We start from the raw sequence: 283333 nt of genomic DNA on the forward strand, positions 1-283333 counted from the left end.
TAGAAAAACTGCAACTAGAAATACTGTTACTGCTAGCATCAGTAATATTAATATGATCAGCGGTACTTATATTAATACGAATACTGCTGCCACTATCACTAATTCTATTACCACTTCCTCTACTTGTGATAATATGGATATAAATAGTGCTTATACTATAACTAGCATTGCTGACATTACTTTGAGTACTATTACAACTACTATTTGAACTATTATGAATACAAATAATGTTGCTACTAATACTTCTATCACCACTATTACTTATATTAATAATAATACAAATACTGCTACTTATAATAGTGAGAATATTTGTACTAGAAATACTTTGACTTCTATTACAAATACGATACTCACTCACTTATTCTTTTGCATGTAGTGAGTAGAGCCGAGAATATATAAATATGATACTGCTTACCTGTAATAATACGACCGATGATAATAGTAATAAAATGTATATTTGCACAACAACCTCACAACTGTACTCAGAACCAGTCGAACCATGAAAATAGATATAAGAATAAATATGCCTTTATAGAGTCATTATAAAAAATAATAATAAAAAAATCAAGTAATTATGAATTTATATATATATATACAGTATATATATATATATATATAGAGAGAGAGAGAGAGAGAGAGAGAGAGAGAGAGAGAGAGAGAGAGAGAGAGAGAGAGAGAGAGAGAGAGAGAGACAGAGACATAGACAGAGAGAGAGAGAGATATGGGTTTGAGGAGTTAACTTTTACTAAAAGTACGATAGACGACAAATCATAACATGTTGTAAAAAGAATAATGTTTGTAAATGTATTATCCTTTCGTGAGCAAACATGCAGGTGTAACTTCAGACCATGTGGGACTTGAAGCTTCGACCCAGAGAACTTCAATAAAAACACAATATACATTGACAAAGAACACAAAGGCCAGAAAGGATTTACTTCAGGAGAATCACATACGAGTGACTTCATCTCACCCAGATAACAAGATCCGAATGTTCCGATCGTCTATTTTTTACCTCCTGGTTAGTCATGCTGGATGTGTGTGGGGTGCAGGTCGAGGCCTGGTTCTGATGAAGCTGTGGAGCAAGAGTGTCTGAATAATGGAGGAGAGTGCTGGTCTGCTGCTCGAAATAGACGAGATGTGGCGTTGCTCCACTTTCAACAGAATTCGGAGACATCATTAAGCAATGACTTGCACTTCACTGTGCGATTCATTTATTTATTGAAATGCAGATGAATTCATCCTTGAAGCACCTGAACTTGGTGACATTGAAAAGGGTTATTTTTGATTTGAAACTCTTACGAATGTAGGTCAGGATAGAGTTTTACGTAACGGTGGGTTGATGAAAAAAATGTACCTCTGCGACTAAACCTGTTTCCGGCCGATCTCAGGATCTGCAGGAGCTCAAGGAAGGTTTAAGTAGACATCGGTAAACAACATAAGCGCTCTTCCGGCTGATTTAGCTTGAGGCTACACCTTATGGCATCATCAAGGTGATTCTAACTAATCGTATTAGAGGAGCAATAGTGGAATTACCGTTTAACACCATTTGCAGAAGCTCTAATCCAGGACAGCTGGGAATACTGTCAGCATTAGCAGAGTGGAGACGAGAGCTCGACTTGAATTCTCGGCTGAAAACTAATGACGGGACAAGGGTGACGCTGAGTCGTTCATTCATATATAAGCGTCACTAATGTTTACGGCAGGGCCAAAAGAATCATTTAATTTTAATAATCTCACACTTTCAGACGGGAGAAAAATAAATAAAGGGGTATCTGTTAAAATAATAATAAATATCATCTGGCGATAAATTAAATGTTTTCTTGTTGTTGTTGTTTTTACGATTAGCCTCATTCCAGCACATGCATGTTATATTACTGAACAAAATAAATATTGATGTGTCTCTTTATTATAAACTGGTACAGAATATCAATATATATTGTGTACATTTAATTAAATTAAATTAATGTTGTTCTCTTGATAAGGCATTTAATAATTTTTTGTAAATTGTAATATTTATAAATTAAATTAAATTAAATGTTGTTCTCTTAATAACGCTTTTTATATATATAAATATATATATTTATATTTATATATTTATTGTAATAAATCTAGATTAAATCAAATACAATTTTATTTTAAAATCAAATGATGTTCTCTTAATAACGCATTTTATTTTATATAGTAAATTCTAATAAATCTAAATTAAATCAAGTACAATTTAATTTTCAAATCAAATTAAATAAATGTAATTAAATTAGTAAATAAATATTAAGTAAATTAAATAAGTAAAATGTTGTTCTCTTAATAACAAATTTTGTTATATTGTGTAAATTGTAATTTATCTAAATATAATTCAATTTTAAAACAAAATGTAGTTCTCCAAATAACGCATTTTATTATGTTGTGTAAAGTGTAATATATCTAAACTATATTAAACTAAATTTAAAATATAATGTTGTTCTCTTGATAAGACATTTTATACAAAATGCAAAACAATAATAGTGACAAAGATTATTATTTTGTTTATAAGAATGAGAAGAAAACATTTTAATTGGTTCATTGGTTCATAATAATAATAATTATTGTATAATTATTGTTATATTAAAATACTACATTATTAAGATAACATATAGGATTGTCTCAGTTCACAAAAAAGATTTAATATAGGTACACGTTAAATTAAACCTACAGTACACCTAAAAAATCAAGAAGAATAGCAAAACAAAAAACAATGTAACTTTTATTTTAATTATACTATATTGTTAAAATATCATATTATACACATTATATTATTAATATTATTAATTATAATAAAGTTTTGCAGTCATGCATATTTGCTTTTCTCTTAATCCAAACATATCTTAAAATACTTTGTTTTTTTAAACATTCTCCACGTTTGTCTAATCCATGACCCGTAAATTCCTCTGGATTACTACAGTAATTAGCTTTCAGATGATTTCGTGCATTTAGGGCAGCTGTGATCGACTTAATCCTGTTATCTCTCACTGGCCTGACCTCATACAGAGGGAAAATAAAAAAAATTAAATAACACCCCATCTGGCCCACGACGGAACAGAAGTTCATCTGGGAGCCTCAGGCACTGAGACTCGACCTCATGCTCTCTGTGACACGAGCGTGACTTCAGCAACATTACATATACATGATACAGCAATTAAACCCTTGTGCATTCTCGACTGTCATCCAAAGTGTTGCTAGCATAAACATTGAGTTCGTTCATTTATAATTCACTCACGCGTCGCTGTTCATTCCTAAACATTTGACACTTCAGTGTTTATGACAGAGACTTTCTGACAATAGTGCGTAGAGAATTAAAGTTGTGTTTATAGGAGGCTAATAATTTGTCTGGTCGGAGATGCTACTGTGTAAAATGCGCTCGTGAACAAAACACCAAACCACCAACGACTCACTGCGGTTCCCCGACATTGCTCCACTACTGCATGCTTTTAGGATAATGGCTGCATGTTGTGTTACAGCCTTCAGCATGTTTTTTCCTCTACTACAAGTCATTGTATTATCGGTAACGGCTAAATCTTGAAATACAGACACACACTCTCAGAAGCTGACTGGTCTCATAAGAACCATGTTCACGAGGAAATACTGTGACAGAAGTACGTCAGACTGCACTTTAGACGACACAAGCTTTTCTTTAAAGCAAAGCAAAGCTTTAAAAAGAGTCAAAAGTCGCCGTTGTCGCTACATGACAGTCACGCGTGGCCGTCATTGTGAGTGCTTTTTGCTTTGATTTAAAAAAATGAAAGTCTGCATGGGACATGCACTTATTTTAAAAAAAATGTGATTTAAAATCACAGATGAATCCCTGAAAAATAAAATCCAATCACTTGATTAAAAAATATAATAATAAGAAAATGCTAGAAAATATGAAAAAATAAATAAATAAGGATGTACAAAAAATTAATTCAGAGTTTATTGATATTTCATATCTATTTGGAAAAATGCTAGGAGCAAAAGTATTATTACTATTATTAGTAGCAGTTTGTATTATTGTTACTATAACTAGTATTATTATAAGAGGTATTTATAATAGTACTAGTAGTAGTTGTAATAGTACTCAAAGTAATAGCATCAATACTAGTAATAATAGAAGCAGTATTTATCACAAGTAGAAGTAGTGCTAATAGAATCAGTGATAGTGGTGGGAGCAGAAGTACACCTGCTAGCAGTATTTGTATAAATATTACTACAGGCTTTTCCTTTATTTTCTGGAACTCCTGTTGTGTTCTCAGTTTTATCTCGACCTTTAAAGTACATACTTTATTGAATATTGTTTTGATTGTTTAAGCGCTTTGTTACCCTGGTCTGGAAAAGCGCTATATAAATAAAAATTACTTAGTTACAACTGATCGTATTCATATCACTGATGCTAGCAATAATAGTAGTAATACTGTTTGTTGTTGTATGATTATAAGTACAACTAGTACTAGTGTTACTAGAAGTTGTGATAGTGGTGGCAGCACTAATATAACAACTGCTAGCTGTATCTTATACATATTAATACCACTGATCATTTTAATATTACTGATGCTAGCAGTAACAGTACTAATAGTGTCCGTTTTTGTATAATTATTAGTACAACAAGTAGTAGTGATACTAGAAGTCGTGATAGTGGTGGCAACGGTACTAAAAGTAGCAGTAGTTGTATTATAAGTAGTAGTTGTAGTGACAGTATTAGTGGTAGCAGCAGGAATGCAAATACTACTAAGAATATTTGTAATAATATTATTTCAAAATAACTCTAGTAGTTGTCATTTGCCGTTTTAAAACACACTCAGAGTCGACACATAAACTAAAGCCAACACGGTTAATATTCCCATTAAATGTTTTAAACAAAAATACGAAGAAATTGTCAAAATATTGAAGATGAAAACATGATCATTTTATTGTTTTTATTAAACTAAAATAAAGTAAATGTCTGTTACAATCTTTAAAAAATGTTCCTTTTTTTCGGAAAACTGAACTCATTAAAAGAAACATTTTCGGTCGACAAAAATAAAAATGTATAAAATAGAAACAAAGTCTCATTTAAATGTCTTTAGAGGAACTACCTAAACTTAATGTCTCATTTTAACTTGAAGTAAAATATTAATATACATTAAATTGGTACAACTTCCCACAAAAAGTCTTTAGGGGTTGCAGCCAAAGAGACGGATAAACACATTATTTTTCATAAAGATACATTTTTATGGGTTGTGGTGACGTCGGTGTTACACAATAGCAGATGGTTCTACACATCATCTCTCCATAATTCAATAAAAGAAGCAGAGTAATCCACATGAAGGGTTGGATTCACTGCTGTGCTGCAGAATCGAGGGGTTTTAGCTCATGAATGAGAGGAACCAGCGACAATATCGTGGGCTTCAGCTTAACACTTTGAGGGACACGAGAAGTGAAAGAAAGAGGGAGAGAAAACGAAAGAAATAAGCTCCTCAAAGGTGTCAGCCATTTTCTACCAGCCTGCAATGCCATGTAAGCACAGAAGGGGGCGTTATCAAATACAAGCCAAATACATAAACGCGTGCGTGAAAGAAGAGAATCATCGGAAATAAATGTAACAATATCAGGATGGAACGGAAACGACAGTGGAGATTACATCAATCTAATCATGGCATGTAGGAAACGATGTCGAGTGTAAGTAAAGAGGAGCGATTGAGAGGAAAAGAGATGGAGTGTGCAGCGCACACACACACACACACACACACACACACACACACACACACACACCTCCTCCACACCCATGTCTTTGTTTTATTCATACACTCGCTCGATATGATGCTGTGAACAGGGAGGATATCACTGCATATCGATGGCTAGAAGACTTCATGCTTGATAACATGTAATGGTAGCAACGGAAAAATCAGAAAATTATAAATTAGGAAAATAAATTGTTTTTTGTTTGATACCTTTTTATTATTTTCCACATTGGGTTGGTTTGAGTAGTTAAATAAACATACTGTCTAGACAGACATTACGAAATAAATATCAATAAAAACAATAACAATAAAATAAATCATTAATGAAAACATAAAATAATAACGATTAGAACATTTGAATAAAATAAAAAACACAAAATTAAATAAACACGTCAAAATAAAAAAATACATTTCAAAATGTCTTCTATTCTCAGGTATATAAATGCAAGAATGACAACAGAACACTAACAAAAAGTAGCAAAGTAATTAAGTAAGTATAGGTAATATTTGTAGAGCGCTTTTCTAGACCAGGGTCACAAAGCGCTTAAACAATCAAAACAATACTCAATAAAATATATGCTTAAAAGGTCAAGACAACACCGAAACAAACACAGGAGTCTCAGAGAATCAAGGAAAAGCCTGAACAATAAAAGTGTCTTAAGATGTTTCTTGTAGGAGTCAGTAGATCCATCAAACACAGAGGGAGAGAAAGATCGTTCCAAAGCTTAGGAGCAAATAACACCCTCAAACATTGACTCTTAAGACATACAAAACAGATTTTCATCGCTTCTCACCATCATTGACATTATTAGATTGTACTGTATTTTGTATATTATTATGTTTTTGCTTTATTTGTATGTAATGTATTATGTAAACTGTCTGCTTTTGTTGACTACAGATGGAAAGTAGTATTGTGCTAAATCTGGTGCAGCCATCTTTTTAATATAACTGCACATTGCCCTTTTAAAATAAATAAACCAAACTAAAACTAAACTAAATGATGTCAGGTAAAAGTTTAAGACAAACTTCCGCATCTCTGAATGACTGGACAATGATGCTGCAGAAACCAGACGACCTGAAAAAAAAGGATAATCCGTCTCAGCAAGGACGACAAGTGGAACTTCTCTGCCAGCTTTTCACTTCCCTCTTTTTTTGGCTAAGATTGTCCCGAGTGACACTTACACTGACCCTTGAGTCATTTCAATCCACCAGACGTGCAATAATGACCTAGGCTACAGCACCAGATGTTGTGGCTGCATCAGCACTGATGCCAAAGATGAGCAGCACAGAGCCACATCTGTTCTCTTATGAGAAAAAAAAAGAGTTATTGTCCAACAGTTTCATTCATGACGACCATCCAGCCATACCGTTGTCTGTCAAAGACACATTACTATATTTTTGATTTTTTTTTTTTTTTTTTACTGTATTCAAGTGGGTTTAATAGATATCAATCATCATCTGATAGAACCAAGTCATGAGCTCACATTGCAGGAGATAAGAGATAATCTGAAGGAATAGTAAGACCCAGGCATCCACATGCACGGCTGGAAATCCAGTGAACTGAGACATAATCAAACTGAGAGCTTATATAACCAGGCCGCGAAGAGGCTGTCGGGTCACACACCCACTCACACACAGTATTGGTCATGAAGGCAAGTAAAAACACAACATAAATCATTCATCACGCTACACAAAAAGAGCGTCTGAAGATGTCATATACGTTTGTCATCGCGACGATGACAAGAGAAGCAGGTTTGACCCATATAACGATGAAACACACACATTCATATCAGAGCCACACATGGCCAAGAACCAGTCTAATCGTGTTCTAGGTCACATGATGAGAGCAAAAAAAAAAAAATCCATGCCAAGTAGACTTGGCCTGAACGTAGCACCCGAATTATATAAAAACTAATTTAAAGTGCGTCATAGAACAAGCGTATAATATGTTATTTATTTATTGTTTCATTTCAATTTTTATTGTTTCGTTTTTCTTTTTTTTGCACAATAGGATGTTTATCATTAAAATAAAGCAGCACATTTTAGCAATAGGCTATATCTTTTTGAAAACAGTCTTATGATGACCTAATAAAATATAGTTGTAATATATTATTATTGTATAATTATTATTATTGTCATAATAATTATTATCATTATTATTATAATAAACAAGTTCATATATTTATTTTCTTTCCACTCGTATTAGCTACTTGGATTTCAAAGCAGCCTCATTTAAAACTGTGACAACTCCTACTATTTAACATATTGTTAAATTATATTAAAGTTATTTCTCATCAAACAGCAAACAATATATAAGTAATAAATAATAAAAAACAATGTTTATTTGCAGTGAAGGAAAGCATGCATCCTCAGACTGACGTCCTTTTTAAAAAGAAAACCCCTGGAGAATTTAATTAATTATCTTTTTTATTAAATTAATGATAATATACAAAGCATATGTATGTGTTTTTGTGTGTGTTCGGCATGCCATTTTTGACCTCTGATCTTGAGCATAGTTGTTTTGTTCATACCCTCTGTGCTTATAAATTAGATTACCATCACTGCCGCTGACCTGATTTTGAGCTGTGCCATCATCCAACAAAGCTGTAAACGAAAAGAGGGAACATGCCCTACTGACACACAACAGCATATGCAGCACCGGCCACTGCAGCCCTGCAGGCACACAGCCACACACATGTTTCGAATTTAGATTTCGAAACAGCAGAGGGAAATCGACAAAGAAACAACAAAAAGGAATGTTTCGAGGTTCATTTCGAAAGAATATGAGGAAAGGAGAGAGGAGGATTGGGGGATGGGGAATGAATCCAATATGGAGGACGAAGGAGGAGCAGGGAGAGAGAAGAGAGACTCAGAAGATGCTACGTTGTTATGTTATTGTTGATTCGAAGACTCTTACTTTATAATATGGACAACATTCTTGTGAGCCTGCACTTCAGCTGACATGAACTGTGTGTCAGTAAAAGATCTAGAGAGTCCACACCATCTGGTCTGCACATGTGTGGGACACAAACCAAAATAAATCAATTGCTTTAACGCTGTAAGCTTTCTCATTAAAAAGATGATGCTTTTTCCGACACTGCAGGTCTAATTCTTATTTAATTAAGAATATATATATATATATATATTGAAAAAGTGTACAGCGTCAGCATCTTTATTTAAGACATTATTACGTGACATAATTAGTAAAAACATATTTTGTATTATCCATATTATTAAAGAATCATTAAAAAAAATGGTCTGGGCAAAAAGAAAATACATAAACAAGTCATTTGTTCTAAATAAATTATTTCATCCATGTGTTTTATTTGTATTTGGCTATAACTAAAGTAAGACATTGATGATGTACAAAACATTTAGGTTCATCAACGTTTATATATATTTTTTTTTTTATTGTTTGAAAAGTTATGCAACTATAACACAAACACTGTGACAGCATACGTGTACTATGGAAGTATATCAGTGTCATATGGAAGTATATCAGTGTCCTATGGAAGTATATCAGTGTACTAAGGAAGTATATCAGTTTACTATGGAAGTATATCAGTGTACTATAGAAATATATCAGTGTCCTATGGAAGTATATCAGTGTACTATGGAAGTATGTCAGTGTACTATGGAAGTATATCAGTGTCCTATGGAAGTATATCAGTGTACTATGGAAGTATATCAGTGAATGATGGAAGTATATCAGTGAATGATGGAAGTATATCAGTGTACTATGGAAGTATATCAGTGAATGATGGAAGTATATATATAATATCTGAAGTCAAATGTATAAATAATATAAACATTTGAATAAAATATGTATGAAATACCAGTATGCGTATACTACAACTGTATTTTATTGGAAGTTGATGTTGCAATTTTGTGAATAAAACAAATCATTTAATTTCACTGACACTCACACATAAAGCAAATGGTTAAAATATATATATATATATATATATATATATATATATATATATATATATATATATAAACATAATTAATTCTACACCTCGTAAAAGTCATCATTTGTAGTGGATGAAAAAAGAGATGGATGAGAGGCGACAGTAGGTTGCTTTGACATTACCTTTAAAGTTTCAATAGTTGATTTTGTTTTGATTTTTGTTTCCCAGGTAAGTAAGTCATGATTATTTCACAAATCACAAAACGCCTTAACAATCAAGAACAATACACAGTTAAAACTATATACTATAAAAGACACATAAAGCTGCTGACATGAGCTGGCTTGTTGAAAGAATAAGAAGTCATAATGAGAAAATGCCTGATAAATAGCAGCCATGTGATACAGACAAATGCACTGGAAGGTCATGATCTGTAAATGATTTCTGGACACTCACCCTTGCACACACATCTGCAGAGACTTCCTGAACCAGCCAAGCGCACAAACAAAGCCACTGGAGCAAGTATCAGTGAACCGTGTATTTTTAACTTCAGTCTGAGTTGCGGCTAAATTGCAACCCATCCACTTCTTTTGTCTCTTCTATTCAGACCCAGTGTGTCATGCATCTGCGGTCCTGAAGTCACAGCCAACCAAAGTGTGTTGCTAGAGAGCGCAGACATGATCTGACATCACACTGAACTTGTTAAAAGCGCTGATTTTTAATCACAGCAATAAATCTTCTCTAAGCATCTGCTCTTTAGGAACCACTCACCACTGTAAAGCTGCTAATGCTCTCCAACACAAGCTCAAAAACTGACATTGAAATACCATGATTCTCCCCACACACGTTCACTCCTCTACACTCCGTCTAACTGGAGAGGATTTGACAGCAGATATATGTTCGACCCATTTGTTTGTCTCTCACAGGATCTCACCTACTTCCTGCTCTTCTTATTTCCTCTCAACATTCCTGTTTAATTTTGATACATCCAAACATCTCTGTGTGATTTCACATCAGGGCATGCAGAGCTGCTCCCCCTCCCCCCTTTCTCCTCTCTCCATCCCTCCCTTCCTCGCTCGTGCACTTCCTCTGCTGTTGCTAAGACTTAGGGAGGTGGATCTCCATGCATGTTGCTATGGGCAACGCAGCATGTTCAGCTAAGAATCTCAGCGTGGAGACGTTCACACATGTGAGTAAGTCTGACCTAGTTACAGTGGAAAAAAAAGACGTGATTGAGAAAATAGATGGTGGTAAAAAACATTAATAAACATATCGATTTAAAATGAGGTTAGATGAATAAAACAAAGAGCTGCCACACCTTTTTTTTGTCTCTTTGACACGTTGTACTCTCACAGTGACTAACCTTTCATTTATTTAAAGCTCAACACCCTCGTATAAACGATAAAACGACACTCTGATTTATATCACACACAGCTGATCACGTCCTACTTAAGGTATATATTATAAAGGTGTTGTAAAAATGGTACATTCATTTCAATACAATGGCTCCCAAAAACTGTGTTACATTGATAATTAAAATCATGAAGCGGATGAGTCCCTGCCCCGCCTAAAATAGAGTCTCGGCGGAGCAGCTGACGGCATCCACTGCTGCTCTCTTTCAGATTCAGACATGCTTCATTCATTTAATCTGCAGCATCACAGCTGCCCCTCTGATTCAGATGGTGTCAAAAAGTGTGATGTTTGCAATCATAAAACAGACACAAAACTACCATGCAAGATCCTTTATCAAATGAAGCATTTAAAAATATATATTATTGTTATTTCTGTAACCTAAAGTGTCAAACACAAAAGGGCTCGGGGCAGCTTTCTTTATTTTGTAGCTACCATGGATCACTTTCATTTTACACCCTCCCTCTTCATATCAAGCGCAGCATCTCTCACACAAGTGTCCTTCATATCTACATTTGCTTCATGTTATGATATAAATAATCAAACTCTGACCTCTCAAAACCTTTTACAACCTGCTATGATACATTTACTTTAAATTCAACCTACTTTACCCACACTCACCTGTGGTTGTGTCACAACAGTTCACCCATTTCAGTAAAAATCCCAATGCTAGCAAAGACTTTGACCGCAGCAACCAAATAAAACAGTTTAAACATTTAATCAGAATTTTCACAAATATAACCATTTATATTTGTAGGATGAAGAAATGGATAAAAGAAAAGGAAACACAGATTTTAAATGCTTGAAAATGTATACGTTTTATACAAGGTTGCAAAAGAAGCCATTATTTGATTAATCATAACTTATTATATTAATTACTTACTTACTTATTATTATTAAATATATTTTTAATTTAAAGATCATGTGTATCAATCATGAAATTGATATGGAGGAAACATGTTAAAATGATAGAAAAGATAGAAAATGATGTAATGATATGAGATGAAAATTAATAAACCTATGGATAATTCAATTCAATTTTGTTTTATTAAGAGTGTAAAATAATAGGACATTTTATTTAAGCATTAAATTAATTTAAGGAACCTGTAAGAATATATTAAACATGATAACAGACATTCTGAGGGCTACAAAAATACAGTCAGAGAGAATTGTGTCACTCCTATATACTTATATAGGGAAATTCTATTTATTTATTTACTTTTTATTCCATTAATATTATACCTAATAGGTCCTTCTAATTTCAAATACACACCAGAAATAAAAATGCAGTTCAACAAGTTCATATTTTAAGTAACCAAAGTACAATATATTTTGGAAGTATTTATATGTTTATATCTCTCAATGAAATTGAGCTTTTTTTTACTTGATTAAGTGATTAGTAGATCTTTATGATACTGAGATCAACATCATCCTACCTCCTCTGAAATTCTCCTCCTGTCAGGCAGCACCAGAGTGTTAGCATGGCTGCCAGGAACTATAGTAGATCCAATACTCATTCTGGGTCCAACTGTACTGGATGCTGTGACACAGAGTTCCATCATAGTTGGTCTCTTGGAGATATTTAGAAGTGTAGTCTGTGGATTTGGAGCACTGCATTACCGTCAACCAACACGTCCTCACACCCAAGGCGTCATACCGTCCTACGCCGTGCAATGTCCCCCTGGCGTCCCTAAGGTAACGTTACAGGGGGGACAAAAACGTCGGTATTCGCCTACCCGGGTCACCCAGTAATATACAGAGCACCCCCCTAACTCGTCGTTGCCATGGTAACGTGACGTGACGTGTCGCTGTTGTCATTTGGCTACCTTAATTCTAAAACTATGAAGCGCACTTGAAATGTTTAATGTCAACAGTGCGATTCTACCCCCGATTGTGCTTAACGACCTCGATCCACTTTAAGGAGATGAACATAAATCGGTAAAAAATGCTTAATTTGTATTTTTTGAAGCTTGGATTGTTCACGCATCGCGGAAGTCAAGAGGCTCTCGCGGATTAATACATGCTTAAAAGGTCCTGTAAAAGTGACTATATTGTATATTTTTAGGTGTTTCAACTCCATAATCTTGACATCGTTTATGAATGAGTAAAATAAAGTCTGTGTTATTTTGCTTGATCCTCTTTATAATCCAGGGCGCTTTTCTATGAAAATAGAATCTTTCATTGAGATTGCGTTTATGGACATGTAGCAGGACGAGGTTGTTTGCATTCCAGCCAATCCCGTCTTAGCCTGCTGGTTAAAAGGGGGGCGGTGCGTACACTTCTCTCTTGCTCTGAATGACTGTTGCTCTTTTGCTCTTATTTGACCTCTGTGACCCTCAGACATATGAAACTTGGTCTGCGTGACCTCTTACACCTCTAAAATCATATGCTGGTAGAACCATAATGATAGGCCCTCCCAAACCGGAAGTAGCTTCAGGAAGCACCTAGAAAAACGCCCTTGAAAACATATGTGTACAAATGGAACATGAAGAACCTCTAAAAGTTTCAGATCATTTGAATTAACAATGGTCGATTTATAGAGCTTCAAAGTCCAGATTTCTCCAAGTTTCCCATGATACCATGGGGCACAGGAAGTTCATAGCAACATCAAACCACCACAGCTCAACTCAGAATGGAGTCTAGAATAACATATCCAAATATCAGCTCTGAGGTCCAAGTAGAAAAAAAGTTCCCAAATCCATTCCTGAAGGATCAGGTTTGCTTATTCTGTTACACTCAGAGACGATCTTGACAGAAGAATGACAACCCCTCCCTCATTTTTGGACTCATTGACACCAAACTTCTCACAGGATAGTAGGAGACCATCTGAATGTGTCATATAAATATCAGCTTTACAAGGGCCTTCATGCCTCTTGAAGATAGAGAATTAACCCTTTGATGTAGCACAGGCCACTACAAACAAATGAATCATGTTGGTGTGTATAGTTTTCTGATAGTATAACAGCAGTCCTGAGTCACCTATCAATAACATAAATATGTATATTTTAAAGTTCAAACATGTACTGTGGCTCTCACAAAGCTTTTAGACGTGCTCGTCTTCTATTTCATAGTTTGAGTGTAATTTACAAATAGCTCTTCAGTTGCTATTTTAAACGATGATTATTACTGATGAATTAAATCAATTTTTACTGCTTATCCATATCACATGGAATGACACAATTATGAAAGTTATTGCAAGTGTGATGATTTCAAGAAAGCAGTGGTTTATCTCTATTTATATCTTAAATATCTCCACTGTGTTTTGCTGCATGTTTGTTTGTTTATGTTTGTATTTTGTTTAATACTTTGGGTGTTGATGGTTAATAATTGAGTAGTGAAGGGTTAGGTATAGAAAAGCTTATGCTTCATCCTTCTTACTTTTTCGACATGTTGGGTAAATATTATTGTTTGACTATAATTATTGTTGGACTAATGTCATTGGTTTTGTTTGTTTTTCTTAAGTTTACTTTCTTATGTAACATGTTCGAAATAAAGCATTCATTCATTCATGATTCATTAACATATGATGTCTGCTTTGCCTGAATATTGTTCATGTTGAACTCTATGTCGATCTTAAACCAGGGTAAATAGAGACCTTTTTACAACTTTTAAATCACCAATAGTCATTTTCACAACACATTAGTGCACTGATGATGAATACTATGGGACGTTATTCAAAATGATATCAAATTGTGCTTTATTACAGGTTTCATATCAAACAAATGTTCACAGATCGACACAAATGTCACGAGTAACCATCAGAGTCAATCTGTACGACGTTGATGGTCTCGTCCTCAGCGAAGACTTGTGTGTAGTAGTTTCTGGTCCGAGTCATGGTTCGAGTGACGTCATGCTGACTTGCTGCTGCTCCTCAAATGCTCTGAAGATCCTTCAAAGCCTCATCAGTATTATTATTAATAAAATAAATCGCCTACCATGACCTACCAATATAGCAAACTTTTTATTGGAATATAAATATATTTTCGTACTTCAAAATAACAAACATGTGTGAGTTACATTATAATTGAAAAGGCTAAGTTTTAGCTCTCTAGCTCTCGTGTTAACGCACCACAGAAAGTTACATTACACGCAATGAAACCTTATTTCTGAGTCTTAAAGCAATAATGATATCTTACCTCAATAGACGAGTGACGCGCACCTGGTTCCGTCAAGATACTGCACAAACGTGAGGACAAAATGCTATCGATCTTTGTCAACAATTGTGACGTCAACATCAGGAAGTTTGGCGGAAGTGGCGTGTGCGGCAGTTGGAAAACTTTTCTTGTCTTTATACAAACACACATCTACAATTGTATTCATGGCGCTTTTAAACAAACAAGCACAATATCTCATTTTATTCCTGTGGTGTGACGTCACCGCTGGAGGATCAGTTCATTAGCGTGTGTGACGTCACCTCTGCAGGATCGCGATTAATGTTGACAAACGTCACGTAGACGCTCATAATCGCAGCTAAATAAAAATAAAACATATGTCCATAAACGCAATTTCAATGAAAGATTCTATTTTCATAGGAAAGCGCACTGGATTATAAAGTGGATCAAGCGAAATAACACATACTTTATTTTACTCATTCATAAAACAATGTCAACATTATGGAGTTGAAACACCTAAAAATATACAATATAGTCACTTTTAAGCATGTATTAATTCGCGAGAGCCTCTTGACTTCCGCGATGCGTGAACAATCCAAGCTTCAAAAAATACAAATTAAGCATTTTTTACCGATTTATGTTCATCTCCTTAAAGTGGATCGAGGTCGTTAAGCACAATCGGGGGTAGAATCGCACTGTTGAGATTAAACATTTCAAGTGCGCTTCATAGTTTTAGAATTCTTCGTCCACTTTGGCTGAACTTTTCACATCACAAGCAGCAAAAGCCTCTTTGGGCTCCACAACTTTGACAAGCACAGTAGCTGTTGCTGAGAGAGACACGTCCCCATTGTCTTTGACCAGTATGAGCAGTTTATGTTCAGCCTCGTCCGTCTCTGTGAAGGAGCGAAGAGTTCTGATCTGTCCTGTATAGCGGTCCAAACCAAAGAGACTGTGGTCAGAAACTTGCTGCAGTGAAAACAGTAACCAGCCGTTATAACCTACATCAGCGTCATAAGCTCGGACTTTAGTCACCAAGTGTCCTGCGTTCACATTGCGGGGAATCTCCTCCACACCTTCAGCAGAACCGTCGGAGTTGACTGGATACAGGATGACTGGAGGGTTGTCGTTCTGATCCAGAATGAACACGTTCACCGTCACGTTGCTGCTCAGTGACGGACTTCCAGAATCTGTGGCCACAACTTGGAACTGAAAACTCTTCACTGTCTCAAAGTCAAAACTCTTCAGAGCAGAAATGTGTCCATTTTCAGAGTTCATGTTGAGGAAAGTTGACATTCCTTTATACCCTTCTATAGATCTCATGATCCTATATTTGACTAAAGCATTGTCGCCCTCATCACTGTCTGTGGCACTGACTGAGAACAATAACATTCCAGGAACATTGTTTTCCAATATATGAAAAACAACTGGATTCACTGAAAATACCGGTCTGTTGTCATTCACGTCTGAAATAGTCACTGTGATAGTTTTATACATGGTCAAAGATGGCTCACCTGAATCTCTGGCGGTTATTGTCAGCTCATAACTGGCCTGATGTTCTCTGTCCAGATGAGCTTTGGTTACAATAGAGTACATGTTGTCTTTTAAAGATGGTGTCAGAGCGAAAGGAGTCTCATTACTGATAGAACAAATCACTTTTCCATTAATCCCTGAATCCTTATCGTTCACACTCAGTAACGCCACTGTAGTGCCGAGCTTTGAATTCTCTGGAATGGCGTTTGAAAATGACGTCACCTCAATTTCAGGTGCATTATCATTCAAATCTAAAATCTTAATTATGACACTTTTCTCAGTGGATAGAGTAACAGGTCCTTTATCTGAAGCTTTGATATCAAGCTGGTACCTGTCTTTTACCTCAAAATCGATCGCTCCTTTAACAAATATCTCCCCACTAACTGCATCAACTTCAAATAATTCGCGCAATTTACTGTCCACATTATTGCCGAAAGAATAAACCACCTCTCCATTTAAACCGTCATCCAAATCTGTTGCATTCACCTGCAGGATTGTGGTCCCTACATGCGGGTTCTCGTTAAGCACAGCACTGTATGACTCTTTGGTAAAAATCGGCATATTGTCGTTAACATCCAAAACATCAATAATAATATTCATGTTTCCGGACCGAGGAGGTTTTCCTGCATCAGCCGCCGTCAGCAGCAACCCATGACTCCGCACTGTCTCTTTGTCCAGCGCTCTGTGCAGGTGTAACACGGGGATCTTCTCGTCGTCCCCTCTATCCATAACCTCCAGCCGGAAATGCTCATTCTGACTGAGTTTGTAGGTTTGGATGGAATTGCTCCCGCTATCCGGGTCCAAAGCCCGCTGTAACTGGAAGCGCGCACCAGGTAGAGCCGACTCTGAGATTTCCAAACGCGTCTCGTTGTCCGTGAAGGTGGGCTTGTGATCGTTCACGTCCAAAATCTCAATGTTGACATAATGCACCTCTAAAGGATTCTCCACAACAGTTTCGATCTTAATCACACACGTTGCGATTCGCTCGCAAACCTCCTCTCTGTCGATCTTCCCGTGGACGCTAAGGATGCCGGTGTGTTGGAGCTGGAACAAAGGTTCGCCAGGTCCAGAGACGATTCGGAAACCACGTGCGTTCAACACGCTAAGATCCAGCCCCAAATCCTTCGCAATGTTTCCAACAACGGTGCCGTCTTCCAGCTCTTCTGGAATCATGTACCTCAGTTGCGCAAGAGCGGGATTGTAAAAAATAGCCAAAAAAAGCAGACAAAAAACAACGCGCTCCAAATACAACCCGGGAGTCGCCATGATGAATTAGGAAAAGACCGTGATCACCAGAGTCCTTAAAGCATGTTACTTTTAAGCAAAAGATGGACAGAAGTGAGGGAAAGACGAAGGCAGCCTCAGAAAAACCTCCTTCAGATCGAACTTTGTCAACCTTCAAAATAAAAGTCCCCAGACAAAACTACATCAGATAGCGTCTGGAAAATAAAAACACTCCTTTTTATTTCAAATAAAACAGGAAATGCATGTGATAAAGACGTGATGTTAGACAAAACGACATCGGATAGCATCTGGCAAAAAAAAATAACGTACCGTTTTATTGCGAATGAAACCGGAAATGCACACGATAACGATGTGATATCAGCCAAAAGGACATCGGATAGCATATAGAAAAAAATAACAATATCATTTTATTTCGAATTAAAACAAAAATTCATGTGATAACGATACTAAAAAATCCGATTGCATTTTGGAAACAACTATTTATTTCGATTGAAACCGGAAATGAACCTGACGTCACTGATTGCAACTACCGTGGCGCGATTTGAGGTGAAAAAAATTAATATTCGCTTTGGATACAAGTAAGTTAAGTCGATTGCATTGTGTGTTTTTTTGTATTATATGATTTTATTATGAAGCGACAAGTTGATCCCGGTGACGTCACATGTATTTCTGGTTTTATTCGAAATAAAATGGTCCGGTGATTTTTTTCCCAGATGCTATCTGATGTCGATTTGTCTAATATCACGTCGTTATCACATGCACTTCCGGTTCAATTTGCAATAAAATGGTTCGCTTATTTTTTCCAGGCGCTATCTGATGTAGTTTTGTCTGGGGACTTTTATTTTGAAGGTTGACAAAGTTCGATCTGACGGAGGTTCGTCTGAGGCCGTTTTGTCTGACGGAGGTTTTTCTGAGGACGTTTGGTCTGATACCTGACTATGTACATTCCCAAAGTTAGCAAAACTTTGTATTCTTGCTTTTTATTTTTTTAAAATGTGTTCATCTGTAAATCTTCTGCTTGAATTGTGAATTTCCGAACTCAGATAAATAAAATTATATATTTAATTATCTATCTAATGTTGTTTTGTATGAAGCCTAAGGCTGCTTCGTCTGAAGGATGAAGTCGTTTGGTCTGATACCTGACGATGTCCTAAAATGTACACCGTACGTGTGAGCGGCATAGTTTGTGAAAAGGCAGTGACACCATGCGAGGATATCTTGCAACACAGTTGTACCCAAATTCTAAGTTAAATGTACAGAATTTAGCGCTAAACATGAATGTGTTCGTCAGTAGCTTAATTTCGAATTATAATAAAAAACAGTTTTAATAAAATTGGGATTGGTAAAAAGTACAAAAATAATGATAATAAAAATACGATATGTTGAAAATAAAATGCTCTAAATTATGCATAAACAATCGGTGGAACATACGTTTTTACTTTTTAATTTAATAGTTCAAGTTTACTTGCTGAGGGAATAATGTGTAAATAGTATCCAACTAAAACAACTAATGGTTGTCAATGCTAATTTAACACCATTTGTCAAATAATGAAGATAAATATGAAATGCAGTGGCAGACCGCGCATTTCAGCCGTAGGCCAGCAGTGACGTCATACTTAGTCAAATCTAAATGATTCCACCTCATAATAGAGACAATATTCCACAATGTCACGACAATAACATACACATCACATGAACCTTAATATAGGATGTTCAAGCAATAATTAATTTTCTGAACAAATAAATCAATATGACCATATTCACCATTAAGAACAGGGAACTAAAATTGCGGAGGAATCTGACAAATACAAAATAATAATAGGTGATTTTAAGAGATTGACCAGCGGGGTTCACCGAAAGTGTATCTGAACTTTAACCAGTATGTACAATAATAAGCGCATTATCGCCATTTTATAGAAGAGACAAAACATCAATGTATTAAACGTTTAAAAAATTAAATCAAAGTAATTATTTTCATCCGTTTTGGTGAAAATTAAACAGTAAAACAATCAAACATTTAGACGCTGCTTGGCGCAAAACGCTTTTATATTTTTACATTATTTTTTTCATTTATAGAATTTTTTAATTTTAATTTCGTTTCCATATATTAATCACTAACGAAATACAATGTCAAAACTAGTTAAAAATATTTTTTTTAACTTACACTCACCAACATCGATCTTCTCCCCTTAATTGAACAAAAAAAATCCATTCATCTATCTTTTCTAAAGACAATCTCTGTTGTACAGATTATGTATGTTCTTCAGGTCCAAGAGTATTTTTTTTTCTATATTCACAACCAAATCTATATCACCCCCTTCAGCCATGGCGTATATTTAGAAATACGTAAATCTGCTACCAGTGTTTACCCAATCACAGGACACGTAAGCTACATTTACACGAGGCCAGCTAGATACGCTATTACGGAGTCGAGAGCTGATTGGCTAGCACATTTGCCTGAAAAAAGGCATGTTAGTAAGATCACTTGTTGGCTGAAACATGGTTGGATGAAAATGCAAAAGTTATATTTAAACTGATAAAAAAGCAACAATGCTTTAATATAATAATATCAAATGTTAAACAACATATATTTACTTTTTTGAGTATGTTGTTGAGATAAGCAGGGAATACCTTGCTGGCCATGACCGTCCGACCCTGATTAAATGTTTGGTTTAATATGGAAAAAACTGTAGCAGAGTTGAACAATTGCTGTGACCAAAATACTAAACATTGAAGCATGCTTAAAAAATAATCTGTGTGGCAAAGTTAAAGACCAAAGAGAGGATTTTTTCAGGAAAACGAAAAGTGGAATTCATCAAAATCAAGACTCTTCAACTTTATGCAGGTTTTAAATGAATACAGTATAAACCAAATCCCTAATTATTATTCTACCTCCTCTGAAGTTCTCCTCCTGTCAGGCAGCACCAGAGTGTTAGCATGGCTGCCAGGAACTATAGTAGATCCAATACTCATTCTGGGTCCAACTAGCATGTAGCGTTTGTCTCCAGATCTGTACTGGATGCTGTGACACAGAGTTCCATCATAGTTGGTCTCTTGGAGATATTTAGAAGTGTAGTCTGTGGATTTGGAGCACTGCATTGCCATCAACACGATGATACTGATGATGAAAAGTACCGACACTGAGCCCAAAGTGATCATCAGATAAAAAATCACATCGGTGTCTTCATCCACTTTGGCTGAACTTTTCACATCAGAAGCAGCAAAAGCCTCTTTGGGCTCCACAACTTTGACAAGCACAGTAGCTGTTGCTGAGAGAGACACGTCCCCATTGTCATTGAAATTGTAATTGATGAAAAAGAGGCTCAGCTGTGCTCGAGACAATCCGATACTTCCGCTGTTTCAACGTGCTCTTATCTATTCCCAAATCCTTGGCGATATTTCCGACCACGGTTCCTTCCGTCACTTCCTCGGACACGGAATATCTCAGTTGCGCCGCAGTCGCGCTCCACAAAAGCGCAGCCAGCAGGCAGAGGACCCAGCGTCTCGTCAGCATCGTGGTCTCTTTGTTCCGCGACAACGATCCAAATATCACACAATCCAGAGAAAAAACGACCATCGGACAGATACAACGAGCACGTCTGCGTGAGGAATCGGGGTTTGCGTCAGCTTCACAACATCGTCGGCGCGGAGCGTGAACACAATGACAAAAAAGAAAAGAGATTCTCACGATGTCCGACTGAAGGGATGGATCCTAAATCACGTGATCTTATATGGAAAACTATTTCCTATAAGACACTGACACCCAGTGATGCTTTCTTTAACCACAGTTACTTCCAGATGTTTAAATAAGAATTAAAATAAGAACTCGTATAGACAACATAATAACCATATGTGATACTGTTGATGATGTAAAAATCTTAAAATACTTTGATATCTTCAAAGTTTGTTCAAAAGGTTTTAATCTGTGATTTGAAAAACGTGTTTGTGCATTGAAATAAACGAGAAAGGGGATTCACATGTGAAAAACAACGTGAGGAAGTTTCAGTACCATGGACAGAGAAGACCACATCTGTCCAAGACCTCAACATTATCAGTGTCCAAAAAGAGCCAAATAATATTACCCTTGAAGATTATCCTTACAACAAAAATGATTCAAAAAATACAAATTTCAGTTCGTTTCTACATTTGAAAAAAAGCAAGGTAAAACATAAGCATAGGGGACTATAATAAAGATTTACATATGTAACATCTTCCAACCAAGAAATGACCGTATTGTTCAACTTTAAACCTACTTTACTGAAAACATTTATATATAGTTTTTAATGTTTTTAATTTAACTCTGTTTGAAATACACTGGATTCATTTAAAATCCCACAATTTACATTATAAAGGACAATTGAAGACTAGGCCATCCATGAATGAACTACCAAAAAACAATGTTAGCAAAAAAGTAAACTTAATTCAGCAAATCAATGGAAATGACAACTGCTGAAACATTATGAAAACAACAAGTGTAATGTTTTTCATTTATACGTCCATGGAACCTCTCTCCAATTCACTGAGTAAGAAGAACAACTGTAGAATGATATACTTGTTGTTCACATCACACATGTAAGTACATTTTGGGTCAAAGATTGTTAGATTTCAACCATTTTTGCCGCAGGATTTGTCATTGTCAAGATCTTTTATACCTGCAAATTTATAGCCACTTCAATTATAAATTCTGCAAGTGTACAAAAGAAAATGTATCACCATACCTCCTCTGAAGTTCTCCTCCTGTCAGGCAGCACAAGAGTGTTAGCATGGCTGCCAGGAACTATAGTAGATCCAATACTCATTCTGGGTCCAACTAGCATGTAGCGTTTGTCTCCAGATCTGTACTGGATGCTGTGACACAGAGTTCCATCATAGTTGGTCTCTTGGAGATATTTAGAAGTGTAGTCTGTGGATTTGGAGCACTGCATTGCCATCAACACGATGATACTGATGATGAAAAGTACCGACACTGAGCCCAAAGTGATCATCAGATAAAAAGTCACATCAGTGTCTTCGTCCACTTTGGCTGAACTTTTCACATCAGAAGCAGCAAAAGCCTCTTTGGGCTCCACAACTTTGACAAGCACAGTAGCTGTTGCTGAGAGAGACACGTTCCCATTGTCTTTGACCAGTATGAGCAGTTTATGTTCAGCCTCGTCCGTCTCTGTGAAGGAGCGAAGAGTTCTGATCTGTCCCGTATAGCGGTCCAAACCAAAGAGACTGTGGTCAGAAACTTGCTGCAGTGAAAACAGTAACCAGCCGTTATAACCTACATCAGCGTCATAAGCTCGGACTTTAGTCACCAAGTGTCCTGCGTTCACATTGCGGGGAATCTCCTCCACACCTTCAGCAGAACCGTTGGAGTTGACTGGATACAGGATGACTGGAGGGTTGTCGTTCTGATCCAGAATGAACACGTTCACCGTCACGTTGCTGCTCAGTGATGGACTTCCAGAATCTGTGGCCACAACTTGGAAGTGAAAACTCTTCACTGTCTCAAAGTCAAAACTCTTCTGAGCAGAAATATGTCCATTATCAGAGTGGATGGTGAGGAAGGAGGATATTTTGTTGTCTTTGCTTCCATCTCTCAATATATGATAGGAAACTAAAGCATTATCTTGTTCATCCTGATCAGATGCTTTGACACTGAACAAACTAGCTCCTGGATTGTTTCCTTCACTCACGTAAAAGGTATATGGACTCTGTAAAAACTCTGGTTTGTTGTCGTTGACGTCGGACACTAACACACTGATAATCTTCTCTGATGATAATGAAGGTTTCCCAGAGTCTGTGGCAACAAGTTTTATAGTATAACTTGTTTGATTCTCTCTGTCCAAGTGAGATTTAGTGACTAATGAATATGTTTTATCTTGTACTGAAGGTGCTAAAGTAAAAGGAACATCATCACTGATGGAACAAACTACTTTTCCATTCAGACCAGAGTCTAAATCATTCACACTTATCAGAGCGACTGTAGTTCCTGGTCTGGAATCTTCAGAAACTGAGTTTGAAAGTGAAGTGACTTCAATCTCAGGTGCGTTATCATTTAAGTCGATTATTTTTATCATTACATTTTTCTGTGTGGCTAGTGGTGGTAGTCCTTTATCTGATGCTTGGATTTCTATTTCATGTTTATCCTTATCTTCAAAGTCTATTTTACCTTTAACGGTTATCTCACCAGATAATTTATTGATGTCAAATAATCTTAAAATTTTGTGGCTCACACTGTTGCTAAAAGAATAAACAACTTCTCCATTTGCACCTTCGTCAGAATCAGAGGCATTAACTTGAATCACTAATGTCCCAACTGGAGAATTTTCCTCGAGCATTACTGTATTCATATCTTTCATAAAAACAGGCGCATTGTCATTCACATCTAAAACCTTCACGTTTATATTCATGTTGCCAGACCTTGGAGGTTTCCCCCCATCAATTGCTGTCAACAACAATGCATGTGTGGCCGTTACTTCCCTGTCTAATTGTTTTTGAACTATTAACGTTGGAATTTTTCCATCATCTTCTTTGTCTTTAACTTCTAAACGGAAATGATCATTACCAGTAAGTCTATAGTGTTGGACAGACAAAGAACCACCGTCTGGATCTCTTGCGGGTTTTAGCGGAACACGCATACCTGGCAACACAGTCTCATAGATCTCAAGCGTTATTTCTTCCTCTGGAAAAACAGGCGAGTGATCGTTTATATCAGTCACTTCCACAACAACATAGTGCACCTCCAGTGGGTTTTCCAAAACCGTCTTTAGGTTCACTAAACAAGAAGCGCTGCGCTCACAAACCTCCTCTCTGTCAATCTTTCTGCTCACGTACAGAATCCCGTCATTCGGGTTGAGATGAAAAAGAGGCTCAGCTGCGCTCGAGACAATCCGATACTTCCGCTGTTTCAACGTGCTCTTATCTATTCCCAAATCCTTGGCGATATTTCCGACCACGGTTCCTTCCGTCACTTCCTCGGACACGGAATATCTCAGTTGCGCCGCAGTCGCGCTCCACAAAAGCGCAGCCAGCAGGCAGAGGACCCAGCGTCTCGTCAGCATCGTGGTCTCTTTGTTCCGCGACAACGATCCAAATATCACACAATCCAGAGAAAAAACGACCATCAGACAGATACAACGAGCACGTCTGCGTGAGGAATCGGGGTTTGCGTCAGCTTCACAACATCGTCGGCGCGGAGCGTGAACACAATGACAAAAAAGAAAAGAGATTCTCACGATGTCCGACTGAAGGGGTGGATCCTAAATCACGTGATCTTATATGGAAAACTATTTCCTATAAGACACTGACACCCAGTGATGCTTTCTTTAACCACAGTTACTTCCAGATGTTTAAATAAGAATTAAAATAAGAACTCGTATAGACAACATAATAACCATATGTGATACTGTTGATGATGTAAAAATCTTAAAATACTTTGATATCTTCAAAGTTTGTTCAAAAGGTTTTAATCTGTGATTTGAAAAACGTGTTTGTGCATTGAAGTAAACGAGAAAGGGGATTCACATGTGAAAAAACAACGTGAGGAAGTTTCAGTACCATGGACAGAGAAGACCACATCTGTCCAAGACCTCAACATTATCAGTGTCCAAAAAGAGCCAAATAATATTACCCTTGAAGATTATCCTTTCAACAAAAATGATTTAAAAAATACAAATTTCGGTTCGTTTCTACATTTAAAAGCAAGGTAAAACATAAGCATAGGAGACTATAATAAAGATTTACATATGTAACATCTTCCAACCAAGAAATGACCGTATTGTTCAACTTTAAACCTACTTTACTGAAAACATTTATATATAGTTTTTAATGTTTTTAATTTAACTCTGTTTGAAATACACTGGATTCATTTAAAATCCCACAATTTACATTATAAAGGACAATTGAAGACTAGGCCATCCATGAATGAACTACCAAAAAACAATGTTAGCAAACAAGTAAACTTAATTCAGCAAATCAATGGAAATGACAACTGCTGAAACATTATGAAAACAACAAGTGTAATGTTTTTCATTTATACGTCCATGGAACCTCTCTCCAATTCACTGAGTAAGAAGAACAACTGTAGAATGATATACTTGTTGTTCACATCACACATGTAAGTACATTTTGGGTCAAAGATTGTTAGATTTCAACCATTTTTGCAGCAGGATTTGTTATTGTCAAGATCTTTTAAACCTGCAAATTTATAGCCACTTCAATTATAAATTCTGCAAGTGTACAAAAGAAAATGTATCACCATACCTCCTCTGAAGTTCTCCTCCTGTCAGGCAGCACCAGAGTGTTAGCATGGCTGCCAGGAACTATAGTAGATCCAATACTCATTCTGGGTCCAACTAGCATGTAGCGTTTGTCTCCAGATCTGTACTGGATGCTGTGACACAGAGTTCCATCATAGTTGGTCTCTTGGAGATATTTAGAAGTGTAGTCTGTGGATTTGGAGCACTGCATTGCCATCAACACGATGATACTGATGATGAAAAGTACCGACACTGAGCCCAAAGTGATCATCAGATAAAAAGTCACATCAGTGTCTTCGTCCACTTTGGCTGAACTTTTCACATCAGAAGCAGCAAAAGCCTCTTTGGGCTCCACAACTTTGACAAGCACAGTAGCTGTTGCTGAGAGAGACACGTTCCCATTGTCTTTGACCAGTATGAGCAGTTTATGTTCAGCCTCGTCCGTCTCTGTGAAGGAGCGAAGAGTTCTGATCTGTCCCGTATAGCGGTCCAAACCAAAGAGACTGTGGTCAGAAACTTGCTGCAGTGAAAACAGTAACCAGCCGTTATAACCTACATCAGCGTCATAAGCTCGGACTTTAGTCACCAAGTGTCCTGCGTTCACATTGCGGGGAATCTCCTCCACACCTTCAGCAGAACCGTTGGAGTTGACTGGATACAGGATGACTGGAGGGTTGTCGTTCTGATCCAGAATGAACACGTTCACCGTCACGTTGCTGCTCAGTGATGGACTTCCAGAATCTGTGGCCACAACTTGGAAGTGAAAACTCTTCAATGTCTCAAAGTCAAAACTCTTCTGAGCAGAAATGTGTCCGTTATCAGAGTGGATGGTGAGGAAGGAGGATATTTTGTTGTCTTTGCTTCCATCTCTCAATATATGATAGGAAACTAAAGCATTATCTTGTTCATCCTGATCAGATGCTTTGACACTGAACAAACTAGCTCCTGGATTGTTTCCTTCACTCACGTAAAAGGTATATGGACTCTGTAAAAACTCTGGTTTGTTGTCGTTGACGTCGGACACTAACACACTGATAATCTTCTCTGATGATAATGAAGGTTTCCCAGAGTCTGTGGCAACAAGTTTTATAGTATAACTTGTTTGATTCTCTCTGTCCAAGTGAGATTTAGTGACTAATGAATATGTTTTATCTTGTACTGAAGGTGCTAAAGTAAAAGGAACATCATCACTGATGGAACAAACTACTTTTCCATTCAGACCAGAGTCTAAATCATTCACACTTATCAGAGCGACTGTAGTTCCTGGTCTGGAATCTTCAGAGATTGAGTTTGAAAGTGAAGTGACTTCAATCTCAGGTGCGTTATCATTTAAGTCGATTATTTTTATCATTACATTTTTCTGTGTGGCTAGTGGTGGTAGTCCTTTATCTGATGCTTGGATTTCTATTTCATGTTTATCCTTATCTTCAAAGTCTATTTTACCTTTAACGGTTATCTCACCAGATAATTTATTGATGTCAAATAATCTTAAAATTTTGTGGCTCACACTGTTGCTAAAAGAATAAACAACTTCCCCATTTGCACCTTCGTCAGAATCAGAGGCATTAACTTGAATCACTAATGTCCCAACTGGAGAATTTTCCTCGAGCATTACTGTATTCATATCTTTCATAAAAACAGGCGCATTGTCATTCACATCTAAAACCTTCACTTTTATATTCATGTTGCCAGACCTTGGAGGTTTCCCCCCATCAATTGCTGTCAACAACAATGCATGTGTGGCCGTTACTTCCCTGTCTAATTGTTTTTGAACTATTAACGTTGGAATTTTCCCATCATCTTCTTTGTCTTTAACTTCTAAACGAAAGTGATCATTAGCTGTAAGTCTATAGTGTTGGACAGACAAAGAACCACCGTCTGGATCTCTTGCGGGTTTTAGCGGAACACGCATACCTGGCAACACAGACTCTGAAATCTCAAGCGTTATTTCTTCCTCTGGAAAAACAGGCGAGTGATCGTTTATATCAGTCACTTCCACAACAACATAGTGCACCTCCAGTGGGTTTTCCAGAACCGTCTTTAGGTTCACTAAACAAGAAGCGCTGCGCTCACAAACCTCCTCTCTGTCAATCTTTCTGCTCACGTACAGAATCCCGTCATTCGGGTTGAGATGAAAAAGAGGCTCAGCTGCGCTCGAGACAATCCGATACTTCCGCTGTTTCAACGTGCTCTTATCTATTCCCAAATCCTTGGCGATATTTCCGACCACGGTTCCTTCCGTCACTTCCTCGGACACGGAATATCTCAGTTGCGCCGCAGTCGCGCTCCACAAAAGCGCAGCCAGCAGGCAGAGGACCCAGCGTCTCGTCAGCATCGTGGTCTCTTTGTTCCGCGACAACGATCCAAATATCACACAATCCAGAGAAAAAACGACCATCAGACAGATACAACGAGCACGTCTGCGTGAGGAATCGGGGTTTGCGTCAGCTTCACAACATCGTCGGCGCGGAGCGTGACCACAAAGACAGAAAAGAAAGGAGATTCTCACGATGTCCAACTGAAGGGGTGGATCCTAAATCACGTGATCTTATATGGAAAATGATTTCCTATAAGACACTGACACCCAGTGATGCTTTCTTTAACCACAGTTACTTCCAGATGTTTAAATAAGAATTAAAATAAGAACTCGTATAGACAACATAATAACCATATTTGCTACTGTTGATGATGTAAAAATCTTAAAATACTTTGCTATCTTCCAAGTTTGTTCAAACGGTTTTAATGTGTGATATAAAAAACGTGTTTGTGCATTGAAGTAAACGAGAAAGGGGATTCACATGTGAAAAAACAACGTGAGGAAGTTTCAGTACCATGGACAGAGAAGACCACATCTGTCAAAGACCTCAACATTATCAGAGTCCAAATAAAGCCAAGTAATATTACCCTTGAAGATTATCCTTTCCACAAAAATGATTAAAAAAATACAAATTTCGGTTCGTTTCTACATTTAAAAGCAAGGTAAAACATAAGCATAGGGGACTATAATACAGATTTACATATGTAAAATCTTCCAATCAAGAAATGACCGTATTGTTCAACTTTAAACCTAATTTACTAAAAACATTTATATATAGTTTTGAATGTTTTAATTTATCTCTGTTTTGAAATACACTGGATTCATTTAAAATCCCACAATTTACATTATAAAGGACAGTTGAAGACTTGGCAATCCATGAATGAACTACCAAAAAACACTGTTAGCAAACAAGTAAACTTAATTCAGCAAATCAATGGAAATGACAACTGCTGAAACATTATGAAAACAACAAGTGTAATCTTTTTGATACATACTTCCATGGAACCTCTCTCCAATTCACTGAGTAAGAATAACAACTGTAGAATGATATACTTGTTGTTCACATCACACATGCAAGTACATTTTGTGTGAAAGATTGTTAGATTTCAACCATTTTTGCCGCAGGATTTGTCATTGTCAAGATCTTTTAAACCTGCAAATTTGTAGCCACTTCAATTATAAATTCTGCAAGCGTACAAAAGAAAATGTATCACCATACCTCCTCTGAAGTTCTCCTCCTGTCAGGCAGCACCAGAGTGTTAGCATGGCTGCCAGGAACTATAGTAGATCCAATACTCATTCTGGGTCCAACTAGCATGTAGCGTTTGTCTCCAGATCTGTACTGGATGCTGTGACACAGAGTTCCATCATAGTTGGTCTCTTGGAGATATTTAGAAGTGTAGTCTGTGGATTTGGAGCACTGCATTGCCATCAACACGATGATACTGATGATGAAAAGTACCGACACTGAGCCCAAAGTGATCATCAGATAAAAAGTCACATCAGTGTCTTCGTCCACTTTGGCTGAACTTTTCACATCAGAAGCAGCAAAAGCCTCTTTGGGCTCCACAACTTTGACAAGCACAGTAGCTGTTGCTGAGAGAGACACGTTCCCATTGTCTTTGACCAGTATGAGCAGTTTATGTTCAGCCTCGTCCGTCTCTGTGAAGGAGCGAAGAGTTCTGATCTGTCCCGTATAGCGGTCCAAACCAAACAGACTGTGGTCAGAAACTTGCTGCAGTGAAAACAGTAACCAGCCGTTATAACCTACATCAGCGTCATAAGCTCGGACTTTAGTCACCAAGTGTCCTGCGTTCACATTGCGGGGAATCTCCTCCACACCTTCAGCAGAACCGTTGGAGTTGACTGGATACAGGATGACTGGAGGGTTGTCGTTCTGATCCAGAATGAACACGTTCACCGTCACGTTGCTGCTCAGTGACGGACTTCCAGAATCTGTGGCCACAACTTGGAACTGAAAACTCTTCACTGTCTCAAAGTCAAAACTCTTCTGAGCAGAAATGTGTCCATTATCAGAGTGGATGGTGAGGAAGGAGGATATTTTGTTGTCTTTGCTTCCATCTCTCAGTATATGATAGGAAACTACAGCATTATCTTGTTCATCCTGATCAGATGCTTTGACACTGAACAAACTAGCTCCTGGATTGTTTCCTTCACTCACGTAAAAGGTATATGGACTCTGTAAAAACTCTGGTTTGTTGTCGTTGACGTCGGACACTAACACACTGATAATCTTCTCTGATGATAATGAAGGTTTCCCAGAGTCTGTGGCAACAAGTTTTATAGTATAACTTGTTTGATTCTCTCTGTCCAAGTGAGATTTAGTGACTAATGAATATGTTTTATCTTGTACTGAAGGTGCTAAAGTAAAAGGAACATCATCACTGATGGAACAAACTACTTTTCCATTCAGACCAGAGTCTAAATCATTCACACTTATCAGAGCAACTGTAGTTCCTGGTCTGGAATCTTCAGAGATTGAGTTTGAAAGTGAAGTGACTTCAATCTCAGGTGCGTTATCATTTAAGTCGATTATTTTTATCATTACATTTTTCTGTGTGGCCAGTGGTGGTAGTCCTTTATCTGATGCTTGGATTTCTATTTTATATTTATCCTTATCTTCATAGTTTATTTTACCTTTAACAGTTATTTCACCAGATAACTCGTTTATATCAAATAATCCTATAATTTTGTGGCTCACACTGTTGCTAAAAGAATAAACAACTTCTCCATTTGCACCTTCGTCAGAATCAGAGGCATTAACTTGAATCACTAATGTCCCAACTGGAGAATTTTCCTCGAGCATTACTGTATTCATATCTTTCATAAACACAGGTGCATTGTCATTCACATCTAAAACCTTTACCGTTATCTTTATGTTGCCAGATTTTGGAGGTTTCCCCCCATCGATTGCTGTCAACAACAAAGAATGTGTGGCTGTAACTTCTCTATCTAATTGTTTTTGAACTATTAATGTTGGAATTTTTCCATCATCTTCATTGTCTTTTACTTCTAAACGGAAATGATCATTAGCTGTAAGTCTGTAGTGTTGGACAGACAGAGAACCACCGTCTGGATCTCTTGCGGGTTTTAGCGGAACACGCATACCTGGCAACACAGTCTCATAGATCTCAAGCGTTATTTCTTCCTCTGGAAAAACAGGCGAGTGATCGTTTATATCAGTCACTTCCACAACAACATAGTGCACCTCCAGTGGGTTTTCCAGAACCGTCTTTAGGTTCACTAAACAAGAAGCGCTGCGCTCACAAACCTCCTCTCTGTCAATCTTTCTGCTCACGTACAGAATCCCGTCATTCGGGTTGAGATGAAAAAGAGGCTCAGCTGCGCTCGAGACAATCCGATACTTCCGCTGTTTCAACGTGCTCTTGTCTATTCCCAAATCCTTGGCGATATTTCCGACCACGGTTCCTTCCGTCACTTCCTCGGACACGGAATATCTCAGTTGCGCCGCAGTCGCGCTCCACAAAAGCGCAGCCAGCAGGCAGAGGACCCAGCGTCTCGTCAGCATCGTGGTCTCTTTGTTCCGCGACAACGATCCAAATATCACACAATCCAGAGAAAAAACGACCATCAGACAGATACAACGAGCACGTCTGCGTGAGGAATCGGGGTTTGCGTCAGCTTCACAACATCGTCGGCGCGGAGCGTGAACACAAAGACAGAAAAGAAAGGAGATTCTCACGATGTCCGACTGAAGGGGTGGATCCTAAATCACGTGATCTTATATGGAAAATTATTTCCTATAAGACACTGACACCCAGTGATGCTTTCTTTAACCACAGTTACTTCCAGATGTTTAAATAATAATTAAAATAAGAACTCTTATAGACAACATAATAACCATATGTGATACTGTTGATGATGTAAAAATCTTAAAATACTTTGCTATCTTAAAAGTTTGTTCAAACGGTTTTAATCTGTGATATAAAAAACGTGTGTGTACATTGAAATAAACGAGAAAGGGGATTCACATGTGAAAAAACAACGTGAGGAAGTTTCAGTACCATGGACAGAGAAGACCACATCTGTCAAAGACCACAACATTATTAGAGTCCAAATAAAGCCAAGTAATATTACCCTTGAAGATTATCCTTTCCACAAAAATGATTAAAAAAATAAAAATTTCGGTTCGTTTCTACATTTAAAAGCAAGGTAAACATAAGCATAGGGGACTATAATACAGATTTACATATGTAAAATCTTCCAACCAAGAAATGACCGTATTGTTCAACTTTAAACCTACTTTACTGAAAACATTTATATATAGTTTTGAATGTTTTTAATTTATCTGTGTTTTGAAATACACTGGATTCATTTAAAATCCCACAATTTACATTATAAAGGACAATTGAAGACTTGGCCATCCATGAATAAACTACCAAAAAACAATGTTAGCAAACAAGTAAACTTAATTCAGCAAATCAATGGAAATGACAACTGCTGAAACATTATCAAAACAACAAGTGTAATCTTTTTGATACATACTTCCATGGAACCTCTCTCCAATTCACTGAGTAAGAAGAACAACTGTAGAATGATATAATTGTTGTTCACATCACACATTTTGTGTCAAAGATTGTTCGATTTCAACCATTTTTGCCACAGGATTTGTCATTGTTAAGAACTTTTAAACCTGCAAATTTGTAGCACTTCAATTATAAATTCTGCGAGCGTACAAAAGAAAACGTATCACCATACCTCCTCTGAAGTTCTCCTCCTGTCAGGCAGCACCAGAGTGTTAGCATGGCTGCCAGGAACTATAGTAGATCCAATACTCATTCTGGGTCCAACTAGCATGTAGCGTTTGTCTCCAGATCTGTACTGGATGCTGTGACACAGAGTTCCATCATAGTTGGTCTCTTGGAGATATTTAGAAGTGTAGTCTGTGGATTTGGAGCACTGCATTGCCATCAACACGATGATACTGATGATGAAAAGTACAGACACTGAGCCCAAAGTGATCATCAGATAAAAAGTCACATCAGTGTCTTCGTCCACTTTGGCTGAACTTTTCACATCAGAAGCAGCAAAAGCCTCTTTGGGCTCCACAACTTTGACAAGCACAGTAGCTGTTGCTGAGAGAGACACGTTCCCATTGTCTTTGACCAGTATGAGCAGTTTATGTTCAGCCTCGTCCGTCTCTGTGAAGGAGCGAAGAGTTCTGATCTGTCCCGTATAGCGGTCCAAACCAAAGAGACTGTGATCAGAAACTTGCTGCAGTGAAAACAGTAACCAGCCGTTATAACCTACATCAGCGTCATAAGCTCGGACTTTAGTCACCAAGTGTCCTGCGTTCACATTGCGGGGAATCTCCTCCACACCTTCAGCAGAACCGTTGGAGTTGACTGGATACAGGATGACTGGAGGGTTGTCGTTCTGATCCAGAATGAACACGTTCACCGTCACGTTGCTGCTCAGTGACGGACTTCCAGAATCTGTGGCCACGACTTGGAACTGAAAACTTTTCACTGTCTCAAAGTCAAAACTCTTCAGAGCAGAAATGTGTCCGTTATCAGAGTGGATGTTGAGGAAAGACGTCACTTTACTTTCATTGTTCCTGTCTCTTGATATTTGATAATAAATGACTGAATTATCATTTTCATCAAGATCAAAAGCTTGAACTGAAAACACAAACTCTCCTGGTTTGTTTCCTTCACTCACATAGAAGGTATACGGACTCTCTAAAAACTGAGGCCTGTTGTCGTTGACATCTGACACTAAAACACTGATCAACTTCTCTGAAGACAACGATGGCTTCCCAGAGTCTACTGCTACAAGTTTAATGTCATATTTAGACTCTTCTTCTCTGTTTAAAGGAGATTTAGTCACCAGTGAATACATCCTATCTTGCAGTGATGGTGTTAAAGTGAAAGGAACATCATTAGTGATGGAGCAGATGACTTTTCCATTCAGACCAGAGTCCAGGTCATTCACACTGACTAGAGCAACAGTGGTGCCAGGTTTGGAATCTTCACTGATGGAACTGAAAAAGGAAGTCACTTCAATCTCAGGTTTATTATCGTTAATATCTACTATTTTAATAATGACACTTTTTTCAGACGTCAGTGGAGCTGGCCCTTTATCAGACGCCTGGATTTCGATCTCATATTCTTCATTCTGCTCATAATCTATGCTGCCAACTACAGTTATCTCCCCCGTAGTTTCTCTAATATCAAATCTAGACAATATTTTATTGCTTATAGTTTCACCAAAAGAATAAACAATTTGTCCATTCTGACCATCATCAAGGTCAGTCGCATTAACCTGAACAACTGTAGTGCCCAGAGGAGCATTTTCATTCAGAGAAACTAAATAAACATCTTTAGTAAAAATTGGTGGGTTGTCATTAACATCCATAACATTTATTTTTATAGTCATCTCTCCTGATTTCGGGGGTTTCCCTCCATCAACTGCAGTTAACACCAGTATATGACTCGCTGCTGTTTCTCGGTCTAAAGCTTTATGCAAAACTAAGATTGGAATTTTTCCTTCTCCACGTTTGTCTTTCACCTCTAAACGAAAATGATCATTGTTACTGAGTTTATATTGTTGTACAGAGAACTGACCGCTATCTTGATCATGAGCTGGTTTCAGCTGAAAACGAGCTCCGGGCAACACAGACTCGAATATTTCAATAATTCTTTCTTTCTCCTGAAACACTGGAGCGTGATCATTCACGTCTAACACCTCCACTGCAACATAATGAACCTCCAAAGGGTTTTCAAGAACCGTTTTCAGATTCAACAAACACGCACTGCTCTGCGCGCACACCTCTTCTCTGTCGATATCCCGGCTCACGTACAGGACGCCGTCCCTCTGATTCACTTGAAATAAAGGCTCTCCGCCGGTCGAAACAATCCGACATTTCCTCTCTCTCAGCGTGCTTTTATCCAGTCCCAGGTCTTTGGCTATATTTCCAACAGCAGTTCCTACGTTCACTCCTTCAGAGACGGAATATCTCAGTTGCGCCGCGTTCAGACTCCACAACAGCGCAGCAACCACGCAGCCGAGCAAACAGCCTCTTTGTTCCATCGCTGCCTCCGTAAACCGACAAAATCATTCGAAAGATGACATTAGATTAACAAAAAACGAAAGCAAAAGCTTCAAATTCGAGTAACGTCCAAAAGATATCCAGTAAATGAAGAGAGAAAATGGCGATTTAAAAGAGCGACTCGGCACAAAGAACCGTGTCCGTGCGATGCCAGACGAGAACAGACGAAGAAGGAACTCAGTTCTGATCACGTTCAACACAGAGCTGTTGACTTCTTCTGTTATACTGACCCCTTGCGATCGAAATGTTTACGTACGATATTCTATAAATCAAAAGGAAATAAAAATTATGCTTGAGGCCTACAAAATGTTTCCAATGTAAAACTGTTGTATTAACATTATACTTATATTTACTTATTTAAATCCCGTCAAAACTTAAACATTTGTATTTTGCTATTTTTAACATTTACATTTTATTTGAATTTAAACGCATTTTTGTATATTTTATTGATCCAGTATTAATTAACAGATAATATCCTTTATTACTCAATTAAGATATAATGTCATTACATTTCGATGAATAAAAAATACTTCGAGATTTGAGCACAAACAAAATGCAAAAAAGGAATTTGCTAAACACCAGCACCAGGTACATGTTAAAAGTGAAATAAACAAGTAAAACTAAAGAGACAGTTTCAGCACCAAGGACAGAGATCTTCAGAACCTACTTAAAGACAGTAATGAGTAAAGATAACAACATCATCCTACCTCCTCTGAAGTTCTCCTCCTGTCAGGCAGCACCAGAGTGTTAGCATGGCTGCCAGGAACTATAGTAGATCCAATACTCATTCTGGGTCCAACTAGCATGTAGCGTTTATCTCCAGATCTGTACTGGATGCTGTGACACAGAGTTCCATCATAGTTGGTCTCTTGGAGATATTTAGAAGTGTAGTCTGTGGATTTGGAGCACTGCATTGCCATCAACACGATGATACTGATGATGAAAAGTACCGACACTGAGCCCAAAGTGATCATCAGATAAAAAGTCACATCGGTGTCTTCGTCCACTTTGGCAGAACTTTTCACATCAGAAGCAGCAAAAGCCTCTTTGGGCTCCACAACTTTGACAAGCACAGTAGCTGTTGCTGAGAGAGACACGTTCCCATTGTCTTTGACCAGTATGAGCAGTTTATGTTCAGCCTCGTCCGTCTCTGTGAAGGAGCGAAGAGTTCGGATCTGTCCCGTATAGCGGTCCAAACCAAAGAGACTGTGGTCAGGCCTCACTTGCTGCATCACTTGCTGCAGTGAAAACAGTAACCAGCCGTTATAACCTACATCAGCGTCATAAGCTCGGACTTTAGTCACCAAGTGTCCTGCGTTCACATTGCGGGGAATCTCCTCCACACCTTCAGCAGAACCGTTGGAGTTGACTGGATACAGGATGACTGGAGGGTTGTCGTTCTGATCCAGAATAAACACGTTCACTGTCACGTTGCTGCTCAGTGACGGACTTCCAGAATCTGTGGCCACAACTTGGAACTGGAAACTCTTCACTGTTTCAAAGTCAAAACTCTTCAGAGCAGAAATGTGTCCGTTATCAGAGTGGATGTTGAGGAAAGACGTCACTTTACTTTCATCGTTTCTGTCTCTTGATATGTGATAAGAAATGACTGAATTGTCGTTTTCATCAAGATCAAAAGCTTGAACTGAAAACACAAACTCTCCTGGTTTGTTTCCTTCACTCAAATAGAAGGTATACGGACTCTCTAAAAACTGAGGCCTGTTGTCGTTGACATCTGACACTAACACACTGATCAACTTCTCTGAAGACAACGATGGCTTCCCAGAGTCTACTGCTACAAGTTTAATGTCATATTTTGACTCTTCTTCTCTGTTTAAAGGAGATTTAGTCACCAGTGAATACATCTTATCTTGCAGTGATGGTGTTAAAGCGAAAGGAACATCATTAGTGATGGAGCAGATGACTTTTCCATTGAGACCAGAGTCCAGGTCATTCACACTGACTAGAGCAACAGTGGTGCCAGGTTTGGAATCTTCACTGATGGAACTGAAAAAGGAAGTCACTTCGATCTCAGGTTTATTATCGTTAACATCTACTATTTTAATAATAACACTTTTCTCAGATGTTCGTGGATTAGAACCTTTATCAGAAGCCTGGATTTCAATCTCATATTCCTCATTCTGTTCGAAGTCTATACTGCCAATGACAGTTATCTCCCCTGTTAATTTGTTCATTTCGAAAAGTGACAATAAACTCTCACTCACACTATCTCCAAAGGAAAAAACAACTTCTCCATTCTGACCATCATCAAGGTCAGTTGCATTTACCTGAACAACTGTGGTGCCAAGAGCAGCATTTTCATTCAGAGACACTAAATAAACATCTTGAGAAAAAATTGGATGATTATCATTTTCATCCATAACATTTATTTTTATACTCATCTCTCCTGATTTCGGGGGTTTCCCTCCATCGACTGCAGTTAACACCAATGAATGACTTGCTGTTGCCTCTCTGTCTAAAGCTTTATGCAAAACTAAGATTGGTATTTTACCATCTCCCCGTTTTTCCTTCAACTCCAAACGAAAATGATCATTGTTACTGAGTTTATATTGTTGTACAGAGAACTGACCGCTATCTTGATCACGTGACGGTTTCAGCTGAAAACGAGCTCCGGGCGATACAGACTCTGATATTTCAATAATTCTTTCTTTCTCCTGAAACACTGGAGCGTGATCATTCACGTCTAACACCTCCACTGCAACGTAATGAACCTCCAAAGGGTTTTCGAGAACCGTTTTCAGATTCAACAAACACGCACTGCTCTGCGCGCACACCTCTTCTCTGTCGATATCCCGGCTCACGTACAGGACGCCGTCCCTCTGATTCACTTGAAATAAAGGCTCTCCGCCGGTCGAAACAATCCGACATTTCCTCTCTCTCAGCGTGCTTTTATCCAGTCCCAGGTCTTTGGCTATATTTCCAACAGCAGTTCCTACGTTCACTCCTTCAGAGACGGAATATCTCAGTTGCGCCGCGTTCAGACTCCACAACAGCGCAGCAACCACGCAGCCGAGCAAACAGCCTCTTTGTTCCATCGCTGCCTCCGTGAACCGACAAAATCATTCGAAAGATGACATTAGATTAACAAAAAATGAATACAAAAGCTTCAAATTCGAGTAACGTCCAAAAGATATCCAGTATATGAAGAGAGAAAACGGCGATTTAAAAGAGCGACTCGGCACAAAGAACCGTGTCCGTGCGCTGCCAGACGAGAACAGACGAAGAAGGAACTCAGTTCTGATCACGTTCAACACAGAGCTGTTGACTTCTTCTGTTATACTGACCCCTTGCGATCGAAATGTTTATGTACGATATTATATATATCAATAACAAATTTAAATTATTCTTGAGGCCTACAAAATATTTCCACTGTAAACTGTTGTATTAAGATTAATATTTATATTCACTGATTTAAATCACGTAAAACCTGAACTTGTGTATTCAAATGTATATATAAACCTCGTTTTATTTACTTATATACATTGTATAAAAGAGTTAAATTAATTTTGTATAATTTATTGATCCAGTTTTAAAAGAAACATAATAACCCTCATTACTCAATAAGGATATATGTTCAATGCAATAATATTAATGAGAGAAAACACTTCGAGATTGAAGCAACAATAAATGCAATGGTGTATTCGCAAAACAGCAGCACCTACTACATGTTAAATGTTAAATAAACAAGGAAACCTAAAGAGACAGTTTCAGCACCAAGGACAGAGGTCAGTAGCACCTAATAAAATACGGTAATGTAAGTAAGTAAGTAATATTTATTCATATAGCGCTTTTCCAGACCAGGGTCACAAAGCGCTTAAACAAACAAAACAATACTCAAAAAAGTAATGAGTAAAGATAACAACATCATCCTACCTCCTCTGAAGTTCTCCTCCTGTCAGGCAGCACCAGAGTGTTAGCATGGCTGCCAGGAACTATAGTAGATCCAATACTCATTCTGGGTCCAACTAGCATGTAGCGTTTGTCTCCAGATCTGTACTGGATGCTGTGACACAGAGTTCCATCATAGTTGGTCTCTTGGAGATATTTAGAAGTGTAGTCTGTGGATTTGGAGCACTGCATTGCCATCAACACGATGATACTGATGATGAAAAGTACCGACACTGAGCCCAAAGTGATCATCAGATAAAAAGTCACATCGGTGTCTTCGTCCACTTTGGCTGAACTTTTCACATCAGAAGCAGCAAAAGCCTCTTTGGGCTCCACAACTTTGACAAGCACAGTAGCTGTTGCTGAGAGAGACACGTTCCCATTGTCTTTGACCAGTATGAGCAGTTTATGTTCAGCCTCGTCCGTCTCTGTGAAGGAGCGAAGAGTTCTGATCTGTCCCGTATAGCGGTCCAAACCAAAGAGACTGTGGTCAGAAACTTGCTGCAGTGAAAACAGTAACCAGCCGTTATAACCTACATCAGCGTCATAAGCTCGGACTTTAGTCACCAAGTGTCCTGCGTTCACATTGCGGGGAATCTCCTCCACACCTTCAGCAGAACCGTTGGAGTTGACTGGATACAGGATGACTGGAGGGTTGTCGTTCTGATCCAGAATGAACACGTTCACCGTCACGTTGCTGCTCAGTGATGGACTTCCAGAATCTGTGGCCACAACTTGGAACTGGAAACTCTTCACCGTTTCAAAGTCAAAACTCTTCAGAGCAGAAATGTGTCCGTTATCAGAGTGGATGTTGAGGAAAGACGTCACTTTACTTTCATTGTTTCTGTCTCTTGATATGTGATAAGAAATGACTGAATTGTCATTTTCATCAAGATCAAAAGCTTGAACCGAAAACACAAAGTCTCCTGGTTTGTTTCCTTCACTCACATAGAAGGTATACGGACTCTCTAAAAACTGAGGCCTGTTGTCGTTGACATCTGACACTAACACACTGATCAACTTCTCTGAAGACAACGATGGCTTCCCAGAGTCTACAGCTACAAGTTTAATGTCATATTTTGACTCTTCTTCTCTGTTCAAAGGTGATTTAGTCACCAGTGAATACATCTTATCTTGCAGTGATGGTGTTAAAGTGAAAGGAACATCATTAGTGATGGAGCAGATGACTTTTCCATTCAGACCAGAGTCCAGGTCATTCACACTGACTAGAGCAACAGTGGTGCCAGGTTTGGAATCTTCACTGATGGAACTGAAAAAATAAGTCACTTCAATCTCAGGTGTGTTATCGTTAACATCTATTATTTTAATAATAACACTTTTCTCAGACGTCAGTGGAGCTGGACCTTTATCAGAAGCCTGGATTTCAATCTCATATTTTTCTTTTTCCTCATGATCCAAACTGCCTATTACAGTTATTTCTCCTGTTAATTCATCAATGTTGAATATTGATAATAATTTACTACTCACACTATCTCCAAATGAATAAACAACTTCTCCATTTTGACCATCATCAATGTCAGTCGCATTTACCTGCGCAATTGTGGTGCCCAGAGGAGCATTTTCATTCAGAGACACTGAATAATCATCTTGAGAAAAGATTGGATGATTATCATTTACATCCATAACATTTATTTTTATAGTCATCTGTCCTGATTTGGGGGGTTTCCCTCCATCAACTGCAGTCAACACCAATGAATGAGTCGCTGCTGCTTCTCTGTCTAAAGCTTTATGCAAAACTAAGATTGGAATTTTACCATCTTCTCCTTTGTCTTTGACGTCCAAACGAAAATGATCATTGTTACTGAGTTTATATTGTTGTACAGAGAACTGACCGCTATCCTGATCACGTGACGGTTTCAGCTGAAAACGAGCTCCGGGCGATACAGACTCTGATATTTCAATTATTCTTTCTTTCTCCTGAAACACTGGAGCGTGATCATTCACGTCTAACACCTCCACTGCAACATAATGAACCTCTAAAGGGTTTTCGAGAACAGTTTTCAGATTCAACAAACACGCACTGCTCTGCGCGCACACCTCTTCTCTGTCGATATCCCGGCTCACGTACAGGACGCCGTCCCTCTGATTCACTTGAAATAAAGGCTCTCCGCCGGTCGAAACAATCCGACATTTCCTCTCTCTCAGCGTGCTTTTATCCAGTCCCAGGTCTTTGGCTATATTTCCAACAGCAGTTCCTACGTTCACTCCTTCAGAGACGGAATATCTCAGTTGCGCCGCGTTCAGACTCCACAACAGCGCAGCAACCATGCAGCCGAGCAAACAGCCTCTTTGTTCCATCACTGCCTCCGCAAACCGACAAAATCATTCAATTGAAGACATTTGAAAGATAAAAAATAATCCAAAAGATTCAAATTCGAGTATTGTCCAAAAGATAGCTTGGAATTGAAGATAGAAAATGGCGATTTAAAAGAGCGACTCGGCACAAAGAACCGTGTCCGTGCGCTGCCAGACGAGAACAGACGAAGAAGGAACTCAGTTCTGATCACGTTCAACACAGAGCTGTTGACTTCTTCTGTTATACTGACCCCTTGCGATCGAAATGTTTATGTACGATATTCTATAAATTAAAAACAAATGAAAATTATTCTTGAGGCCTACAAAATATTTACACTTTAAATCTGTTGTATTAAAATTATACTTATATTTACTAATTTAAATCACGTCAAAACCTAAACATTTGTATAATGCTATTTTTAACTTTAACATTGTATTTAAATTTAAACGCATTTTGGTATATTTTATTGATCCAGTATTTATTAACAGATAATATCCCTTATTACTCAATTAAGATATGGTTTCATTAAATTTCGATAATCGAGAAAAATACTTCGAGATCGGAGAACAAACAAAATGAAAAAATGTATTTGCAAAACACCAGCACCAGGTACATGTTTAAAGTTCAATAAAGAAGGAAACCTAGAGACAGTTTCAGCACCAAGGACAGAGATCATTAGAACCTACTTAAAGGCAGTAATGAGTAAAGATAACAACATCATCCTACCTCCTCTGAAGTTCTCCTCCTGTCAGGCAGCACCAGAGTGTTAGCATGGCTGCCAGGAACTATAGTAGATCCAATACTCATTCTGGGTCCAACTAGCATGTAGCGTTTGTCTCCAGATCTGTACTGGATGCTGTGACACAGAGTTCCATCATAGTTGGTCTCTTGGAGATATTTAGAAGTGTAGTCTGTAGATTTGGAGCACTGCATTGCCATCAACACGATGATACTGATGATGAAAAGTACCGACACTGAGCCCAAAGTGATCATCAGATAAAATGTCACATCAGTGTCTTCGTCCACTTTGGCTGAACTTTTCACATCAGAAGCAGCAAAAGCCTCTTTGGGCTCCACAACTTTGACAAGCACAGTAGCTGTTGCTGAGAGAGACACGTTCCCATTGTCTTTGACCAGTATGAGCAGTTTATGTTCAGCCTCGTCCGTCTCTGTGAAGGAGCGAAGAGTTCTGATCTGTCCCGTATAGCGGTCCAAACCAAAGAGACTGTGGTCAGAAACTTGCTGCAGTGAATACAGTAACCAGCCGTTATAACCTACATCAGCGTCATAAGCTCGGACTTTAGTCACCAAGTGTCCTGCGTTCACATTGCGGGGAATCTCCTCCACACCTTCAGCAGATCCGTTGGAGTTGACTGGATACAGGATGACTGGAGGGTTGTCGTTCTGATCCAGAATGAACACGTTCACCGTCACGTTGCTGCTCAGTGACGGACTTCCAGAATCTGTGGCCACAACTTGGAACTGGAAACTCTTCACCGTTTCAAAGTCAAAACTCTTCAGAGCAGAAATGTGTCCGTTATCAGAGTGGATGTTGAGGAAAGACGTCACTTTACTTTCATTGTTTCTGTCTCTTGATATGTGATAAGAAATGACTGAATTGTCATTTTCATCAAGATCAAAAGCTTGAACCGAAAACACAAAGTCTCCTGGTTTGTTTCCTTCACTCACATAGAAGGTATACGGACTCTCTAAAAACTGAGGCCTGTTGTCGTTGACATCTGACACTAACACACTGATCAACTTCTCTGAAGACAACGATGGCTTCCCAGAGTCTACAGCTACAAGTTTAATGTCATATTTTGACTCTTCTTCTCTGTTCAAAGGTGATTTAGTCACCAGTGAATACATCTTATCTTGCAGTGATGGTGTTAAAGTGAAAGGAACATCATTAGTGATGGAGCAGATGACTTTTCCATTCAGACCAGAGTCCAGGTCATTCACACTGACTAGAGCAACAGTGGTGCCAGGTTTGGAATCTTCACTGATGGAACTGAAAAAATAAGTCACTTCAATCTCAGGTGTGTTATCGTTAACATCTATTATTTTAATAATAACACTTTTCTCAGACGTCAGTGGAGCTGGACCTTTATCAGAAGCCTGGATTTCAATCTCATATTTTTCTTTTTCCTCATGATCCAAACTGCCTATTACAGTTATTTCTCCTGTTAATTCATCAATGTTGAATATTGATAATAATTTACTACTCACACTATCTCCAAATGAATAAACAACTTCTCCATTTTGACCATCATCAATGTCAGTCGCATTTACCTGCGCAATTGTGGTGCCCAGAGGAGCATTTTCATTCAGAGACACTGAATAATCATCTTGAGAAAAGATTGGATGATTATCATTTACATCCATAACATTTATTTTTATAGTCATCTGTCCTGATTTGGGGGGTTTCCCTCCATCAACTGCAGTCAACACCAATGAATGAGTCGCTGCTGCTTCTCTGTCTAAAGCTTTATGCAAAACTAAGATTGGAATTTTACCATCTTCTCCTTTGTCTTTGACGTCCAAACGAAAATGATCATTGTTACTGAGTTTATATTGTTGTACAGAGAACTGACCGCTATCCTGATCACGTGACGGTTTCAGCTGAAAACGAGCTCCGGGCGATACAGACTCTGATATTTCAATTATTCTTTCTTTCTCCTGAAACACTGGAGCGTGATCATTCACGTCTAACACCTCCACTGCAACATAATGAACCTCTAAAGGGTTTTCGAGAACAGTTTTCAGATTCAACAAACACGCACTGCTCTGCGCGCACACCTCTTCTCTGTCGATATCCCGGCTCACGTACAGGACGCCGTCCCTCTGATTCACTTGAAATAAAGGCTCTCCGCCGGTCGAAACAATCCGACATTTCCTCTCTCTCAGCGTGCTTTTATCCAGTCCCAGGTCTTTGGCTATATTTCCAACAGCAGTTCCTACGTTCACTCCTTCAGAGACGGAATATCTCAGTTGCGCCGCGTTCAGACTCCACAACAGCGCAGCAACCACGCAGCCGAGCAAACAGCCTCTTTGTTCCATCGCTGCCTCCGTGAACCGACAAAATCATTCGAAAGATGACATTAGATTAACAAAAAATGAATACAAAAGCTTCAAATTCGAGTAACGTCCAAAAGATATCCAGTATATGAAGAGAGAAAACGGCGATTTAAAAGAGCGACTCGGCACAAAGAACCGTGTCCGTGCGCTGCCAGACGAGAACAGACGAAGAAGGAACTCAGTTCTGATCACGTTCAACACAGAGCTGTTGACTTCTTCTGTTATACTGACCCCTTGCGATCGAAATGTTTATGTACGATATTATATATATCAATAACAAATTTAAATTATTCTTGAGGCCTACAAAATATTTCCACTGTAAACTGTTGTATTAAGATTAATATTTATATTCACTGATTTAAATCACGTAAAACCTGAACTTGTGTATTCAAATGTATATATAAACCTCGTTTTATTTACTTATATACATTGTATAAAAGAGTTAAATTAATTTTGTATAATTTATTGATCCAGTTTTAAAAGAAACATAATAACCCTCATTACTCAATAAGGATATATGTTCAATGCAATAATATTAATGAGAGAAAACACTTCGAGATTGAAGCAACAATAAATGCAATGGTGTATTCGCAAAACAGCAGCACCTACTACATGTTAAATGTTAAATAAACAAGGAAACCTAAAGAGACAGTTTCAGCACCAAGGACAGAGGTCAGTAGCACCTAATAAAATACGGTAATGTAAGTAAGTAAGTAATATTTATTCATATAGCGCTTTTCCAGACCAGGGTCACAAAGCGCTTAAACAAACAAAACAATACTCAAAAAAGTAATGAGTAAAGATAACAACATCATCCTACCTCCTCTGAAGTTCTCCTCCTGTCAGGCAGCACCAGAGTGTTAGCATGGCTGCCAGGAACTATAGTAGATCCAATACTCATTCTGGGTCCAACTAGCATGTAGCGTTTGTCTCCAGATCTGTACTGGATGCTGTGACACAGAGTTCCATCATAGTTGGTCTCTTGGAGATATTTAGAAGTGTAGTCTGTGGATTTGGAGCACTGCATTGCCATCAACACGATGATACTGATGATGAAAAGTACCGACACTGAGCCCAAAGTGATCATCAGATAAAAAGTCACATCGGTGTCTTCGTCCACTTTGGCTGAACTTTTCACATCAGAAGCAGCAAAAGCCTCTTTGGGCTCCACAACTTTGACAAGCACAGTAGCTGTTGCTGAGAGAGACACGTTCCCATTGTCTTTGACCAGTATGAGCAGTTTATGTTCAGCCTCGTCCGTCTCTGTGAAGGAGCGAAGAGTTCTGATCTGTCCCGTATAGCGGTCCAAACCAAAGAGACTGTGGTCAGAAACTTGCTGCAGTGAAAACAGTAACCAGCCGTTATAACCTACATCAGCGTCATAAGCTCGGACTTTAGTCACCAAGTGTCCTGCGTTCACATTGCGGGGAATCTCCTCCACACCTTCAGCAGAACCGTTGGAGTTGACTGGATACAGGATGACTGGAGGGTTGTCGTTCTGATCCAGAATGAACACGTTCACCGTCACGTTGCTGCTCAGTGATGGACTTCCAGAATCTGTGGCCACAACTTGGAACTGGAAACTCTTCACCGTCTCAAAGTCAAAACTCTTCAGAGCAGAAATGTGTCCGTTATCAGAGTGGATGTTGAGGAAAGACGTCACTTTACTTTCATCGTTTCTGTCTCTTGATATGTGATAAGAAATGACTGAATTGTCATTTTCATCAAGATCAAAAGCTTGAACTGAAAACACAAACTCTCCTGGTTTGTTTCCTTCACTCACATAGAAGGTATACGGACTCTCTAAAAACTGAGGCCTGTTGTCGTTGACATCTGACACTAACACACTGATCAACTTCTCTGAAGACAACAATGGTTTCCCAGAGTCTACTGCAACAAGTTTAATGTCATATTTCGACTCTTCTTCTCTGTTTAAAGGATATTTAGTCACCAGTGAATACATCTTATCTTGCAGTGATGGTGTTAACGTGAAAGGAACATCATTAGTGATGGAGCAGATGACTTTTCCATTGAGACCAGAGTCCAGGTCATTCACACTGACTAGAGCAACAGTGGTGCCAGGTTTGGAATCTTCACTGATGGAACTGAAAAAAGAAGTCACTTCGATCTCAGGTGTGTTATCGTTAACATCTACTATTTTAATAATAACACTTTTCTCAGCTGTCAGTGGAGCTGAACCTTTATCAGAAGCCTGGATTTCAATGTCATATTCTTCATTCTGCTCATAATCTATGCTGCCAACTACAGTTATTTCTCCTGTTAATTCGTTAATGTTGAAAACTGTCAACAAAATCTCACTCAAGCTATCACCAAAGGAATAAACAACCTCACTATTCTGACCATCATCAAGGTCAGTTGCATTTACCTGAACAACTGTAGTGCCAAGAGCAGCATTTTCATTCAGAGACACCAAATAAACATCTTTAGTAAAGATTGGAGGATTATCATTTATATCCATTACATTTATTTTTATAGTCATCTCTCCTGATTTGGGGGGTTTCCCTCCATCAATTGCAGTTAAGACCAATGAATGACTCACTGCTGCCTCTCTGTCTAAAGCTTTATGCAAAACTAATATCGGAATTTTACCTTCTCCCCGTTTCTCCTTCAACTCTAAACGAAAATGTTCATTGTTACTGAGTTTATATTGTTGTACAGAGAACTGACCGCTATCCTGATCACGTGACGGTTTCAGCTGAAAACGAGCTCCTGGCGATACAGACTCTGATATTTCTATTATTCTTTCTTTCTCCTGAAACACTGGAGTGTGATCATTCACGTCTAGCACTTCCACTGCAACATAATGAACCTCTAAAGGGTTTTCAAGAACCGTTTTCAGATTCAACAAACACGCACTGCTCTGCGCGCACACCTCTTCTCTGTCGATATCCCGGCTCACGTACAGGACGCCGTCCCTCTGATTCACTTGAAATAAAGGCTCTCCGCCGGTCGAAACAATCCGACATTTCCTCTCTCTCAGCGTGCTTTTATCCAGTCCCAGGTCTTTGGCTATATTTCCAACAGCAGTTCCTACGTTCACTCCTTCAGAGACGGAATATCTCAGTTGCGCCGCGTTCAGACTCCACAACAGCGCAGCAACCACGCAGCCGAGCAAACAGCCTCTTTGTTCCATCGCTGCCTCCGTAAACCGACAAAATCATTCGAAAGATGACATTTGATTAACAAAAAGCGAAAGCAAAAGCTTCAAATTCGAGTAACGTCCAAAAAATATCCAGGAAATGAGGATCGAAAATGGCGATTTAAAAGAGAGAATCGGCACAAAGAACCGTGTCCGTGCGCTGCCAGACGAGAACAGACGAAGAAGGAACTCAGTCCTGATCACGTTCGACACAGAGCTGTTGACTTCTTCTGTTATACTGACCCCTTGCGATCGAAATGTTTATGTACGATCTTCTATAAGTCAAAAACAAATTAAAATTATTCTTGAGGCCTACAAAATATTTCCACTGTAAAACGGTTGTATTAAGTTTATACTTATATTTACTCATTTGAATCAAGTAAAACCTTAACTTGTTTATTCACATTTAAATATTAAGCAAGTTGTATTTACTTGTACAGTGTATAAACAAGTTAAATTAGTTTTGTATAATTTATTGATCCAGTTTTAAAATAAAAATAATAACCCTCATTACTCAATTAAGATATATGTTCACTGCAATAAGATTATTGAGAAAATATTCGAGATTGAAGCAACAATAAATGTAAAAGTGCCTACTACATGTTAAAAGTTAAATAAACAATGAAACCTAAAGAGACAGTTTCAGCACCAAGGACAGAGATCATTAGAACCTACTTAAAGACAGTAATGAGTAAAGATAACAACATCATCCTACCTCCTCTGAAGTTCTCCTCCTGTCAGGCAGCACCAGAGTGTTAGCATGGCTGCCAGGAACTATAGTAGATCCAATACTCATTCTGGGTCCAACTAGCATGTAGCGTTTGTCTCCAGATCTGTACTGGATGCTGTGACACAGAGTTCCATCATAGTTGGTCTCTTGGAGATATTTAGAAGTGTAGTCTGTGGATTTGGAGCACTGCATTGCCATCAACACGATGATACTGATGATGAAAAGAACTGACACTGAGCCCAAAGTGATCATCAGATAAAAAGTCACATCGGTGTCTTCGTCCACTTTGGCTGAACTTTTCACATCAGAAGCAGCAAAAGCCTCTTTGGGCTCCACAACTTTGACAAGCACAGTAGCTGTTGCTGAGAGAGACACGTTCCCATTGTCTTTGACCAGTATGAGCAGTTTATGTTCAGCCTCGTCCGTCTCTGTGAAGGAGCGAAGAGTTCGGATCTGTCCCGTATAGCGGTCCAAACCAAAGAGACTGTGATCAGAAACTTGCTGCAGTGAAAACAGTAACCAGCCGTTATAACCTACATCAGCATCATAAGCTCGGACTTTAGTCACCAAGTGTCCTGCGTTCACATTGCGGGGAATCTCCTCCACACCTTCAGCAGAACCGTTGGAGTTGACTGGATACAGGATGACTGGAGGGTTGTCGTTCTGATCCAGAATGAACACGTTCACCGTCACGTTGCTGCTCAGTGATGGACTTCCAGAATCTGTGGCCACAACTTGGAACTGAAAACTCTTCACTGTTTCAAAGTCAAAACTCTTCAGAGCAGAAATGTGTCCGTTATCAGAGTGGATGTTGAGGAAAGACGTCACTTTACTTTCATGGTTTCTGTCTCTTGATATGTGATAAGAAATGACTGAATTGTCGTTTTCATCAAGATCAAAAGCTTGAACTGAAAACACAAACTCTCCTGGTTTGTTTCCTTCACTCACATAGAAGGTATACGGACTCTCTAAAAACTGAGGCCTGTTGTCGTTGACATCTGACACTAACACACTGATCAACTTCTCTGAAGACAACGATGGCTTCCCAGAGTCTACTGCAACAAGTTTAATGTCATATTTCGACTCTTCTTCTCTGTTCAAAGGTGATTTAGTCACCAGTGAATACATCTTATCTTGCAGTGATGGTGTTAAAGTGAAAGGAACATCATTAGTGATGGAGCAGATGACTTTTCCATTCAGACCAGAGTCAAGGTCATTCACACTGACTAGAGCAACAGTGGTGCCAGGTTTGGAATCTTCACTGATGGAACTGAAAAAAGAAGTCACTTCGATCTCAGGTTTATTATCGTTAACATCTACTATTTTAATAATAACACTTTTCTCAGACGTCAGTGGAGCTGGACCTTTATCAGACGCCTGGATTTCAATCTCATATTTTTCTTTTTCCTCATGATCCAAACTGCCTATTACAGTTATTTCTCCTGTTAATTCATCAATGTTGAACATTGATAATAATTTACTACTCACACTATCTCCAAATGAATAAACAACTTCTCCATTTTGACCATCATCAATGTCAGTCGCATTTACCTGCGCAATTGTGGTGCCCAGAGGAGCATTTTCATTCAGAGACACTGAATAATCATCTTGAGAAAAGATTGGATGATTATCATTTACATCCATAACATTTATTTTTATAGTCATCTGTCCTGATTTGGGGGGTTTCCCTCCATCGACTGCAGTTAACACCAATGAATGAGTAGCTGCTGCTTCTCTGTCTAAAGCTTTATGCAAAACTAAGATTGGAATTTTACCATCTTCTCCTTTGTCTTTGACGTCCAAACGAAAATGATCATTGTTACTGAGTTTATATTGTTGTACAGAGAACTGACCGCTATCCTGATCACGTGACGGTTTCAGCTGAAAACGAGCTCCGGGCGATAATGACTCAAATATTTCCATCGTTTTTTCTTTTTCAGGGAACACTGGAGCGTGATCATTAACATCTATCACCTCCACTGCAACATAATGAACCTCTAAAGGGTTTTCAAGAACCGTTTTCAGATTCAACAAACACGCACTGCTCTGCGCGCACACCTCTTCTCTGTCGATATCCCGGCTCACGTACAGGACGCCGTCCCTCTGATTCACTTGAAATAAAGGCTCTCCGCCGGTCGAAACAATCCGACATTTCCTCTCTCTCAGCGTGCTTTTATCCAGTCCCAGGTCTTTGGCTATATTTCCAACAGCAGTTCCTACGTTCACTCCTTCAGAGACGGAATATCTCAGTTGCGCCGCGTTCAGACTCCACAACAGCGCAGCAACCACGCAGCCGAGCAAACAGCCTCTTTGTTCCATCGCTGCCTCCGTGAACCGACAAAATCATTCGAAAGATGACATTTGATTAACAAAAAACAAATGCGAAAGCTTCAAATTCGAGTTACGTCCAAAAGATATCCAGTATAAGAAGAGAGAAAATGGCGATTTAAAAGAGCGACTCGGCACAAAGAACCGTGTCCGTGCGCTGCCAGACGAGAACAGACGAAGAAGGAACTCAGTTCTGATCACGTTCAACACAGAGCTGTTGACTTCTTCTGTTATACTGACCCCTTGCGATCAAAATGTTTAAGTACGATATTCTATAAGTCAAAAACAAATTAAAATTATTCTTGAGGCCTACAAAAAACTTTCACTGTAAAACTGTTGTATTAAGATTAAACTTATATTTACTAATTTAAATAACGTAAAAACTGAACTTGTGTATTCAAATGTAAATATAAACCTCGTTTTATTTACTTATACATTGTTTAAACTAGTTGAATTAATTTTGTATAATTTATTGATGCAGTTTTAAAAGTAACATAATAACACTCATTACTCAATTAAGATATATTTTCAATGCAATACGATTGTTGAGGGAAAATACTTCGAGATTGAAGCAACAATAAATGCAAGAATGTATTCGCAAAACAACAGCACCTACTACGTCTTAAAAGTAAAATAAACAAGAACACCTAAAGAGACAGTTTCAGCACCAAGGACAGAGATAATTAGAACCTGATTCAAGACAGTAATGAGTAAAGATAACAACATCATCCTACCTCCTCTGAAGTTCTCCTCCTGTCAGGCAGCACCAGAGTGTTAGCATGGCTGCCAGGAACTATAGTAGATCCAATACTCATTCTGGGTCCAACTAGCATGTAGCGTTTGTCTCCAGATCTGTACTGGATGCTGTGACACAGAGTTCCATCATAGTTGGTCTCTTGGAGATATTTAGAAGTGTAGTCTGTGGATTTGGAGCACTGCATTGCCATCAACACGATGATACTGATGATGAAAAGTACCGACACTGAGCCCAAAGTGATCATCAAATAAAAAGTCACATCAGTGTCTTCGTCCACTTTGGCTGAACTTTTCACATCAGAAGCAGCAAAAGCCTCTTTGGGCTCCACAACTTTGACAAGCACAGTAGCTGTTGCTGAGAGAGACACGTTCCCATTGTCTTTGACCAGTATGAGCAGTTTATGTTCAGCCTCGTCCGTCTCTGTGAAGGAGCGAAGAGTTCTGATCTGTCCCGTATAGCGGTCCAAACCAAAGAGACTGTGGTCAGAAACTTGCTGCAGTGAAAACAGTAACCAGCCGTTATAACCTACATCAGCGTCATAAGCTCGGACTTTAGTCACCAAGTGTCCTGCGTTCACATTGCGGGGAATCTCCTCCACACCTTCAGCAGAACCGTTGGAGTTGACTGGATACAGGATGACTGGAGGGTTGTCGTTCTGATCCAGAATGAACACGTTCACCGTCACGTTGCTGCTCAGTGACGGACTTCCAGAATCTGTGGCCACAACTTGGAACTGAAAACTCTTCACTGTTTCAAAGTCAAAACTCTTCAGAGCAGAAATGTGTCCGTTATCAGAGTGGATGTTGAGGAAAGACGTCACTTTACTTTCATCGTTTCTGTCTCTTGATATGTGATAAGAAATGACTGAATTGTCATTTTCATCAAGATCAAAAGCTTGAACTGAAAACACAAACTCTCCTGGTTTGTTTCCTTCACTCACATAGAAGGTATACGGACTCTCTAAAAACTGAGGCCTGTTGTCGTTGACATCTGACACTAACACACTGATCAACTTCTCTGAAGACAACGATGGCTTCCCAGAGTCTACTGCTACAAGTTTAATGTCATAATTTGACTTTTCTTCTCTGTTTAAAGGAGATTTAGTCACCAGTGAATACATCTTATCTTGCAGTGATGGTGTTAAAGCGAAAGGAACATCATTAGTGATGGAGCAGATGACTTTTCCATTCAGACCAGAGTCCAGGTCATTCACACTGACTAGAGCAACAGTGGTGCCAGGTTTGGAATCTTCACTGATGGAACTGAAAAAAGAAGTCACTTCTATCTCAGGTGTATTATCGTTAACATCTATTATTTTAATAATTACACTTTTCTCAGATGTCAGTGGAGCTGAACCTTTATCAGATGCCTGGATTTCAATGTCATATTCTTCATTCTGTTCATAATCTATGTTGCCAACTACAGTTATTTCTCCTGTTGATTTATCAACGTCAAATATAGACAGTAAACTCTCACTTACTGTGTGACCGAACATATAAATAACATCTCCGTTCTGACCATCATCTAGGTCAGTTGCATTTATTTGCACAACTGTAGTACCTACAGGAGCATTTTCATTCAGAGAAACTAAATAAACATCTTGAGAGAATTTCGGTGGGTTGTCATTTATATCCATAACATTTATTTTTATAGTCATCTCTCCTGATTTGGGGGGTTTCCCTCCATCAACTGCAGTTAACACCAGTGAATGACTCGCGGCTGCCTCTCTGTCTAAAGCTTTATGCAAAACTAAGATTGGAATTTTACCATCTCCTCGTTTGTCTTTCACCTCCAATCGAAAATGTTCATTGTTACTGAGTTGATATTGTTGTACAGAGAACTGACCGCTATCCTGATCACGTGATGGTATCAGCTGAAAACGAGCTCCGGGCAACACAGACTCCGATATTTCAATTATTCTTTCTTTCTCCTGAAACACTGGCGCGTGATCATTAACATCTAGCACCTCCACTGCAACATAATGAACCTCCAAAGGGTTTTCGAGAACCGTTTTCAGATTCAACAAACACGCACTGCTCTGCGCGCACACCTCTTCTCTGTCGATATCCCGGCTCACGTACAGGACGCCGTCCCTCTGATTCACTTGAAATAAAGGCTCTCCGCCGGTCGAAACAATCCGACATTTCCTCTCTCTCAGCGTGCTTTTATCCAGTCCCAGGTCTTTGGCTATATTTCCAACAGCAGTTCCTACGTTCACTCCTTCAGAGACGGAATATCTCAGTTGCGCCGCGTTCAGACTCCACAACAGCGCAGCAACCACGCAGCCGAGCAAACAGCCTCTTTGTTCCATCACTGCCTCCGTGAACCGACAAAATCATTCAATTGAAGACATTTGAAAGATAAAAAATAATCCAAAAGATTCAAATTCGAGTATTGTCCAAAAGATAGCTTGGAATTGAAGATAGAAAATGGCGATTTAAAAGAGCGACTCGGCACAAAGAACCGTGTCCGTGCGCTGCCAGACGAGAACAGACGAAGAAGGAACTCAGTTCTGATCACGTTCAACACAGAGCTGTTGACTTCTTCTGTTATACTGACCCCTTGCGATCGAAATGTTTATGTACGATATTCTATAAATTAAAAACAAATGAAAATTAGTCTTGAGGCCTACAAAATATTTCCACTTTAAATCTGTTGTATTAAAATTATACTTATGTTTACTAATTTAAATCAGGTCAAAATATAAACATTTGTATAATGTTATTTTTTAACTTTTATATTGTATTTAAATTTAAGTGCGTTTTGGTATATTTTATTGATCCAGTATTTATTAACAGATAATATCCCTTATTACTCAATTAAGATATGGTTTCATTAAATTTCGATAATCGAGAAAAATACTTCGAGATCGGAGAACAAACAAAATGAAAAATGTATTTGCAAAACACCAGCACCAGGTACATGTTTAAAGTTAAATAAAGAAGGAAACCTAGAGACAGTTTCAGCACCAAGGACAGAGATCATTAGAACCTACTTAAAGGCAGTAAGGAGTAAAGATAACAACATCATCCTACCTCCTCTGAAGTTCTCCTCCTGTCAGGCAGCACCAGAGTGTTAGCATGGCTGCCAGGAACTATAGTAGATCCAATACTCATTCTGGGTCCAACTAGCATGTAGCGTTTATCTCCAGATCTGTACTGGATGCTGTGACACAGAGTTCCATCATAGTTGGTCTCTTGGAGATATTTAGAAGTGTAGTCTGTGGATTTGGAGCACTGCATTGCCATCAACACGATGATACTGATGATGAAAAGAACCGACACTGAGCCCAAAGTGATCATCAGATAAAAAGTCACATCGGTGTCCTCGTCCACTTTGGCTGAACTTTTCACATCCGAAGCAGCAAAAGCCTCTTTGGGCTCCACAACTTTGACAAGCACAGTAGCTGTTGCTGAGAGAGACACGTTCCCATTGTCTTTGACCAGTATGAGCAGTTTATGTTCAGCCTCGTCCGTCTCTGTGAAGGAGCGAAGAGTTCTGATCTGTCCCGTATAGCGGTCCAAACCAAAGAGACTGTGGTCAGAAACTTGCTGCAGTGAAAACAGTAACCAGCCGTTATAACCTACATCAGCGTCATAAGCTCGGACTTTAGTCACCAAGTGTCCTGCGTTCACATTGCGGGGAATCTCCTCCACACCTTCAGCAGAACCGTTGGAGTTGACTGGATACAGGATGACTGGAGGGTTGTCGTTCTGATCCAGAATGAACACGTTCACCGTCACGTTGCTGCTCAGTGATGGACTTCCAGAATCTGTGGCCACAACTTGGAACTGGAAACTCTTCACCGTTTCAAAGTCAAAACTCTTCAGAGCAGAAATGTGTCCGTTATCAGAGTGGATGTTGAGGAAAGACGTCACTTTACTTTCATTGTTTCTGTCTCTTGATATGTGATAAGAAATGACTGAATTGTCATTTTCATCAAGATCAAAAGCTTGAACCGAAAACACAAAGTCTCCTGGTTTGTTTCCTTCACTCACATAGAAGGTATACGGACTCTCTAAAAACTGAGGCCTGTTGTCGTTGACATCTGACACTAACACACTGATCAACTTCTCTGAAGACAACGATGGCTTCCCAGAGTCTACAGCTACAAGTTTAATGTCATATTTTGACTCTTCTTCTCTGTTCAAAGGTGATTTAGTCACCAGTGAATACATCTTATCTTGCAGTGATGGTGTTAAAGTGAAAGGAACATCATTAGTGATGGAGCAGATGACTTTTCCATTCAGACCAGAGTCCAGGTCATTCACACTGACTAGAGCAACAGTGGTGCCAGGTTTGGAATCTTCACTGATGGAACTGAAAAAATAAGTCACTTCAATCTCAGGTGTGTTATCGTTAACATCTATTATTTTAATAATAACACTTTTCTCAGACGTCAGTGGAGCTGGACCTTTATCAGAAGCCTGGATTTCAATCTCATATTTTTCTTTTTCCTCATGATCCAAACTGCCTATTACAGTTATTTCTCCTGTTAATTCATCAATGTTGAATATTGATAATAATTTACTACTCACACTATCTCCAAATGAATAAACAACTTCTCCATTTTGACCATCATCAATGTCAGTCGCATTTACCTGCGCAATTGTGGTGCCCAGAGGAGCATTTTCATTCAGAGACACTGAATAATCATCTTGAGAAAAGATTGGATGATTATCATTTACATCCATAACATTTATTTTTATAGTCATCTGTCCTGATTTGGGGGGTTTCCCTCCATCAACTGCAGTCAACACCAATGAATGAGTCGCTGCTGCTTCTCTGTCTAAAGCTTTATGCAAAACTAAGATTGGAATTTTACCATCTTCTCCTTTGTCTTTGACGTCCAAACGAAAATGATCATTGTTACTGAGTTTATATTGTTGTACAGAGAACTGACCGCTATCCTGATCACGTGACGGTTTCAGCTGAAAACGAGCTCCGGGCGATACAGACTCTGATATTTCAATTATTCTTTCTTTCTCCTGAAACACTGGAGCGTGATCATTCACGTCTAACACCTCCACTGCAACATAATGAACCTCTAAAGGGTTTTCGAGAACAGTTTTCAGATTCAACAAACACGCACTGCTCTGCGCGCACACCTCTTCTCTGTCGATATCCCGGCTCACGTACAGGACGCCGTCCCTCTGATTCACTTGAAATAAAGGCTCTCCGCCGGTCGAAACAATCCGACATTTCCTCTCTCTCAGCGTGCTTTTATCCAGTCCCAGGTCTTTGGCTATATTTCCAACAGCAGTTCCTACGTTCACTCCTTCAGAGACGGAATATCTCAGTTGCGCCGCGTTCAGACTCCACAACAGCGCAGCAACCATGCAGCCGAGCAAACAGCCTCTTTGTTCCATCACTGCCTCCGCAAACCGACAAAATCATTCAATTGAAGACATTTGAAAGATAAAAAATAATCCAAAAGATTCAAATTCGAGTATTGTCCAAAAGATAGCTTGGAATTGAAGATAGAAAATGGCGATTTAAAAGAGCGACTCGGCACAAAGAACCGTGTCCGTGCGCTGCCAGACGAGAACAGACGAAGAAGGAACTCAGTTCTGATCACGTTCAACACAGAGCTGTTGACTTCTTCTGTTATACTGACCCCTTGCGATCGAAATGTTTATGTACGATATTCTATAAATTAAAAACAAATGAAAATTATTCTTGAGGCCTACAAAATATTTACACTTTAAATCTGTTGTATTAAAATTATACTTATATTTACTAATTTAAATCACGTCAAAACCTAAACATTTGTATAATGCTATTTTTAACTTTAACATTGTATTTAAATTTAAACGCATTTTGGTATATTTTATTGATCCAGTATTTATTAACAGATAATATCCCTTATTACTCAATTAAGATATGGTTTCATTAAATTTCGATAATCGAGAAAAATACTTCGAGATCGGAGAACAAACAAAATGAAAAAATGTATTTGCAAAACACCAGCACCAGGTACATGTTTAAAGTTCAATAAAGAAGGAAACCTAGAGACAGTTTCAGCACCAAGGACAGAGATCATTAGAACCTACTTAAAGGCAGTAATGAGTAAAGATAACAACATCATCCTACCTCCTCTGAAGTTCTCCTCCTGTCAGGCAGCACCAGAGTGTTAGCATGGCTGCCAGGAACTATAGTAGATCCAATACTCATTCTGGGTCCAACTAGCATGTAGCGTTTGTCTCCAGATCTGTACTGGATGCTGTGACACAGAGTTCCATCATAGTTGGTCTCTTGGAGATATTTAGAAGTGTAGTCTGTAGATTTGGAGCACTGCATTGCCATCAACACGATGATACTGATGATGAAAAGTACCGACACTGAGCCCAAAGTGATCATCAGATAAAATGTCACATCAGTGTCTTCGTCCACTTTGGCTGAACTTTTCACATCAGAAGCAGCAAAAGCCTCTTTGGGCTCCACAACTTTGACAAGCACAGTAGCTGTTGCTGAGAGAGACACGTTCCCATTGTCTTTGACCAGTATGAGCAGTTTATGTTCAGCCTCGTCCGTCTCTGTGAAGGAGCGAAGAGTTCTGATCTGTCCCGTATAGCGGTCCAAACCAAAGAGACTGTGGTCAGAAACTTGCTGCAGTGAATACAGTAACCAGCCGTTATAACCTACATCAGCGTCATAAGCTCGGACTTTAGTCACCAAGTGTCCTGCGTTCACATTGCGGGGAATCTCCTCCACACCTTCAGCAGATCCGTTGGAGTTGACTGGATACAGGATGACTGGAGGGTTGTCGTTCTGATCCAGAATGAACACGTTCACCGTCACGTTGCTGCTCAGTGACGGACTTCCAGAATCTGTGGCCACAACTTGGAACTGGAAACTCTTCACCGTTTCAAAGTCAAAACTCTTCAGAGCAGAAATGTGTCCGTTATCAGAGTGGATGTTGAGGAAAGACGTCACTTTACTTTCATCGCTTCTGTCTCTTGATATATGATAAGAAATGACTGAATTGTCATTTTCATCAAGATCAAAAGCTTGAACTGAAAACACAAACTCTCCTGGTTTGTTTCCTTCACTCACATAGAAGGTATACGGACTCTCTAAAAACTGAGGCCTGTTGTCGTTGACGTCTGACACTAACACACTGATCAACTTCTCTGAAGACAACGATGGCTTCCCAGAGTCTACTGCAACAAGTTTAATGTCATATTTTGACTCTTCTTCTCTGTTCAAAGGTGATTTAGTCACCAGTGAATACATCTTATCTTGCAGTGATGGTGTTAAAGTGAAAGGAACATCATTAGTGATGGAGCAGATGACTTTTCCATTCAGACCAGAGTCCAGGTCATTCACACTGACTAGAGCAACAGTGGTGCCAGGTTTGGAATCTTCACTGATGGAACTGAAAAAGGAAGTCACTTCGATCTCAGGTGTATTATCGTTAACATCTACTATTTTAATAATGACACTTTTCTCAGACGTCAATGGAGCTGAACCTTTATCAGACGCCTGGATTTCAATCTCATATTCTTCATTCTGTTCATAATCTATTTTGCCAACTACAGTTATTTCTCCTGTTGATTTATCAATGTCAAATATAGACAGTAAACTCTCACTTACTGTGTGACCGAACATATAAATAACATCTCCGTTCTGACCATCATCAAGGTCAGTTGCATTTATCCGAACAACTGTGGTGCCAAGAGGAGCATTTTCATTCAGAGAAACTAAATAAACATCTTGAGAAAAGATTGGATGATTATCATTAACATCCATTACATTTATTTTTATAGTCATCTGTCCTGATTTGGGGGGTTTCCCTCCATCGACTGCAGTTAACACCAATGAATGATTCGCTGCTGCTTCTCTGTCTAAAGCTTTATGCAAAACTAACATTGGAATTTTAACTTCCCCCCGTTTTTCCTTCAACTCTAAACGAAAATGTTCATTGTTACTGAGTTTATATTGTTGTACAGAGAACTGACCGCTATCCTGATCACGTGACGGTTTCAGCTGAAAACGAGCTCCGGGCAACACAGACTCGAATATTTCAATTATTCTTTCTTTCTCCTGAAACACTGGAGCGTGATCATTAACATCTAGCACCTCCACTGCAACATAATGAACCTCTAAAGGGTTTTCGAGAACCGTTTTCAGATTCAACAAACACGCACTGCTCTGCGCGCACACCTCTTCTCTGTCGATATCCCGGCTCACGTACAGGACGCCGTCCCTCTGATTCACTTGAAATAAAGGCTCTCCGCCGGTCGAAACGATCCGACATTTCCTCTCTCTCAGCGTGCTTTTATCCAGTCCCAGGTCTTTGGCTATATTTCCAACAGCAGTTCCTACGTTCACTCCTTCAGAGATGGAATATCTCAGTTGCGCCGCGTTCAGACTCCACAACAGCGCAGCAACCACGCAACCGAGCAACCAGCCTCTTTGTTCCATCGCTGCCTCCGTGAACCGACAAAATCATTCGAAAGATGACATTTGATTAACAAAAAACAAATGCGAAAGCTTCAAATTCGAGTAACGTCCAAAAGATATCCAGTATAAGAAGAGAGAAAATGGCGATTTAAAAGAGCGACTCGGCACAAAGAACCGTGTCCGTGCGCTGCCAGACGAGAACAGACGAAGAAGGAACTCAGTTCTGATCACGTTCAACACAGAGCTGTTGACTTCTTCTGTTATACTGACCCCTTGCGATCAAAATGTTTAAGTACGATATTCTATAAGTCAAAAACAAATTAAAATTATTCTTGAGGCCTACAAAATACTTTCACTGTAAAACTGTTGTATTAAGATTATACTTATATTTACTAATTTAAATAACGTAAAAACTGAACTTGTGTATTCAAATGTAAATATAAACCTCGTTTTATTTACTTATACATTGTTTAAACTAGTTGAATTAATTTTGTATAATTTATTGATGCAGTTTTAAAAGTAACATAATAACACTCATTACTCAATTAAGATATATTTTCAATGCAATACAATTGTTGAGGGAAATACTTCGAGATTGAAGCAACAATAAATGCAAGAATGTATTCGCAAAACAACAGCACCTACTACATCTTAAAAGTAAAATAAACAAGAACACCTAAAGAGACAGTTTCAGCACCAAGGACAGAGATAATTAGAACCTGATTCAAGACAGTAATGAGTAAAGATAACAACATCATCCTACCTCCTCTGAAGTTCTCCTCCTGTCAGGCAGCACCAGAGTGTTAGCATGGCTGCCAGGAACTATAGTAGATCCAATACTCATTCTGGGTCCAACTAGCATGTAGCGTTTGTCTCCAGATCTGTACTGGATGCTGTGACACAGAGTTCCATCATAGTTGGTCTCTTGGAGATATTTAGAAGTGTAGTCTGTGGATTTGGAGCACTGCATTGCCATCAACACGATGATACTGATGATGAAAAGTACTGACACTGAGCCCAAAGTGATCATCAGATAAAAAGTCACATCGGTGTCTTCGTCCACTTTGGCTGAACTTTTCACATCAGAAGCAGCAAAAGCCTCTTTGGGCTCCACAACTTTGACAAGCACAGTAGCTGTTGCTGAGAGAGACACGTTCCCATTGTCTTTGACCAGTATGAGCAGTTTATGTTCAGCCTCATCCGTCTCTGTGAAGGAGCGAAGAGTTCTGATCTGTCCCGTATAGCGGTCCAAACCAAAGAGACTGTGGTCAGAAAATTGCTGCAGTGAATACAGTAACCAGCCGTTATAACCTACATCAGCGTCATAAGCTCGGACTTTAGTCACCAAGTGTCCTGCGTTCACATTGCGGGGAATCTCCTCCACACCTTCAGCAGAACCGTTGGAGTTGACTGGATACAGGATGACTGGAGGGTTGTCGTTCTGATCCAGAATGAACACGTTCACCGTCACGTTGCTGCTCAGTGACGGACTTCCAGAATCTGTGGCCACAACTTGGAACTGAAAACTCTTCACTGTCTCAAAGTCAAAACTCTTCAGAGCAGTGATCACTCCAGTTACAGAGTTTATATTTAGGAAGGACACTAGCTTGTTGTCTACGTTTGGGTCTCTAAAAATGTGATACGATATTAAGGCATTATCACCTTCATCGCTATCAGAAGCTTTTACAGAGAACACTGACGCTCCAGGATTGTTGTTCTCATTCATGTAGAAAGTGTAGGGAGTCAGAGAAAACTCTGGACTGTTATCATTAACGTCTGAAACAACCACGTTTATTGTCTTTTTGCTTGAAAATGAAGGCTCACCTGCATCGTTTGCAGTTATAGTAACGTCATAGTTAGAAATAATTTCCCTGTTTAAGCGTGACTTGGTCACTACTGCGTACATGTTTTCTTGTAGTGATGGAGACAGAATGAAAGGAACATCTTTGTTGATGGAACAAATTACTTTACCATTTGAACCAGAGTCTAAATCTCTCACACTGATGAGGGCCACAGTTGTTCCGATCTTTGAATCCTCCTTGATGGAGGTAAATAATGAAGTGACTTCTATTTCAGGATCATTGTCATTGACATCAAGAACATTTATAATAACACTTTTATCAGCAGTAAGAGGAACTGATCCTTTATCAGATGCTTTTATATCTATTTCATATTTCTTTCTTTTTTCGAAGTCAATTTGGCCTTTTACTTTTATTTCTCCAGTATTTGGATCAATATCAAAAAGGTCCATTAATTTTGAATCAACTTCATTCCCAAATGAATAAACTATCTCGCCATTTGCGCCATCATCCGGGTCTGTCGCATTGACTTGGATCACAACTGTGCCTACGGGTACGTCTTCTTTAATAGTAACAGAGTCGTCTTTACTAAACACTGGTGAATTATCATTAACATCCAGCACGTTAATATTTATTTCTATTGATCCAGAATGTGCTGGTTTTCCTCCATCTACCGCTGTAAGGCGGAGCTTGTGATGCGACACCGTCTCCCTGTCTAACTGCTTCAGGAGAATTAAAAACGGCACTTTGTGATCTTCACCACGATCTTTTACTTCAATTTTAAAAAACTCGCTGTGACTGAGTTTATATTGCTGAACGGAATATTGGCCTACATCAAGATCTTTTGCCGCCTGAAGTTGAAATCGTGCTCCTGGTAAAGCCGATTCGAATATTTCGAGATGTTTTTCTTTTTCGAGGAAAACGGGCGAGTTATCATTAACATCGAGTATTTCCACGGTCACGTAGTGGATCTCGAGCGGGTTGTCCAGCATAGTTTTCAGGTTGATCAAACACGGAGTCCTGCGCTCGCACACCTCCTCCCTGTCTATTGTCCTTCTCACATATAAAATCCCGTCGTCTTGATTCAGCTGAAAAAACGGATCAGTGGAGCTGGTGACGACGCGATATTCTCTCTCTTTCAGCGCACTCTTATCAAGGCCTAAATCCTTCGCTAAATTTCCGACCACAGTTCCCACTTGGACTTCCTCTTGTACAGAATATCTGATCTGCGCGGACGCTCCTCTGCACAGAATCCCGCAAATGAACACAAAGACGAACCAGTTCCGTCGCTCTCTGCGTCCTCTTTGTTCCATCTCGCCGAGACAACAAAAACATCAACGTACTCCTTATAAATTCATCAGCTTGGACCCAAAGTTGTGAATCGGTAATGAAAATATTTGAAGAATAAATCCGAGGAAAGTCGCGCTGCTCTTGTGACACACACCGAGATTCGGCTGCAACCAAACTGATGATACAAAGAACCAAACACGTCACCTCCGTGAAGCGCAGACGAACAGCAGCCATTCACTGAACTATACTGACACCATGTGTTGAAAATATGACGACGATAGAGGGTGAAAAACTATCTATTTATTGGCGGATAAAAATATATTTTATATTTTCGTTTGTTGTATTTAATAAAAATGTGATTGAAGCATTTATTACTTTTATTTTATTAATTTAGATATTTAACAAATTATTTATCCGTTGAAAATTTGTATTTTATTTTCGAACAATGCACAATATATATTTTAAACATTATTAATTATCCAATTTCATGTTGTACATAAACTCACTATGAATTAACTTGAATAAAAAAAAGTTGTTACTAAAACTAATATGTATTTATATATATATGTATATACACATGTATTAATGTTGTACTGTGATATTAATACAAAAAGAAGACATTTTAAAATGTCTGACAATCTATAAATAATCACAGTTAATAATCCAGATAAAAAACCTTTGACACAAATTCTAAAACTGATTACAATTAATACATTCCGAATTAAAAAACTTGACCAGAAAACTCATACATTATATAATAGATCTGCCTAATTTACTTATTGTATATGTTTACATCAGCCTTAGAACTAGGACGATCAAGTCTGTAAGGTTATGCAGTAACATAGGGGCAACTCAATGAGAATTTCAGCACCAAGGAAAAAGATAATTAGAACCTAATTAAAGACGGTTATGAGGAAAAATAATTCAATGCAGCAAAACCAGAGAACAAATCAGGTGCTTTTTTTTTTTTAGAAAATCACAACCTGCCAGTATTCATAACAGATCACAAACGGAATAACATGGTATTTTACTTTTACCATTAGAGCATTTTCGAGAAAGTGATTAAAAATAAGCATTATATTAAGTATTTCGTTTATGTTAATAGGTTATAGTTTTTTGGGCAAATCCGTGATGATTATTTAAAAATACTTCCATCCGTGTATCTGCGTTTCATTGATTTTGTCTAATGCTTGACTTGACTCACGAGCAAATTGAGCGATATAAGATAATAGACCTCTACATTCATAACACAAATTGATTGACATATATGTAAAATAAAAACAATGAAATAAGAATTTACACTTAATCTGCATTAATTAAAATTGCTGCAACATAATCAGAGAAGAAGGTGAAACGGTTGATAAACAGAGGAAATAAGACTTTCAGATATTCAGAAACTAATGAGGAAATAAGAATAGAATTGATAGTAAAGTATAAGATAAAGGGGTTATAACATAGTGAAAATCATATGTTCATTGTAAGATATAATTCCACGTTCATTATAAGAACCATGTTTGTTTATCAGCTCGAAACGCAATCAATGATTTCAGAACCACAGACAGCTCACAAAAAATCAAGTATTCATGTATTCAAATAAAATGAACATCATCCTACCTCCTCTGAAGTTCTCCTCCTGTCAGGCAGCACCAGAGTGTTAGCATGGCTGCCAGGAACTATAGTAGATCCAATACTCATTCTGGGTCCAACTAACATGTAGCGTTTGTCTCCAGATCTGTACTGGATGCTGTGACACAGAGTTCCATCATAGTTGGTTTCTTGGAGATATTTAGAAGTGTAGTCTGTGGTTTTGGAGCACTGCATTGCCATCAACACGATGATACTAATGATGAAAAGTACCGACACTGAGCCCAAAGTGATCATCAGATAAAAAGTCACATCGGTGTCTTCATCCACTTTGGCTGAACTTTTCACATCAGAAGCAGCAAAAGCCTCTTTGGGCTCCACAACTTTGACAAGCACAGTAGCTGTTGCTGAGAGAGACACGTTCCCATTGTCTTTGACCAGTATGAGCAGTTTATGTTCAGCCTCGTCCGTCTCTGTGAAGGAGCGAAGAGTTCTGATCTGTCCCGTATAGCGGTCCAAACCAAAGAGACTGTGGTCAGAAACTTGCTGCAGTGAAAACAGTAACCAGCCGTTATAACCTACATCAGCGTCATAAGCTCGGACTTTAGTCACCAAGTGTCCTGCGTTCACATTGCGGGGAATCTCCTCCACACCTTCAGCAGAACCGTTGGAATTGACTGGATACAGGATGACTGGAGGGTTGTCGTTCTGATCCAGAATGAACACGTTCACCGTCATGTTGCTGCTCAGTGACGGACTTCCAGAATCTGTGGCCACAACTTGGAACTGGAAACTCTTCACCGTTTCAAAGTCAAAACTCTTCAGAGCAGAAATGTGTCCGTTATCAGAGTGGATGTTGAGGAAGGATGCAAGCACGTGATCGCCATCTACAGTCCTTAACATTTTATATTCAATAACAGCATTCCTACCCTCATCCTTGTCATGAGCCAATATTGAGAAAATCGTAGCACCAGGCTTATTGTTCTCAGTGATGTAGAATGTATAAGGGTTCTCTGAAAACTCTGGGCAGTTATCATTCACGTCAGAAACAGTTATTGATATTGTTTTCTCTGACGACATTGATGGTTCTCCGGCGTCTTTCGCTAAAATTGTCAGACTATATTTTGACCATTTTTCTCGATCTAACAGTGACTTTGTCACCAGAGAATACATGTTGTTCTGCAGTGATGGCGTGAGGATGAAAGGAACGTCCTCTTTGATTTGACACGTGACTTTTCCATTTAAACCCGAGTCAGAGTCTCGGACATTAACCAATGCGACCGTCGTTCCCGGTTTAGAATCTTCCGATATAGAATTTGAAAAAGACGTGACTTCAATTTCAGGTGCATTGTCGTTTATATCCACAATTTTAATTGTTACAACTTTGTCTGTAATTAATTTAGCAACTGCCTTGTCTGATGCCTGGATGTCGATCTCAAATTTGCTACATTCTTCAAAATTAATTGCACCTGCCACAGATATGACCCCTGTGTCCTGATCCAAATCAAAACTTTTAAGAACCTGATCATCTACATCATTACCAAACGAGTAAATAACTTCCCCGTTTGTACCTTCGTCTAAATCGGTTGCATTTACCTGGATAACAACCGTGCCGACTGGTGAGTTTTCCTTTAACTGCACATTGTACGAGTCCTTCGTAAAAACTGGCGGGTTATCATTAACATCAGACACATTTATAACTATAGTCATGTTGCCGAATTTAGGAGGTTTTCCTCCGTCAAAAGCGGTTAAAACTAGTCGGTGCGTTTTTACAGCTTCTCTATCAAGAGATTTCTGAATAATTAAACTCGGGATTTTCTTGTCCTCCCCGCGATCTTTTACCTCCAAACGAAAATGATCGTTCGAACTAAGTTTATATTGCTGCACAGAGAAGGAACCACTATCTGCATCACGGGCGGCCTGCAACTGAAACCTCGCCCCCGGCAGCGCAGATTCGTAAATATCCAGCACTTTCCTACTCTCGGGGAAGCTCGGCGCGTGGTCGTTAATATCCAGAATCTCCACAGTCACGTAATGGATCTCTAGTGGGTTTTCCAGAACTGTTTTGAGGTCAATCAAACAAACCTTGCTCCGCTCACAGATCTCCTCTCTGTCCATTTTCTGCTCGACGTACAGAATGCCGTCGTCCTGATTCACTCGAAACGGGGCTTCGGCCGAGCCGTAGACAATACGGCAGCCTCGCTCCCTCAGCGTGCTCCTATCCAGACCCAAATCTTTGGCTATATTTCCAACAGCAGTCCCTTCTTTTGTCTCCTCGTTCAAAGAATATCGGATATGTCCGGATGCGGAGCTCCATAAAGCAAAGAAAAGCAGGTTGAAAATGAACCACATTGTCTCCGCTCTCTAAGCCCGGAGTCCTCTTTGTTCCACACAGCGACTCAAAAATATAACAAAATAGACCAAAAAACGACGATTAAAAGAACTCGCACACCCGCGCAGATACCATCGTCCACGGTAACTACTTATATTCAAATAAAACGTGGCATTAAATAGTATTTTACGAAGCCTCTGAGACGGAGATGTCGTGGTGCAAATGGTCCTGCTGGTTGTGATCGAACCGAAAAAAGGCGGCTCAAAAAGACGTCACGAAAGCAAGTGGAATTTATATCCGTGAATACACTGACACCAAGTGAATGAAGAACACATGCGCAGCTCTGATTATTTCCCTAGAAACAAAAGTGTATCAATTCCTAAAAAGTTTAATCTACCAGTGTTTTTGTTTCTGCCAAACTGGAGAAAAACTAAAAAATATATTATAACAATTGCGCACATACTATGTTTAGGTCGGTTGTATAATAGCCTAAAAATATTTACAGAAAAAATGGTTGTCAAAAGCACAGAATAAAAGGAGCCTTTAAATATTTTTAATTAATTAATTTCTACACGCTTTATTATAATTAATCAAAGTAGCTTGACTAAATAATGATTACGATTATTAAAAATAATAATAATTATAACATAAAATGACCATTCAAATCTGGATGTCAAGAAATACATTTCGATATGATTTTGTATTAATTTCATAAATAAAGGTGAACAACAAGTTCGAAAATGCTATCAAGGCAACAAAGAAGCACAATTCAGCAACACCAGAGAACATATAAAGCGATAAATGTTTTCATTAGCAAATCACAACCTGCCATTATTCATAACAGAGGCCAAAATCACAGACAGAATAACGTGGTATTTTACTTTTACCATTAGAGCATTTTCGAGAAAGTGATTAAAAATAAGCATTATATTGAGTATTTCGTTTATGTTTATAGGTTGTAGTTTTTGTGGGCATATCCGTGATAATTATCTAAAAATACTTCCATCCGTTTATCTGCATTTGATTGATTTTGTCTCATGCTTGGCTCGTATTGTGCAACGAGTTAAAACGAGCAAATTGAGCGATATAAGGTAGTAGACCTCTACATTCATAACACAAATTGATTGACATATATGGAAAAAAAGAAATAAGAATTAACACTTAATCAGCATTAATTGAAATTGCTACAATATGTGCAGAAAATAAGGTGAACCAGTTGATGAACATAGGAAATAAGACTTTCAGATATTCAGAAACTAATGAGAAAATAAGAATAGAATTGATAGTAAAGTATAAGATAAAGCTGTAATAACATGGTAAAAATCATATGTTCATTGTTAGATATAATTCCACGTTCCTTACAAGAACCATGTTTGTTTATCAGCTCGAAACGCAATCAATGATTTCAGCACCACAGACAGCTCCCATCAAATGACAAGTGTTCCTGTATTCAAATAAAATGAACATCATCCTACCTCCTCTGAAGTTCTCCTCCTGTCAGGCAGCACCAGAGTGTTAGCATGGCTGCCAGGAACTATAGTAGATCCAATACTCATTCTGGGTCCAACTAGCATGTAGCGTTTGTCTCCAGATCTGTACTGGATGCTGTGACACAGAGTTCCATCATAGTTGGTCTCTTGGAGATATTTAGAAGTGTAGTCTGTGGATTTGGAGCACTGCATTGCCATCAACACGATGATACTGATGATGAAAAGTACCGACACTGAGCCCAAAGTGATCATCAGATAAAAAGTCACATCGGTGTCTTCGTCCACTTTGGCTGAACTTTTCACATCAGAAGCAGCAAAAGCCTCTTTGGGCTCCACAACTTTGACAAGCACAGTAGCTGTTGCTGAGAGAGACACGTTCCCATTGTCTTTGACCAGTATGAGCAGTTTATGTTCAGCCTCGTCCGTCTCTGTGAAGGAGCGAAGAGTTCTGATCTGTCCCGTATAGCGGTCCAAACCAAAGAGACTGTGGTCAGAAACTTGCTGCAGTGAAAACAGTAACCAGCCGTTATAACCTACATCAGCGTCATAAGCTCGGACTTTAGTCACCAAGTGTCCTGCGTTCACATTGCGGGGAATCTCCTCCACACCTTCAGCAGAACCGTTGGAGTTGACTGGATACAGGATGACTGGAGGGTTGTCGTTCTGATCCAGAATGAACACCTTCACCGTCACGTTGCTGCTCAGTGATGGACTTCCAGAATCTGTGGCAACAACTTGGAACTGAAAACTCTTCACCGTCTCATAGTCAAAACTCTTCTGAGCAGAAATGTGTCCGTTATCAGAGTGGATGGTGAGGAAAGACAGCAGCTCGTTTTTACTTCCTTCTCTCACAATATGATATGAAACGACTGCGTTCTGGTTCAAGTCTTGATCAGTGGCGCTCACAGAGAACACTGACGCTCCAGCCACATTATTCTCTAACAGATAAAAGTCCAGCGGGTTCTGTTGGAAATGTGGACTGTTGTCGTTCACGTCTGATATCTGGATGTTGAGGGTTTTAGAAGAAGACAAAGGAGGTTCACCACCATCTGTGGCTTTCAGTGTGACCTCATAATGAGACACTTCCTCTCTGTCCAAAGATGTTTTTGTAACAACTGAATATGTATTTTCCTTGTAAGAGGGTTTTAACTCAAACGGTACATTGTTAGTTATTTGTAGAATTATTTTTCCATTAACACCAGAATCTTTATCTTTGACTTTGATTAGAGAAACGACTGTTCCTGGTTTAGAATCTTCAGACACTGTATTAGACAGTGACGTCACTTCTATTTCTGGTGGATTATCATTAATGTCTATTATTTTAATTATGACTCGACATTCTCCAGTCAGTGGAGGAGTGCCTTTATCTGATGCTTCAATGTCTAGTTTATAAATACTGTTGTCTTCATAATCTATATTGCCTGTAACGAATATTTCACCTGTTAATTTATTTAATACAAATTTGTCAATAACATTTTTTGTCGAAGATTGTATGAGACTGTATTCGATTTCGCTATTAATCCCTTCGTCTGGATCAGTAGCATTTAATTTTATTATTTTTGACCCTCTTGATATATTTTCCTTAATGTCGATTTGATAAACTTCTTGACTAAATGTGGGACGATTGTCGTTTGTGTCTAGAACAACGATAGAAACATTTACAGATCCTGATCTTTGTGGTTTTCCTCCATCTATAGCCGTCAAAATTAACGATTGGTTTGGCATTTTTTCTCGATCTAAAGCTTTTTTGAGAACAAGAACCGGTTTCTTATCATCATTATTCCGAAAATCAACCTCGAAATGTTCGTTTGAAGTCAGAGTGTATGTGCGAATAGAATTTATTCCCGCATCAGGATCGTTTGCTGCGTGAAGTTGAAATCTTCTACCGGGCAACGTATGTTCCGCTATTTTAAATGTTTGCTGTGTTTCAGGAAAAATCGGAGAATGATCATTAATGTCCGTAATTTCAACAACTACATAGTGAATTTCTAGCGGATTTTCGACGATGATCTTCAGCTCGATCAAACAAGAGTCCCTCCCCTGACAGAAGCCGTCTCTGTCTATTCTCTTACGGACATACAATTCTCCATTGTGCTGGTTTACCTCAAAAAACGCGTCCTCAGACTCAGAAACAACACGGAACCGTCGATCAATCAGAGAGCCGATATCAAGACCCAGATCCTTGGCCACATTTCCCACAATAGTTGCTTCCTTCACCTCCTCGGGAACAGAGTAGCGGATTTCAGCCAGAGCCCGTTTTCCAACAAGAAACAAAGCAGCCAGATGAAAGAAGATCCAGGAGCTTCGCCGAGCGCCGGTTTCACGTCGAATCTCCATCATTGATCAGCAACACAAAAACATTCCAGACGATTTTTTCGTGTAAAAAAAAAAGTCGATTATATCCAACACATCGTGTGACGCAAACGCACAAGAACCAGAACACGACCGTGCCGCGGGACTCGCTTCAGTCGTCTCGTTATGAAGCAAACAAAAGGAGTGTGTAGGGAGGGACTATAGCTCAGTTTCTTGTGTAACACTGACATCCACAGGAAATGAAGCCTCAACAACAAAATAAATACATTTAAATATTCTCTCGTCTCGTTCTTTTCTTTTTTAATCGTTATCAAAGGGACTTCTTATACAAGATAGACAGTAAAATATAAATAAACACATTTATTTGAGAACAGACACTACGTTTAGTTTTCTTTTTTAATTCCCGGTTATTATCGAAAAATAGTTATTTCGTTTATCTGCGTTTGATTGCTTTAGTCTCGTACTCCAGCCATTTTATGCTGTGGGTTGAAAAGATCAAATTTAAAGATATTCACAAAGATCCTCGACAGTTAATTTGCCAATCATACAGAGTTTTACCTATATTTAGGAGAGATAATAGATATGAGTTACTGAACTCGAAAGTAATCAGATTTAACACCAATATAATAAAAAAACGTTAGAATATTCAAAATTAAGAAGAAATAAAACTGCATTGTATTCAGAAACGACTGTGATCAATATTTAAAAAATATAATGTTATTCATTATCAATAATACATTAAAATAGAGCTACTATAATATTGTAATGATCATTTATGTATAAACAGGCTAGGTATAATTCATCATTCATTGTTGGAACCATGTTTGTTTATCTGCTTGAATTTTAATCAATGATTTCAGCACCACAGACAGCTCACAACAAATCAAGTTTTCCTGTATTCAAATAAAATGAACATCATCCTACCTCCTCTGAAGTTCTCCTCCTGTCAGGCAGCACCAGAGTGTTAGCATGGCTGCCAGGAACTATAGTAGATCCAATACTCATTCTGGGTCCAACTAGCATGTAGCGTTTGTCTCCAGATCTGTACTGGATGCTGTGACACAGAGTTCCATCATAGTTGGTCTCTTGGAGATATTTAGAAGTGTAGTCTGTGGATTTGGAGCACTGCATTGCCATCAACACGATGATACTGATGATGAAAAGTACCGACACTGAGCCCAAAGTGATCATCAGATAAAAAGTCACATCAGTGTCTTCGTCCACTTTGGCTGAACTTTTCACATCAGAAGCAGCAAAAGCCTCTTTGGGCTCCACAACTTTGACAAGCACAGTAGCTGTTGCTGAGAGAGACACGTTCCCATTGTCTTTGACCAGTATGAGCAGTTTATGTTCAGCCTCGTCCGTCTCTGTGAAGGAGCGAAGAGTTCTGATCTGTCCCGTATAGCGGTCCAAACCAAAGAGACTGTGGTCAGAAACTTGCTGCAGTGAAAACAGTAACCAGCCGTTATAACCTACATCAGCGTCATAAGCTCGGACTTTAGTCACCAAGTGTCCTGCGTTCACATTGCGGGGAATCTCCTCCACACCTTCAGCAGAACCGTTGGAGTTGACTGGATACAGGATGACTGGAGGGTTGTCGTTCTGATCCAGAATGAAGACGTTCACCGTCACGTTGCTGCTCAGTGACGGACTTCCAGAATCTGTGGCCACAACTTGGAACTGAAAACTCTTCACCGTCTCAAAGTCAAAACTCTTCAGAGCAGAAATGTGTCCGTTATCAGAGTGGATGTTGAGGAAAGACAGCAGCTCGTTCTTACTTCCTTCTCTCACGATATGATATGAAACGACTGCGTTCTGGTTCAAGTCTTGATCCGTGGCGCTCACAGAGAACACTGACGCTCCAGCCACGTTATTCTCTAACAGATAAAAGTCCAGCGGGTTCTGTTGGAAATGTGGACTGTTGTCGTTCACGTCTGATATCTGGATGTTGAGGGTTTTAGAAGAAGACAAAGGAGGTTCACCACCGTCTGTGGCTTTTAGTGTGACCTCATAATGAGACACTTCCTCTCTGTCCAAAGATGTTTTTGTAACAACTGAATATGTGTTTTCCTTGTAAGAGGGTTTTAACTCAAACGGTACATTGTTAGTTATTTGTAGAATTATTTTTCCATTAACACCAGAATCTTTATCTTTGACTTTGATCAGAGAAACGACTGTTCCTGGTTTAGAATCTTCAGACACTGTATTAGACAGCGACGTCACTTCTATTTCTGGACGATTATCATTTACGTCAATAATGTTTATTATGACTCTACACTCTCCTGATAATGGAGGGATACCCTTGTCAGAGGCCTCAACATCAAATTCAAACACCTCGTTTAGTTCATGGTCAAGTGAACCCATTAATTTTATTTCACCTGTAATTTTATTTAATTTAAAAATGTCATTATATCCACGTCTTACATTTTTTCCCAGGTTGAACTCGAGTTCACTGTTAATTCCATAATCTTGATCAGTTGCATTCAGTGTAATTATTGATGCACCGGCTGCTAGATCCTCTCTAATTTTAACGCGATAAATATCCTGACTGAATATCGGACGATTATCGTTACTGTCAAGAACAATTATTGACACATTTAATGTCCCAGACCTTTGAGGTTTACCCCCATCAAGTGCTGTTACAATAAATGAATGCTTATCTTTCTTTTCTCTGTCTAATGATTTTTTGAGAACCAAAAACGGCACCTTGGCTGTATCGCTTTGACGAATATTAATCTCGAAATGTTCATTTGGTGTCAAAGTGTATGTGCGAATAGAATTAGTCCCTGAATCTGCGTCAATGGCCGCGAGTAATTGAAACCGTGTACCGGGCAAAGTCAATTCCCCCATTGAGAAAATATGTTGTTTTTCAGGAAATGTGGGAGAATGATCATTAATATCAGTAATTTCAACAACTACGTAGTGAATTTCTAGCGGATTTTCGACGATAATCTTCAGCTCGATCAAACAAGAGTCCCTCCCCTGACAGAAGCCGTCTCTGTCTATTCTCTTACGGACATACAATTCTCCATTGTGCTGGTTTACCTCAAAAAACGCGTCCTCAGACTCAGAAACAACACGGAACCGTCGATCAATCAGAGAGCCGATATCAAGACCCAGATCCTTGGCCACATTTCCCACAATAGTTGCTTCCTTCACCTCCTCGGGAACAGAGTAGCGGATTTCAGCCAGAGCCCGTTTTCCAACAAGAAACAAAGCAGCCAGATGAAAGAAGATCCAGGAGCTTCGCCGAGCGCCGGTTTCACGTCGAATCTCCATCATTGATCAGCAACACAAAAACATTCCAGACGGTTTTTTGGTGTAAAAAAAATGTCGATTATATCCAACACATCGTGTGACGCAAACGCACAAGAACCAGAACACGACCGTGCCGCGGGACTCGCTTCAGTCGTCTCGTTATGAAGCAAACAAAAGGAGTGTGTAGGGAGGGACTATAGCTCAGTTTCTTGTGTAACACTGACATCCACAGGAAATGAAGCTTCAACAACACAAATAAATACGTTTAAATTTTCTCTCGTCTCGTTCTTTTCATTTTAATCTAGGGAAATGTTATAAAAGGGACTTCTTATACAAGATAGACAATACAATATAAATAAACACACGCACACAAAATGTTACGTCCATGCGAACAGACACTACGTTTGGTTTTTTTTTAAATTCCCGGTTATTATCGAAAAATAGATATTTCCGCTTATCTGCGTTTGATTGCTTTAGTCTCGTACTCCAGCCATTTTATGCTGTAGGTTGAAAAGATCAATTTAGAAATATTCACAACGATCACGGACAGTTAATTTTAATATCAAAAAGTTATTTAGGTATATTTAAGAGAGATATTAGATACGAGTTACTGAACTCAAAAGAAATAAGATTTAGCATCAACATAAAAAAACGTTAGAAAATCCCAAATTAAAAGGAAATAAAACTGCCATGTATTCAGAAACGACTGTGATCAATATTTAAAAAATATAATGTTATTCATTATCAATAATACATTAAAATAGAGCTACTATAATATTGTAATGATCATTTATGTATAAACAGGCTAGGTATAATTCATCATTCATTGTTGGAACCATGTTTGTTTATCTGCTTGAATTTTAATCAATGATTTCAGCACCACAGACAGCTCACAACAAATCAAGTTTTCCTGTATTCAAATAAAATGAACATCATCCTACCTCCTCTGAAGTTCTCCTCCTGTCAGGCAGCACCAGAGTGTTAGCATGGCTGCCAGGAACTATAGTAGATCCAATACTCATTCTGGGTCCAACTAGCATGTAGCGTTTGTCTCCAGATCTGTACTGGATGCTGTGACACAGAGTTCCATCATAGTTGGTCTCTTGGAGATATTTAGAAGTATAGTCTGTGGATTTGGAGCACTGCATTGCCATCAACACGATGATACTGATGATGAAAAGTACCGACACTGAGCCCAAAGTGATCATCAGATAAAAAGTCACATCGGTGTCTTCGTCCACTTTGGCTGAACTTTTCACATCAGAAGCAGCAAAAGCCTCTTTGGGCTCCACAACTTTGACAAGCACAGTAGCTGTTGCTGAGAGAGACACGTTCCCATTGTCTTTGACCAGTATGAGCAGTTTATGTTCAGCCTCGTCCGTCTCTGTGAAGGAGCGAAGAGTTCTGATCTGTCCCGTATAGCGGTCCAAACCAAAGAGACTGTGGTCAGAAACTTGCTGCAGTGAAAACAGTAACCAGCCGTTATAACCTACATCAGCGTCATAAGCTCGGACTTTAGTCACCAAGTGTCCTGCGTTCACATTGCGGGGAATCTCCTCCACACCTTCAGCAGAACCGTTGGAGTTGACTGGATACAGGATGACTGGAGGGTTGTCGTTCTGATCCAGAATGAACACGTTCACCGTCACGTTGCTGCTCAGTGACGGACTTCCAGAATCTGTGGCCAAAACTTGGAACTGGAAACTCTTCACTGTCTCAAAGTCAAAACTCTTTAGAGCAGAAATGTGTCCGTTATCCGAGTGGATGTTGAGGAAAGACAGCAGCTCGTTTTTACTTCCTTCTCTCACGATATGATATGAAACGACTGCGTTCTGGTTCAAATCTTGATCAGTGGCGCTCACAGAGAACACTGACGCTCCAGCCACGTTATTCTCTAACAGATAAAAGTCCAGCGGGTTCTGTTGGAAATGTGGACTGTTGTCGTTCACGTCTGATATCTGGATGTTGAGGGTTTTAGAAGAAGACAAAGGAGGTTCACCACCGTCTGTGGCTTTTAGTGTGACCTCATAATGAGACACTTCCTCTCTGTCCAAAGATGTTTTTGTAACAACTGAATATGTGTTTTCCTTGTAAGACGGTTTTAACTCAAACGGAACATTGTTAGTTATTTGTAGAATTATTTTTCCATTAACACCAGAATCTTTATCTTTGACTTTGATTAGAGAAACGACTGTTCCTGGTTTAGAATCTTCAGACACTGTATTAGACAGTGACGTCACTTCTATTTCTGGAGAATTATCATTAATGTCTATAATTTTAATTATGACTCGACATTCTCCGGTCAGTGGAGGAGTTCCTTTATCTGATGCTTCAATGTCTAATTCAAATAATTCATTTTCTTCATAATTAATCAACTTTGTTATTTTAATTTCTCCTGATAGTTTATCTAAATTAAATATATCATACAGATTTTGCCCCAAAGATTTGCCGAAACTATATTCAAACTCTCCATTGACTCCTTCATCTAAATCAGTTGCATTTAATTTAATGATAATAGTTCCAAGTGGCAAATTTTCTTTAATGGAAATTTGGTAAACATCCTGACTAAATGTAGGTTTATTATCATTACTGTCGAGAACAATGATTGACACATTTAATGTTCCAGATTTTGGAGGTTTTCCGCCGTCAACTGCTGTAATTGTGAACGAATGTTTTTCCTTTTTTTCTCTGTCTAAAGATTTCTTTAACACCAGAAAAGGGATTTTTTGTTTATCGGTCTGACGGATATTGATTTCAAAATATTCGTTTGAAATTAAAGTGTACGTTCGAATTGAATTTATTCCAGCATCAGGATCGTTTGCGGCGTGTAATTGTATTCTTCTCCCCGGTATCGTATGTTCTCCTAATTCAAATGTTTGCTGTTTTTCAGGAAATGTGGGAGAATGATCATTAATATCAGTAATTTCAACAACTACATAGTGAATTTCTAGCGGATTTTCGACGATGATCTTCAGCTCGATCAAACAAGAGTCCCTCCCCTGACAGAAGCCGTCTCTGTCTATTCTCTTACGGACATACAATTCTCCATTGTGCTGGTTTACCTCAAAAAACGCGTCCTCAGACTCAGAAACAACACGGAACCGTCGATCAATCAGAGAGCCGATATCAAGACCCAGATCCTTGGCCACATTTCCCACAATAGTTGCTTCCTTCACCTCCTCGGGAACAGAGTAGCGGATTTCAGCCAGAGCCCGTTTTCCAACAAGAAACAAAGCAGCCAGATGAAAGAAGATCCAGGAGCTTCGCCGAGCGCCGGTTTCACGTCGAATCTCCATCATTGATCAGCAACACAAAAACATTCCAGACGAGTTTTTCGTGTAAAAAAAATGTCGATTATATCCAACACATCGTGTGACGCAAACGCACAAGAACCAGAACACGACCGTGCCGCGGGACTCGCTTCAGTCGTCTCGTTATGACGCAAACAAAAGGAGTGTGTAGGGAGGGACTATAGCTCAGTTTCTTGTGTAACACTGACATCCACAGGAAATGAAGCATCAACAACAGAAATGAAGACGTTTAAATCTTCTCTCGCCTCGTTCTTTAATTTTGTATTCTTGCGAAATGTTATCAAAGGGACATCTTAAACAAGACACACAGTAAAATATAAATAAACACATTTTCGTGAGAACAAACACTACATGTTTGGTTTTCTTTTTTAATTCCCGGTTATTATCGAAAAAAAGTTATTTCCGCTTATCTGCGTTTGATTGCTTTAGTCTCGTACTCCAGCCATTTTAAGATGTGGGTTGAAAAGATAACATTTAGAAATATTCACAAAGATAACGGGCCGTTAATTTGCCAATCAAACAGCTTTTTACTTATATTTAAGAGAGATATTAGATACGAGTCACTGAACTCGAAAGAAATCAGATTAATCATCAACATAAAAAACGTTAGAAAATTCCAAATTAAGAGGAAATAAAACTGCCATGTATTCAGAAACGACTGTAATCAATGTTTAAAAATGATAATGTTAATAATTATCAACATTAAATTAAAATAGAGCTACTATAATATTGTAATCATTTATATTTAAACAGCTAGATATAATTGAACATTCATTGTTGGAACCATGTTCGTTTATCTGCTTGAATTTTAATCAATGATTTCAGCACCACAGACAGCTCCAAAAAAATCACGTGTTCCCGTATTCAAATAAAATGAACATCATCCTACCTCCTCTGAAGTTCTCCTCCTGTCAGGCAGCACCAGAGTGTTAGCATGGCTGCCAGGAACTATAGTAGATCCAATACTCATTCTGGGTCCAACTAGCATGTAGCGTTTGTCTCCAGATCTGTACTGGATGCTGTGACACAGAGTTCCATCATAGTTGGTCTCTTGGAGATATTTAGAAGTGTAGTCTGTGGATTTGGAGCACTGCATTGCCATCAACACGATGATACTGATGATGAAAAGTACCGACACTGAGCCCAAAGTGATCATCAGATAAAAAGTCACATCAGTGTCTTCATCCACTTTGGCTGAACTTTTCACATCAGAAGCAGCAAAAGCCTCTTTGGGCTCCACAACTTTGACAAGCACAGTAGCTGTTGCTGAGAGAGACACGTTCCCATTGTCTTTGACCAGTATGAGCAGTTTATGTTCAGCCTCGTCCGTCTCTGTGAAGGAGCGAAGAGTTCTGATCTGTCCCGTATAGCGGTCCAAACCAAAGAGACTGTGGTCAGAAACTTGCTGCAGTGAAAACAGTAACCAGCCGTTATAACCTACATCAGCGTCATAAGCTCGGACTTTAGTCACCAAGTGTCCTGCGTTCACATTGCGGGGAATCTCCTCCACACCTTCAGCAGAACCGTTGGAGTTGACTGGATACAGGATGACTGGAGGGTTGTCGTTCTGATCCAAAATGAACACGTTCACCGTCACGTTGCTGCTCAGTAACGGACTTCCAGAATCTGTGGCCACAACTTGGAACTGAAAACTCTTCACTGTCTCAAAGTCAAAACTCTTCAGAGCAGAAATGTGTCCGTTATCAGAGTGGATGTTGAGGAAAGACAGCAGCTCGTTTTTACTTCCTTCTCTCACGATATGATATGAAACGACTGCGTTCTGGTTCAAGTCTTGATCAGTGGCGCTCACAGAGAACACTGACGCTCCAGCCACGTTATTCTCTAACAGATAAAAGTCCAGCGGGTTCTGTTGGAAATGTGGACGGTTGTCGTTCACGTCTGATATCTGGATGTTGAGGGTTTTAGAAGAAGACAAAGGAGGTTCACCACCATCTGTTGCTTTTAGTGTGACCTCATAATGAGACACTTCCTCTCTGTCCAAAGATGTTTTTGTAACAACTGAATATGTGTTTTCCTTGTAAGAGGGTTTTAACTCAAACGGTACATTGTTAGTTATTTGTAGAATTATTTTTCCATTAACACCAGAATCTTTATCTTTGACTTTGATCAGAGAAACGACTGTTCCTGGTTTAGAATCTTCAGACACTGTATTAGACAGTGACGTCACTTCTATTTCTGGAGGATTATCATTAATATCTATAATTTTAATTATGACTCGACACTCTCCTGTCAGAGGGGGGTTACCTTTATCTGATGCCTCTATGTCCAATTCAAATTCCTTGGAATCTTCAAAATCAATTTTTCCCTTTAACGTTATCTCTCCACTTGAATGTTCTAACAAAAACAAATCCTGTAACCCTCTGCTCGATGTTTTTCCAAATTGATATTCTAATATCCCGTTTAATCCATCATCTGGATCTATAGCATTTAATTTAAAGATTGCAGCACCAATAGAGATGTTTTCTTTTATTTCTATTTGGTAGATGTCTTGACTAAATGTGGGCCGATTGTCATTTATGTCTAGAACAATAATAGAAACATTTAATTTTCCTGATCTCTGAGGTTTTCCCCCGTCAAATGCTGTAACAATGAGCGAGTGTTTATCCTTCTTCTCTCGGTCTAATGCTTTCTTTAACACAATAAACGGTGTTTTACTAGCATCTCTTTGGCGTATATTCATTTCAAAATGATCATTTGCCGTCAAAGAGTAAGTGCGAATAGAATTAATTCCAGCATCTGCGTCGCTCGCAGCATGTAATTGAAAGCGAGTTCCAGGCAACGTATGTTCCGCTATTTTAAATGTTTGCTGTTTTTCAGGAAATGTAGGAGAATGATCATTAATATCTGTGATTTCAACAACTACATAGTGAATTTCTAGCGGATTTTCGACGATGATCTTCAGCTCGATCAAACAAGAGTCCCTCCCCTGACAGAAGCCGTCTCTGTCTATTCTCTTACGGACATACAATTCTCCATTGTGCTGGTTTACCTCAAAAAACGCGTCCTCAGACTCAGAAACAACACGGAACCGTCGATCAGTCAGAGAGCCGATATCAAGACCCAGATCCTTGGCCACATTTCCCACAATAGTTGCTTCCTTCACCTCCTCGGGAACAGAGTAGCGGATTTCAGCCAGAGCCCGTTTTCCAACAAGAAACAAAGCAGCCAGATGAAAGAAGATCCAGGAGCTTCGCCGAGCGCCGGTTTCACGTCGAATCTCCATCATTTATCAGCAACACAAAAACATTCCAGACGAGTTTTTCGTTTAAAAAAAATGTCGATTATATCCAACACATCGTGTGACGCAAACGCACAAGAACCAGTACACGACCGTGCCGCGGGACTCGCTTCAGTCGTCTCGTTATGAAGCAAACAAAAGGAGTGTGTAGGGAGGGACTATAGCTCAGTTTCTTGTGTAACACTGACATCCACAGGAAATGAAGCTTCAACAACAAAAATAAAGACGTTTAAATAATCTCTTGTTTCGTTCTTTTCTTTTTTAATATTGAGAAATATTATCAAAGGGACTTCTTATACAAGATAGAAAGTAAAATATAAATAAACACATTTCCGTGCGAACAGACACTACGTTTAGTTTACTTTTTTAATTCCCGGTTATTATCGAAAAATATTTATTTCCGTTTATCTGCGTTTGATTGCTTTAGACTCGTACTCCAGCCATTTTATGCTGTGGGTTGAAAAGATCAAATTTAGAAATATTCACAAAGATCACGGACATTTAATTTGCCAATCAAACAGCGTTTTACTTATATTTAGGAGAGATATTAGATATGAGTTACTGAACTCGAAAAAAATCAGATTTAGCATCAAAATAAAACACGTTAGAACATTCAAAATTAGGAGGAAATAAAACCGCATGTATTCAGAAACGACTCTCATCAATATTTAGAATTTATGTTATTAATTATAAATAATGAATTAAAATAGAGCTAATATAATATTGTGATGATAATTACAAATAATGTATAAACAGCTAGATATAATTCGACGTTCCTTATAAAAAAAACATGTTTGTTATCAGCTCGAAACGTAATCAATGATTTCAGCACCACAGACAGTTCCCAACAAATCAAATGTTCCTGTATTCAAATAAAATCAACATCATCCTACCTCCTCTGAAGTTCTCCTCCTGTCAGGCAGCACCAGAGTGTTAGCATGGCTGCCAGGAACTATAGTAGATCCAATACTCATTCTTGGTCCAACTAGCATGTAGCGTTTGTCTCCAGATCTGTACTGGATGCTGTGACACAGAGTTCCATCATAGTTGGTCTCTTGGAGATATTTAGAAGTATAGTCAGTGGATTTGGAGCACTGCATTGCCATCAACACGATGATACTGATGATGAAAAGTACCGACACTGAGCCCAAAGTGATCATCAGATAAAAAGTCACATCGGTGTCTTCGTCCACTTTGGCTGAACTTTTCACATCAGAAGCAGCAAAAGCCTCTTTGGGCTCCACAACTTTGACAAGCACAGTAGCTGTTGCTGAGAGAGACACGTTCCCATTGTCTTTGACCAGTATGAGCAGTTTATGTTCAGCCTCGTCCGTCTCTGTGAAGGAGCGAAGAGTTCTGATCTGTCCCGTATAGCGGTCCAAACCAAACAGACTGTGGTCAGAAACTTGCTGCAGTGAAAACAGTAACCAGCCGTTATAACCTACATCAGCGTCATAAGCTCGGACTTTAGTCACCAAGTGTCCTGCGTTCACATTGCGGGGAATCTCCTCCACACCTTCAGCAGAACCGTTGGAGTTGACTGGATACAGGATGACTGGAGGGTTGTCGTTCTGATCCAGAATGAACACGTTCACCGTCACGTTGCTGCTCAGTGACGGACTTCCAGAATCTGTGGCCACAACTTGGAACTGGAAACTCTTCACCGTCTCAAAGTCAAAACTCTTTAGAGCAGAAATGTGTCCGTTATCCGAGTGGATGTTGAGGAAAGACAGCAGCTCGTTTTTACTTCCTTCTCTCACGATATGATATGAAACGACTGCGTTCTGGTTCAAATCTTGATCAGTGGCGCTCACAGAGAACACTGACGCTCCAGCCACGTTATTCTCTAACAGATAAAAGTCCAGCGGGTTCTGTTGGAAATGTGGACTGTTGTCGTTCACGTCTGATATCTGGATGTTGAGGGTTTTAGAAGAAGACAAAGGAGGTTCACCACCGTCTGTGGCTTTTAGTGTGACCTCATAATGAGACACTTCCTCTCTGTCCAAAGAAGTTTTTGTAACAACTGAATATGTGTTTTCCTTGTAAGACGGTTTTAACTCAAACGGAACATTGTTAGTTATTTGTAGAATTATTTTTCCATTAACACCAGAATCTTTATCTTTGACTTTGATTAGAGAAACGACTGTTCCTGGTTTAGAATCTTCAGACACTGTATTGGACAGTGATGTCACTTCTATTTCCGGAGGATTATCATTTATGTCTATTATTTTAATTATAACTCGACAATCCCCTGTTGATGGAGGAGTTCCTTTATCTGATGCTTCAATGTCTAATTCAAATAATTCATTTTCTTCATAATCAATGACCTTTGTGATTTTAATTTCTCCTGATAGTTTATCTAAATCAAACAAATCATACAGATTTTGCCCCAAAGATTTGCCGAAACTATATTCAAAATCTCCATTGACTCCTTCATCTAAATCCGTCGCATTTAATTTAATAATTTTGGTTCCAACTGGCAAGTTTTCTTTTATTGATATTTGGTAAACATCCTGACTAAATGTAGGTTTATTATCGTTACTGTCGAGAACAATTATTGACACATTTAATGTTCCGTATTTTGGAGGTTTTCCTCCGTCAACTGCTGTCACGATAAGCGAATGTTTGCCCTTCTTTTCTCTGTCTAATGATTTCTTTAAGACCAGAAAAGGTGTTTTTCGTTTATCACTCTGACGGATGTTGATCTCAAAATGTTCGTTTGTCATCATAGTGTACGTCCGAATTGAATTTATTCCCACATCAGGATCGTTTGCAGCGTGTAATTGTATTCGTTTCCCCGGTAATATATGCTCTCCTATTTCAAATGTTTGTTGTTTTTCAGGAAATGTGGGAGAATGATCGTTTATATCAGTAATTTCAACAACTACATAGTGAATTTCTAGCGGATTTTCAACGATGATCTTCAGCTCGATCAAACAAGAGTCCCTCCCCTGACAGAAGCCGTCTCTGTCTATTCTCTTACGGACATACAATTCTCCATTGTGCTGGTTTACCTCAAAAAACGCGTCCTCAGACTCAGAAACAACACGGAACCGTCGATCAATCAGAGAGCCGATATCAAGACCCAGATCCTTGGCCACATTTCCCACAATAGTTGCTTCCTTCACCTCCTCGGGAACAGAGTAGCGGATTTCAGCCAGAGCCCGTTTTCCAACAAGAAACAAAGCAGCCAGATGAAAGAAGATCCAGGAGCTTCGCCGAGCGCCGGTTTCACGTCGAATCTCCATCATTGATCAGCAACACGAAAACATTCCAGACGAGTTGTTCATGTAAAAAAAATGTCGATTATATCCAACACATCGTGTGACGCAAACGCACAAGAACCAGATCACGACCGTGCCGCGGGACTCGCTTCAGTGGTCTCGTTATGAAGCAAACAAAAGGAGTGTGTAGGGAGGGACTATAGCTCAGTTTCTTGTGTAACACTGACATCCACAGGAAATGAAGCATCAACAACAAAATAAATACATTTAAATATTCTCTCGTCTCGTTCTTTTTTTTAAATCGTTATCAAAGGGACTTCTTATAAAAGATAGACAGTAAAATATAAATAAACACATTTCTTTGAATACAGACACTACGTTTAGTTTTCTTTTTTAATTCCCGGTTATTATCGAAAAATATTTATTTCCGCTTATCTGCGTTTGATTGCTTTAGTCTCGTACTCCAGCCATTTTATGCTATGGGTTGAAAAGATCAATTTAGAAATATTCACAAAGATCACGGACAGTTAATTTGCCAATCAAACAGCTTTTTACTTATATTTAAGAGAGATATTAGATACGAGTTACTGAACTCGAAAGAAATAAGATTTAGCATCAACATAAAGAACGTTAGAAAATTCCTAATTTAGAGGAAATAAAACTGCTAAGAATTCAGAAACGACTGTGATCAATATTTAAAAAGTATAATGTTATTAAGTATCAATAATAAATTAAAATAGAGCTACTATAATATTGTAATGATCATTTATGTATAAACAGCTAGATATAATTCAACATTCATTGTTGGAACCATGTTCGTTTATCTGCTTGAATTTTAATCAATGATTTCAGCACCACAGACAGCTCCAAAAAATCAAGTGTTCCCGTATTCAAATAAAATGAACATCATCCTACCTCCTCTGAAGTTCTCCTCCTGTCAGGCAGCACCAGAGTGTTAGCATGGCTGCCAGGAACTATAGTAGATCCAATACTCATTCTGGGTCCAACTAGCATGTAGCGTTTGTCTCCAGATCTGTACTGGATGCTGTGACACAGAGTTCCATCATAGTTGGTCTCTTGGAGATATTTAGAAGTGTAGTCTGTGGATTTGGAGCACTGCATTGCCATCAACACGATGATACTGATGATGAAAAGTACCGACACTGAGCCCAAAGTGATCATCAGATAAAAAGTCACATCAGTGTCTTCATCCACTTTGGCTGAACTTTTCACATCAGAAGCAGCAAAAGCCTCTTTGGGCTCCACAACTTTGACAAGCACAGTAGCTGTTGCTGAGAGAGACACGTTCCCATTGTCTTTGACCAGTATGAGCAGTTTATGTTCAGCCTCGTCCGTCTCTGTGAAGGAGCGAAGAGTTCGGATCTGTCCCGTATAGCGGTCCAAACCAAAGAGACTGTGGTCAGAAACTTGCTGCAGTGAAAACAATAACCAGCCGTTATAACCTACATCAGCGTCATAAGCTCGGACTTTAGTCACCAAGTGTCCTGCGTTCACATTGCGGGGAATCTCCTCCACACCTTCAGCAGAACCGTTGGAGTTGACTGGATACAGGATGACTGGAGGGTTGTCGTTCTGATCCAGAATGAACACGTTCACCGTCACGTTGCTGCTCAGTGACGGACTTCCAGAATCTGTGGCCACAACTTGGAACTGAAAACTCTTCACTGTCTCAAAGTCAAAACTCTTCAGAGCAGAAATGTGTCCGTTATCAGAGTGGATGTTGAGGAAAGACAGCAGCTCGTTTTTACTTCCTTCTCTCACGATATGATATGAAACGACTGCGTTCTGGTTCAAGTCTTGATCAGTGGCGCTCACAGAGAACACTGACGCTCCAGCCACATTATTCTCTAACAGATAAAAGTCCAGCGGGTTCTGTTGGAAATGTGGACTGTTGTCGTTCACGTCTGATATCTGGATGTTGAGGGTTTTAGAAGAAGACAAAGGAGGTTCACCACCGTCTGTGGCTTTTAGTGTGACCTCATAATGAGACACTTCCTCTCTGTCCAAAGATGTTTTTGTAACAACTGAATATGTGTTTTCCTTGTAAGAGGGTTTTAACTCAAACGGTACATTGTTAGTTATTTGTAGAATTATTTTTCCATTAACACCAGAATCTTTATCTTTGACTTTAATCAGAGAAACGACTGTTCCTGGTTTAGAATCTTCAGACACTGTATTAGACAGTGACGTCACTTCTATTTCTGGAGGATTATCATTAATGTCGATTATTTTAATTATGACTCGACATTCACCAATCATTGGATTTGTTCCTTTATCTGTTGCTTCGATATCTAATTCAAATAACTGATTTTCTTCATAATCAATCAACTCTTTTACTTTTATTTCTCCAGTCATCTTGTCCAAATCAAATATATTGTAATTTTTGCGTCTCCCAGCATTTCCAAAACTATATTCAAACTCTCCATTGATTCCCTCATCTAAATCGGTCGCGTTTAATTTGATAATAATAGTTCCAACTGGCAAATTTTCTTTTACTGCAATTTGGTAAACATCCTGACTAAATGTTGGTCTATTATCGTTACTGTCAAGAACAATTATTGACACATTTAATGTTCCGTATTTTGGAGGTTTTCCTCCGTCAACTGCTGTAACTACGAGCGAATGTTTGCCATTTTTTTCTCTGTCCAAAGAGTTTTTTAATACCAGAAATGGTATTTTTTCGTTATCACTTTGACGTATATTAATTTCAAAATGTTCGTTTGTCATCATAGTGTATGTTCGAATTGAATTTTTCCCCGCATCTGGGTCGTTTGCTGCGAGTAATTGTATTCTTCTCCCCGGTAGCGTATGTTCCCCTATTTCAAATATTTGTTCTGATTCAGGAAATATTGGAGCGTGGTCATTTATATCCGTTACTTCGACAAGTACGAAATGGATTTCTAGCGGATTTTCGACGATGATCTTCAGCTCGATCAAACAAGAGTCCCTCCCCTGACAGAAGCCGTCTCTGTCTATTCTCTTACGGACATACAATTCTCCATTGTGCTGGTTTACCTCAAAAAACGCGTCCTCAGACTCAGAAACAACACGGAACCGTCGATCAATCAGAGAGCCGATATCAAGACCCAGATCCTTGGCCACATTTCCCACAATAGTTGCTTCCTTCACCTCCTCGGGAACAGAGTAGCGGATTTCAGCCAGAGCCCGTTTTCCAACAAGAAACAAAGCAGCCAGATGAAAGAAGATCCAGGAGCTTCGCCGAGCGCCGGTTTCACGTCGAATCTCCATCATTGATCAGCAACACAAAAACATTCCAGACGAGTTGTTCATGTAAAAAAAAAAGTCGATTATATCCAACACATCGTGTGACGCAAACGCACAAGAACCAGAACACGACCGTGCCGCGGGACTCGCTTCAGTCGTCTCGTTATGAAGCAAACAAAAGGAGTGTGTAGGGAGGGACTATAGCTCAGTTTCTTGTGTAACACTGACATCCACAGGAAATGAAGCTTCAACAACGAAAATAAATACGTTTAAACACCGTAACTAATCGCGGTTTCCGTTTTAATTCTGGCTAAGATTAGTAAAGGGATCATGTTCAATTATGGCATATAGAATATATAAAACACACGTACACGCTAAGAAATACGCACAAACACACACGAATGCACGCGCACACGCTGACCGATTATTTAATTTTGCGAGGTTTAATGTTTTCTTTACAAGTTAAAATCCACAAGTATAATTGTGAATAAAGTGGATGTAAAACTCTGAGAAAATCAACAAAAAACACTTCTTTTATTCTAGTGATTTCCATATTTAATTTGTATAAACCGCCAGAGAACAGGACAGACACAAGAATGTATTTTTGTAACGAAACAAATACTGGCGCTGATCCAAACACACACTAAAATCTTCAACAAACTTATAAAAGAATATTTACCTCTCACTCATATTTTTCTTTTTTGCAGCCTTTCAGATGCTGCGGTCACGTGCACCTTATTTGCCCCGAATTTTAATGCATCAATAATCCCGTTTCCAAAGAAGGGTTTAAAATAAGCAAATCTTATTTTTTAAGAATTCCAATAACAGATTATGCGAGTATTTTGTTAACACAGCTGTTTTTATTTGTACTTGGTTAACAGTTTGTTGGTAAATCCGCGGTTATTATCGGTAATATTTTGAATTTGTTTATCGTTTTTTGATTATTTAGTCTTGTAGCTGAACCATATTTTACCATAAATACATATTAAAAGGTATTACTGTGAGTAAAGTTGATGAAATATATCATATTTGAATCCAAAATACATATTTATTCTCGTGATATAGATTATTTTGTACTATATGTGTATATCTGATACATATTTAAAATCACGAAACGAATTTTGGTGGCATTTTATCAATTGTAACCTCATAATATTATGTTTGTAATTATGTCATGGATAAAGTCTTAAGTCACGTTCAAAAATACTATTGAGGCAACAATGAGGAAACATTCAGACCTTTACCAAACAACAAGAAAGTCACTAAAATGTCTTCTTTTACCGAATCATTAAATGCTATGGATCACAAAACACGCTGGAATAATCAACGGACTAAATAAAAAAATGTTTTTTGTCTTCTCACTTGTAGCCTCTGAGAGGCGCAATGGTGGATCCATGTGTTAAAATCTAATTTCACATTCACCATATAAACAGAAAGGGTTAAGACCACATGTAATAATCTTTTTGTGTTTCAATCCCTAGGACTTAATTGGTAGGTATGTTATTCCATTTACCGTGTTTGATTGCTCTTGTCTGGTTCTGAAACGAGTGATGCGACGAGTTTTAAAAGTCAATATGAACAGGACATAATATATTCAAATAATTGGAAAGTATTTACAACAAAGAGAAGGTTTTCAACATTAAAAAAAGGAGAGTCACAATCATTTTCTGATAATCATATTTCCATAGCCAAATGGATAGAAATCAGCATTCATTGTTATTGGACCATGATTGTTTACAGCTTCAAACTCAATCAACAGTTTCAGCACCACAGACAGCTCCCAACAAATCAAGTGTTTCTGTATTCAAAATAAAATGAACATCATCCTACCTCCTCTGAAGTTCTCCTTCTGTCAGGCAGCACCAGAGTGTTAGCATGGCTGCCAGGAACTATAGTAGATCCAATACTCATTCTTGGTCCAACTAGCATGTAGCGTTTGTCTCCAGATCTGTACTGGATGCTGTGACACAGAGTTCCATCATAGTTGGTCTCTTGGAGATATTTAGAAGTGTAGTCTGTGGATTTGGAGCACTGCATTGCCATCAACACGATGATACTGATGATGAAAAGTACCGACACTGAGCCCAAAGTGATCATCAGATAAAAAGTCACATCGGTGTCTTCGTCCACTTTGGCTGAACTTTTCACATCAGAAGCAGCAAAAGCCTCTTTGGGCTCCACAACTTTGACAAGCACAGTAGCTGTTGCTGAGAGAGACACGTTCCCATTGTCTTTGACCAGTATGAGCAGTTTATGTTCAGCCTCGTCCGTCTCTGTGAAGGAGCGAAGAGTTCTGATCTGTCCCGTATAGCGGTCCAAACCAAAGAGACTGTGGTCAGAAACTTGCTGCAGTGAAAACAGTAACCAGCCGTTATAACCTACATCAGCGTCATAAGCTCGGACTTTAGTCACCAAGTGTCCTGCGTTCACATTGCGGGGAATCTCCTCCACACCTTCAGCAGAACCGTTGGAGTTGACTGGATACAGGATGACTGGAGGGTTGTCGTTCTGATCCAGAATGAACACATTCACCGTCACGTTGCTGCTCAGTGACGGACTTCCAGAATCTGTGGCCACAACTTGGAACTGAAAACTCTTCACCGTCTCAAAGTCAAAACTCTTCAGAGCAGAAATGTGTCCGTTATCAGAGTGGATGTTGAGGAAAGACAGCAGCTCGTTTTTACTTCCTTCTCTCACTATATGATATGAAACGACTGCGTTCTGGTTCAAATCTTGATCAGTGGCGCTCACAGAGAACACTGACGCTCCAGCCACATTATTCTCTAACAGATAAAAGTCCAGCGGGTTCTGTTGGAAATGTGGACTGTTGTCGTTCACGTCTGATATCTGGATGTTGAGGGTTTTAGAAGAAGACAAAGGAGGTTCACCACCGTCTGTGGCTTTTAGTGTGACCTCATAATGAGACACTTCCTCTCTGTCCAAAGATGTTTTTGTAACAACTGAATATGTGTTTTCCTTGTAAGAGGGTTTTAACTCAAACGGTATATTGTTAGTTATTTGTAGAATTATTTTTCCATTAACACCAGAATCTTTATCTTTGACTTTAATCAGAGAAACGACTGTTCCTGGTTTAGAATCTTCAGACACTGTATTAGACAGTGACGTCACTTCTATTTCTGGAGGATTATCATTAATGTCTATTATTTTAATATTAACTCGACACTCACCTGTCACTGGATTTGGTCCTTTATCCAAGGCTTCGATATCCAATTCAAATAATTGATTTTCTTCGAAATCAATTACCTTTGCTATTTTTATTTCTCCTGTTACTTTGTCTAAATCAAATACGTTATAATTTTTGCGTCTCAGAGCTTTTCCAAAACTATATTCAAATTCTCCATTTAATCCTTGATCTAAATCAGTCGCATTCAATTTAATAATTATAGTTCCAACTGGCAAATTTTCTTTTATGTCAACTTGATAAACTTCCTGACTAAATGTAGGTTTATTATCATTACTGTCGAGAACAATGATTGATACATTTAATGTCCCTGATTTTGGTGGTTTTCCTCCGTCAACTGCAGTAACTACGAGCGAATGTTTGTCTTTTTTTTCTCTGTCTAAAGATTTTTTCAACACCAAAAAGGGTATTTTTTCGTTATCACTTTGACGTATATTTATTTCAAAATGTTCGTTTGCCATCATAGTGTACGTTCGAATTGAATTTATTCCAGCATCTGGGTCATTTGCGACGTGTAACTGCATTCGTTTCCCCGGTAATATATGTTCTCCTATTTCAAATGTTTGCCGTTTTTCTGGAAAAACTGGAGCGTGGTCATTTATATCTGTGACTTCCACAACTACATAGTGAATTTCTAGAGGATTTTCGACGATGATCTTCAGCTCGATCAAACAAGAGTCCCTCCCCTGACAGAAGCCGTCTCTGTCTATTCTCTTACGGACATACAATTCTCCATTGTGCTGGTTTACCTCAAAAAACGCGTCCTCAGACTCAGAAACAACACGGAACCGTCGATCAATCAGAGAGCCGATATCAAGACCCAGATCCTTGGCCACATTTCCCACAATAGTTGCTTCCTTCACCTCCTCGGGAACAGAGTAGCGGATTTCAGCCAGAGCCCGTTTTCCAACAAGAAACAAAGCAGCCAGATGAAAGAAGATCCAGGAGCTTCGCCGAGCGCCGGTTTCACGTCGAATCTCCATCATTGATCAGCAACACAAAAACATTCCAGACGAGTTGTTCATGTAAAAAAAATGTCGATTATATCCAACACATCGTGTGACGCAAACGCACAAGAACCAGAACACGACCGTGCCGCGGGACTCGCTTCAGTCGTCTCGTTATGAAGCAAACAAAAGGAGTGTGTAGGGAGGGACTATAGCTCAGTTTCTTGTGTAACACTGACATCCACAGGAAATGAAGCATCAACAACAAAAATAAAGACGTTTAAATAATATCTTGTTTCGTTCTTTTATTTTTTAATATTGAGAAATATTATCAAAGGGACTTCTTATACAAGATAGAAAGTAAAATATAAATAAACACATTTCCGTGCGAACAGACACTACGTTTGGTTTTCTTCTTTAATTCCCGGTTATTATCGAAAAATATGTATTTCCGTTTATCTGCGTTTGATTGCTTTAGTCTCGTACTCCAGCCATTTTATGCTGTGGGTTGAAAATATCAAATTTAGAAATATTCACAAAGATCACGGACATTTAATTTGCCAATCAAACAGCGTTTTACTTATATTTAGGAGAGATAATAGATATGAGTTACTGAACTCGAAAAAAAAAATCAGATTTAGCATCAAAATAAAACACGTTAGAACATTCAAAATTAGGAGGAAATAAAACCGCATGTATTCAGAAACGACTCTCATGAATATTTAGAATTTATGTTATTAATTATAAATAATGAATTAAAATAGAGCTAATATAATATTGTGATGATAATTAATGTATAAACAGCTAGATATAATTCGACGTTCCTTATAAAAAAAAACATTTTTGTTATCAGCTCGAAACGTAATCAATGATTTCAGCACCACAGACAGTTCCCAACAAATCAAGTGTTCCTGTATTCAAATAAAAGTAACATCATCCTACCTCCTCTGAAGTTCTCCTCCTGTCAGGCAGCACCAGAGTGTTAGCATGGCTGCCAGGAACTATAGTAGATCCAATACTCATTCTGGGTCCAACTAGCATGTAGCGTTTGTCTCCAGATCTGTACTGGATGCTGTGACACAGAGTTCCATCATAGTTGGTCTCTTGGAGATATTTAGAAGTGTAGTCTGTGGATTTGGAGCACTGCATTGCCATCAACACGATGATACTGATGATGAAAAGAACCGACACTGAGCCCAAAGTGATCATCAGATAAAAAGTCACATCGGTGTCTTCATCCACTTTGGCTGAACTTTTCACATCAGAAGCAGCAAAAGCCTCTTTGGGCTCCACAACTTTGACAAGCACAGTAGCTGTTGCTGAGAGAGACACGTTCCCATTGTCTTTGACCAGTATGAGCAGTTTATGTTCAGCCTCATCCGTCTCTGTGAAGGAGCGAAGAGTTCTGATCTGTCCCGTATAGCGGTCCAAACCAAAGAGACTGTGGTCAGAAACTTGCTGCAGTGAAAACAGTAACCAGCCGTTATAACCTACATCAGCGTCATAAGCTCGGACTTTAGTCACCAAGTGTCCTGCGTTCACATTGCGGGGAATCTCCTCCACACCTTCAGCAGAACCGTTGGAGTTGACTGGATACAGGATGACTGGAGGGTTGTCGTTCTGATCCAGAATGAACACGTTCACCGTCACGTTGCTGCTCAGTGACGGACTTCCAGAATCTGTGGCCACAACTTGGAAATGGAAACTCTTCACCGTTTCAAAGTCAAAACTCTTTTGAGCAGAAATGTGTCCATTGTCAGAGTGGATGCTGAGGAAAGACGTCATATCTTTTCGTCCAACACCTCTGCCTATCTGGTATGTTACCAAAGCATTTTCATCCAGGTCAATATCAAGAGCACTCACTGAGAATATAGATGCTCCTGCAGCATTGTTTTCCAACAAGTAAAGTTCAAGTGGATTCTGGGTAAAGTGTGGTCTGTTGTCATTCACATCAGACACATGGAAACTAAGTGTAATCGCACTCGACAGAGGAGGTTCCCCGAAGTCAGTGGCTGTCATTAGAACTTCATAATGAGACACAGTCTCTCTGTCCAAATGCCTCTTAGTTACCAGCGAATACATGTTCTCTTCTATCGACGACACCAAGTCAAACGGTGCGTCGTCAGAAATTTTACACTTCACTTTCCCATTTAGACCAGAATCTTTGTCACTGACCCCGATAAGAGATACAACCGTTCCGGGTTTGGCATCTTCAGGAACTACACTTCGAAGTGACGTCACTGAAATCTCCGGTGTGTTGTCATTTACATCTTTAATTTTTATCACAACTGTGCTTTCTGATGTCCAGGGAAAGTGACCTTTATCAGAAGCCAGTACATCTATTTTAAAAACGTCAGTGTCCTCATAATCAATAAGTCCCTTTACTGTTATATCACCAGTGACGCTATTTAACTCAAAACTATCTTGTATTTTCTTCTTCAATGTTTTTCCAAATGTATATTCAATTTCGCTGTTCAAACCTTCGTCTGAATCAGTCGCATTGACTCTGACAACAGTCGCACCCAGTGGAGCGTTTTCATTTAACAAAACGTTGTAAACATCTTTAGTGAATATAGGGCGATTATCATTCGCATCCAGGACAGTAACGGTTAAATTAAGACTCCCTGACTTCGGTGGACTCCCTCCGTCTACAGCCGACAGAACCAGAACATGTTCAGACTTCACTTCTCTGTCCAGCGGTTTTTTAATGAGCAAAAAGGGAATTTTATCATCATCCCGATCCTTCACCTCAATATCAAAAAGCTCGTTTGCGCTTAATTTATATGATCTGACCGAGTGTGAGCCGACGTCAGGATCCCTGGCTCCGTGGATTTGGAAGCGCGTCCCGGGTGGGATATGCTCCGCTATCTCCAGCCGCTGCTCGTTTTCAGGGAAAGTGGGCGAATGATCGTTTACGTCAACGACTTCCACACTCACGTAATGAATCTCCAGCGGGCTCTCGACCACAACCTTCAGGTTAATCAAGCATGTTCTGACGCCGTCGCAGATCTCTTCCCGATCTATCTTTTCTGCAACGTAGAGGACTCCATTGTTAGGCTCCAGACGAAACAGCGCGTAGTTCGGGCCCGAAACTAAACGAAACCGCCTGTCTGTCAAAGTGCTGATGTCGAGTCCTAAATCCTTCGCCACATTTCCGACAGAAAATCCTATTTTCACTTCCTCCGGAACAGAGTATCGTAGTTGAGCCACGATCCCACTCTGGAGCAGAAGAAAAAACACCCCTGAGAGCAACCAGCCTCTGGGTCGGCTCCTTTGTCCTCGATTTCCCATCGTGAAGTCAGAAAAACGATCTTACTGTGAGAATAAAATACATCCAAACGCCGAGAAACAAGTCCACGTAGTTTCGCTTCAAAACGTCTTTGATTATATCGGGAAACAAACCGCTATATGTCGTTTTTTTGCACCCAAACGCGCACTAGTCCAGCCTGCTTGTCACCGCCAGAGACGATCAAGCAATAAGAATCGCCACATCAAGAACATCCGCAGATTGTGAACCGTAATCTGGTCAACACTGACACCCTGTGGTGCGTTGCGTTTATCACCGCGACAGTATATGAAAATCGTGTTTCTCAATTCTGATAAATAACTGCAGATAAAGGCGTTTGAGAATTTAAGTTATTATCGAAATTAAAATATTTATCCTCATCCAATTAATGTTATTATTGTAGTTGATATTATCAAAAATTAGTATTTCGGTAAATCATTATAAACATTGTTAAAGTCAACCAAAAAGAAAACAAGGTTTATTCTAATATAAATAAGTAGGTGATTGTTAATAAACCAAGGTGTGGAATGAGTTGTTAAAATTAATCTTTTTTAATTATATGGCTGACATTTGAAATATTAGAACAAATGGCCATGTCATTTTTACCAACAACATTTAGAGGAAAGGATTTCTTAACTGTATGTTAGTTTTCCATTGGATGTGGCTGATGAATGTGTAGAAGTACTAAAAAAAGTATGAGAGCAGAGTTATACAAATAAAGCGAAAAATAAATTGGAATGTACAAATGAACTAACAGATACTAGTTTGATCTCATGCTAATAAAAAGCAAAGAAAGCATATTAAAACAAAAAAGAAAAACAAGGATATAGCAAAATGTTGAGAGAAAAACGTTGGGGCTTATATCTAAAAATTAACAGTAAAGTTAATTCGAATACATCTTGAAAAGGGAATCTGTCCAACACTGTTGTGTAATTTAGAATTGATTGTATGCTATATAACTTTCATTAAAAAAAAATATATATATATTGAATAACTAAGGAATCAGGCAAAAAAAATCAAATACAAAAAGCCTTTTTTAATCATAAAATTGAATCATATGCTTGTGTCCTTGTTCCTTGTTGTTGAACTAATTAAATAAGTGTCAGTAATGCAGATATTATACATTAAGCTACATATTTTGTATATTTGTGTTAACAAAACGGAACAAACAGACAGTAGAAACCAGTAAGAAACTGTTCACGAGTGGCTGAGCCTGAACTGTGGTAATTCATTTCAGCACCATGGAAAGCGCCACATAAACTAGTTCCAGTGACTGTAATTTTAACTAACAAATTAACAATTACAATTATAAAAATAATAGTCTTACCTCCTCTGAAGTTCTCCTTCTGTCAGGCAGCACCAGAGTGTTAGCATGGCTGCCCGGAACTATAGTAGATCCAATACTCATTCTGGGTCCAACTAGCATGTAGCGTTTGTCTCCAGATCTGTACTGGATGCTGTGACACAGAGTTCCATCATAGTTGGTCTCTTGGAGATATTTAGAAGTGTAGTCTGTGGATTTGGAGCACTGCATTGCCATCAACACGATGATACTGATGATGAAAAGTACCGACACTGAGCCCAAAGTGATCATCAGATAAAAAGTCACATCGGTGTCTTCGTCCACTTTGGCTGAACTTTTCACATCCGAAGCAGCAAAAGCCTCTTTGGGCTCCACAACTTTGACAAGCACAGTAGCTGTTGCTGAGAGAGACACGTTCCCATTGTCTTTGACCAGTATGAGCAGTTTATGTTCAGCCTCGTCCGTCTCTGTGAAGGAGCGAAGAGTTCTGATCTGTCCCGTATAGCGGTCCAAACCAAAGAGACTGTGGTCAGAAACTTGCTGCAGTGAAAACAGTAACCAGCCGTTATAACCTACATCAGCGTCATAAGCTCGGACTTTAGTCACCAAGTGTCCTGCGTTCACATTGCGGGGAATCTCCTCCACACCTTCAGCAGAACCGTTGGAGTTGACTGGATACAGGATGACTGGAGGGTTGTCGTTCTGATCCAGAATGAACACGTTCACCGTCACGTTGCTGCTCAGTGATGGACTTCCAGAATCTGTGGCCACGACTTGGAACTGGAAACTCTTCAATGTCTCATAGTCAAAACTTTTAAGTGCTGTTATTGTTCCGTTTGCTTCGTTCACGATTAAAAAAGCAGCTGGACTGTTTCCGGAAGTTGTGCGATCGAATGAGTACCGAACAACAGCGTTCTGACCTTCATCTCTATCATTCGCGGTGACTGAAAAAATGGATGAACCTGCTTTGTTGTTTTCAACTAAATACACGTTGTACGGGTTTTCAGTGAAACGCGGAAAGTTATCATTAACATCCAAGACGTCTACTTGAATGACAGTCGTGGATGAGAGGGGTGAGCTCCCAAAATCTTTAGCAGTTATTACAATGTCATAGCTGGGCGTTTTCTCTTTATCTAAATATTCTTTGGTGACCAGAGAGTACGACTGCCCGTCTGGAGACGGTTTCAGATCAAAAGGTAAATTCTGCGACACGCTGCAGACCACCCGCCCATTCACGCCCGCGTCGCGATCCGTCACCCCCACCAGCGCCACCACTGTGCCAGGCTTGGAATCCTCCGGAATGCGACTCGACAATGACGTGATATCAATATCTGGCGTGTTGTCGTTCACGTCCTCCACCCTGACGATGACGTTGCAGTGCGTGGAGAGAGACACCGCGCCTCTGTCAGACGCCAGGATTTTTATTTCATAAACTTGTTTCTCTTCATAATCCAGACCTCCTTTTACAGTCAAGGCGCCGGTGTGTTTGTCTAAATCAAAAGGCTCGCTTGAAAGTCCGCGAAATTTACTTCGCAATGAATATTCAATCTCGCCGTTCACGCCCTCGTCCGAGTCTGATGCGTTCACGGACAATAGGTACGTTCCTGGCGGAGCGTTTTCTTTTACCGTGACCGTGTATTTCTGCTTATCACAGACGGGAGGGTTGTCGTTTACATCAGACACGTTAATTGTGACATTCAAAGTTCCAGATTTCGGTGGTTTCCCTCCGTCTAAAGCCGTCAAGAGCAGCTGATGTGTCGCGGTGTGTTCCCTGTCTAAAGGCCGCTGCTGTACAATGAACGGGACTTTACCGTCTTCTCCGAATTCTTCCGTTTCCAGGCGAAAATACGGATTGTGGTTCAGTTTATAGGACTGGATGGAATTCGAACCCACATCCAAATCATGCGCGCCTTCTATCTGAAAGCGAGAGCCGATTGTTGACGACTCCAGAATCTCTATAGTGTAATTCTCCTCCATGAATTTGGGAGAAATGTCATTGACATCGATAATCTCGACCATCACTTGATGCATTTCGAGCGGGTTTTCAACGATCGCCTTCAGGTTCACGACGCACGGCACCGCGCTGCCGCACAGCTCCTCTCGGTCCACTCTCTGACTCACGGACAGAATCCCATCTTTCGGGTTTACCTTAAACAGATCCGGCTTTGTTCCCGACGTGACCCGGAGATTTCTTTCCACGAATCTCCCCAAATCCAGCCCGAGATCCTTGGCTATGTTTCCAACCGAGGTTCCCAAACGCAACTCTTCCATGACGGAGTATCTTAGCTGAGCGTTCGTCTCCAGAACCAGCAGCGCCAGACAAAGACAGGTCCAGAACACACTCCGTGACCTTTTACCGTCTGTTCGCTCCATTGTTCCACTCGGGCCTCCTTAATAAAATATAATGAGCGAATTAAAAGAACATTATTGAAGGAAACGAGCGACGATCAGCGCAACTCATCCTGTGTGAGCGGAGAATGTTTGGTCGCGCTCGTCCACGCGTGGTTTTCATTCTCAGCGAGTGGATTTGAAACAAAGATTCTTCTCAACGTTGCTCCGATGTTTAGTATGACAGCGCAACCCTGTGACGCTCTGACGCTAGTACAGTTGTCAGGGAGATATATATTTATCTTAAAAATTAACTTAAAGACAAATCGTCGCATTTATTGTTAATAATAATTATTAATAATACTGTTTTTACAGATTATATTCTCTTATATTAAAAAATATATAATTTTAAATAATGAAAATATATTAAGTAAATCTGACGGAATGCATCTTCATTTTAATTTAATAATAGCAAATAGAAATTAAAAAAAATGTAATTCGTTATTGTAGCAAACCAAAATATTAAAGACATATTATAGAAAAGAAAAAAAGTGTCTTCATTAAGTTTTTTTTATGTTTAACAGTAAAAGTTATTCATTCTGCTGTATGTACATATATTACATATGTATTACATGAATGAACAAATGAATGATTGCTTTATTCCGTAACATGTGTAGGTCCATAAGAAATTAAACTTCAGTCAATAAAACAAAACCAATGAGATTAGAGAAACAAAGATAGCGATAGTCAAAACAATACTAGTCAAACAATAATGATATGAATCGATATGTCTGAAAAGGAGTAGGCTGAAGCATAAGTTTATTTAAACCTACCCCATTTCTGCAACGCAATTAATAACAGCAAACTGTTATTACATGTTTTTACATATTTACATTATACATATTTATAACATGGTAATTAAATATACAGTATATAATAATATATTTACACATAATTAAATGCATTTAATCGGATGTTAATTTACATTTTACTATACAGTATTTGAATCAGAAGAGACTTATTGTCTCTTATATTTACTTATTACATTAAAGGAAATAATTGCTTTTGGCGTTTAGACACCATCAGTAAAGCATGATCGAAGTACAATTGAATATTATATAGTTATTGAATAACTTGTCATTCACTGTTCAGTCAAAATGCTTTTCAATCTCATGAAAACACGTTGTTTAATTAAAGTAGAACATTGTCACATTACAGTACATTTCTCTTTGCTTACACTTATACTGGTTCTAGTAGAAAATGTATTTGTTACTTCTGAAATAATCATAGTGGAACATTTTAAGATTGTACATGTTTTATGATGTTTTTAAAACAAAGAAGTAAGATTTCGTCAATTAAAACATGCTGTAAACTGTTGTGAGGAGCAAAATGAGATTCAAATAAACGATAAATTATTAGTGTCATTATTATATTAATATTTAATCGTTCATGTATTACCTGTGGAAACGGCGATTACCTGAGTTTGCTGGCGGGCGACGATGACTTGTAGAGTTTGACATCTGAGAGGATCCACGGAACTGTCACTGACAAAGAAGCTGACAATGTTCAGAGGAAGATCTGGTCAAACTCCGTGATTTATTTACTAAATATCTGGTCGCCGTCGAGACTAAAAAAAAGTTTAAAATAAGACGATGGTGAGTCACTTGAGTTTTTTTCTCCGATGTGATCCGGAAACTGTCGTGTTGCGATCTTGTAAGACGAACGGATGATGAGGGAGACGTTTAAATTTGGCATCTATGCAATGATTGGTTTGCAGCAGGGGTTGTGATCATGTGATTGGATGAGAAGAAAGGCTGACACGCCCACGAACACCTGAGAAGCGGGAAAATTGGATGCGATTAAAAAATGTAAATTAAAACAATTGTGACCGTTAATAATACATCTCAATAATGAAATGACTCCTTTATGATATTGTTGTTCTAATAATTATTAATTAGCCAGAAGCATGTTATTATAAAGGTTATAGTCAGTGTCTTTATATTCTATTTAATAATCATAATCATAATCAATCAAATAATGATTCAATTATCAGCTAGGTCTTTTTACATATCTTTTAATACTTAACATAAGCTAAATATAACAAACAATTATAGTGTCTATGTCGTTTGTTTCAATATCATTTTATTGGTATCATACAATTTAAAATAAAATAAAAGTATATCACCACTCTTATATATTTCATTGTGTAATTTAAATTTCTACTTAATTATTAATTAGTTCATGTATGTACATGTTTAAGCTCGTCTTATTGTATTTTATCATTGATCGTGTGTGTTTAATTCTCTATTTTACTAATTCTCTACTACACCAAGTGTGTTTCTTTATTAATAAAATATTATCTGTTATGAATAACAGTTGTATTATTTGAATCATCATCGGTAGTAGTTGGGATCTCATTCTGGCTGCACGTTGAGAGACTGCGGTCTCTTTAACTGCGGCGACAACACACCCACAATATCACTGATGAAGTGATGGTCAACAGCGCCCTCTCCTGGAGAACACACGCGCTCCGCAGAAACGTTTAATAATTTACTTTTTTTTATGTTCAAAATCGAAACACTTCATGGCTATTATGACACTCTGTGCCACTCAAATGAAGATAAAGAGTTGAGCATGAAACGATCATCACTGAGATTCAAGGTGACCTAGATTTATTTTTTCCGCAGCCTCCATTTCCGCCTCTGCATTGATTCTGTATCTGGGCCGCGCGTGCGCGTGCGCGAGGAGTGTCGCAGTCCCCCTCGTACTTCCGCTCAGCTGCAGTGGAGCATCTTTGAAGATCTCCGTCGACCTTTTTTATTACTTTCCTTATAAAAAGGTTGACGTTTATATTTAGGATTGGAAAAGAGCGCAATGCGCATCCCGGAAAGCAGCGTTGCCATGGCAACCACGTTTTCAGTGGTGCTGATGGAAGGAGGGAGACGCCCTGGTCGAGGGGGGAGGGGTGAGGCGTTCATCGACAAGCATCCTTCTCCTCTCTCCTCCACATGCACCTTCCTTCGATTGAATATTCAACATGGAGGCGATTCAACATAACGTCATTTATGCACGGCGATGACGTCATGGCCATGATTTGAATCGCTGTTAATTAAACTTCAATAATCGTTTAAAAGGAGGAAATAACAAGTAGGGGTTGAAATAGTTTAATTCATTAGAAATAAATGATAATATATAGTTTAAAAAAAAAAAAGAAGAAAAAAAATACCTTCTTTTGTTCAAGATACAAACCTGGTCTGGGGTGACATCATCTCTCAGGGGACTCCGTGTGTGTGTGTGTGTGTGTGTGTGTGTGTGTTGGATGTCCAGAATCTGCGTCTCCTCTTTGTGTTCCTCTCTGCTCGTCTATTTGTGTGTGTGTGTGTGTGTGTGTGTGTGTGTGTGTGTGTGTGTGTGTGTGTGTGTGTGTGTGTATCACAATAAAGCACTCAAGTGTTCAAGTATGTACATTTAATTCAGTTCTTCTCACAGAATATTCCACCTCGTACGATACACTTCACAACACTGCAGTAAAGAATATATTGCCTTGTAAATGATTACAAAAACTGTGTGACAGGAGCAGTCGTGGTAAGAATTAATAGAACTTAATAACACTGTCAAAACATACTTAAAAAGGTGTTAAAATACTGTCATATTGTCAATATGCACCTCAACATCATTTTAATGTCAACAAATTATGATTGATTAATGTCATTTGTTATACAGACATTTAAAAAAAAAAAAAGCATTTGAAATGCAATAAATCATAACCAGTTTGTGCCTTTAATTAAATGTCTCCCTTTTGTTCCGCTCAGCCGGCAGCATTAATACTATAAGACTCAGGCACGGTCCAGTATGTACAGTAAAGTTTATAAACACCCAGATGCAACAGATATGTTATATCGTACACGTATCATTGTGGATTACACATGAGTTTATTTTTGAAATGTGGCAGAAGAAGACCGAAGCACGAGTAAAGCTATTGATAATCCAACCACTTCATGCAAAGATGAATGAAAAAAAGCAGTCACTGAAAAGGCTTTTCTCGGATGTGCTTGTTTGGAATCATCGCCCCATGAATACGTTTGGGCCTCACATGTAAAGCACCAAGTCATTTACAAAAAATAAAACCACAGACACATAAAAAACACACGTCCCTCTTAGCTCCATGCTAACAACTGTTATTGTGCCGTTTCATTCCAAAACTTGATTTGTTATGATTTAATCATAAATGCTGTTAGGAAGGAAGAGGTGAAGCATCGTGTGTTTAGAGAGGGAATGATTCATAGAAGGCAGTTGAAAATTTTGTAGCAATTTCTTTTTCTTTTTTTTTTCAAATCTGGTTTCAATCACCTCAACAGTGTTTTGGCAACTGAGGCGACGACCATGTGCTGGAGAATCAGGGGCTCCTTCAGCATCGACTCGATGGGGGGGAGGGAGGACGACACGGGTTTGTGTCTGCTGGGACATTTCAACACCTTCTTTTCCTCCTTTTCTTTTCCTCCTGAAAAAAAGTCACCGGCTGGATTTGAGGCTCACGTGGATCAATGGATGATGCCTGTCGATAGGAGAGAAAAAAATGGTGAGAAGGTTTCAAAAGTATGACTTTGTGTCTCTCTCGGTAGAAAACTGTGTGTATTTTGTGGGTCTCTAGGGAATTTAAAAGGTAGTCGGCATGTCGCAAATGCAGCGAATCACAGGAGGGAGGGGGGGGTTGCTAGGTAACTGGTGAGGGTCTGGTTTCTCTTTGTGCCGTCTTCTGCTCACAGAAATGGGTCATGATCACATGGAACAAATGCAGAGGAGTCAGGAAGTGCACGTTGAAGAAGAAAATAAAACAAGTTATTCAACATTCAAGCGCAGGAGTCGGACGGACCGTTTTAGAAAAGGTGAAAGAAGCAACTAGACTGTAAGGATTTTTGTTTATTTATATAGAGATCATTTACATAGAAGGATAGAATATGTTGTACAATAACAGTATATGCTGTAGAAATAAAACCTTTATTAGATAGGTAAAAATGTGAAGGAATACAGTATTTTTGGAATAATAAAATAGTAGAGTATTATACTCAAACAAAATAATTAGCATTATTTTTATTATTTGTGACAATAAGGTTGTATCTAAATTCATAAGCGGTGGTTTTAATTTTCTTTCAGAGATTTCAGAGATGATGTAGTGTTTTTTACATATTAATATGAAGATTATAACACGTGTGCTTCTTTACACGTGTTATAATTGTCATTTAAATATGTTATAAATGCTGCTTTTCTATATAAGGATAATTCAAAATGAAATTTGCAGCTGGTTTAGACCCTAAGTAGAGTATTAAACAGGGCCAAAGGACAGAGATCTAATGAGTCAGCGAAAATGTTAGTAGGAATGTTCCAGAAGATGTGTTGACATTTAACAGTTATTCAACAGATATACAACGGTCGAGGAGAAGGATCGAGCCAGACCTTCCTTTTTATGTACACGTTCAGGACATTGGGAGAGGAAGCATCTTGACTGGTGACACAAATATCTGTCGATTGTCGAGAAGTCGTGTAACTTTGGGGAAGTAACGCCCATCAGGTATGGTTTTCTACTGAAACACTTATTAGCAATTCAATTGAAAATGTGATTATTTATGTATTATTACTATTATTATTTGTATTATTATACAAGTGTGTTGCTATTGAACACGCATTATTATTTGTCACATTAAGATTGTATATAACTATACAAATTTCATCATAATTTCCTCTTCTGTTGTATCTTTTATTTTTTGCTCCAGAGTTTAGCGATGATGTCGTGTCTATATTTCCTCGGTTAACGCAGAAAAACGTGTGAATATGTGTGTCATTCCTGTGATGTGCGTCATCCAAGGCGCTTAAGATGTGACGTTAGAAATGATTAATGCGATTATACATGTCTACGAGACGTTTAAATGTTACTTAACCACAAATTAAACATCAAATAAATCTTGCTTATTGTTGACAAACTTGTTGGTATCAATTTCTAAAGAAATGTAACTCAGTACTTTCACATTTCAAAAATAACATTCATGTGCACATTCAAAGAAACACAAGGGAGTTTTGGGTAAAAATGTAATAAATTAGTCAAATTATTGTACTCGTCTAACTCACATTTTGACAGATAAAGGAAAGAAGATGTTTTTTAATACATTAAAAATATATATTATAAATACAAAATTAAAAAGGAATTGAAATTTCAATTATGCTTTTAGATAACAAGAAGTATTATACCAGAACACACTAAATAGCAATTAAATCAACCCTGTTTCAGAGGAATCAATAAAGTTTATCTATCTACCTATCTATTCTTTTTATTATTACTCACAGTAAGGTTTCTTCCATCTTTAGAAATATCATCGTCATTTGTGGGCTAAAGATGTAAAAATTCCATCTCTGATGATGTCAGCAAAATGTGTGCATGTGCAAAGAAACGCATGCATTTTAAATTTCATATAAATATTTTATAATTTCATATATAGTGAAAATACAAAGTGTTATAATTAATAAATAATTTAAAAGCAGTATATTCTGTAGAAATAAAAGATGTATCATTTAAAAAAACACATGAGTTACCAGATTTGATTAATACAGTATTTAGTATAATAAAATGGTCAGAATTATAGGTATTCTACTGTAGCACTTAATAACAGTTTGATTCAACATATTAGAATTATTATTGCATGTAACTATTTTACAATCAAGGCTTAGTATTCGTTACGTTAAGGTTGCATCTAACATTACAAATGTCATCATAATTTATGGAATATTATCAATCTTCTAACATGAATTACTTTTCTCATTTTTTTCCAGCTAAGAATTAATCTTAATACGTTCATGGATACGGTAGAAAAATGTATATTAAAATTGTGATGTATAAATGCTTCTATTGTTGTTTTTTGAATAGGTATAATTTAAAGTGAAAAGTGAAACTCATAGCAGTATGAAATAGTGTGTTATCTCAGGGTCAAGATGAAAAAAAAAACTGTTTAAGTTTCAAAATCTAAACCTTGACCCTGAGATAACACAAGGGTTAATTAGGACAAAATATAAACATATAAATAACCTAATTACTCATTTAATTAATACTATAATTTTTATTTAATAAGGTGGCCAGAATAATAGGTATTGTGCTAAAACAAACTTATTGGCAATTCAATTTTAACTATTTTTATCAATATTATTATTATCGTTATTTTTGTGTTAAACTTAGTGTAGATTATGATGATTAATCCTCCAACATTACTACAAAACGGACGGAAAGATGTTTAATAAGTTACTTAAATAAAAATAAAACCAAAAAACACACCTGACTTATTTTCTTTCAACATGATATCTATGCTTATTTTTAATTAAACTTAATCTTTTCTGTATGACAGAAAATCGTTTATTAGGGAATTTGAAAACATATAAAATATATTTATCACGACATTTAAATCATACAAAATACTTTATTACAAGATTAAAGATTATTATGATATTAGAGTCAAAATAAAGTATTTTTCTTCGTATTTAATCTCGTAATAAATAATTTTTTCTACAACTTTAATCTCATAATAAAGTATACTGTACGACTTTAATCCAGTAACAAGTTATTTTTCTACGGCTTTAATCTAATAATAAAGTATTTTGTACAACTTCAATCCTGTAATCAATTATTTCACAACAATTTTAATCTGATAATAAAGTATTTTGTATAACTTTAATCCGGTAATAAAGTATTTTGTACGACTTTAATCCCGTAATAAATGATTTCCCTACGACTTTAATCTCATAATAAACTATTTTGTATGATTTTAATCCGTAAAAAATTATTTCATCCAGTAATAAAGTATTTTGTCTGACTTTAATCTTGTAATAATTTTTTTTACTACAACTTTTATCTCATAATAAAGTATTTAATCCAACTTGAATCCAGTAATAAATGATTTTCCTACGACTTTAATCTCATAGTAAAAATAAAATAAAATAATTTGAGAGACGCTCATACTCGTCATGATTCTGCACTTCTAAAAAAAAAGTACTGATTTACAAACTAAAGTTCAAAGACTCACAGTGACAAATGCAAAATTAGAAAAAAAAAGGAGTTAGGGGTTAAAATATGAAATAACATTATATCAATTAGTCACAAAATTCAATTAGTCACAAAAATAACTGTGTCTAGCTCGCATTCTTACAAAAACGATAGAAGAAAAATGTTTAAATAACTAAAATAAGTTATTATAGCATTCTTAAAAAGGAATTCAAACTCATTACTTAATGTTTTTTAGAGAGCAAATAAAGAAAAAAGGTTAATTGATCAGCTATTCAAAACTATTGAATTAAAATAACTTCACATGCAGAGTCATTAATATTATTATTGACTAGTTATCAATGTATGTGTCCAAATATATACATACATAACTAATGGATTCATTGATTAATGGGTTCATTATTTGACATACAAGTGACTCAGAAGTCATGTGTGATGTGTTTTTCTTCTTACCTTCTGTGGACTTCCTTCATTTAGGGTACTTGAGGGAAAAGGAGAGAGAGAGAAAAAGTCAGTTCAATGTGAACTAAATAATTCAATGATCATACAATTCATGTACACATGAGGTGATGAACTGCTGCCTCGTCGTGCAAACCTGGAAACATAATGACAGACTTAAGAGAAACATTTTGAAATTATGAAAGTTTTAAAACAGTGACCAGAAAAGAGTGAAAAGTGGTTAATAAAATACATGGATGGTGTGAAAAGATCTCAGTGACTTCTTCCAGCGATTCACTTTTAATTGTGCGCGCTTGTTGTTTGTTTTTTTTTCACGGTTGTTTTCAGAGTCTGATCATGTGTCTACATTATCTTTTTAATAATTAAAGTTGAAGTGAAATAAAATGTATCTGTTGAAAATGAAAACTGGAGTTTCTGATCCCAAAATATTTTGTAAACATTTTATTTGATTTCTATTTTGAATGACTCCATTTTTGAATAAAACAATTCTAGTTGTACCTGCAGAGTAGAAGGAGCAGAGTCACTGGTGCTGGTCATTCCAGTGCTCCTGGGTAAACTGGACACAATGTATCTGGAGCCCTTTGGAGCAGGCTGTCTGACCACCAGCTTGCCTTTCCTGGTCTCTGCCAGGAACATGCTGTACCAGTAGGCATCGTTGGACACCAGAGTGGAATCTGCGATGGTGGAGTTCCTCTCACTGATCACACTGTTCCTGCTGGGAGGAGCTGCTTTGCTGCTCTTGGGTGTCTGACACTTGATAACGATGGTCACCAATATGGTGATGAGCAGCAGGAAGGACACTGAGCCCAGTCCAATGACCAGGTACAAGTTGAGGTCTGAAAAGATGTCGTATTCCAGAGGAACCTCTGTCATGTCAGAGTACTTCACAGCAGTCTCCACTGTGGACAGCTTGATGGTGACTGTAGCAGAGAGAGCAGGCTCCCCGTTGTCCTTGGCAACAACCACCAGCCTCTGGTGATGTGGATCTCTGTAACTGAACATCCTCATGGTCCGGATCTCTCCGTTGTACTGGTCCAGACTGAACAAGGTGGCGTCGGTCACCTGAAGGAACTGGTAGGTGATCCGAGAGTTGTGCACAGAGTCTGTGTCTAAGGCGATCACCTTGGCAACCAGAGAGCCTTTGTCAGTAGATCTGGGGATCTTCTCCTCCACCACTGAACCGTGTGCACGCCAGGGAGAGACAATCACTGGAGCGTTGTCGTTCTGGTCCACGATGATGATGTGGACCGTCACGTTGCTACTGAGAGGAGGAGAACCAGAGTCTCTGGCCTCAACGTGGAAAAGAAACTCCTTCTCTATCTCATAGTCAAAAGTCTTCAGAGCAAAAAGATTCCCGTTCTCTGGGTTGATGGAGAACAGCATGGACATGGAGATGTTGGCCGTCTCCCTCTCCAGGATGACGTAGACTAGATACTGGTTCTCATGGAGGTCAGGGTCAAAGGCAGACAGTGAACCCAGCAAAGCTCCGGGTGCGTTATTCTCATTCACACGTATGGTATAGAAGGACTGAGGGAACTGAGGAACGTTGTCGTTGACATCCAGCACTTGTAGAGTCATAGTTTCATTGTCAGATAAAGGAGGAGAACCTCTGTCAGTCACGCTGAAGGTGATCTCATATTCTGGAACCTTCTCACGGTCTAACGGCTCTGAAACTACTAACTGATAATAGTTATCAGAGGACTCCCTCAGTTTGAAAGGCATGTTCTTTGGAATATGAAGATCAACCACTCCATTGTCTCCAGAGTCCTTATCACTCACACTGACCACTGCTATCACCGTGTCTGTCGGCTCATTTTCTTTTACAGGACTTCTGAACGATTTGATGGAAATTTCTGGATGGTTGTCGTTCATGTCCGTCACCTGGATCATCACTTTACACTGTCCGGTCAGCGGCTTAGTTCCCTTGTCACTCACAATAATCTCCATTTCATAAAATTTTAAATCCTCATAATTGATCATCTCCTTCACTCTGATCTCCCCACTGTCAGGACTCAGTGTGAACATGTCCTGTGTTCTCTCTGACGTGTATAAACTATACGAGTAACTCAGATCAGAATTCAAACCTTCGTCTAAATCACTGGCGTTTAATTGAATCACTAAACTGCCAATCGGGGAGTTTTCCATCACATTCACCACATATTTGTCCTGATCAAATGACGGGGCGTTGTCGTTCACATCCAGCACCCGCACGATGATGCTGGCCGTGCCCGTGCGCGCGGGGACCCCCCCGTCCACGGCAGTGAGCGTCAGCTGATGCACCGCCTGCTGCTCTCGGTCCAGACGCTGCTTCAGGATCAGATCGGCGAATTTGGAGCCGTCTCTCCCCGTCTGTATCTCGATGGAGAAGTGCTCGCTGGAACTCAGCTGGTAGTTCTTCACGGAGTTCTCTCCCACGTCAGGATCCACGGCGTTGTTGAGCGAGTATCTCTCCCCCACCGCGCTGGACTCGCTGATGTCCAGGTGCATCGTTCCGCGGCGGAAATGAGGAGCGTTGTCGTTGACATCCGTGATCTCCACCTCGATGTTGAACATGCGCACCGGGTTGTCAATCGTCGCATCCAGTTTGAGAAAACAATTAGACTTCGCCAGGCACAATGATTCTCTATCGATCCTTTCCAAAATCACCAGCTCCCCGGTGTCCTTGTTGATGTCGATGTATTTTTTATTGGCGATGACATCCACGCGCATCTTCCTCCTGCGCAAAGTCTTCACGTCCAAATCCAAATCAGACGCCAGATTAGCGACCACAGAACCTTCCTCCATCTCCTCGGGGATGGAATAATGGGTGACACTGGACACCTCCTCCAAAATAAATGCGAGTAAAACAAGCGCAAAAACGTGCCAACCGCCCAAATTGCGCCGAAGTTGGTGCGCCATGATGAGTTTAGTTCCCCCTAATTTCCTCCAAATATTTCCAGCTGTAGCACAAGGGACAACATGGGCGAATGCCGGATGTCTCCTTGAGCAAGGCGTTGTATCGTCGTCTCTGAGAGTTTCATCCAATCAGATGTCTGTAAAAGATGACCTCATATAGAATAAATATAAATATAATAATAAATATAAAGGGTTTTTTTTGGAGAGCAGCGACAAAACGTGTTCTAAAACAATTATTTAATCATACAACGATCAAAAATAAAATAAATAATTGTTTTTCCGTAGATTCTTTTTTAATTGTTTTACACGTATTTCTAATTTAAATACGTCGCCATACTTTTACGCAGAGGTACCTGTGCGTAAAATAATTATGTTTTTGCCAAATTAAAAAAAAAAACAGCTTGAAAAAGAGTCATAAATAATTCCTACAGTGTAGGCAGTTTGAATAAATAAGCAACAGCTGTTAAATTTAAATTCACTCTTACATTTTGATTTTGTAACTCTTTCAATATTTAAACACTTTAAACAAGTTATTGACCCAATCATGACATTTTAAATACCTGAGCTGAGAGTCAGTTATTAGCTACAGTTTAAGGAGATTGAACTTGGATTAAATAAATGTGATTTTTAAAATCACTAACTATTTATTTATTTAAAAAAGGAAACAAACTAAACGGTAGTTGCCGATACTTATTACAACTTATCAAAGTCATTACTTTGACAGTAGTTTGCTTGGATTTGCTTGATAATTGAAAATTAAAAAAGTCAGCTATAGCATGCCATTTGAGGTACATAAACATTACATTTTACATTTTAAGGAAGGTCAGCAAGAGGCTAAAAATGGGCGGGGGTCAAGAAGTGAACACAGATAGTTACTTGTCCTCAAAAGTAAAACCAATAGAGTAACAAAAAAAAAAACACAGAAAAAATGTAGAAAAACAAAAAAAGATTACATTTTAAACACTCATGTACATTGTGGTATAACATGTGAATCCATGTGATGCATTTTCCATATTATACCTTGATGTAAAATCCTGAGTCATGAAATCAAAAAATACAATAAATAAAACAGAGCAAGAAAAAAGGTGTGATTATTCATAAAGAATAGTTACCTCCTGGTAAAAAAAATAGTAACAACCATGCAATATTTAGAACTTAAACAACACACACTGCATCTGAGGATAGATTTGTAACTGTGTACACTGTGTTGTACCTGTAGATTTATAATTACTATTATTTATCATCAGTACCATGAACGTTTCACTTCACTTTGTGTTCACACCTAATTTGTGCGATTAGTGTTATATATCCTGCAAAAGTACGATAAAGACAACTTTATTGAAGAAAATAATAAGCCAGCATTCTGACAACAATTGTTTATTGAACAAGTAGAAAAAATAAGGTTTGGCTAAAATTAGTTTTAACATAATAAAAAATGTTATTAAAATAAGAAAAAAAAGTAAATTCCAAGGCGAACAGTAAATATGCCAGTTTTATCCTTTAATATCTTATGTTTGAAGTTACTCTTCTAATGATATTTTGTGCACCACTGCAGGTTCACAGGAAGGACAAACTCATAAAACGCATCCCTTAAGGAAACTCTCAAATATTGCAATTCTAAAAGTTGTAGTTGTCCCCAGGAAAGACAGAACATTTCTGTTTCATATCTCCACTTCTAGATAACATGCATCCTGTGAACCTCCGGTGTAAAGACGTCTTGTGTTTGGGTATCTGAGTATGAACCCCTGCAAATGGGGAAAGAACCTGGCCTCGAAAACAGTATGTGAGGAACCGAAAGAGATTTCTCAGCAGCACTTCTGCGGGAGAGAAACTTAGGTGGCTTGGCTCGTAGATCTGTCCGAAGCTTCGATTGATGTACCACAGATTCTTGTAATGTACTTTTTCTTCAATACGCTAATATCGCTGATTCCAGACTCAAGTCTCATTTTTACTTCGTCCACAAGAAATTCCTTCATTCAGAGAAATAATCTGTTTTTACATCCCTCTATTGTAGTATATAAAAATAAGCTGTTTATAGCTTGAAAAAAAAAACAAATAAAAAATCAAATAAAACATTGCTGAAGTAAAGGGAAACTCAGAAAAGGTAAATTTAATAATTCAATGTTGACTTACGAGGGTCAAAAACTTACAGAAGTTTATTCAGTGAGCTGGTGCTATATGATTATAGTTTGGTATTGGGTGGTTAAAGAACCGCTGTAACAGGGTAAGTAAGAAAGTAAGTTATATTTGTAGAGCTCTTTTCTAGACCAGGGTCACAAAGCGCTTAAACAATCAAAATAAAACCCAATAAAATATATGCCTAAAAGGTCAAGACAACACCGAGACTAACACAGGAGTCTCAGAGAATCAAAGAAGAGCCTGCACGAATAAAAGTGTCTTAAGATGTTTCTTGAAGGAGTCAGTAGATCATCAAACACACAGAGAGAGAGGAAAATCGTTCCAAAGTTTAGGAGCAACAGCCTGGAAGGATTTCTCTCCTCTGGTCCTGAACCATCTGTGTGGAACAAACAGCAGATATTGATCCACAGATCTCAGAGCCCGAGCTGGGGTGTAAGTCTGGATCAGATAAGTGATGGAAGGTCTGACCATGAATAGCTCTGATAGTAAGAACCAGAATGTTAAAGTTGATAGAAAGAAACTGGCAGCCAGTGAAGAGTTTGTAGGAGAAATGTGAGTTCTTCTACTAGAGCGGCTCAGAATTCTCGCTGCAGAGTTTTGTATGAACTGCAGGTGAGACAGATCCTTCTTGTTTAGACATGAAAACAAACTGTTGTTACAATAGTCCAGACGAGAAGAAACAAACACATGGATTATAAGATCCAGATCTTGTTGTGACAACATTTTCCTAAGTTTAGGGATTTTTCTCAGTTGAAGGAAACAGTTTGTGGTCATTTTTCTTCAGTGTTGAACTGAGGACATGTCTTTGTCAAATACAGCACCAGGTTTCTCAGGCTCAGTTTGACGGACTGACCTAAGTCACCCAAGTACTGACTAAATCCTGGAACCTTATCATCAGGAGCAATAATCAAAGTTTCAGTTTTGTCCACATTTAGCTTCAAAGTATTTTCACTCGTTGTTTGATTTCTAGCAAACATTTGACTAAGTTCAGCCTCTGGGCCTCAGTTGGATCGAAAGAGCAGTAGAGCTGGATGTCATCTCTTTCAAAAGTGAACGATGAATGAGCCCATTTCCATTGATTCAAAAACATAGTGAACTGTCTAGGAAGTCATGTTTACTCACAGTACACACAAACAAAAAACAATCTCACTCCATAGTAGCAAATATTCATAATTTGCCTTTACATCAGCCAAACATTTATGAAGCCAAACTATAGAGAGGTGGAATCTTGAATTTATGCTGTTATGGTCAATTATACAAAGTTTTATGTTTTCCTTTTCTGGTGGTTTATTTTTGTTGATCACTTCCTGTTTTCTCTCTCTCTTTCCCCTGGTGTTTGACTGATGGCACACGACTGGAGATGATCAAGTAATCACCTGCTGTATTTCTACCACCTGCCTTTAGACATATGTGCTGGACCATATACCTATATTTTAGTTGTTTTTTAAAATAGTTTTGACCTCCGTAACTTCTGTTCAGTTCAGATTCACCATTAAAGTTTCCTTTTCCTATTTATTCCACAAGTTGATGGAAGTTTTGTGGGATTTTGGACTCCTTTAAACGTGTGAGATTTTGGACGTTGACCTGACGCTCCTCTACCACCCCTCCTCAGGGAGTCTGAATTCCTCTCTGAACCAGCTCCAGGGGCTACGTACCACCTTCAGGCAGAGACTGGGACAATGACAAGGAAGTTCATGGACACATGCTCCCGCAACTCACTGCTTGAGTTGTTTTGTCTCCGTCTGTGTTCGTGCTTCTGTATTGTGGTGGGTTTTTTTTGTATCCCTGCACTGCTCCCCCTTCAGGAAAAGAGCAGAGACGCCCTCTTTTTCTCCACCAGCCCACCTTCCCTCATATGATTCAAGTGCAAGACAAGTTTTTCAGCACTGTCACAGGACTATCTGCCTCAGTGATTGTCTCGCGTTTTTCCACTGCACGACATGTTGAATTTCTCTGTGATATTTCTCTATGGAGATCAATAAAGTATATTGATTGATGATTGATTGATTGTATCTTCTTTTCAGTTCAGATTCCCTATTAAAGTTTTCTTTTCCTATTTATTCCCCGAGTTGATCGACGTTTTATGTGTGATTTTGGAATCTCATTGTGTTATGAGATATTGGACTCTTGTTTTTGTATTTGGACTTACTGTTTAATTAAATTGTACATTTGTGCAGCAACTCCTGTGAGACTCTTGGGTTGAGCTCCATAAAGATTGTGGCACAATGTTTGTTAACTATATGATATCAACCTCGAGTATGTTGTAGTTCGGTGTGTACTGTAATGAATCCTCTTTTTTTAAATGATAAATGATGCACCATTTACATTCACCATAGCTTGAAGTTTCATTTAGAGTGACATACACAGCAATTTCTTGGGAAGATTTTCTTTTCTTTTTTCTCATTTTCATGGGGAAAAAAAATTAGAAATGTTATTTTATATCAATATTTTGAGACAAATATTTAATGGGAATTTGAAATGAATTCTGATTCATTTCTATTTTCAATCAATGATAAAAGTTTGCAAGATACGGCGAGTTTAAGGAAATAAGGTCAGTTGGTCAATAGTAGGTTGATCAACGGTAGGTAATTATGAGAGGAAAGAAGCACAAGATATGACGTTAACCTACAGTATGAAGGCATATAAAACCACTGCAGCAGATAAAGTATAATTTGATATTTTCATACCTGCAGAGTAGAAGGAGCAGAGTCACTGGTGCTGGTCATTCCAGTGCTCCTGGGTAAACTGGACACAATGTATCTGGAGCCCTTTGGAGCAGGCTGTCTGACCACCAGCTTGCCTTTCCTGGTCTCTGCCAGGAACATGCTGTACCAGTAGGCATCGTTGGACACCAGAGTGGAATCTGCGATGGTGGAGTTCCTCTCACTGATCACACTGTTCCTGCTGGGAGGAGCTGCTTTGCTGCTCTTGGGTGTCTGACACTTGATAACGATGGTCACCAATATGGTGATGAGCAGCAGGAAGGACACTGAGCCCAGTCCAATGACCAGGTACAAGTTGAGGTCTGAAAAGATGTCGTATTCCAGAGGAACCTCTGTCATGTCAGAGTACTTCACAGCAGTCTCCACTGTGGACAGCTTGATGGTGACTGTAGCAGAGAGAGCAGGCTCCCCGTTGTCCTTGGCAACAACCACCAGCCTCTGGTGATGTGGATCTCTGTAACTGAACATCCTCATGGTCCGGATCTCTCCGTTGTACTGGTCCAGACTGAACAAGGTGGCGTCGGTCACCTGAAGGAACTGGTAGGTGATCCGAGAGTTGTGCACAGAGTCTGTGTCTAAGGCGATCACCTTGGCAACCAGAGAGCCTTTGTCAGTAGATCTGGGGATCTTCTCCTCCACCACTGAACCGTGTGCACGCCAGGGAGAGACAATCACTGGAGCGTTGTCGTTCTGGTCCACGATGATGATGTGGACCGTCACGTTGCTACTGAGAGGAGGAGAACCAGAGTCTCTGGCCTCAACGTGGAAAAGAAACTCCTTCTCTATCTCATAGTCAAAAGTCTTCAGAGCAAAAAGATTCCCGTTCTCTGGGTTGATGGAGAACAGCATGGACATGGAGATGTTGGCCGTCTCCCTCTCCAGGATGACGTAGACTAGATACTGGTTCTCATGGAGGTCAGGGTCAAAGGCAGACAGTGAACCCAGCAAAGCTCCGGGTGCGTTATTCTCATTCACACGTATGGTATAGAAGGACTGAGGGAACTGAGGAACGTTGTCGTTGACATCCAGCACTTGTAGAGTCATAGTTTCATTGTCAGATAAAGGAGGAGAACCTCTGTCAGTCACACTGAAGGTGATCTCATATTCTGGAACCTTCTCACGGTCTAACGGCTCTGAAACTACTAACTGATAATAGTTATCAGAGGACTCCCTCAGTTTGAAAGGCATGTTCTTTGGAATATGAAGATCAACCATTCCATTGTCTCCAGAGTCCTTATCACCAACACTGACCACTGCTATCACCGTGTCTACTTCTACATCTTCACTGACTGGACTCTGGAAGGACTTGATGGATATTTGTGGATGGTTGTCGTTCATGTCTTCAATCATGATCTTTATTGTACATTGTCCTGACAAACTATTCACTCCTTTGTCTGTTGCTATGACTTCCATGTCATAAATCCTGAAGTCCTCATAGTTCAACATTTCCTTCACAGTGATCTCACCAGTAGAAGGATTGAGGTTAAACGTGTTCTGAGTTTTCTCTGGTGTGTATAAACTGAAGGAATAAGTTAACTCTGAATTTGATCCTTCATCTAAATCTGTGGCTTTAAGATGAATGACTAGACTTCCTAAAGGAGAATTCTCCATCATATTAATGTTGTATATAGTTTTATCAAATGTAGGAGCATTATCATTTGTATCTAATACTTGAACAATAATACTTGCAGTACCTGATCTAGCAGGTGTTCCTCCATCTACAGCTGTCAGAATTAAATTATGACCAGACTGCTCTTCTCTATCCAACATCTTCATGAGGATCAATTCCGCAAATTTCGACCCATCTCGACCAGTCTGCACTTCAATCTTAAAATGTTCACTTTCGCTAAGATAATATGTTTTAACTGTGTTGCTTCCTACATCTGGATCGACTGCGTTACTGAGAGAAAATCTCTCTCCTTTTGGCGTCGACTCAGACATGTCTAAGTGAATGATTTCTCTCCTGAAGTGTGGGGCGTTGTCGTTTATATCTAGAATTTCTATCTCGATGTTAAAAATGCGAACAGGATTTTCTAATATTACCTCGAGTTTAACATAACAAGCTGAAGATTTTGTTGGGCAAATATATTCGCGGTCAATCTTCTCTACAATGAACAGTTCTCCAGTCTCTTTGTTCACATCCAGATATTTCTTGTTGGCGATGATGTCGAGACGCATTTTTCTCCTGATCAGCGTCGAAACATCCAAACTGAGATCAGTCGCGAGATTCGCGACGATCGATCCTTCTTTGAGTTCTTCTGGTATAGAATAGTGAATGACTGTGGTCGTTGCGTGTTGAATGGCGAGGAACATCAGAGCCAGAGTCACGTACCTTTTGTGTGTCTGCATCGTTACACACAATCCTTTTGTTTCCTCCTCACAGCTGCGTAACGTCACGACGTCTGTTAACTTTCAATCGATGATAAAAAATCCTTCGTGAAGAACGTTCAGTAAAGTCCTTGGAGCCACCTTTATTCCAGACGATGTTCTCAGAGACCAGGACAGAATGACCGCTGGCTGGGATCTTCAGCATCGCAGAACTGTCAGTCTCAGACCAGCCTCCGCTTCCATTTCCTGACTGTCGGTGTGACGTCATCAACATGAGTCTTTGTCAGTAAAACAGCGCCACCGTCTTATTTACGAACCGAAATGATCGGATTAAAACACTAAAACTAATATTTATCATAATTTTAGCTGCAGTGGTTTGTGTTAACAGTTTTTAAATTTGTCTTTTAGCATTTCGCATCAGAGAATAACATATGTTCCACCTTAAGACATGTAGTATCTTCCTCGTTTACTTCCACCTTCTGTCCTTCTTGACCACATCCATGAACCTCACTGGTAATCCTCTCTTTTAACTTGGTGAAACCATTACTAACATTCTTCATCAAACACGTAAGTAAATAAGTAAGTCATTTTTATTTATAGAGCGCTTTTCCAGACCAGGGTCACAAAGCGCTTAAACAATCAAAACAATATTCAATAAAGTATATTCTTTAAAGGTCAAGATGACACTGAGAACAACACAGGAGTTCCAGAAAATCAAGGAAAAGCCTGAACAAATAAAAACGTCTTAAGTAAGTAAGTAAGTCATTTTTATTTTGGAGCGCTTTTCCAGACCAGGGTCACAAAACGTGTCCTGTGTCTTCTCACCATATGTCCAAACTAATATCTTGACTTTTCACTACCTCTGCTTCCTTCCTTATCCTCACCTGCCATCATGCCACACTCTCATACATCTACTGGTTCTCAATCATTTTGTCTTCTGCTTGTACTTTCGCCTCTTCATCATCTCCTCCAACCAATTATACTCACACCTTATATCACTCTATAATCAGCAAACATCATGGTCCATAGTTACACCTTTAAAACCTTGTGTAACATTCTGACCATTGCGATATAAAATAAGGAAATAAGATCCTTGATGATCTAATTCATCCCTCACAAACAAATTTGATGATCCTCTCTTCCTTTAACACACTATTTTCTTATAAACCCTATCATAACTTTCTCTGGATGAACATTCACAATGGGAACATTTGATCTGTGTTGATCTCTTCTACCATTAAACAAAACGTGTACAAGAAAACGACTTAGATATATTAAATACAAGGGTTTTTCTTTCACTTCATCCACAAATTCACTTTATAAATCACATTTATGTCTCTTGTATAATGAAGGCAATACAGGCAAAGTTTATCAAACAATTAGAAAGTTATAGATAATCAGTATAGTATAATGATGATGATGATGTGAATGTCATGAATGTTATTATGGTCAAGTACAGTAAGGAAATCAAAGTGATACAGTGTAGGTATTTATATTATAGTATTTACATCAAATTATTCCTCAAGGAGCAGATAAATAACAATGACAAAATACAAGAGTGGCTTGTTACACTTATAACACATTCACACAAGAAGATGGAGTTTCTGGATACCATGACTACTATCATCTATAAATCAGACATATTTTTTCTACAGTCTGACCACAAAAATATTAAACAAAAAGATCATTGATGATGGAATGTATCCCTCACAAAATAATTAATTAATTTTGAGAGCATTTGGACAATTTGTCAATAGTATCAAGAAGAATTAGAAAAATAAATTATCGACATGGAACCAAGTGAATGATTTGATGGACAGTAAAAGTTCTATTTTGCAATCATGTTGTTAGATGTGTGCTTTTTTATAATCATATTTTAAATTATGTGCTTAAAATAATGTATTGAAAGATATCTAACAGGTATTTTAATGATTGTGGTTTATTGTTTGTAAATATAGATTATGATGAGTTGTTATAAAATCTAACTTCTGAAAGTGAGAGTTCAATTGTAAACAATCAAAAATATTGTCTCATAATCTTTCTTAAAGGTTTTGATTTCCTACCTGCAGAGTAGAAGGAGCAGAGTCACTGGTGCTGGTCATTCCAGTGCTCCTGGGTAAACTGGACACAATGTATCTGGAGCCCTTTGGAGCAGGCTGTCTGACCACCAGCTTGCCTTTCCTGGTCTCTGCCAGGAACATGCTGTACCAGTAGGCATCGTTGGACACCAGAGTGGAATCTGCGATGGTGGAGTTCCTCTCACTGATCACACTGTTCCTGCTGGGAGGAGCTGCTTTGCTGCTCTTGGGCGTCTGACACTTGATAACGATGGTCACCAATATGGTGATGAGCAGCAGGAAGGACACTGAGCCCAGTCCAATGACCAGGTACAAGTTGAGGTCTGAAAAGATGTCGTATTCCAGAGGAACCTCTGTCATGTCAGAGTACTTCACAGCAGTCTCCACTGTGGACAGCTTGATGGTGACTGTAGCAGAGAGAGCAGGCTCCCCGTTGTCCTTGGCAACAACCACCAGCCTCTGGTGATGTGGATCTCTGTAACTGAACATCCTCATGGTCCGGATCTCTCCGTTGTACTGGTCCAGACTGAACAAGGTGGCGTCGGTCACCTGAAGGAACTGGTAGGTGATCCGAGAGTTGTGCACAGAGTCTGTGTCTAAGGCGATCACCTTGGCAACCAGAGAGCCTTTGTCAGTAGATCTGGGGATCTTCTCCTCCACCACTGAACCGTGTGCACGCCAGGGAGAGACAATCACTGGAGCGTTGTCGTTCTGGTCCACGATGATGATGTGGACCGTCACGTTGCTACTGAGAGGAGGAGAACCAGAGTCTCTGGCCTCAACGTGGAAAAGAAACTCCTTCTCTATCTCATAGTCAAAAGTCTTCAGAGCAAAAAGATTCCCGTTCTCTGGGTTGATGGAGAACAGCATGGACATGGAGATGTTGGCCGTCTCTCTCTCCAGGATGACGTAGACTAGATACTGGTTCTCATGGAGGTCAGGGTCAAAGGCCGACAGTGAACCCAGCAAAGCTCCGGGTGCGTTATTCTCATTCACACGTATGGTATAGAAGGACTGAGGGAACTGAGGAACGTTGTCGTTGACGTCCAGCACTTGTAGAGTCATAGTTTCATTGTCAGATAAAGGAGGAGAACCTCTGTCAGTCACGCTGAAGGTGATCTCATATTCTGGAACCTTCTCACGGTCTAACGGCTCTGAAACTACCAACTGATAATAGTTATCAGAGGACTCCCTCAGTTTAAAAGGCATGTTCTTTGGAACATGAAGATCAACCACTCCATTGTCTCCAGAGTCCTTATCACCAATACTGACCACTGCTATCACCGTGTCTACTTCTACATCTTCACTGACTGGACTCTGGAAGGACTTGATGGATATTTCTGGATGGTTGTCGTTCATGTCTTCAATCATGATCTTTATTGTACATTGTCCTGACAAACTATTCACTCCTTTGTCTGTTGCTATGACTTCCATGTCATAAATCCTGAAGTCCTCATAGTTCAACATTTCCTTCACAGTGATCTCACCAGTAGAAGGATTGAGGTTAAACGTGTTCTGAGTTTTCTCTGGTGTGTATAAACTGAAGGAATAAGTTAACTCTGAATTTGATCCTTCATCTAAATCTGTGGCTTTAAGATGAATGACTAGACTTCCTAAAGGAGAATTCTCCATCATATTAATGTTGTATATAGTTTTATTAAATGTAGGAGCATTATCATTTGTGTCTGAAACATGAACAATAATACTTGCAGTACCTGATCTAGCAGGTGTTCCTCCATCTACAGCTGTCAGAATTAAATTATGGTGAGCTTTCTCTTCTCTATCAAGTTCTTTTGTCAGAATTAATTCTGCAATCTTTGTACCATCTCTTCCTGTCTGAACTTTGATTGAAAAACTATCACTTTCACTTAAAAAATATGTTTTAACAGAATTAGTTCCTGCATCTGGATCTACTGCGTTGCTGAGAGAAAATCTCTCTCCTTTCGGTGTTGACTCAGAAATATCTAAATGAATGGCGTCTCTCCTGAAGTGTGGGGCGTTGTCGTTTACGTCTAGTACCTGTATTTCTATGTTGAAAATACGCAACGGATTTTCTAATGTTACCTCGAGTCTTAAATAACAAGAAGCTGATGACTTTGCTGGACAAATATTCTCGCGGTCAATCTTCTCTACAATGAACAGTTCTCCAGTCTCTTTGTTCACATCCAGATATTTCTTGTTGGCGATGATGTCGAGACGCATTTTTCTCCTGATCAGCGTCGAAACATCCAAACTGAGATCAGTCGCGAGATTCGCGACGATCGATCCTTCTTTGAGTTCTTCTGGTATAGAATAGTGAATGACTGTGGTCGTTGCGTGTTGAATGGCGAGGAACATCAGAGCCAGAGTCACGTACCTTTTGTGTGTCTGCATCGTTACACACAATCCTTTTGTTTCCTCCTCACAGCTGCGTAACGTCACGAGAGCCGTTAGTTTGCTCTCAATGCAAAAATCGATCTTTAAAAATATTCCAAAACGTATAATCCGTATGAAATCCGCAAATAATAATTCACCTCGGAGCACAAAATGAACGTGTTTCAGCACCACGGAACTGTCTGTGTTTGACCAGACGCCGATTCTATTTCCTGACCATCAAAATGACGTCACAGTGTGGGTATGAATAAGAAAACAGCGCCATCTTCTGACTTGAGTAGTCCTGTTACGCATTTTTAAATTAAAATAATCCCATAGATAACATTCTATTTTATGTTTTTTGGTAAACAGTAACTCTCTTTAAAAAAAAAAGAGAAAACCGTGTTGTTAGAAATATTAAAAACGTTTTATTTTAATGGTCTATGTTGCCCTCGTGAATTAAGTAGTTATAATTTGTTTGTTGATATAACCTTAAATGGTTTACATGGAAAAAATGCTGAAGATGATGATGATGGTTAAGTTGAAGATGATTAGTATGGAAATGTTGAGACAATATAATAATCGAGAATACATCATATAAGAAGAAGTTGTAACAATTGTGCTCATAGTAGAAAAGAAGCAACATAAGGAGTAGTAGTTGGAAATATAAGTAATGCTTGAAATCATTTAAATGATTTTTCTGTAATTTTGTTCAATCATGAATCAGATTTTGGTGATTGTTGTTGTTTCCTTATCATTAGTTGCCATCATGCTATTCACAATGTTAGATAGTGAACAAGTGCTATTAAAAGTTTAAATAGTATATAGTTTTCTTGTCTATCAATTCAATTTTAGTTGAAGTAAGTGACGCTTATTTGATTGTTGGTCTTATTTACTTTGTCGTCCATCTGCGACTAATTATATAAGAGTCAGTTTGGGGATAACAAAAGGAATGATAAGCAAAAGCCACTTTCATCTGTACATGTTAGAGTCATTCATAATTGTAAAATATAGTGTAAAACCTTTAAACAATCAACCAAGTTTCTCCGTTAAAAATATGTTTATTTATACACATGGCTTCTGTATTATTGCATCAAAACCCATTATAATGTTACCTTTACCGATCCTGGCAGCATTTTGTCTGACTTTTAAAAAACATTAAATTACAGGCCGAGCCACAGCTGTAAATATGATTAAAGCATCTATTAAAGATGTGATTTCCTACCTGCAGAGTAGAAGGAGCAGAGTCACTGGTGCTGGTCATTCCAGTGCTCCTGGGTAAACTGGACACAATGTATCTGGAGCCCTTTGGAGCAGGCTGTCTGACCACCAGCTTGCCTTTCCTGGTCTCTGCCAGGAACATGCTGTACCAGTAAGCATCGTTGGACACCAGAGTGGAATCTGCGATGGTAGAGTTCCTCTCACTGATCACACTGTTCCTGCTGGGAGGAGCTGCTTTGCTGCTCTTGGGTGTCTGACACTTGATAACGATGGTCACCAATATGGTGATGAGCAGCAGGAAGGACACTGAGCCCAGTCCAATGACCAGGTACAAGTTGAGGTCTGAAAAGATGTCGTATTCCAGAGGAACCTCTGTCATGTCAGAGTACTTCACAGCAGTCTCCACTGTGGACAGCTTGATGGTGACTGTAGCAGAGAGAGCAGGCTCCCCGTTGTCCTTGGCAACAACCACCAGCCTCTGGTGATGTGGATCTCTGTAACTGAACATCCTCATGGTCCGGATCTCTCCGTTGTACTGGTCCAGACTGAACAAGGTGGCGTCGGTCACCTGAAGGAACTGGTAGGTGATCCGAGAGTTGTGCACAGAGTCTGTGTCTAAGGCGATCACCTTGGCAACCAGAGAGCCTTTGTCAGTAGATCTGGGGATCTTCTCCTCCACCACTGAACCGTGTGCACGCCAGGGAGAGACAATCACTGGAGCGTTGTCGTTCTGGTCCACGATGATGATGTGGACCGTCACGTTGCTACTGAGAGGAGGAGAACCAGAGTCTCTGGCCTCAACGTGGAAAAGAAACTCCTTCTCTATCTCATAGTCAAAGGTCTTCAGAGCAAAAAGATTCCCGTTCTCTGGGTTGATGGAGAACAGCATGGACATGGAGATGTTGGCCGTCTCCCTCTCCAGGATGACGTAGACTAGATACTGGTTCTCATGGAGGTCAGGGTCAAAGGCCGACAGTGAACCCAGCAAAGCTCCGGGTGCGTTATTCTCATTCACACGTATGGTATAGAAGGACTGAGGGAACTGAGGAACGTTGTCGTTGACATCCAGCACTTGTAGAGTCATAGTTTCATTGTCAGATAAAGGAGGAGAACCTCTGTCAGTCACGCTGAAGGTGATCTCATATTCTGGAACCTTCTCACGGTCTAACGGCTCTGAAACTACTAACTGATAATAGTTATCAGAGGACTCCCTCAGTTTGAAAGGCATGTTCTTTGGAATATGAAGATCAACCACTCCATTGTCTCCAGAGTCCTTATCACCAACACTGACCACTGCTATCACCGTGTCTACTTCTACATCTTCACTGACTGGACTCTGGAAGGACTTGATGGATATTTCTGGATGGTTGTCGTTCATGTCTTCAATCATGATCTTTATTGTACATTGTCCTGTCAAACTATTCACTCCTTTGTCTGTTGCTATGACTTCCATGTCATAAATCCTGAAGTCCTCATAGTTCAACATTTCCTTCACAGTGATCTCACCAGTAGAAGGATTGAGGTTAAACGTGTTCTGAGTTTTCTCTGGTGTGTATAAACTGAAGGAATAAGTTAAGTCTGAATTTGATCCTTCATCTAAATCTGTGGCTTTAAGATGAATGACTAGACTTCCTAAAGGAGAATTCTCCATCATATTAATGTTATATATAGTTTTATCAAATGTAGGAGCATTATCATTTGTATCTAATACTTGAACAATAATACTTGCAGTACCTGATCTAGCAGGTGTTCCTCCATCTACAGCTGTCAGAATTAAATTATGACCAGACTGCTCTTCTCTATCCAACATCTTCATGAGGATCAATTCCGCAAATTTCGACCCATCTCGACCAGTCTGCACTTCAATCTTAAAATGATCACTTTCGCTAAGATAGTATGTTTTAACTGTGTTGCTTCCTACATCTGGATCTACTGCGTTACTGAGAGAAAATCTCTCTCCTTTTGGCGTCGACTCAGACATGTCTAAGTGAATGATTTCTCTCCTGAAGTGTGGGGCGTTGTCGTTTATATCTTGAATTTCTATCTCGATGTTAAAAATGCGAACAGGATTTTCTAATATTACCTCGAGTTTAAGATAACACGAAGCTGAAGATTTTGTGGGACAAATATATTCGCGGTCAATCTTCTCTACAATGAACAGTTCTCCAGTCTCTTTGTTCACATCCAGATATTTCTTGTTGGCGATGATGTCGAGACGCATTTTTCTCCTGATCAGCGTCGAAACATCCAAACTGAGATCAGTCGCGAGATTCGCGACGATCGATCCTTCTTTGAGTTCTTCTGGTATAGAATAGTGAATGACTGTGGTCGTTGCGTGTTGAATGGCGAGGAACATCAGAGCCAGAGTCACGTACCTTTTGTGTGTCTGCATCGTTACACACAATCCTTTTGTTTCCTCCTCACAGCTGCGTAACGTCACGAGAGCCGTTAGTTTGCTCTCAATGCAAAAATCGGTCTTTAAAAATATTCCAAAACGTATATTTCGACTGAAATCATCGAATAATAATTCACCTCGGAGCACAAAATAAACGCGTCCCGTGAATTTCAGCACCACGGAACTGTCTGTGTTTGACCAGACGCCGATCCTATTTCCTGACCATCAAAATGACGTCACAGTGTGGGTCTGAATAAGTAAACAGCTCCACCTTCTGGCTTGAGTTGTGCTTTGCGCGTGTTTAAATTGGAAGAGTCACTTAAATACATTGTGTGCGTAATTTGTGTTGGGAAATTTTCTCTCTCTTGTTAAAGTAAACCTTGTAATTTAATTTGTATTTTTCCCACGAGAATTAGGTAGTTATATTTAGTTGGTCATTCATTTTTTATAATCATAGTTTTTACATATGTTTGTGGAAAAGGTGATGATGATGATGATGGTAAAGTTCAAAAGGATTGGGATGAAGATGTTTGAGACAAGATAAAAATCAGGAATACAGCGTATGAGAAGAAGTAGTGTTCACACATATGGTCATCGTAGAAGAAGTTGCATTTGGAGTTCATTGTTGGAAATATAAATATGTTTTTATCAAGATGTTTACTTATTCCCCTTTTTATACTCATTCATTCTATTTTTGTGGTTCATGCTGCTTCTGTATCATCAGGTGCACATTATACAATTCTCACTTTTGGATACCAAACAAGTATTATTGGAGTTTTAAGTAGTATGATGTTTTGTTGTGGTTCAATTACATTTTACTTGAAGTTAGTGATGCTAATTCAATTGTTCTTCTCATTCACTCTGTCTTCCATCTGCGACCGATTATCCAAGGTCAGTTCGTGGGTGAAACAGAATGTGATATAGATAGAAACTTCTTTCAACTGTACTTGTTCAAATCAGTCATAGTTGTGATATATGTTGAAGTACTTATAGCAATAGATCAAGTTCATTCCCATTTCTTTTTCAATTATACATATGGATACTTTGATATTGCTTTCGAAAACAATTTTATTTTACCATCACCAATCCTGGTAGCATGTTATCTGACTTTTATAGAACAAACAATTGCAGGCAACACAACAGTTGAAAATATGGTTAAAGCATCTATTAAAGATGTGATTTCCTACCTGCAGAGTAGAAGGAGCAGAGTCACTGGTGCTGGTCATTCCAGTGCTCCTGGGTAAACTGGACACAATGTATCGGGAGCCCTTTGGAGCAGGCTGTCTGACCACCAGCTTGCCTTTCCTGGTCTCTGCCAGGAACATGCTGTACCAGTAGGCATCGTTGGACACCAGAGTGGAATCTGCGATGGTGGAGTTCCTCTCACTGATCACACTGTTCCTGCTGGGAGGAGCTGCTTTGCTGCTCTTGGGTGTCTGACACTTGATAACGATGGTCACCAATATGGTGATGAGCAGCAGGAAGGACACTGAGCCCAGTCCAATGACCAGGTACAAGTTGAGGTCTGAAAAGATGTCGTATTCCAGAGGAACCTCTGTCATGTCAGAGTACTTCACAGCAGTCTCCACTGTGGACAGCTTGATGGTGACTGTAGCAGAGAGAGCAGGTTCCCCGTTGTCCTTGGCAACCACCACCAGCCTCTGGTGATGTGGATCTCTGTAACTGAACATCCTCATGGTCCGGATCTCTCCGTTGTACTGGTCCAGACTGAACAAGGTGGCGTCGGTCACCTGAAGGAACTGGTAGGTGATCCGAGAGTTGTGCACAGAGTCTGTGTCTAAGGCGATCACCTTGGCAACCAGAGAGCCTTTGTCAGTAGATCTGGGGATCTTCTCCTCCACCACTGAACCGTGTGCACGCCAGGGAGAGACAATCACTGGAGCGTTGTCGTTCTGGTCCACGATGATGATGTGGACCGTCACGTTGCTACTGAGAGGAGGAGAACCAGAATCTCTGGCCTCAACGTGGAAAAGAAACTCCTTCTCTATCTCATAGTCAAAGGTCTTCAGAGCAAAAAGATTCCCGTTCTCTGGGTTGATGGAGAACAGCATGGACATGGAGATGTTGGCCGTCTCCCTCTCCAGGATGACGTAGACTAGATACTGGTTCTCATGGAGGTCAGGGTCAAAGGCAGACAGTGAACCCAGCAAAGCTCCGGGTGCGTTATTCTCATTCACACGTATGGTATAGAAGGACCGAGGGAACCGAGGAACATTGTCGTTGACGTCCAGCACTTGTAGAGTCATAGTTTCATTGTCAGATAAAGGAGGAGAACCTCTGTCAGTCACGCTGAAGGTGATCTCATATTCTGGAACCTTCTCACGGTCTAACGGCTCTGAAACTACTAACTGATAATAGTTATCAGAGGACTCCCTCAGTTTGAAAGGCATGTTCTTCGGAATATGAAGATCAACCACTCCATTGTCTCCAGAGTCCTTATCACCAACACTGACCACTGCTATCACCGTGTCTACTTCTACATCTTCACTGACTGGACTCTGGAAGGACTTGATGGATATTTCTGGATGGTTGTCGTTCATGTCTTCAATCATGATCTTTATTGTACATTGTCCTGTCAAACTATTCGCTCCTTTGTCTGTTGCTATGACTTCCATGTCATAAATCCTGAAGTCCTCATAGTTCAACATTTCCTTCACAGTGATCTCACCAGTAGAAGGATTGAGGTTAAACGTGTTCTGAGTTTTCTCTGGTGTGTATAAACTGAAGGAATAAGTTAAGTCGGAATTTGATCCTTCATCTAAATCTGTGGCTTTAAGATGAATGACTAGACTTCCTAAAGGAGAATTCTCCATCATATTAATGTTATAAATAGTTTTATCAAATGTAGGAGCATTATCATTTGTATCTAATACTTGAACAATAATACTTGCAGTACCTGATCTAGCAGGTGTTCCTCCATCTACAGCTGTCAGAATTAAATTATGACCAGACTGCTCTTCTCTATCCAACATCTTTATGAGGATCAATTCCGCAAATTTCGACCCATCTCGACCAGTCTGCACTTCAATCTTAAAATGATCACTTTCGCTAAGATAGTATGTTTTAACTGTGTTGCTTCCTACATCTGGATCGACTGCGTTACTGAGAGAAAATCTCTCTCCCTTTGGCGTCGACTCAGACATGTCTAAGTGAATGATTTCTCTCCTGAAGTGTGGGGCGTTGTCGTTCGTATCTAGAATTTCTATCTCTATGTTAAATATACGAACAGGATTTTCTAATATTACCTCGAGTTTAAGATAACACGAAGCTGATGACTTTGTGGTGCAAATATATTCTCGGTCAATCTTCTCTACAATGAACAGTTCTCCAGTCTCTTTGTTCACATCCAGATATTTCTTGTTGGCGATGATGTCGAGACGCATTTTTCTCCTGATCAGCGTCGAAACATCCAAACTGAGATCAGTCGCGAGATTCGCGACGATCGATCCTTCTTTGAGTTCTTCTGGTATAGAATAGTGAATGACTGTGGTCGTTGCGTGTTGAATGGCGAGGAACATCAGAGCCAGAGTCACGTACCTTTTGTGTGTCTGCATCGTTACACACAATCCTTTTGTTTCCTCCTCACAGCTGCGTAACGTCACCAAGTGTGTTTCGTCTCCCTCGATCCGAAATCCTACTTCAATGTCCTCCTCCGAACATATTGCTCAAATTAAAATTATTTTCTTCCTCCTGGTCGGAACAGAATCAACGATCTTGTATTTCAGCACCACGGAACTGTCTCGCTTCTGACCGCCCCCCCCCCTTCGCCCCCCCTCCTCGCCACGACCACCATGACGTCAGAAATGTAATGTTTGCACGCAAACAGCGCCACCCAAGTATCATATTTAAATGTTATTAATTTTCCAATTTTTTTTTAAATTATATACGATACGTCTTTATTTAATTAAGTACAATAAAGATCGATACTTATGATTTTTTTTTTCAACTAAACACTCCTAATCGTAGTGGACACATCGTTAAATAAGATCATTAAGTTAATATACATTTTAGACATGCGTATCAAGCCATTTTTATTTATTTATTTTGAGTTTGTGTGCCTGCTCAATGACTGTGAGTATGAATCGATTACTAATGTCTGATTCCTGACGCGAGCAGCTCTGAAAGTAATGCTGGAGGATTCATCGCTAACAAAACTTGTTCAGGTAAACTTAAAGTTTTGTAACTAATGCCGAATTGTGTTAAACGTCTTTGTGGCTAAAGCCTGTATCTTCAATGTCATTATTCGTGGCGTTTGACGGTGTTATGGCAAGTTTGTTATAAGCGCGTATGTTTTGAGTGGAGTTCTGTTCGTTTAGCTAACATAGCTTTAAGCTAATACAAATATACTGCATTGTTTTTCTTAAGTCATTCCTGGCATTAGCAGGGTTTGTTAGTTATTGTTTTTGCTGATATGTGCTTTTAAACGTGCGTGTTTACTTGCACTTGTAAGTGAGATTTGGCCACACATTACTTCTTCTCTTCCTGTTTATTTGTTCCCGTTTATCTTTCGATATCAAAGGATCATTGATCGAAAATAACATAAAATAATAATAATAATAATAATAATAAATAAAATAAAAAAACATGTTCAAACCTTTTACTGTCTGCATTTCCATCATGTATCTCAGATCAACAGTTAATCTCTAATCTAATCTAATCTAATCTCTTAAAATAAATTCATTTATTAAACACTAACACATTGTCTCACTTTGGTAACAAACATGACAAACGGAACAACAAAATACTAACAATTTAACATCTAATACATCTTACATTTCAAGTTAGAATGTTTCTTTTCAGTATTTCATGTAGTTTTTTTTAAATGTATTTAAATTATTGAATATGTTGTAATATTTTGCAACAACAAAGAATCAGGAATGTAGAGATTTATTCAAGAACATTTGTACAAAATAAAAGAATAACAACTGATTGAAGAATGACACATTTGAGATTTCCAGGGGTAGAATACAAATTATAGTAAGAAATGAAACAAAAAACTAATAAATAATTTACAGTTTTCTCTCAATTGCTAAGTCGGATTGGTCGAAATTGAAGCGACATGTTCAAACAGTCTGCAAAAGAGAAATGGATGTGAGATAAACTGTGTCTCACTTTTCATTGCTTTCAGACAATGAGCCTTCAGTGACAACAGTCAAGGAAATTTATAAAGTATTTTCTAATTCACACTATGGCTGTGTCCCAAATCGAGTGCACTGGTTTAGAGTACAAATTAAGATGGTGCACATACTTGCCCAGTGCGCACATTTTGACATGTAGTACTAGGTTCTACCTAACCTAGTACTGTCTGCTGCTACACACGTAAAGGAAATGACTCGACAGCTTCTTCTTCTACTACTTTTTAATTGAAATCAGCGATTGTCACTTTATCACTGACACCTGACAGCACTTTTCTCCAATCTAAACAAATTATTAAGTTGTTGTTTAACTGTTATTGTTGTTGTGTTTGTGTTTTCTTGAGACATTTACGTCAGTATCTGCTCTGAAGACGCGCCGTCAGTCACGTAGCTTCAGTTTAGCTTCAGTTCAGCTTCATCTACGTCACTAAGCTGGCAGTCATTGAGGGTGGAAAGTGTCCACCGATCCGCACTCAATTTTGTGGCCATTTGAGTGCAACAATTGAGTGTTCATTGGGACCCACTTGTGCTCTCAAAATGCTAAGTTTAAGTTTTGCGATTTGGAACACACCCTTTGATTTAACTGCACATTTTTCAAATGCTAACACACTTTGTTTAAAACGGTTCTAAACACACTTAAAACAAAATAATAGGATAAAACAAATGGGGTATTTAAAATGTATTGAAAATTATATTAAAATTATGGAGAATGCAAATGAAATAAAAAGGGATAAGATTAACAAAAGCTGGTAGAAGTTTTCTGGTGAAAACTGATTCAATCCTATTTTAGCCTCATTAGAAATGATATAGAATTGAGTGGTGTCTGATCGGTGCAGTTGTTGGAGAGAGAAGAGCAGCCATGAGAGGAAGAAGAAGAAGACGACCAAGAGCTCTGGTATCTGAGGAAATATCTGATGAAAATGATATGATATGATGATAAATATTGCTTTGAGGGTTCAGTCAAACTTGGGGCGCTCAAAAGTCGACTTTTATTGCAAACAAACGGGTAAGACATGCGACTGATACTGTATTGAACCAGATTTGACTAAATTAAATCTGTTTTACTTCAGCTGTAAATTGGGAAATATATTGACTGTATTCTGTGTGTCATATTCCTGCACTATATGTAGGGTTCAAAGGTTGGTACCTGCAGTAGGAAGAGAACAATTGTCCAAGATGTCTAAGAAAGATTCTTGTTGATACGGTCATCACAAACAATTCCATAAAGTTGGAAAAAAGTGGACATTTTCTACAGAGTTCAGGAAAACAATGTCAGTACGACAACAATCGCTCGAGTGCTTGAGAAGAATAAAGTTTGAATGAAGCAATTGTACAATTACCTTTGGAAAGGAATGGAGAAGGTGTCAAACAACTCTAAACTAAACTAAAAGTTTTAATAATACGTTCATATTTCCTTTTTCAATGAGTGGAACATGTTTTATTGTCCTGTTAAAACTTGAACTTACTTATTTTAAGATGGTCTTGCAACATGAAAAGGTTGATGTACCAGCCAGAATGGGGCAAATGTAACCAAGAATATGTGTAGTTTCTGCCTCCATACCATTCCTTCTTTAACCACATTGAATTTTTTTTTTTAGAATTTTGTTGGAAGGTTTACGATCGGTCTTCACTAAACCAGCTCTCCTTCCTGGATCAATGACACTGTAAAGTTGATGAAAACATGAGCTCTAATGAAGATGACGGTATCTGAATTCAATAGGGTTCAAAAAAGGAAAAGTATGAAGGCAAAGACTAAACATATTCATGGTTACATTTGAACCTCTCTGGCCTAGAACTTCAACTTTTGCACATTGCAAGACTGTTAGTTACTCGTTGAACAAACATATTTCCTGATCATAACAACGTTGTTTGACAAATTATCAATTACTTTCTAAAGGTACTGTCTACCATTGCTTCATCTAATCTTTATTCCTCTCAAGCACTCGAGCAATTGTTGACATTGTTTTCCTGAACTCTCACCTGAATTTCAACTTCACGGCATTGGTTGCGATGACCGTATCAACAAGAAGCTTTCTTGGACATCTGTAAAAAAACGTCCTCTTCCTCTTGCAGGTGCCAACTATGCATCCTACATATAGTACAGGAATATGACACAGAATACAGTCGTCACTAGTTTCCAACTTACAGTTGATTTAAGAAATGTATTATTATTTTATTTTGTAAAAGCTGGCTCAATACAGTAGGAGCATGTCTCACCTGTTAGTTTGAGCAACCGTTGAAAGCCCAAAGTGATGAACCCTCAAACCAGCGTCTCTATGATTCACCAAAAGCTAATTTACTGTGATTTCAATGGATGCCAGAGGTTTTGGTCTTTTTCTATCATTTCTAATGAAGTCAAAATAAGATTACCTGAATACATTTTCAGCTGATAACTTCACACAGTTAATGGTAATCTTGTCTTATTTTTACTGTCAATATTTTGCTATGATTTTCAATGGATACATTTAATGTGGAAATTCCCATTGTTTTTTCTCCTATAATTTTGTTTTCAGGGTTACTTTAACTGTGATAGCATTAGGAAAATGTCCAGTTAAAACATAGTGTTTAGAAGTTGTGAACCAGGGAATGAAATACATGTCAGTGACTGTTCATGTCGCTTCAGTTATGATTAATCTGCATTAGCAATCGATTCAAACTGCAAATAATGATTTTTAAATAACATGGGGAAAATCTGGCGGAGGAGTCTTAAGACACAAGTTCACAAGTTAAATAGTTGTTATTCTTACTTCTTAGAAAGAGAGACAAGAGCTTTTAAACAACCTTGAGTATTGCCTTAAAAATGTTTTTTTTATAAAAGATCTGTCATCAGTGATTGACTGATGTATTTCTTTTTTAATGTAACTGCACATTGTCCTTTGAAATAAATAAACTGAAACTGAAACTAAAAATATAATAACTAATGCATTTCAACACATAATGTAATGTAATAAACTTTCTTTTTATAAATATACTCGGAAACTGCTTTAAACTTCTGTAAACTGATTTAACTCTTGATAAGCCCATGACTTTTTCCTCTGTTTTTGTCATTTTGTGTCTATTTATTGCTTTTACCAGCATCTTTATTAAGAATTAAAAGGCATATAAAATGATATTTTTTGCATATTAAGTAGTATTATATTTATAAGTATATAGTGCCTTTGCTCTGGAATCAACGTTGACCATTTTTACCCCTTGTGTTATCTCAGGGTAAGGTGACCCAAATGCCCTAAAACAAAAGTGTTTAAGGGTATCCCTTGTGTTGTCTCTGTTCTCCTTTGACCCATATACAATTCAAGGATACCACAAACAGATTTGTTTTCAGGCCTTCGGGTCACTTTGACCCAGAGAAAACACAAGGGTTTTGTTTTTGCCACTGTACCAACATTATATGGATCTAGTTATCATAGTAAATTAAATGATTATCATAAATGCTCGGCCAGTCCCTCCATATTTTGTTTGTTACTTATGAGTTATTTGATTATTTATTACTTCACTTTTTGTTAAAGAAGGAATATTATTTGATATTTCTTCTAAGTTTCATTTTGTTGCACCTACTTATGGTTCCACGCACACGACTCAGGACCAGAGGAGAGAAATCTTTTCAGGCTGTTGCTCCTAAGCTTTGGAACGATCTTCTCTCTCTTTGCTCTTGATGGATCTACTGACTCCTTTAAGAAACATCTTAAGACGTTTCTATTTGTTCAGGCTTTTCCTTGAATTTCTCGAACTCCTGTGTTGTTCTCAGTATTATCTTGATCTTTAAAGTATTTACTTTTTTGAGTATTGTTTTGTTTGTCTAAGCGCTTTGTGACCCTGGTCTCGAAAAGCGTTATATAAATAAATATTACTTAGTTACTTACTTGTGTTGATGTTTATTTCCTTTCTTTTTCATAACAGGCACCATGTGTTTTACAGTTTACTCCTCAGTCTTCTGTGGCATCACAGTCTTGACGTGACGGATCAAGTCAGGAGTTCAATAGACGTGTGTTTATACTCGTGGTCCTGGTTAGATTTACAAATCTGCCATCTACTGTTTGTGTTTCCTTTACTCCTCTGATGGTCTGAAGAAGAGATCGGCGAAATGAAAACAATCCTTATCATGATTTGGACAATTTTATATGACGATAACGATATACGATTATATATATTTTAATAGAATAACTTGAAAACATTCTGTCCAACATCCTTTAGTTACTGCTTCCTTTTTTCTCTTCCTTGTTGTCACTTTACCATAACTTCAGTAGTAGATGCCAATAATGGTACCTTTTTCTGACACCATTTCTATTCTGTAATTAGAAGAAATGACCCTGTACATTTTAAGTACAATACTTTATTTAAAAATAAACCGCACCAACAATTATTTTCCATTTAAGGGGGGTTTGTTAAATTTGTTTTCTTATTGATGTGAAAAAAACAAAACCAACAACTACTGTCTATTGAAAGTGTTGAGTAGCCTTCAAGTATAATAACAAATAAATAACAATAAAGGTGCAAATAACAGAACCTATATCTATTATAACTTAAAGTTTAAAAAAGAAAATGTTTTTGTCTAACAAATGTGTGAATAATGGTGAATGGTTAACTATGCACTTTGTCAACCTTCGCACTCTGAAAAAAGGGAAGATCATCAAATAAATATCACGTAAAAAAAAGACTCTAGCTTAATAGAAAAATATTTTTATATTTTTCTTAATATTTTTATTCAGTCATTTACTAAAACCTTTATATCTCCTTGACCACAACAGTAATGGGCAGTAAATCCACATCACAAATTAAAAACATGTATTCGTTTCTATCTTGTGCATCTTTTTTTTGTTATAATCTATGTAATATCTTATTAGTACTTTTAAATATCTCTGAATCTAAGGCACTGATGGGCCCCACAATTCAGGCTTTCGAGTCACCTTGACCCTGAGATAACACAAGTATTAATCAATATTTTCACTCAATATTTGTTAAGATGTTCTACTACCGCCATATCAACAATAATTTATAGAAGGTGTTTCTTTTTTAAAAACTGTTTGTCATTTTGAAATGAACTTTAACTGTGCAGCCCTTATAATAATAAGGTTATTGTTTTCAATGGTTTTAATTATTTATATGAATCCAGTCTAAACTTTGTTGGTTTTCAAAAAAACTGACGCATAGAGAAATTGATTTCGCTTAAAATGGATTCTATTTATAATGATGTTGAAGATGTCCATGTAAGCTGCAGGTTCAACTACTGTAATGATCTTTATGTTCGTCAAGTGCTGTTCTAACCACCTCCAGCTGGTGTGGAACACACCTGCTCATCTGCTGATCCACACCTGCTCATCTGCTGATCCACACCTGCTCATCTGCTGATCCACACCTGCTCATCTGCTGATCCACACCTGCTCATCTGCTGATCCACACCTGCTCATCTGCTGATCCACACCTGCTCATCTGCTGATCCACACCTGCTCATCTGCTGATCCACACCTGCTCATCTGCTGATCCACACCTGCTCATCTGCTGATCCACACCTGCTCATCTGCTGATCCACACCTGCTCATCTGCTGATCCACACCTGCTCATCTGCTGATCCACACCTGATCATCTGCTGATCCACACCTGCTCATCTGCTGATCCACACCTGCTCATCTGCTGATCCACACCTGCTCATCTGCTGATCCACACCTGCTCATCTGCTGATCCACACCTGCTCATCTGCTGATCCACACAATTCCACTGTGCGTCTGCTATAAGTCAGACCTCAGAGCGACCTTGCTTTCTCAGCTGCTGCCCTCTGGCTGTGAAACACTATGCTGATGAAACTACGTCTGACAACGAAAGAGCTTTTTATAGAACTGCTGAAACACACTTTCAGTTATTGGCTCCTGGATTAAATTAAATATTTATTTTCCATTTTAATTTTTAATTTTTATTAGATTTTTCTACCTTTTAATGAGCACTTTCTGCTCTGAATAGTGTTTTGTAGTAGATTATTTTTTTCTTTTTAAATAATTGTGTGCACTAGATACTTTGGTCGAACTAGATCTTCTGTTTCATGGAATAAATCATTTAAAACTAAATGTCCAGGTTGAGTTTCACTGATCCTTAGTCTCGTGTTTAATACATACTAAAAAAGCTAATTCTATTTAAATCTACTTGTCTTTTGAAAAACATTAAAATCATAAACGTTTTTGCCTCAAAATATTCGTTCCTGTGAAGATTAAAAAAAAAACATATATATATATATATATATATATATATATATATATATTATATTCTAATAATGTATATAATAAAAAACTACTGAGGGGTTGTTGTACTGGTCATAATTGACATGTCCTGAATTTAACATTGATGGCTCCAGACATCTCTTGTCATTACTTTCAAAATTGTTTTAGTTTATTAATTCAATTCAATTCAATTATATTTAAAGTGTCTTATCATAACAAAGTTATCTCAAGACACTATACAGTTGAAATAAGACTACAGTTGATTAAGGAAAAATAGATCCCAGCAATTCAACAAAGAGCAAGAAGCAAAACACTGTACAGTGAGCTATGGCGAGGAAAAACTTCCTTTTAGAAGGCAGAAACCTCGAGCGGAACCAGACTCAGACTCATCATTAACGTCAAATTATAATTAAAAAATGACAAAAGTTCACAGCACACCTTTCACCAATTGTTTCCTTATCAAAGTTAAATGTACAAAGCGCCACCTACTGGTCATCCAAGTGTGAATCACTACACAAATCATTGAAAGGATCTTACAATATGTTTACATTTTCTTGCCCGTATATATATATATTACTGCTAATAGGGTTAGACCTTTATACATATTTTACACGTTTGCATTAGGAACATTAAATCATATGCGTTAAATTAATTACTTGTGCGTCTAATCTGAGCTGCCAAGAAGGTTTTTATAGGCAGGAAGGAGATTGAAATACGTCTGCTTACAATATATTTGTACTGAAATATAGTGAGGAACGTTTAAAAAAACAAGATTTCAACTGAAACTCTCTTACAGTGTTTCCAAACAATTAATTTTAACTTTAGTGCGTCTCTTTTCTGCAACAAATGTCAGTAAAAGAAATCTTTGGAGAAAATAAAAGTTCTATATTATCATGATATTAATAAATAATATAGAAACTTTATTGATTCGTTATTATTTTTTATATTCGCATTTCCTGTTGGTCATTAATATGTGGATCTGTGACGTCAACAGAGGCGGTCCGGTGTCTGCCAATAGAAAAAAAGAAAACGTTCCAGCGCTGAAAGAGAAGTCTTATTTATTCTGTGGACAAGTGCGTCCTCTAGTGACCATAAGGAGGTACTACGTTTTTTAACCCACCAGACCAAACAAAACGATATTTATCTTCGTCTAATCGAAAACATTTATATTCAGAGAAGCAAACGTTCAAACCCTTATTGACTCTTTTGTGTATTAAAAAACATTGTCTGTGGTATTTATATTAAATATTAGGTTCAGTGGTTGTTGTTGACGCTACAATATATTGTAAGACTTTTAAAGCCACATTTGTTGTAATCGTTGTATGTTTTTAAAAGTATTCCCACTCAGGAATTCCTCCTCATCATTCTTTATATAAACGTTTTCTTCCATTCTTATAAACTTCGCTTTATACAATAGTGTTTCTTACTCAATGATGCCATCTGCCGGTGATGTATTTAACTAGAATCTGTCCGTCAGTGTTTTTATTTGTGTTTTAACTATTTTGTACGGCGAGGAAAACATAATGATTTGAATGTCGGTGAATTCATTTGATTTTTTAATTATTTGGGGAATTTTTGTGGGACTGGCCGTGCCCTTTGACCTCTCACAGTTAAACATAAGCTATTTATTAAGACAGTCCGATGACTTAACCATGTATTTATTTTAATTCATTAATCATTAAGTGTTACTCGGGATTTCGCCATTAAGCAAAAATATAAAATAACTACATATAATGTCTTCACATGAGTCCAGCTTTATATATTGATTCGCAGACAAGGGCGCCCTCTTGTGTTCAGATCAAAAACTCGTCATAACTAGCTCAGAACATTTCAGCACCATGACAGTGGACAGCTCCTTTCTCTGGTCAGCGATAAGGCTGAAGAAGTTACTGCTGTGTGTTCTAGAAACATAGATGTTCAGTTTAGTGTTGGATAAAGATGTTTTTTACATGACACTTTAATAGAACAACGGGAGCTCAGAATTGAGTCTCAACTGAGGGCAAGCATGTCGTTTTTCTTTATGCTCGAAGATCCTGAAATAACTTTTTTTTCCTTTAGTCTTCATTCAAGATCTACTTCTATTTCAGGAGCTCATCACATCCTACCTCCAGCTGACCCACATACCATCTCTCCGACGTCCCCGTGGATCGTCTAACCCGGCAGAAGGTTGGTGCTATCCCCTCACCGCTCTCTAAGGATGCTTTTATTAATGAAATAATTTCCAATCTGAGCCCATCTAACGACCTAATTACTGCAACTAGTTCTGGGTAGTTTTTTTTTATCTTGTGAATTTATTGCCTGAAAAGAAAGTTGTTAAAGGGCACAGGGAGAAAATCTGTTGCCCTCTAGCTCACAACCAGGTGTGGCATTTGAAAATGACACCCCCAACCCCGCTCTGCACTCCAGTTCATAATCTTAATTAAAGTGATATTTCGGGAGAGGATGCTCTGTTTGTTCAGTTAATGAACCTCACTATTCTCCGAGGGCACATGGTAATCCAAGTGCTCCGATTAGCATATGTTAGCATTTTACTATGTTTATTCCTCCTGCGGAAAACAGCTTACAAGGGCAAAAAGCTCTCGTACTTGATATGAGTGGAACTTTTCTTTCTACAAATACTACTGACTAATTATGGAGCTCTTGGCACTGAAGTTCAACAATATACTCAGGCAGGATTGTTGTTTGTTTGTGTTTCTGTTATGTAAACTGCCAATAAACATCTTTAAATAAGTGAGAAAAAGTAATTGTATATATCTTAGACAAATATATGTATATATATATCTATATATGCCAACGTTTCAACACTTCAATTGTATTTTTTTGTGTGTCACAAGTATATTAAAATAAATATGTTTAGTTCTGAAATATCTGTACATGTAACGCAACCATCATTTTGTTTAATGATTTAAGTAAATATATAATCGGTAAATAAAGTTGTATATAAATTAGTTTCTGTATGTTTTTCCCTTTTGTTTTTTTTCCTCACAATTTTTATATTTCCTTAAGATGGCAATTTATTTTCTTTTACAATATTTACTGTGATCTTAATCTCAATTTAATGGTGAGTTTTAAACCGTCTTTTAATTATATTATCTATTTTTAATGGATTTATTTTATGACTCGGTCCCATAGATGGCTTTTTAAAATGTTGCCCTTTTTTGACCCGGAAAAACAACATGTTTAGAAACAGAAGAATAATTGTTTCAACTTGTAATAGTGCAGGAAAGAATGAAAGAATGAATCCAGTGTAAGATATGAAAAAATATTTATTTCTCTAAACGGATACAGTACACATGTAACCCAGTTTGCTGCCTCTGTGAGTTTGCATATACATGATGATGACATATTCACATGAATGAGGATGTTAGCAACGACAGACATGAAACCACGATGAAGTTGTCCGAGTTATAATGCTGTAAATATAGATGTTTTCTTTGATTGTCAATAAAATAACAACAAATGAATAAAAGTGATTATAATATCTCTTTAGCGCGTAGCTTAGCTCTCAGTTTATTTTCGTTTTATCTCGGTTTTTCATTGCATTACGAATGAAAAAGGCTGATTTTCTTCCACTTAAATGGAGGTTTTTGTGTTTTTTGTATTTGACAATTTCATTGAGATGTGATTAAATAGTTGCAGCGAATGTTCAGCCCGAGTTTGAGCTGCAGCTTTGATAACGACGGAACAGGAATGGACTCATTTATTACATTAAATGTCACAAGAATACACACTTTAAAAGTCAGTTGTCACACAGCTGCGATCACATCACCGCTCGTGTGTCTCATGGTCCTTCCCATGATTCTTTTACAATGAAACTTGTCCATCGTCGTCGTCCTCTGGAGGGGGAAGGGGTCAGTCATTGTACAGATCGTTATTAATAATGGCAGCCTCCCCCTGGGGAGACATCTGAAGGCGCCTCTTTTTGCCAAAGGTGGAGAAGGAGTTGTAGACGTCCAGCTCGCTCCGCTGGACCGCGGGCCTCAGCGTGCAGAAGCCCGACGGCGTCCCAGGAATGTACATGTTGTGGTGATAGTCGGGCGGCGGGTGAGGGTGAGGGTGTGGGTGAGGGTGAGGGTGAGGGTGAGGGGGGATGGAGGGCTGTTGCTGTTGGGGTGGGGGTGTGCATCGTGGTGTCCAGGGTCTGGAGGAAAGTCCACTCGCTGAGGGCGACATCTTGTATTCTGAGGATTCATCAGAGAGACAAGAATTATTTTTTTGATTCATCAGTTACATCTATAAGAAACTATGGAACTTCTATTCATCAATTCATTTTCTCATTCTTGGGTTGCTCCTTATTATAAGTGAACAAATATCACATCAACAAACCACATCTTTCAGTATTTATCTGCATTTTTTTAACGACTAAACTTTTGATTTCCTGTTACTTTTCTCCTCAGAGTGATGTGACCTTTAATGATTCAACCTTCTAGCCTGAAATATGAACCTTTTATTACATTTTTGTCAAGAGGTTTTCAAAGATGTATGAATGCTGTCTGGTTCAATAAAGGATTTGAAAAGTTTCCTGATATTTTCTTTTATGCACAAGGACTACATTTTTATTTTAATCAAAAAACATTTTTTAAACTCTTATCTCTTGGTCAGGGTGACCCGAAGGCCTGAAAAAACTAATTAAAAATGTGTTTGTGGTATCCCTTGTGTTGTCTCTGGGTCAAGTTCAACGTCCTCCACCACTGCATATGTATTTATGGAAGCCAGTGAGGTCAGAGACAACACAAGGGATCCCACAAACACGTTTGTTTTCAGGCGTTCGGGTCACGTTGACCCAGAGACAACACAAGGGATCTCACAAACACATTTGTTTTCAGGCATTCCGGTCATCTTGACCCTGAGATAACACATGAGATACCACAAACACATTTGTTTTCAGGCATTCCGGTCATCTTGACCCTGAGATAACACATGAGATACCACAAACACATTTGTTTTCAGGCATTCCGGTCATCTTGACCCTGAGATAACACATGAGATACCACAAACACATTTGTTTTCAGGCATTCCGGTCATCTTGACCCTGAGATAACACAGGGGGCACCACAAACGCATTGGTTTCCGGACCTCCGGGTCACCTTGACCCTGGGATAACACAAGGGAAACCACAAACACATTTGTTTTTTCCATTTTGTTGTGTTACCTTTCCCTCCTTTCACGCGCGAGCCCCAGGTCCAGTACTGTCCGGGGGTCATGGACGTGACGTAGTTCTCCGGGTCGGCCTGCAACGCCTTCCTCATGAGCGTCCCGTCCATGTTGATGGAGTTGTAGCTGAAATAAACAGAAGGTGATGAGTCAGCAACTTGATTTTTACAATTGTATTTATTTATTTATTTTTTACCTTTTGATGGAGGAGTTCTGGTTCTTGGTCAGAGACCAGTCGGTGTTCGGCTGCTTCAGCTGCGAAAGAAGGAGACATTTGTCCGTCAGTAGTGACGCCTTCAAGACCTCTTAAAAAATGACCACACAAATCAGGATAACGTCTTTTTCCCCCCCCTAGTGATTGATGGCGTTCCTGCGTCAGATTGTGCTCGGATGAATCGCTGCTGCCACCACGTGGAGGCAGAGCTGCTTTGTCAAGAACCGTTGCCTTCAGCGATGACTCGCCTGTCACTTAGTTTTGCTTTTATCCTCCCTGCCACTGAAGGAGGGGTGAAGGAGGGCATCCGAGTGATATTTATTCCCGGCTTTGCATCTCATAGTACGGATTCCACGCTCTATTAATTCCCTTAAAGTTGTTAACAAGAGAAAAAGCCATGTAAGTGTATTATTAGAATCGGTATTCAAAATACACTGTTTGCCAGCCACGCTACAAAAACCAATTAGAACCCCACCGGGATGAAGGGAAACATGATTTTAATCTTCAAAGGAAAACGAGCCAGGGAGAAAATTAAGAAAATTACACATGCCATTGTTTTTGTGGGTTTTATGCATCATTTTTCTTACATTAATATTTACACGGCGATCCTCCAGCAAAGATTTTTAATTAAAACCCCCCAAAAAAAACCCTCTGTGGAAAGTTCACAGTGCTATGAGCTATTTTTTGCTCAGATGAACTCACGATGCAGGTCAAGGTTAAATCAGGGATTTTTTAAGGTCAGCATTAACCCCGGAAACCATAGAGATGTTTTTACCCTCGGCCCTCTCTGGTTCTGCCAGGATGAGCAATAGTTATGACCCGGTTGCAAGGTCACACAAACTAAAAAAAAACCTTTTTTTTTCTCTTTGTTGAACACGTTCAAGAACTTTTGTTGGAAACTTTTCTTGAGGAAAATATCGATTCATCATATTTTAGGGAAGAAACTCAAAAATTCTAATGCCTTGAAAAACTTTTCATTCATTCATTTCATTTCAAAAACTATTTTTGTTTAGATGCTAATTAATCAAATTCAAATGTTAATGATTTATGTAATAGTTTAAAAAAAATGAAAAATTGCTACTGATCCTGGAGCAGCCATTTTAACACCATTATTCAAAAATAATGTGAATTTTGTTTTAGCAAAAGAACATTTTTTTCTTCAGTGTTCAATACAAAGAAGTCGCTGCTGCTTTTGACGTTTGTTTTATGGAACTTTGAAAGACTCTTGAATGGAGACAATCTGCTATGAACAGACAGGAAAAAACTAAATAAAATGTATGTTGTACGACTTATGTACCTTTACTGGACAAACATTAAGAGTTTCTGATTGGATCATATATTATAATTGTTGTTTTTTTTGTTTGTTTGTTTAGTGCTAGGTAGTTTTTTGTGTTTATCTATAAAAGTATTGTATTATGTTTTTATGTTTTGGACCGTGGACTATGTTATGCTTGTCTCTTTTTGAAAAAGAATTATGTAAAAAATGTGTCTAATGGCTTTTATTTTCATTTTTACTTGTATTCTTGAAATTCTTGTTATTGGAATAAAGAGAAAATAACGAAATAAAATACCACAGGGCTCCTAATGTGACTCATAACCTTCAGCACTATTCATTTATTTTTCTTAATTATTACGAATGATATTATATGTCTACCGTTTTAATTTGCCTTTGATTTTTTTTTTGTGTATTTATCAAAGTATTCTTGTCTGGTTGATGAAGAATGGTAAAATAAATTCTTTAAAAATATAAAGAAAGTGAACTAACCAGGGGAAGTGACTCATAACCTTCAGCCTGTGCTGGTGGGCTCAGAGTCACGAGCTGACTCGTACTTTAGACTCCAGGCATGTCTGCGAATATTACGACTATAGAGTATCTGCCACACATGTTCCCAACTCAACAGTATGAATCGTGACATTCACTTGTCAAGGAAGTTTTGACACGAAAGCCACCATTTTCTTCTACTTCGTTGATGGTTTCACATGCAAAGTTGGTGAAAATATCTATATTTCTTTGTATAAAAGCGTCAGTTGACCTTGACATTAAACCTTAATGAAGCCAGTTATATTATATTTCCATCAGTGCTTTAAATTCCTGACCCGCTTCACCGACGAGCTCGGGCCACAGTCACCTGGAGAAACGAGCCGATTGCTTCGGCTAATTGGAGTGCCGGCCCTGACGGCTGGCTGTTGGCAGCTCACTCACATTTCTTCATTCAGCTGTTTCCTCCTCCTCTGACGTGACATTGACATGACACCACCGGGTGAGTAAGAAAGTCAATTAAGTATGAAGGACACTTGTTCCTCCTCATGGCCTCGAAATCCCCGATGTAGCCGGAGGTGTGTGAGTGTGAGTGTGTATATGTGTGTGTGTGAGAGAGAGACAGTGACCGATATGACATTTCTCAGTCTGCCTGCTGGAGTCGTGTATCAAAGCTTCCAATGACAACCGGGAGACAATAATGAGCAACGCACACGTATTCACGCGCCGCTGCTCCTTCCTCTGGAATTAAAGACTGCCTCCTTAGACGTCCTGTCTCCTTAAATTCTCCTTTTCTTTGTCTCCCGCTTCACACCCACCCCTGCTGATAAAAGTGACTCCACATCTCTGTCTTTCCTCAGAGAACGGCGAGCGATCTACAGGCGGCCCACGTCTCCGTCCAGCTATGTCCTTGCTCTGCCCCCTCCTCCCTCCTCCCCTCTGTGTCCTTCCCTGTCTCCCCAAAACCAGCCATTTGCCATTTTTCATCAATAATGGACAGCTAGTCCCCCTTGTGAATACAGCACATTGTGTCTGGTATAATGGGTCGGATGCGTTTGCCCTTGAGGCGCAGTTCTAGTGAGGCTATCTGCCCTATATTGTTACTCCAGCAACAATGGGGCTGAGATATAAACCCTCCGACTGACACAAGAGTGAACGATAATCTCCTCACATGACACTCATAACCTTGACTTTTTTTTTTTTCTTTCAAGATCCGACACCAATAGGAGGATTTATCTCAATGAACTTCTTCCCTTGGATTTGATCATATGGAGCTGTCGTTAACAATTAAAAACGGAATTGACATCGTCTCGTTCCAGCGCCATCCAATTAGGATTGACATTTTAATAAAGCTCGTCGGGCACTTTATAGTGAGTGTGTGTGTGTGTGTGGGGGGGTGGGGGGGGGGGTCGACTGACTGACTGACACATGACCTTCACTGTGAATGTCACCGTCTCACACGAGCACGTCTCACTCTACCTCGTTAGGGGTCGTCGCTCCGTTGTTCACGGATCCACTCTGAGGCGCGTTCCAGGAGTTGTCGGCGCTCAGCGCCTCGTTGTTGTTCCGGGGTACGGGGTCCGGGCTGCACGGCTTCAGGAACATGAAGTCACTTTTGGCGGACTCGGGGGTCAGGCAGACTTTGTAGCAGTAGGACTGCGAGAGGCTGCTGCCCCCCCCGTTCACCTCCATGCAGTTGGTGGGCACTTTGGCCGCCGAGGAGATCTGCAGGTTGATGTTGGACTTCTTGAAGACCTCCGGGGGCGGCTCGGGCTGGAACCCCCCGCAGCAGCAGCAGGCGAAGGGGGGGAGGTTGTACCCGCTGATGGTCTCTCTGTCCTTGTAGCACTTGATCGCCGCCAGCACGATGATCGCCACCAGGAAAATTAAAGAAATGGTGCTCAGTGACACGATGAGATAGAGCGCGAGGTTGGAGGGGGGGTGCAGGTTGAGGGAGGGGTCTCCGAAGTCCGACAGGGACTCGGGGACCGTGTCCACCACGGTGAGGATGATGGAGACGGTGGCGGAGAGAGGCGGCTGCCCGTTGTCCTTCACCAGCACCACCAGCCTTTGTCTCGTGGCGTCTCTGTCCACCAGGCGGCGGATGGTCCGGATCTCCCCGGTGTAGAGGGCCACGCTGATCAGCCCCGGGTCCGTGGCTTGGAGCACCTGGTAGGACAGGCGCGAGTTCTGACCCGCGTCCGCGTCCAGCGCCGTTATCTTGCCCACCAGGTAGCCGGCGTCCACCGACCGGGGCACGACCTCTGTGGCCACGGTGCCGTTCTTGGGAAGCGGGGACACGATGATGGGCGCGTTGTCGTTCTGGTCCAGAACGAAGACGTTGACTGTGACATTGCTGGCCAGGGGCGGGAAACCCGCGTCCTGCGCCTGGACCAGGATCTGAAAGTTTCGAAGTTGTTCGTAGTCGAAGGAGCGCAGTGCGTAAATGTTGCCGTTGTCCGAGTTGATGGAGACGTAAGTGGACACTGGCATGCCCTGGATCTGACCGTCCACGATCGAGTAGGACAGATACGCGTTCTGGTTAGAATCCGGGTCGAACGCTGTGACCGTGCAGATGGAAGCGCCCGGGGCGTTATTCTCCGTCACATACACCGTGTACGAGGGCTGGGAGAACCGAGGGGGGTTGTCGTTGATGTCGGACACTTGGACCAGAATGGTCTTCCTGGTGGACAGGGACGGGGAGCCCAGATCTTTGGCCGAAAGTGTGATGTTGTACTCGGGCACAGTCTCCCGGTCCAAATGTTCACTCGTCACCAGAGTGTAATAGTTTTTGAAAGACGTGTGGAGCTGGAACGGAACGTTATTCGGGATCTGACAGTCCACCATCCCGTTCTCTCCCGAGTCCCGGTCCATGACGCTGATGACGGCGATCACGGTGCCGGGCGTCGCGTCCTCCTGGACCGGGGTGGACACCGAGGTGAGGATGACTTCTGGCGCGTTATCATTGACGTCCAGGATGTCCACCAGGACCTTGCTGTGCACGGCCACCGCCGAGGGTCCGCGGTCCCGCGCCTGCACGTACAGCTCGTACACGCTCGCCTTCTCATAATCCACGACCCCCTTCACGCGGATCTCACCCGTGTACGGATCCACGCCGAACAACTCGCGCACTTTGAGCGGCGCGTGTCCGCTGAACGCGTAGGTCACCTCTCCGTTCGATCCCTCGTCCAGGTCCGAGGCGTTCAGCTTCAGAACCAGCGTCCCTCTCGGCGCGTTCTCCACCAGACTCGCCCGGTACACGGAGCGATCGAACACGGGCACGTTGTCGTTGGCGTCCAGCACCGTGATCGTGATCACCGCCGTGCCCGAGTGTTCCGGCGACCCGCCGTCGAACGCCGTCAGAACCATCTCGTGCTTCTTCTGCTGCTCCCGGTCCAGCGGCGTGTCCAGAACCAACTCCGCGAACTTGCTCCCGTCGTTGCGCGTCTGGACGTTGAGGACGAAGTGCTCGTTCGCGCTCAGCTGGTACGAGCGCAGAGAGTTGCTGCTCACGTCCTGGTCCTGTGCGCTCTCGATGGGGAACCGGGACCCGGGAGCCGCCGATTCCGTGATGTCGATGTTAAACTCACTCCACGGAAAACTGGGAGAATTATCGTTGACGTCCAGGATCTCCACCTCCACCCTGTACAGCTCCAGCGGGTTCTCGATGACAACTTGTAAATGCAGGAAACAGCTCGGGCTCCGCTCGCACAGATCCTCCCTGTCGATCTTCTCGTTGACGAACAGAATTCCATTCTCCAGGTTCACCTCCAAGTACTGCCTCTTGGCTCCGGAGACGATCCTGAAGCGACGCGCGGAGAGTTTGGCGACGTCCAGACCCAGATCCTCCGCGATGTTCCCCACGAAGGCGCCGTGTTCCAACTCTTCTGGGATGGAGTATCGGATCTGCGCGAGAACCAGGTCCACGACACACGCGCACAGAAGCAAACATATGACCAGTCCCGTCACTGGCACCCAGCTGCCTCTGTGGAGTCTCTGATCCATCCCTGCTGCGCGCGTAAAACACCTCAAACTGGCATCATTCGCCTCTTAAGAGTCGAGGGAGGGAGAAGAAAAAATAAATCCAGAGTAAAGTAACTTCACAGGAGCCACATTCGGATGGACGTGGGAGGTGTGATCACCTGTCTCCGTCAACATGCGCCTCACTCGCGGAGTCTGAGCCGCGAAGACTCGCACTTTGATTTTCCACTGTATTAGACACTCCGAGGAGCTGGTGGGGAGGTGTGTGTGTGTGTGTCCGGGAGAGAGAGGGAGAGAGAGAGAGAGAGAGGGAGAGGGAGGGATGGAGAGAGGCAGCGGGAGGGAGGGAGAGGGAAAAAAAAGGGGAGCGAGGAGAGGAGGGGGTTTGTTCATCTCAGCTCAGTGTTGGAGGACGCAGACACCAAGTGCGAGTCTAATCACTGTAGACGTTTAACCCGTTCATCATCCCCGTCTGATCCTCTGACCCATCAAGGAGAGCAGAAGGCGTGAGAGCGAGATCTTGTGCACGTTTGCACCATACAAGCAAGAGTCCAACTTAAGTGGCTCATTAAAGCCCAACTTCTATTTGCCTCAGCCACACATTTACTATAAATATTTGAAGGATTAATCATAGGATTTTTCTATTAATAGAACATCTCAGAGTTTCAAGAGGTATTTCAGACACTTTTTCAAAGCGTCGCGTTTAAGATGAGCTGGAAGATGAAGTGCAAAATTAGATTTGAATCCTGAGCGTCGCTCGGCAGTGGCTCGTGCTGCACACAGGTCAGATTGCAGACGACCCTTCTGAATATCACCTGATAGCGCTTCTCTCACCAGCCGGGAGGCTCTTCGCTTCAGCCCAGTAAAAACCTGATCACGTATTGAGGCTTTCTTTCCACCCCTCGGGTGTCAACAATGTCCCGAGTCACGATAAATCTAGAAAAGAACAGTTAAGTGAAGAATAGTTTATTCAAAACAAGTATGGAGGAATCATTAAAACCAGACAATAAATCCAGAAGTGCAGTGCAATACGACAATATGTTTGATTAACTATGTTTTTAGGAGAAAATTCATAGATAGAATCCAACAGGAGTCTCAGGGCCGGCCCTCTCAATAGGCGGAGGAAGTAGCCCCTAATGCAGACCTCGGCATAGTGAAAACTGTATGTTTGTGGCCCTCAGGACGTCAAAGTACAAACAAACAATTATTATTTAGAATTTCTACCTATTTTTTATGTCTCTAAATGTATAATAAATAGTTTTTGTTTCAGTACTTTTTCTGCCATTTTTTTTTTTTTATCATTTTTGTGTTTAGTGTCCCTCAAAAAGATGAAATGAGTTATTTAGCTTGATTTTATTACTTCATGTTATACTTTTCGCTCATTTATTTTCGCTTGATGGTCCCTCACAACAGCTATTGTATAAAACTGGGCCCCTGAGGTAAAACCCCAACTAGATCCCGTAACAAGGACCTATTCTTCCACCTCTAGAATTGAACTCGCAACCACTAGTCGTCATATCACTATTGTCGATTGAGCAATAAAATCTAAATATTGTCATCTTTAAAATGATTTATTTTGTTAATTGTTTGCTGTAATTTTCGGCATTATTTGAAGTTTTTTGGTTTCACCTTGTTGTTACCGGAGCTGGACTGATGAGCAGCCATACAACATGAATTACTAATCATCTAAAGCCAGAGAACACTATCAAAATCTAGCTGCTTCTGATACCTAAACACGAACCAATCATTTAAAGTTTCTCTGAAAAGAAAATTCTGTTTACAAACAAACTAGTGAATCAACAAGACAAATTAAACGAGCCACTCCTTGACAGATGTAATTAAAGAGCCTGAGGCGAATGACGTGACTGTTGTTTTGATTGAATATTAATGAATATAAATAGCTCAGTGAGATTTAGTTTCTCCTCAGTTTATTCACAAGCATCTTAAATAAAAATGGAGCAAAAATATTTATATTTAATATATGTTTTGGCCACGTGGTTAAATATATACTTGTATTTACACCCATATCTGGAGTATAATTACTGGGTTTTTCATGTATGTATTTGATCATATACTTTACTTATACGGTTCATTTTTTAGCATTTGAAGTGTCATTGGTGGCAAAGATCGGACGAAAGTTGGCATTGCTCGCAACACACACAAAAAACTAAAATCTCAGACGGTAAACTGATTGGCTCGTGGCCTGAGAAGTTGCGGGTTCAATCCCAGCCCTGGATAAGATTGTGTCCTTGAGCAAAACACTTAAATTCCTCCTGATGGTGAGCTGCGTCACAGCCTACTCCCATCAGTATTAATGGGTAGAAATTGTCCTCATAAATATAAATGATTTGATCAGTTTTTGAGTTATTTTGCAAATGAAGAGACAGGTTTTCATACGAGCACTCAAACAAATCAGTGGACAAACGCGTCATTAATCAGGACAAACACACAAACAAATATTTGGCGTGTTCAGCTGGAGTCCGATTTAAAACGGTGTATGCATCACAAGATTACATTTACGTGAGCATGTATCAACATAATCAACATGAAAGCAACGTCACAAAGTCTTAATCGCACTTGTCTCTAATCAGGTATTATGGGATGGATTAAAATGAATATCCTGTGACTGGCGTGTTTGCGACGGCGGACAAAGAAGCAGTAAAAAAAAAAAAAAACCTGACAGTAATCCCGGAGGAATAGACGGAACAAAGGTGTAAAACATTACACTTTTAGAGCCGTCAGTCGGCGAGTAATGGGAGTTAATCCTGGTCAGTTGAATCAAGCAGAGACGGGGGAGGGTGAGGGGGGGGGGGGGAGACAGTGAGGGGGGCGAGCAAAGGATGCTTTTGTGGATTGGGGTTCGTCTCCAGACTGACACGAGTGGCATCCTAATCTAAATGGTGGCTTAGAATGTGAAGTCTCTTTTTAGGACTGACGACACAGTTTTGCGCCCGCAGGCAGCGCCGGGCTTGTTAGCAAAGCAGAGAGAGACGAGGAAGAGAGAAAATGAAAAACGTTTTTTCAGAGCTGAGAATATTCGTGAGAATAAACCTCCACGGGATTCGAGCTTTGCTTTTACACTTTCCTCGTCTCAATAAATGCATTTATTTGTTGCGGAATGGTTGAAAAAAAAAGAGGAAAAAAAATGGTGCTGAAGTTGGTATAATAAAGGCTCCAAAAAGGCTTTTAACAATGTAAGTTCCATGTTTTGTTTTTGTTGGCGTTCATAAATTATTTATCGGCACTCAAACAATAACAGGGTTCACGTGGATGTGGGCTAAGTGGTTTCTATTTTTACTAATGGCTTTGTTTGTGATTATAAGACTGGAGCGTGTCCAAGGGGCCCCTGAGAAGATGGTGTCTCGTCCCTGATGTTAATACATGGACAAAAAACTGACCAAAAACTGTTTCAACCGAGAAGAATCTCTAAATTTATGGAAATGATGTCACAACACAATCTGGAGTTTATAATCCATGCGTTTGTTTCTTCTTGTTTAGATTATTGTAACAGTTTATTTTGTGTCTAAACAAGAAGGATCTGTTTATATCTTTCATATTTAATTCATATTAAATAATCATTGACTCTCTTTAGAATCCAAGTGCTCAGTTATTCGTCAGGTCCTGCAGGTCAAGTCGACACTCACACTGAGTCTGGTTCAAGGACAAGGACAGACATCTGTGTAAGTCGACTAAAAAAAGAGTTTCTCTCTAGAAGACATCAACTACAGTAAAATTCCACAACCAACACATGAGACGGCCATCTTAGTGTGTTTGCACAAATGACTAGAGGCGTTTGCCTGAATATTCATACTGCAGTTCATACTAAACTCTGCAGCCAGAATTCTGAGCCGCTCTAGTAGAAGAACTCACATTTCTCCTTAAAACTCTTCACTGGCTGCCAGTTTCTTTCGGGATCAACTTTAAAATTCTCGTTCTTACTTTCAGAGCTATTCATGGTCAGATCTTCCATCAGTGATCTGATCCAGACTTACACCCCAGCTCGGGCTCTGAGGTCTGTGGATCAGAATCTACTGATGGTTCCTGAACTTCAGGACCAGAGGAGAGAAATCAATGATTCAAATTAATTTTTAATCAAATGAATGACTGTTGCTCTTAAGCTTTGGAACCATCTCTGTGTTTGATGATCTACTGACTCCTTCAAGAACCATCTCTGTGTTTGATGATCTACTGACTCCTTCAAGAAACATCTGTGTTTGATGATCTACTGACTCCTTCAAGAAACATCTGTGTTTGATGATCTACTGACTCCTTCAAGAAACATCTGTGTTTGATGATCTACTGACTCCTTCAAGAAACATCTGTGTTTGATGATCTACTTACTCCTTCAAGAAACATCTGTGTTTGATGATCTACTGACTCCTTCAAGAAACATCTGTGTTTGATGATCTACTGACTCCTTCAAGAAACATGTGTGTTTGATGATCTACTGACTCCTTCAAGAAACATCTGTGTTTGATGATCTACTGACTCCTTCAAGAAACATCTGTGTTTGATGATCTACTGACTCCTTCAAGAAACATCTGTGTTTGATGATCTACTGACTCCTTCAAGAAACATCTGTGTTTGATGATCTACTGACTCCTTCAAGAAACATCTGTGTTTGATGATCTACTGACTCCTTCAAGAAACATCTGTGTTTGATGATCTACTGACTCCTTCAAGAAACATCTGTGTTTGATGATCTACTGACTCCTTCAAGAAACATCTGTGTTTGATGATCTACTGACTCCTTCAAGAAACATCTGTGTTTGATGATCTACTGACTCCTTCAAGAAACATCTGTGTTTGATGATCTACTGACTCCTTCAAGAAACATCTGTGTTTGATGATCTACTGACTCCTTCAAGAAACATCTGTGTTTGATGTTCTACTGACTCCTTCAAGAAACATCTGTGTTTGATGATCTACTGACTCCTTCAAGAAACATCTGTGTTTGATGATCTACTGACTCCTTCAAGAAACATCTGTGTTTGATGATCTACTGACTCCTTCAAGAAACATCTGTGTTTGATGATCTACTGACTCCTTCAAGAAACATCTCAAGACATTTTTATTCAAAGTTTTTCCTGATTTTCTTGGACTTCTTTGTTTGTCTGATGTCTTGACCTTGTAGAATGTAGAGGTTTTAAATCAGTCGGTATTTCTAACTGTGTATAGTTTTTGATTGTTGAAGCGCTTTGTGACCCTGGTCCAGAAACTTACTTACTTGATTGTGTCTCATCGACTACTAAGCTTTTAAATCTATGAATCTTTGACTCTTGTACATGATGTATATGAGACAATATTTATACCATTAATCTGCTTAAAAGGTTAAGATTTTAAGTGAATTACTGTTAATAACGGACACACATTTTCCCGACGATGCTTCTAATCCGTGTGTGTGATATTGTCCTCGTGGGTTTGTGTTGTTACATCAATTTCTATTAAGGGGAGGACTTAGGTTTGATCCCTTAAATCCCGGATGTCGAACTCAATCACACAAAAGGGACATATTTTTTTTCAGAAGGGTCGTCTTGCCAAAACATTCTCTGGTACAGGAAGTGGGAGATTTTGATGTTGTCATTAAAAATGTATTACTTTAAAGATCAGTTTAAAACTTAATGCGGGTCTGTACGATCTGTTCCTTATCTTATCTTTAACACCAGCATCTTTGTAGATCACAATATCAACAATAACATCAATTTAATTTTTTTTAAATGTGTTTTCTTCTGTTATTATGTTCAATTTCTCTATTAGGGAAAGTTAATGCAGGCATTGTGTGACATTTTCTCGTTCATGGTTCATCAGGACACACGGAAAAAAGAGAAACTCTCGGCCGATTATCGAACATTCCAGGCTTAACAGGGTTAAACGACCGAAGGAAATTGTCCATTAGTCGGTGACTGTGAAGGCATTTGGACCAATTAAAACGCATTTGGAGCTCATTAAACATCTAAAGGTCAGGAATTACACTGAGAAATGAGAATATTTATCCGCTGTTTACACTTTTTTTTTTCTTGTCTTAAAAATGCAGTAAATGGTCAAAAACATCCGTAGTAGCCTCGTTAGCGTTAGCAAGTTTAGTTTAAAAATCGTATTTAAATGATTAATTTCATCCAGAAGGTTGATTAATGATGCATATTTGAATGTAATTTTCAGTTTTTTTTTGGAAAAATGTATTAATTTGAATCTATCAATACTGGATGTTAGTGAGCTGCTTGGAAGAGGTCTACACGGTGCTTTTCTAGTTTTTGTATCTAGTTTCTTTTTAATTGGTGTAAAAGTTTTTTCATGGTTATCTGCCTCAAATAATGAATATTTTTCCAGAAAAATACGTTCCTGACACTGGAGTGTTTCCGCGAACGCGTTCCTCGCAGAAGTTTTCTCTGATCTCCTCGACAAACAAACACAAACCCTCCTCCCCCCTTTCTTTTTTTTCAAGAAATCCTCAGGTTTTAAATAAGCAGAAAACACAATCTGCTGGCAGACTTAACCTCCAGCAGATGGTTAAGCTTCAATGATTACATTTCTGGACAAGAAAAAAAAAAACCACACCAGCGCCAGTTCCATTGCTTTTCCCTTCTTTTTAATTAACGGAGTGAAGGATTAGAGTGAAGCTATCCGGGATCAACCGTTCTCCGACCGAAGAATACAAATGTTTTGTGATAAATAATCCCGCAGCGCCGCGGCCCAGAGTCCCTCGGTGCCTGTTACATTAACATGCATTACACGCAGCATTAAGCTGCTCTCATCCGCTGCGATCAACTCATTGTCCGACAGAGACAGCACTGTTACTTTCTCTGAACCACCTGACCATGACCTTTGACCCCCACCCCCCCCCCCCCACCCTTCAGCTGCCACGTCTTCCTTCCCGGAGAGACAAAGCCAGCGAGGCTGGAACCTCTCTGTGACCTTCCACCACTAACTGAGCTGCGTCTTCGGTCACATTTGACATTGAATCATATGCTGACGAATAAATAAAATAGTCTGTTTATATGATCCTCGGGCGTATGTCGCCACCTGCTGTCTGTTTGCTGTAAGTGTTTGTAAACCGCTTCTTCCGTGGTCACGTCTTTGAATATAAAACTAAATAAATAATGTATTTAACCATAAAATTGTCAACAAGACGACGTGTTTTACTAGGAGTGTAAGAGAAGAATGTTTGTGGTTTGAAATCATGTCTTATATTTATTATAGCTCTTCCATGATTTACATTTCAATGAAGTATAATATATATATATATATATTTATTTACTTTTACAATTACTTCTAAATAATATGTTTTGGTGAAATTAAATATTCTGATCGCTAGATATCATCAGTCATTGAGTCCTTCAAGGCTAAAGGAACAATGAAATCCCGAGGAGGTGACTGAGGACGAGAGGATACAATGACTCCAGCAGCTTTGGACATAGTTTGTTTTTAAAACAAATGAAAGCAGTTAAGACTTTGTCAAGAGTCATGTGGTCTGTAAATACGACAACACCAGAGTCAAGTACTGGACAATACTACAAATATATACTTGTTACTACACTATCACAACACCAGAGTCAAGTACTGGACAATACTACACATATATACTTGTTACTACTCTATCACAACACCAGAGTCAAGTACTGGACAATACTACATATATATACTTGTTACTACACTATCACAACACCAGAGTCAAGTACTGGACAATACTACACATATATACTTGTTACTACTCTATCACAACACCAGAGTCAAGTACTGGACAATACTACACATATATACTTGTTACTACACTATCACAACACCAGAGTCAAGTACTGGACAATACTACACATATATACTTGTTACTACTCTATCACAACACCAGAGTCAAGTACTGGACAATACTACACATATATACTTGTTACTACACTATCACAACACCAGAGTCAAGTACTGGACAATACTACACATATATACTTGTTACTACTCTATCACAACACCAGAGTCAAGTACTGGACAATACTACACATATATACTTGTTACTACTCTATCACAACACCAGAGTCAAGTACTGGACAATACTACACATATATACTTGTTACTACACTATCACAACACCAGAGTCAAGTACTCCACAATACTACACATATATACTTGTTACTACTCTATCACAACACCAGAGTCAAGTACTCCACAATACTACACATATATACTTGTTACTACACTATCACAACACCAGAGTCAAGTACTCCACAATACTACACATATATACTTGTTACTACACTATCACAACACCAGAGTCAAGTCCTCCACAATACTACACATATATACTTGTTACTACTCTATCACAACACCAGAGTCAAGTACTCCACAATACTACACATATATACTTGTTACTACACTATCACAACACCAGAGTCAAGTACTCCACAATACTACACATATATACTTGTTACTACACTATCACAACACCAGAGTCAAGTACTCCACAATACTACACATATATACTTGTTACTACTCTATCACAACACCAGAGTCAAGTACTCCACAATACTACACATATATACTTGTTACTACACTATCACAACACCAGAGTCAAGTACTCCACAATACTACACATATATACTTGTTACTACACTATCACAACACCAGAGTCAAGTCCTCCACAATACTACACATATATAAAAAATACTTTAAATATATTTTCAACTCATTAGATTTATATGTATATTGTCTATTTTATATTTAAATAAAATAAATAAGTAGGATTACGGGGACAAAAGGTTGCTTCATGGGAGTCTTTGAGAAATTTTTTCGTTGCACATAAATACTCATAATAAGAAATAAGTTTCCGTCATATTGTCAGTATTACATCGCACAGCTTGTCCTGATGAAACTCATTTCAAAATCTTCACCTAATACTTTCATCGTATTCTCAACTGGGGGTCAGAGGATTATCCTCTTAATATCTAAACCAGACATCTGTTGGTTTGTGTTAAACTAGTGGTGAAGCCAAGAGTACATGGAACTTACATTGTGTCCAGAAATACACAGTTCGATTCTGATCCAGAGATGATTGTCTATCGATTAATTATTTCTTATTCATGGTTAATGGGAAGTTTTCCGTTTGCGACCCTAGCCTGCCATCTACTGGATGATTTGTAGAACGACAGCGAAAACAAACGTATTTATTAAAGCCGTTTTTATTTTTGAATTATATTTTAAAGTATTTAACCTTCATGTTGTTTATTTAACGTGTACTATTCATTGACCTCTTTTTATTCTTTTTTCTTTTTTTTTTAAATATCTGTTCCAGGGCTGTGATATTATTATTGTTGACTATTAAAAAATAAAAATGTTTTCATTAAAAACAACAGCAAATAATGATACGAGTTTGACTTCAACTTAACTATGTTGATGAATTGTTCTGTTACATCAGACCTAAATTTATAAAACATATACTGGCATCAGTATATTTTCTTGCTTTAGTCAATATATTTTCTTCTGTTTAGCGCAGTCAAGGGGCCACATTTATCTGAATCTGTGCGGCCCTCATGAAACAAAACTGTTGTTATTTTAATGCAATAAATAATTAAATAATGTTAGTTTCACAAAAAATAGTCCAATAAACAAAAATTGACCGTGAACATCTTCTGTCATTTTACCAACATATTAAAAATTGACTTAATTGTCTCGTTTCAATACTTTTGTCCGAGATTAAAGAAACAGAAACTATTTTTAAAAGTTGTGATTCATTATATCTGACTTTATGCAGCGTCAAAGAACAAACCACTCAAAGAAAATCTTCCTAAATATTCGACAAAGAAATATTTTGACAAAGAAATAAATTCCCCTTTGATCTACTTCATAAAACTCAAGACAGGACGACGACAAAATTAGGTCAAACTTGAAGGGTCAGAATTGAAGATGATGGTTTTTATTCTTTATATTAATGTGATGTGACGTTGACAATATATGTATTTTAAAATATAAAAATTGATAAATTTCGTTTTGTCTTCTATTGAACCTCGTCAAGCATTAAGAAATCAACAATTTAAAAAGTTAAAAAGTCAAATGTGTGACCGATAATCACACACGACACAGAAATAGACTTTTATATATGTAGAGTATTTACAAATAATAAGTATTTAACCTGACAGAGGAGGACGATCACAGAAGAGAAGTTAAAGATGTTGGATTGACGTCAAATTCAAGAACACAAAAAACATGAAGGGAAGTTACCCTCAATGATAGATTTTATAACTAGTTATAGAAACGAATATTTGTACGTATTTTGTTGAATAACTGCCATAATATATTTATTATGTTTAAGACGTTTTGTCTAACTATGAAGGTAGCAAAGGAAACAAACTACAAGATTAAAAACATTTTTTTAGGGGACAATTGAAGTTTGTGTTTGATTATTAAAGTGAAATGTTTATAAAACTAAAATAAACGAAAAAGTAAATGCTCAAAATATTTAAAAAAAAATCAAAATTAATTAAAAAAAACACAACAACTAAGCGATGTATTGATTATGATCTATAATAATTTATTGGTCAGCAGGAGGCAGTATTGTGTTTGTTTTTGTTTTTTTTGTAATTTGAACACAAAACTTGATTTTACAAAAAGGTTCATGTAAACATAAAATCTAAAGTTAGTTAAATAGATGCTATTTTGAGTTAAATAAATATTGTTAATGAACACAATTAATAAATATATCGATAAATTCAAGAATCCATTGACGGTCTATCTATAGTGACCAGTTTTTTTTTGCAAGGAACATGTTTTTCATCCAAACTTATAACCGCAATGACGCTCTGTGACCAACAGATGGAGCCAGATCACTATAATCACCAGTCAACCTGCTGCTGCAGCGTCAGAGCCGCAGACGTGATATTAATACTGCTAAATACTCTGTGATCCTGACATATGTAGAAGGCCTTAGCTGCAACACGAGCCCCTTTTAGCCGCCGTGTAGATGTTTTACAAATGATTTGTGACGTTTCCTCAGCAGTATTTCTGATGACTTGAGCAGGTGTGCGAGTCTGTCTCAAGACTGGACGTATTAAAAGGATCTGGAATATATAAAAAGTAGCCAAGATTGTTCTCGTTTTCAAGCAAGAGGAGGGAGTTCTTAAGTTTCTTTAAAGTGCACCTAATGTGAAAACCCAACTCTCCTTATTCACATGTTGTAAATGTTGAAGTCTTCAAAATGCAGTCGTTCATTCATCATGACGTCGCTCTGTTTTGAAGTTATTACTTAATAAAGTAAAAGAGATTACGGTTTAAATTAAACATTCTGACGTCACTCTGGTGCAGGTGTCCTCCCCTAGAAGCCCTAAATCAGTTAATAACCTACATGTTAATAAACAAAATAAATATTTATCTAAACATGGTGAGAGCTACTTTTTGTAACGTGTACATTAAGCAGCAAACCTTAGTTTTATTATCCGTTTTTAATGTGCAAAACAGGAGTTTTAGGGGTGAGTTTGAAATTTACTTGATTCCTTAAATGCAACTCTTGTCTTTGTGACCAATCAGAGCAGAGTGGGCGTGGTTTCTTGGACGAGCTTTCTTCTCAGCCAAAACAGCGCATTTTTAAGTGGGCGGGGCTTCAGCGTATTTTCTAATGTAAATATCTTTATTAAATTATAGTTTTGTGCAAAAAGAAAGCGATGAGTGTAATAGAGTATAATAGAGTATAATAGAGTATAATAGAGGTCCTAGAACAATTAAGAGACACTTAAATCAGCACATCAGGTGCCCTTTAAGTTTCTTTAAAATGAGTTTCTATTTTGGCATCGAGTCCGAGCCGAGTCCTCGTGACGGGCACCGGGTCAGGAAGGAGAGGTGGAAGTTCGAGGATCAGTCCAGATCCAGAGGCTCTGGAGGCAGCAGGTGAGAGGAGATAAGGGAGCGAGAGAAAAAAAAAGCCTCCAAAGCAAACAGCTCAAAGTTCTACCAGCTCGAGTGGTGAAGTCGCTGGAAAATAAGTGATAGGAAAGTAAAAAAAAAAAAGAGCGAGAATAAAAGGTTCGGTCCACATGTTCCTCAGCTGTGTAAACTCAACGTCTCTGCTGCTTTCTCGGATTCCCCAGAAGAAGAAGGGGGATATTTATTGAAGGCTGGCAGTAGCGGCGGATAGACCTGAGTCCTGTCACACCCGCTAATATTATTATTAAAGTTTATATGCAAGAAAAAAAAAAATGGAAGCGTCAGCAACACCAGAGGCCTTTTGAGGAGGCAGCGGGAGTCGCTTCATGTTTGCAGGAACCTCCGAGAAATCTATAGAATCCACGACGGTTGATCCTGATCGACGAGACTTATTACAGCTGTCATGGAGTGACGGGCGCGAACACACGCATATTCCTGATGATAAGATTCGCCGCCCGACGTGTCGAGACACACACACACACACACACACACACACACACACACACACACACACACACACACACACATCTGTACACACGTCCACAGGCTAACAGATGCAAACTCATGCACACATGCAGAAACACAAACAGTGGGGTAGACATAACAGACGTGCACGCTCATGCACGTATGCTGGGAAGAGAGGAAATTCCAGCGGGAACAGGTGGGAGCGGCGATAGCGATCTGACTTTGATCTTCCCGGCGTGCGTCTGTCAGCGAACACTGGATCATCATCTCGAATTAATATCCTCAAAATATTATTTTGTGGTTTTGAGTCTCGGGGAAAAAAAAGGAGTCGAGGCAGGTTTGTGTGGAAAAAAATAGTTTCAAACTCGATGACACGACGGGCCGAAAATCTTTTCGGCAGACTTTCCTGTTTACCAACAGGAAGTGTGAGTCGAACACATCCTGTTCTTCAACATCAGTTTTGTGTAACTGTTGACAATAATAATCTCAGTTTCTTATCTTGTCTCGCAGAGTTATGTCCTAATAACGTCATGATTTTGAGCCAAGTTGTTCGTAATTATATTTGTGTTGGCAGGTGCTCGTTACAGTTGTCAAATGTAAACCAGCATATCACAACTTTATCGACACTAACTATGTTTACACAACAGCTAAGAAATCGACAAAAATCGGACTTTTACGTGGCGTCCAAATACTTGAGTCCAACTGTAGGAAAGAGATTATAATGTTAGCGTGTTCAATTTCAACTAAAGTGTGTATTTGCGTGTGTGTTGTTGTGATGTTGGACTCTATTGTATCACCAGTGTGTGTGTGTTGACGTGTTGTTGGACTCTATTGTATCACCAGTGCGTGTGTGTTGTTGTGATGTTGGACTCTATTGTATCACCAGTGCGTGTGTGTTGTCGTGATGTTGGACTCTATTGTATCATCAGTGTGTGTGTGTTGTCGTGTTGTTGGACTCTATTGTATCAACAGTGTGTGTGTGTTGTCGTGATGTTGGACTCTATTGTATCATCAGTGTGTGTTTGTACAAAACTCTTTTTTCATTGAAATATTGACATTAGAAAATGATCTTAAGCTCCGCCCACTGAAAACACTTTGTTGATCTGTAGATGATGATGAAGATCTTGTTGACCGTAACCCCACCCACTCTGCTGTGATTGGTCAAACATGGAGGTGTGTCACCGTGCGTCATCAATCCTGGAAGTCTCCACCTCCGAGGGATTCGATGTATAAACAAAGCGGGCCGTGATTACAGCTGGCTGGAGAAGGAGGTGAATGGCTCACCATTATTACTTAAAATTGGACTCTCGTAACCTCTCGTTCGCCCAGATTTCAGAGCAACTTTATAAAGTAATAACATCAAAACTTGGTCATGATGAGGAACTTACTGCGTTTTGGAGAGGAAGTCTTTCGTGGGTCAAACAAATGTAAATTTAACAGGAATTATGAGCATCATTTTTTTTTATTCTTGGCAGCTTGTTTAACACTTGAGTTTGACACATGTGTCCAAGAGGACATTTGTGAACAAGACCCTTCTTTGGTCCTTGTGTCCATGTTTGACCTGAAGACACAAACCGATCCTGATGTCGAGATTTGGCTCAACGACCTTTAGTCGTTTGCTGTTGAAAGAAGGTTTTACTAAAGTGATACATTGTTTTAACCATTGTGTTATATCCGGGTCAAGGTGAACGACCTCCACCACTGCATATGTCTTCATGGAAGCCAAGGGTTAAGGAAATGAAATCTAAGGACAGTTTCGCTAACTAGCATTAGCATGAAACACAGAATTCCTCTAAATCTTCCTTCTTTTCCAAAACACAATTATGAATCTCCCAGACATGCCATCAAACGATTTGTCAAGATCAGCTGAGAAATACAACGTAGTCAAGATATCGTCTGTGGAAATAATAGAGCGTTGAGTAAAGGTTAAAACGAGCTGAGACTCTTACATGCTAACGCTAGCAGAGCTGAGACTCTTACATGCTAACTCTAAAACGAGCTGAGACTCTTACATGCTAACGCTAAAACGTGCTGAGACTCTTACATGCTAACGCTAAAACGAGCTGAGACTCTTACATGCTAACGCTAAAACGTGCTGAGACTCTTACATGCTAACGCTAAAACGAGCTGAGACTCTTACATGCTAACGCTAAAACGTGTTGAGACTCATACCTACTAACACTAAAATGAGCTGAGACTCTTACATGCTAACGCTAAAACGTGCTGAGACTCTTACATGCTAAGGCTAAAACGAGCTGAGTCTCTTACATGCTAACGCTAAAACAAGCTGAGACTCTTACATGCTTACGCTAAAACAAGCTGAGACTCTTACATGCTAACGCTAAAACATACTTAGGATCTTACATGCTAACGCTAAAACAAGCTGAGACTCTTACATGCTTACGCTAAAACGAGCTGAGACACTTACATGCTATCGCTTAAACAAGCTCAGACTCTTACATGCTAACGCCAAAACTCGCTGAGACTCTTACATGCTAATGCTAAAACCCGCTGAGACTCTTACCTGTTAACGCCAAAACTCGCTGAGACTCTTACATGCTAACCCCAAAACAAGCTGAGACTCTTACAAGCTAACGCCAAAACGAGCTAAGACTCTTACATGCTAACGCTTAAACGAGCTGAGACTCTTACATGCTAACGCCAAAACGAGCTGAGACTCTTACATGCTAACGCTATAACATGCTTAGGATCTTACATGCTAATGCTAAAACAAGCTGAGACTCTTACATGCTAACGCTAAAACGAGCTGAGACACTTACATGCTATCGCTTAAACGAGCTCAGACTCTTACATGCTAACGCCAAAACTGGCTGAGACTCTTACATGCTAATGCTAAAACCCGCTGAGACTCTTACCTGTTAACGCTAAAACTCGCTGAGACTCTTACATGCTAACCCCAAAACAAGCTGAGACTCTTACAAGCTAACGCCAAAACGAGCTAAGACTCTTACATGCTAACGCTTAAACGAGCTGAGACTCTTACATGCTAACGCTAAAACGAGCTGAGACTCTTACATGCTAACGCTAAAACAGTCAATTTTGGCCTAAAAGAGACACTGTAGACTGAACAGAGGCTGATATTTTAACCACGATGACGCTAAAAAACCTGACTAATGTGTGTCATGGGTTGTGTTGCCTTAAAAGTTCTTTCCTGAACCGACCGCTGCATGCAGCAGAGTACCGTACGCTGATGGAGGAGCCGGAGCTGGAGCCACTCCATCCGTCACTCGAGAAAAACACGCGAGCGTTTGACGTCGTCAAAGCTCATTTCAATGAAGCTATTCACGGCTCTTGAAATATCCAAAGGTGAGAGTTGATTTAAGGGATTGAACACAAACACTGGGGGCAGGAAAAAAGAGGAACAAGGAGACAGAGAACGGAGCTGGAGACAAGCTCTGGCAGGGACCTGAGGTCTGTTCAGGACAAAAGTCGGGGATGAGAAATGTAGCGAGACCTCGGGGGGGATCGCAAACTGTGGGTAAAGTCAGTCAATAAAGAAATGTCATCACATGGAAGGGAACATCATAATCTACATACCAGCTGTGTGTTTGTGTGCGTCTTCGTGCCAATGTTGCCTGAAGGCCTGCACAGACTGATTGACTCTCCACATGATTTTGCAACTCTTGTAAAAAAAAAAAAATCCTCATAATTATAGTTTTTTAATCTTTTTGTCTGTAAGCCACGCCCCCTACACCCCCACATCCATCTTCAAAAGGTTTCTCCGGGTGACGGACAGACGGTTATTAATGACCCCTGGTGTAATTAGCTACTTTAAAGCATAAACAGTCGTGGATGGAGCGTTGCCCAAGAGCACATAAACACATTGGTCAGCTCTCGGTGGAGCTTCAGGGGCCAAAACATGAGCAAAGAGGGAAAAAAAAAAAAAAAACTCATGACGGAAATCGTCAAATTATTAATTTCCCTCCTTTTTTATGTTTTCCTTGTGTGGACCGTGCACCCCTCCTAGACCCCCCCCCCCCCTTTTGACTCACTCGCTCGCACATTCCACTCCGTTTTGCATATCTCTGACCCCCCCACTCCACTATACCTCACCACTTTAAAAACAAACTCCTTCCCCCGTGCAAAAAAAAAACCTCTCTTCTCCTCCCTCGGTTTCACTCTCGCCTTGCTACCTGACATGGTGGCTCAATGCCCAATGAGTCACACCTCTGCTAAAATCATCAGAGATGTCGAGAGGGCGGGTGGGTGGGTGGGTGGGGGGGGCAGCCAAAGAAAGAAATTGTCAAACAGAGAGGAAAAGCAGGAGTATGACAGAGAGAGAAATATAGAAAATAAAAAGGGAGGAGAAAAACTTGGAGAGAAAAAAAAAAAGAAAGGGCCTCGTGGGAGTTTAAAGAGCAAAGAGTGCGTTTAACTTTCTGACTCCAGTAGTCCGTGCACGCTCGTCGGCAACGGCTTGTTGATGGCAACGCGTCAATGGATGGACGTCCGAGCATGTTCTGCGGACGTACGTGCGTCGATCGGAGCTGGCAGCAGAAAAAAAAAAAATCATACGAGCGAGTTTTGGCTGCGGCCTCGCCTCGCATCAGCCTCCCCCACCCTTGCAGCCGTTGCCCCCGGTTACCACGTAAACACTCCCTGTTGGGTAAGTCAGGAGAGGACGAAACATGGGTCACACACACACACACACACACCTATATAACTGGAAAGCAAGTCGCTTGAGAACGTCTTCGTTAAAACTCACTCTCAGTAGTACAAATGGATGTTTATGAAAACTGTCTGGGTTAAAGGAGGGGTAGATGTTCTCCAAAACGTCGTGAGCATGAAGTGTTTTTCAATTCAAAAGTCAACCCCTGCCAAATAATGGAAGTGAAACCACAACATATGAAGAAGGCAGCAAGGATGCAATGACTTGTTCTTTTAAAATAAAGGTGAAAAAAACATTTCAGGAAAAGTCTCCTACCCTACCTTTAGGAAGATTTAAACTTCCAGCTCTACTTGACTCAACTTGTCTCGACTATACTATGTTGTGTTGTTGTGTTGACAACTTACAACATCACAGATAAGTAAATACAGTGTGTCCTTCTGGGTCGTGACCAGTCAAGGGAAAGCGACAACATTTTAAAAGGAAGAAAAAGTATAGCTACGATTTTATTTTCCTTTGAATTTAGTTTTACTTTTGATGCAACAAAACTTAAACTAGCATAGAATTGACAGCTATCTTTAATGTGCTGTAACTTAATGTGTTAAAACATTTGAAATGTAGACTTAAAATAAATTTTATTTAATTAGCATTAACTCATGTTAGTACAAATCGTGTAAATAAGTGAATATTTGCACATATATTGTATTACTGTTATTATTATTACAATATTCTCGTGACCCATTTGATTGATGATCAAATATTCTATAATAAAATGATGATGCTGTCGTGTAATTACATCAAATATCGAAGAAAAACAAGTTAAAATATGAAAAACATGTGTTTTAAACTTCTCCTCTTTTCAATTCCAGTTCCTGCAACACATCTATTGGAGATGCATGAGAGAGAATTCTGTTTGTTCTGTGTTCATTAGTAAATGTTCAGCAACATGTTTATGTTGACAATGTGACAAAAACGTCTTCAGACTGAAGGAGGTAGGTTTGGCTCCAACGCGACTCGTTAAAATCATCCAATAAACAAACAAAAAAAGCACTCAGAGAGCCTCCACTTCAAAGAAATCTGTTTTTTTCAACCTTTTTTTTTCAAACCATTCTGCCGCCGGATCCGACGCCTCCTTGGCAGAGGTATAGATGTCCGGAGTGTAACAGAGTATTTGAGTGTCTGACTAAAACAAGTTGAGTTACTGTGTGTAAATAAGAACTCGACATCGTCTGAAGGCTGATCCAGAAAGACTGAGAAATCATCAGGAGTTATTGTGCGTTCATAAATCAGGGAGAAGCTGCAGGAACACAGCCGAGTCCTCCGTGTCCTGCCATTTCACTCATGACAACGCTTCTCCCTGAACTGTGACTGGTCGCCGAGGAGGCCCAGACTTTAATGAGGCTTTGTGTTTTATGAAACCCGGGGGGGGAACTGTGCAGGGCTGCGTGGATGTTGCTGCTCGCCACGTGCCCGCCATCCGTCAACCACTCCTGCGTCAAACTGACGTTTTTCACTCAGGTGTCCATCTTTTTTTTTTTTCCTTCGCCGGCTTATCTGCGCGTATCCAGATGGAAGCAAAACTCACTCCGTGTTTCCTTTATCTTGGATTTTGCACCGAGGGATTGGTTTAGATTTTAGGGGGAAACTGCAGCTGAAGACTCTACAAATGGCACAATCTATTCAGCTTTGATGGGGTCAATCCTCAGCGAAGCTCCGGGCTTAGGAAGCGGAACAGGCCTCTGCCCATAGTTGTAATGTTTTTAAAGCCATACCAGGCAGCCACAAAGCTCCTTCTGCCCTTTGTACAGAACACACCAGACAAAACCTTGGACTCCTTCCACTGCAGAGCACATTCCGAAAGTATTTCTTTTTTTTTTTTTTCCTTTTCCAAGTGTGGGATGGGGTCAAACAACAATTACAGTAAAATGTGACTAATATGTCACAGACATGCGAGTGTGTATTTAACCACTTTTTCTTACTCTTTTCCACCCATCTTGTCTATTTTTTCCCCCTTTTGTCTCGCAGCTGGAACGGTGATGGAGAGCCTTGAACGCGCCGGTGCGTCTTCATCAAAGTGGCGTTGACGGCCCCGCGCAGAAATCCACAGAGACGCACACGAGTTTAACACAATCCGGGCGCGGAGCCCCAACGACTGGTAAGACTCGTGTTGACTCGGCCTCAAGAGCAATGATCCGACGCACAGCTGCTCTCTCGAAATCAGCATTTAAACGACGCTCGGGGAAAATGAAACGCAGACAGCAGCAGCAGTGACAACAAAGATGGATTTTTTTTTCTTTTTTTTTTCCTGGGAGTCGAGTTTCGAAAAGGCTGTTCCTGGACTCGTGCATCGACAGGGTTCGGCCCTTAAAGACGGAGCACACGTCCACGACACGCCGCTGAGAAGTGCTCTCGCAAGTTGTGTACGCGCCACATGTATGCATAGTTGCAATTGGGGAGAGAGTGTTCTGCCTGGTTGTGTTTGGAGCCGGCCCAGGCCAGAGGAGCTCAAAGCGCTGAATGTCATCATCAGAGCTGTCGGCGCGCCAAGCAATAATCACACCCAGATCACCTCCGCGCTCACGCCAACTTACGGCACCAGAGCCCGAGCCCGTGTGTGCGACTGTTTGAACAGAAAAAAAAAAAAAAGGAGAAGCTGATGGAGAGCGAAAATGAAAGACAAGAACAGATTGTGTGTTACTGAGAAAAGTGTGTGTGCAGACCCGGCTGTGGTCATAGTGTGAATAGAGAGTCAGTGAAAGCCATGAGTGTGTGTGTGCTTGCAGAGGAGGGTGTATTTTTCTCTCTTCTTTTTTTTTTTTTTTTTTTGTTCCTCCCGCTCTCCATGTCACACTCGTATCCCACCCCTCTATTTTCCATTTTTACATGCAGCTCCAGATGTGAAGGCACTGAAATATTAAATTACAGAAATAAGCTTATTTCTGCACTTCTATCAAAAACAACCTGGAGCTGGCGCACGCACACATGCAACACACTTGCACCAACACAGGTGCAAACTATGACTCCACTGCTCCAAACTGACTATTAGTTGGAGGCGAATCAGACACAGGAGTTTTTGGGAGTCAAATGTGGATTTTATTTTGTGGACATATAATACTTTCCACTCCCTTAAAAATGTTAATCTGTCTGTTGGCAAAAATCATTCAGAAACAGTTTTTTCTCAGACGAGAAGGTTCAAAACATCCATCTGGATCCTCACGTCTTTTGAAGGAGGATAAAGTGGATTTTATATTAATACAAAATGAGATGGAAGATTTTCACCTCTTATTAAATGTATGTAATATATGGTTCATGAAGCTTCATGAAGCAGTATTGTTATGTTTAGCGTCCACTAGATGTCACACTATGCTCCAATCTTCTACTTTTAAAAGCTATTCTACTGAAACCTTGAAACTCTTCTTAAACTACGACACTGTATCATGAAGCTTCATCGACCCAACACTACTTGTATTAATGCTAGCAAAAAATAAATACAATTTAACGAATAAAAACGGAATTTTGACAGTATTACGATTGAGAAAGTTATAGTGAATTGAAAATAGTGAGTAGTAATTCTTTCTTCCTTGTTGTGTATTGTGCAAAAAATACTCTACTGCCACCTGCTGTCCGACTGACCTCATATGAATTCACCTATTAATGATAATCGATTACATTTTAAAGTACATTACGTTTATAAAATAAAACAGATGTTTGAAATTTGTTTTTCAACCTTTGATGGTTTAAAACGAATTTAAAACATTATTTTTTATGAAAAACAATCACGTCTATACAGTATATATAACGCTGACGACTATAGATACAGAGACACTTTTTATTTTAATGACCAAGCAGCAGATGACCTTACCAAAACCAGTACAGGAGCCAAGGCCTCAAGCAGGCGAGCACATAACAATCATCTTTCTTAATTAAAGATAGAAATGAAATCAATTTATGTTATATATATTTCTAAAATCAACCAAATGCAAAGAATGTTTTATTATGCCATGAAATAAATTGTGTAATATTTCATTTAATATGATTTACACTTTTTAAAATGTGACATAAAATAACTTTATTTTTTTTAAAATATCTAAACAATCTTAGCATTAAATTGGACAAATAAAAGGGACAAAAGAAAATAAACAAAGATCTTTAACCCTTGTGTTACCTCAGGGTCAAGGTGACCCGAAGGCTCGTAGGTCATTCAACTTGACCCTGAACACATTTGTTTTGGGGCCTTCAAGTCACCTTGAGTATCACAAGGTAGTAGAAGTACAGATGAAGAACTCAAAAGTAAAAATGTTGTGTATTAGCTTCTTGCACATTAGCTGTCGCTGCAAACATTTGAAATTGAAATAGATTTTTTTATGAACATCTAGTGAAACGTTGAGTGGGTTCAAAAATGACAAATAAAAAAAAAAAGAAAGATTTTCTTTCCCCCGGAGCACATGTGGCCCTTTGCTGGCCCTCGTTCTGAACCCTGGACTCACTGATTGAGTGTAAATAACACGACGGCGGTTGACGATTGTACCCGAGCTAACAAACTGTCAAGAGCTACACAACAAGCACCTCAACAGGCGACAGATGAGAGAAACATGTGAGTGTATCCCGGGTGTGATGCGTCCGTCTGTGCGTTGTATATACGAGTGTGTGTGTGTGTGTGTGTGTGTGAGGGCTACCCTGCTCAGGGCATTGACTGAATTGTTTCCACATGTGTCTTAATGCAGAGTTCTGGGCGGGTTCGGGGGACAAGAGAGAGCGGAGAGGGGGTTGCTTCGGCGGGTGTTGTGGTGGTCAGGGTTGTTGCGTTTGTCGCACACTCGTTCCCACAGTTTTTTCCCCGGTAACTCGCCTGCACACACCTTTTGTCTTTGAAAAGAAAAAAAAAAACGCCGCAGACTTTTTTTTCTAGGGTTATGCAAGTGCTGCTTGGTTGTATCAGACATTACTACAAACACACACAAACACCACTTCTTCTCTGGCACAGCTGTCCACGAATGCTGTGGGCACACAGGCGTTTCACTGGCAAAACACATGGAAGGAAAATGTGAATGTGTTCTCACTAATCATTCCCCTACTTCACTCTCGGAGAGAAAGACAGATGGAGGGAGACAGAGAGTGTCAGGCGGACGGCAGGCGAGCGAGAAAAGGAGTGCGGGGCCGAAAGGATGTGGACTGACAAGTCCAAGGACCGGCTGACCTGTATAGCAGGTGTTGAAAGTTGAGGCGGACAATGTGACCTTCAAAGCGTAAAGTGGAGAAGAAAGAGCGAGTGACAGATCAGGATGAAAGCAGGTTAGAGGTGAATGGATAGGAGAGTGTGTGGGAGAGAAAGAAAGACGGAGTGAGATGGGATAAATGGGGGCATGCCAGTTCCATAAATGTTTAATTGCCAGCAGGTTTATTCATGTTAAGAGCGGAGAGAGGGAGCAGAAGAAAGAAAGAGCTTAAACAGTACAAAAATCTGTCTCGGGACTCAAAATCTAATTTACACAACAAACAAGGGGAAAAGGAATAAGATTGGGAGAGAGGGAGAGAAAAAAAATGCTAATTGGCCACAGTTGGACATGTTTGGCGTGAGATGAAAGAAGGACAGAGAATCAGAAAGAGAGGGATGAGAGTGGAGGAGGCGTGTCGAGGAAAGAACATGAAGTTTAGCGTACACCGTAAAACACCAGTTCGCCTCGTCCTCGTCCTCGTCTTCGCCGCCGACGCTTCCTAAAAAGGCCACGAATGTTTATGTTTAGCATGACGCGTGACTGACATTTAAGTCAGACCTTCTTTGGAAAACTTTAGAATGGGTGAGAAGGAGCTTGGCCTCCGCGGTATTTGGCTGTTCCTGCTTTGTTTAGCCTCCAGTCGTATTTATCCATCTGCAGATGCAAAGACTTTTAATTGAACCCACAAATGAGTCAGGTTGGAGTTTCCAGGCAGAGGCGAGGGCGGTGCTGCTGCCGCTCTAATGCGAGAGACTGTTCTGTTTCTCAAGTCCCTACTGATTCAAATTGCTTTTAAATTCACTCATTTAACATTTGATGACTTACAAGTGAACAGCAGTTGAGTTGTAAAAAAAAAAGTGCTGAAGTCTTCATTCAGGCTCTGAGCGGGTGAGAAAAGGAAGGATAGAAAAAAGAGGAGGCGGAGATTCAACTTAAAGATAAACAGGCTTCACTACAAAAGTCAAATATAATCTTAAGAACAAGCTTCTACTTTAACTTTTACTTAAACTCCAATAGAAGAGCACTCAGGAAGTGCAGACCTCCGTCTTGCACCGTGATTTATATTTTTGTCCCAGTTTTATTGCCGTACTAAACGTGAATCCATCTGGATATTTCGTCGATAGCAACGAGCTCGACGCAGCAGCGTTCCGGGGCACGTTCTCACAACACACACACACACACACACACAAAGGCCATCTTTGGATCCTGCCCACACTTGCTCAATGGACATGATGTCATATTCTAGCCGGGAACAGATTCGCCGTTAGCAATTTCCTAGAAAAATTGCAAATGGCGGGTTTTTATTTTTGACTCATGTCGATAGCTTGACTCACTCTTAAATCCTCTTCAAGCTACTTCTGCTTAAAGTTGATGTGTTGTTGTGATGTGTGACTCTATTGTATCATCAGTGTGTGTTTGTAAAAAAATGATATTGACATTAGAAAAAATATCTTAAGCTCCGCCCACTTTTTCTGGACATGAAATCTTGTTGACCATAACCACACCCACTCTGCTGTGATTGGTCGAGCATGGAGGTTTGTCACCACACATTATTAATCCCTGGAAGTCTCCACCACCAAGGGGCTTCTTGCGTGATATCTAACAGTTATTTATTTATTTTAACTAACAAACAGCAGATGCAAGTGGAGGTTCAACTTCAAAACATTAAGAGACTTCAGGAAGAAAAACTTTGTCCATAAACCTATGTAACTGAATTGTAGGTTTTTGGGGTCAAGCATGGAGGTTTGTCACCGCACGTTATCGATCCCGGAAGTCTCCACCTCCAAGGGACTCGTTGTATAAACAAAGGGGGGCGTGATTACAGCTGGAGGAGGAGCGAAGCCATTATTACGTCATAATGGACTCTCGTAACCTCTCGTTCGCCCAGATTTCAGAGAAATTTTATAAAGTAATAAGTTCAAAACATTGTCGTGATGAGGAACTTACTGCATCTTAGGGAGAAGAACATTTACTACAAGGGTTGGGTTTCCACATTAGTCGACCTTTAAACCAGAAACAACTAGACTAGTTGTAAAGATTGACCTCAGCCAAGACCAGAGAGCGTTATGAACAAGACAAGACTCGTAAGTCATGGGAAAAGTTTCCATCAGATCCTTAACCCTGGTGTTGTCTCTGGGTCTAGGTCACCGACCTCCATGGCTTCCATAAATACATATGCAGTGGTGGACAACAAAGACAACACAAGGGATAGAACAAACACATTTATTTTTGGTTTGGGATTTAGTCACTTCCAACCCAAACGCCACGTTTGATGTAAACGCACCTTTAGTGTCCCCGGAACACAGAGTCAACCATGACTAGACACACCAGATCCAAATCCATCTCCTGGACCAAACCCTAGCCTGGGAACCCTTCCACTCTGGCCCGGGAATCTCTTGGGATCCCAGTCATGAATGGAATGGCTGGGAAAAGGAGTCGATCGAAATCAAACGGTGAAACCGAAGCTCCTTTGGCGACCAACGCTCTCTCCCGCCTTCCTGGGTAATCCAAACTCCTGTCTCCTGGCTGATACAGCATCTGTGCTTTATTAAACATATTAGTGTTGCACAAGAATCTGGGGCACGGAACAACAAGACTCGCTAAATATTGTGTTTATTGAAGTTAAAAATGCATACGATTGTGGTTGAAAGCCCTTCAATCTGATTCATCGTGAAAACAAAGAAGCATCGAGAAGGAAAATAAACGCTGGCGCAGGAATGGCCCGTGGTGTGTACCTGACTAGGTTTGGATCCGGGCCAGAACCCCGGAGAAGCGGGTCAGGGGCTACAGTCTGTGGGAGATCTGTTTGTAGTCTGATCTCCGTGTGTGTTTTTGTGTTTAGCATGGTTTAGTCAGTCTCTGATTTACAAACATTTAATGCCCCACTGCTGCGCTGTTTCATTTTTCATTTACTTGCAGCCCAAGGCCATGTCCCAAATTGTAGATCGCTTCGCAGCACAGCGCGGCGCTCGCCGAGCACCTCCCCTCCTCATTGTCTGGTCTGGTCTGAAGAGATGAGGACCTGCTGGTGACCCCGATCCCTCCGACACACACATTCTTGCACTTTTCAATATGCACACTCACACAAATCCAGGCAGAATGCAGACATATATATCCACATATATACAAGTGAGCCAAGAAAACACAGACAGATACGTAGACAGAACACACACATGCTGAGGACATCCAGAACCAGCCGTCTAATTCCACTAATTCTCCGAAAATCTGCAGAGACAGACAGCAGCCAAGGACACGGCAGGACCGGCTAAACACGAACCCTGAAGCTTTTTATATTCTTGCTCCGGCTACAGATGCAAACTGTCATTGAAACATTTGAATGGATGCAGCTCAAACAGTGCACCATCGTTCTCATGGCTACGTAAATATCAGCCAGAAAATATATGTATTATGGGTCATAATAAGACACCCTTCATCTTCCAAAATTGACAAAAGATTGAACAAAAATGTAATAAAATGGTGCATTTTAAAGACGATCCTGTCTGTTAGCTGAGAGTTCCACCAAGTGATAAGATGCTAAATATTAATGAGCCTGTTTCTTGTCTGATTGTTAACACTTATTATGTGTCATGTGCTTTTAAATGTGATTTGATAAGCTAAAAAACATGCTTTAAATGTGGTAATGACAGTAATATATCTTGTTTTATTGCTCATTATTTTGGGGCTTTTATTATTTTAATTTGAGAGCATTTTAATCTTGTTTTTTGTAAATTAATACATTAATCATAATTGTCTTCTTAATGTTGTTGGTCAGCACCAAGGAAATAATAATAATAATAACAATTCATTATATTTATAATGCACTTTTCAACAAGATCTCAGAGTGCTTACAAAACTAAAGAGTTAAAAACAGGGTGAGGAAAATCCTCAATAAAACAAAAAGAAAAGTTAAATTCAAGACTTTTTAAAGGCCAACTAATGTAAAAACCCAACTCTTCTGACTGAAATGTAGTAAACATTAAAGTCTTCCTCTTCGAGATGCAGTAACTTCTCATCATGACCATGTTTTACACTCATTACTTTATAGAGTTGCTTTGAAATCTGGGCGAACAAGAGGTTACAAGAGTCCATTATGAAGTAATAAAGGCCTCACTTCTCCTCCAGCCAGCTGTAATCACGCCCCCCTTTGTTTATACAACGAGTCCCTTGGAGGTGGAGACTTCGGGGATCAATAACGTGCGGTGACAAACCTCCATGCTTGACCCCAAAAACCTACAATTCAGTTACATAGGTTTATGGACAAAGTTTTTCTTCCTGAAGTCTCTTAATGTTTTGAAGTTGAACCTCCTCTTGCATCTGCTGTTTGTTAGTTAAAATAAATAAATAACTGTTAGATATTTTGAGATCTAAGAAACTAAGAAGTCATTTTAATGAACATTTAATTAAGGCCTTCTATTTAGAGCCATGAATTTTATACCTTTGAAGACCTCTTAAGGATCAGCGGGGACCCGGATCTACCATCTGGATCATCAGAGTCATTTCAGGATCAGTCGATCTGTGAAGCAGAACGAGCTAATCTTGCTCTCGCCTGCAGTGTGTTGCACAGGCGAGCTGGTAATGCTTGCTATCAAAGACATTTAGATACCAAAAAACTGTATAAAACCTCCAAAAACACAATGAGTTCTCGATGATAAGTGAGTAATTCGGTGAGATCACCAACTGATACGTACGCACACGCTCGCTCGCTCGCACACACCTGTGGTTTAGCTCCACGGTCTGAGATCTGTCTGGGCCACTTAAAGTAAGCGCTGCTCCCGAGGAGACCCTGACAGACGGAGAAAACACACATGCGCACACACACTGTGATGAGTAAACTGCTGGAGAAGAAGACCTGACTAAGCTGAATTTTCCCTACTCCCCTTTCCTTATTTTCCATCTGCCTCAGCGCAGGAGAACCTGCGTGGGGAAAAATAATGTCCTACGCGCCGCCGTTCCAAATGCTCCAGCTTCGGTTTCCCAGGCGGATTCCTTGTAGTCCATTGCTGTGCAAACCCCCCACCGCCCCCCCCCCCACCCCACCGCCCGCCACCTCCAACACTGTCATGTTTGTGGTGCTCTGTGGTTGACCAACAGTCAGAAACAAGTGCAACACTGTGGGCCAAACTGCCTGCCTCTCTGCCCAAATTACACGGGACAGTCCCAATTACCCTGTGGCCAACCAAAGCATTTCCTGGGCAAGTGCTGCTGACGCGTGCCCCCCCCCCCCCACCCCACCCACCCCTTTTGCTGTGGTTACATGGGGTGTCATTAGATGCTTGTTTTACCGTAACCCCAAGAACATACGCGCCGGCCGCATCCACGCCACAGGAAGTGCCACTGCAATGTTCCAATAACCCTTGCCGGGCTTGATGAATGACAAATGTAGGAACTTCAGCGGCAACAATTGGGCTCATAGTAAATTCCAGCGAGTCCGGAGGGAGACGCGAAAAAAGGGAATGTTGTGAGGAAAATATGAAATTCAAGACAAGCCCGATGCTGTGATTTCTGGGAAAGAGAGATCTTTTCTTGTTTTGTTTCGGGGGTTCTTGTCTTTGAGAGAACTGGGATTAAACCAGGAGAGGTTTTTGGACGGCGTGCAAGGTGCGCCGCGCAGATGTTGAGAGAATTAATCATTTACCGTAACGTTGAGCAACACGTCAGACACGTCGCTGCAAATACAACACATCTGGAGAGTTTAGCGAGAAGATGATGTTAGGAGGACACGCTCGGAATATCTCAGCGTTAGCATCAGACCACGAGGAGAAAAGCTCGCTCGTAAATAATTCATTTGATCGTTTCCCATCACAGCAGGTGGGACGTCCTGCTCCGAAAATCTGTTTCTTCTCTCTATGTGTCCATCTGTCCTCCCCTAACGTTGTCCTTTCTGACCCATGAAAACCTCAGAATCTTCAGCATCTTTTAACCCTGCGAGTCAAGAATCCAACTTAAAGCTTTGCTTCAAGACTAACGGCAACTCCTCTGATCACAGATCACCACACATTCCACCCTGGCTGCACTCTACCCTTTATCTCCCTTCTTAACAGTCCTGGACGACTGATCCCAAATACTGATAATTCCTCTCTTACCTTTACTGACTTCTCTCCAGCTCATTCCATCGCCTCTATAACTTCTCCTTAGTCTTTTACAAAATCACTACATCATCAGCAAACATCATCATCCATGCAAACTTCTATCACCTCGTCATACAAAAAGTTTGAAAAACTCTCTCACAGGGAGCTGGAGTTGATATGTTCTTCCCGTGTTGCCTGGGTTAACCCCGGATACTCCTGTTTCCTCCCACAGTCCAAAAACATACAGAGGTCGATTGAGAACTCCTGTCCAGGGTGTCCCCCGCCTCTCGCTCAAAGAAGCTGGGATAGAATCCAGTCTCCAGCGACCCCAAATAGGGGAATAAGTGGCAGGTAATGAATGAACTTATGAATAACAATTTCTGTCGATTGCTGTATACATTTGGACTTTTTAAAAATTCTGTCTGTAAGATCATTTTTTACAGTCATGACTTGTCCTCGTTTGTTCATGTTTTAAAGGTTCCAGGATGAAAAGTGACAGGAAGCCAACTGGCAAGAGCAGTTTTACTGATTAGAAAAATGTTTTAAAGTGAATGCAAACTAAGGGAGCGATGCTGAAGACACTTCAGTTTTCAAGACGACTTCAAGTTCTGCTTTTCTAACAGTGGACGGAAACACTCAACAGGTGGCGTTTCGACCGTATTTACGCAGCACCTCATCGGGTCACATCGACGACTAGAGAAAGCCCAGTTATATCCTTAAGACAAAAGATGGCACGCGAGGAAGGTTAAAAACAAACAAGGTTGAAATCATCACGGAAAAGTGCAAAAGGAAAAAATGTCAGCATCTGACACCATAAGGATCAAAGTTTCTCGGCGCGGTTTGGCGACGCACGGCGTGGCGCTGACGTAACGGACGAGAAGAGAGAGCGGGATTAGCTAAATGACTGAGATGAAGGAATGCTGCTCGGCGTGTCGCTCGCCTTCGCTCTTGGGTTCCGAGCGTCGTTGGGGCTCGATGGTGTGCGGCAGCTGCGCACAAGTGCACGTGTGTGATCAATTTGTACGCATACATTTCAAAGTCTGTTTATGCTCACATGTGTATTGTACATATTAATATTCGTCTGTCAGTCTGTCAGCATTAATGTACACCATGTGCATGTGTGCACGGTGTGTGTTTGTGTGCGTCTACATGTGATGAATCTTCTTCAAGTTGCCCATCTGGTGCTGCTATACAGAGAAGCTCAGCCAGCTCTCTAATAGCTTCAATAAGCCTGTGGTTTGCCGCCTCATACACACATATACACATCAAAATGCACACACGGCCGCACGGACACACTCAAATACTTGTACACTTAACACAAAACTTAGCACACATGATGTTTTACTGTGATTCTTCCTCCAGAAAAGAGGCAGAAACGAAGGTTTATTTACTTTGAGCTCTGGAGCTGTTGCAACACAGGCTGCCAGTAAAAGATCAACACAAAATAGAAGCAGAAAAACAGGGAATGTTAATAAAAGTGTGCGGACATTAGGAAAGACAGGCAAATGATGATTCGGTTGATGATTGAGCCGAGACTTTCAGGGTGAATTTATAAGACGTGTTGAGTGGGAAAAACAGTGCAAATATTCCTCCACAATATTTTTATATCACCGCTATCTTTGCAGGTATTTTTCTCCAAACACTCTGTAAGTATCTGGTGAGATTAATTAGCATTCGGCCAAAGGTATTCGAAATATTCCGAGGCATATTTTTGTTTGTCCATGTCTGCAGCACTGGGCCAGGAGTGAGCCGGTCAAGCCAGAGTGTCTTTCCAAGCAGCTCGGACCGTATTGGGTTCACTTCCCATAAACAGAGGGGTTATTTACATGTGGGGGGAAAATATGCCATTTCAAATATGCCTTACAAGTCATTTCTAGCCAAATAAATATTTTCAACACATGTAAACAGGACAAATTGTCAACTTAACTTCGACCCGATTCCCCTGGATGTGGTGGATTACACTCCGATTCAAAGCCAGGCTGTTCCAGTTTGACCAACAAAACAGCTCTCTCTTCAACTCCGTGTTTACCCGAATACTCTTGGGAACATCTCGGTTTTGCCAGAGTACACACGCCTTATGTGGTTTTTGGGGTTTACCTAAGAGTTCCTACAGGTGCTTGAGGGAGTGCGCCGCAGATAAGGCCCGGAGCTGGAGGGAGTTTGTTTGCGATACGCTGTGAGATAGTGTGAAGAGATTTAAGGGCTAAATGACAGATTCACACAAGAATACACTCGCACACACACACACACACACACACAGAAAAAAAAGACAAAAACTCCCCCTTTTCATCTCCACACGTTCACCAGGAATAACAAATGTAGTGATGACAACTCAATTCCAAAAGCTTCCTATCATCGTCAGGCCAGAAAATCCAAATTTCTTTATCAAAAATATTTGCAAGAACTTCCCATGATTCTCCCACAGTTTGTTGTTTCATAGTGCGTCGGTTAGTGTTGAGAACGATGGTGAAGAAGCCAAAGAAATCTCACTTTCCAGCTCATAATGTTCTACATGAAGGAGAGACAAATTCTTGCCACATTGTGCTGGACAAACAAATACGTTGCTGCACTATCATTGCTCCGAACTGATGTTTTCCCCACAATTGTACTGAAAAGAAGTTTCCTATAAGTTTAATAGTACCAGGGTTTTTGCAAAAACCACTAATAAAAATCATTTGAAATCGCAAAAGTACCCAAGATAACTGTTATTGAACTGATTTTGACAAGACACGCAAAACTATATATACTAGAAGGTATGAGTGTGTGTGTGTGAATGGTTGTATATCTTTGTGTGTCCTGCAACAGACTGACGTCCTGTCCAGGGTGTCCCTCTCCACTCGCCCTATGACACTGGGATAGACTCCACCCCCCCCATGCGTCCCCCATAAGGGAATAAGCGCCCCATTTACAGTTAACAAGCAAGTATTCACACAGTTTGTTCATTTTTATGTTGCAATTAAACCTCCGGCAGCTAGATGGCAGCAGTCATTCTTTCCTCCTACTAGAAGATTGAAATCATGCGAGATCCTGGCGATGACTGAGGACGAGAGGATACAGGGACTTTAAAGCTGATGTTTGGAAATATTTTGGTTCCAAAACAATTGAAAGCAGTTACGACTTTCTCAAGAGTCATGTGGTCTGTAACACCTGAGTCGAGTACTACAGATATAGTACTGTAGTATAGTTGATACTGTGACTATCAAAGACAGAAGGGTTCAAGCAGATTATAAATGACACAACAATTCACCATGAATATCACGAATATTGATGCAAATGGAAGGAAATTAAATTTGAAATATGGCTGTAAAAAAGTTGTATTCAAAGAAAGGTGGAGTTGGTGGTAAATAACTGCCAAGATGAAACTCCAAATTAGCCTAAAAATGCTAAAATTAGCCTCAAGAGTCAACACAGAAACTGATATTGTAGTGTTTTTAGCTTCTTATTTCCTGTACAATAAGTGCACATTTGTTCAGACTATCCCTTGAACTGTGAAAAAAGTTTGGCCTCTTTTCGTGGTTGGAAATAGAAGCCAGCTAATGTAGCGCACAAGGGTCGAGCTAAGCTAACTTTTTTGTCAATAAATAGCACAATTAGTGCACAAGCTTAGCTCGGTTCACAACTTTCTCTTTAGAAGGAACCGACAAAGAATTAGAAACGACCCCCCCCCCTTATTGAATGTCAACATTTGATTTTTAAAAGGTTTTTTTTTTATTATTATTCGCTCTCTTTCGTTTAGTAAACGTTTCCAGATCTTTGTTATCAGACGGATTAAATGGCAAGTGCAGACGTCCCCCTGAAGCAGGGACTAAAAAAAAAAAAAAAATGAGTGAGGGGGAAAGGAGGTGTGATGGAGTGTTTAAAAAAAAAAGAAATAAACTGTTTATACAAAAGCGGCGCTGGGGCCTTTTGTTGTGGTGGGGACCTGTCTTTTATTAGCAGCCTGAAAAGCCTTCAAAGGCTGGAAAGACATGGGACATGCCAGCAGACGACGAGAGAGAGAGAGGGAAGGGCGTGACTTGAACGGGGAGTAAAGAGGTCCAGGATCGTGGACATACATGTGTCCAGGGGGAGCGCGGTGATGGACACCTCCAGAGTGAAGGCAGCAAGTGTGGCACAGCTTGGAATGAAAACCAGGTCCTGGGACGGATCCAGGTGGACCTCGGTGCAGGGAAACTGTTCGGCTCTGTTCCGTTGCACTGGCAGAGCTTTCACAGAGCTTCTACCTGATTCTGTTTGTTTTTCTTTAAACCTTCACAGGGGACGTGTGGCGGTTGGACCGTGATTGTATAAAATTGCATAAAATAACACGCTCCAGAGAGAGGAGTCTATTGGGTGATTGATGGAAGAAGCAAAACATCGCATAATTTCATATCTCGCTTCTTGACTCTGTAACATTCACTCTCAAGTTGAAGGTCTGTTAAAAAATATCAGCCACATATAGAGTTATAAAAATGACTAATTTCCTACTTAGCACTCGGTTAGGAAACCCGCTGAAGTCACCCTCGCAACCGCTGGTTTACACGGATCATTATTTGAACTTAAATTCTTCCATGAATTAACACAAAACTGCAGAAAAAGTCCATCGTTCTCTGGACGTCCAGCTGCAGAAGGAATCATTTATAAAAAAGATTATAATGTTCTTTCATGAAGGGAATGTATACTTGTTCGTCTTGTGGCCTCAGAAATATTAGAAAATGAAGATGCGTGACGTCAAAATAATACTATAAAACTGACCGTTTTTAAATGTTTTCAATGACTATTTAACAATTTTAATATTAGTACAGCTCTATATATAACTTGTTAAAGTAATATTTATTTATTTTGATTTGTAATGTTTTTAATTAAAAAAAAGAAAAAAAAGACCTTTTCTATCACATTTTAAAATTGAATTTAAATTTAATGAAATATTACACAACTTATTCTATGGCATAATATGTTTGATATACATTATTATAAATAATAATATAAAAATAAAATCCATGTTAACACTGAAGAATTTTCTTTTTATTTATTCATTTTTTGTTGTTGTTTTTCTTTTTTTTTGCTTGACGGGCCCTAACAACAGTCACAGTTTATAATGTGGCCCCTGAGGACCAAGGATGAAGTAAAAATGAGTTCCTTGGTGGAGGTATGCATTGTCTTAGTGCTTTTCTACTACTATGATTCAACTTTCTCAAGTTTTCTCACTTTTGAACGTACGATGTTATAGATCGACAAAACCCTCTTGTTTCCTCCCAGACTCAAAGAACATAAGGAATCCCCACCGGCAAGTATTTATACGTGGAATCCGACTGACTTTGTATCACAACTCTAAGTGACTCGACATAAAAGAGGCAAGAGTTAGTGACTGGGTGTTTATCGCTGCTCACCCTAAGGAGCTGGGATCGTTATGCCCCCCTCAAGAAAAACCTCATTAAAGGGCACTTATCGTGCAAAACATTTTTGTGGCTTTTGGGTTGTTATTGTGGGGGTTTGGTCATAAAAAATATATTAAGTGAAGATGGTTTTTTGAGCTGGACTGAGTTTTAAAGTCAAACTACAATGTTCAAAAGTATTTTAGGTTCAAAATGATTGACAAGTGCAACTGTTACAGGGATTTATTCAATACGATACATATCACGATACAGTGGCAAGGATACTACATATATACATAGTGATAACAAGGATAGTATTCTAGTATTGTCCAGTACTTGACTCTGTTGTTGTGATAGTGTAGTAACAAGTATATATGTGTCGTATTGTCTAGTACTTGACTCTGGTGTTGTGATAGTGTAGTAACAAGTATATATGTGTAGTATTATCCAGTACTTGACCTTGGTGTTGTGATAGTGTAGTAACAAGTATATATGTGTAGTATTGCCCAGTACTTGACTCTGGTGTTGTGATAGTGTAGTAACAAGTATATATGTGTAGTATTATCCAGTACTTGACTCTGGTGTTGTGATAGTGTAGTAACAAGTATATATGTGTCGTATTGTCTAGTACTTGACTCTGGTGTTGTGATAGTGTAGTAACAAGTATATATGTGTAGTATTATCTAGTACTTGACCCTGGTGTTGTGATAGTGTAGTAACAAGTATATATGTGTAGTATTGCCCAGTACTTGACTCTGGTGTTGTGATAGTGTAGTAACAAGTATATATGTGTAGTATTATCCAGTACTTGACTCTGGTGTTGTGATAGTGTAGTAACAAGTATATATGTGTAGTATTGTCCAGTACTTGACTCTGGTGTTGTGATAGTGTAGTAACAAGTATATATGTGTAGTATTTTCCAGTACTTGACTCTGGTGTTGTGATAGTGTAGTAACAAGTATATATGTGTAGTATTATCCAGTACTTGACTCTGGTGTTGTGATAGTGTAGTAACAAGGATATATGTGTAGTATTGTCGAGTACTTGACTCTGGTGTTGTGATAGTGTAGTAACAAGGATATATGTGTAGTATTGTCCAGTACTTGACTCTGTTGTTTTGATAGTGTAGTAACAAGGATATATGTGTAGTATTATCTAGGACTTGACTCTGGTGTTGTGATAGTGTAGTAACAAGTATATATGTGTCATATTGTCTAGTACTTGACTCTGGTGTTGTGATAGTGTAGTAACAAGGATATATGTATAGTATTGTCCAGTACTTGACCCTGGTGTTTTGATAGTGTAGTAACAAGTATATATGTGTAGTATTGTCCAGTACTTGACTCTGGTGTTGTAGTATTTACAGACCACATGACTCTTGACGAAGTTGTAACTGCTTTCATTTGTTTTCAAACCAAAATATTTCCAAACATCAGCTTAAGAAGCTGCTGTAGTCACTGTATCCTCTCGTCCTCAGTCATCGGCGGTATCTTGCAGGATTTCATTCTCCCTTAGGACATAAGGAACGCTGCCATCTAGTGACTGAAGGTTTAATTGTAACACAAAAATAAACAAATGCCTTGAATATTTGCATGTTTGTTTTATATTAAAAAAATATATCTATTTTATTTCATGTACAATTAATTGAAGTATAAACCATAAAAGAACTATGGTTAAGAATAAAATGTAATTTTAAAGCCTATATATATTTCTATTAAAAGTATTGTGATATTTACGTGTATCAATGTTGGCTGTACTATCGTGTAATACCTGACGAAGTGTGGATAACAAACTCTCATTACAGGATCTGACACAGTTAGTTAAACATTTGCCTTATTATAGTTTCTTTCAAATACCTGCCGAAATGCTTTGACCAATCACGACAAAGGGGGCGTGGCCCGGGAGGAAATGACAAACTTCTCCTGAACATTACTTTATTAAAAGAACCTGATGTTAGTGCTCCGCTGGGATCAGATATCCATTTAAATGAGGGTAACGTGGGACCCCAGAACCCAAGAATGATCGACACCCGCTCGTTACCCGGCGAGCGTGGCCGATATTTCTAAATTAATTCCCGAGATTTATGTCGCCAAAAAAAAAAAAAAGCCAGCGACGTGACGCTTGAGCTCGGGCCACATGTGCGAGCGTGAGCAAGGGGTCGACGTCCTGGAAGCCGAATGGAGTGCTCTGCTTTAAATAAGACTCACAATCAGCAAAGTGGCAGCGAGAGAATGACATCAACGCAGCTGGGTCCCCAGCTGGAGCGCAGAAAGGGACTTTGGCAACGGGTGTGAAGGCGCTCGTGTGAGTCATGGAGCAACAATACGCCGATATTAAAAATGTGCCATTATTTATAGGCCCGACGTAACGCTCGACGATCCTCGTACGGTGGCTGTTTCCAGCCTCCGCGGTCGCATCCGTCTCTCTGCATACTCTCCACCTTGTTGCTATTGAAACAGACAGTGCTGAGGTGAGGAAAAAACATCAGGAATTTCATCTGTCATTGATTAAGCCCATTAAGGCTGGTGTCTGATGTCTTTTACACTCACTTCACACAGGCAGCTGCACTCACAAACACACACACTATATACACAGGCTCGTGTTCTCGTCGCACCACAGACTACTATAGACTCAAGTGACTCACCGCGGAATATCATCATGATCCGCATTAATACTTGAGCACACGTGTGTGTGTCGGTGTGTGTAGAAGTGTGTACTGGGTGTGAAAGAATTTTCACAGTTTAAGTCATGTATGCCGGAAAATACTGATCATTAACTTCCAACCAGCATGAAAACCCCATAAAGAGCCAAAACACACTAAAGCGTGTTTTTATAAGAGCAGATACATACACACCAGCCTTTTGATCATTCACCCAACATTGACGCAAATAAAAATCACACACACACACCAGGTGAACTACCGATGAAACCACCACTCCCTCGCTACACAAAGTGTCAGGGATCGACACACAGGTGTTTAACATTACTCCATATTCACTTATAAAACTAAATGTTAACATCTGAGCGTCCGGATTATGTTGCTCCGAAACTATTCTCGCTTCGTCACATTCGAGCGAAACACATCGACGATTCCCACGCTAGCCAGTAGCTTAATAAGTAAGTCGCACACTCTGACCTTGGACTGGAGGTTTTACGGACTTGAGTGTGAACTTTTAAGTTGGAAAAAAGATCAGTCGAGAAAATCCTAAAGGTGTCGCCGTGACATTAAAGCTAATTATTAATCCAGCTACTGACATTTAGCGAAAAAACAGGTCAGTGAATTGGAGGCTGCACAGACTCGGGTCTAGAGTGTTGAAGTCTCAGGCGATGATGTAGCAAAATATGTCCTTGTGAGGCTTAGAGTCTTCGTTCTAAACTCTGCAACATGGCATCAAACTCAATCACTCAAGGGGCCAAAATCTTTGAACGGTTTGAGATGAGTTGTATATTTACTAAAGTTTCTGTGACAGGAAGTGCGATATTGGCCAAGTTTCCCCGATTTTTAAGTGCGTAAGAAGGCTCTTAAGATGAGTTCAGCTAAGAAGGAAACGCCTCAACACCCCCCTTTGCAACTGGCTGCTGGACCTCCTCACCAACAGAACCCAGTCTATCCGTGTGGGTAACGATGTGGGTGTCATCTCCCTGAGCACCGGTTCCCCACAGGGCTGTGTACTGAGCCCCCTTCTGTTCACCCTGATGACCCACAACTGTCATCCCAGGTACAACACCAACCACATCCTGAAATATGCAGAACGACACAACAGTCGTGGGCCTCATTCGGGACGACAAATACTGGCCTTCAGAGAGAGGGTGCGACATCTGGTGGACTGGTGTGAGGTGAACAACCTGCTCCTGAACGTCGACAAGACAAAAGAGATCATCGTCGACTTCAGAAGATCCAGACCCAGCCACGCACCACTGCTCATCAATGACACAATAGTGGAGGTGGTCAGCAGCACCAAGTTCCTGGGGGTACACATCAGAGGGGACCTCAGCTGGACTCTACACACCACCTCCCTGGTGAAGAAAGCCCAGCAGCGCCTGCACTTCCTGCGACGGATGAGAAGGGTGTCTCTCCTCCCATCCTCTCCACCTTCTACAGAGGGGCCATCAAAACCCTGCTGACCAGCAGCATCTCCTGGTCTGAGACCTGCAAGGACTCCGTCTGGAAGTCTCTACAGAGAGTGGTGAAGAAACCAGAGAAGATAATTGGGACACCACCCACCCTATCCAGGACATTGCACACTCACCCACAGTCCCACCATGTACTGTTCTCCCTCCTGGCGTCTGGCAGGAGGTTCCACAGTATCCACTGCAGAATGGCTCAAGCTAAGAGCAACTCTGGGAAGTTGGCTCCAAAAAAAGATCGCTAAGAGAAGAGTTTCTTACGAATCTGTAACCCGAATCATTGTCAATCTCGATGTCTTGATCTTAATCATGTTAAAGTGTGTTGTGTCTTTCCTTCGACATCAGGTTCAGTCTTAATGGTCCAGAAAAGAGCTGAGATGCTGCAGGTTTTAGATCAAACACATATAGTTGAACTAATCAGGAGTCTGAAGAACGACCTTCATTAAACCTGATGATTTAAGGTCTCTTAAAAACTGGACTATATGATGGTGGTTAGAACCCAAATCTACAGATTCTGTCAATTCGATCAACAAAACCACTGATAACAGTTTTTATACAAAACAGTCGACATCAACAGTCAGGCTGTGTATTGGCAAGAACATGGTGATACAATACGCATCACGATACATGTGTGACGATACAATATACTGTGATACTGTAGTAACAACTATATGTAGTTTCTTATAAAGAAACAACACTGTTTATGGCTTTTACAACAAAGAAAGTAGGAAATAATTGATCTAATCAAATGTAAAAGTGTTTGAAGGAAAGTGTTTCTCCAAACATTAACAAAAATCTAAACTTATATTAACAATGAAGCAACATTGACAACCTGGAGCAACACGTAATATACAGTGTCTGTCAGTTTTTCATTTTTAAACTCTGTTTAACTTTGTTTTAAAGACAAATGAGTCCAAACATCAGCTTTAAAAGCTGTCGGACTCTGGTGTTTCCTTTCTTTTTCACTCATTGCTGCCATTTTGACTGTTTTGTTGTTACTTTGTCATGGAGGAAATGACGAATGTTGCCAACTAGTGGCCGGAGGTTTAATTGCAGCACACAAATGAATAAACGCTGTGAATATTTGAGTGTGAATTGTAAAATAAAACATAGAATTATTGTCTTTTATACACACAATATTAAAATAAACATTAAATAACTTTAAATTAAACAATATATATATATTTTATATCAATACAGTACTAAGGAATATTGATACAGTATCGGGAATGAAAACCTCAAGATATATCATTAATCGATATTTTCTAACACAACTTATCAACAGTTTGTTGATAAGGAATTTATTGCAGTAAAGAACTCTTTCGTGTCACTATTTTCATCCTTGACCATTAAAGAAATAAACCTTTTTTTGTTTTTCTTAAACAATTCAAGTTTATTTTGTTTTTATAGACATGTGAAAAAAAGTATTCACTCATTCAAAAAAGACCTTTGATTCATCAGCATCCGACTGGGTTTGATCCTCGGTGCAGAACGTAAGGTTGTAAAACATTAGTGAGTCAAACTTGGGAAGCGACAGTTGAGGTAAATTAATAATGAAGTGAGCTGAGCCAGGAGAGTACCGAAGAACCTGAGGCTGAGTCGAAGATACGTCGTAGTTTACAACATAAATGCATTATTTACAACTTGTAAAACTATCCCGACACGAGATGTTCCGTGTTCGATTCAGCTCGACGCAACGTGGCCACGAGAAAGATCTAGAATAGCAGAGGAAGTAGAGCTGCTCATCAATCACGACCCGCCGAGTTCTGGGTCGTGCAGGAACAACGTGGTGATTTGTATGTTGATTTTTTGATGGATAAGCTGATTGGCCGAGATGACTCGGAGTTTTGTTTCAAAAAGCTGAGTTGGATTTCACGTTTCTTTATCCACGCAGATATATCAGGCGAGCGGCGCTCTCTGCCAAGCCCGTGGGGTCATGAGAATAAAGCTCTAGTGCGGCGCAGCATTAGGAATGGATGAGTTCTGTTCAATGGGAACTTCCTGTTGTGTTGGTGTCGGTTACTGTGTGTGTTGCAGTGTGTGTCCGCTTTCAAGAACCTGGTTTAAGAAGAAAATATCAATCCAACCACGGATGTGTGACCTTTGACCAATGAACTTTGGTAACATTTGGTAAAATTTGATCGCTGTACTCTGGTCATGAGCCGGCAACCTTTCCAGGGTGTCCCCAATACCAGCTATACAATCTATAAAGTTAATGATTTGAATAATAACAAGGGAAGTTGATCAGCATGATGTAAAAAAAAATAGAAGATAAGAGTGATTTGAAACCACACTTGTCGCGATATATGATATTGGCAAATTGCAATTTAAAAATAAATATTGTAAGTCAGTAAGAAGGTAATTTGTATTTATAGAGCACTTTTCTAGACCAGGGTCACAAAGCGCTTAAACAATCAAAACAATACTCAATAAAGTATATACTTTAAAGGTCAAGATAATACTGAGAACAACACAGGAGTCTCAGTGAATCAAGGAAAAGCCTGAACAAATAAAAACATCTTAAGATGTTTCTTGAAGGAGTCAGTAGATCATCAAGAGCAAAGAGAGAGAAGATCGTTCCAAAGCTTAGGAGCAACAGACTGGAAGGATTTCTCTCCTCTGGTCCTGAAGTTCAGGAACCATCAGTAGATTCTGATCCACAGACCTCAGAGCCCGAGCTGGGGTGTAAGTCTGGATCAGATCACTGATGGAAGGTCTGATCATGAATAGATCTGAAAGTAAGAACCAGAATTTTAAAATGATCCTGAAAGAAACTGGCAGCCAGTGAAGAGTTTGAAGGAGAAATGTGAGTTCTTCTGCTAGAGCGGGTTAGAATTCTGGCTGCAGAGTTTTGAATCAACTGCAGGCGAGACACATCCTTCTGGTTTAGACATGAAAACAAACTGTTACAATAGTCCAGGCGAGAAAACACAAACGCATGGATTACAAGCTCAAGATCATTGTTGTGACAACATTTTCCCAAGTTTGGAGATTTTTCTCAGTTGAAGGAAACAGTTTCTGGTCAGTTTTCTGCAGTGATTGAGAAGAATTGTGTAAAGAACGTGTCAACCTCTCCTGGACAGAGGTTAGCATAATGTTTTGAGTGATTCTTAACATGTCAGGGGTGACATTAGCAAGACAATATCCTGTTTGGAGACGTCATTTTTGAGGTTCCATAAATGAAAACATGGACATTTTAAATGCCAGTCCAGTCCCAAAAGAAATGTAGCATTAAAAGATTTCTAACAGGGTTCTGGCCAATGCTGTTCAGCATAGGGGCCCCTACGCTGTGATTTTGATCCCCTAAGGTGTGAATTGGGCCACGACGCTGTGTCACAAGCAGCATATGGGGAATTTTCTTTATCGTCTGCCTTTATTTCACAAAATGTGGCCCTTAAAATGCAGGAAATAGTGTTTCAATTTTCTAGGGGAGACCCCCCTACAGTACTTGCGCTTCTGGCCGTGAACAGTTCCTCCTACGCGGTGAAAAATCATGTTGAGAACCATGTCTAATATATTTGAATTATAGCAGATAATGTGGCGATGTTGTGCGTCTTGAAAAATTGTGATTAAATCATTTTTATTGTCTCAATTCCTTCTTATGGAGATATTGTGAAAGTTAAAATAATAGTTCACCCAAAATTTCATGTCGACTAATGTTGGGGTTATTATCAGCGTAATCTGTTCTTTTATAGTTATATATAGTAGTTATCTAAGTTATTAAGCGTCGAAAAGAGTAGGATTGTTCAGATAAAACTTGAATAAAACTCTTAGCTCCTGTCTTTCCTCATTCAAACACATCGCAAGTGCACAAGATTAGCGTCCGCTACAAACAATCTTAAAATAAAGACTTGTTTAATTTTTTTCAGAACTTTTCTTATCATGTCGAGGCTTTAATACAAGGGAGGGACGTTATGGAGGTATTTTGATGTTTTTAAGTGTCTTTTTGGACGAAGATGAAGACAACTGAGCTCCAGTCGCTACATTAAAATGAACAAACATTTTTTGTCTAGAACTCTAGATTACTCTGAAAATCCTGATCATATCCTTCTCCAGCACGGATGACAATCTGCAGTCCAGACCGATGCAGCCGCAACATATTTCTACTCTGGATATCAATAACCTTCTGAATAATTTGTGAAGATTTTGAGGTTTTAATCCTTGTTGGTCCACTTGTCAGGCAGTAATAACCGAATGACTGATTTGTGTTGATGTAACGGAGCAAAAGAGAGCAGGCTTCAGACGACGTGATGAAGGACATTAACCAGTGATGACCACATGAAGCCTCACACACCAGAACACACAGAAGTCGACTCACCCGCTCTCAGGACTCCAGTTCAGTCTCAGTTCTGTTTGTCCGATCGCTTCGCTCGTTTCCTTCCCCGCTGCTTCCTCCCCGAAATCCAACGGATCCGTCACATTCCATATTTCCATCAGGAGAGAGACCCCTGGCCAAATGTCCTCCGCTCTGTCCAACACTGTTTCCAGAATCCCTTTATGTGCCACGTTATGAGGCCTTTCCAAGCACGCCTGACTTTCCTTCCACCCGTCTCTCTTCATACATTACTGTCACTTAGTTTCCCTGGAACACAACTGTGGGTAAGTGAGCGCAGGTGTTATCAGGACTCCGGTCCAACAGTGCCACGAACTGAATCACCGTGAACGGCAGGTGGGTCGGATCTAGCGGAAAAAAGGTCAACGGCCGTCGAAGTGAGACGCAGCCGGGGATCGGGAAGATGGTGAGAGAGCGTGAAGAAAGAGGAGAGTAAAACAACAGAGGAGAGAAGCATCGGCAGGAAAAACCCTCCAGAGTGCTTTTTGGCTCCGACGGGACAAAAGGTTACAGCATGACGGGGGTAGGTGTTAGGTGATGTGTGACAAGTCCAAATTAAAGATGACATAATGGCGGGGGCCCTGGGATGGGGTCCGATTCTGGGGGCCCCGAGACCGGAGGGGCGGGGGCCTGGCCGTGGCAACCGAGGCGGAGGTGGGCCGTGCTGCGCCGGGCCGGGCAGCAGGGGGCTACCCTGCAGGCTCGTCCATATGGAACGCGTTAGCATAGCAATTTCTAATGAAACGCAGGCTGACGTCAGAGCGACTCCCTCCCATTGTTTTGCTGCCTAATTTGTTATAATATTTGTCTTACAAATGAGGATCTCAGCGCCGGAGGAATGTGGAACTTTTACAGTAAGAGCCCATCACCTCCTGAGCCAAATGATGTTTGACCGGATGAAAAAAAAGGAAAGCTTAGACTTAGCCTAAGTGCTAACTTGAGAAGGGCGACGGCTTCCTCCGTCTGACTGGGAGGTACAGCCGGAGCGCTGGGTGAGGTGCGAGGGGAGCGGCTGCTGGAATGAACTCCGCCATGTGTTAATTGCATGAGGAAGTTTTTATATATTTTTTTCCTTTTAAACGGCACGAAGCAAACTCAGAGGATGGGATGAACGCTTTCTGATCTCCTATCCCTAACCCTAACCCTAACCCTAACCCTAACCCTAACCCTAACCCTAACCCTAACCCTATCACTATCCCTATCCCTATCCCTATCCCTATCCCTATCCCTATCCCTAACCCAAACCCAAACCCTAACCCTAGCCATATCCCTATCCCTATCCCTATCCCTAACCCTAACCCTAACCCTAACCCTTGCCCTAACCCTAACCCTAACCCTATCCCTATCCCTATCCCTATCCCTATCCCTATCCCTAGCCCTAGCCCTAGCCCTAGCCCTAACCCTAACCCTAACCCTAACCCAAACCCAAACCCTAACCCTAGCCATATCCCTATCCCTATCCCTAACCCTAACCCTTACCCTAACCCTTGCCCTAACCCTAACCCTTACCCTAACCCTAGCCCTATCACTAACCCAAACCCAAACCCTAACCCTAACCCTAGCCATAACCCTAGCCCTAACCCTATCCCAAACCCTAACTCTAGCCCTAGTCCTAACCCTAGCCGTAAGCCACTCACACACACGTAGAAAAGACTTCCTAAAACAGACCTTGAGAATGCTTTTGTTATTCCAGGAGAAGTCGTAATAAACCTGGGCATCTGGCAGGAGAGAAGATGGATGTCAAGAGAGGAAGATGCGGTGGATGGAAAGAATGAAAGGGTGACAACACAGCTAAGACAAGAGAGTGGAGGAAAGATTAATGAATAATGGGGGGGGGGGGGGGGCGGAATGTGCACACACACACACATACACACACACACACACACACACACACACACCTCTGTCTCTCACCCACTTTGACATGTCAGTTCCAAGGTGCTTTATTGCTGTGAGTAATGATGGGAGGTGCTGCCAGGGTAATTACACAGCACATTAAAGGGTTTTATAAACATTACAGTTCCTCCTCTGCCCGGTGGCAGGGCTGCAGGGGCACGAGGGGAGGAAAAACACAATGAAAGGATTGGACATAGTCCTCCGGCGAGGACACGGAGGACAGGAAGCGGGTCGAGGATGACAGAGGAGCTCGAGTGGCGGCGAGATGAAGGAGTTTCTGCGCCCCGGGACTCCATCGGCGAAGGCAGGAGGAGCAACGACGACGACAACACGCCAGGTTCAACACACGCCACAGCTGCACTTCCCATCATGCACGGCGGCGTGAGTGATCGCTCTCTGAAGTATGTGTTCGCTCAGAGTATGACGAACCGTGTCCGTCACTGAGGTGCGTGATCGTTGAACGAATGTCGTCTCGGTTTCTGAGTATTTTTAAAAAGTCGCTCGACGTTGAATAAGGTTATCGAACGACAGACACGAGAAACACAACATGTCAATCAATCAGACGCACCAATGAGATTCTGGACATTGTTTCCTTCTTTTAATCGGCACTATAATAGATTCAAGGACAGACGAGCGTCAAACACAGATAAATACGACTCAATTTCCATTTTATAGCAATTTAAGTAAGTTAGTAAGTAATTCTTATTTGTATAACGCTTTTCCAGACCAGGGTCACAAAGCGCTTAAACAATCAAAACAATATTCAATAAAGTATATACTTTAAAGGTCAAGATAAAACTGATAACAACACAGGAGTTCCAGAAAATCAAGGAAAAGCCTGAACAAATAGAAACGTCTTAATTTAAAGTAAGTTATCGACAAGATTATGATGTTTTTCATCGACCTTTGTGTATAAAAAAACTGAAAAAAAATAATAGAAATATGCAACAAACAAACTAAAAAAAGAAAATGATTTGAATTTACATAAAATTTGGTATCGAAATATTAATTGTTAAAAAGATTTCAGGGAATTAGTCAAATTGAATTAAAAGTTTTAATTATAATAATCGGTCAAGGTCTAAACAAATATATATATTCTAAAGAAAAATTTTATAAAAGTTTATACATTTATATTAATTCTTACAAAAAAATATTTTCTTTTAAGAAGAATTCTCTTTTTTTTTCATTCCAGATTTAGTTTACTTCATTTAAATGCACTAGATACTATAATTTTTAATAAATAATTATAATATAAAAAACACAATTTCAGCTTGTTTATATAGCATTCTTAATGCCTGCATTTTCTGGCAATTACAAAGACACTGTTTCTTTGATTGTCCTCACAGACAGCAGATCACATTACTCCAACCATTGCCAGGAGCCAAGGCCTCAAGCAGGCATGTTGCTCATTTTGGTGAGTTACACTGAACGAGGCCTGAGCCCCTCGTAACGCATCGCATGCACTTTTTACACACGAGTTCTTTGGACCAAGAATCAGTTGAAATAAATAGTTTTATAGTCAAATATTTCCTGTTTTTCAGCGTAAAAGGCTGAACGAAGAAACAGCTGATCTGAGCTGAAGACTCTGGAAGGTAAACAGGAAAGATCTGTGTGTTTGCTTTAGATTCTAATGGACGTCGAGAGTTTATTTGTGCGTAAACTTGGGTGAGACGCAGCGAAAACAATGATATAAGTCGAGTAAACCGTCGTGATAATCAAAAGAATTTAGCTGAGTTCGGTTCCCGATGTTTTCATCCCCGCCTGGTTTATTGTTCCGCTCAAATGTTAGCGGGAATCAAAACAACGTCGAAGAAATCGATGCGTAGCAGAACCAGAACCAGAAGATTATGGAGAACTCGGGTCTTATTTTTCACTGGTACAGACGCAAACTCCGTCAAGGCCACTAGGGGTGATAGAGGGCACCGATTCTTTAGTACATGTTTCGTAAACAAAACGAAAAGTGACAAACAATTAGTTTTTTAACTTAAAATAAACTCAAAGTTTGGTTTGTAAATCTTTCATTTTAGTCTTATTATTTAATTTAAATCCATCCATCCATCCATCCATCCATCCATCCATCCATCCATCCATCCATCCATCCATCCATCCATCCATCCATCCATCCATCCATCCATCCATCCATCCATCCATCCATCCATCCATCCATCCATCCATCCATCCATCCATCCATCCATCCATCCATCCATCCATCCATCCATCCATCCATCCATCCATCCATCCATCCATCCATCCATCCATCCATCCATCCATCCATCCATCCATCCATCCATCCATCCATCCATCCATCCATCCATCCATCCATCCATCCATCCATCCATCCATCCATCCATCCATCCATCCATCCATCCATCCATCCATCCATCCATCCATCCATCCATCCATCCATCCATCCATCCATCCATCCATCCATCCATCCATCCATCCATCCATCCATCCATCCATCCATCCATCCATCCATCCATCCATCCATCCATCCATCCATCCATCCATCCATCCATCCATCCATCCATCCATCCATCCATCCATCCATCCATCCATCCATCCATCCATCCATCCATCCATCCATCCATCCATCCATCCATCCATCCATCCATCCATCCATCCATCCATCCATCCATCCATCCATCCATCCATCCATCCATCCATCCATCCATCCATCCATCCATCCATCCATCCATCCATCCATCCATCCATCCATCCATCCATCCATCCATCCATCCATCCATCCATCCATCCATCCATCCATCCATCCATCCATCCATCCATCCATCCATCCATCCATCCATCCATCCATCCATCCATCCATCCATCCATCCATCCATCCATCCATCCATCCATCCATCCATCCATCCATCCATCCATCCATCCATCCATCCATCCATCCATCCATCCATCCATCCATCCATCCATCCATCCATCCATCCATCCATCCATCCATCCATCCATCCATCCATCCATCCATCCATCCATCCATCCATCCATCCATCCATCCATCCATCCATCCATCCATCCATCCATCCATCCATCCATCCATCCATCCATCCATCCATCCATCCATCCATCCATCCATCCATCCATCCATCCATCCATCCATCCATCCATCCATCCATCCATCCATCCATCCATCCATCCATCCATCCATCCATCCATCCATCCATCCATCCATCCATCCATCCATCCATCCATCCATCCATCCATCCATCCATCCATCCATCCATCCATCCATCCATCCATCCATCCATCCATCCATCCATCCATCCATCCATCCATCCATCCATCCATCCATCCATCCATCCATCCATCCATCCATCCATCCATCATTTTTAAATTCTACTTTTTATTTTCTTTTTATTTTCTCTTATTTATATTAGACAAATTCAATTTAACACCTTTTTCATTTTTATTTTATTTTTAAAGTCTTGTTTTCTTATAATTAAAAGATTATTTATAGATTTTTCTTTTAAATGATTCATATTTATTATATATATTTTATTTTTATTTTTTTATATTAGTTTAGAAAATATTTTAAATAGCCTGTTGAGCTAAAAACATTTATAGTATAATATAAAAAAAATAAATCATAATATAAATACAATTAAAATGAACCATGTTTATAAACCAGTTAACTGACAGTAATGTAAATAAAGACTCAAAAAGTCTTTATTTTTACTTTTAATTGAATAAATGCATCAAAATTTAAACGCAAAATAATGTTTTTTTCAGTGTTTTCACGATTCTAAGCCTCTATGAGCCGCAGTTTCATCCTGACATCGATCACATGAACTCAATACTGAACACATCAGGACGAGATGACAATGTTTTTAAATCTTTGACTCTTTATGTTGAAGTCGCTCCAGCATAAGATTATTCCGGAGCTGGATCTGGACTCGAGGGCAACAGCTGCGACAGATTCCACACCATGAATATCTAAATGTTGATTTTCGATTCCTATGGAGGGAAAAGACGTCGTTGCAATAATAATAAAAGGGATATTTCTGCCAGGACTGTCTGTCGTAGAGTCTCTCAGCCGTTCGGTTCCTAATCTCACTCCAGTGCAGCTGTGGATCCTCTCGTCACGTCCACCAGACAACAAGCTTCTCACAGACCAACGTTCCATAACCTGCTCGGGCCTCTCGTCGCCAGAGCGTCATGTCTCGGACGTCTACACAACAGTTCCGTCTACACAACACTTCTGTCTACACAACAGTTTCAAGTCGTGGACTCACAACCGAGGATATTGAACAAGTGAACATGTGATGTTAGACGTCCATGACTGCAGTAACACTGACACACACAGACAGAGATAAACACTGATACACACTGACACACACTGACACACACAGACACACACTGATACACACTGATACACACAGACACTCACTGACACTCACTGACACACACTGATACACACTGATACACACTGATACACACAGACACACACAGACACTCACTGATACACACTGATACACACAGACACACACAGACACACACTGATACACACTGATACACACAGACACACACAGACACTCACTGATACACAGTGACACACACTGATACACACAGACACACACAGACACTCACTGATACACACTGATACACACAGACACTCACTGACACTCACTGACACACACTGATACACACTGATACACACAGACACACACAGACACTCACTGATACACAGTGATACACAGTGATACACACAGACACACACTGATACACACTGATACACACTGACACACACTGATACACACAGACACACACAGACACACACTGACACACACAGACACTCACTGACGCAACCTGATACACAATGATACACACAGACACCCACAGACACTCACTGACACACACTGATACACAAAGACACCCACAGACACTCACTGACACACACTGATACACACTGATACACACAAACACACACACCCCCTCACTGACACACACTGATACACACTGATACACACAGACACACACAGACACTCACTGACACACACTGATAAACACAGACACACACAGACACTCACTGATACACACTGATACACACAGACACACACAGACACTCACTGACACACACTGATAAACACTGATACACACAGACACACACAGACACTCACTGATACACACTGATACACACAGACACACACAGACACTCACTGATACACACTGATACACACAGACACACACAGACACTCACTGATACACACTGATACACACAGACACTCACTGACACTCACTGACACACACTGATACACACTGATACACACAGACACACACAGACACTCACTGATACACAGTGATACACAGTGATACACACAGACACTCACTGACACACACTGATACACACTGACACACACAGACACTCACTGATACACACTGATACACACAGACACACACTGACACACACAGACAGAGATACACACTGACACACACAGACACACACTGATACACACTGATACACACTGACACACACTGATACACACAGACACACACTGACACACTGATACACACAGACACTCACAGACACTCACTGACACACACTGATACACAAAGACACCCACAGACACTCACTGACACACACTGATACACACTGATACACACAAACACACACACCCCCTCACTGACACACACTGATACACACTGATACACACAGACACACACAGACACTCACTGATACACAGTGATACACAGTGATACACACAGACACTCACTGACACACACTGATACACACTGACACACACAGACACTCACTGATACACACTGATACACACAGACACACACAGACACTCACTGATACACACAGACACACACAGACACTCACTGACACACACTGATAAACACTGATACACACAGACACACACAGACACTCACTGATACACACTGATACACACAGACACACACAGACACTCACTGATACACACTGATACACACAGACACACACAGACACTCACTGATACACACTGATACACACAGACACTCACTGACACTCACTGACACACACTGATACACACTGATACACACAGACACACACTGATACACACAGACACACAGACACACACAGACACACACTGACACACACAGACACACACTGACACACACTGATACACACAGACACTCACTGACACTCACTGATACACAGTGATACACACAGACACTCACTGACACTCACTGACACACACTGATACACACTGATACACACAGACACACACAGACACACACTGATACACACTGATACACACAGACACACACAGACACACACTGACACACACTGATACACACAGACACACACTGATACACACTGATACACAGTGATACACACAGACACTCACTGACACTCACTGACACACACTGATACACAGTGATACACACAGACACTCACTGACACTCACTGACACACACTGATACACACTGATACACACAGACACACACAGACACACACTGACACACACTGATACACACAGACACTCACTGATACACACTGATACACACAGACACTCACTGACACTCACTGACACACACTGATACACACTGATACACACAGACACACACAGACACACACTGATACACACAGGCACTCACTGACGCACACACACAATAATAATTTCTAGACCTACAAAGATTTTTAATTTCTCAAGATAATGAACAGAAACAAAGATTTTTAATTTCTCAGGATAATGAACAGAAACAAAGATTTTTAATAGTTCAAGATAATGAACAGAAACAAAGATTTTAATAATTCAAGATAATGAATAGAAACAAAGATTTTAATAATTCAAGATAATGAATAGAAACAAAGATTTTTAATTTCTCAAGATAATGAACAGAAACAAAGATTTTTAATAGTTCAAGATAATGAACAGAAACAAAGATTTTAATAATTCAAGATAATGAACAGAAACAAAGATTTTTAATAATTCAAGATAATGAACAGAAACAAAGATTTTTAATTTCTCAAGATAATGAACAGAAACAAAGATTTTTAATTTCTCAAGATAATGAACAGAAACAAAGATTTTTAATAATTGAAGATGATGAACAGAAACAAAGATTTTTAATAGTTCAAGATAATGAACAGACACGAAGATTTTTAATAATTCAATATAATGAACAGAAACAAAGATTTTTAATAATTCAAGATGATGAACAGAAACAAAGATTTTTAATAATTCAAGATGATGAACAGAAACAAAGATTTTTAATAATTTAAGTTAATGAACAGAAACAAAGAGTTTTAATAATTCAAGATAATGAACAGAAACAAAGATTTTTAATTTTTAAAGATAATGATGAGAAACAAAGATTTTTAATTTTTCAAGATAATGAACAGAAACAAAGATTTTTAGTAATTCAACAGTTCTGTCTACACAACAGTTTGAAGTTGTCAACTCACAACCGAGGATATTGAACATGTAAACAACTGATGTTAGAAGTCCATGACTGCAGACACACTGACACACACAGACACACACTGACACACACTGACCCGAAACTGACATTTATTTAAATATAAATTATTTATATTTTACCTCCTCAGATCCTTTGTCCATGCCAGGATTATTTTGACTTTGACCTTTAAATATAAAGTACTTACTTACTTACTTTAAGTTACAACATCTAGTAGTGATATCACTTATTTCAGTCAAAAAAAAAGTGACAGGAATGTCAGCGAAAGACTTCTAAAGCAGCTCATGAATTAAGTTTTAAGCCATATTAAGAATCCACAGTAAAAAGAAAATCTCACATAAAAGTCATAAAAATCAATAACTGACGTTAAACAAAAATGGACTTCCTTGCTCTGCCTGCACGGAAACATGTCCTGGATCCGCCCCGGGGCCTCCTCCCAGTCGCCCAGATGACCTCGCAAGGAGAGGCGCCACTCGCTTGAACTGGCTTCTCTGAAATTGAGGAGGTTCTACTCTGAGTCTGAGTCAAAGCTCTGGCGAACCATCTGGGAAAGAGGTTAGAGATGAAGATCCATCCTACCCTCACTCGTGAGCAAGAACCTGAGATACGGGGACCTCATTTTCAACCTGCAGCTATAAATCTATACGAATGACAAGAAGAAGAAATAACCGTAAGTAAAAGTGACCGTCGACATCGTCTTCACTTCTGCACTTGACTCGCGACCTCCGGCTCCGCTGTCACGACCTGAAAATCGACCTTTGACCCCTGTGGTTCCTCACTTCCACACACCTGGCGACTCCCGCGCGTTGACCTTGGGGTCAGGCCCGCGATGACCTCACATAATGAGAATCCCGGTCGAGGGAATTGCTGGACTCCGAACGGAGAGAAAAAGGACAGGCACACGCAATGCACCCTGGGTCTTTTGTCTGGACGCTAACGATATCGACGAGCGCTGATCGATGTTAATTGCTGGACAGAATGGCCGTATTGACCCGCGGGCTGCAGGAGCCTGAAGGCCCGGCAGCGAGGACGAGAATCCTGACCCGACAACCAATGTTTCAAACCAATGATCAACGAATGAGACGAAGACGAGTTTGTTTGTTTATCATCAGAGTTTTCCGACGTTCATCATGACGTTCATCCTGGTGGTCGCACGTCTATGTGGGTAAAAGTGTGTGTGTGTGTGTGTGTGTGTGTGTGTGTGTGTGTGTGTGTGTGTGTGTGTGTGTCCAGGATCAATAGGCTGCAGAGGAAAAGACATGAGCGATCAATAAGCTGCAAACAAAAGGGAGGGGCTAAGCCAGGGTGATTAAAGAGATTGAGAGAAAGGACAAGAAATGACAGAATGTTTGGATGAAGAGAGAAGAAGAGAAGGTTGAATCTAGAATTAGAAGAAGAAACGTTTATTGACAGAAATGACAATACATCGAAGGAATTTTTATGGTGTGGATACATTTTAATATGATTAAAATAAAATAAAATAAAATAAAATAAAATAAAATAAAATAAAATAAAATAAAATAAAATTAAATAAAATTAAATTAAATTAAATTAAATACATTTAAATGAAATAAAATAGAATGAAATACAATTTAATTTTTTTTTTTTTTTTAATAAAAAAATAACAAGTGTAATTAAATAAAAATATTAAACTTGGCACATGAAATGTAGCAATTAACTCAATAATAAATTCATTACAAATGAGTCATTACCATGTCATGTTTGTCTTCTATAACAACATGTTTCACTAATGGTTGAGTAACACTATTAAGTAACTAATCACTTATTACTTCTGACAAGGAGGTCATGTGTTTATTCAACACAAAACTTCTAACTTCTTAGCAACACTTTGTGTTGTGTTACATTTGAGTTTTATTTTTGAAAATGTTAAAACTCTCTGGTTGAATAATACAGTCTATTATAACTTTAAAAATATGTATATTAACAAGATAGTGTTAAGTAGCTCAGGTTTTAATTAGGTTTTTATAGAATAATTTGTCACTTGTATGGCTTTTAACTGCTGCCGTGACTCGTCTCCATAGCAAAAAATGTAACACTTGTAAACACAGGATAATTTTCAGTCTCTTAAATTAGCAACAATATATGTTATAACTACTTCAAGATTGTTTTAGGGTTACTAGATGAAAGCGTTAAACAGTAATCCAGATGACGCTGGTTCGAGTCCCGTTTACGTAGAGCTGAAGCGACCGAATGTTTTATTAATCAAGTCAATTATCGATTATTATGTCGATTAATCGAGTAATGGCTACAAAAATTAGCATCATATTGAGCGCAATGTTTCATCTGAGAAATTAAGATCTTTCTTATCAATCTGATAATCTTTTGTCACAAATTTTACAAACTTAATTGTCGAATCCTGTCTGTGATTAAATATTCACGTTATTATTGATGTTTAGATTGAAATTGAACTAACTTGACGACACACGAGGAGAAATATTTTCACAAAAACTAAAAGATGAAAGTTTTAAAACATGAATTAACAGGTAGATGACTTTTTTTCAAAGCTGACCTGAATCATTCCAGCTGTTTTAGGGATTTAATCGGATGTAAAGGTTTTAATAAGTCGTTGAAAACGAGCACCTTGGCAGAGGTATGCGCTGTCTCGGTGCTTTCCTATTCATACACGGGTTCATAGAACGAAAAAGGGTCGCAGAATTCCAAGAACTATAGACTGTGTTCTAAACTTTTCAATCCGGGCTTAACGGTACCAGATGTGCCCCTCATCTCCAGAATGTGGTCGAATTCTTCTGCACAACATTTGCACTCGTCGCTTTGCAGCGGCGGCAACAACACACACGGCTCTTGAAAAAAAGAAAAGAGCAGCAGTCGCAGGTGCAAAGGCAGAAGGAGCCAGTGGAAGGAAAGAAGGCCAGAAGTTTGTCTATGGACCATGACTGGAAAGGCATTCAACCACAATACCCCTGCCCTGCCCAGCTCAACCCTGGCAAGTTGCAGGAGTGTGTGTGTGTGTGTGTGTGAGAGATTTGAAAGTACAATGTTGAAAAGAATAAGCCTAAACTGGGAGCCAAGATAACTGTCCCTGATGTGAGAGTCCAACCCCTCCCACTTTCACTCACACACACACACACACACACTCACACACACACACACAGTTCCTCCCTCTCTCCTCCATTCTCTTCCCTCAAAGTGTGTGTCAATGAAAGGTATGGCAGGAGTGCTGTGTTGGCTTGGCTGACCGTCTGCGGTTGTGCGGCGGCGAGAGGGAATGTTGGGAGCGCGGAGCGGGCGTTGCTGTCGAAATCCCTGAGAAATGTTCGTTTTGGATCCGTGTCCGTGCTTACATACCGCCCGCCTCCCTACTGTCTCTCTCGTTCTCCGTTTCACCCCCCACTCCCCCTCTCTCTCTCTCTTAAGGTTGCACCAACCTTTAGGAAAGAAAAAAAAACGGGTGAATCAAAAATCACATACCTGCGCGCCCCCCCCCCCCGGTGGCCCCCCGCTAGGGGTCACCTCCCGGGGGTCAAGCGCGCGGACAGGTGGACCCTGAATTAAAAGTATAAGAAAAAAAAAAAGTTACCTGTCATGTTTATTCACCACAAACAAACCCCCCCCCCTAAAAAAAAAAAGTGCTTCCACGAGTGGTTTGTTTCTTTGTTTATTTTGCGTGTGTTCGGGGGAAGTGTGGTCGCACTGCGACTGACTAATCCCATTTTGATCCAATAAGTGTGCATGTGCGTGTGAGAGAAGGGGAGAGGTGGTGGGGGAGGGTTGCGGGGAGGGGAGTGAGGAGAGGAGAGAGGAGAGAGGAGGGAGGATTGATCCGCGTCTGTTAAAATCTGTTTTTTCGTGAGTGAGGTCTGTGCTGCCGACGCACCTCTCCTGGCTGGACCCCCTCCGACTGAAGCTTCTCGTGGAAGGGGAAAGAAGAAAAAAAAAAACTCCGGATTTCTCAGAAGGATAAACAGCTGCTGGGCTCCAGAAAAAAAGTGGATAAAAAAAGGACAAGGTTCGGCTCTTTTTTAAGGGTGGATACACCGGAGGACGAGGTCGGACTCGCTCAGCTCAGAGAGTCTAACTTGGAGAAAAAAAAAGCCTGATGTTCCGAGGAGGACCTTTTCACCTCTTTTCTGCCGACCACGAATGGACCTGGGTGCCCCCCCACCCACAGCCCACCCCACCCTTCCAGAGGGAGAGTGCTTAAACTTTCTACTCAAGAAAAATAAATAAAAATATCGGATTGCATTTTCCCCCTTTCAAAGGTTTTGGAGGTGATGTCATCGTGCTGTGTTTTGGCTGGTATTGTGCGGAGAAGACGCGTGAGAGAGGCTGGAGCTCAGGCACCGAGGAGCGGCTGAGGCGAGCGGGGAAGTCCGGAAAATCAGGTGCAAAGTGCGGCTGTCATTTCCCCTTCTGTGGTCGAGAGTGGCTGAGTCCGCCACCCAGTCACAGCTGTCTTAAGCTCTCCATCCCTCCCCTTTCCTCTGGTCCTGATCCCCTCAGTGGGTTTTTTTTTTTTTTTAACATTTGAGCTGGACCTCTGCGGGATCTCGTCACTGCTGGTCACCTGGTCCAGAGTCTGCCCGAGAGCGCAGACATGCCCGAGATCCTCTTTCACTGTCCTGAACCCACCGCACTCTCGCCTGCTCTCAACAAGTCTCGCTCCGACTGTCACCGAGTCTGTTGTGCTTGGACCGATCCTCCTTCTTCCTTTTTTATTGGGACATACAAGCCTCTACTTTTTTTCTAATTCCACACAAAAGACTCCAAGGATTTACACGCACTAAGATTCTGGAGTCTGGAGCATCCGTCCAGGGGTCAACTGGAGTTTCACCTGTTCCTCTTCCAAGTCATCCCCAGCTGTTCCCTCGCAGTGGAACTTCAACCTCACGCCCTCCTTAAGTTTACCGACGCCGGGAAAACCGAGGCACGCCGATGCCAACAGGAGTGCCCGCTGACTCTTGGACCCTGCAAGACCTACCGTGGATTCCCGCAAAAGAGTGGGACACTCTGGACTGTCGGACTGGCTCAGCCCAAGCAAGGAGACCATCTCTGGGCCAAGTTCCATAGTGGAGGGGGGAAGCGATGTGGTCCCTTCTTTCCACGCTGGCCGTCTTGTAAGTGATTTTTACGACTGTACCTCGTGATGATTCGTACCGCGTGTCTTTGAAGTGTAGTCCCAGGTAGGCCTCGGTGTCCGTCCATTACATGACTCCTCATCAGTCCCTATAGAAAACATGCCACGGGCGAGCTGTGTTTTGATTGGCTGACAGTTGGGGGTCAGCGGGTCAGAGTCAGGGCCATGTTACTCATAAAACCTGCCATAAACATCTCCATCACCATCTGTACTCACTCCAGGGATGGCCCTCGCTGGCTTAGTGAGGGCCATTTTCCCATCGCAGAGAAATGATCTTTTTCCCCTATTGAAATATCTCGAGTCAAATTACGCAGGATTTATCTGCTGGGATAGGAATTGATAAGGTGCCAAGAGAGGACCTGAGAGAGGAGGATACGGTCGGCGGGCTCGGGTTTGCCCGTTCAAGGTGCGTCTTGTTGAAACCCAGAAGATTTATTTGTCTTTCTTTTGCCGCGTTCCTCCCAGATGGCAGTCATCTCCAGATACTTATCATTCTTCCCACAACCTGGACGGGGTGTTTGCGCCGCTATGACCCACCTAACCGTCTACATCTGTCCTCCCTTTTTCCACCAACTCTTTCTCTGATACAAAAAAAAGTATGAATTAATAACCGATGACTGGCGGCGCCCCAGCTGTGTCTGAGGAAAAAGCTGTTTTCTGTCAATCCCGGCTCAGGCGAGTTCAACGCCGTTTCACCCGTCGCCCGTCTTTCCCCCGAACGGATCCCGGGTCGGGCACGGCGCCCGAACAACCTGTTGCACGTCGAGTGTAGCCAAGTTGAAAAGTCTCCAAGCTTTGTTCCGCGCTCGCTACTGCTGATACCACTTACACGCCCACTAGCATTACTACAATTTCTCACCAAAGCCAACAGCTGAACATCTGAAAATCCTACACCGCGCCGAAGCCCGCTGCTACAACGTCGGCCTACCACTGTAACCACAACTACACACAGCTGAAACCGCTGCTCCGTGCTGAGTCCCACCAGGCTGACCGCTCTCTCGCTCTGCCCGGTCCTCTGCGCTTAAGCTGCCTGGTCTAACCGCAGCGTTCCTATGATGGATCTGCTGGGACGCAGGTTTATGATGTCAGACCTTTTGCTTGTTTTGGCTGACATGCAAAACCGGGCTCTCTCCCTCCCCTCCATACCTCCTTCTGCCTTTTCTCTCACCAAACTTTTTAGGACTCGGCTTTTCTCATCCCTCCCCCACCCTTGACTTATCCTGTCTCCCCCTTTCCTCGATCCTTTACTTTCTCCCGGTGGCTGGCATAATACGGAGTGTCTGTGGTTTCTGTGGGAGCCGGGGAATCCAGCGCTGAGGCACTTTTCCTGCAGTGTCCTCGCGGCGGTGTTTTAACAGCTGAGAGTCCTCACAATGCACAGGCGCTCAAATTTTTTTGCCCAGGATGTTTGCATTTATTAGAATGACTCAAGGGCGAGCGAGGGACGGAGCGGTTGGGTTGAAATCCCCTCTCTCTGGAGCCTCCAAATATCTCGCCCGGTGTCTCCTCTTTTTTTTTTAATCTCCCTCCTCCTCTCACCTCCCATCCATGCACCTGTCTGTCCTTTTTTTTTGCCCAGCTGTCGGCCAAACGCCCGCCAGCTTCACACGTCTACAGCCTTCACACATCTGTGTTCATGCCCATGACAGTGTGGAGGAGTCGCCCGCTAACCCCAAACATGACGCCTGAAGGCTTTGGGAGAAAGGTAGAGTGGTCAGAGCAACAAAGAGAGAGAGGGAGAAAGGGGGGGTCGAAAAGGAGAGAAGAAAAAAAAAGAGGCATGCAGAGAGAGATAGCACAGATGATGTGGGGAACATCTGGGAAATAACTTTCCAGGCCCACACACCTTGTCCTGAGCTTTATCAAGTGGAAGATGTTCAAGGCTCTGAACTCGACATCATCCATCTTGACTCGGACTAACTGCTGATTGAAGGTTCAGTTGTTCAATGATAACATTCTAGGACTTATTATTGACTCTGTTTTAAAGTGATCCTAACACAGAAAATATATATATATCACTTAAGAAAGATAGGTAGGATCCAGATTGGGTTCTTTTCTAGCAACATGTTAGAAGAAGTAGAAAGATACCAACATATATGACCCAAGCTATGACCAAGATTTGACTTAATAACAAGTACATGTATTAGAATTAAAAGTAAAAATGTAGATAATTCAAAACTTACTTACAGTAATAGTTCTCTGATGTTTTTATTTGTACATGACCAAACCAACTGCTACCTCAAATAACATATGATGCTTGAGAAGAATTTCTTTTCACCTCATCTTGGAACAAGTCTTTACCAGCAATTAATTCAATAATACTTAAAGCAAGAAATAGTTTGGACATGACAGCTGCAAGTACACGAAGAAATACCAAATTACAGATTCAATTTCTTCCTCTGCGCTCACCTCACATCTGTCCACGTATTCCGTGCCGCCAAATAAATTTCCCTTAGATGTCCGAAACCAAACATGTTCTAGTTGTCTCGGTATGCTGGCCATTCGGGTCATTTGGAGTCCAGATTTTGGCAATGGGAAAACCCCAGACGGGTCAGGAATGAGGTCTCGGTACAGAAGGCTGGTAGCGCGACTGTAAACACTGGTCTGGGTGTTCCGACGATCGCCCGGCCAGCAGCACACCCCGCGCTGAAAAAAAAAGAAAAAAGAAAAGTGATGTTGAGCAGAAGAGAATGAAATGGAAACAATGGTGTCACACTTCCACCGTTTCCAACATTCACTGCTGCTTACATATTTCCCAAAACTCATCATCTGTTTCCACTTTTTCCAGATGTATCCAGATGTTACTGGTGATGTGCAATCCATTACAGGTGAGACAATCTGACGTTGAGTTATTGAGCGACGCCAAGAAACAAGATGTAAGTTCGTATTCATGAGCCGGTTCTCGTAAATCTGCCCCCGAAGGTGCTCGGTGTGGACGGCGTTAACTTCAGCGTTCACGTGGAGAACCAGACGCAGGTGCGAGACACCATGAGCCGACGGCACCACCGCGTCTACCAGCTCTACAGCCGCACCAGCGGCAAACACGTCCAGGTGTTTGGCCGTCGAATCAGCGCTCGCGGGGAAGACGGAGACAAATATGGTAAGACTAGCAAACACAGCAGGGGTCGCAACGCCACATTGGTATTCTCGTCCGATCGAACAAATGTGTGTGACCAGAGGGCAGCTACAAAGCACACACCAACCCCCCAGGCTTTGGCAGTGGGGCACTGATGCTTGTCTTGGGAGCACAAAGACTTCATCGACTGACTGCTGACTCAATGATTCACAAGAGAGAGACAAAAAAGGAGAGGAAGAATGCATCTTTGTGGAGAACAAAACTGTGTGTGAGACAGATAGAAGCCTGGCAGGTGTCGGAGCAAGTGTTAAAAACTCATCTCCTTCATTGATCCGCGCATCGATTTCTTAACCTCAGCCTTGTCGGCTCTGGATTTAAAATGGCAGTTACTTTCCTCCGTTCGACAACTCCATCCATCCCCCACCTCTATCTTCCCGCCACCTATTCTTGAAGTGTCTCTTTTCGTGAACAGCACACAATAAATGAGTCGGGCAGGAAACGAGCATCTATTCCTGGCCCGTTCGCAAACATCACATGACCCCTCACCCTTAATCCTGTTTGTCACATTTAAGAAGACAATCAGAGGATCTCGCCGTCGTCCCGGCACTCGACGCATAAGAAAGACAACAGGAAGTCAAGGATTGATTTTCTTACCGAGACTCAAACAGGAGCAAGAACTGGTGAAGCTTCGTGAAGCCTCGCTTATAGATGGCACTACATGCCCACTAATCTTTGCTGTATAATATTTGATGAAACGTCACATCTTTTCTCAACGGAGGGCGCCACCTAGTGACCTCTTCAAATTGACGCTTCATGAAGCTTCATCACTAGCAAAACCTGTTCATACTAACATAGTCTTGACATAACTTAATGCTAGTACAGTCTTTGTGTTCCTTTTTTTTGGACGATTTTTTAGGTTCTTGATTGTCGCATGATTTTTGTTTGGTTCTTCGTTACGATTAGAGGAAGACGTAAAAGTTATTCAAGCCAGAATATAGGGATTAGAGAACACAGGTTCTCACACAGAAAGAAGTAATCAGATGGAATTTTCCCAACTGGAAATATTCATTTTAACATTTAAAAAAAAAGAAGTAAATATTCAATATCAACATAACATAAACTGCTTATGAAGTTGGTTTGCAACATCCACTCACGCAATTTTGCCGCAAAATAATACTGCCAGAACGTAAGAAAAATTATTTTTAGATGGAATGACACTCAAAGCTTTCAGGAAATGTAACAGTTTTGCTTTTATTTAGCAAAATTAAATAGTTAACAACCAAAAAAACAAAAGGTTTTCCTTCTTCAAGTTACATTTAAAGGGTATTTTAACCCTTGTGTTATCTCCGGGTCACGTTGACCTGAAGTCATGGTAACAAATGTGCTTTTGGTATCCCTTGTGTTGTCTCTGGGTCAAGGTCAATGACCTCCCCAGCTTCCATAAATACATATGCAGTGGTTGAGTCGCTCACGTTGACCCAGAGACAACACAAGGGATTCCACAAACACATTTGTTTTTTGAACCTTCGGGTCACCTTGACCCTGAGATAACACAAAGGTTCAAGTTCTATTTTCAAAAAGTACTGGTTTGGCACCAGTATTGGATGAAAACGTAGAGACCCATCACTTAGTCTTGTGACGTATCTCCTCAAAGATTTGACATCCTTATCTTCAAGCAATCTTTAAAGGCTTGCATCAACCTCAGTTATAAATAAATACAAGTCTGAGTCCATGGTTAGAATAGAGTAGAGTGAATGAGATCCGGCCACAAATTGAGCAGAGGTTTTAAAGTGTGAGATCATCAGGCGAATTGGGGGCAAAGTCAGCAGATATGCAGACGATGCACCGATATGTATTGTAAAAAAAAAACGATCTACGTCCCTCACCTCACCTTATGTGGCAGTCGCTGGTATAAGGGGCTGAAATGAGAACTTTGAGGACAGTGAAACAACCTTGAGTGATAATCATCTTCAGGGTCAGGGTCAGACCTCGTCCTGTATGAAGTTACCTCGAAATCTGATGTCTGTCTCTTCCTCTGTCTGTCCCTTCACAAGCCCAGCTCGTAGTGGAGGCTGATACCTTTGGAAGCCAGGTGAGAATCCGGGGCAAAGAAACCAACTTCTACCTGTGCATGAACCGGCGGGGCAAGCTGGTGGGCAAGGTAAGACCATCTCTGGTTCTGGATGAACCTCTACTGTATGTTCTGCTTCTGGTATCTGACCCTGCGTCCGACCCATGTGCCCTCCAGAAGGCCAGCAACAGGAGCGACGACTGCGTCTTCGTGGAAAAGGTTCTGGAAAACCACTACACAGCCCTCATGTCGGCGCGCTACGCCGACTGGTACGTGGGCTTCACCAAGAGAGGGCGCCCCCGCCGGGGGCCGCACACGCTCCCCAACCAGCAGGACGTTCACTTCATGAAGCGCTTCCCCCCCGGGGAGCAGCCGGACCTCACCACCCCCTTTCGCTTCACCACCATCAGCAAGCGAGGGAAGAAGGTGCGAGCGTCCGGCGCCGCCAGCAGCAGCAGCGGCTAGAAGGGGGTCCGTGACCCCTCCATCGCGACGGCCTCGTCTCTTCCACTGACTTTACGAACGTCCCGACGACACTACAGATGTTTCTCTCCTGGACCAAAGAGACTCACGGCGAGCAGCCCGATGTACTTTCTTTTAAATAATATATAACGATGACACGAGCGCCGGCGGCTCCCGGTGGTCCCGGGGACAATGACAAGTTCGGGGAACTGCAGAGACAGAGGAGGGATGAACAGGAGGAGAAAGGGAAACTGGAGATTGGACAAAAGGGATTCAACTTTCTGCCCAGCAAGAGATGGACGGATGACATTTATCGCACTTAAGTTCTCAAAAGTGGTGGAAACCTGTGGGCGTGATGGACGGATGAGGGACCTGGTGAGTGAGACACTGAGACATGCATGCTTGTAACTAGGGAAGATGAAGGATCAGGTGTTTGCCTACGACTGACGCCGGATCATGAGGGACCTCCGAGTGGAAAAAACAGTCCCGAACAAATGAACCCGTGACGACTCACCGCACGGACTTAGGTAACTGGAATGTACAGAACAAAACAAAAAACAAGAAACCAAAACCATGACCCGCCAAAGAAAAGTGAGAGACTTTTTTTTTTTTTTGTTTCTTCTGGACTGTGCCGATGGACCAGCCCACTGTGGACCAACTGCCTTTGCCCAGGTGCAGGGAGGATACACTGCAGGGAGGACGCCTTCACTGACACGATGCTATAGAAACGACCCACGGGATACGACTCCTGTGTGACACCGTGGATACAGAATGCTGCTATCAGGACATTCAGTGGAACAATCCAAAGACCCATCATACATTAACACAAGAGAAGAATATAAAGTGATAATAAAGGGAACGCTCTTTATATATATATATGTATATATATATATATATATATATATATATGTATATATATATATATATATATATATATATATGATGATGACGAAAAGATAGAAACCCTTAATAAACATTCTTACTATGATGGTAATTATAATTATTACTCTAAAATTATTTCATTTATTTATTACAGCTCTGTGTGCATCAGTCTTTTTTGACTCAGTAAAACGTACAGAAACATATTTGGTGTCTTTTCTCTTTTTATGACTTTCGGTTTGAAACGAAGGGTCACGTGACATACTGTGTGTACTCTGTGTGTGTGTGTGTGTGTGTGTGTGTGTGTGTGTGTGTGTGTGTGTGTGTGTGTGTGTGTGTGTGTGTGTGTGTGTGTGTGTAGGTTTCCATTACAAAAGTGCAAGAAATCTGAAATGATATTACTTTGTATTTTTTTTTAGTTATATTTAGGTACCTTACCTTTAACAATGCAGCTTCGCTCGTCCTGGCTGAAAAATGATTAAATAAAATAGTCGTTGTTGTAAAATAACAGCTAGGTTGATTTAAACATTGAGAAAAATATATATATATATATTTTTCAATCTTTTATTTGGTAACTTTTCCTCTGTCACCTTTGATCATCAATTTATTTAACAATTTATTTTATTTTATTTATTATTATTATCTGACTTTTTTGACAGTATTTTGATATAAACGTGAAACTTCATTTTATTTACATTTAAAGTATTCATGAAAATAAAGACAAATAATTTATTTTATAAAATAGATATAAAATAATATCTAATAATATAAAATCTAAATAATATAATAAAAAACATTTTTTTCTAGTTGAAAAAACCTGATTCTAGCGAAAGAGGTTTAAAGGTTCTATAGACTTTGATTAAACATCTATTAAATAAACTATTTTATAGTGAAAATGTATAATTTTGTCAATAATTTTACAACACGATTTATCTTAAAATATTTATAATTATAATTATAATTTCCATCATGATTTTTATTGCTGTTGTTATTTTCCTCCTTTTATATTTAGTCATTTCCTTGTTAACATACGTAGTATTGAGTAGTTGTTTCACTTTTTAAAATCTAAATTTATAAACTAGTTTTTCTGACATATATTCAAAAGTTAATTATATTTTTAATTAACCTCATATGACGTATAGTCAAGAAGGCGAGTTAATTTTTATGAAAACTATATTATAAAATGGAAACTTTTTGGTACGAAATAACTTTTGTTATTATTATAATTTATATTGTTTTTTTTCTTTATTTTTCAAAGTTAAAAAAAGGTCCAAAGGGTCAATAATATTTTTAATTTTTATTAAAAAGCTATAAAAAAAAGTAACTATTTTAAATAAGAATTTAGTCAAATAATTCTAAAAGAACTTCTCTTTAAATCTTTATACTTTTGTTATTAATTATTATGTTTATGAGTATTATTGCTGTAATTTTTTTCATTTATTTGTTTCCTAGTTTGAAACTCGTCGTTTCACTTTTAAAAACCAAACAGTTTTTGTTTATCAATAGAAGCATTTAAATCCCAGATTATTTCACTGGATCCCAAATATAACATGGTTGTGTTTAACTCGTCCTGTCAGACGTGAGTCTCCACAGAACTTATTGTACAAACCGAGACTCTCCTTGAGCTTCAAACCATCACGTGACACTGAAATCAGGTTTTCTGAGCCCAAAAAAAGGAAGAAAATCAGTTCCTAAAAACCTTTGCTCAGACAACTGTGGTGAAGGTTTCAGTGTCTGTGTCTCTCCTCCCCTTCCTTCCTTCAGGGGGTCACCAGAGATGTCGCTGCCAGATGACCCCAGCCTGATGCCAGCAGACACAAACAGCTGACTCAGGAAAAAGGATCCGCGCTGGAAACAGCAGGAATCCCAGCGGGTGAGGGAGGAGGGTCGTGGGGGTCCAGGGGACAGTGGGAGGGATGAGGAGCACAGACCTGGGTAATGATGGAAATATCTGCAGCCAAAGTGGAAGGTGTATAGTAATCACGTCCAAGGAATGCCAGAAATGTGCGTGAGAACAGAGCTGTGACCCGAGAGCTGCAGGAATTATGGGCCAAAATCCCACAGACCCAGAGGAAGCACACACACCCATACACACATGATATACGAACGGTGTTCAGGTCCACCCCACATAACTCACCATCTGAAACATTGCAGTGAAATAAAAGCCAGAACTGTAGCAAACTGACCCCCTACACCCCCCCCCCCCCCCCCCCCCCCGCCCCCCCCAGATCTCCCCGAGAATAGGAACCTCAGTCAGACACGTGGAGGTTCAGAACTCAAGACTCTCGCCATGAATTCACTGCAACAAACTGACTTCTGGCAACAGGTTGAGACCGTCAGGGAGAAGCACTGTGGGGGTGTAGCGCCACCTGGTGGTCATGTGTGACATTGTTGGATCATGTTTGACTAATAATAGTTCATCAGGGGCCACATTTTTAACACATCTTCTTCACCATATTAAGATGTTATTACATTATTTCATTCTTGCATAGATGGATGGATGGATAGAGGGAGCAAGGGAGGGAGGGATGGATGGATTGATGGATGGAGGGGTGGATGGAGGGAGGGAGGGAGAGAGGGAGGGAGGGAGGGATGGATGGATGGATGGATGGAGGGGTGCAGGGATAAAAGATAGCTAGATGGATGGAGGGGGGAGGGAGGGAGGGATGGATAGATTGATGGATGGAGGGGTGGATGGAGGGAGGGAGGGAGAGAGGGAGGGATGGATGGATGGATGGATGGATGGACGAACGGATGGAGGGGTGCAGGGATAAAAGATAGCTAGATGGATGGAGGGGGGAGGGAGGGATGGATGGAGGGATAGATAGCTGGAGGGAGAGAGAGAGAGAGAGAGAGAGAGAGAGAGAGAGAGAGAGAGAGAGAGAGAGAGAGAGAGAGAGAGAGAGAGGGAGGGAGGGAGGGAGGGAGGGAGAGAGAGAGAGAGAGAGAGAGAGAGAGAGAGAGAGAGAGATGGATGGATGGATGGATGGATGGATGGATGGATGGATGGATGGATGGATGGATGGATGGATGGATGGATGGATGGATGGATGGGTGGATGGATGGATGGATGGATGGATGGATGGATGGATGGATGGATGGATGGATGGATGGATGGATGGGTGGATGGATGGATGGATGGATGGATGGATGGATGGATGGATGGAGTCTCAAAAGTATCTGTATTTTGATATAATTTGAACAGTTTAAGGATTACAATGAAGTCAAGACAGGTGGTCATAATGTTATGGCTAGTTTCTTTAATATTATCACAATATTGAAAGGAGTCATTATTCAACAATTTCATCTTTCTTAGGTGACAAAGCAGTCGATGCAAATCAAATCTCATCAGGGGCCACATTTTAGAAAAGGGGAAAAAAGTACAAAAATTCAAATAAAATCAAGCTAAATATTCTAAAATTGTAATTTTATAAAACTTGTATTCACAAAGAAAGCTTTTTTTTTCAAAATATTCTTTTTATGTTTTTGCTCAAATCAAGTTGAGAGGAAATCAATTCCCACAATATATATATAAAAAAAATCCTCATTCCTTAATACAAATACATTTAAAGTCGGTTCCAACATGTTTCTTCACCTCATGAGGCCACAAAACTCCCCCCACAGAGCTAGAATATGATCACCTGACATCATCGCTTTCAAACTCACAACCTTTAATCTGAACCTTCCTCAACACACTTACATGGTACGAGTTCATCTTTCAGAAAATGTTGTTGTTGTGAACAAGAGCTGACCAATAGGAAAGGCTCTGACTGGAGAGCAACTGTGTCATTGGTTGTTTTTCAATAGCATTTAGCAAATTAGCATTTGATCAGAACATGTTTTTTTTGTGGCAGACAGTGAAGAATAGAATACGATAAATGAGACGAACAAAAACGAGCAGATGTAGAATTTAACAAATTCAATTAATTGATGTAGAAATTAAGCAAGATGTTAATTTATTTTTACACCTTTATCTTTAGAGTATGTACTTTTGAGTATTGTTTTGATTGTTTAAGCGCTTTGTGACCCTGGTCTCGAAAAGCGCTATATAAATAAATATTACTTACTTACAAGCAATATTTTAGCAGAAATTGAAATATTACAATATTATCAAAAAGATTTTAAACTTAAGGAGTATTTATTCTTTATTAAATATTCTGGGAAAAGGGATAAGAAGGACATACTAGTCGTAATAACTTAAATAAGGTTACAAATATTAAATCAGATCTTTTTGACGTGTTCACAATGAAAAAGGCTACGAGTCGCTGCTCTGAAAATATGTAGACATTTTTTTTAAATTATACTTTAGCCTCAATTTTAAATGTCATAATTGTACTTTTCTGATGACAGAACTTCTTTAAATTGACAGTAACGATTCTAATAAAGACGAATACTTTCTCTTTTCAGATAAATGTCAACCTCTAAAGTCTTAAGGCATCCCTTTATTAAAAACAAATGTGTGACGGAGACGAAGTGAATTTTTGACGATATTTTCCAGACGAATCAAAACATAGTTGACGGTTCAACTCTGTCGCAGACACACACACACACACACACACACCTCAGCAGTCGCGCACACACACACACACCTCGGCGCTCAAAGGTCAAGTACTTTATTCACAATAATTTTCTTCTTTAAAAAAATCATTTTAATATACAACACAATTTTTGACAAGACAACTCCATTTACAGCTAAATTTGAGCTCTTGAAATCCAGCTTCTCTCATTACCAAAGCAAGCACATAGATGTCGGGGAGAAAGAAGACGAACTCAGGAGGAAGAAAAGACGGTGAAAAGTCAAACTACTCTTCGTACGACCTCTGAACTAGGAAACGACTAAAAAAAAAAAAAAAAAAAAAAGGGGGGGGAGAAAATAACAGCAACATTAATAAAAATAAAAAAAAACAAACAAAAAAAATAAAGAGTTGAAGAGAAATGCTGAGGTGGCGGTTTCCACGGCAACCTCACATGCATGTCTGACGCTTTTTGCTTTTTGCCTTTTTCACAAGTCCACATACATAGAACGCGCTCGAGTCTGTGCGGCCCCGAGCTCCTAGCAAGTGTGCATCTCTTGGGGGGGGTGAGGGGGTTGAGGGTCGGGGGAGAAGAGCGAGGGAGTGCGGGAGGACGCCGGTCGCCCCCCTGATAAAAACGTTCCCTCGTCTCCCCGCCCCCCCCCCCCCCTCGCCGTCGCTGTCATGGCGGAGCCGAGTTCAGAGTCAGTTTCTCCTGCATCACAGCTCCTGATCCACTGTCCCACCGCGCCGACCAATGTGTGCCGGGGTCTATAAATAGATTTCTAGAAGCCATCCCGTCTCTGCTGAGACCCGTGTTGGCGGGGTTCGGACAGTAGGGGGCGGACCTTTCTTTTCCGGGGGTGTGGGGTGGTGGGGGGGTTGGGGGGGGGAGCAGAAAAGGAAGCCTGGGTCTTAAAGAACTAAGTTAATACTGTCATTAATGTACTTTACAAAAACATAAATTAGTAAAAAGTGGTGACTTCTCGGTGGGTTCTGTTGGACAAGGATCTTCGTCTGCGTCGACCAGTGTGCGGGTCTCAGGACCGGAGTGGGGGGGGCGGGTGAGGCGGGGGGAGGGCACGAGCCTGAACAGTCTGTCAAACGGGGAGTGAGTCGGGAGAGAGGTGGACAGAAGTGATGGGGGGGGGTGAGGGGGAGGGGGCAGGAGATGGCTGCCTTTCCATGATGGAGGCGACCAACAAGTCATCAGCTCTGGGCTTCAAAAAGGTGGGGTGCAAAGGACGGTGCCACCTGGAGAGAGAGAGAGAGAGAGAGACAGACGTCAATCACAGAACTCTGATGTGACAGACCTATGAAAGTATATCAGTGGCATCAGGAAAATGTTGGATTTAATGTTTCAAATGTTGAAACTTTACATTTATTTCATGAATACAATAATTTATACATTAGAAAAGGTTTAATTTGTTTAATATTTAATTTAATATTCAGTTTGATATTCTAATTCAAAATACATTTTCTATATTTAATAGTGTAATTTGTAACCTTATGCATTCAATATAAAAATGTTGATTATAATTGTGCCTCAAGACAATACTGTTGCTTTTCCGCCATCAGCCAATCACGCGACACTCTGGCGATCATGTGACGACGTGGAAGCGCTGAGAGTTTGATCATGTAGTTCTGTACTCGTTTAGTATCGTCTGCTGGCACTTTAATAACATTTGATATTGAATTTAAAAGACTACATTTGAAACAAAAATGAATTTACCAAGCATACTTTTGAATTATTGGAAATAAAATATCAAACTCTATATAGAGTAACACAATATATATATATATATATATATATATATATATATATATATATATATATAAAGAAAATCTTATTTTCCTAATTCAATCATTAAAGAACCCAAAACGAAACCTTTCAATATAAATTATAAACAATCACTCAATGACAACAAATCCTTTTGATGGATAAATTAGTGAATTATCAATCATTATAAATGATAATAATCACTCAAATCAACCATTCAATCTTCTGACGTCACTGACGTACGCCCCGCCCTGGCGCTGCTACAGTACCTGCTATCTAGAGATGTAAGTGTACGTGCGGGAGGGAGATCGTCCTTCTGACTGTCCGTTGGTCGCGACGTTCAGGAAGTCCCAGATCAAAATTGTGTCGTCGTGAGAGCTGCTGATTATTTGAAACTCGTCAAACTGCAGTCGGAAAACACGGCCAGAGTGCTCCTGGGAAAACACAGAACGACAACTTCAGAAAACGCTCGTGTGACATCACATCCTGTGGAGGCAGATCGATGTTCACTTCTCCAAACCAGACACGGCATTAACGTTTGAATAAAAGTGTAACACAACCAACACACAATCTCGACTAAACTAGACATCATGTCATCATAATCCGAGTGACTCGATTATATTTTCACCCTCATGAGTGATCAATGATACATGTAGTGACGACTCACATAAAAACAATCTTTCAATGAGGATAAGTTGACGAAGGAAACGTGGACAATGAGACGGAAGTTACATTTTGGTGCCGTTTCTATTTACCATCCGGATCCATTAATGGCTTAAATGTTGTGTGCGAGCGAAGTCTGCCACCTGCTGGCCCGTTGAGCTCATTACCAACAATACAACAAATGTTTAAAATGCATCAAATTTGATCAATAAAACAAATGTAAAAAGATATTGGATCGTCTTTTCATCGTAAGATTTATTATGATCGTTAAATGATATCATTAGAAGGAGCAGCAGGTGCAGAAGACATGTCTTACACTCACCACTAGAGTGCGCAGACATAGTGTGCTGGCAGGTGCTCGAGGGTCCAAGGCAGCCTGTAAGTCCCAAACTTTGATCTTGCTGCAGGAAAAAAAAAAAGACGTAAAATGATTTAGGATGGAAAGAAAGACCAGCAGAAACAAAGACACACAGAGAGGGACGGACGGACACATGGAGAGAAAGACATGCAGAGACACAGACATATAAGCAGACAGACATGTAGAGAATAAGACATGCAGAGACACAGACAGGCAGACATGTAGAGAGAAAGGAACTCAGAAAGAAAGACAGACACGCAGAGAGACGAACATGCAGAGACAGACAGACACATATAGAGAGAGACACATAGATACAGACATATACGCAGACGGACAAACAGAAATGCAGATAGACATGTAGCGAGAAAGACATGCAGAGACAGCTGGACACATTGAATGACAGACAGGTGCGCAAAGAGACAGACACATACGCAGATAGACAGACAGAAAGACATGCGGGACAGCAAGACGCATAGAGACTGACAAATACGCAGAGAGAAGGACAGACGTGTAGAGAGAAAGACATGCAGAGACACAGACAGGCAGACATATAGAGAGAAAGGAACTCAGAAAGAAAGACAGACATGTAGAGAGAAAGACAGACATGTAGAGAGAAAGACAGACATGTAGAGAGAAAGACAGGCAGACATATAGAGAGAAAGGAACTCAGAAAGAAAGACAGACATGTAGAGAGAAAGACAGACATGTAGAGAGAAAGACAGACATGTAGAGAGAAAGACAGACATGTAGAGGGAAAGACAGACATGTAGAGAGAAAGACAGACATGTAGAGACAGCTGGACGCATTGAATGACAGACAGGCGCGCAAAGAGACAGACACAGAGAGACACATACGCAGATACACAGACAGAAAGACATGCAGGACAGCAAGACGCATAGAGACTGACAAATACGCAGAGAGAAGGACAGACATGTAGAGAGAAAGACATGCAGAGACACAGACAGGCAGACATATAGAGAGAAAGGAACTCAGAGAGAAAGACAGACATGTAGAGAGAAAGACATGCAGAGACACAGACAGGCAGACATATAGAGAGAAAGGAACTCAGAAAGAAAGACAGACATGTAGAGAGAAAGACAGACATACAGAGAGAAAGACAGACATGTAGAGAGAAAGACAGACATACAGAGAGAAAGACAGACATGTAGAGAGAAAGACAGACATGTAGAGAGAAAGACATGCAGAGACAGCCATTGACCCAGTACAGGCTAGGACGCGTGAATCTTACCCATCATAGGCGCCGCTGACGATTCGCTTGTTGTCGAAGCGGATGCAGCGCACCAGCTCCTCGTGACCCTCCAGCACTCGCAAACATGCGCCGCACTCGATGTCCCATAACCTGCAACATCCCAAATACACACTTTGATTCACCTGCACCGAGTACTAAAATCAATTCTACTAAAATCACGTGTAATACTACAATATTGCACTTTACTTTGGTAAAATAAGTCTTAGAAGTCTTGTGTGTTTTTTAGCGTTTAGCCTTAAAACCTCATCATCACTCTTTTTTTTAACGTTTTATCTTACGTACCGGATGGTGTTATCAGACGAGCCACTGACAACAAGGCGGTCCCGGTACTGTAAACAAGCGATGCCCCTTTTATGTCCGTTCAGAGTACGGACAAACTCGCAGGTGCTGGTGCTCCATACCTGAGAGAAGCGACAAACGTGTCAATCAAAGACTGGATTGAACTGCATCGAAACTACAAACCAACAAAAACCGCCACCTTGATAGTTCGGTCCCCTGAGGCGGACACTATATATTTGTCGTCAAAGTCGACGACGTTGACAGCTGCTCGGTGTCCCACGAGGACTCTGCGTAGGCTGATGTCCGTCGGAGACGCCATGTCCCAGACTGCGATGGAGCGGTCCTTCGAGCAGGTGACCATGAGGCCGTTGGCGAAGCGAAGGTGAAGGACTGCCTCGTTGTGGTGGATGAGCGTGTTGAGGACCTCGCCGGTCGTCACCTCCCACACCCTGGAGGAGAAGACGTTTTGTTAAACAACGGAAGAGGATTTTAACGTAGTAAAAAAAAAAGATGTGGAGATGAGAAGGTGAGTATTTATCATCTTAGAAGAACACACTCCTGCAGCTGAGAAATGTCTCAAACCTGGAAAGCTGGAAAGCACGACAAACAAAAACGGTCGCTAGGGAAGTGAAGTAACATTTTCCTGGGACATTGACGCTTAAGTGTAAAGTAATAAGAGAATTAATGCAGCGCTTCTGTGTGCAGGAGCCAAGAAGGTGTCGGCAAACAAGTACAGGGTCTTCAGAGACAAGACTACATCCAGTGCGGCTCTGAGCCGGGGACAAGAGACCTTTAGGAACCAAACATTGACCTGAAACCTGTTTTCCTGTTTGAATTTCATTGACCACATGTGTCAGAAGTATCAGTAGAATCCACTTATACTCAAGTATGAGCGCATGTCTGATATAACACCGGCCAGCTTTGACACTGAAAACACTTACGGCCCATAAACCAGAGAAACTCTGCTGGTGTTTTGTGGCGTCTGGCATCAAGACTTGGGCAGCAGATCACAGAGTCTTTGCTCGCAGACTGTGTCCAGTAGAGATTGTTCAGGTTGGTTTAGCGTTTCTCACACATTCTGGATTCAATGGCTCTGTTCTGAGAACCAGTCTTTCACGGCAGTGAAGCCCATTCTCCCGTTCAAAGATGACGCTCTGACCTACAAACATCTTCCTCAAATATATCAAGTTCACACCTGAAGGGACAGGTAGCGATGAGCGATCTAAACACCTGCCGGTCTGACAGCAGAGGGAAGTTAGATTTCATTTTCAGAAAATCTTGTTTAAAATCTTGTGGTGTTCCGAAGTCCTATATAGATTGAAGGTCAGTCACTTGTATGGCCTTGAACAGCTGCTACCTCTCATTCTACAGCTAGCAAAATAAACTTTATAAAACACAGAATTTAATGGATTCACTTAAATAAAGCAATAACCCTGTCACACCAATTAAAGTATCCGCCATGGTTTTGTTAACTGATGCTAGTTAAATAACCGATGAACCTTGTTCTGTCAGATAAAGCCGTGGTCCACAACCATGCTACCGATCCGTGAGGTTTTTTGAAACCAGACCGCACAAAAAAGACAAAAGACAGAAGAATTTTCTTGAAAGTAACATTGGTTTGTGACGTAAATGAGCAAACAAGACAAACACTACACGATTTATTCTCATTTTGTTTTTATCTAAAGAGGTCAGAGGTCAGGACTGAAAGGATAAAAATACTATTAAATACATATTTTAAATAATATTCAAGTTCAACAGATGCTTTAATAAAAATGAACTTAAAAAAAGATATACCTCTTAAATAAAAAGATTTATATTTGTTTATAATTAATCAAAAATTATTTAAAACTGTGTAATACCCGTTTTTCAAGCTCCAACTAAAGTGGTTTCATATGTCATGGTGCCAAATCTTACCTGACAGTGGAGTCTGATGATCCGGTGACGATGACCCTCTCATCATACTGTAGGCACAACACGGAGCCTGTGTGACCGGTCAGTATCTTTAAACACTCCAGAGACTGTTTATCCCATATCTGAGGGAGGAGAGACAAAGGGTGGCGTCGTGAGTTGAAGATACAACGTTTCTCCTCCAGGAAATGTATCACTTTTACATTTGTACTCACAACCAGGGTTTAACAATGTTAGATGTTACATTTCAATATCACTCTTTAAACGATAACATTTCTGATCATTGTACATCATAACTGTTAAGTTATAAATCTTATTCAGACTTTATAAACTAAACATATAACTTTGCTTTCTGATGGTAGAAGCATTAGAATTAAGGTTTGGACTGTTCGTTTATCAATTTACAAACGGGTACAATCCGTTTCCGACTATACACAACTGTGTGCCAAATACACAAAGTTTATGTTGACCTAATATTACATGAAATTGAAAGTTTCCAATGGATTGTAAAGATGTTTTGTTGTCGTTTTTAGCCCTGGCTCATTTGACCTCAATAAATGGTGTGTGATGCTGGTTGTTCTTGGTGAGTGTTTTCTTCCCAGCGGTTTTGTGGAGGGAATATCATTGTTTCAAAGTAGCACAAGCGGTGTGGACAAATGAGGAACATGACCTTGTTGTTGTGAAAGTGACAACTTTCAGGCTCTTGCTAGCCGGAGCCATGACATCACTGTTTGCAGTTCAGTCGTGCAGACGATGCCAGCGTTATACATTTGATCTACTCCGGAGAAAAATGCCAACGATTTAGTCGATAATGATTCACTTGCTCACTGGTGTTGTTTTTCTCCTCTGTCTCGGTCAAGTAACTGACACACAGAAGCCATCAGCTTTTGGTACTTCATCATTTGTAGCATCATTATTTGTACTGTATCATTTGTCCAGAAAAACAACCTAAAATACATTTCTAATTATTGTGATCTGTGTCTTACATGTACCAAAATGGTTTTATACTATACAATAATATCATTTTCAACCATAAAGATGAGGTCAAAAAATGACCAGTTTTGTGTTGGCGTCACGAGCAACTGATAAACACTTTTCTTTCAAACTTGCATCATCACTACATGGAGTCTATCACCAGGACACTAAGAAACCGACTCGAGTGTTTCTAACCATCGCCGTACCTTAATGGAATTGTCCCTAAGGCCACTGATTATCTTGTCGTCGTCATACTGGAGACAGTAAACGCCTTTACTATTTTCTGAACGACACTGGATCCTCTGCAGGTTGTGTCTCCCGCATCGCCAGTTCGCCTCAATGGTCTGGAAAGAAGCAGAAAAAAAAACTATTAAATGAAGCAAAGGAACAGAAAAAGAGTTACAAAGTCAGTTTAATGGGAGGAACGGTGGAGAGTTACTCATCAATAAAGTCGGGAAATTGACGGGTTGTGTAATATAATGCAAGAAAAACAAGCTACTGTACATTCAGCAGATTAAAAGCGATGATAGAGGAAACGAAATTTGATCGACAACAATGTGTTTTGAAATGACTCGACTAAGACAGAATCCTCAGAGTGCGGTTGCTAAATGTGATGAGGGGACAGGGAAGGGCTTGAAAATCCTGTCTTTGTTTAGAAAACAAAGTAAGCCTCACCTCTATGTCTTGAATGATTTTGGGATAAAGAGAGTGATAGTAAGAGTTGGGCGGGACTTCGGCTGTGCGGTTTTTGAAGAGATATTTTTCCCTGCAAACAAAGAGAAACAGTGTCAATCAGTTTCGTCTGAAAAAGCAAATCCAAACTTTAAGGTTTTGATGAAGCGAATGACTGTCTTCATTTTCTCACCATTGGTGTCTCTCTGAGAGGCCCTTCCACAGCGGGTCCGTCCGCACCATCCTCTCAATGAGCTTCTTCCACAACATGCCCTCGGAGATAACCCTCTGCCATTCCTTACACACGAGCTCAGCGGAGCACAGTGAGCGGGCGTCGAGGAAGGACAGGATGTTCTCTGCTATGTGATCCAGGCCTTGGGCTAGGGACAAAGAGCGGAGAAAAGGAATTTGTTGAATCACAGGAGGGTCATCATTTTCATATCCTGCATATTCAGTCGTGTCGGGTGTTTTGATGTAGATACCACCGACATCATGTTCAGGATTACTGGTCAGACTCTTATAACCACCCAGCATGCCAGGAAGCTGTGCCATATATGTGTACCTGGCAGCGCAGTGATGAAGTCCCTCTGGAGCATGGGTTTGAGGTAGGAGTTGATGTGGCCGTGCTGGTAATGGCACATTCGGGAAATTAGACGCTCGACAAACTCCACCTGATCAGCTTCTGACCACTGATCAAACAGGCTGATGCAGTGCTCCTTCTCCTTCTCGTAGTTCCCCTCAGACGGACGCTTGCGGGAGCCAACCACGGGGCCATTACTAAGCTGAGAAAGGAAAAATAAAAGTATAAAAAACACAATAAACGGCCAGATGCCTGTCCAAGTAACTCACGAGAAACTAAAAATGTGTTTTCTACTTTTCTAGCACAACAAGTTTGACCCTATAAGGCATAACCTCAGATATACCAACTACCCCCCACTGTGGGGCCACAAGGTGGTCTACAAAGGAAGGAAAGGGATTGAAAGTGAAAGAAAATATTCATTTTTTTCATCTATTCCTCTCATTTCTTAATCAAACTCGACCACGGAAGAAAATGCACATTTGCTGAACACCAACCTTGAGAACCGTGTTCTTCTTTGGTGACAAATCATCGAGATTCGTTGACTCCATCCCTGATGTGTTCTGTGGAGAGACAAAAGAAGAGCGACGTGCAGGGGTCAGTGGGTTGTTGAGGCCTCTGTACCTTCATCAAATGGGAGTTCATTAGCCTACTTGGCGATAAACGAACAAGCCCCGTAAACAAAACAGCCAGAACAGCGAGGCCATTTGTACTTTCAGGCGTGCACATACAAACACATGCACACCTACATACACACGCACACACACAAACATAAAAAAAATAATAATAGTAACAGAGAAATAAAATGAAATTTTCAGCTGGCTTATCTGTAATGTGAGCAAAGCAGTCTGGACAGGAAATTAAACTTTGGGATACAGGGCATGTCACTCACAACCAACTTTTGTTTTGGAATAGACGAATGAAACCAAAGTGACTTGTAGAGAGGAAGAGGAAAAAACCTTTTAACGTTTTACTATCGAGTCTCGACAGCGTCCGGCCAATAATTGGTTCAGCCTATAAATGCTTATTAATTATTTACATCACACCATGGCCATCAATAGTTACATTACTGACTTAGAAATGTTGATATATACGATAAATGCACAATCTGAACAGGTGATATTTTACAAGAAACGATAATTGGCAGGTAGATAAACAATTTTGGCAGTGAGTGAAATTAGATTTTTTTTAAATATAAATTTCACAAAATTAAAAAAAACACAACTGGTAGCTAAAGGCCCTCCTATCAAAAATAACTGATCAGGCAGAAAACGGCAATGGTATGTTTTCTGGTGTGCTGATCATGCAGAGCAGAGAAAAATGAGACGGCTAATGAGAAAAGTTCTGCCAGAACAGAAAGGCAAGCAAAGTCTCTCAGAGCCTAGAGGAATGTACTCCACATTTCGGTCCCAAAACCATGAGAGCAATTGAATTAAAGGCTGATAAATATTTTACGTTGATACCATTTCATCCTAATAAAGAGTTTTTAAACAGCTCGGGTCAGCACTAATCACAATATGTTTCCTGGAAGAGAAACATTTTGTGTCGATGTTTGCAGAGAAACCCGAGAGTTTGCCTTCAGAGGTGACATGAGGACAACAGAAAAGAAGGTGAGAGGGGTGAAACGATGCCGTCGGCACAACTGTGGCATGAGAAAGTCCATGGGGTGAGCAAAAAGAAGGTGAGGAGATGTAAGAGGAGGAGGGAGAGGAGCAGCAGAAATAAGAGGAGACAGGCAGAACCTGGTTGTGAGCCCGGGTGGAGGGGATGCTCTGCAGGCACCTGAGTGCACACAAACTCTCAGCCACCGAGGAGCAGCCCAGCCAGAGAGAGCGAGGCACAGAGCACTGTGTGAGAGAGAGGGGAAGGGAGGAAGGGAAGAGGAGAATGAGGTGGACAGAAGGACGGGGAAAGGAGGACCAGAAATGTAAAGAGGGGAGGAAAGGATGACGTAAAATCCAGGGAGCGGACGAAAGTTTGGTAACAACGTGGACGTAGTCGATGAGAAGTTGTGTTAAGTAATGAATATAGAAATCAAGTTTAAAAGTTGGAGGTGAATAACAAAAATAAAAAATAAACGGGGAAAAGAAGGGAAGAATCAGGGGATAGTGAGGGGGAAAACCAGTATTAGAACTACACACATACACACACAGTCACGGTGAGTGGAACACACGTAAAATATAGACAATACCACATACACACAAAAAGGTATTATTAGAATGATCCGGGTGGGAACAATGGCGGAGAGGATGGGTCGATGGAAATAACTGGCGGTTAATGTCACTGACAAGTCCCATGTTCTGAAATCCACACTTAGTTCTAGTTAGTGAGTTATTGGGCCGATTAAGACTTGACAAGTTTAAGAAACTTGCATTGAACTCAATAGTTTTGATAACAGCATATTAAAAACTTAAGATAAAGCTGTAATATTGTCAGTGTCATCGACTGAATACTTTATACCAACAAAACTTAGAACCAAGTCCTCATTAAAATGAGACTTAATAGATTAAATCCAATTGCATGTGATGTACAAATGGTTATCGACGACAAAAGCATATCTCACACGCCATCAGCACACACAAGGAAACTACTCACTCAAACGTAAATGAAGTTTAAAACATGTTTGACACTTGAACAGTGTTTTCTAAAAATGACAAATCTTGACTAAATACGATTGTTTTGTGAGACTTTACTGCAAGTTAAGCTCAATACTTTTAAAATGTAATTTGAGATTAAATACAAGTCCAACTTGACAATAAACCAACATTTAAAAAACAACTAAAAACATCAATTACATAGAGTCAGGGAAGATTTAAACGAAAAATGGTTTCGCCAAAAGTTTATTTTTGGTCCAGTAAATACCATTTCAGAGTTTAATTCACGTAAAAACAATATTTAATCCCTTTTATTTTAATCAAATAAATACATGTCAGAAATAGTGCTGACTTCTTGAAGACTTCGAGTCATGTTGATACCAATAAAGGCCTTATTTTTAGATCCACGAATAAAAGGCCTTTCAAGGCGTTTTAAGGATCGACGGGAATCATGTTTGACGTTCACGAGAAAGTCTTAAAAGGTGGATTTTCGACCCCGTTTTACCACAAAAAACGAGAGTAGCATGTTAGCACGCTAGCTAGCTCCTTTTGCTAACCGTGTCGCTACCAATGCTACACACTTCCTTCTACGCACTTTCCAAAACCTAAACCCTGGCGTGAGGAACCTTGTGGCGCCTCGACGTCGCGGTCGTACCTGATGTCACTCGGCGTCGTCTCTCCGGTGTATCGCCCGGGCTGGACCGCATCCAGCCGCGGTTCTAAACGCGATATAACGAGCCCGTTTATGTTGCAGTTTCAGCGCTAGCCGCTCGGCTAACAGCAGGCCGGGCCCTGCTCGAGTGGCGCAGCGTCACCGCAGTGATCGCTACCCCCGGAGAAACCCTCCGCCGACCGACGCCTGTTTCAACGAATATGTCACCGCCGGCGGACCACACGACGACACACGCGGGGCTCCCGCGGCGACTACGCGTCCATGTTGGAATCCACACGACGATGGCGAGGCATATTTCGGATTTACGAAGGAAAAGGTATCGATACTTCCAGGCCCTCCCTCCCCGAGCGTCCCCTTCCTTTCTCTCCCACCCCTCGCTCGACTTGTGACCAAACAACGGGTCCGAGCGGCGACAACGGCGACCGTTTGAGGGGAAGAAGACGAAAAAAAAAAAAGCCGCCACCGAGCGGATCCTACCATCAGCTCCAATGTTTTGTCGTCCATCTCCGGCTCCATGTTGACGATCCCCCCCGAAACTCACGGTGAAAATGGAAACCCAGCCCTGCGTCGGCGGCCCGCAAATGCAGAGACGTCATTCACTCAGACACACGGTTTCGCTCCGCCAGCGTCATTGGTGGGTGGGGGGATGGTGACGCCCAAGCAACAGAGGCCGCCGATGATTGGCGGAGCGCTTCCCATGTGGGGCGTAGCCACGCACCAGCCGCGCCGTTCCATTGGCTGATTGTGCTACAAAGGCTTTTCCTGGTGACGCCCACAAACAAAACGGCAAATAAGACGGAGATGCTGTTGCTAACCATTGAAGTTCTGTCGCGTTCAAACATTTCTGGAAAGATCGCAGGGAGACGAACAACCAGTCAAACTCTCCGTCAAGTCCATCTTTTCCACGTAACAATGATATCCAGTGTTTACTGTTTATGAAACAGAACCACAGCAAATCTTTTGAAACTGTATATCAACAAGTAAATGATTTAAACAAGTTGGTATAAACCATAACAGTTCAACAGTAGTGTCAAAACACACACAAATGTCTATATTATATCAATATATATATAATATTTTTTATAAAGTTATATAGCCAACTATAACTCAACTTTAACTTGTAGTATCCAAGTTTAATCTTACTGTATTTAAAGTTAATTGAACAAACGCTTAATCTGACAATATTAAAACGAGTGTACGGTATAAATATGGTTATGAAAGTTAGTTTAAACGAGGTCAAGGTCCATAACTAAGGACAGCTAGATTATTCAGTTTCCAAGTTAGCTTACGCATATATAAAAAATTAAATTAAAACACAACGGAATGATGACACCGTCAACATATATACCAACTTATCTCGCAAACCAATAACAGGTGCACCCGTTCTTTGTAGTTTTCCTTATCAAGTGGAAGTAACGTTTTCATCCTCTTAAAATGATTAATGCTACAGCATAAAGCAAATTTATATTGCGGTCTGTAACGCCACTTATCTCGATAGCTACAATTTGCTGAAGCTGCACAACCTTAATAGGAAAGGGACAATTCTGATTGGATGACAGATAAGGATGATGCAGACACCATAACATGCCCTTTCTCAGCCTGGGATAAATATACTTTGAGATTTGGTAGACGCCTGTATGGATATGAACGACATAGTTGACATCACAGTAGATCAGGAGGTAGCAGTGGTTTTCAGCAGTTCAAATTTAATACTTTGTCCCCCTTTCTCTACAGAAACCCAGGTAAAAAATCCCCCACTCTCATAAAATACAACAGCAGTTACCAGTAAAAAAATGAAATGCAAAAGAAAGAAAAAAAATAAAGCATAGGTGAAAGTAAATGATGAGAGATAGAGAGGGGGGAACTCGGTGAAGGAAACAAAAATACAATTTCCTTGATATGGAGGACTAAATAAAGTAGTTTTGATCAGGCAGCGAGAGGAGCCAGGGAAGCTGCTGTTGTGTCGGGTCAGAATGGAGGGAAACAACAAAATGAGTCAAGTCCAATCCAACGTGGGGAAGGAACCAGCACTCTAAGGCAGGGGTTTATCAGAAGGGCATTCTTCCTCTTCGGATAAAAAGAAATGGTCACTCCTCTTGAGCCTGTGTGATTTATTTCATTGTGTGAAGAGATGAAATGTATGTGCAAGTTTATGTATGCAACAGGTTAACTGGAAGTCATGTCTGTTGTAAATGGCCAACAGAGTTGCATTCCTCACTTGCAGCAAGAGAGGCGTCACTTTTCTTTCCTTATTACTTCATTCATTCTTCTGCTTTGCTTTATACTCTCAGATTAGTCCCAGACTACCTAGTAGTCATCCAAATCGAAGAATTCATCATCCTCTCCTTGGTACTCCATGCCCTGGAAATCCACCCTGTACCGCAAGATGCCTATGAAAGGAAAGTATGTATTAGAACACGTTCTTAATAACCACATTATGGGTAATTATACACAATTACAAAGAAATGTAAAAAGTTAAAATTAGAATTATCTTTATCTAGGTTAAACACTGCACTGACGAATCATTAATGCGGAGCATATTTTAATTTAGCAATTAACTAAATTATACTTTGAATTTCAACTTGATTTTATTTATTAATGCTCCGCGTCAAGCATACCAGTTTAAAGTGCATGAACACTTACATATTAATAATAAATATAAGTCCTAATTCAGAAGCATTCAGGGAAGGACACAAGTATTTGGTTGATAAAGACAATAGTTCTCACCTCCAATGCCTCCAAAGCCCTTGACGAACTGGGATCCTTCCTGGCTTTTGTCCGTGACGATTTCCAGCGTGGCTCCAAACTTTTTGTAGCTGTTAGCAAACCACTCTAGCAAAGGCAGACTGTCGAGCAGCTCGTGCTCTTGCCCCGTCTGTAAACAATAGAGAGTAAGTCTTGAGGTTTAAAAGACTTCTTAAAATGCCAAATTCTCACCTCCTTGTCGGTAAAGTGAGACTTGTCTTTCTCTTGCTCAGGTGTCAGGTACAAAGTCTTTTCATCTACAAAAAAAAAAAAGTGAGGGTCATAACACAATACTCTAAGAACGACTCAAAGAAGCCGAAAGAACAATTTCTATACCGTTTTCCAATCCCATGCTCTCCGCTCCATGAACACGTAGGATGTATCGCATAGTATCCAAGTTCTCATAGACGATGAGGATCTCCACGGCTCCCATTTCGAGGGCTTTGAGCGTGTCCTCTACACCAAAGCAGTATTTGCCAGTGTCCTGGCTGATTTCATCGAAATAGCGACCTGATGCATCGAAGAGAAAGATCAGTCAGTACAAACACTGCAATAACAATAGTTGCAAAGAGATAACGCACCTATGAGTTTCTTTTCCTGGATGAATTTGACGTTGGAAAGGACTTCTGCCGACAGCTCAATCGCCTGGTTAAAACCATTCTCTCCACCGTAGGAGATGTCCACCAGTTTCAGGACCTTGGCTTGTAACCTCTGAAGATGAAAATACACATAGTAACCAAATAACCTACAATAGGGGTCGTAATGGATGGTTTTCTTTGTGAGAATAAAGGATTTGCAAACAATTGAATGAATGAAAGGATGTGAAATGAACAAACACTTACTGGGTCAAACATGTCGGACTGACTGAGCTCAGTCTTGAAGTCAGCAGAACCAGCCAAAACCATTCCTGCGACGTTTACTTTGTCGTTCGACACGAACAGTTGCACAGCCGTTTCAGCCACTTTTCTCACGTAGTTGTGTCTCTTCTCCATTCTCAGACGAGCGAAACGCAGAGCAGACTGTCCACCTCTGCCTAAAATGTATCAAATGAGAAGCAAATTAAAAAAAGGCCATTTGGAAACACTTGAGATTCCTAGAAGCAACACATTTTTTCATCATTCATATAATCTGTTAGGCCATGCAAACATGTTTGCTGAATAAATCTTTAACCATCAGTGTTATACCCAGTGTAGATGTTTTTAAAACTATAACTAATTTAAAATGGATATAATGAATCAACAGCAATTAAAGAGAAATAACTATTAATTTATATAATAGTGATTTATATTGAATAACACACCTTGGGTCTAGTTCCAAAAACAGTTAAGTACGTAAAACATACAATCGTCACAATGTAAGCAGCAGAAACAGTTTTTGACAGAAAAAATACATTTTTTTATACTACTCAAAACGTAAAGAATGTTGAAGAGTGCTGGCTTAGTACCGTGCTTCTTAGGTAGGTCCACTGTGAACTTGTGCAGCACCTCCCTGGTGTTCCCCTGCAGTGTGCCAAAGAGCGCCCCACTACCGTCAATCACAATAAAGCCGAACTTACTGTCATCTGAGAGCAGAGCTGTCAGAGCCTGCAGTGGGCAGAACAACAGTCAGCAACATTGAATACACGTTCCAACGTTATTAGTGCAAAACTTTCTCACCTCTGTATGGAACTTGTTATCACAGAGATAAAGAGAGGTGTTGATTGGCTTAAATGGTTCGAAGTCGATATTAACTTTCTTCTCCTTGCCTTCTTCAGTCACTATTGTGCCACAGTACACAACCAAGCCGTTTGGTGGCACTGCAAAATAAAATAAATACAGTTTCAAAATACAACATTGAAATACATAAAAAAAATAAAAACCCATTATCAATCAACACGTACCCTTGTTGTATAATTTTAGTCTTTGCTGTACAGACGTGATGGCCCCGAGAACGGAGAGCCTGTTGACTCGACTCTTGATGTTGGAAGCAGTGCCAAACTCATCCGCCAACATTTTGGCCACTCTGGAAATCTGGTCCTTAGGTGGGATGATCAACGAGATCATACTGGTGCCATTGCTGGGAAACGAGACAGTGAGACGTTAACAACTATTCAAACATATGAGCCGTTTTGATTAAATGCAGGGTTTCATATGAACCATTTCAGCAGCAAAAACAAACACACTTAAGATGATTAACATAAACAAAGAGCTGCGGGTTGTAATAAAAGTGGGTTTAGCCAAACGTGTTCTGGGGAGACCACTTAATGTAAATACCCTGTTTATTCTTCCTCCGCTTACTTTGTTTTCTCTACAAGCAACACGCATACTAGACTGACAAAACTACGCAACCTTTCGGATAGCTACAAATCCCAGGCATATGGTTTGAGAACAAAATGGCCCGACAATGTAAGGGGCCCTTTTTACCCCCTTTTGACTAGGGATGCACATAAACCATGGGAATGGTTAGATAATCACAATATGTCAGAAACAGTGTTGACATTGAGACGGGTGGCCACTTCTCGGCTTTATGATTCGATCCCCGTTTGAAGAAATAACACTTCCAAACCAGCAAGAAAGACATTTGTCCATCAGTAGGCAAAGTTGGCCTCCTCCTTATCGTGACGTCTGTTAGCAGCTAACATTAGCATTGCGACTTTAAGAACACGAAGTCAGCGTTTCTATACCAGCTCGTTAAAAGTATGTGTCGCTACTTAAAGGAAAATAACATGTAGGTTCGTCAACACCTAGTTTCCAGCGGTGGATCCACGCAACATATACGGTCACCGGTTAGCATCTGCCGCTAGCATTGCGGTGCTAGCGCTAAGCTAACCACTCCCAAACTCGGCCCGACGCTACTATCCAGCTGTTGCGGCGACTAAGACACATGTTTCCCCGAACAAAAGCCGCCACGTCGCCTCGGGCAGTGGAGATTTCCAAACAGACAGTATTTACCCTCGGGCAGCCTCCAAACTTTTAATCAGCTTCTTGATTTTCCATATCTCCACGTTCCTGTCCGCCGCGCTGGGGTCGTCCGCCATCTTTCTGTTGTAATTTCTTCACCACCTGATGAGGAAAAGATTTTTTTTTAAACATAAATGTGAATTAATGTTCAGCACAGGTGGATACGGTTAAGTTCTGGGACACAGGCTAGAACTAGTCGCTTAACTAATACCTTTCCAAAATGATTGGCAGGGTGTCCGTTAAGGCACCGGGCCCGGCAGTGGTCACAGCACTGGCCGCGGGGGGAGAGCCTGTGCTCGGCCTGCCCACCTCACCAGAGAGCGGGGAGGAGGGTTTGGCCTGTAGTCTGCCAGGCCCTAGCGTCCACCTATTTCTTATCTAATCCGACCTACTTTCCCTCCCGATCCTGAGCCAGAACACACGGCTCGGATATTAAAAGTCTGGAGAAGTTTGAAACGGTACCTGGACAAGGACAGCGCCGGTTCTGTTTCTGCCGCGCTCCGTCGACTCGTGAGGCCGAGGGATGACGTTGCCTTCCCGACCGGTGTCTCTCCTCCACGCGCGTGGTACTGTGGACTCGGCTCACATGAGGCACAGTCGGAACTGCGGCGTTCACTTCCTGGAAACCACATGGAGACCAATGAGATTCGAGGACGGGCGCGTCAATCACTCGGCGTCGATCGCCCATTGGATGAAATGATAGCGACGTCATTATAGCAGAACGGGCTTTTCCCGCGGTGCTTTGCGGGACCTGTAGTTTTTCTAATTTTGGAAAGTGTAGTGTAGTGGGCGATTAAATATCCTCAAGGGCCACATTATAGTGTGACTCTTGTCACGTCAAGCCAATAGAAAGACGGAACAAAACAAACAAACCAAAAAACCCCGAGAACATCGTCGGGATTTAAATTATAAAGCTAATAAACAAGACATACTTGTTATTTTATTATATACAAAATTATAGATGGATTAGATAGATAGATAGATAGATAGATAGATAGATAGATAGATAGATAGATAGATAGATAGATAGATAGATAGATAGATAGATAGATAGATAGATAGATAGATAGATAGATAGATAGATAGATAGATAGATAGATAGATAGATAGATAGATAGATAGATAGATAGATAGATAGATAGATAGATAGATAGATAGATAGATAGATAGATAGATAGATAGATAGATAGATAGATTGATAGATAGATAGATAGATAGATAGATAGATAGATAGATAGATAGATAGATAGATAGATAGATAGATAGATAGATAGATAGATAGATAGATAGATAGATAGATAGATTGAGAGAGAGAGAGCGAGAGAGAGAGAGAGAGATAATTGTTTTTCCAATTAGAACACAGTATTCTATTCTATTCTATTCTATAAACGATAATTCATAAAAAATACAATAAAAATAAGAACATCATAAAAAGTAAAAACAAGAACAACGTTTCTATTAAAATAAAGTACACGAAAACACAATCTAAGTCTAAAGATAAAGAACATAATAAAATAAATAAATAATAATTATAAAATGTGTTTTTTAATTTACTTTTTTGAGGGAAAATACCTAAAAAAAAAAATTAAAAAAAAATAAATAAAAAGAAGAAAACAACCTGAAACAAAAACACATTTTATGTTGTTGCCATATGTTTAAACGGATAAAAAAAAATAGTTTCCACATTAAAATAGTTATTGGATGCTTATCCAGGTAGACAATCGTACTTTCACCTCTTCAGCTGCATGAATAAGTTCAAAGGGAGAGAGGATATGTATACTTTTAACACTAGCACAGTCTTTCAAAGGCATCACAGGCAAAAAAGCCAGGAATCCGAGGCGCTGTGCTGTGTGAGGAATCAGAGGCACCTTCAACACACGTCCCTAAAGCTGCAGGGAATCATAGGCATTTCCAGAGATGAAAGTGAGATGCAAGAAACCTGAGGGACTCTTAAGGTGCCAGTAAAGCTCTACGGTTCAAAGTCCAACCAGGTCAACAGTTTCACAAAGAAATAAATGACCAGAATAAACACACACTGATTCTTAAATGAAATAAGTAAGTCATTTATATTTAGTGCAGGGTCATAAAGCACTTAATCAATCAAAACAATACTCAATAAAATATATACTTAAAAGGTCAAGATAACACAGGAGTCTCAGAAAAGGTTCCATTGTTTCATTATTCGATTGTTTATTTTACTTAATACATTGTTTATTGAAAAATATTTGTCTACATTTTTGTAAAATCATTATGTTATTTTGAATGTTAATATAAAAATAAATTAAAATATATGTTGTTGAATTTATTCAAAACGACTTGTTACTTCTACTTCGTACTTAGTACTAAAGTGCGTCTACAAATGTGAATTTGGCAGCAAAGAAAATCTTAGAGCCGTGAAATTAGTTTGAAAGATAAACCTGAGGCCTACACAGTTAATGTGCTATTATCATAAAAGCATGTAATTCTAAGAAAATGTTATATACATACAGTATAAGCTTAAATATAGTAAAGGTCTGTGGCTTGAACAACCGTGTACCTGCCTTTCATTTTAATTGACATTTTAGAAAATATGTAAATGAAACAAAAACCTTGTGTGGAAGGTTTTCAAAAAACAACAACAAATAACAGCTTTATTTTCTTTTCATCAAAATACTCCTATAAAATTTGTTTTTGCTGTTGCTATTGCTGATTTTAGTGCTCTATGACAAAAATAAAGGATCGAAAATGTCCGAGCATTTTTGCATTTTAGAATCAACAAACTTTTGGATTCTCTGCATTTTTTTGAGGAGAACAGCATTTCTGTAAATCCCCAGTACATACAATGTTATAGCTGCATGTTAATGTTAAACGCCTCTTGATATTTCTTTTTTTAAAACATTCTTCATGTAAAACCAAGAACGCACACACACACACACACACACACACACACACACACACACACACACACACACACACACACACACACACACACACACACACACACACACACACACACACACACACACACACACACACACACACACACACACACACACACACACACACACACACACAATCAGTTTTCTCTTTTCTCACAGAAAAGATTTCTGTTAAAAAAAAAATCAGGTCAGGTTTCACTTTATTGTCAAAGGAACAAACTGTACTCAGAAATAATCAATTACTCATTCACAAAGGTGAAATAAATATCATTTAAATTGGTATTATTAGTTTTATACAAACGTGTACATACTTTTACATCTACCTGAGTGACAGATTCACTAAATATCTTTATCTAATAATAGACATTCGTTCATCTATTTATTTCTGTAAACGCTTTGCAATGAATATCATGCATTTTAATTCCAACTGTAGAGAATAGTGAGCTCGCCTCGTATCTAACCAGCGGAAGAAACTCTTATTGTATGTTGTACTGTTTTGAACCACACGATGGTAGTATTGGTTTAGTAATATTGCACGTGATTCCACTGAAAGGTACATCTTAACCATTTATTCTACTTGTGATTTGGCGTTTTCTTGACATCACATAAATGAACTGCATGATTGCAAAGTTTAATAGGCCTTCACAATAAAAGTATACACCATTTTACTTCAATGCTGGGCTAAGTGTTTGACCTCAAAGGTACACTTCATTACTATCCTCTCACTTTGTTGACATCTGGAACATTGATTTATACCGTGTCTGCAAATAAAATCCTACATCTGAGGAGACCTTTACTTCCTGTTTAAATGCCACCGCCAGAGTGCTACGAGGCCAAATGACGAGGCGGGGGGAAAGAAAAGCGGTTACGTCGCTCAAGTATTAAACTCATTTTTGTGCTATTCTGGTTTCTTCTCGTCTGTCAAATGCTGTTGTTAATATGCCAACATTAAACCACCCACTAGTGATGGTTTCATTTATTCATGCCTTTCTTTGTTCATAAACACCGTAAAGATCTTAATATGATTGATGCTGCATTTTGCCCCTTTGAACACCAGGCAGTCCAGCAGTCATGCCAGAAGAAGGACATTTATTTGGAAAAGCTGGTTTAAAGAATGTTTCCTGGAGAACATCATGAAGCCAATGCATCTGCAAGTGTATTATTTCCCACTTACCCTCACCGTGGGCAGGTCCGCGGCTTCCAGCTGTTCCATTTACTGCAGTGCCAGACCTCGCTTCTGTGGCTGGATTTGTTTAACTGTCGCCGACCAAATATACCCCCAACAGAGATGAAGAAAAACATGGGAATTATCCTGAAACTTCATTCATATCCTGTTTGTCATTCTTTTAACTTCGGGAATATCGAGCTAAACTCTGGATATCAACATGGTTTGCTTTTATGTGAAACTCTCTTTATATTTTTACAAAAATGATGATGTATTTTCCACTGAACGTAGCAAAGAATACATTAACCATTTATCCTGAATTGAATATTGATGTTGGACTGGTGGAGTAAAAGAAACAAAACGTCTATTACTGACAATACTGACGGGGTTTGTGAAGTTAAAACTCAATGGAAAAGTAGCCACCCTATAAAAAAAATGTTTCTTGAGGAAGTAAGTAAGTAAGTAAGTCATTTTTATTTATATAGCGCTTCTCCAGACCAGGGTCACAAAGCGCTTAAACAATCAAAACAATATTCAATAAAGTATATACTTTAGGCAAGAAGCTAACCCTAACCCTAACCCTAGCCTAACCCTAACCCTTACCCTAACCCTAACCCTAACCCTAACCCTAACCCTAACCCTTACCCTAACCCTAACCCTATCCCTAACCCTAACCCTAACCCTAACCCTTACCCTAACCCTAAGCCTAACCCTAACCCTAACCCTAACCCTTACCCTAACCCTAACCCTAACCCTTACCCTAACCCTAACCCTAACCCTAACCCTAACCCTAACCCTAACCCTAACCCTAACCCTTACCCTAACCCTAACCCTATCCCTAACCCTAACCCTAACCCTAACCCTAACCCTAACCCTAACCCTAACCCTAACCCTAACCCTAACCCTTACCCTAACCCTAAGCCTAACCCTAACCCTAGCCATAACCCTAGACCTAAAGTTAAATCCAAAAGTAAAGGGGTTTTTTTCTACATTTTTTCGACCCTATCCCCTCAAATTTAAAACAATGCCCGTCTTTCTTTGTCCAGTATGACTTGACAGGTGAACTGCTTCTCTAACAGTTGGATAAAAATCAATAACCCCGACCAAAGTAAGCAACTTAGAAGTCTAGGGGAAAGAAAAAAGAAAAATAGGCTCCAATAAACGCTTTTCTTTGTCCAACCAAAAAGCGAGTCAGCGGGGGGCGCTGACTCGCTTTTGACATTCAGTTGGAAATCCTTCTCTTTCTACTCTTTCAAAAACACGTGGCCGTGGCTTCCTGGAAATGTTTTCTTTTCAGGCGAGCAGTGGAAAACAATCATCTCGGTCCTTTGACATCCTTTCATTGTGTCTACTTTTCATTTAACTGAAGAGCCTTCAAAACAAAACCGTTCTCAAGATAGCTAAAAAACAGAAAATGTGATATATAAGAATGACGTCAAAATATAGATACATTTAAAAGTACCCGTTTAGCAATTACACGCAATGAAAAAAACACAGGGGATAAATCCTTCACTTTTATTTTACGAAATAAAAAAATGATTGCAACATGATTGCAAACACACGAGTCATAACTTAAATCTATAATTCTGGACTGTAATCACTTTTAAAAGAGGACTATAAACTGTTTTATGTGTCGCAGCTCTACGAAACAAACAGTAACTACAACACATCCATCATTAAAAGCAACTTAGACAGACAAGGGACACATTTTAAGTACCGTCGTCTGCCAAACACCGTCTTCCTGTTCGTCTGCTCCCTTCTATTTTCAAACATTATCCTCACCGCGGTGGATAATGAGAGCGGCAATAATTGAACATTCAAGTCTCCAGATATCCTCCTGCGATGGAATAGTTTATCGAGCAATAATGACTGAAGTTTTAGGAGCGCTGGGTTTGCCAGAAGGCCTGTAATAACAAAGACGGCTGGAGGGATAAATAAAATCCTTCTTACAGGTTAAAACAATAAAAAGGGTAATTTCTTAGACGGCGAATAAAACTGGGACCAATAATAACCAAACCAGAAGTAATCACAGCGAGGTTTGCATACAATTGAAATGAGTTTGTGTCCTCAGAGTTTTAAGATTGGATATTCAACTCTTCTTATTCAACTCACATACTGAGCTACTACAATGTTGATGAAAAGAACCTAAAATATTAAAGTAGTAATCAACGCAAAATTCAAATTGTACTCATTTTCTACTCACCCTCATGTCGACAAAGAGTTGGGTATTATTTTCAGAGTAATGTGTTCTTTTTAGAGTTATAGAGAAACATTTTTGTAAATTTTAATGTAGCGATTGGAGCTCAGTTGTCTTCGTCTTCATCTTTGTCCAAAAAAACACTTAAAAACATCCAAATACCTCCATACTACTCGTTTGTAACGTCTCTCTTGTTTTGAAGCCTCGACATGGGAAGAATTGTTCTGGAAAAAACTTACCGTAAACCTACTTAAGTGTGTATTTTAAGATTCCTTTTAGCCGACGCTGCTGGGCCAACATCCCACAAGCACAGGAAGTACTCCGGGTAAGATTCCCTTATAGACAGCAGACCGGAAGCACTAGCGATATTAACCCTTATGTACTTCCTGTCTGTGGAGGCCGATGGCCCAACAGGGTCCCCTGGAAACTTAATCTTAAACTACAGACTTGTTTTAAGTATTTCTTAAACAATTCTTATTGTCGAGGCTTCGATACAAGAGGGACGTTACAGACGAGCAGTTTGAAGGTATTTTGATGTTTTTAAGTGTCTTTTTGGACGAAGATGAAGATGAAAACAACTGAGCTCCAGTCGCTACATTAAAATGAACAAACATTTTTGACTATAACTCTAAAAAGAACAGATGACAGACTCTGAAAATAATCCCAACATTAGTCGACATAAGGGCGAGTAGAAAATGAGTGATATTTGAAATTTGGGAGAAATGACTTTAATTTTCTCATCCTGCAGCCTTTCTGTGTGTTGCGTGGGTTTACTCCGACCCTCTGGTTTCCTCCCACAGTTACAGAGGTTTATTGAGAGCTATGTAGGTGTGAGTGTGCGTATGAAGACTTGTCAGCAGGGAAAATAAATGTATGAATAACTTTAATGATCCGATTTTGAATGAAAAATATACTCAATTACTCATGTTCGCAGTGAGCTCTACCAGAAACCAAATATCAAAGTCCGAGGAGAGAAACATTTTCTCATTTCAAAGTATAAACGTTTGCAATTAAACTCGGCCTGCTGTGTTTGCAGTTCCAGGTGAAGCACTAGAGAAGTCAATTCAGGATTAACAGCAACACAAATTCAATTAACACAAACCTAAATGATTGAATGAACTTTAAGCCGCGAGGAAAAAAGTGATTGCTGTGCATCCGAGACCCGTCCATGCTTGTCCATACGATGAAAGTTGGATTGCAATTCTGTGTTTTAATCACCCTTTTCATTAGTGTTTCTACTTTCTCCTCATTTAAACAACCGAGGAAAAGTATTCATTTAATTAAATGTCAGGTTGGCATTCTATTTAAAAACAACATCCTCCACCACTGTAAAGAAAACTACATCATCTAAGGACACAAACTTTTAAAGTTTATGGGGCCCGACAATATTTTTAAATGAAGAGAAAATAAAAGATGGAAAATGACTCTTCCATTTGCCAGGAATTACAGAGTCCTAAAACAAAAGGTGATCAAAACATAGGGAGGTACAAAAGAGCGTCAGGAAGTTGAAGTGAGCAACGAGCAGATGCTGGTCTGAAGAAAATCCAGCGTGTACAAAGAGATGATCTGGAAGATGACATAATTGCAGACGTTCGTCTCCAGGGAACTGGCCAACCCCGCCAGGAACCTCCTTGTCAACTGTTAACATAACACATGGCATAACAGAAACAAAATAAAACTCAGGTAAGATCCCGAAAGCGACACTTCAATCTGCTGTTTATCGAGAAACTTTCTTTGACAGCTACAAATGTGTTGCGTTACATTTGAATGTGTGAACTGGTGTGATAGTCAAGCAACCCAACGCGACAAACAGGTACACGCATGAATAAACCATGAACACGACTGTTAATTAAAGTAACCGTGATTACAGCGTGTAGCCGAGAGACTGGAGAACATGTCCACGCCTCTGTCTCACCCGCAAGTCAGCGTCTCATCTCAAATGCATGAGAAACATGATTGACGTTCTATTACAGACTTCGTATCATGGATGGTTTGTTTATTTCAGTGCAGCCGCAGTCATTTCTAACGCTAATGACTTGGCTCGGTCTTAATTGGATATAATGGGATATAAACACATTTATTTTCCCGTTAGCGGGAACGATATGCATAACTTTAAACAAGGTCACGCTTTTGAGCTCAGCACTGTTACTTAACGACAAATATTAACTTATATGTGACATAGTTTATAGGTTAACTCTGCACTTGGAGAATCAACAGCTAATTTACGATAACATTTATTTTTCGTTTGCTATGTTTTGCGTGTTAGATTTAAATAATGTGTTTAAATGGAAGTAAATGTGTTCAGTCAGAGCTTGAATATGAATTTCTACATCACTGAATCATCATAATCAGACTTTATAGTTAGTAAAAGGTCACATTTGAACCACTGTTATCTTTCAACCATTTTTCAAATAAATTAATTCAGAGTGAAATTAAATGTTGAAAATATATTCTCAATGTAAACTAAATCAACGTAAAAAAAAAATGACAACGTTGAAAAAATTGGACAGCAAGAAAATAATAGTTCTTGAAATTTGCTGGTCTGATTTTATCTTGTTATTGTAAAAGTTAAATGCTAGAAATTCACATTCCAAGACATTTACTTCCCCAATGAATTTCTTTCACTTGGTACTTATAGACAATGTTATTTTTTTTCAAATTTAAAGTTTAATTTTGATGTTGTTAAAAAATGAATAGAAATAAATCATTCTAGGTCTGACAACATACATTAACTTCCTTATGTTCAAGTATTTTCTTAAAGACAAGATGGAAAAGTGATACTTTTTAGGTCACAAACAGAAACACAATTTAAAAAAAAGCACAAAAACAGTAGATGTTGTGAAAAGCATCAAACACGGAGAGAGAGGAAGATGGTTCCAAAGCTTAGGAGCAACAGTCTGGAAGGATTTCTCTCCTCTGGTCCTGAAGTTCAGGAACCATCAGTAGATTCTGATCCACAGACCTCAGAGCCCAAGCTGGGGTGTAAGTCTGGATCAGATCACTGATGGAAGGTCTGACCATGAATAGATCTGAAAGTAAGAACCAGAATTTTAAAATGATCCTGAAAGAAACTGGCAGCCAGTGAAGAGTTTGAAGGAGAAATGTGAGTTCTTCTACTAGAGCGGCTCAGAATTCTGGCTGCAGAGTTTAGTATGAACTGTAGGCAAAACAGATCCTTCTTGATTAGACACCAACTTAAACTGTTACCCTTGTTTAAACCAGAAGATACAAACGCATGGATTATAAGATCCAGATCGTGTTGTGATATAATTTTCCTAAGTTTAGACATTTTTCTCAGTTGAAAAAGTTTCTGGTTGGTTTTCTTCAGTGTTGAACTAGAGACTAGAGAAGTCTTTGTCAAATACAACACCCAGGTTTCTCAGGCTGAGTTTGACAGACTGACATAAGTCACCCAAGAACTGACTCAAACCTGGAATATCATCATGTGCAAAAGAAGTAAGTAAGTTAGTAAGTAATATTTATTTATATAGCGCTTTTCCAGACCAGGGTCACAAAGCGCTTAAACAATCAAAACAATACTCAAAAAAGTATATACTTTAAAGATCAAGATAATACTGAGAACAACACAGGAGTTCCAGAAAATCAAGGAAAAGCCTGAACAAATAGAAACGTCTTAAGATGTTTCTTAAAGGAGTCAGTAGATCCATCAAGTGCAAAGAGAGAGAAGATCGTTCCAAAGCTTAGGAGCAACAGCCTGAAAAGATTTCTCTCCTCTGGTCCTGAGTCGTGTGCGTGGAACCATCAGTAGATTCTGATCCACAGACCTCAGAGCCCGAGCTGGGGTGTAAGGCTGGATCAGATCAGTGATGTAAGGAGGAGCCTGACCATGAATAGATCTGAAAGTAAGAACCAGAATTTTAAAGTTGACCCTGAAAGAAACTGGAAGCCAGTGAAGAGTTTTAAGGATCGGAGAAATGTGAGTTCTTCTACTAGAGCGAGTTAGAATTCTGGCTGCAGAGTTTTGAATCAACTGCAGAAAAGAAGAAAAGAAGAAGAAGACGTGCAAATTATCCTGGGGAATAATTTAGAGAATAAATAGTTCTCATGTTGAAGATACAGAAGCGTATCAAAGGGATATTTTGGGATGTAGATGCTTGAAGCTAAAAGACAATCAACAAGTGGAGTCATCGGGAACGTTCGGCTTCCTAATTACATCCGAGGGTGTAAACGTTACACATCTGAAGATGAGAGGAGTTCATGTAGCATCAAATGCTACTTCGATATCAAGTATCTTCAGGGACCAGAGAATACATCCTAAAGAGTCTCTTGTCTTAAAGAGAGCTTAGAACCTCTAATGTGCTGTCAGACAGGAGCCTCTTAAACGTGATTAACTGCAGCTCTCTCTCTTCCTCCGCCTCGGCTTGAAAGTGCAGCAGCCATGCAAACAAAATGCTCTACATCCATTATTCGCATTAGAGTGGATTTGCTGGCTCGGGCTGAGAATTGTTGTGGATTTCCGCCCTTCAGCGCGACAAGTGCACCTTGACGAAGCCCAGAGATTTGATTTATGGAGGTCAGGCAGAAGATACAAGTGAGACAACCTAAGAACCAGTGCAGGATCTCAATCCAGCTTCTCTTTTTAAAATCACCAGCGTCTCCTGCAGTTCCAAAACATCTTAACTTAGAATTAACTCGAGCACTTTTTGGTCCATCTGTTTTTTTTTTAGGTTTGCACGAAAATATTGTGGAGCTAGAAATGCCGACGCAACACAACAGATTGTCGTAGCCGTTAGCGATAAATCACCTGACCTTGAGTCTCTCCCTGATGCTGCCTTTACCTGTCACGGTAAGATAAGTGGCAGCGAAGTCCTGGGTCAGGGTGAAAGCTGCTCCGTCACTCACTCGGAGTGACAGCTGTCTGTGACACAAGGGTGTTTTTTGAAAAAAAAAACAGGATTTAACATTTAAGGGCTTCCAACCTTGGGGTGATAGATGACGCAATAGAATGAGATTCCAGTGGAAACAGCGTTTTTTTTATCCTGATATGTTATACTGAAGATGTTTGTCTGTGGATATTATTGAAGATCTTTCCGTCTAATCTTCAGTATTCATAAAGAATATCTAAAAGAATATCGGAACATCTTTTCTAGACTTGGAAACGCTTTTAAATTACATTTTTACTTTAGGTACTTAAGTACTTATAAGTGTGGTAAATATCTTATGAATACAAGAAAATATAGGTAGGACTATACAACAATTTCTGTCATCTTCTAACCATAGAATTACCATTAAAATTAGAAATTTGACAAGGATAAAAACCTTTGTATATTTTTTAGTTTGGGGAAAAATGTGGTTCAATATAGTTTATAAAAAAAGTAGAGTTATTGTTAAATCCGCTCACATAGGGGTAGAAAAGGTGATTTTTGGCCTTTTTTTTTTTTTTTACAAGTTTTCGTGGTAAAAATATGTCGATTTCTACCTTTTTTTGAGACTTGAAACAACACTTACACATTTCAGCAACACTTATTTGCGTTCACATGGTCCGTCGGATATCAGGGGTGTTAAAAAATAAATCAAAACACTGATATATACAGTATATAGATATTGTTTATATTTCAATAAAGTGTATGTAAAATTAAATAATGTACTTATTTTTATTTACGATTAACATGCTTACATTCAAAGGGTTTGTTCATTTTTGTGTTGTAATTAAACTTCTGGTCGAAAGATGGTGGCAGACATTACGTCCTCCTTGGCAAAAAGAAACAATTACATCCTGTTAGATCCCGGCAATGACTGAGGATGAGAGGATACAGTCGACTCCAGCTACTGATTTTTGGACACATTTTTGGCTTTCAGTTTTATAAATTCTACTGTAAAATATTTCGTTTTTTTATGCAATCAAACCCTAACCCATATAAGTTTGGAATTCCAATCTGTACTAGTAGGATTCAAGATCCTACTGGATTCCAATCTGTACTATGACATATACTTTCAAATCGAATGGTATCGTGAGATTACTGTACTCTGTACTCCGTCAGATATGGGGATTTTTCAAAGGTCATGGTGATCGTCGATGTCTTCATGTGCTAAAGACCCTAAAGATAGTTTAAACTGCAATCTTTATAGTGCGTATAAGATAAAGTCAGTCGTGGTTTGTGAGATGTTTCCGAGCCAAATGGAAGTTCTAGTGGGTCGAAGAAAAGTTTTTTTTGCTGCTGGCCAAACTGGGGCAATTCATAAAAATAATGAATGGCTCCTCAGAGGTGAGAAACACTGCTTAGATATTTATGATATCATTTCTAAGCGATCAGTATTTAAGGAGGGAAGAAACTAGAAACTCATGGCAGCAGTTTGGAGAATAATATGCTCAGGTAAAGTGTTCTCGGTGTAAAATAAAGAACAAAGTATGAAAGAAACTAGATGACGATTAGATCTTCCTGGTCCAACGCTGTGGCTCTTAACTGGAAGGAAAAAAAAAGACTTAAATGTCGACTCCTGCTTCTTCAAGATAGGGGGAAATGGAACATGAAAACTGACTGACAGTTCCGTGAGGCTCCATTCATTCATGAGGAACGTCGTGTCCGTCCGTCACGGCGAAGAAGAAGGAGCCGAGTCGACCCGTGTCGGGCCTCGGATGGTGACGGAGAAGAAACGCCGTCGAAGGAACAAACTGGTCTTATCAGCAGGACCATTGAAAGAAGACTATTGTGAGGATTCGCTGGAAGATCTGGGAAAATGAACGGATGCATGAATCGACAAAAAAAAGTTCCCAAACAATGATGTGGAAAATTGTCAGTGAAAGGATGATGTTAATCTTTGTATCCTCTTCCTTTGCACTTTGTTACTTTATTTTCACTTCTTTGTTCTTGTGAAACTATTGTTTGCTGTGAACTGAAAACCCAGTTTCACGTCGGAGATCTCCAGAGGGATTCATAAAGTTAATACTAAAGTCACCGAAATTCCGTTTATTCAAGTTCCAGGAAGACACGTTGCCTTTTTTTTTGTTCCCTTGTCCGCCTCCACGGTACATAAAAGTGTGTTATTACTGACCACGTCAATCAACTTTAATTTCTGGCATAGATTTATTCTCCGACCTTGTTCCGAATCTCTGCACAGCTGCGGCCTTTTTTCAAAGAAAAAAAAGAAAACCTTCTCTCCGGGTGGTTAATAAAGTGAATGCGTTCGGGGCTTCCAAGGACCGGGGAAATTACGACATCTTGTTAAAGATTTCATGTGAAAAAATAGAAGCCGCCATGAAAGGCCCGGGCCAGAGGAGGGTGATTCATTAACGGGATAAATATTCTGTGATACGTTTCTCTCGCCACGCTGAACACAGAGTATGTGATATAAATGTATCACTAGCAGGGAAGGCATTAAAAACATGTGTACAATTGATCAGTTTTATCCCAGGAAGTTACGTTTGATTCATTATCAGAATAACTTTAGCCACATGTATTAGCATTCACACGATAATGAAGCGTAAAAATGCTTTTTAAATGTTTTTAGACCCTCCCCCAGCAATTCTATGATAGTTTTGTTTGTTTATTTGAGCATTCAAAAATAAATACAAAAAGATATAATCAAGATAGCATCAAACAAAACTGCTATGATGTGCTGTGCTGTGCTATGCTATGCTATGCTATGCTATGCTATGCTGTGCTGTGCTGCACTGCGCTGTGCTATGCTATGCTATGCTATGCTATGCTATGCTGTGCTGTGCTGTGCTGTGCTGTGCTGTGCTGTGCTGTGCTGTGCTGTGCTTTGCTATGCTGTGCTATGCTATGCTGATAGCATATTTTTGTATTGCCTTTTAAATGCTCAAATAAGCAAACAAAACTAACATATACCTGCTATGCTATGCTATGCTATGCTATGCTTTGCTTTGCTTTGCTTTGCTATGCTATGCTATGCTATGCTATGCTATGCTATGCTATGCTATGCTTTGCTGTGCTGTGCTGTGCTGTGCTGTGCTGTGCTATGCTATGCTTTGCTGGGCTATGCTATTCGCATATGCATAGCAATTGTTAATTTTGTTTGCTTATTTGCACATTATAAGAGAAATACAAAAATATATGTATTCAATTATTAATACCACTCACTGCAAGAGGCCCTTGACAGAATTACGGTCAAACATAAACAATATTTACATTTATTTCTTTAAAAAAATGTTTTTAAATCAATACTTTTGATTAAATAAGCTTTATAACTTAAACCCAAATAAACACATCTCATTAATAATAATACCTTTTTTTTAGAATTACATTTTGTGTAGTTTGTATCTAATACAATATCCTCAATACTGTTGCAGCACAGAAATAAAAAAGGACTAAAAGTACAAATTGAACTGACAAGAGAACTGAAAACATTTTATTAAAACTAATGTATTCATGTTAAATCAAATAAATGAGTTCTACTTAGATATTATCTTCTTCTCCAGCAGGGCTGCTACACAATCACACAAAAACACATCATACTGTACACAGGAGGAATAAAGCAAAAGAATGTGACGTTCACTCAGCAGAGATGTGATAAAAAACATTTTATGGAGGATTGGAATAGGCAGCTGGAAAACACCATATTGAAGATTTGTCAGAGCAGAAGAAGAAACATTCTTTCCTCTCTCGTGATGGATTGAAAGACAAAGCATCCTCAGCTGGAGAACAAATAGACAAACAGAGGATTCATGGTTGTCTAGACTCGGAGGCATCTGGAGAATTAAAGCAGAGCAATGTTGACATGTGGAACAAATGTTTTAGGGGGGATTTTTCAAAACTATCTTTCCCATGACAATGATGCCTTTAAATAATGTTGCTTTGGATCGCTTTATAAAGGAGTTCGACATCCAACAGCAACAATAATAGCATAGTATAGCAAAGCATAGTATAGCAAAGCATAGCATAGCATAGCATAGCATAGCATAGCATAGCATAGCATAGCATTGCACATCACATCACATCACATCACATCACAGCACAGCACAGCACAGCACAGCACAGCACAGCATAGCATAGCATAGCATAGCATAGCATAGCATAGCATAGCATAGCATAGCATAGCATAGCATTGCACATCACATCAAATCACATCACAGCACAGCACAGCACAGCACAGCACAGCACAGCACAGCACAGCACAGAATAGCATAGCATAGCATAGCATAGCATAGCATAGCATAGCATAGCATAGCAAAGCAAAGCATAGCTCATAAAGTGTAAAAAACATAAATATACCGATATATTAAGATTTTTACTACGATACTGTACTGATATTTGACCGCACAGTATCGATTATTAAAAAAGAAATAATTTATTTTAATTTTTATGATTTTTAAAACAATATTTCAGATTTTTCTTCTTTTTTTAAAGTTGTGTGTGTTCATAATTAAACGATTGTATTATTGAGAATCAACATGCAACTATTCATGACTTTTGTTCATTTTTGTGTTGCAATTAAACATCCGACCACTAGATGGCCGCAGTCACTATGTCCTCCGCAGTCAAACAAACATTGAAATCTTGGGAGGACTGAGGACGAGAGGATACAGTGAGTCCAGCAGCTTCTGTGTCTCAGACTCTGTCCACTCGCTGATATCTCCGGCATTTTAATACTACTTTTATTGTTGTTGTTAATATTAGTTATTTTTATTAATTAGTTAGTTAGTTTTATTAATTTATTAATACTATTTTTTTTTAAATTATATATGTATATATATTTTTTCTTTGCAGTATATTTGTGTGTGTTTGTGATGATTTGGTAGAAAGTATCTATTGTTCTGACGACATTTTTTTTAAAATAATTTAGTTTATTCTTTATGATGTATATAATAGTTTAATTAAAATATGTTTTCATTTGGAATGAAACCAGTAGCATAATAAACATTATTATCAATCATTAACTTAAAGTGATTAGATTAGATTAAAAGCGCTTTAAAAATAACCTTTACTTACTATTAATGTGTTGTTTTTCACATGTTATATACGGGATAGCAGTGAAAATGTCCTGGAAAAGATCAGCACCTAAAATATCGTTCACCAGCCGCCACTGAAAACTGTGTCACGTATGAACAACATGGTTTGAAGTGGAGACGCAGTGAAGAAGAAGGATGAACGACCAGAGTTGGAGAAACTAGAAGAGAAAAGAGAGTGAGTGGAGAGAGAACAGATGAAAGTGTCATTTGTCCTCCTTAAGTGCAGCAGGTCCATCAGCGCCAGGAACAGTTTCTTCTGGTCAAAGGAGTTTCTTTCAAAGACTGACTTAAGCTTCGCAGACTTTTGTTTCGTCTTTCATTAAGCGAGGGAAGGACGAAGCATTAATCTCTGCTGTTGGAACTCTTGAGACTTTTTTTTTTGTCTTTCTTATATTAATTCGAGTTCTTATCGCACAAGAAGGATGTTTGAAGTGGTTCCACTGGATCTTCAGAAGCGGTTTGATCACTTTAATGAGGAACTAGATGTTTATTTCCTGCTGTCATGTAAGTTATTATTATTATTATTAACATATTCTGTCTCAAGAGAGTTTTTCTTGTACTTACATGAATCACGACTATTTCTTCTGTTGCCGCAGAGCTCGAAAGATACATCTTTTCAGGAGAGATGCTTTATCTTCAGCGTTCCACTGATGAAGATCCCTCAGAAGAAAAGAAGTTTCTCTGAGGAACAGAATAATGTTGCAGTTCCTCTTCTACTGACTCTCCAGCTCCATCCATCCATCCATCCATCCATCCATCCATCCATCCATCCATCCATCCATCCATCCATCCATCCATCCATCCATCCATCCATCCATCCATCCATCCATCCATCCGTCCATCCGTCCGTCCGTCCGTCCATCCATCCATCATCCATCCATCCATGTGCCGATCGTCCATCCATCCATCCATCCATCCATCCATCCATCCATCCATCCATCCATCCATCCATCCATCCATCCATCCATCCATCCATCCATCCATCCATCCGTCCATCCGTCCATCCGTCCATCCGTCCATCCGTCCATCCGTCCGTCCATCCATCCTTCCATCCATCCATCCTTCCATGCGCCGATCGTCCATCCATCCATCCATCCATCCATCCATCCATCCATCCATCCATCCATCCATCCATCCATCCATCCATCCATCCATCCATCCATCCATCCATCCATCCATCCATCCATCCATCCGTCCATCCGTCCATCCGTCCATCCGTCCATCCGTCCATCCGTCCGTCCGTCCGTCCGTCCGTCCATCCATCCATCCATCCATCCATCCATCCATCCATCCATCCATCCATCCATCCATCCATCCATCCATCCTTCTATTTATCCATCCATCCATCTATCCATCCATCCATCTCTTCATCCATCTCTTTACACACACATATATGCCGACGATAACAATCATCATCTATTTTAATCCAGAATTATAACCTAATAAATCCATGAATGTTTTACATATAGAGTCTTTCTTTCAAACGCTGATATCTAATCAGATAATGGAGGGATTGATTCTGAATAATAGCCTGAAGTTGTAACGTGTTGTTTGTTTGCCCCTCGAGGCAGATTTACTTCAGAACGACATAATCCTTTTTAAAACAAATGTCACGGGTTAAAGAAGCAGCTGCGACTCTGAATGAACCTGTGACTTGAAAGTATCTGCTGACTGGGCTCCTCTGGTGCTCTGCTGCTCGGTTCACTAAAAAGTTGTTTTCTAAACTGTCAATAAAGTCCATCAAAGCCCAGGCATCACGCCGGGCCGCGGAGTCGTCACGTCTCAACCCTGAGAGTGAGCAGGAAGCCCAGGGAATAATCCTGTGTTGATCAATACTATCGCTCAAAGCTACGACTCGCACAGGAATAAAGTGTCTCATCATAACTCTGATTGGTCGTGTAAATCAGTGCAGTGTAGCGTCTGCTGCAGCAGCTGCTGCTTTCACTGCGAGCATCACACACACATCCATCTCCCCTGACATCACCTTCCTGCTCTCGGAGCCAGGTGTCTTCTCCCTCTTCTTTTTACCTCCTTCCACATGTGTTCGGCAGATACTTCCATTTAACTGATCCCAACGACTGTCTGGAGACGTTTCTCTTGTAGCATCAAGTCACTTTTCCCAAAGTCTTACTGTGGAGTTCGGCTCTTTACGCTTGAAATAGACCAGTACGGTGGCCCTGGAGGCCAAATGATCATTACACAAACATCAAAGTCAAACCACGTTTATAAAGATATGACAGAAACAAATGGAAATTACAAAACAGAAAAATAACCTGAAAACAAAGTCTGAATTATGAAAAAAGGAGTGTAACCTACCAAAGAAAAAAAAAAAATCACTAATACATTAACAATAATGCAACGTATAAAACTAAAACTAATTAACAATAATTCAACTTAAAAAAAACAAAATAATAAAAACAATAGTCTAAAAAAATAATAATAATAATTCAACCTAAAAAACAAATCAAAATAACAACAATTCAACTAAAAAAAACATGAGTGCAATTTAAAAAAACAATAATTCAACCTAAAAAAAACTAAATCAAATTAACAACAATTTAACCTAAAAAACATAATAAAAATAACAACAATTCAACCAAAAAAACACAAAAAATATGAGTGCAATTTAAAAAAACAATAATTAAACCTAAAGAAAACATAATCAAATAACAATAATTGAACCAAAAAAAACTAAATAAAATAACAATAATTTAACCTAAAAAACGCAATAAAAAGAACAATAATGTAACATAAAAAAATAAATCAAAACAACAATTCAACAAAAATACAAAAATGTATCCACATAACAATAATACAACCCCAAAATAACAAAAATGATACTTAAAAAAACTAAATCAAAATTCAAGTAACAATTACACAATCTGAAAAACCAATTCGTAACTTTAAAGAGTAAGAGTGTTTCTGCAAATTCATTGTAAAATATCACATTTGTAGATGAAGTCATGCATTTGTGGAAACACTTACATATTTTCAAGCATTCACAAGCGTTAATAAACAATAATAGTCCCGTCATTTTCCACCTGTCAAAAGATTGTTCGAGTCACACACGCCTCCATTTCCTGTTTGGATTCATGTTGTTTCGCTTCAGCTTTTGCTGCCATGAAACCACAATTTCAGCTTCTCAACACTTTAATGAAACTTCCATCTGAATTTCTACATTTCTTTAAAAACCCGGTCCTTTCATGGAACACTGTGTTCCCATAGCAAAGCAAAATTGAAGATGAGATCTCGTTCATGTCACATTTACATCTAGATTTAAATGATGATTGAGACTAAAGTGTTTTTAGTTATGTCTCAGTGAGAAATACTGTCTCTCACTGCTCACTATTTGAGTTCTCACATTCTCTTGGATCAGAAAAACCAAAAATATGAGCAGTGCAAGCTCTCAAATTAATTTCAATATGACCTCAAGTAAGCCTTTGTCAACAAATGTATGGCCTGATTATTATTTTCATATAAAAGTTAGTTCAACGTCATGGTTTAAACGTTTAACGTTTGTTCAATAGACATTTGCACTTTACTTGATATTCACACTATACTAGATTTACACTATTGTGACACTAGTGACCGATTCACTGGTTTCTCATTTGTATGGCTGGGAATTCAAGTTCAAAATAAAATAAAAATAATAAAAATAGGAAGTACGGTGTAGATACTAATTGATTAATTGAAATTAATTGAATCTACTGCGAAAATTCTTCACCGTTTCATTTTTAAAAAATATTTAGTATTGTTTTTACAGTCATTTCTAATGACTAAAGATCATTTATTTTTAAATTGCATTCTTAATTTGTTCTCATATTTCTCAAATACCATGTACATTCGTAAGATCTCTTTTTAATGCTCATCCTTATCAGATTCATCTCATGAAAGTCTTAGATTCATCTTATTCTCTTTAATTCTCATTCAAAGGTTATCAGACATAATTGAGATCAAATATCGCTCAATTTTTATTTTTTTAATTCAACCTCCTCTGTCTTCCTGCTGTCTTTTCAGCTCATGTCTTGCTCCTAAGGGTTCCTTGGGAGAAGTAATTGAGAAGCAAATGATCCCAAATAATATGAATATGAGAATCTCAAATTGATCTCAAGAGATTGAACAACAGATGAGCAACACATTATTTCCTATGGGTTGCTATCATTAGCCGATGCTACCATGTTTCTAATGAAAAAATGGTGGGAACTGTGAGGACAATCTGAGGAACACATCAGACTTTCAACCTCCTCCCTCTGAATAAAACACTCTCCCGGGGTCGCTCTGCCGCCCCCGACTCTGTGTTTTTTAATATGGGTTTTATACACAATTTAATGCGGCATGAACGTAAAATTGAAGCGAGAGCAGAGAAGAGATGACAGTCGCTGAAGGCTTGAATGTGGAGCTGCTCCACTTAACCGCAGGATGAACAGAAGTGAGCGGAGGAGAGGCGTTTAAAGAGAGATGAGGAGTAATACGCTCCACTCAGTTGATGTCTGCGCAGTGATGAGAGCTATGTCACTTTATCAGGGTGTGTGTGTGTGTGTGTGAGTGTGTGTGTGTGTGTCGTGATGAAAGAAAGAGTCAAATTGCAGAGAAAATATGTGTTGTCGTCAGCGGGCGCCGTGGAGGACGGAACAATAAACAGAAATGACAAAAGGCTGAAGAAAGACAAGTAACGGCGGCCGCTCGAGCTCATACGTCTATAGTGTCAGTTTATTTGCTCTCAAAATAGTTCCCACCTCAGGAACTGCATCGTGGAGGTTTTTTGTCGCGGAAACACACACAACAAATCCTGCAGGACAGGAAGGATCAGAAATAATGAAGTTCTCCGAGAGCCTCGGCTGGTTCCTAACCTGGTCAGCACGCCGGAGCCGCTCTTGTTATTAATAATGAACAGCTTGGAGTGAATTAGTTTGTCGTTTACCTCCCGCTTTCCTTGTTATTGAGCTGCGACCGCGGCGTCTACTTACATTATCCAGGATCTCCTTTTACTTTGTCCTGTGTCTACAGCTGTTACACATGTGGTTTAATAGACAAGAAAATAACTGTTATTTAACAACTATTTTCTCACCAGGTACGTAAGTAAGTTATTATTATTTGTAAAGATGTTTCTCAGACCAGGGTCACAAAGCGCTTACAATACACAGTTAAAATACATACTTAAAAATGCCAAGATAACATAGAGACAAAGACATCAGCAACAAGAAAGTTAAGAAAAAAGCTTAAATCAAAGTGTCTTGAGATGTTTCTTGAAGGAGTCAGTAGATCATCAAACACAGATGTTTCTTGAAGGAGTCAGTAGATCATCAAACACAGATGTTTCTTGAAGGAGTCAGTAGATCATCAAACACAGATGTTTCTTGAAGGAGTCAGTAGATCATCAAACACAGATGTTTCTTGAAGGAGTCAGTAGATCATCAAACACAGATGTTTCTTGAAGGAGTCAGTAGATCATCAAACACAGATGTTTCTTGAAGGAGTCAGTAGATCATCAAACACAGAGATGTTTCTTGAAGGAGTCAGTAGATCATCAAACACAGATGTTTCTTGAAGGAGTCAGTAGATCATCAAACACACAGATGTTTCTTGAAGGAGTCAGTAGATCATCAAACACAGATGTTTCTTGAAGGAGTCAGTAGATCATCAAACACAGAGATGTTTCTTGAAGGAGTCAGTAGATCATCAAACACAGATGTTTCTTGAAGGAGTCCGTAGATCATCAAACACACAGATGTTTCTTGAAGGAGTCAGTAGATCATCAAACACAGATGTTTCTTGAAGGAGTCAGTAGATCATCAAACACAGAGATGTTTCTTGAAGGAGTCAGTAGATCATCAAACACACAGATGTTTCTTGAAGGAGTCAGTAGATCATCAAACACAGATGTTTCTTGAAGGAGTCAGTAGATCATCAAACACACAGATGTTTCTTGAAGGAGTCAGTAGATCATCAAACACAGATGTTTCTTGAAGGAGTCAGTAGATCATCAAACACAGATGTTTCTTGAAGGAGTCAGTAGATCATCAAACACACAGATGTTTCTTGAAGGAGTCAGTAGATCATCAAACACAGATGTTTCTTGAAGGAGTCAGTAGATCATCAAACACACAGATGTTTCTTGAAGGAGTCAGTAGATCATCAAACACAGATGTTTCTTGAAGGAGTCAGTAGATCATCAAACACACAGATGTTTCTTGAAGGAGTCAGTAGATCATCAAACACAGATGTTTCTTGAAGGAGTCAGTAGATCATCAAACACAGATGTTTCTTGAAGGAGTCAGTAGATCATCAAACACAGATGTTTCTTGAAGGAGTCAGTAGATCATCAAACACAGATGTTTCTTGAAGGAGTCAGTAGATCATCAAACACACAGATGTTTCTTGAAGGAGTCAGTAGATCATCAAACACAGATGTTTCTTGAAGGAGTCAGTAGATCATCAAACACACAGATGTTTCTTGAAGGAGTCAGTAGATCATCAAACACAGATGTTTCTTGAAGGAGTCAGTAGATCATCAAACACAGATGTTTCTTGAAGGAGTCAGTAGATCATCAAACACAGATGTTTCTTGAAGGAGTCAGTAGATCACCAAACACAGATGTTTCTTGAAGGAGTCAGTAGATCATCAAACACAGAGATGGTTCCAAAGCTTAGGAGCAACAGTCTGGAAGGATTGCTCTCCTCTGGTCCAGAAGTTCAGGAACCATCAGTAGATTCTGATCCACAGACCTCAGAGCCCGAGCTGGGGTGTAAGTCTGGATCAGATCACTGATGGAAGGTCTGACCATGAATAGATCTGAAAGTAAGAACCAGAATTTTAAAGTTGATCCTGAAAGAAACTGGCAGCCAGTGAAGAGTTTGAAGGAGAAATGTGAGTTCTTCTACTAGAGCGGCTCAGAATTCTGGATGCAGAGTTTAGTATGAACTGCAGGCGAGACACATCCTTCTGGTTTAGACATGAAAACAAACTGTTACAATAGTCCAGACGAGAAGACACAAACGGGATTATAAGATACAGTTTGTGTTGTGACATCATTTTACACATTTTCCTAGAACTGGAGGCGTGGCTTCCAAACATTAGGGGGTTGGTCTTGAATTGGAAATCGCAAACTTTTCGAAAAATAGCTACTCTTCTTACAAATATGATTTTTTTAACAACACATTTTTGGAACAATTTCCTCTTGATTTGCATCTTAAAAAACTGATGTCAATTTGCTGGTGGCGGGTCTAAAGTAAGTGGAGAGTTAACATGGGAGGAAAGAACAATGGAATTGAAGCCATTTCACTAATGTAGAAAAGTTCTCCATCAGATACTTCAGGGGGATTTTCCCCTCACTGGTATATGTCGCTCTAAGATATCAGGTGGCCGTCAGTTGTTGTTTTTCCACTTGAGCTTTTGATAATCCAGATTTCGTTGAGTATATGTGGGTTTGAAATTCAAACTAAACACAGTTAAAACATCAGAAGTAAATATTAACACAATGGCGAGTGATTTGCGGCGGAATTATTACTTTACAAATCAAAGACATGACGCATTCACACGGGATTAAAACTCAGAAATTCTCTTCAATTATTACAAATTACCAGAGGTCCACAAGTTATACTTATCAGAATTCTGAGAATTCTGACCCGCTCAAGTAGAAGAACTCACATTTCTCCGATCCTTAAAACTCTTCACTGGCTTCCAGTTTCTTTCAGGATCAACTTTAAAATTCTGGTTCTTACTTTCAGATCTATTCATGGTCAGGCTCCTCCTTACATCACTGATCTGATCCAGCCTTACACCCCAGCTCGGGCTCTGAGGTCTGTGGATCAGAATCTACTTATGGTTCCACGCACACGGCTCAGGACCAGAGGAGAGAAATCTTTTCAGGCTGTTGCTCCTAAGCTTTGGAACCATCTTCTCTCTCTTTGCGCTTGATGGATCTACTGACTCCTTTAAGAAACATCTTAAGACGTTTCTATTTGTTCAGGCTTTTCCTTGAATTTCTCGAACTCCTGTGTTGTTCTCGGTGTTGTCTTGATCTTTGAAGTATGTACTGTTTTGAGTTTTGTTTTGATTGTTAAAGCGCTTTGTGACCCTGGTCTCGAAAAGCGCTATATAAATAAATATTACTTACTTACTTACTTACTTATCCCGTGAGAATAGGGCTTAAGACGGTTTTATGCTTAACAAATCATCATTGTATTTCTGAATCTTCAAACACTAGAACATTTTCAAGTGTGTTTTCGTCGCCATCAATCAGTGGAAGATGGTTTTTTGAAACCTCATTTTCCGGCGACTTTCCTCCATCAGGAGCCGAGTTCAGCCTGTTTCCCGCCCGTGATCAAACTTCGGTTCGGGGTCACAAGAGTGCGTTCGGCTGCTGCTACAATCTCCACAATCATCTCCCGTGTATTTTGATATTCCGCTTCAACGGGCCCGGTAAGTGTGATCCCTGGACTGCAGCATCCGCGATCCTGGACTCTGGACAAAGGAACGTCTTCCCGCGAAAAGAAAGCGTCTGTCACCGTTGACTTGCCGAGTCGAGGCTCAGTCATTCCCATCGACTCTCATTAAGTCTAAATGGGCGTCGGGTAATGATATCTGACAATGTCTGGAAAATGCCACATTAACTCCCACGGACAAGAGAGAAGCGTTGGAATAAAACTGGAGATAATTTAACAAGCCGTGTGAAAAACAATGAGAGCTTTTGTGATGATTATGCAAGTCAGTTTCCCAACACATTCTGTGGTTCGGGGCTGTCATCGTTTCCAGGCGTAATGTTCAATTAGATCGACTCCAACACTGCATTCTCAAGAGATAATAAGTCCTTCAGATGGAAGTCAGCAAAAATTATGAAAAACGTGTTGATCTTCACCGTCACAGTTGCTTCTTAGGATGACGGGACCGAACGAACCCCTTGAACTTATCAAGATTCAAGAGGTGGAAACGTCTGAGTTCAAGACGCGGAGAAGAGTCTGACATTTAGCCGGAGGAGGTTTCTGCACTTGCTCATCGTGACATTTCATTAATTGGACATTAACACCGACGGTAACAAGAGCATTCCGTCAAATAGGTGAAGCCGAGTTGAATATCTTTGGTTACTCAGAGGGGGTTCTCTTAGCATAGACCTCCAGAAGATTCTGGTTCAGACCGTCCCTGAGTCCCCCGGGAGCCATTAAAAAGATATAATAGTAGAATAATGAAGGCGAACATGCATGTAATGGGAGGACGATGATGGATGTCCGACAATTACACGGTGTGATTAGGAAGGCTGGAGATTCAACCTAATGACGGAAACACATGTTCGTGATTAATGTGTCATTTCATGGTAGGATAATGTATAAAACGCACAAAATAAATATGAAATACATTTATAATTTTATCGGTTATTTTAAACGCAAATCCTTTTTTTGTATCTAAACCATTCTGTGCAAGATATTCTTCTTTAAAACCAATAAGAAATTAGATTAACTAAAGAAATGTTTCGCTATATAGCTTTATTACAGCGATGCTAACCATCACTGTACAATGTTGATACACTTACAATAACCTCTGTAAGCTGTGTAGTCTTGTCACGCTAATGCTTATATTATATATAGCTAGAGTATATAGTGTTGTTACATTAATGCTAACCTCACCTTTAGCTATATAGCAATAACACATTAACGCTTACCTTGGCTAAAGAGCGTTGTCAGACTAATGCTAACCTCACATTAAGCTAGATAGCATTGTTACAATAATGCTAACCTTGGCTATAGAGCGTTGTTACAGTAATGCTAACCTCACATTAAACTAGATAGCATTATTACATTAATTCTAACTTTGGCTATAGAGCATTGTCGCACCAACGCTAACCTCACATTAAGCTATATAGCGTTATTGTATTAACGCTAACCTTGGCTATAGAGAGTTGCCACGCTGATGCTAACCTCACCTTAAGCTATATAGCATTATTACATTAATGCTAACCTTGGCTATAGAGCATTGTTACAGTCATGCTAACCAAACATTAAACTAGATAGCATTATTACATTAATTCTAACTTTGGCTATAAAGCGTTGTCGCACTTATGCTAACCTCACATTTAGCTATATGGTTATTTTTGCATTAATGCTAACCTTTCGCTATAGAGTGTTGTTGCACTAATGCTAACCTCACATTAAGCTAGATAGCATTACTACATGAATGCTAACCTTGGTTAAAGCTAGTGTTATTTACCTAAACATCTAAATATACAGCTAAATATGACTGAACATAACTCCAATATAAGATACACAGCATTGTTATACGAATGCTAAACTATATTTTATTCAATTTAATGTCACACTTGCATTATATTTAACTTCATCTTATAGATATCTTTGAAAAAGTGTTTGATTTATTCTTTCTTTTCCTTCAGAGGGATATCATTTGACAGCTTGTCACCATGAGTACATCTGGATTGTGTTTGCTCAGGTGTACTGAGGATAAAAACTTTCATCTGAGAATTGTACTTGAGAATTGGACCATTTAATCCACACTGATTTGCATAGAAAAGAACCAAAACTAAAGAATAGTTCATAAGAAAAAAAAAACCCTATTAAAAAGAGGCAAATATATAAAAGAAAGTTTCAGTGTGTATTATAAAGTGTAAATACATATTTATTTATTCATATATTCACAGACAGACAATGCCAGGAGAGTGTTTCTCTTGGTTTTTGCATTTTCTCTTAAATGAAAACAAAACAGTAATAAACCAGTAAAAAGAGGGAATCCAGTTTAGTTTACTGTCAGATCGTTCCAGTACAGTGGGAGAACAAGTACAAGACAACTTTGGAAAGTTCACGGGGTGAAATGTGAGTTCCGACCCTCCAGGACGCAAACTATCGACGACTCCGCGGCACCTTTAAGTCAACTTTAAGAGAGTCTAGATTGAAACGCTGCTGCTTTATGGTGTTTATCAAACAGAAATACACAATTACGATCCAAACAGTTCGCTCAGGAGGGACGTCTGGTTGTAATTAACTCATGCAGATCCTCTAATGTCCTCCTGAGGTCAGAGGAATCTAATCGACAGTTCAACATCGTGCGTTCAGACGTGGAGTGGAGCGTGGAAGCCAACCCTGGAAATAGCTCCATGTAACCAGAGGGGTCCGGCTTTGATCCTCCTGTGTTCATTGGCCACGCTTTATCTGCTACAGAAGATGGGCTGCAGGGAAGGTTATCTCTCTCTGCCAAACCGACACCTCTTCACACATCCAGCACCAGCCCGGCAGCGCTCGCTGGATGCACAACCTTCCCAAACGGCTCCATCTCTCTTGAAGAAAAGCTCTCGGTTTTCATTAGAACTTGTTTTGTCGGCAATTCATTTGGCAGTGATTACACTCGGAGCGTACAAGATAAGGAGATGTGAAGACAAAACATATTTAAAACAGGTTGTGTTTCATCAAAATCATATTTTATAGTCAAACTTTTTTGTATTTATATAAAGTTTTTGGGATCATTTCTTAAATTAAATGTATTAAAAAATAAAGTTCTCCATTTTATTAAACGTGTTATTTATGTGCAGTAATTTACTGTTCTTATTAATGACAAAAAAGGCCAAAGATTTTGTGTTAGCATTTAGAATAAGCTTGAAGCAAAAATGATGGTAAAGTCCTGAGCTAAAGTATCTTCATCGAGTTCACTTAGAGGATTGTGTGAGTATAGATGTCTTCGTTCCAGGTACGATCTTTGAAGGCGTAAACTCCATCCCGACCTTGAGAATAACATCTTGTCAGTTTATTTGTGGTTCAAACCATTTGAGTAACATTGTTAAGAGCTTGTGAAACTGTGACAAAGATATACTGTAACAGCGGACTAACAGCTTTGTGCTTCATGTAAACTCAATCGGCAATCTGACCGATCCGTTGGGAAGGAGACTGGAGTCTGGTCCTTTCAAGGTTTCTGCCTCCAAGAGGAAGTTTCTCCTTGCCACAGAGATGTTGTCATCGTAAGCTCCTGGCAGGGTATTAGTGCTGCTTTGGTAGCATTGTGCAGATTTAAACCAACAATGATAATAAACCATTATATTTGTGTAAATTGTACAATGATTACTTACTTAGACGCATATGAATGTAAGCTGTGTAGCTCTGGTTCAGGTCTAATATACCACATGTTAATTAAATAGAAAAGTATGGAAGTAAATCAATGTCATCAGAATATTGAAAGGTTGAAATAATTTCAAATATTTAACATTTGTTATATTTTAATTTCAATTATTCAATATTTTTTTATTTGTAACCTTTTTAATTCAATATTAAACATTTCGAAGGCTTTTAAATTCAATATATATTTTTTTCTAAGCCTTTTAAATTCAATTTAAGAAACTACTGATCGTTTACCCAAGTATGATCCAGTAACTCCGTACTCGTTTGGTTTTGTCTGGTTGCTCTGTTATGATGAAGACTTCGTATTATTTTATATTGAATTTAAAAGGCTTCGTATTATTTTATATTGAATTTAAAAGGCTTCATATTATTTTATATTGAATTTAAAAGGCTTTGTATTATTTTATATTGAATTTAAAAGGCTTTGTATTATTTTATATTGAATTTAAAAGGCTTCATATGATTTTATATTGAATTTAAAAGGCTTCGTATTATTTTATATTGAATTTAAAAGGCTTTGTATTATTTTATATTGAATTTAAAAGGCTTCATATTATTTTATATTGAATTTAAAAGGCTTCATATTATTTTATATTGAATTTAAAAGGCTTCATATTATTTTATATTGAATTTAAAAGGCTTCGTATTATTTTATATTGAATTTAAAAGGCTTCGTATTATTTTATATTGAATTTAAAAGGCTTCATATTATTTTATATTGAATTTAAAAGGCTTTGTATTATTTTATATTGAATTTAAAAGGCTTCGTATTATTTTATATTGAATTTAAAAGGCTTCAGAAAATGTTATATTGTATTTAAAATACTTTGAATTGTTTTAAATTGAATTCAAAACGCTACAAATAAAAAATATTGAATAATTGAAATTAAAATACAACAAATATTAAATAATTGAAATTAAATTTTAACAAATATTGAACAATTGAAATGAATTCAACCTTTCAATATTTGAAAAAAAAAAAAATGTAACCTTACAATATTCTGATGGCATTGATTTACTTCCATAGTAAAGGAAGATAATCTAGTCCAAGATTGTGGATTTCCTGGTATTTAATGATTGCTAAATAAACACATTAACCTCTAGATCAGGCAGTGAAACACTTTTATCAGTCGATGCTACAGAGGCAGAAAATAAATGTATATTTACCTAATTTACCAAACTTTTGAGGAGGTAAATTCACCTTCCTTAGGTTTATCTTCAGTTAAACCCACTTGGAAGTCTATGTACAGTAAGTGACATCAATAATCTCCAAAGGTCATCGTATCTAAATGAACATTGAATTATTTTATTTAAAAAAACAAACACACAACCTCCATATATTTGCTGATCAAGCGACTTTCTTAATAGCGACTGAGGACAAACTTCTACCTGCGATAACAAACTTACATTTTACGAGCGAAGCCATTAGATATCGTCGAAGTCGCTTAAATTTCCGTAAGTAAACACGACTTCCTTTCATCGACCGCCTGCCTTCGCCCCTAATGGCCGAGATAACGCACTCCTGGAGAGAGTCCCAGGTGGAACTTGGCCGAGGAAGAGAGACGCCTCATGAATAGAAGCCGATCCCGGACCACTGGGTCAGTACTATCTAGAGGGAGACTGAGACGGTGGGATCTTTTCAGAGGAAGTGAAATAATGAGCACGGAAAGATAAGGCAGCGATAGCACAAATTGAACGGGTCTGATGTTGTTAATAATTGTCCGTTTTCGTCTCAAATAAATGACGAGAAGATGGCGGAGGCTGATGTTGCACATCTGTAATTACCCTCTAGAACATTACAATGTGTTCTAAATTCATCTCTCAGGGGCTTATTAAGAGGTACTTATACGACATAATGGCACGTTTGAGCGGCTGTTCTGTCCTCGGCAATCTACCTGTCAATCATGGAGTCATGGTATCGGTAAATACAATACTGTCGTCTTTTCCGAAAACTCAAGTCCAGAACGCCAAGTCATCGGGTTCATGATGGTTTAGTTGAAGTTAAGATAAGGGACAGAGATGATGGATACAAGAAATAACTTGTATTTGTTTGGTGAAGGGAAACAGAAACAGATATAATCAAGATCGTATCAAGTAAATATTAATATTGTTTATTTTATACTTTTAGTTTCTATGCCGACTATAACATTAGTCACTGTGGCCCAACTATTGATCTGATGTTTGTTGCCTAGTATGTATTTTAACACTATAATCTAACTATGTTTTTTTTAATATGAGTAGTTAGTGAAGACAATAGCTAGTACAACGGCTTAAAGTCTGAAAGAACAAGGGAAAGTAAACAGATACATTTACACAAAAATTAAACAACATGTTTATGTGTAATTTTAGATTAGATTGACTTTATTAAACCCTTTAGAGATTAGATTTAGATTTTCAGTACACAGCGGATGATAGAAGGTGCAGCAAGTTTCATAAAAGCAAGAACAAAGTGCAAATAAAAAGAACAAAATTGCAAAGAAATAACAAAGTGCAAATATAAAGAGCAAAGTTAGATTCGTCAACTCAGATTCTGTTTTAAAAAAAACATATTTGAGGATCGTTCGTAAACAGAGTGAATCTTTGAAAAACACCAAGTAGCACAAAAAGTACAAACATATAATACTACACTAGAGTTTTAATATTGAAAAAATGTACTTGGATGAAAATCTACTCAGAGAAAAATCAAAAGTCGCCATTTGTACATGTTTAATAAAGTCTAGCACTCGAAGTATCAATTTTTGAAACTAATTAAAAAAAGCCACAACTGTCAATTTTTGTTTCTTCGAGTCAAAATATTTTTTAAAATTATAACCTTAAGATAAAAACATAAAATTGGCCCAAAAAACTAACATATTCCTCACAGAACGCAAATAAAAAAAACACTTCAGCTTTAAAGAAGCCAAATATACACACTGACAGAAGACATATAATACAACACAGAATGCTTAAAAAAACATTAGTCAATACACACCCAGAGATGTTGTCGTCAATACAGTCTTACAGAACAAAAGTAATAAAACACAAATGTAATTATAAAATAAAATCATGATAGCGGTCAATACATACTCACAGAACACAAATAATTAAAACACAAAATGAGTTACAGTAGAGAAACAAACGTGTGGTTGTCAATATATACCGACAGAACACATAAAAAAACAAAAGAATATTTTAAAAAAACACGTGGTGGTCAATACACACTCACAGAACAAACGGTATTTTCTAGAAATAGTCTGGAAATCTGTTTAATACATTTGAAAAATCTATGATTATTGCATGTATAGTATGGATCCAAGGTTTTCTTGAGGTATATATCGCAAAAAAAAACAAATTTGCTGCTCATTATAGCAAAAGAAAAGCCACTCATTACATCTAAATATTTCCTAAAAAGCTCAAGAAAAATATGAGCCAACAAAGTTCCAAAGTTAAACCAGTTCAGAAACAGTCGTAATATTATTCTACGTATCGATATCTTGAGAAGCCTCACGACAGCGCTGGAGGTCGTGACCCCAGAGACAGACACGACAGAAAATCTCGCTCCGAGCAACGGTTTTACGTTCCGTCAAACATTATGTAGATTTTTCAACCGGCAGAGTCAAGGTCAGGCCGGTGGCAGCAGAAGCTCGCGGTTCAGCAGATGTCTGGTTAGAACAGCCACAGGCCAGCAGACGCTGTCAGGGAAGATACGACGGCTGACCTCAGAGCTGCCGTCGCCTTATCTGGCGCCGCACACGTGTGGACGCTTCACGCCTGCAACTGACGCCACATCTGCGGCGAGAATCCATCTTACTTTAATCACATTTTTAAAAACCTTAAAAAGTAGAGGTTAAAAATAAAAAACACTTTTTCTCAGCTTTCACTTTCACATGATGATGTTCAAAACACACTCAAAGACAAACACATTAAAACCCCAAATTGGTTATAAAAAAAAAGCATGATAGCGGTCAAAACACTCACAGAACACAAATAATAAAAAGCAAAATTATTCACAGAAGAAAAACAAAGGTGTTGGTCAAAACACACTCACAGAACACAAATAATAAAAAGCAAAATTATTCACAGTAGAAAAACAAACGTGTTGGTCAAAACACACTCATAAAACACAAATAATAAAACCCAAAATTATTTACAGAAGAAAAACAAATGGGTTTGTTTAAAACATACTATCAGAACACAAATAATAAAACCCAAAATTATTTACAGAAGAAAAACAAACATGTTGGTCAAAACACACTCACAGAACACAAATAATAAAACCCCAAATTATTTACAGAAGAAAAACAAAGGTGTTGGTCAAAACACACTCACAGAACACAAATAATAAAAACCAAAATTATTTACAGAAGAAAAACAAAGGTGTTGGTAAAAACACACTCACAGAACACAAATAATAAAACCCCAAATTATTTACAGAAGAAAAACAAACGGGTTTGTTTAAAACATACTATCAGAAGACAAATAATAAAACCCAAAATTATTTACAGAATAAAAAAAAACGTTTTGGTCAAAACACACTTAGAGAAAACAAATAATAAATCCCAAAAGTATTTACAGAAGAAAAACAAAGGTGTTGGTCAAAACACACTCACAGAACACAAACAATAAAATCCCAAATTATTTACAGAAGAAAAACAAAGGTGTTGGTCAAAACACACTCACAGAACACAAATAATAAAACCCCAAATTATTTACAGAAGAAAAACAAACGGGTTTGTTTAAATCACACTATCAGAAGACAAATAATAAAACCCAAAATTATTTACAGAAGAAAAACAAACGGGTTTGTTTAAATCACACTATCAGAAGACAAATAATAAAACCCAAAATTATTTACAGAAGAAAAAAAAAGTTTTGGTCAAAACACACTCACAGAACACAAATAATAAAACCCCAAATTATTTACAGAAGAAAAACAAACGGGTTTGTTTAAAACATACTATCAGAAGACAAATAATAAAACCCAAAATTATTTACAGAATAAAAAAAAACGTTTTGGTCAAAACACACTTAGAGAAAACAAATAATAAATCCCAAAAGTATTTACAGAAGAAAAACAAAGGTGTTGGTCAAAACACACTCACAGAACACAAACAATAAAATCCCAAATTATTTACAGAAGAAAAACAAAGGTGTTGGTCAAAACACACTCACAGAACACAAATAATAAAACCCCAAATTATTTACAGAAGAAAAACAAAGGTGTTGGTCAAAACACACTCACAGAACACAAATAATAAAACCCCAAATTATTTACAGAAGAAAAACAAAGGTGTTGGTCAAAACACACTCACAGAACACAAATAATAAAACCCAAAATTATTTACAGAAGAAAAACAAAGGTGTTGGTCAAAACACACTCACAGAACACAAATAATAAAACCCCAAAATTATTTACAGAAGAAAAACAAACGTGTTGGTCAAAACACACTCACAGAACACAAATAATAAAACCCCAAATTATTTACAGAAGAAAAACAAACGTGTTGGTAAAAACACACTCACAGAACACAAATAATAAAACCCCAAATTATTTACAGAAGAAAAACAAAGGTGTTGGTCAAAACACACTCACAGAACACAAATAATAAAACCCCAAAATTATTTACAGAAGAAAAACAAAGGTGTTGGTAAAAACACACTCACAGAACACCAATAATAAAACCCCAAAATTATTTACAGAAGAAAAACAAACGTGTTGGTCAAAACACACTCACAGAACACAAATAATAAAACCCCAAATTATTTACAGAAGAAAAACAAACGTGTTGGTAAAAACACACTCACAGAACACAAACAATAAAACCCCAAATTATTTACAGAAGAAAAACAAAGGTGTTGGTCAAAACACACTCTCTGAACACCAATAATAAAATCCCAAATTATTTACAGAAGAAAAACAAAGGTGTTGGTCAAAACACACTCACAGAACACAAATAATAAAACCCAAAATTATTTACAGAAGAAAAACAAACATGTTGGTCAAAACACACTCACAGAACACAAATAATAAAACCCCAAATTATTTACAGAAGAAAAACAAAGGTGTTGGTCAAAACACACTCACAGAACACAAATAATAAAACCCCAAATTATTTACAGAAGAAAAACAAAGGTGTTGGTCAAAACACACTCACAGAACACAAATAATAAAACCCCAAATTATTTACAGAAGAAAAACAAAGGTGTTGGTCAAAACACACTCACAGAACACTAATAATAAAACCCCAAATTATTTACAGAAGAAAAACAAAGGTGTTGGTCAAAACACACTCACAGAACACAAATAATAAAACCCCAAATTATTTACAGAAGAAAAACAAAGGTGTTGGTCAAAACAGACTCACAGAACACTAATAATAAACCCCAAAATTATTTAAAGAAGAAAAAAAAACGTGTTGGTCAAAACACACTCACAGAACACTAATAATAAACCCCAAAATTATTTAAAGAAGAAAAACAAACGTTTTGGTCAAAACACACTCACAGAACACAAATAATAAAACCCCAAATTATTTACAGAAGAAAAAAAAACGTTTTGGTCAAAACACACTCACAGAACACAAATAATAAAACCCCAAATTATTTACAGAAGAGAAACAAAGGTGTTGGTCAAAACACACTCACAGAACACAAATAATAAAACCCCAAATTATTTACAGAAGAAAAACAAAGGTGTTGGTCAAAACACACTCACAGAACACAAATAATAAAACCCCAAATTATTTACAGAAGAAAAACAAAGGTGTTGGTCAAAACACACTCACAGAACACAAATAATAAAAACCCAAATTATTTACAGAAGAAAAACAAAGGTGTTGGTCAAAACACACTCACAGAACACTAATAATAAAACCCAAAATTATTTACAGAAGAAAAACAAAGGTGTTGGTCAAAACACACTCACAGAACACAAACAATAAAATCCCAAATTATTTACAGAAGAAAAACAAACGTGTTGGTCAAAACACACTCACAGAACACAAATAATAAAAACCCAAAATTATTTACAGAAGAAAAACAAAGGTGTTGGTCAAAACACACTCACAGAACACCAATAATAAAACCCCAAATTATTTACAGAAGAAAAACAAACGTGTTGGTCAAAACACACTCACAGAACACCAATAATAAAACCCCAAATTATTTACAGAAGAAAAACAAACGTGTTGGTCAAAACACACTCACAGAACAACAATAATAAAACCCCAAATTATTTACAGAAGAAAAACAAAGGTGTTGGTCAAAACACACTCACAGAACACAAATAATAAAACCCCAAATTATTTACAGAAGAAAAACAAAGGTGTTGGTCAAAACACACTCACAGAACACTAATAATAAACCCCAAAATTATTTAAAGAAGAAAAAAAAACGTTTTGGTCAAAACACACTCACAGAACACAAATAATAAAACCCCAAAATTATTTACAGAAGAAAAACAAAGGTGTTGGTCAAAACACACTCACAGAACACCAATAATAAAACCCCAAATTATTTACAGAAGAAAAACAAACGTGTTGGTCAAAACACACTCACAGAACACCAATAATAAAACCCCAAATTATTTACAGAAGAAAAACAAAGGTGTTGGTCAAAACACACTCACAGAACACAAATAATAAAACCCCAAAATTATTTACAGAAGAAAAACAAAGGTGTTGGTCAAAACACACTCTCTGAACACAAATAATAAAACCCCAAATTATTTACAGAAGAAAAACAAACGGGTTTGTTTAAAACACACTATGAGAAGACAAATAATAAAACCCAAAATTATTTACAGAATAAACAAAAAACGTTTTGGTCAAAACACACTTAGAGAAAACAAATAATAAATCCCAAAAGTATTTACAGAAGAAAAACAAAGGTGTTGGTCAAAACACACTCACAGAACACAAATAATAAAACCCCAAATTATTTACAGAAGAAAAACAAAGGTGTTGGTCAAAACACACTCACAGAACACTAATAATAAACCCCAAAATTATTTAAAGAAGAAAAAAAAACGTTTTGGTCAAAACACACTCACAGAACACCAATAATAAAACCCCAAATTATTTACAGAAGAAAAACAAAGGTGTTGGTCAAAACACACTCACAGAACACAAATAATAAAACCCCAAATTATTTACAGAAGAAAAACAAAGGTGTTGGTCAAAACACACTCACAGAACACAAATAATAAAACCCCAAATTATTTACAGAAAAAAACAAAGGTGTTGGTCAAAACACACTCACAGAACACTAATAATAAACCCCAAATTATTTACAGAAGAAAAACAAAGGTGTTGGTCAAAACACACTCACAGAACACAAATAATAAAACCCCAAATTATTTACAGAAGAAAAACAAAGGTGTTGGTCAAAACACACTCACAGAACACAAATAATAAAACCCCAAATTATTTACAGAAGAAAAAACAAAGGTGTTGGTCAAAACACACTCACAGAACACAAATAATAAAACCCCAAATTATTTACAGAAAAAAACAAAGGTGTTGGTCAAAACACACTCACAGAACACAAATAATAAAACCCCAAATTATTTACAGAAAAAAACAAAGGTGTTGGTCAAAACACACTCACAGAACACTAATAATAAACCCCAAAATTATTTACAGAAGAAAAACAAAGGTGTTGGTCAAAACACACTCACAGAACACAAATAATAAAACACAAAATTATTTTCAGAAGAAAAACAAAGGTGTTGGTCAAAACACACTCACAGAACACTAATAATAAACCCCAAAATTATTTAAAGAAGAAAAAAAAACGTGTTGGTCAAAACACACTCACAGAACACAAACAATAAAATCCCAAATTATTTACAGAAGAAAAACAAACGTGTTGGTCAAAACACACTCACAGAACACTAATAATAAACCCCAAAATTATTTAAAGAAGAAAAAAAACGTTTTGGTCAAAACACACATACAGAACACAAATAATAAAACCCCAAATTATTTACAGAAGAAAAACAAACGTGTTGGTCAAAACACACTCACAGAACACCAATAATAAAACCCCAAATTATTTACAGAAGAAAAACAAACGTGTTGGTCAAAACACACTCACAGAACAACAATAATAAAACCCCAAATTATTTACAGAAGAAAAACAAAGGTGTTGGTCAAAACACACTCACAGAACACAAATAATAAAACCCCAAATTATTTACAGAAGAAAAACAAACTTGTTGGTCAAAACACACTCACAGAACACAAATAATTAAAACACAAAATGAGTTACAGTAGAAAAACAAACGTGTTGGTCAAAACACACTCACAGAACACAAACAATAAAATCCCAAATTATTTACAGAAGAAAAACAAAGGTGTTGGTCAAAACACACTCACAGAACACAAATAATAAAACCCCAAATTATTTACAGAAGAAAAACAAAGGTGTTGGTCAAAACACACTCACAGAACACAAATAATAAAACCCCAAATTATTTACAGAAGAAAACAAACGTGTTGGTCAAAACACACTCACAGAACACAAACAATAAAACCCCAAATTATTTACAGAAGAAAAACAAACGGGTTTGTTTAAATCACACTATCAGAAGACAAATAATAAAACCCAAAATTATTTACAGAAGAAAAAAAAACGTTTTGGTCAAAACACAATCAGAGAAAACAAATAATAAACCCCAAAGTTATTTACAGAAGAAGACAAACGTGTTGGTCAAAACACACTCACAGAACAAAAATAATAAAAACTCAAAATGCTTAAAAAAAACAACAACAAACATAAACACTGACAGAACACAAATAATACAATACATAATGCTTAAGGAAAAAAAGAATACACATGGTGGTCAATACACACTTACGGATGATAAATAATTGAACACAAAATGCTTTCACAAATGAACAAACGTTGTGGTCAATACACTCTTACAGATCAGAAATAATAAAGTTGATTAAAATTGATTATAAAAAAAGCTTGATAGCGGTCAAAACACTCACAGAACACAAACAATAAAACACAAAATTATTTACAGAAGAAAAACAAAGGTGTTGGTCAAAACACACTCACAGAACACAAATAATAAAACCCAAAATTATTTACAGAAGAAAAAAAACGTTTTGGTCAAAACACACTCACAGAACACAAATAATAAATCCTAAAAGTATTTACAGTAGAAAAACAAACGTTTTGGTCAAAACACACTCACAGAACACAAATAATAAAACCCCAAATTATTTACAGAAGAAAAACAAATGGGTTTGTTTAAAACATACTATCAGAAGACAAATAATAAAACCCAAAATTATTTACAGAAGAAAAACAAAGGTGTTGGTCAAAACACACTCACAGAACACAAATAATAAAACCCAAAATTATTTACAGAAGAAAAAAAAACGTTTTGGTCAAAACACACTCACAGAACACAAATAATAAATCCTAAAAGTATTTACAGTAGAAAAACAAACGTTTTGGTCAAAACACACTCACAGAACACAAATAATAAAACCCCAAATTATTTACAGAAGAAAAACAAACGTGTTTGTTTAAAACATACTATCAGAAGACAAATAATAAAACCCAAAATTATTTACAGAAGAAAAACAAAGGTGTTGGTCAAAACACACTCACAGAACACCAATAATAAAACCCCAAATTATTTACAGAAGAAAAACAAACGGGTTTGTTTAAATCACACTATCAGAAGACAAATAATAAAATCCAAAATTATTTACAGAAGAAAAAAAAACGTTTTGGTCAAAACACAATCAGAGAAAACAAATAATAAAAACTTAAAATGCTTTAAAAAAAACAACAACAAACATACAATACAATACATAATGCTTAAAGAAAAAAAGAATACACATGGTGGTCAATACACACTTACGGATGATAAATAATTGAACACAAAATGCTTTCACAAATGAACAAACGTTGTGGTCAATACACTCTTACAGATCAAAAATAATAAAGTTGATTAAAATTGATTATAAAAAAAGCTTGATAGCGGTCAAAACACACTCACAGAACACAAATAATAAAACCCCAAATTATTTACAGAAGAAAAACAAACGTGTTGGTCAAAACACACTCACAGAACACAAATAATAAAACCCCAAATTATTTACAGAAGAAAAACAAACGTGTTGGTCAAAACACACTCACAGAACACAAACAATAAAATCCCAAATTATTTACAGAAGAAAAACAAACGTGTTGGTCAAAACACACTCACAGAACACTAATAATAAACCCCAAAATTATTTAAAGAAGAAAAAAAAACGTTTTGGTCAAAACACATTCACAGAACACAAATAATAAAACCCAAAATTATTTACAGAATAAAAACAAACATGTTGGTCAAAACACACTCACAGAACACAAACAATAAAACCCCAAATTATTTACAGAAGAAAAAAAAACGTTTTGGTCAAAACACACTCACAGAACACAAATAATAAAACCCCAAATTATTTACAGAAGAAAAACAAATGTGTTGGTCAAAACACACTCACAGAACACAAACAATAAAACCCCAAATTATTTACAGAAGAAAAACAAACAGGTTTGTTTAAAACACACTATCAGAAGACAAATAATAAAACCCCAAATTATTTACAGAATAAAAAAAAACGTTTTGGTCAAAACACACTTAGAGAAAACAAATAATAAATCCCAAAAGTATTTACAGAAGAAAAACAAACGTGTTGGTCAAAACACACTATCAGAAGACAAATAATATAACCCCAAATTATTTACAGAAGAAAAAGAACGTTTTGGTCAAAACACACTCAGAGAAAACAAATAATAAAACCCCAAATTATTTACAGAAGAATAAGAACGTTTTGGTCAAAACACACTCACAGAACAAAAATAATAAAAACTCAAAATGCTTAAAAAAAACAACAACAAACATAAACACTGACAGAACACAAATAATACAATACATAATGCTTAAAGAAAAAAAGAATACACATGGTGGTCAATACACACTTACGGATGATAAATAATTGAACACAAAATGCTTTCACAAATGAACAAACGTTGTGGTCAATACACTCTTACAGATCAAAAATAACAAAGTTAATTAAAATTGATTATAAAAAAAGCTTGATAGCGGTCAATACACACTCAGAGAACGCTTTCATCAGCTCTCACTTCCCTCTGCTGTCGGCTCCACTGTTCACGGTGACATTGACGATGGTTCCTGCTGTGAATCACAACACACCTATGAAAGTTTGATAACCGATTAATAACTCAACCTCAGTGTTTTAAATAATTGCTGTGGACGGAGCAGCGTGGTGGAGCAGAGGGAGTGTGTGTGGGGTGTGTGTGGAGTGTGTGTGGGGAGTGTGTGTGTGGGGGGCGTGAAAAGGGCAAGGACACTGATAACAATCTGATCTACATCAGTTGGAATGAACACTTCCTGTGGCTACGACGGAATAAAGAGCAAGACGTCGACTTAATGCTACACAATGACTTTAATTGGAACAAAACATGATTTTTTTTTTTAAAGAACTCGTCAGCGATGTCTCAGAACTAGAGACACATAAATTAGACAAAAAGTTGTCGTCGTTTAAAATGACAAAAATGACCTTAATGGATGTCAACGTTTCTGTTTCCATGAATGACCCGTCCATCAAACTGGATTTGACAGTCAATATTTAATCAATATTTACTCATTTTTGTGTGTGTGTTGAGTGACAAACAGGAGGACGAAGAGGTGAGAAAAGTGAAAAAAAAAGTAGAGATTTACTCAGTAAAACAAGAGAAAAATAAACCAAAAAGCCAACACAATATGTCACAGAACCACCAAGAGAACCGTGGCGGTCAATACATGCTCCCAGAAAATAAATAATACAACACAAACCACCAGATATTATTTCTCCATGATAATGTTCAAAACACACTCGTAGAACAAAACTTAAAAAAATTACAAATTAATTAAAGAAAAAAAGAATACACATGGTGGTCAATACACACTCACAAATCACAAATAATGAAACACAAAATGCTTTGACAAAATGGACACTTGTTGTGGTCAATACACACTCAAAGATCAAAAATAATAAAACACAAAATTAATTATTAAAAAAAAGAATGATAGCAGTCAAAAAGTACTCACAGAACACAAATAATAAAACACAAAATGATTTAAAAAGCATGTGGTGGTCAAAACACACTCAAAGAACAAAAATAATAAAACACAAAATGCTTTAAAAAAAAGCCGAACATACACACTAACAGAACACAAATAATGCAATACAGAATATTTAAAGAATACATGTGGGGGTCAATACACACTCACAAATCACAAATAAAAATACAAAAAAAGCAAGATAGCAGTCAAAACCCACAGATAATTAAATACAAAATGATTGGGAAAAGAACATGTGGTGGGAAGTACACACTCATAGAACACAAATAAAAATACAAAACACACAGATAATGAAATACAAAATGATTGGGAAAAGAACATGTGGTGGGAAGTACACACTCATAGAACACAAATAAAAATACAAAACACACAGATAATGAAATACAAAATGATTGGGAAAAAAACATGTGGTGGGAAATACACACTCATAGAACACAAATAAAAAAACACAACATGCTTTTCAAAAAAACATCATCTCTTTCTTTACTTGACATTTCTCAAGTGAACTACAGAATAATTTAATCACCGACACATTTAAGAATAAAGTAGTTTCAAGCTCTTAGTCGTCGACGTCGCTTTTGATAAAATGTCAAAGTCTGGTCGAACATTTTCAAGTTAAATTGTCCATAAATGCTCCAGAGTTCTTTCAGTGATAATAAAAGTTGAATAAGATTTGAAGCCTGTCGAAGCTCAGCGTCTCCAGGACTCAGTGACGCTCAAAAGATCGTATTGATTGACAGGTAGTTTAGAAACAAACACCTAAAAACGAACAGCGCCTTTTTATTCTTCTTTGTTTGCTTTGTTTGACAAGCAATTATTTATAAAATAAAATAATAAACAATTGTATTTCTTGACTCAATATCTTTGTCCTAAGATAAGGTTTGAAATATTGTTAATATTATCAAATACAAATGAGCTCAATGAGCCAGCAGGTGGCAGTAGTGTTCCAAATCTTGCTCGCAGTGTAACAGAGCAAGAAAGTCGGCGCTTCAGTGTCCGCAAGAGTCTCCAGGATCCAGATGGTAATCTGTAAAACCATCATTTATTGGTCTTCTGTCCCTTTAATATCAATATCAACTGAACATTTCGTTAAAATCTCAACAAACAAAGTTAATAAAGTTACTAGTTAGTATATATGATAGCGGTCAAAACACTCACGAAACAAAAATAATAAAACCTCAAATGATTTACAGTAGAAAAACAAACGTGTGGTGGTCAAAACATACTCACAGAACACAAATAATACAAACGAAAAACGCTTTAAAAAACAACAACAAACATACACACTGAGAGTAAACAAATTATACAACACAGAATGCTTTCAGAAAAAAATAATACACATGGTGGTCAATACACACTCACAGATCAAAAATAATAAAACACAAAATTGATTATAAAAAAACATGAAAGGGGTCTAAACACACTCACAGAACACAAATAATAAACATTAAATGCTTTAAAAAAAACATACACACTGACAGAACACAAATAATAAAACACAAAATGCTTAAAGAAAAAAAAAAATTCACGTGGTGGTCAATACACACTCATAGATTAAAAATAATGAAACACAAAATGCTTTAAAAAAATAAACACACGTTGTGGTCAATACACTCTTACAGATCAAAAATAAAAAGATTGATTCAAAAAAAATAAAAGCATGATAGTGGTCAAAACACAAATAATGAAACACAAAGGGATTTATAAAACATGAGGTGGTCAATACACACTCTCAGAACACTAATTAAAAAAAACATAAAATGCTTTTTAAATGATCACACATGGTGGTCTCCAAACTCTTACTGATCTAAAGTAATAAAACAAAATATTGATAATAAAGAAAACATGTTAGTGGTCAATACACTCTCGCAGAACACAAATAATACAACACAGAATGTTTTAAAAACGAACATGTGGTGTTTAATACATACTTATAGAACACAAATAATAATACCACAAAATTCTATAATGTTATCGAACACCTTATTAAATAGATATTTTATTGTTATTATTTTTGATGAGATTGAAAGTAATATGCAGTAGATTGAAGGAAAATATTGTTGATTATAAGAGTTATTTAATAAAGTTACAGTTTCTAGGCTCGACACTGACAGTGGAAGTTGTTCGACACAAACAGAGCAGCTTTGAATTGAGAAACAGGAGGAGAAGCGAGTTAACAGGAGGAAGTGAATAAATGATGCAGTTTTGGTTTTGCTATGCGACGGATCATCTGGTTCTTCTCCAGTATTCATGACTTCCAGCTTGTGATTGACAGGCGGCGGCGTCACACGGACGGACGTGCGGCTAAATATTGGATGCGTCGAGTCAATAGATTTGGATGCTCTTGCATATATTCAAACGAAAAAAGGCAAATTAAAACGTGTTTTATTCACAATAACAGTGTCTGATCATGAAATATTTGGACCTCACAAGAAGCCACAGCCTCTGACACAAGTAGAGACGGAATAAAAAAAACAAGAATAAATATTTTCTGGGCCTCGCTCGTTGACTTGGGCTGATGGTCGCATCAGGGAACAAATTGTCTGGAGGCGTTTTCACGCTCTTGTAGCCATTTTTCACAATCATGTTACGACCTCAGCATCCCGGAGACGTCTGACGGCGCCGCGAAAAGGCGACACGGAGCAAGAACTGCCTGCTGAGAGTTTAAGAATAGTTGCTGAAATCAGCCTCCGGGCCACGAGTCGCAGAAATCCTGTGATAATTACGCTGCCAAAGTGACGAGCCTGTCTCGGGAGTGAGAGTCGAGTCGAGAACGAAGCACTTACTCGTGTGAACGTTCAGCACTTAACCTTAAATACATCCTCGGAAATATATTCAACCCTGACCCGTGTCCATCAAAATGTATTTGACTGTCAATATTTAGTATATATTGAATCAATATTTACTCAGTTTTATGGTAGTGTAATGATAGTGTAAGATGTTGAGTGACAAAGGGAGGACGAAGAGGTGAGAAAATGTATGAATTCCTCATTAAAACAAGAGAAAAAAGAACCAAAAAGCCAACACAAGATGTCACGGAACCACCAAGAGAAACAAACTAATGTGTAACGTGGCGGTCAATACATGCTCCCAGAAAATAAATACACTAGAATGTGGTTTGTGTTATATTATTTCTCCATAATGATGTTAAAAAAAAACCTCAAAGAACAAAAACAATAACACACGAAATTGGTTATAAAAAAAAGCATGATAGCGGTCAAAACACTCACAGAACACAAATAATAAAACCTCAAATGATTTGCAGTAGAAAAACAAATGTGTGGCGGTCAAAACACATCCACAGATAAGAAAATGCTTTAAAAAAACAACCAAAAAAACATACACACTGATAGAACACATGGAATAAAACAGAATGCTTAAAGAAAAAAAGAATACACATGTTGGTCAATACACACTCACAGATCACAAATAATGAAACATAATGCCTTAAAAAAACACACACATTGTAGTCACCACACTCTTACTGTTCAAAAATGATTAAACTAAAAATTGATAATAAAAAAATAATAAGTTTAGTGGTCAAAACAGACTCACAGTTCACAGATAATAAACAAACATGCTTAAAAACAAAAAGAAAAACATAAACACTTACAGAAAACAAATAATGCAATACAGAAAGCTAAGAGAAAAAAAGAATAATACACATGGTGGTCAATACACACTCACAGATCACAAATAATGAAAAACAAAATGCTTTCACAAATAAACACACATGGTGGTCAATACACACTCGCAGAACACAAATAATGAAAAACAAAATGCTTTCACAAATAAACACACATGTTGGTCAATACACACTCACAGAACACAAATAATGAAAAACAAAATGCTTTCACAAATAAACACACATGGTGGTCAATACACACTCACAGAACACAAATAATGAAAAACAAAATGCTTTCACAAATAAACACACATGGTGGTCAATACACACTCGCAGAACACAAATAAAAAGAAACACAAAATGCTTTTCAAATTAACACACATGGTGGTCTCCACACTCTTATTGATCTAAAATAATAAAACAAAATATTGATAATAAAAAAACATGTGGTGTTTAAAAACAAAAAACAATATACACTCATAATACTCAAATAATAAAACGCAGAAAACTATAATGCCTTACACACTTGATGATCAACACACACTTGAGGCAAAATCCGAACTAAAACGAATAAAACTTTGTCCGTTTCTGTCGCTGCAACACGACGTCACGTCCGGGTCTTAATACTTTGCTTTATGGAGAGAAAAGGTCAAAATGCAGAGTCTACGGGTCGTTTATTCGCCGCTTCAAGTCAAACAAAGATACAACTTTACGATCGAAAGGACTCGCTCTTTTCCGGCAGCTCTACAGGTCAATAGCTCCGGGAAAGACGGTCCCGTGTTATGGGGCTTCGCTGTATTTAAGGGAAAGTTTCCTGTTCAGGGGGTCGTCTCTTCCGGGGCAGTGGTTCTTTCACGTTAGTTCATGTCTCGGGTCACCTGGAGAGTAACTTCCTTTCTTCCCTGTTGTGTGGGCAAGTTCCTTTGTCTTCCAGCCCCCCTTTTTTTTGGGGTGTGTTCCGTTTGCTCTTTTGTTTCACGCCCACAGGTGTGAACTGGGCTGTTGTTGATCTAATCGCTGATTATCTCTAAGTCTGCTCCAAGCTTTTCTTGAAACTGTGTAAATCCGTCTGAGTGAAATGTTGGTTGTGAATGTGTATTCAAACGTTTAAGCTCTTAGATGAGGCTAGTCATTTATACTTTATATTTTGATTATCTTTTTAGCATTCATTTAACTATGGCGTATACGTATAGTGTATAATAATTTCCAATCTAACAGAACACAGACAATAATAAACACAACAGTCAAAACACGCTCACGGTTATGTGAACAAACGGCAACTCAGGAACTGAATGGAAAAGGTAAACTGTGAAACTAAAGTCGACAGAGAGGGGAAAGAAGTCAACAAAATAAAACCAAAATAAAAGCAGGAAGTGACCAAATGTAAACCAGAAATTGTCCCTAAAAAGTCTCCTTTCCCAAAAAGCACTTTTGAGGCTTCAATGTATAATTCTTTTGTCCATGAAATAATCTGGGTCAATTCTTGAACCAGGTAACATGTATCATATGCATAGTGGATAAAAAAGGAAATCATTTGTGCTTCTTAAATAAATATATTGCATTGTTCTTCAATTTTTTATTTATTTATCTGAAATATTTTCTGGTTTGTTTACATTTTTTGTGTATTTCTTTTATCTTAGATCTCCTCTTTAACACTTTTTTCTTCACAAAAATCAGTTTTTTTCCCCTTCAAATTGTTCAATCACTTCAACTGCCGTCATTAATAATTTCCACTCATGAGTCCCGTCGTCGGTTCCGTCGGTAGAACAGATATGTTGTGTCGACGGGCTTGTGTGTGAGTCGGCCTCAGCGGGAGTGCGACTGCAGCACACACTGCATTAGCGCTGATCAAAGACGGGAAGATTTCAAAGACTAATTCCTCACGAACACATGCTGCTCTCAGACACAACATCTCTGAAATCTCATTTCACACTGTTGTGGAGAGTGAGCAGGAAGTCTCACTCGGAGAAAACAAAGAACGTCCTGATGGTTTTCGAGCAACAAAAACAACCGTACGAGGTGAATGAAATATTACACAATAAAATACCTTATTTATACGTGTGTGATGATGACATGACAGCTACAGTTCATCTTTTGCACTTTTTTCTTTTGTTGCTAAATATTTTCTTTTAATTAATGATATTTAATCAAGATTATACTAAATGATATGATATACAAACACATTTCAACCGCATCTTATTTTATGATGTCCTTACTAAGTTTTCCAATTTTACTACAACTGTTTTTATTCAATTCAATTCAATTCAATTTTATTATCTTATCATTACAAAGTTATCTCAAGACAATATACAGTTGAAATAAGACTATAGTTGATTAAGGAAAAATAGATCCCAGCAATTCAACAAAGAGCAAGAAACAAAACACTGTACAGTGAGCAATGGCGAGGAAAAACTTCCTTTTAGAAGCAGAAACCTCGAGCGGAACCAGACTCATTGTTAACGGCCTGCCGCTTTGACCGGCTGGGAGGAAGGATGGGGGGGTAGACAGATGGATGAGGAGAGGAGTGAGGGAAATTATAGTGAGAAAAAAAAAGAAAAGAGGAGAGTGTAGGAGAGTCCATGGAGGTGCTGGAGAGAACTCGGGATCTGATGACGTGGTGGAGATCCTGGATCAGCAGCAGCTCTGGAGGTGGAGCCCTGGGGCTCCGGGAGAGAAATAAAAAGGTGTTTAAACAGGTGATGAATGTAATGCAGAAAAGAAGGATATAGAGAGCTGGTGTCTAAAACTCCTCCAGCATTCTCAGCCTATAGCAGCTAAGATAAACAGTTTTGTTAGTTATAGCAGCTAAAGATAAACAGTTGTGTTAGTTATAGCAGCTAAAGATAAACAGTTAAGTTAGTTATAGGCTTTATCGAAAAGTAAGGTTTTAAGATTGTTTTTAAACATAGATAGGGTGTCTGCCCTCCGGACTGTAGCCGGTAGTTTGTTCCACAGCAGAGGGGCTTGAAAACTGAAGGCCCTGGCTCCGAATCTACATTTAGAGATTTGTGGTATAACTAATAGATCAGAGTTCAAGGATCGTAAGGTCCTTGAGGGTTGGTAAGTTTGGATTAAATCTTTAATGTATGTTGGTGCTAGACCATGTAAGGCTATTCCTATTGTTTTCATTTGCATTGACGGCCCCTTACAACTAATTCAATGTGGCCCCTAAGAGAATCTAACTACCAACCCTTACACTCAAAGTTTTGCAAGGTTTTGACTAGTTTAGATACAAACAGATTATAATAAACAAAAGTTTTAAGTGTCCATATCACTGTCCAGAGGAAACTTAGAAAAGAGAAGACAGAGAGTGAAGATTCTAATCTGGCGCCTGTTGCTGCAGCAGAGGTGACTTTAAGCTCTGCTGCTGTGAGAGCAACAGGCGCCGTGGAACTTCAGTTTCAAAATAAAATCATGACACAAAACATGACAAGTTTTCTGGGTTGATGAACATGTAAGAGTGTGGAACATACTTAAATTATAATCTTTGTATCAGTTATACTATTTATAACAAAAATATTATGGTTAAAATAAATTAATGTAAAGTAAAGTTAAATAAATATACTTAGAGCTAATCTTGACAAGGCTAAATGAAAAACACAAGAAGGTTTATATTCACAAAAGATATCATGTTTTAAAAAGAACGACATGTTTGAGTTTTTGGCTCAAGATTGTGATGCTGGTTTGAAGTGAGGCGAGTCCGTGGAGGAGTCACTGGAAAGGAACCGTTAAGAAGTGTGAAGACACGCCAAGTGGAGGATAATCCGGAGAAGCCGTGGATGGTGGAAGGTAGCTGCAGACCGAGAGCTCGCGACGGAAGCAACCGAGTCTGTACTTGATGAATGAGTTTTGCAAGCAAAACGAGCCACTTTCTGTAAATCCTATAAGTCCACTGTTGAATTGTTGTTTTCCCCTCTTTGGCTCCACAATGAAACAATGTTTCCTTCTGTCTGCCTCCTGTAATTTGCATGATTAATGCTCCGGCGGGACAATAAATATAGAGCAAATCAGAAAAGCAGGCATATAGAGAGGCTGCTTAGACACTGAAGGTTGAAAAACACAAGCAAATCCATCATTTGACGGATCCGTGTGTGAGAATCAGATTCTTTACACCATCATTAATAAATGTTAAAGTTCAACTGAAGTGTGTATTCAAGTGTGTGTTGTTGTGATGTGCGACTCTATTGTATCATCAGTGTGTGTGTGTTGTTGTGATGTGTGACTCTATTGTATCATCAGTGTGTGTGTGTGTTGTTGTGATGTGTGACTCTATTGTATCATCAGTGTGTGTGTGTTGTTATGATGTGTGACTCTATTGTATCATCAGTGTGTGTGTGTGTTGTTGGGATGTGTGACTCTATTGTATCATCAGTGTGTGTGTGTTGTTGTGATGTGTGACTCTATTGTATCATCAGTGTGTGTGTGTTGTTATGATGTGTGACTCTATTGTATCATCAGTGTGTGTGTGTTGTTGTGATGTGTGACTCTATTGTATCATCAGTGTGTGTGTGTTGTTGTGATGTGTGACTCTATTGTATCATCAGTGTGTGTGTTGTTGTGATGTGTGACTCTATTGTATCATCAGTGTGTGTGTTGTTGTGATGTGTGACTCTATTGTATCATCAGTGTGTGTGTGTGTTGTTGTGATGTGTGACTCTATTGTATCATCAGTGTGTGTGTGTTGTTGTGATGTGTGTCTCTATTGTATCACCAGTGTGTGTGTGTGTTGTTGTGATGTGTGACTCTATTGTATCACCAGTGTGTGTGTGTGTTGTTGTGATGTGTGACTCTATTGTATCATCAGTGTGTGTGTGTTGTTGTGATGTGTGACTCTATTGTATCATCAGTGTGTGTGTTGTTGTGATGTGTGACTCTATTGTATCATCAGTGTGTGTGTTGTTGTGATGTGTGACTCTATTGTATCATCAGTGTGTGTGTGTGTTGTTGTGATGTGTGACTCTATTGTATCATCAGTGTGTGTGTGTTGTTGTGATGTGTGTCTCTATTGTATCACCAGTGTGTGTGTGTGTTGTTGTGATGTGTGACTCTATTGTATCACCAGTGTGTGTGTGTGTTGTTGTGATGTGTGACTCTATTGTATCATCAGTGTGTGTGTGTTGTTTTGGTGTGTGACTCTATTGTATCATCAGTGTGTGTGTGTGTTGTTTTGTTGTGTGACTCTATTGTATCATCAGTGTGTGTGTGTGTGTTGTTTTGGTGTGTGACTCTATTGTATCATCAGTGTGTGTGTGTTGTTGTGATGTGTGACTCTATTGTATCATCAGTGTGTGTGTGTGTTGTTGTGATGTGTGACTCTATTGTATCATCAGTGTGTGTGTGTTGTTGTGATGTGTGTCTCTATTGTATCATCAGTGTGTGTGTGTGTTGTTGTGATGTGTGACTCTATTGTATCATCAGTGTGTGTTGTTGTGATGTGTGACTCTATTGTATCATCAGTGTGTGTGTGTGTTGTTGTGATGTGTGACTCTATTGTATCATCAGTGTGTGTGTTGTTGTGATGTGTGACTCTATTGTATCATCAGTGTGTGTGTGTTGTTGTGATGTGTGTCTCTATTGTATCATCAGTGTGTGTGTGTGTTGTTGTGATGTGTGACTCTATTGTATCATCAGTGTGTGTGTGTGTTGTTGTGATGTGTGTCTCTATTGTATCATCAGTGTGTGTGTGTGTTGTTGTGATGTGTGACTCTATTGTATCATCAGTGTGTGTGTGTGTGTTGTTGTGATGTGTGACTCTAT

The 283333-nt window shown here is 39.3% G+C and overlaps 12 protein-coding genes and 21 pseudogenes across 14 annotated transcripts; 1 reads left to right on the forward strand and 32 right to left on the reverse strand.

Moving 5' to 3' along the window:
- Window positions 1-14717: 14717 nt before the first annotated feature.
- LOC148072393 (protocadherin alpha-8-like) lies at window positions 14718-18026 on the reverse strand. The gene has a single exon (XM_087799969.1). It carries the CDS (start codon window positions 17953-17955, stop codon window positions 15892-15894), a length of 2064 nt encoding a protein of 687 aa, XP_087656095.1. The 5' UTR covers window positions 17956-18026; the 3' UTR covers window positions 14718-15891.
- Window positions 18027-20817: 2791 nt separating this feature from the next.
- Window positions 20818-25084, reverse strand: LOC148072394 (protocadherin gamma-A2 pseudogene; annotated as a pseudogene).
- Window positions 25085-26175: 1091 nt separating this feature from the next.
- LOC148072395 (protocadherin alpha-8 pseudogene) lies at window positions 26176-28611 on the reverse strand (annotated as a pseudogene).
- A 1096-nt stretch (window positions 28612-29707) lies between these two features.
- LOC148072396 (protocadherin alpha-8 pseudogene) lies at window positions 29708-32148 on the reverse strand (annotated as a pseudogene).
- A 1080-nt stretch (window positions 32149-33228) lies between these two features.
- LOC148072397 (protocadherin alpha-8 pseudogene) lies at window positions 33229-35708 on the reverse strand (annotated as a pseudogene).
- Window positions 35709-36288: 580 nt separating this feature from the next.
- LOC148072398 (protocadherin alpha-3 pseudogene) lies at window positions 36289-38780 on the reverse strand (annotated as a pseudogene).
- Window positions 38781-39475: 695 nt separating this feature from the next.
- LOC148072399 (protocadherin alpha-8 pseudogene) lies at window positions 39476-41818 on the reverse strand (annotated as a pseudogene).
- Window positions 41819-42533: 715 nt separating this feature from the next.
- Window positions 42534-45010, reverse strand: LOC148072400 (protocadherin alpha-8 pseudogene; annotated as a pseudogene).
- A 695-nt stretch (window positions 45011-45705) lies between these two features.
- LOC148072401 (protocadherin alpha-3 pseudogene) lies at window positions 45706-48109 on the reverse strand (annotated as a pseudogene).
- A 651-nt stretch (window positions 48110-48760) lies between these two features.
- Window positions 48761-51234, reverse strand: LOC148072402 (protocadherin alpha-3 pseudogene; annotated as a pseudogene).
- A 603-nt stretch (window positions 51235-51837) lies between these two features.
- Window positions 51838-54195, reverse strand: LOC148072403 (protocadherin alpha-8 pseudogene; annotated as a pseudogene).
- Window positions 54196-54895: 700 nt separating this feature from the next.
- Window positions 54896-57238, reverse strand: LOC148072404 (protocadherin alpha-8 pseudogene; annotated as a pseudogene).
- A 715-nt stretch (window positions 57239-57953) lies between these two features.
- Window positions 57954-60314, reverse strand: LOC148072405 (protocadherin alpha-8 pseudogene; annotated as a pseudogene).
- A 715-nt stretch (window positions 60315-61029) lies between these two features.
- Window positions 61030-63461, reverse strand: LOC148072406 (protocadherin alpha-8 pseudogene; annotated as a pseudogene).
- Window positions 63462-64969: 1508 nt separating this feature from the next.
- LOC148072407 (protocadherin alpha-3-like) lies at window positions 64970-67482 on the reverse strand. The gene has a single exon (XM_087798673.1). It carries the CDS (start codon window positions 67298-67300, stop codon window positions 64970-64972), a length of 2331 nt encoding a protein of 776 aa, XP_087654799.1. The 5' UTR covers window positions 67301-67482.
- A 995-nt stretch (window positions 67483-68477) lies between these two features.
- On the reverse strand, window positions 68478-71317 carry LOC148072408 (protocadherin alpha-8 pseudogene; annotated as a pseudogene).
- Window positions 71318-71998: 681 nt separating this feature from the next.
- LOC148072409 (protocadherin alpha-3-like) lies at window positions 71999-74394 on the reverse strand. The gene has a single exon (XM_087798674.1). The coding sequence runs from the start codon at window positions 74363-74365 to the stop codon at window positions 71999-72001; it is 2367 nt and encodes a 788-aa protein (XP_087654800.1). The 5' UTR covers window positions 74366-74394.
- An 879-nt stretch (window positions 74395-75273) lies between these two features.
- LOC148072410 (protocadherin alpha-3 pseudogene) lies at window positions 75274-77743 on the reverse strand (annotated as a pseudogene).
- A 789-nt stretch (window positions 77744-78532) lies between these two features.
- Window positions 78533-80990, reverse strand: LOC148072411 (protocadherin alpha-13 pseudogene; annotated as a pseudogene).
- An 805-nt stretch (window positions 80991-81795) lies between these two features.
- LOC148072412 (protocadherin alpha-3 pseudogene) lies at window positions 81796-84159 on the reverse strand (annotated as a pseudogene).
- Window positions 84160-85041: 882 nt separating this feature from the next.
- Window positions 85042-87413, reverse strand: LOC148072413 (protocadherin alpha-3 pseudogene; annotated as a pseudogene).
- A 1789-nt stretch (window positions 87414-89202) lies between these two features.
- Window positions 89203-91775, reverse strand: LOC148072414 (protocadherin alpha-3 pseudogene; annotated as a pseudogene).
- Window positions 91776-92463: 688 nt separating this feature from the next.
- On the reverse strand, window positions 92464-94821 carry LOC148072415 (protocadherin alpha-5 pseudogene; annotated as a pseudogene).
- Window positions 94822-95674: 853 nt separating this feature from the next.
- LOC148072416 (protocadherin alpha-8 pseudogene) lies at window positions 95675-98492 on the reverse strand (annotated as a pseudogene).
- Window positions 98493-101906: 3414 nt separating this feature from the next.
- LOC148072417 (protocadherin alpha-C2-like) lies at window positions 101907-109880 on the reverse strand. The gene is made up of 3 exons (XM_087799617.1): window positions 107446-109880; window positions 106942-106969; window positions 101907-103002 (listed from the first exon to the last, which is right to left on the reverse strand). Exons 1-2 carry the CDS (start codon window positions 109843-109845, stop codon window positions 106958-106960), a joined length of 2412 nt encoding a protein of 803 aa, XP_087655743.1. The 5' UTR covers window positions 109846-109880; the 3' UTR covers window positions 101907-103002; window positions 106942-106957.
- Window positions 109881-114662: 4782 nt separating this feature from the next.
- LOC148072418 (protocadherin alpha-C2-like) lies at window positions 114663-117224 on the reverse strand. Its single transcript, XM_087799618.1, has one exon. It carries the CDS (start codon window positions 117051-117053, stop codon window positions 114663-114665), a length of 2391 nt encoding a protein of 796 aa, XP_087655744.1. The 5' UTR covers window positions 117054-117224.
- On the reverse strand, window positions 117082-121574 carry LOC148072419 (protocadherin beta-16-like). The gene is made up of 2 exons (XM_087798676.1): window positions 119096-121574; window positions 117082-117282 (listed from the first exon to the last, which is right to left on the reverse strand). Exons 1-2 carry the CDS (start codon window positions 121481-121483, stop codon window positions 117082-117084), a joined length of 2589 nt encoding a protein of 862 aa, XP_087654802.1. The 5' UTR covers window positions 121484-121574.
- A 1005-nt stretch (window positions 121575-122579) lies between these two features.
- LOC148072420 (protocadherin beta-16-like) lies at window positions 122580-125163 on the reverse strand. Its single transcript, XM_087798677.1, has one exon. It carries the CDS (start codon window positions 125073-125075, stop codon window positions 122580-122582), a length of 2496 nt encoding a protein of 831 aa, XP_087654803.1. The 5' UTR covers window positions 125076-125163.
- A 994-nt stretch (window positions 125164-126157) lies between these two features.
- LOC148072421 (protocadherin beta-16-like) lies at window positions 126158-128783 on the reverse strand. Its single transcript, XM_087798678.1, has one exon. It carries the CDS (start codon window positions 128651-128653, stop codon window positions 126158-126160), a length of 2496 nt encoding a protein of 831 aa, XP_087654804.1. The 5' UTR covers window positions 128654-128783.
- Window positions 128784-139688: 10905 nt separating this feature from the next.
- On the reverse strand, window positions 139689-147806 carry LOC148072422 (protocadherin-10). Its single transcript, XM_087799226.1, has 4 exons — window positions 145047-147806; window positions 141791-141849; window positions 141593-141720; window positions 139689-140621 (listed from the first exon to the last, which is right to left on the reverse strand). Exons 1-4 carry the CDS (start codon window positions 147570-147572, stop codon window positions 140293-140295), a joined length of 3042 nt encoding a protein of 1013 aa, XP_087655352.1. The 5' UTR covers window positions 147573-147806; the 3' UTR covers window positions 139689-140292.
- Window positions 147807-202736: 54930 nt separating this feature from the next.
- fgf18a (fibroblast growth factor 18a) lies at window positions 202737-210488 on the forward strand. Of its 2 annotated transcripts, none has more exons than XM_087799831.1 (5): window positions 202737-204042; window positions 206851-206890; window positions 206985-207162; window positions 209193-209299; window positions 209387-210488. In XM_087799831.1, the coding sequence occupies exons 1-5, from the start codon at window positions 204011-204013 to the stop codon at window positions 209672-209674; spliced, it is 645 nt and encodes a 214-aa protein (XP_087655957.1). In that variant the 5' UTR covers window positions 202737-204010; the 3' UTR covers window positions 209675-210488. The 2 variants fall into 2 exon arrangements, with proteins under 2 accessions (XP_087655957.1, XP_087655958.1); XM_087799832.1 differs by having other exon boundaries at window positions 209390-210488.
- Window positions 210489-215176: 4688 nt separating this feature from the next.
- On the reverse strand, window positions 215177-227436 carry fbxw11a (F-box and WD repeat domain containing 11a). 2 transcript variants are annotated; one of them, XM_087799833.1, is made up of 14 exons: window positions 227291-227425; window positions 225289-225393; window positions 224044-224109; window positions 223532-223751; window positions 223163-223349; window positions 222973-223063; window positions 222504-222641; window positions 221329-221447; window positions 219614-219863; window positions 219418-219536; window positions 219115-219225; window positions 217830-217908; window positions 217114-217278; window positions 215177-216318 (listed from the first exon to the last, which is right to left on the reverse strand). In XM_087799833.1, the coding sequence occupies exons 1-13, from the start codon at window positions 227327-227329 to the stop codon at window positions 217117-217119; spliced, it is 1686 nt and encodes a 561-aa protein (XP_087655959.1). In that variant the 5' UTR covers window positions 227330-227425; the 3' UTR covers window positions 215177-216318; window positions 217114-217116. The 2 variants fall into 2 exon arrangements, with proteins under 2 accessions (XP_087655959.1, XP_087655960.1); XM_087799834.1 differs by lacking the exon at window positions 225289-225393 and having other exon boundaries at window positions 227291-227436.
- A 1063-nt stretch (window positions 227437-228499) lies between these two features.
- On the reverse strand, window positions 228500-233095 carry LOC148072425 (eukaryotic peptide chain release factor subunit 1). The gene is made up of 11 exons (XM_087799044.1): window positions 232960-233095; window positions 232489-232599; window positions 231438-231613; window positions 231214-231353; window positions 231003-231141; window positions 230401-230591; window positions 230140-230269; window positions 229895-230068; window positions 229751-229815; window positions 229541-229688; window positions 228500-229203 (listed from the first exon to the last, which is right to left on the reverse strand). Exons 2-11 carry the CDS (start codon window positions 232572-232574, stop codon window positions 229121-229123), a joined length of 1332 nt encoding a protein of 443 aa, XP_087655170.1. The 5' UTR covers window positions 232575-232599; window positions 232960-233095; the 3' UTR covers window positions 228500-229120.
- Between the last annotated feature and the right edge of the window lie 50238 nt (window positions 233096-283333).

Source organism: Callionymus lyra, chromosome 9 (assembly GCF_982586985.1).
Source record: "Callionymus lyra chromosome 9, fCalLyr1.hap1.1, whole genome shotgun sequence".
In the NCBI taxonomy this organism is placed as follows: domain Eukaryota; kingdom Metazoa; phylum Chordata; class Actinopteri; order Syngnathiformes; family Callionymidae; genus Callionymus; species Callionymus lyra.

What these genes read in the sequence shown, in the direction of transcription:
- LOC148072421 (XM_087798678.1), bottom strand. Translation starts at nt 128,653, where the DNA reads ATGCAGACACACAAAAGGTACGTGACTCTGGCTCTGATGTTCCTCGCC.
- LOC148072409 (XM_087798674.1), bottom strand. Translation starts at nt 74,365, where the DNA reads ATGATGGAGATTCGACGTGAAACCGGCGCTCGGCGAAGCTCCTGGATC.
- LOC148072425 (XM_087799044.1), bottom strand. Translation starts at nt 232,574, where the DNA reads ATGGCGGACGACCCCAGCGCGGCGGACAGGAACGTGGAGATATGGAAA. An exon ending in GGACCTACCTAAGAAGCACG is followed by an intron (nt 230,592 to 231,002) that starts GTACTAAGCCAG and finishes GATACATTTTAG; the next exon opens with GCAGAGGTGGACAGTCTGCT. An exon ending in AGTCCGACATGTTTGACCCA is followed by an intron (nt 230,270 to 230,400) that starts GTAAGTGTTTGT and finishes TTTCATCTTCAG; the next exon opens with AGGTTACAAGCCAAGGTCCT.
- LOC148072417 (XM_087799617.1), bottom strand. Translation starts at nt 109,845, where the DNA reads ATGGCGCACCAACTTCGGCGCAATTTGGGCGGTTGGCACGTTTTTGCG.
- LOC148072418 (XM_087799618.1), bottom strand. Translation starts at nt 117,053, where the DNA reads ATGCAGACACACAAAAGGTACGTGACTCTGGCTCTGATGTTCCTCGCC.
- LOC148072420 (XM_087798677.1), bottom strand. Translation starts at nt 125,075, where the DNA reads ATGCAGACACACAAAAGGTACGTGACTCTGGCTCTGATGTTCCTCGCC.
- LOC148072419 (XM_087798676.1), bottom strand. Translation starts at nt 121,483, where the DNA reads ATGCAGACACACAAAAGGTACGTGACTCTGGCTCTGATGTTCCTCGCC. An exon ending in CTGCTCCTTCTACTCTGCAG is followed by an intron (nt 117,283 to 119,095) that starts GTAGGAAATCAA and finishes TCACACCGACAG; the next exon opens with TCAGGAAATGGAAGCGGAGG.
- LOC148072422 (XM_087799226.1), bottom strand. Translation starts at nt 147,572, where the DNA reads ATGGATCAGAGACTCCACAGAGGCAGCTGGGTGCCAGTGACGGGACTG. An exon ending in GAGCGACGACCCCTAACGAG is followed by an intron (nt 141,850 to 145,046) that starts GTAGAGTGAGAC and finishes CTTCTTTCGCAG; the next exon opens with CTGAAGCAGCCGAACACCGA. An exon ending in GCGCGTGAAAGGAGGGAAAG is followed by an intron (nt 140,622 to 141,592) that starts GTAACACAACAA and finishes ATGAATCCTCAG; the next exon opens with AATACAAGATGTCGCCCTCA.
- fbxw11a (XM_087799833.1), bottom strand. Translation starts at nt 227,329, where the DNA reads ATGGAGCCGGAGATGGACGACAAAACATTGGAGCTGATG. An exon ending in AAATCATTCAAGACATAGAG is followed by an intron (nt 222,642 to 222,972) that starts GTGAGGCTTACT and finishes GCTTCTTTCCAG; the next exon opens with ACCATTGAGGCGAACTGGCG. An exon ending in TCATCAGACTCCACTGTCAG is followed by an intron (nt 219,864 to 221,328) that starts GTAAGATTTGGC and finishes CTTCTCCTCCAG; the next exon opens with GGTGTGGGAGGTGACGACCG.
- LOC148072393 (XM_087799969.1), bottom strand. Translation starts at nt 17,955, where the DNA reads ATGGCGACTCCCGGGTTGTATTTGGAGCGCGTTGTTTTTTGTCTGCTT.
- LOC148072407 (XM_087798673.1), bottom strand. Translation starts at nt 67,300, where the DNA reads ATGTGGTTCATTTTCAACCTGCTTTTCTTTGCTTTATGGAGCTCCGCA.
- fgf18a (XM_087799831.1), top strand. Translation starts at nt 204,011, where the DNA reads ATGTGGTCCCTTCTTTCCACGCTGGCCGTCTT. An exon ending in CTTTCCACGCTGGCCGTCTT is followed by an intron (nt 204,043 to 206,850) that starts GTAAGTGATTTT and finishes CACTTTTTCCAG; the next exon opens with ATGTATCCAGATGTTACTGG. An exon ending in TGATGTGCAATCCATTACAG is followed by an intron (nt 206,891 to 206,984) that starts GTGAGACAATCT and finishes CTGCCCCCGAAG; the next exon opens with GTGCTCGGTGTGGACGGCGT.